The 288,358-nt window shown below is 40.6% G+C and overlaps 3 protein-coding genes, 1 non-coding gene and 1 pseudogene across 14 annotated transcripts in view; 3 read left to right on the plus strand and 2 right to left on the minus strand.

Annotated features, from left to right (window-relative positions):
• Positions 1 to 15,877: 15,877 nt before the first annotated feature.
• Positions 15,878 to 137,009, plus strand: nap1l4b (nucleosome assembly protein 1-like 4b). Of its 6 annotated transcripts, XM_060838801.1 has the most exons (16): positions 16,140 to 16,223; positions 45,092 to 45,125; positions 45,941 to 46,008; positions 54,240 to 54,339; positions 62,168 to 62,309; positions 67,059 to 67,139; positions 67,806 to 67,937; positions 73,147 to 73,218; positions 79,354 to 79,493; positions 85,641 to 85,786; positions 98,886 to 98,911; positions 100,433 to 100,546; positions 113,364 to 113,399; positions 116,552 to 116,611; positions 120,641 to 120,679; positions 136,014 to 137,009. In XM_060838801.1, the coding sequence occupies exons 1-15, from the start codon at positions 16,217 to 16,219 to the stop codon at positions 120,644 to 120,646; spliced, it is 1,164 nt and encodes a 387-aa protein (XP_060694784.1). In that variant the 5' UTR covers positions 16,140 to 16,216; the 3' UTR covers positions 120,647 to 120,679; positions 136,014 to 137,009. The 6 variants fall into 6 exon arrangements, with proteins under 6 accessions (XP_060694782.1, XP_060694780.1, XP_060694784.1 ...); XM_060838799.1 differs by lacking the exons at positions 16,140 to 16,223; positions 120,641 to 120,679 and adding an exon at positions 15,878 to 15,972; XM_060838797.1 differs by lacking the exon at positions 120,641 to 120,679 and having other exon boundaries at positions 16,086 to 16,183.
• LOC132824561 (small nucleolar RNA SNORA54) lies at positions 79,713 to 79,843 on the plus strand. Its single transcript, XR_009645682.1, has one exon. It is a non-coding gene; the product is annotated as a small nucleolar RNA SNORA54 (small nucleolar RNA).
• A 37,335-nt stretch (positions 137,010 to 174,344) lies between the features above and the next one.
• phlda2 (pleckstrin homology-like domain, family A, member 2) lies at positions 174,345 to 176,407 on the plus strand. The gene is made up of 2 exons (XM_060838444.1): positions 174,345 to 174,919; positions 176,115 to 176,407. Exon 1 carries the CDS (start codon positions 174,470 to 174,472, stop codon positions 174,875 to 174,877), a length of 408 nt encoding a protein of 135 aa, XP_060694427.1. The 5' UTR covers positions 174,345 to 174,469; the 3' UTR covers positions 174,878 to 174,919; positions 176,115 to 176,407.
• A 2,542-nt stretch (positions 176,408 to 178,949) lies between these two features.
• Positions 178,950 to 288,358, minus strand: part of slc22a18 (solute carrier family 22 member 18) — a 116,116-nt gene continuing 6,707 nt past the window's right edge. For 2 of the 6 annotated variants that reach the window (XM_060838804.1, XM_060838805.1), the window contains exons 2-11: positions 281,717 to 281,797; positions 265,691 to 265,788; positions 260,733 to 260,878; positions 260,501 to 260,633; positions 231,994 to 232,109; positions 230,137 to 230,247; positions 220,295 to 220,395; positions 189,316 to 189,417; positions 188,080 to 188,200; positions 178,950 to 184,582 (exon numbers count right to left, since the gene is read on the minus strand). In XM_060838804.1, coding sequence (XP_060694787.1) covers positions 184,416 to 184,582; positions 188,080 to 188,200; positions 189,316 to 189,417; positions 220,295 to 220,395; positions 230,137 to 230,247; positions 231,994 to 232,109; positions 260,501 to 260,633; positions 260,733 to 260,878; positions 265,691 to 265,767 — 1,074 coding nt within the window. In that variant the 5' untranslated portion in view covers positions 265,768 to 265,788; positions 281,717 to 281,797 and the 3' untranslated portion in view covers positions 178,950 to 184,415. The remainder of the gene's footprint in view (positions 184,583 to 188,079; positions 188,201 to 189,315; positions 189,418 to 220,294; positions 220,396 to 230,136; positions 230,248 to 231,993; positions 232,110 to 260,500; positions 260,634 to 260,732; positions 260,879 to 265,690; positions 265,789 to 281,716; positions 281,798 to 288,358) is intronic. The other 4 variants (XM_060838802.1, XM_060838807.1, XM_060838806.1 and 1 more) reach the window with 3 other exon arrangements.
• On the minus strand, positions 270,114 to 270,424 carry LOC132824167 (protein transport protein Sec61 subunit beta-like; annotated as a pseudogene).

Consider the following 288,358-nt stretch of genomic DNA (forward strand, 5'->3'; position numbering starts at 1 on the left):
TAGGTGAAAAGGAATTTCTTCTCCCTGAGGCCAATAGACTTTGGAATTCTCGCTTTCAGTACAGTGGAGACTGAGTAATTGAACACATTCAAGGTTGAGTTAGACTTTTGACAAGAGATGTTTTTATAGGTGAAGGCAGATAAAACATCGAACTATACAGCACAGGAACAGGCCGTTAGGCCCATGATGCTGTGCTGAATATGACGCCAAATTAAACATCCCTTCTGCCTGCCCTTGGTCCATAACCCTTCATTCCTTGCATAATCATGTGCTTATCTAAAAAGGTCCTTAAATGCATCTAACCTGCCTCCACCACCACCCTGGCAACATGCTCCATGCTCTCTGTGTAAAAAACTTGCCCCTCGCATTTCCTTTGAATTTTTTCCTTCACCTTAAATGCATACCCCCTACTGTTAGTCCTTTCAACTCTGGGAAAAAGATTCCGACTGTCAACCCAATCTACACATCTCAGTGTTCCAGGTGTGGTCTCACCAGTAGTTTGTACATTTGCAATACGGCTTCCCTATTCTTATTCTGAAACTCACTTGAAATAAGGGCCAATATTTATTAGCCTTCCTGATTATCGTCTGCACCTGTATGAAGATTTGTGTTTCATGCACAAGTATCGCCAAGTCCATTTGTACTGCAGCTTTCTGCCGTTTTCTCCAGAATAAAAGTCTGTTCTTTTGTTCTACTTTTCAAAAAAAAATGTTCTGATTCGGTATGTGGATGTACCGACTAGAGAAGGTGCAAAACTTGACCTACTCTTGGGAAATAAGTCAAGGTAAGTGACTGAGAAGTCAGTGGGGGAGCACTTTGGGGCCAACGACCATAATTCTATTAGTTTTAAAATAGTGATGGAAAAGGATAGACTGGTTGTCTGTTCGCTGAGCTGAGAGTTTGTGTTGCAGACGTTTCATCCCCTGTCTAGGTGACATCCTTAGTGCTTGGGAGCCTCCTATGAAGTGCTTCTGTGTTGTTTCCTCCGGCATTTATAGTGGTTTGCCTCCGCCGCTTCTGGTTGTCAGTTCCAGCTGTCCGCTGCAGTGGCCAGTATATTGGGTCCAGGTCGATGTGTTTGTTGATAGAATCCATGGATGAGTGCCATGCGTCTAGGAATTCCCTGGCTGTTCTCTGTTTGGCTTGTCCTAGAATAGTAGTGTTGTCCCAGTCGAACTCATGTTGCTTGTCATCTGCGTGTGTGGCTACTAAGGACAGCTGGTCGTGTCGTTTCGTGGCTAGTTGGTGTTCATGGATACGGATCGTTAGCTGTCTTCCTGTTTGTCCTATGTAGTGTTTATGTAGTCCTTGCACGGGATTTTGTACACTACGTTGGTTTTGCTTATGCTGGGTATCGTGTCCTTTGTCCTGGTGAGTTGTTGTCTGAGAGTGGCTGTTGATTTATGTGCTGTTATGAGTCCTAGTGGTCGTAGTAGTCTGGCTGTCAGTTTAGAAATGTTCTTGATGTATGGTAACGTGGCTAGTCCTTTGGGTTGTGGCATGTCCTCATTTTGTTGTCTTTCCCTTAGGCATCTGTTGATGAAATTGCGGGGGTATCCATTTTTGGCTAATACATTGTAGAGGTGTTCTTCTTCCTCTTTTTGCAGTTCTGGTGTGCTGCAGTGTGTTGTACTTGGTCTGTGTGTGTGGCTTTCCTGTATACCTTTATGGGGAATTCTCCGTTCGGTGTTCTCTGTACCATCATGTCTAGGAATGATAGGTTCACCATCTTTTGAAACTATAGACATAGTTTTTTCCTTGTCTACGTGTATATTTCTGGCTAAAGAACTACAGCAGAAACTGAAACACCTGATCAGCGGATCCAGACACTCTATACAGTCAACACAGAAATTCTTGGACATCAGAAATATACACATAGACAAGGAAGAAACTATGGTCTCATTCGATGGAACGGCACTGTTCACCTCTATCGACAAAACCAGAGAAACAATAGCCAACCTGCTGGACATACAGAACAGACAACAGGATGGTGAACCGATCAATAAAGACTGCATACTCAAACTACTGGACCTGTGCCTCACAACACACTTCACATTCAACAACCAAATATATGAACAAATCAACGGCACACCCATGGGCTCACCCATCTTTGGACTCATAGCAGAAGTGGTAATGCAAAGATTAGAACAAAGTCTGACCGCAAATTCAACCTAAACTCTAGGTCAGATATGTGGATGACACCTTTGTAATCATTAAAAACACAGAAATAGAGAACACACACAGGATCATCAATGCTACACTCACAGGAATCAGATTCATTAGAGAGGAAGAAAAGGACAACCAACTCCTATTCCTAGACGTGATGGTACAGAGAACATCAAACGGAGAATTCACCACAAAGGTATACAGGAAAGCCATACGCACAGGGTGCGGATGTTCGCATTTAAGGGAATGGCTGGAAAATGGGAAGCCTTCAAAAGTGAGATAACAAGAGTCCAGAGACAACATGTTCCTGTTAAAGTGAAAGGGAAGGCTGATAGGTGTAGGGAATGCTAGGTGGCTAGAGAAATTGAGGTTTTGGTCAAGAAAAAGAAAGCATATGTCAGGTATAGACAGCAGAGATCGATTGAATCCTTAGAAGGGTAGAAAGGCAGTAGGAATATACTTAATGAGAAATCAGAAGAGCAAAAAAGGGATATGAGATAGCTTTGGCAAATAGAGTTAAGAAGAACTCAAGGGATTTTATAAATACATTAAGGACAAAAGGATAATTAGGGAGAGAAGATCAGCAAGGCAGCCTAAGTGTGGAACTGCAGGATTTGGGGAGAAGATGAAAACGAGTATTTTGCATCAATATTTACGATGGAGAATGGCATGGAAGATAAAGAATGTGATGAAATAGATGATGACATCTTGAAAAATGTCCATATTACAGAGGAGAAGGTGGTGGATGTCTTAAATCGCATAAAAGGTTGATAAATCCTTTTAAATGTTGTAATTGTACCAGTCGCCATCACTTCCTGTGGTAGCTCATTCCATCCATGCACCACCCTCTGCGTGAAGAAGTTGCACCTTAGGTCCCTTTTATATCTTTCCCCTCTCACCCTAAACCTATGCCCTCTAGTCCTGGATTCCCCCCAATCCAGAGAAAAGACCTTGTCTATTTATCCTATCCATGCACCTCGTGATTTTATAAACCTCTATAAAGATACCACTCAGCCTCAGATGCTCCAGGGAAAACAGCCCCAGCCTGTTCAGCCTCTCCCTATAGCTCAAATCCACCAACCCTGGCAACATCCTTGTAAATCTTTTCTGAACCCTTTCAAGTTTCACAACATCCAGCCGATAGAAAGGCAACCAGAATTGCATGCAATATTCCAAAAGTGGCCCAACCAATATCCTGTACAGCTGCAACATGACCTCCCAACTCCTATACTCCATGCTCTGACCAATAAAGGAAAGCATACCAAATGCCTTCTTCACTATCCCATCTACCTACGACTCTACTTTCAAGGAATTATGAACGTACACTCCAAGATCTCTTTGTTCAGCAACACTCCCCCGGACCTTACCATTAAGTGTATAAGTCCCGCTAAGATTAGCTTTTCCAAAATGCAACACCTTGCATTTATCGAAATTAAACTCCATCTGCCACTCCTCAGCCCATTGGCCCATCTGATCAAGATCCTGTTGTACACTGAGGTAACATTCTTCGCTTCCTGATGAAGGGCTTATGCCCGAAACGTCGAATTTCCTGTTTCTTGGATGCTGCCTGACCTGCTGCGCTTTAACCAGCAACACATTTTCAGCTAACATTCTTCGCTGCCCACTACACCTCCAACTTTGGTGTCAACTGCAAACTTACTAACCATGCCTCCAATGGTCACATCCAAATCATTTATATAAATGAAGAAAAGTAATGGACCCAGCTTACTAACTATGCCTCCTATGTTTGCATTCAAATCACTTATATAAATGATGAAAGCAGTGGAGCCAGCACTGATTCTTGTGGCACACCACTGGTCACAGGCCTCCAGTCTGAAAAGCAACCTTCCACCACTACCCTCTGTCTTCTACCTTCGAACTCTATGGGAAGTTAGGAACGTGATTGCCGAGCCCCTTGCTGAGATTTTGAGATCATAGATAGTCACAGGTGAGGTATCAAAAGACAGGAGGTTGGCTAACATGGTGCCACTATTTAAGAAAGGTGGTAAGGAAAATCCAGGAAACTATAGACTGGTGAGCCTGACATCGATGGTGGTCAAGTTGTTGGAGGGAATCCTGAGGGATAGGATTTACATTTACATGTCTTTGAAAAAGCAAGTACTGATTAGGGATTGTCAGCATGGCTTTTTGCAGGGAAAATTATGTCTCACAAACTTGATTTGAGTTTTTTGAAGAAGTAACAAAAAGGGCAGAGCAGTGGATGTGATCTATATGGACTTCAGTAAGATGTTCGACAAGGTTCTTCATGGTGGACTGGTTAGCAAGATCAGATCACTTAGAATACAGGGAGAACTAGCCTGACGGATACAGAACTGGCTCAAAGAAGACAGCGGGTGGGGTTGGAGGGTTGCTTTTCAGACTGGAGGCCTGTGACCAGTGGTGTACCACAAGGATCAATGCTGGCTCCACTGCTTTCATCATTTATATAAGTGATTTGAATGCAAACATAGGAGGCATAGTTAGTAAGTTTGGAGATGACACCAAAATTGGAGGTGGAATTGACAGCGAAGAAGGTTACCTCAGAGTACAACAGGATCTTGATCAGATTGCCCAGATGGAGTTTAATTTAAATAAATGTGAGGTGCCCCATTTTGGAAAGGCAAATCAGGGCAGGACTTTTATATTTAATGGTAAGGTCCTGGGAAGTGTTGTTGAACAAAGAGACTTTGGAGCGCAGGTTCATAGTTCCTTGAAAGTTGGGTCACAGATAGAAAGGATAGTGAAGAAGGTGTTTATTTTGCTTTCCTTTATTAGTCAGAGCATTGAGTAGAGGAGTTGGGAGGTCATGTTGTGGCTCTATTGGACATTGTTTAGGCCACTTTTGGAATATTATATGCAATTCTGCTCTCCCTCGTATAGGGAGGATACTGTGAAACCTGAAAGGGTTCAGAAAAGAATTACAAGAATGTTGTTAGGGTTGGAGGATTTCAGCTGTAGGGAGAGGATGAATAAGCTAGGGTTGTTTACCCTGGAGCATTAGAGGCTGAGGTAACAGAGTTTTAAATAATCATGAGGGGCATGAATAAGGAAAGTGGACAAGGTATTTTCCCTGGGTTGGAGGATCCATAACTTTAGGGTGAGAGATGAAAGATTTAAAAGGGACTGAAGGGGCAACTTTTCCATGCAAAGGATGGTGCATGCATGGGATGAGCTGCCATAGGAAGTGGTGGAGGGTGGTACAATTACAACATTTAAAAAGCATCTGGATAGGTATATGAATAGGAATGGTTTAGAGAGATATTGGACAGGTGCTGGCAAATGGGACGAGATTAATTTAGGATTTCTGGCCAGCATGAATGAGTTGGACTGAAGGGTTTGCTTCCATGCTGTGCACCTCTATGATTCTATGAAGAACTTCACATTTTCACACATTTTATTCTATTTGACAACCTTTTGTCCACCTACTTAACATATGTAAATTGTTTGTATCCCTCTCACAACCAGACTTGTATTTCTGTGTTGTCTGCAAATTGGACTACAGTACCTTCGCTTCCTTCCTTCAAGTTATTAATATACATTGTAAACAGATGTAGTCGCAGCACTGATCCTTGTGGATGCCCACTGGTCACAGGTTGCCAACCTGAAAAAGAACCCCTTATCTCACTCACTGTTTTGTGCCCATTAGCAAATTCTCTTTCTGTGCCAATCCATTACCTCCAACACCATGAACTCTTATTATAACCTTTTGTGAGGTATCTTGTTGAAGATTTTTAGGTAGGAAGTCCAAATACAACACATGTACCAATTCTCCTCCGTCCACACTGATTGATACCTCTTCCAAAAATTCAATGAATTAGTTAAACATGATTTCTCTTTCATAAGCCATGCTGGACTTTCATTGATTAGATTTTAATTTTACAAATGTTCTGGTATTACTTGCTTAATAATTGATTGCAGTATTTTTCAACAATACATGTTAGGATAAGATGCTTATAATTACACGTTTTTAGCCTCCCTAAAATAGGGGTGTCCCACTGGCAGTTTTCAAATCACCTAACTGTTACAGCCAAACTGAACAGATTGCTGGTCTTATTGTTACTAGCCTAATTTAATGGTTTTTAAAGTTATGAATTTGAGTTGATAAGACACCTGTATCATCAGTGAACAGAGTACAATTCATGCTGTGCAAGACCCTATCCATGTCCACTGATACAATGTTCACCTCATATAAGACTCAATTCATTTCTACTGATACAACCCGATTAGTTTAACTGTACCAAGGTCATTCAACAGCTGTCTCATAGAAGTCACTGGAATTCATAATGCCTCAATGATTGCATTATAGTACCTTACAACTATTGTTCAACTCTGACATTAAGAAAATTTGTCAGACATTACAACTTGATAAATGCAAATCTCAATCAAATACATAACTCAGTCAAGGTTTCAAGATTAATTGTGCTGATCAATTTTATCTTAAAACAATTATATAAAATAAACTGGCTATTTGGCTAATTTTTAGCATCATAATAATGAGGCTAAATTTTACCATTAATCCACCTACATGTAGGCAAGCAGAAAGTAGAGTTAAGGCCACAATCAGATCAGCCATGATCTTATGGAGCAATGCAGCAGATTCTATGTCCCTGTTCCTGTAACTTACAAGTTCAGCTAATAATACGCGATTCGATAATTGCGGGGATAGATAGCATCCTCTGCAGTCAAAAAGTAGAATCCTGAAAGCTGTTTCCTGCTGATATAAGTGTGATGCATATCTCAAAGCTAGAACACAACTTGGAAAGGAAGATGGTAAATCCAATTGTCATGTTCCAAATTGAAAAACGTGTAATAAACAGGAAATCCTGCTAACAGAGTATCAAAGTTAGATTATAAATTAGAAGAGCAGAAATTGAAGGATTTTGTGATCTGAACTACACAAATTGGCATAGGAGCAGACAGATTAGGAGAAATTACAAGTGGTTAAAGGGTCAGGTATGGGAAAGCAATTTCCTTTTCATGAGATACTCTGGGACAGGAAGGAGCTGTAACAATCACCAAGCTCCAATTAAACAGGAATGGAACTCTTGACCAAGCAGAAAGGTGAAACAGGGGAGGTGACAAAGGCTGCAAGCTACCTGGATGTAGGAAGTATTCTACAAGAAAAATAAGCACTCTACACCTCAATAAAACAGGGGTACAAAGAATAGTGTAACGGAGGGTTTTGGTGGTAGGGCGCTAAATAGAGAGTTGTAGATCAGACAACTTTATGGCCAAATATAAAATGAAAGAGAATCCTATTAAAAATGAGTTGGAATGGTTATATAACAATGTGCACAATGTGTATAAGAAACAGACATTGGAGGTCATCATATTTTGGGACAAACCAGACATCATCAAAGACATGGCGACAAAAAAAAAATAAATACAGCAGGATATAGAGTAAAAGAGAGCAGATGGAATACAGTGCATTTTCTTGCAAGGGATAACATAGTAGACAGGGTAGTTAAGAAGGCATTTAGCTTGACGTTATTGCTTGAACCATTGCATACTTGATTAGATTACTTACAGTGTGGAAACAGGCCCTTTGGCCCAACAAGTCTACACCGACCTTCTGAAGAGCAACCCACCCAGACTCAATCCCCTACATTTACCCCTTCACCTAACACTACGGGAAATTCAGCATGGCCAATTCACCCTAACCTGCACATGTTTGGACTGTGGGAGGAAACCGGAGCATCCAGAGGAAACCCACGCATGGGAGTTGGGACATCAAATTCTACAGTCATTGATGAGGCCACTTTCAGCGTATATAGGAATTCCTGAAGAAGGGCTCATGCCCGAAACATCGATTCTCCTGCTCCTTGGATGCTGCCTGACCTGCTGCGCTTTTCCAGCAACACATTTTCAGCTCTGATCTCCAGCATCTGCAGTCCTCACTTTCTCCCAGATAAGGTAAATAGCAAAGCTTTCTTCCCCAGGGTGTGAGGGTTCATAACCATGGGACACATTTTTAAGGTGAGAAGAGAAAGATTTACAAGGGACCTTATGGTCAAATTTTTCACGCAGAGCGTGGTCATATGTGAAATGAACTGCTAGAGGGTGTGGTAGATGCAGGTAGTTATGACATTAGAAAGATACTTGGGTAGGTACACGAATCGGAAAGGTGTAGAGGGATATGGCCAAACATCAGACCAGTTTCGTTTTGGGAAATTTGCTTCAACTTGTCCATGCTGACCAAAAGGTCTGTCTCCATGCTGTGTGACTCTGAATCTCTAAGAGAGGTGAAGGAAGAAATATGAAGATAATGTAGGGAGTTGGGTAAAAGAAAGAAAAATAATAATCATGCTAGAATTAAAACACACCAATATTGATCAGAAGAGGTAATTAAAGGGTACAAGGGGATGGAGTCCCTAAAGTATATACAGGACGATTTTCTAAAAGAGTATGTGAAAAGCCCCACAGGGGAAGATTTACTAACAAATCCAATAACGGAGAATGAACCACAGGATGTAAGACAAGTAAAAAAAGCTGAGGAACAGTGGATGCTGAAAATCAGAAACAAAAACACAAATTACTGGAAAAACTCAGCAGCCCTTGCAGCAACTATGGAGAGAAAGCTGAGTTAATGTTTAAGGTTTAGTAGTAGAAACTAGGAGGGAAGACAAAAAATTTGGGAAGGCAAAGAGGAATTATGAATTTGAAATTGTGAAGTTAAACAAAATAACAAAATATTTGACAGGTAACAATGTAATAAATAATAATATTAGCATGAGAATAGGACCAATGAGAGATAGACAGGAAATGATCACAGATAATGATAGAAAAATGGTAGAAGCATTAACAATTATTTCAAATAAAGACAAAATGCTGGAAAAAACATAGCAAGTTTGACAGCATCTGTGGAGACAGAAACAAAATTAAACGTTTGAGTCAAAAATAACACAAGGTTATTACTGAAAAGTCAAAAAACAAAACAAGTTAGAGATATGGAGCACAGTTGGAAAAAATCTTAAAACAGCCAGCAAACCAAAGTTTAAATTTATTTCCCAAACTCATTACTTTACAGCAATACAAATCATGAGAAATTAGCCCTGTATATAAAATCTTTAACTTTGACAAAACTGAATCTCCCCAGTTCTTTTTATAGAAACAGACCCTTTGCTCCAATTTGTCCATGCCAACCAGATATCCTAAATTAATCTAGTCCCATTTGCCAGCACTTAGGCCATATCACTCTAAACCCTTCCAGATGCCTACTTTTATTGAAAAGTAGATTTTTAAAAATAATACAACAAATACAAAACAATACAATTCAAAACAGTACAAAGAACAGAAAATGAGTTTTAAAAAACCCAACCCACCCTCGTGTATAAATGTATAAATATATAAAGAAAATATATATTTAAAAAACCCAACTATTTAACTAAATAAATAATAACCAAACTAATAAATAGTAATAATTCAACTCAGCCAAACAAGACTCATACGTTCGCAGTTCCTCCTCCCTGGATATTCAACTCATAAAGCACAATATCCAGGTATTCCAAAAAGGGCTGCCATGTCTTATAAAAATTCTCAGTTTTGTGGTGTACCATACTTGTGAGAAAATCCAAGGGGATATGCTCCATTACAATCTTCCGCCAACCCGACAGGTCGGTGCAGGGGTGGGGGGGGGGGTTTGGATACCCAACCTAGCAAGGTATTCTTTCTTGCATAGAGAGTGAGGATGTTGAAAAGTTTTTTCTTATGCATATCTGTAGGCAATATACTGGACAGGCCAAGAAGAAGAAAAAAATCGAGTCCTTCTCCACCCTTACATTCATTTTGTTTGAAGCCTACCACAGGATCAGAGACAATGGGTAAAAGTACCCATACAACCTTGCACTTGGGACATGTTGAAGACAACCATGGTTTAAATTTTGTTAAATAGCCCAGAGCCAAGTGGACCTTGTGGAGAACCTTCAACTGCAAAGCATGGATCCTATTGCAAACTGATATCTTTCTTGCGTTTTCCCAAATATCTTCCTATGCCTCTGAGGAGACCTCAACATCTAGCTCTCTCTCCCACACCCTGCAGAGTCGATCGAACTCATCTGAGGGGGCACCCCCCCCAACTGATGATATAAAATGCTGACAGAAAGTGTACTCTTCGCACTGAGCACCTTCTTCTCTATGTCAGATTTGCAGGGATCAGTCAAAATTTTAGTCTTTTTTTGAATAAAATCCCTAACTTGAAAAAAACGAAAGATGTCCCTGTTAGATTGATCAGTTAGCACAGAAACACGATCTAAGGACATCATTGTGTCTCCCTCAAATAAATCGCCCACCCCTAGCTGCCCAATGTTTGAATCCTGAATCTATCATCACCGGTTGAAAATTCGGCGTACACAATAGGTGTAAGAGAAGATGTTTTGCCAATATTGCCACCCCTCTGCCAAATTGCCTTCCATGCTTTAACAGTATTGATAACTATTGGGTTATGGCAATATTCCCTAACTGTCCACATTTTGTCCAAAAAGAGCATACTAGTAAGGGGACACCCTGCCTGGGAGGTTTCAATACCTAACCATATTGAAACCATATCCTAATCATTCACGCAGGATAAAAGCGAGCTTAGTTGGTAGCTTTTAATGTCTGGGAGATCCACACCCCCCAATCTGTGAGGCAGTTGCAATTTAGCTAATTTAATGAGGGGCCACTTCATGATGCCAAATAAAAGCTGAACTAGCCACTCAGTTTCCTGAAATGTTTGCTTATTGAAAATTAGGGGGAGCATCTGTATAGGACAAAACAAACAGGGGAGAATATTTATCTTAATAAGTACTATCTGACCCGACCATTAGACCGGAAGTGCCTCCCATCTTTGAAGGTTTTGTTTGATTTGTCAAATAATTGAACAAAATTAGCTTTGAAAGCCTATCCAGAAGTGGAGTAATGAATATGCCCAAATGCACAAAACCCCCTGTGACCACATAAATGGAAATCGATATTCACCCTCAAGACCTAGCTCCTTCGTAAGACCACCCATAAGCATAGCCTCTGATTTTTCAAGATTAATCTTGTACCCCAAAAAGGCGCCAAACACACTGATGCATTGTATCAGGTGAGGCACTGTAACTGCTGAATTTAACAAAGAAAAAGGTATCTTCCGCCCTCAAAAAAAGTATGTTATTTTGACCCCACTTCTGGAGCTGATATATTCGAATGGCCTCCGTCAATGGTTTAATTACCAACATAAAAAGCAGTGGTGAAAGGGGACAGCCCTGCCGGCTGCCCCTAAAAATATTAAAGTTGTTTGCTTGTACCCTGTTGGTGATGACCACCGCGAGAGGGCCAACGTAGAAAACCTTTACCCATCTTATAAAGACTTTGTCCAAACCCATCCACTCCAGAGTATAGAAAAGGTTACGGCAACTCAACTCGGTCAAATACTTTCTGTGCATCTAGAGAAATCACCAATCCTTGTATTGACTGTTGTTGACATGCTTGAATTACATTAAGCAGCCTCCGAACATTATTGGAGGATCTGCAGTACTTTATGAAGCTTGTCTGGTCCTCTTTGACAATAGAAGGTAACACAGTTTCTGGCTGTAACACAAGAGTCTTAGAGAGGATTTTAAAGTCCACATTTAAGAGTGAAATGGGCCTGTACGAAGGACAGTCCTCCAGGACCTTCCCCAATAAGTGAAATATTGGCCTCTCTCAGAGATGGCAGGAGACAATCATGGCTGTATGAGTCATGAAACATGTTAAGCATTGGGCCTGACAAGATGTTTATAAATTCCTTATAGAATTCGCTGGGAAGTCAGTCAGAACCGGGCGCTTTTCCACTCTGAAGTTGCTTCACAGCCTCCTGCAACTCTTGTTCTGATAACGGGGCATTGAGAAAAGACCCTTGTTCGGGGGTCATGCCTGGGAGCTCCAGATCCTTGATAAAGGACTCCATTTGCCCCACTCCTCCTTACAACTCTCAGTTGGTAATAACTTAAGAGTAAAATCTCTGGAATGCCACATTAATCTTTTTGGAGTCATGTGTTAGGTTCCCAGACCCTTCCCTAATTGCCATAATGGCTTGAGGGGCGCTCCTCTTCCTGGCATGATGTGCTAAGTATTTACCTGGCTTGTCACCATGTGCATATAATCTTTGCTTTACAAAAGCCAGCTCCTTCTTTGCTGTCTGCGTGAACACTGATTTCAATGCAGACCACAGCGCCGTAATCCTCTGTAGCTTGACCAACAAGGGCCTGTCAAAGTAGTCTTCTCAGCTGCTTTCAACAGTGCATCAAGGAGACATTGCTACGTACCCTTCTGCCGCTTCCTACTGGCAGAGTAGGAAATAACTAACCCCTCGCTTTGGCAGTTTCCAAAGGATGGATGGGCTACTAACCAAGCCTGAGTTAATGTCTACGAACACCCAAAGTTCCCGAGAGAAGTACTCCACAAACTTATTATCCTTGAGGATAATAGGATCCATTTGCCAGTGCCTCAAACCCACCGTAACCTCCTTAATCTTAACTAACAGATACACTGGAGCGTGATCGGATATGGTGATATTACCAATTGTACAAGATGCCACCAAGTCCAGGGTTGCCATGGTGGGGGGGGGGGGGGGGGGGGGGTCATAAAAAAAATCTATCCTGGTGTGACATCTGTGTGCATTGGAAAATAACGTAAATTCCCTGCCTGTAGGGTGGAGGCACCTCCAGATGTTCACCAACCCTAACTCCACACACAGATCCGCTAATTGTTTAGTTTGTACAGAGGGTTTCGGGGGGCCTTTGGCCAACCTGTCTACTGTGGGATCCATGAGACAGTTAAAATCTCTCCCTATAATGATGTGCCGGGACTCGAGACTGATCAGTTTGGAGAACGCATCTATCAAACATTTGAAGGGATGGGCCAGAGGGCAATAAACATTTAAAACACCATGTTCTTCCTCATTTATCAGGGCTTTGAGAATTACAAACCACCCGTGTGTGTCTTTAACACACTCTAGTAACTTCAATGGGAGATTCCTCCTAACCAATATAGAAACTCCCCTACTTCTGGTATTACAAGAAGAAAAGTAAACCCGATCAAAACCATTCTGCTGTAGTTTCAAATGCTCCCTATCATCTCAATGTGTCTCCTGTAACAAAGCAATATCCATCTTCTCCTTTCTAAGACTCAAAACAACTTTCTTCCTGTTAATTGGTGAGTGATTCTCCTTGATATTCTAGGTACACCATTTAATCAAGTCATTCTGCAGTAACATTTAAATTCCAGAGAGGAGGAACTCGAACCGCAAATCACCGCGTATTAGTGTCACAAGATCCATCAAACATAAAAATTATATAAACTTAAACCACTAATGTTAACAAACTTACAAAGCGATCTAAGATTATATACAACAAAAAACAAAAAGCAAACCAACATATAAAGTGCCAACAGTGCTGAATGGGGGACCCCCTGCCTAAAGTGGGCAACCAACCATCCTAAAACCCAATTTCCCATCCCGCTGCCAGGACTGCAGCCTGGGCATTTAAATACTTGAACCAGGCATAAACTGCCTGTAAGTAGGCATCTAGCCATCCCAACCATTTTCCCTCCTCCTAGCTAGAGCTGCACCACAAACACAAGCAGAAAAGAAAGAAAATACACATGGAATAGCAAGGTGAATAAAGAATTTTTTTAAAATAAAAGGGGTAAATACCCCACCCATCCTTTGGTATAACTTAACTTAGAGATTGAGAGTACACATCTCAGCTGCCGTAAACCAGATTATTCCCAATTTAAAAAATGGAAATGAAAGCCCCAACCAGGCTTCCCCTGTTTTTTTTTAAAAAGAAAAAACAAAGACATATCCAAAAAACACTACTATTTGTAGATACTAAATTGTTCAGATTAGGTTAATTTGCCCACAAAGTCTTTTGCCTTCTCCGACATGTCAAAGAGATGTATGGATCCATCTGAGGTGATTGAGGCACCGCCGGATACCTCAGAGTGCTGGATCCCAAGCTCCCTCAGTCTTCTCTTGACACAGTCAAAGGATTTTCTTTTCTGGATCACTGTCGCTAAGAAGCGCTGGATGAACATGATCTTAGAGCCCTCGTACATTAGGGCAATTGGATCCTTCCCCTGGATTCTGGAAGCATCCACGATTCTCTTTTTATCTCTATAATGATGAAACCACACCAAGAGAGGAAGTGGACATTGACCCAAACCTGACCTCCATGCCGTGACCCAGTGAGCCCTCTCAATCTTCAAGGCTCTCATTCCAGCTTCAACTTAAGGAAGTTCTGCAACCAGTCCTCAATAAATTCCACCGGCCACTCACCTTCCTTACCCTCTGGCAGACCGACGATCTGAATTTTTTTCTCCTGACCCTGTTCTAAAGATCTTCCACTTGGTCATGCAAATTACAGACCTGCATCTCCAGGGCTTGGATCCTTTCCTTGGAGGAACTGATATCAGCTTCCACCTCTGTGAAAGTTCAACCTCATCTGTCCTTTTTTCCAGGTCTCCCAGCTGTTGTTCATGCTTCTGCAGCATGATAAGAGATCGGGGCCAGCTTCTCCTCTATCTGCTTACCCAATATCTTGTCTATTCATCCTATCCATGCCGCTCATGATTTTATAAACCTCTAGAAGGTCAGTCCTCAGCCCCTGATATTCTAGAGAAAACAGCCCAATGTCTTTTCAAACTCTCCCTGTAGCTCAAACCCTCCAACCCTGGCAATATCCTTGTAAATCTTTTCTGAACTCTTTCAAGTTTCACAGCATCCTTTCAATAGGACAGAGACCAGAATTTGTACACAATATTCCAAATGTGGCCAAATCAATGTCCAGTACAGCTGTAACACAACTTCCTAATTCCTGTAATCAATTCTCTGACAAATAAAGGAAAGCATACTAAACATCTTCTTCAACATTCCATCTACTTGAGGCTCCACTGTCAAAGAACTATGAACCGGCACTCCAAGGACTCTTTGTTCAGCAATATTCCCCAGGACTTTATCATTAAGTGCATAAGTATCCCCCACTTTGGCTTTCCAAAATGCAGCACCTCACATTTATCTAAATTAAACTCCAACTGCCATTCCTTGGCCCGTTGGTCCCATTATATTTTGCATGAATACTCACAAATGTTTCCAGTTTTTAATAATTTACAGATTTTTAATTAAACCTGATCTAAAAGTTGTACAAACTACTACTTTTGTACTGAGGTCAAGGGTGCTTTCCCTGAATTGTTCAATGTCCCTGTTCAAGAGAGAAGTGGCTTCTGACCCCTCAGTCAAGTCTTGTTTGAACTGCCCAAAAACTTTCAAACGCTGAACTTCCAAAGCTAAAAATCAATCCTTGATTGTTCTGCACCAAAACCAAATTAAATGATCTTAATGTTTGCCCCACTTTTGGTAAGTCACCACAATAAATACAATCTTCCATCTTCACTCCAGAGGTCCCTTCTCGCAGACATATGGTGGATCAGGACACAATCTTGCAAGGAATGTCTGCCTTATTACGAAAAGTGACAAAGTCTATATGTTAGTGATTCTAAAATATAGACTCTAAATGTTGTAGTGCGGAATTCAGACACCTTTCATTGCAAAACAAAGTAAATGAAAACATTTTTTTATGACGCCTCGTAATCTTGAAGGGAGGTGTGCCTCAGCGACTAATTGTCAAATCCTGGTGTCTCCCGGACAAACCTGCATATTCACAAAATCAAGGAAGCACATGTTTTGCACTTCCATTGCGCCTTTCGTCAGCGTTGGACGTCTCACGCCTTCCCACGGAACCATCAGAACTGGCCGGTTACTGTACTCTGTAGATCATAGCGTCTCTCCGAAAGCTCTATTTTTAGCCGGTAAATTAAAATTCGGTTGCCTTTAAGAGCCCACAACTCCGGCACCCAGCATACGCGCGGTCTCTAATTGGCCAGTTCCGTGCTCTCTGACGTCAGATGGGGTTGCAGCGGCGGGCGACGACCAATGGGAAGTGGCCTCTTTGGCGTTCGCCATTAGCGCGCGGTGGTTACTGTGAGGCGGACGGGCGGGAGCAACGGTTGCGGAGCGCAGGTACCGGTGAGGGAGGGAAGAATCGATGGATAGATGAACGGTTAGAGGCCCAGGCCGCGGGGGACAGGGATTGTCGGGAGAAGGTGAAAGCTTCACGTGTTGCAGGGGCATATAGGGTGGAGGGGCCTCGGAGTTCGGGCCCCCATTGCAGACCAGCTCTAAGCTGCGTGTTGCGCTGAATTTGATGCTTTGTGGTTGAATGTTTACAGTGGCCGCAGTGCGGTGTTTGCTAGACAGGTTTGTTTCAAAGTAACTAACACACTTGTACGGAAGCCCATCTAGATTTCTGTATAAGAGGCTTCAAATGCTCTGAAGCTTTTAGTCCAGTTGAAAAAGAATGCTAGCAGGATCTTACTTTTACCATCTGTTCCACATGCGTAAGGTATCGGCTTTCTTTACATACCCCCCCCTCCCGAAAAAAAATTCTCCGGCATAAAGTCAGCATTACTTATCCAGTCCCTTCAGTTCCTAAGAAGAGTCGCATTTGACTTGAAACGTTAACACTGTTTTTCTGCACACACGCTGTCAAGACCTACTAAGTTTCTCAGTGTTTTAATTTTGAATCTCGAGCATTTATAGTGTTTTGCTTTTAATTATTAACATGGAACTGTTTTGATACCTTCAAGTAATTCACAGTTTGATGATTTGATTGTTTAAACTTCCAAAGCAGTTTTAAAATTTGCGAATTTATGGATCAATTGTGGTCGCCTTTAAGTGTGCATTTGTTAAAGACTGAAACAGAAATAAAAACTGGAAAAGCTCAGCAGGTCTGGCAGCATTTGTGGAGAGAAGTTAGTTAATGTTTTGGATCATAGAATCATAGCTGAGTGACCCTTCCACCTCTTTCTCTTAATGGATGCAGTCAGACCTGCTGACCTTTTCCAGCAGTTTCTACTTTTGTTTCTGACTTACAGCATCTGCAGCTCTTTCAGTTTTTATTAAGAACTAAAGGCTGTTGGTTAGTAGACATGTATGGCCACCATTAGTTTTGAGAAGTATTTATTTTGACTTGTTAAAAATGTCGAAACTATTTTGACACTTGTAATATTCATCTGGAATGCAGGTGGTGTTTGTTTTCCAATGAAAATATGAAGCAATATTTATTTCATTGTCTCTGTGCTCCATATAAATTGTAAAATTAATATGCATTTATTAGTATTTATTGGTATTTGGATTGGTGATTGTACCTTACTGTATTTTTTCCAAATCCACATGATAAATACATGCAAGGTGAACATATTACAAAGCTCTGTTCACTTGAGGGGTATTACATTGTGGAAGTAACAGGGAATTAAAATAAGGCCAAGTTAGCTAAATCAGCTGGAGTAAATGATTCTGCTGTATCATTTGACGCTGAATAGGAAATACTACTTGATCATCTTTCCTCAACTAGTCCTATCAAAACATGAAATTTTCAAAAGCTTAATATGGTGGTGATGGTGTGACATTGCTGTGCATAATTTGGCAGTTGTATTTGCATGTATTATAAACTGCTTTTTGAAAGTAATTGGTTGAAATGCTTAGAGATGTTCTGAGTATAAAAGGTACTGCATAAATGTGAGCAATTGGCCATTGATTTTTTTCTCTAGATATGCCAAAGCATTTCTCAACCAATTAATTAGTTTTCAGTTACGTTCTGCATTTTGATGGCTATGGCTGAAGCCACAGCCAATCTGAGAACAGAGTTCCGAGGACACATGTGAATGAGCAGTTAACGTATATTTTTGTAACCTTTGAGACGGAAGCAAATACAAAACAATAGGAGAACTCTATGACAATTTAGTGCCATGAGTCTTTTAGATATACATAGAGGTGGGTCTTCATATTATTTTAAATCAAAAAAAGCTGCCGTGACAAACTTCTGTCCATCCTTAAGCACTGTGCGAAATGTGTTATACTAGATTTATGTACTTCAAGCTATGACGTTGTCCTGAAACTGCGCCCCATTGACTCAAGAGTGTCTATCTATTTCATAAATCTGAAAAGCATGGGGACAGTGTAGGCCATTTAGTACCTCAATTCTGGATTAATGGTGCTAGAAGAGCACAGCGGTTCAGGCAGCATCCGAGGAGCAATAAAGTCGACGTTTTGGGCAAAGAGGGAGGCCATCTGGTGTGTTCTGTTAGAGACCGCTATTTCCCTTCCCACATGGTTAAAGATGCCCTCCAACTCATCTCGTCCACATCCCGCACCTCTGCCCTCAGACCCCACACCTCCAATCGTAACAAGGACAGAACGCCCCTGGTGCTCACCTTCCAACCTACAAACTTTTGTATAAACCAGATCATCTGCCGACGTTTCCAAAATGACCCGACCACCCCTTTCCACCTTCCACAAAGACCGTTCCCTCCGTGACTACCTGGTCAGGTCCACACCCCCCTACAACCCACTCTCCCATCCTGGCACCTTCCCCTGCCACCGCAGGAATTGTAAAACCTGCGTCCTCGCCTCCATCCAAGGCCCTAAAGAAGCCTTCCACATCCATCAAAGTTTTACCTGCATATCCACCAATAACATTTATTGTATCCGTTGCTCCCGATGCGGTCTCCTCTACATTGGAGAGACTGGATGCCTCCTAGCAGAGCGCTTTAGGGAACATCTCCGAGACATCCACACCAGTCAACCACACCGCCCCGTGGCCCAACATTTCAACTCCCCCTCCCAATCTGTCGAGGACATGGAGGTCCTGGGCCTCCTTCACCGCCGCTCCCTCACCACCAGACGCCTGGAGGAAGAACGCCTCATCTTTCACCTCAGAACACTTCAACCCCAGGGCATCAATGTGGACTTCAACAGTTTCCTCATTTCCTCTTCCCCCACCTCACCCTAGTTCCAAACTTCCAGATCAGCACTGTCCCCATGACTTGTCCTACCTAGCTATCTTCTTTTCCACCTGTCCATTCCACCTCCTCCCTGACCTATTGCCTTTATCCCCTTCCCCACTCACCTATTGTACTCTATGCTACTTTCTCCACACCCCCACCCTCTTCTAGCTTATCTCTCCACCCTTCAGGCTCTCTGCCTTTATTCCTGATGAAGGGCTTTTGCCTGAAACGTCGATTTCACTGCTCCTTGGATGCTGCCTGAACTGCTGTGCTCTTCCAACACCATTAATCCAGAATCTGGTTTCCAGCATCTGCAGTTATTGTTTTTACCTACATTTAGTGCCTCAAGTCTGTTCCACCATCTAATAAGATCAACATTGATCTGACAATCCCTCAAAACCACTTTACTGCCTTTTCCTCATGAAACTTGCTACCTCTACTGATCACGAATTTATCTATCTCCAACTTAAAAACCCACAGCTCTTTCACAAGAAGTTCCAAAGCCACCCAACCTTCATAGAAGAAATTCCTACTCATCTTAATCTTAAATTGAAGCCCCTTTTATTCTGAGGCCATGCCCTCTGGTCTTACACTCTCATGCATGGAAACATGCTCTCGACTGTTAACTTGCCTAATATCTCAAGAATCCTGTATGTGTCAGAGATCGCCTTTCTTTCTTCTCAACTGGGTCCCAACTTATTTAACTTTTGCTTATAAGACAGTCCTTCACATCAGAGGTCATTGTTTGTTAATTTCTGAACATTTGTTTTAGTGTGATTTTATAGTTGATAACTAATTTTTAAAATCTCATTATGCAGTAGAATATTGATAAGTCTACTTCACCTAAAAATACATTTATTTTCTCCCTTCTCAAAATGTTGATCTCCTTTAGACATATAGTCATGTGGGCAATGGTTATCACCCTAGATTTTTCTGGGATAGTTTTGAATCATAAGTCAACCTTATTAAGTTTTGGTAGAAGTTTCAAGAATGATTCATAATCAGTTCATTTTCTTCTGTGTGTGAATTTAACAAGAGCAGTAAGACAGGAAGTTACAAGTGGCAAAGCTGATTCTACACCAGATTTGTTGCTGTTGTCTAATCACATGGTGCTTTTAGGCCTTTGAATGTCCTGTATGAAAATGATCACCTCAAACAGCAAAAACAGTGTACAGTTTATTTACTCCCCAAACAACTTAATATCCTTTTTAACCTACCCTTCACCCCACAGTGTGAAGAACTTTTGTAGGATTTATAATCAGAAACATGCCATTTAACCGAAACCATCCATATTTGTTTATACTCCTTTAATCTTCTTCGTCTTTTCTCATTTAAATCTACTATTTTAGCCATCTATTACCCATAGTCCCTGCATAAATAATCTGTACTATACTTTTCAGTTACTACTTATGATAGAGAGCTCCAAGTTCTTACCACTCTGGATGAAGAAGTTTCTTCTTGTTTTCCTACTGGATTTCTTGGTAACTTTTGTATTGGTAGTTTCTGGTTATGTCCTTCCTCACAAGAGGAAAATTCTCTCTGTACCAATGCTAACAAAACTGTTCATAATTTTCAGATCTTGTCTAGATTATCTGTCATCCACTTTTTGAACAGAGAAGTGACCCAGTCTGTTCATCCTTTCATGTGATGTGTATCTGTGCATTTCTGGCAATATCCTTGAGTCATCTTTGCAATCTCTCATGTATGTTTACATTCAGTTTACAGTGTTATGGTCTGGGTTGAAATTATTAGTACTCTGTTTCTTTCTCCTTCCAGTTGTCCAATAGTTAGAGATTGTTATCCTGGAACTGTCAGTTTAGGAATGTAAGAACATAAATGATTGTAGAGAAATTGGCCACTCAAACCTGTCCATGCTTGAATGGATGATCAGCCTCAACTTCACTTTGCTGCCCATTCCTCCTGTACCTAAATTCACTGAGAGCAAATAAAATAAAGAATCGCAATTGCTGGACCTTTGAAACAAGCAAAGTTTAGAAGGAGAGTCACTGGACTTGAAATGGTAATCCTTTTTCTTCTCCAAGAATGCTGCCAGACCTACTGAGTTCCTCCAGCAAGTTGAGATGGTTTTTATTCCTGAGTTCAAAAAATATTGATTTAAATCTTGACTATACTCCATGATGAAGTATTTGTATCCTTTTGCTCCACAATTCTGAAGATTCCACAGCCTTCTAAGTGACGAAATTTCTCATCATCTGCTCCAATAGGATTCTGGGCAATCCAAGATGGAGGTCGGGAAAAATTTCTGGCTGCTCCTTTTTTTTAGGTATTTTACGTGTTGGAGGTGATTTCCTCAAATTCCACGAGCAGCAATTACTGTTTTATAAGCTATTGCATTGTTTTGGGACTTTTTGCTGGACATCGGAGTGCGCCTGGGAAAATAAACAAACAGCGAAGTTCACAACCTGTTTGGGAGAGGTCACAGCACAGAAACAGATAAGTGGGTATTTTAAGCATAGCCTTACAGTCATTTTGCAGTATTGAGTCGAGTGGGTTCTTCCTTATGTTTTATTGAGATATGTCTCTTGATTAAATTTAAAATACAAGCCAAAAGTATTAATTTAACTGGAAGCTCTTGTCGAATGTGGGAGTTTGGGGGAATTTACAGGTTACTGAAGAATATATCTGCAATAAATGCTGTTGGTTGCGAATCCTATCAGATTGAATGGATTGGTTGGAGACACAGTTAGAGACAATGAGGAATTTACAACAGCAAGGGGATGTGATGGGTGGCAGTTATAGGAAAGGGGAAAAAGTCACAGATACCGTCACACAAATGGGTTAACTCCAGGAAAGATAAGCGAGGTAGGTAGTTAGTGCAGGAGTCGTCTGTGGCTATCCCCATTGCAAGCAAGTATGCTGTTTTGGAAATTGTAGGGGGTGGATGGATTCTCAGGGGAACATAGCAAGAACAGCCAAGTTTCTGGTATTGAGACTGAGCCAGTCTCAATACCGTCGCTCTAATGCGATGAGGAGTACGTCTGATACCAAACGCTTGATTGTATTAAGGGACTCTCTAGTTCAAGGTACAGACAATGTTTCTGTTAGTGAGTTTTGAGAAGATTTGTAGCTCAGTTTCTGTGGCCAGCAGCGAAAAATCAGAATGGTGTGTTGCTTCCCTGGTGCCAGGATCAAGGGTGTCTCAGAAAGGGTGCAGAATGTTTTCAAGGAGGAGAGGGGCCAGCAAGAGATCATTGTACACATTTGAACCAATGACATTGGAAGGGAAAAGGTTGAGACTCGGAAGGGAGATTAGAGAGTTAGGCAGGAATTTAAAAAGGAGGTCCTCGAGAGTAGTAATATCTAGATTACTCCCAATGCTACGAGCCAATGAGGGTAGGAATAGGAGGATAGAGCAGATGGATGCATGGCTGAGGAGCTGGTGTATGGGAGAAGGATTCACATTTTTGGATCATTGGAAGATTTTTTTGGGGGGGGTTGAAGTGACCTGTACAAAAAGGACTGATTGCACCTATATTGTAAGGGGACTAATATATTGGCAGGGAGATTTCCTCGAGCTGCTCAGGAGGATTTAAACTAGTAAGGTGGGGTGGTGGTGGGAGGGGTTAACCCAGGGAGATTGTGAAGAAAGAGATCAATCTGAGACTGGTATGGTTGAGAACAAAGGCGAGTCAAACAGTCAGGCCAGACAAAGACAAAGCAGAGAACAAAGTAGGATTGATAAATTAAATTCAAGAGGCCTAACAGGGAAGGCAGATGAACTCAGGGCATGGTTAGGAACATGGGACTGGGATATCATAGTACTTACAGAAACATGGCTCAGGGATGGGCAGGACTGGCAGCTTAACGTTCCAGAATACAAATGCTACAGGAAGGACAGAAGGGGGGTGGGGCAAGAGTGGAGAGGGGGACAAGAGTGGAGAGGGAGTGGAGTTTTTGATGAGGGATAGCATTACAGCTGTACTGAGAGGATATTCCCAGAAATATATCCAGGGAAGTTATTTGAGGAATAAGAAAGGGATGATCACCATATTGGGATTGTATTATAGACCCCCTAATAGTCAGAGGAAAATTGAGAAACAAATTTGTAAGGAAATCTGTTGTCTGTAAGAATAGTAGGGTGGTTATGGTAGGGGATTTTAACTTTCCAAACATAGACTGGGGCTACCATAGTGCTAAGAGTTTAGATGGAGAGGAATTTAAGTAATTATAAGACAGTTTTCTGATTCAGTATGTGGATGTACCTTCTAGAGAAGGTGCAAAGCTTGATCTACTCTTGGTAAATGAGGTAGAGCAGACGCCTGAGGTGTCTAAGGGAGAGCATTTTGGGGCCAGCGACCATAATTCTATTAGTTTTAAAATAATGATGGAAGAAGGTAGACCAGATCTAAAAGTTGAAGTTCTAAATTGAAGAAAAACCAATTTTGACTGTATTAGGCAAGAACTTTCAAACGCTGATTGGAGGCAGATGTTCGCAGGTAAAGGGACAGCTGGAAAATGGGAAGCCTTCAGAAATGAGATAACGGGAGTGCAGAGAAAGTGTATTCCTGTTAGGTAAAAGGAAATGCTGGTAGGTATGGGGAATGCTGGATGACTAAAGAAATCGAGGGTTTGCTTAAGAAAAAGAAGGAAGCATGTGTCAGGCATCAACAATAGATCGAGTGAATCCTTAGAGTATGCAGGCACTAGGAATATACTTAAGAGAAATCAGGAGGGCACAAAGGGGACATGAAATAGCTTTGGCAAATAGAGTTAACGAGAAGCCAAAGGGTTTTTACAAATACGTTAAGGACAAAAGGGTAGCTCGGGAGAGAATAGGGCACCTCAAAGATCAGCAAGGCGCCCTGTATGTAGAGTCGCAGGAGATGGCAGAGATACTAAACAAGTAATTTGCATCAGTATTTAGTGTGGAAAAGGACATGGGAGATGTAAAATGTACGGAAATAGATGGTGACACCTTGCAAAATGTCCATATTACAGAGGAGGAAGTGCTGGATGTCTTGAAACGCATAAATGTGGATAAATCTCCAGGACCTGATCAGGTGTACCCTCGAGCTCTGTGAGAAGCTAGGGAAGTGATTGGGCCTCTTACAGAGATATTTGTATAATTGACAGACACAGATGAAGTGTTGGAAGAGTGGAGGTTGGTTAATGTGGTGCCGCTGTTTTAAGAAAGATGGTAAGGACAAGCCAAGGAATTAAAGACCAGTGGGCCTGACATTGGTGGTGCGCAAGTTGTTGGAGGGAATCCTGAGGGACGGGATGTACACATATTTGGAAAGGCAAGGACTGATTAGGGATAGTCTACATGGCTTTGTCCACGGGAAATCATGTCTCATAAACTTGGTTGAGAGTTTTTTGAAGAAGTAACAAAGAGGATTGATGAGGGCGGAGCAGTGGACATGATCTGTATGGATGTCAGTAAGGCGTTCGACAAGGTTCACCCATGGGAGACTGGTGAGCAAGGTGAGATCTCATGGAATTCAGGGAGAACTAGCCAGGGAGAACTGGACACAGAACTGGCTCAAAGCAGAAGACAGAAGTTGGTGGTGGAGAAGTTTTTCAGACTGGAGGCCTGTGACCAGTGGAGTGCCTCAAGGATCGGTGCTGTGTCCACTACATTTTTGACATTTATATAAATGATTTGGATGCAAGTAAAAGAGATATAGTTAGTAAGTTTGCAGATGACACCAAAATTGGAGGTATAGTGGACAGTGAAGAAGATTACCTCAGATTATAATGGGATCTTGATCAGATGGGTCAATGGGCTGATGAGTAGCAGACGGAGTTTAATTTAGATAAATGTGAGGTGCTGCATTTTGGGAAAGCAAATCTTTGCATGACTTATACACAATGGTAAGGTTCTAGGGGGTGTTGCTGAACAAAGAGACCTTGCAGTGCGGGTTCATAGCTCCATGAAAGTGGAATCGCAGGTAGATAGGATAGTGAAGAAGGCGTTTAGTATGCTTTCCTCTATTGGTCAGAGTATTGAGTACAGGTGTTGGGAGTACATGTTCCGCGTGTACAGGATATTGGTTACGCCATTGTTGGAATATTCCGGAGGATGTTGTGAAACTGGATGTTGCCAGGATTGGAGGATTTGAGCTGGAGGGGGAGGTTGAATAGGTCGAGGCTGTTTTCACTGGAACGTCGGAGGCTGAGGGGTGACCTTAGACAAGTTTATAAAATTATGACAGGCATGGATAGGATAAAAAGACAAAGTCTTTTCCATGGTGTGTGGGAGTCCAGAACTAGAGGGTATAGGTTTAGGGTGGGAGGGGAAAGATATAAAAGAGACCTAAGGGGCGACTCATGCAGAGGAATGAGCTGCCAGAGGAAGTGGTGGAGGTTAATACAATTGCAACATGTAAAAGGCATCTGGATGGGTATATGAATAGGAAGGGTTTGGAGGAATATGGGTTGGGTGCTAGCAGGTGTGATTAGATTGGGTTGGGATATCTGGTCGGCATGGACAAGTTAGACTGAAGGGTCTGTTTCCATGCTATACATCTCTATGATTCTAAATAACTGTTTTTCTGAGACTGTAGGTTACCCAGCCAGAACCAAAAACAACCCTTTTGCTTTCTGCCAGATAGCAGAATCTTGTCTGTTTCAATAATTCCAAACTCCAGAGAGTATTAACCCAATTTACTCTGCTTCAGGTCTTGGGACAGCCCTCTTACCCAACAAGCTAGTGAACCTTTGCTGTACTGCCTCCAAACGTAGTATATTTGTCCTTGAATATAGAGACCAAAACTTTGTGCAGTATTTCAAGGTATAGTCTCACCAAAGTCCTCTATAATTGTAGCAAGACTTCTGGTCCTTGTATTTTAGTACTTTTGCAATGTTAATCTGTTTTGTTCATTGACCAACTTTTATCCACGTTAATATTACCCCATACCAAGAGCTCTATTCCTGTGTAATAAAAGATAAAGTTGCTATCGCCCTCCCAGACCGTAGGGCTGCTATTCTTATTAGAGACAGATGACTCGTAGTTTAAGTGTCACCAAGACTCGGACAGGGGTAGAGATTGAAAAGGAGAATCCTTCATGGTCAGCTGAGCAGGTGTGAGATGTATTAGTCGCTTGTATGGCAGCTAATTGAACACCTTCTTAAAAAAAAATCTATATGGCTTCCATCCACTGTCTCTCATATATCTACTCTCCTAGTTAAGCAGTTGGGGAAGCATTCCAGTAGACTTATGAAACATTTATTTTCTTTTCATAATGCTGTTGATTTTGCTTAAGCACATTATATTCAAACTACCCTGTTAGTAAATCACCGATATTAGATTATAGCATTTTTTTTTTGACAAGTAGTGTCAGGTTAACTGACCTATTGTTTCCTGTTTTCTCTCCCCTTGTATAGTGGAGTTACATATGTTACTTACCAATCTAGCAGCAGTTGTCAAATTTTAAGAATCTGGAAGTTGAAATCTCGACATGTTACAGTTATTCCACAAATGTTTTAAGAACAGAATTTTAAACTTTTTTTTAAAAAAAATTCTAATCTGGTAGAATAATTAAGTAAAAGTTTTAAATATATATAGATATTTAAGTTTGATATTGATTTTAGGTGTGAAAGTGTACAATTTGCAAACTTTTGTATTCTGTCAGCTATTTGATATGACCGATCCAGAACAGCAAAACTCTTTATGCTAGATGTTGCTCAGGAGACAGCTGCTTTCAAAATACAAGACTGGAATTATAGCTTATCTCGTAGATGCCAAGTAGTTTTTCTTTAATGTCACTGATTGACTGGGAGGAGAAAGTGGCCTGTAAGTGCATCAGTGCTGTGACCAGAACAGAAATGTGCTGTGACTGCAGTATTGTGACTGAATAGTTGTCTGGATGTAACCATTTTAATCAGTTATTCATTCTGTGACCCCTGAGCTAAAAAGTGCCTTTGTTTCCTTATCAGTCCATGGGATGATGATCCTATCTTGCTGAAGCTTAGTTTTTTTTTTGTTCTTAATTCAGAACTTTTTAAATGCCTTTAGGTTTCAGAAGGTTTTTTTATATATTGTAGAGACTTTGTTTTGAAATACCGTTTTTTTTTAAACTGAATTGAATTTTCATTCTGGAGAGTCCTGCATATGGTTAGCTCTGGAGGTTTTTTTCCTTCAGGAATTCATTGAACATAGAACATAAAACATTACAGCGCAGTACAGGCCCTTCGGCCCTCGATATTGCGCTGCCCTGTCATATTAATCTGAAGCCCATCCCACCTACATCATTCCATGTACATCCATATGCCTGTCCAATGACGACTTAAATGCACTTAAACTTGGCAAATCTACTACCGGTGCAGGCAAAGCATTCCATACCCTTACAACTCACTGAGTAAAGAAACTACCTCTGACATCTGTCTTATACTTATCTCCCCTCACTTTAAAGTTTTGTCCCCTCGTGTTTGCCGACCCCATACTTGGAAAAAAGCTCTCCCTGTCCACCCTACCTAACCTTCTGATTATCGTGTATGTCTCTATTAAGTCACCTCTCAACCTTCTTCTCTCTAACGAGAACAGCCCCAAGGCCCTCAGCCTTTCCTCATAAGACATTCCTTCCATACCAGGCAACATCCTAGTAAATCTCCTCTGCACCCTTTTCAAAGCTTCCACATCCTCCTTATCATGCGGTGACCAGAACTGTACACAATACTCCAAATGTGGCCGTATGAGAACTTTGTATAGCTGCAGCATAACCTCCTGGTTCTGGAACTCAATCCCTCTATTAATAAAGGCCAAAACACTATGCCTCCTTAACCCTGTCAATCTGGGTGGCAACTTTCAGGGATCTGTGTCCATGGACACCGAAATCTCTCTGCTCATGTGCACTCCCAAGAATCTTACCACTAGCCCCATACTTTGCATTCCAATTACTCCATCCAAAGTGTATCACCTCACACTTGTCCACATTAAACTCCATTTGCCACCTCTCAGCCCAGCTCTGCATCCTATCAATGTCTCTCTGCAGGGTAAAAACAATGACTGCAGATGCTAAAAACAAGACTCTGGATTAGTGGTGCTAGAAGAGCACAGCAGTTCAGGCAGCATCTGAGGAGTAGTAAAATCGACATTTCAGGCAAAAGCCCTTCATCAGGAATAAAGGGAGAGAGCCTGAAGGGTGGAGAGATAAGCTAGAGGAGGGTGGGGGTGGGGAGAAAGTAGCATAGAGTACAATAGGTGAGTGGGGGAGGGGATGAAGGTGATAGGTCAGGGAGGAGGCTAGAGTGAACAGGTGGAAAAGATAGGCAGGTAGGACAAGTCATGGGGACAGTGCTGAGCTGGAACTTTGGAGCTAGAGTGAGGTGGGGGAAGGGGAAATGAGGAAACTGTGGAAGTCCACATTGATGCCCTGGGGTTGAAGTGTTCCGAGGTGGAAGATGAGGCGTTCTTCCTCCAGGCGTCTGGTGGTGAGGGAGCGGCGGTGAAGGAGGCCCAGGACCTCCATGTTCTCGGCAGAGTGGGAGGGGGAGTTAAAATGTTGGGCTACAGGGCGGTGTGGTTGATTGGTGCAGGTGTCCCGGAGATGTTTCCTAAAGCGTTCTGCTAGGAGGCGTCCAGTCTCTCCAATGTAGAGGAGACCGCATCGGGAGTAACGGATACAATAAATGATATTAGTGGATGTGCAGGTAAAACCTTGATGGATGTGGAAGGCTCCTTTTAGGGCCTTGGATGGAGGTGTGGCTGCAGGTTTTCCAGTTCCTGCGGTAGCAGGGGAAGGTGCCAGGATGGGAGGGTGGGCTGTAGGGGGGGGCGTGGACCTGACCAGGTAGTCACAGAGGGAATGGTCTTTGCGGAAGGGGGAAAGGGGTGGGGAGGGAAATATATCCCTGGTGGTGGGGTCTTTTTGGAGGTGGCGGAAACTTCCAGCTCAGCACTGTCCCCGTGATTTGTCCTACCTGCCTATCTTCTATTCCACCTATCCACTCCACCCTCCTCCCTGACCTATCACCTTCATCCCCTCCCCCACTCACCTATTGTACTCTATGGTACTTTCTCCCCACCCCCACCCTCCTCTAGCTTATCTCTCCAAGCTTCAGGCTCTCTGCCTTTATTCCTGAAGGTTGATTTTACTGCTCCTCGGATGCTGCCTGAACTGCTGTGCTCTTCCAGCACCACTAATCCAGAATATGTCTCTCTGCAACCTACTACATCCTTGGTCACTATCCACAACTCCATCGACATTACTGTCGTCCGCAAAACCCACCCTTCTAAGCCCTCATCCAGGTCATTGAGAAAAATGACGAACAGCAGTGGACCCAACAACGACCCTTGAGGTACGCCACTAGTAACTGGACACCAAGGTGAACATGTTCCATCAGCTACAACTCTGTTTTCTTTCAGCAAGCCAATTACTGATCCAAACTGCTATGTCTCCCACAATCCCATTCCTCTGCATTTTGTATAATAGTCTACTGTGGAAAACCTTCTCGAATGCCTTGCTGAAATCCATATACACCACATCAACCAGTTTACTCTCATCTACCTGTTTGGTCATTTTGTCAAAAAAGTCAGTAAGATTCGTTAGGCACAAGCTACCCTTCACAAAACCATGCTGACTGTTCCTGATCAGATTATTCTTTTCTAGATGGTTATAAATCCTATCATTTATAACCTTTTCCAACACTTTACCAACAACTGAAGTGAGACTCACTGGTCTGTAATTACCTTTTTGAACAAGGGACTGCTATCCTCCAGTCCTCAGGCACCATTCCTGTGGACAATGATGATTGGAAGATCAATGCCAAAGGCTCGGCAATCTCTTCTCTTGCTTCCTAGAGGATCCTAGGATAAATCCCATCTGGCCCAGGGGACTTGTCTATTTTCACACTCTGCAGTATTTCTAATACCTCTTCCTTGTGAACCTCTGTCTCTTCTAGTCTAGATGCAAGTATCTCTGTATCTTCCTTGATAACATTTTCATTTTCTATAGTGAACACTGTCGAAAAATATTTATTTAGTGATTTCCCTTATCTCCTCTGACTCCACACACAGCGTCCACTATTATCCTTGATTGGCCCTAATTTAACTCTCGTCATTCTTTTATTCCTGACATACCTATGGAAAGCCTTAGGGTTAACCCTGATCCTATCCGCCAACAATTTCTCTTGTCTCCTCCTGGCACTTCTGAGCTCTCCTTTTTGGTCTTTCCTGACTTCCTTGTAACCCTCAAGCGCCCTAACTGAGTTTTCCCATTTTGTCCTAACATAAGCCTCCTCCTTCTTCTTGACCAGGGATTCCACTTCCTTAGTAAACCACGGCTCACGCGTTCTATACCTTCCTCCCTGCCTGACAGGTACATACTTATCTAGGGCACACAGGAGCTTTTCCTTGAATAAGCTCCACATTTTTAATGTGCTCATCCTCTGCAGTTTCCTACCCCATTTTACGCTTCCTAAATCTTTCCTAATTGCATCGTAATTTCCCTTCCCCCAGCTGTCACTCTTGCTTGGTGGAGTACACCTATCCCTTTCCATCACTAAAGTAAACCTGACAGAATTGTGATCGCTGTCTCCAAAGTGCTCACCTACTTCCAAATCTAATACCTGGCCAGGCTCATTTACCTAGTACTAAATCTAAAGTGGCTTAGCCCCTTGTAGGCCTGTCTACATACTGTGTCAGGAAGCCCTCCTGCACACACTGGACAAAAACTGACCCATCTATAGTACTCGTACTGTAGTGATCCTAGTCAATATTTGGATTGTTGAAGATCCCCATGACAACTACCCTGCCTCTCTCACTCCTATTGAGAATCATCTTTGCTATCCTTTCCTCCACATCTCTGGGACTATTTGGAGGCCTACAGAAAACTCCCAGCATGGTGACTTCTCCTTTCTTGTTTCTAACCTCAGCCCAAATTACCTCAGTTAACGAGTCCCAAACATCCTTTCTACAGTAATATTGTCCCTGATCAACAATGCCACACCTCCCCCTCTTTTACCATCTTCTCTGTTCTTATTGAAACATCTGAATCTCGGAACCTGCAACAGCCATTCCTGTCCCTGCTCTATCCATGTCTCTGTAATGGCTATAACTTCGAAGTCCCTGGTACCAACCCACGCTGCCAGTTTACCCACGTTATTTCGGATGCTCCTCACGTTGAAGTACACACACTTCAAACCAGGTTCTCACTTGCCAGTGTCAGATACTTGATTTTGGAACTCCCTACACTCATCCTCTTCTGTACATGTTCTACAATTTTGGTTCCCATCCACTTAATAGCTTTAGCAAATTTCCCACCCAGGATATTGGTACCCCTCTGGTTTAGATGAAGACCATCCTGCTTGTAGAGATCCCACCCACCCCAGAAAGAGCTCTAATTATCCAAAAACCGAAACCCCCTCTCCTGCACCATCCCTGTAGCCACGTGTTCAACTCCTTTCTCTCCCTATTCCTCACCTCACTAGCATGTGGCACCGGTAGCAAACCAGAGAAAACAACTCTGTTTATCGTAGCTCTAAACCTCTACCCTAGCTTCCTGAATTTCTGCCTCAAGTCCCATCTCTCTTCTGACCTATGTCGTTGGTGCCAGTGTGGACCACGACTTGGGGCTGCTGTCTCTGCCACCCCCCCCCCCCCCCCCAACCCACCGCCCGAAAGATCCCAAAAACATGATCAGAGACATCACGGACTCTGTCACCCGGGAGGCAACACACCAACCGTGAGTCTCTCTCGACCCCACAGAACCTATCTGACCCCTAACTATTGAGTCCCCAATGACTACTGCTCTGCTCCTCTTCCCCCTTCCCTTCTGAGCAGCAGGTGCCCCACTGCTTTCCCCTGGTAAGGCATCCCCTCCCAACTGTATCCAAAACGGTATACTTATTGTTGAGGGGAATGGCTACAGGGGATCCCTGCACTGCCTGCCAGTTCCCTTTCTGTCCCCTGTCTCCCATCTGTCTTTTTCTTTTATCTGGAGAGTGACTACCTCTCTGTAAGTCCTGTCAATAACCCCCTCTGCATCCCAAATGATCCGAAGTTCATAAAACTCTAGTTCCCTAACATGGTTTCCGAGGAGCTGAAATGGAATCATTTTTATGCAGTTAATCAGCTAAGTGGTTGAAATGAATTTGAATTAAATTTATTGTCAAGTATACCGAGGCACCGTAAAAAGCTTTGTCTTGTGAGCCACACATGCGATCACATAGTCAAGTAGCATTGATAATAAATAATAGGTAAACAGCAGCAAAAACAAAAACACAGGTATAGGCAAATGTTAAGAGTTTGAGAATCCATTCAGTATTCTAACAGTAGGGTTGTTATGAAACTGCCTGGTACATGTGTTCAGGCTTCTGTATCTTCTTCCCGATGGTAGAGGTTGTAGAAAAACGTTGCCAGGGTGGGCTGGATCTTTAAGAATGCCGGCGGCCTTTCTCTGATAGTAGGCCTGGTAGATGGATTCTATAGATGGGAGGTTGGCCTTATGTGACTGGATGGGCCAAGTTCACCACTCTGTAACCATCTCTGATTTTGAATGGTACAGTTGCCATAACAGGGAGTGATACATCCAAGCAGAATGCTCTCGATATTTGCCGTCATGCCAAATTTCCTCAGCTGCCCGAGGCAGTGGAGATGTTATTGGGCCTTTGTAACCAGTGCGTCCACGTGAAGAGTCCAAGAAAGCTTGTTTTGGATGACCACACCCAGGAGCTTGACACTCTCCACTACTTCCACCTCTGTGCTGTTAACGTATAGGGGGGCGCGAGTAACATCCTGCCAATAGTCAATAATGAGTTCTTTGGTTTTGCCGGCATTGACAGCTAGGTTGTTCTCAGTACCCCATTTTTCCAGGTCTTCTACCTCCTGGCTGTAGCCTGTTTCGTCACCATCTGAGATTCGACCGACTATATTGGTGTCATCAGCGAACATGTACATGACATTAGTCTGGTATTTGGTGATAGTCATGGATATACAGTGAGTACAGTAGGGGGCTGAGTATGCACCCCGGTGTTGAGTGTTTGAGGATGAAAATATTGTCCTCAATCTTCACTGTTTAGAAAATATTGTCCTCAATCTTCAGAGTAGTGAGGAGGCTAGAGTTGATTAATGCCATGACCAGCCTTTCAAAGCACTTCATGACCACTGAAGTTAAGGATACTGGGCAGTAGTCATTGAGACATGCTGCATGTGCCTGCTTAGGTACAGGGATGATATTGGCCCTCTTGAAATAGTGGCCTGCTGCAGGGAGAGGTTGAAGATGTCCAAGATGACCTCTGCCAGTTGATCTGCACATGCTCTGAGTGCACAGTCCAGTACTCCGTCTGGTCCCATTGCTTTCCTTGGATTCACATGAAGGAAAACTGATCTGACTTCAGATGCAGTGATTGTTGGGATAGGTTCGTCAGGACTTGTCGGAATACATGTTATCTGTCCACCGAAATTCTGCTCAAAGTGAACATAGAAGGCGTTGAGACCATTTGGGAGGGATATGTCATTGTCTGCTATCTTGCACTGCCTCTCGTTAGAACCTGTGATGTCTTTCAGTCCTTGCCATAGTCACCGGGTGTCTGTCTGGGTCACTGGATTGGATGGGTATTGGTCCTTGTCTGTCTTAATGGCTCTGCGAAGGTCATACGTGGATTCCTTATATTTGAATGGGTCTCCTGATCTGAAGGGCTCATGCCTGGTTTTTAGCAGGTTCTGTATGTCCTGATTTTATGTACATTTTATATATTTGATATATATTCTTAATTTTTTTCATTTTTTTTTCATTTTCTCTAGGTAATGAAAGGTTGTTTATATATAATATGGGATAGCAAAGTGGCTCAGTGTTTAGCATTTTTGCCTCACAACACCAGGGACCTGGGTTTGTTTCTCACCTTGGGCGAATATCTGTGTGGAGTTTGCACATTCTCCCTGTGTGTCTGTGGGTTTTCCTCCCAGGTGCTCCAGTTTCCTCCCATATTTCAAAAGATGTGCAGGTTGGGTGAATTGGTCATGCTAAATTGCCCATAGTATTAGGTGCATTAGTCAGTGTTAAATGTAGGGCAATGAGGCTGGATGGGTTACTCCTTGGAGGGTCGTGGACTTGTTGGCCGAAGAGCCTGTTTTCACGCTGTAGGGAACCTAATCTAATCTGAGTTGTTATTGAAACATACTGTTTTAAGGCTTAATGTTATTAAGCCTATATGCAAGGTACAGAGTGAGATGGCTGGTAGATTTAGGAAAATTATTACCCAGCAGGATCAGTCAGATTTGGTGGTGACTCTGGAAAGGTAAGAAAGCAGTTCAAAAGTCTCTGGTGGCTATTGCTCTGTCAAATAGTTATTCAGTGTTTGGAACTGTTGAAGGTGATAATAGTCTTTCTGACGAAAATGAAGGGCAAGTAACTGGACACATTGAACAAATCTTATGTTCGGCAGCATTTAACAGGATTTAATCGAATTGTTGTTATAGAGGACTCTCCTGTCAGGGACATAGACAGGAGATTGTGTTGGTGTGCGTAAATATAGCTGAAAATGTGTTGCTGGTTAAAGCACAGCAGGTTAGCCAGCATCCAAGGAACAGGAAATTCGACGTTTCGGGCCAGAGCCCTTCATCAGGAACCTTTCCTGTTCCTTGGATGCTGCCTAACCTGCTGTGCTTTAACCAGCAACACATTTTCAGCTGTGATCTCCAGCATCTGCAGACCTCACTTTTTACTGTGCGTAAATATAGGATGGTTTGTTGCTTTCCTGGTGCTAGGATGAAGGACGTCCCCAAACTTTGCAAGTATATTGTTAAAGGTGAGATTGAGAAGCCAGAAATTATTGTACGCATCAGTAGGAATGGCATTTTAGGAAAAAGATTAAAGTAAGACAGATAGACTTTAAGAGGTTAGGTAGAAGATTAAAAAATACAACCTTTTTAAAAGTATAGTTTCTGGTTTACTCCCAAAGCCAAGCTCAAACGAGGGAAAAGAACAAAAGGTTATTGAAGAGAAGTCAATTGCTGAAGAGCCTGGTACTGAAGTTTCGAAAAATGGGAGGCGATCTTATTAAAACCTATGAAATATTTAAATAGATAAACAGGATAGAAGCAGATAAGGTGCTGGTTGGGCTGTCAAGAACCAGGGGACAGAAACTGGGGGAGAAACAAAAGGCAGGTGCCGCTTGGATCCAAAATGAGGCAAATTTCCTTTTAGTTGTGAGTCTTTCAAATTCTCTAAAAATTGGAAACCTATGCATGTTAAGGGTTTGTGGAAGTTTGCACTCTTTTGTGTGAATGTCAGTTGAAGCACCATTAGTTGTAAAATCTAAGTTTTTAGTGTGAAGGTGTAAACTTAAGGCCAGCCAGTTTGGGAACGAAGTGATCTACTCATGTTACCACATTCAAAGGGTGTTTTCCTGTATTCCATTTCTAGTTAATGTTAGCCTCAATAATATTACATTTATGTCAGAGCTTTAGCAAAAGAAACATTTCAAAATTCTTTAGGAAAAGGTTCTTGTTTTCTATTTTCAAAATTTTTGGTTTCCTGTTGGTATGTTCAAATTAAGCATTGTCAATTGCTGCATTTTTTTTTAGATTAGATTAAAATACTTAGTGTGGAAACAGGCCCTTCAGCCCAACAAGTCCACACCGACCCGCCGAAGCGCAACCCACCCATACCCCTACATTTACCCCTTACCTAACACTACAGGCAATTTAGCTTGGCTAATTCACCTGACCCGCACATCTTTGGACTGTGGGAGGAAACCGGAGCACCCGGCGGAAACCCACACAGACACTGGGAGAACGTGCAAACTCCACACAGTCAGTCGGGAATGATGAGACCGAATTTACTGATCTGTTTTCAGTGAGAATACTTTCCCATGTTTTATTAGAATTCCATAATTTGCTTCAAACCAAAAAAATGCTATCATCAAAGAATTGATTACTGGACCCAGCTACAAGGCAATCACAAGAAGAATTGCCATGTCATGTTGATACGAAAAATGTTAAATTGTATGTAGTGGTATGAATGGATTGCAGTGATGGAACCTGAATATTGTTTTATATTGTATCAAAATTCTTAAGTGATAATGGAGCACTGTTTCTACAACGTTCAGTCGTTAAAATTTTGCTTATTTTTGAAATGGTTATGCTTTGTGAAACTTACTTATATGAACCGTCATATGTCTTGGGATTAGTAATGAAATGTGTCCAAGCAAGACATTGATATCACCTATGGCTAATAATTGGTGAATCTAAGTTCACAAACTGAAATTAGTAAAAGAGAGATGTGGACATTTTTCTTTCAATGGTGATTTTTTGTGATGTAGTTTCTGAGGAAATCGTTTTGACCTTTCCCTCCCTTTAGTGCTAGTTTAGTGAGAAACATTATTGACTAACTGATTGCACTTGGTTCTGAGGTCCAGCCGAGTGCTAATTAATAAAGGGCGGAAAAGAACTTTTTTGGCAAGTGTCAAATATCTTTTGAAGGTTGAAGATTTGAAATTACACTAGAGTTAATTGCCCCTCCATGCTGACTAAGTATCCTAAATTGAACTAGTCCTGCTGTTCGTGTTTGGCCTTTTAAAACTTTCTGTATTCATGTACTTGTGCAAATGTCTTTTAATTGCTGCACAATTTTACCCGCCTCCACGATATTTGTCTAAACCTATGGCCTAAGTAGTTTGCATGTATTCTATAGACTGTATTTATATTTATTCTTTTAAAAATTGCTTTTGTCTGACTTTGGAAAATAGGTTAAATAACATTACAATCAATTTGTTCAGAGATGTTATGACACATCTCTTGAGCAGGTGAGACTTGAACCCTGGTAATTTGGTTCAGAGATAGGGACACTACACTGCGTCACAAGATTACTTTGTATCACACTGCTATTTGACCATTTTTCATTCTACTTGTCCTTTGCAGAAATGCAGTTCTGAGGTTATTTATTTCCCTTTCTTCTGTTGTGTTCTGTACATCTAGAAGATTTTTTGCAGTAATTTCACGTCAATAGGTTTGTTTTGCACAACTGTTTCCAGATTGCATTGTTTCCAGTCAAACCTATTTAATTTTGTAGACTGGCACTTTTATTCTTTTGATCAGGTATAACTATTTGACATCTGAAGTAAATAAGTAATTGACAAAGCTGAGAGAGACATTAATGCAAGAAATCAAAAGAAATGAGCATTTGTGGTGCATTAATATGTGCAGTCTGGATGAGAATGAAAGCTTGATTGCAGCTTGGAGTGTGTTTGAACTTGTTCATTATGACATCCCCTTTTGTTTTCTGACAATTGGTTCTGTGCTGCACAAAGTGGCAGAGACTTCTGCGGGCATATACATTCATTTCTCTGAGATTCAAAGGGTTGTATTTTACAAATTTTATTGCATCAATCGGTGAAGGTAGTATATAAAAGTTTTTCAGAATAAGGAATTAAGAAATGCATCCCAAAGATTTTTTTTCAGACATTACCCCATTCCTAATTTTATTTTGAACAAAAAATGGATACAATTGCCATAATTGACAGGAAATAATCCAATGGTATAGCATTTTGCTCATGACACTCGGTGCTGATGTTTATTTAATTGAAAAGTATAATATTGCAAATGCTGGAAAACTGAAATAAAGCAAGTAAAAATATGCAGGCAATTGTTTTGTGCCTCTCTACAAATGCCAATGAGTGCTTCAGGTTAATGATCTTTGCACTTTGACTGCTTTCAAAAACTGTCTTCTCACTGAGACAGTACCATCAATGGCATTGCACAGTCCCAAAAATCATGCAAATAATGACTTCTAAAAATTTGGTGCAGATTTACTTTCTAATTGGAGATATTGGAAATACATCTTTTAAGATAAGAGATGGTAAGTGGGAGAACTCAAAAGAGCGATGTTAATTATTGGCAAATGAAATGAGAGAGAAAATAGGTTAAAAAGAAGTAGTTTCTTAATCTTGTGGTTAAATGTTAAAAGTTAATATCTCAAATATTGAATGACTTAAATAGAGATTGTCAGAATGAAAAGCAAGTCGCATTTGGGGCTTTTCACTTTTTTGCCAAATCTTTTCATAAAAAGTGGTTTACATTTAAAATATAATCATTTGTTCTTTATTTAAAGAACTAGTCATATTTGTTAATGTAAGGCAATTAACATCTCCAATAAGAAACAATCTAATCACTATCCATTGACATTCAATGGGGTTCCCATCACACAATTTCCACTATTGACATCCTTGGGGTTACCATTGGTCCGAAGTTCAACTGGACTTGTCACACAAACAGTGGCTGCAAGAAGCTAAGAATACAATGGCAAATAACTCACCTGACTCGACAAAGCTGTCCACTATCTTCAAGACACAATCAGGAGTGTAATGGAGTACTCCCCACCTACCTAGATGGATGCCGTACCAAAAACAGTCAAGAAGCTTGGTGCCATCCAAGACAAAGCAGCCCATTTGATTGGCACCACATCCACAGACATCCACTCCTTCCACCACTGACGCTTAGTAGCAGCAGTGTGTACTATCAACAAGATGCATTGCAGAAATTCACCAAAGCTGCTTCGACAGCACCTTCCAAACCCACGACCACTTCCATCTCGAAGGACAAGGGCAGCAGATACATGGGAACCTTCAAGTTCCCCTTCAAGTAACTCGCCATCCTGACTTGGAAATATATAACTATTCCTTCACTGTTGCTTGGTCAAAATCCTGGAATTCCCTCCCCAGTGGCATTATAGGTTGATCTAGAGCATGTGGACTGCAGCGGTTCAACAAGGCAGTTCACCACCACCTCAAGGGTAACTAGGGGTAGGCAATAAAATGCTAGTCCAGTAGAGATGCCCACATCCCACAAGTGAATCTTGTTAAAAAGCGTCTATGAAAAGGAAATTAATAAATTGCCAGTGAAACCTACATCCTATGATTGAGCATCCCAGTTTTTTTTTTAAACAAATAAATTTCCCAACTAGTATATGCCAAGGTTCTATTGTTTTGTAGCTTTCAACTTTCATGTGTGACCGAATACACTATCAAATTGCCTGCATTGCCATTACAAAGGACATGTTGGCTAAGTGTAAAAAAAATTAATTTAACTAATTGGGAATAAACTATAAAGGACTTTTGCATAGTACTGAAGATGAGGCAGATGGATTTAATGATGTCATGTACTCTTGCCATCCCTAGAAAACCTTTTATTGCTGTTTAAATGTAAACAATAAACTTGTCCAGTGATTGCCTTTGGTCTTGTGGGATTATAACATTGCAAAAAAAGGAAAAAATAGCAAGAGTAGATGAGTAATAGGTTTGCTGTATTACAAACAGAGGAGGGATAATGGGATGATCCTCTCTTTTTCCCAATTCTAAGCTAACCATAAGCCCTTAGTATCGTAAATGCTGTCATCATCAAATTGCTCGCTCGCATGCTATCAAAAAAACAACTGAAGTCTCTGGATATTGCAAAGCTCTTAACCCTGACAGTACTCTACCTGACAATACTCACACTGAAGAGTTGTGCTTCAGAGCTTGTTGCTCATTAGCCATACTGTTCCAATATCACTCCAAAACTAGCACCTACCTGACAATGTGGAAAATTACCCAGGTATAGTAAAGTTTGTTTTAATTGGCACCTTATGAACCAGTATTCTCGAGAATCCAATAAAAATTAAATACTTCAAATACCAGAAGTCTGTATTATCACGATCTCTGTGATATCCAAGTAATCAGTTGAAGGTGCGAGTGAGAAGACTCCCTGCTAGTAGGTTTTGTTTAAGGCAAAGTTGTTTTATTATTTAAGTGATTTATGCTATAAATAAAGTATAACAATGATGTGTATATCCCCTGCATTACTTTGTGTTTTTACATTGGTGCCAGTTAATAAAAGGTTTACTGTATATATTTTTTATGCACACAATGCCAGGACAAATCCAACCCAGCCAATTGCCGCCCCTTTGGTTTATTTATCAAGCGCCTGCTTAATGATTCTCTGCTTTAGTTTGGTCAGGGCTACTCCGCTCTTAACCAATTACCATCTTGGTCCAAATGTGAACAGAAGAGCTGAACTGAAAATAAAATGAGTGAATACCCTTGACGTAAAGGTGCATTTCATCATGTGAAGTCAAGGATACCTCACAAAACTAGCATCAGTGGAAATCATGGGAAAGACTGGTGGAAGTCATACCTATTACAAAGGAAGATGGGCTGACAAGTGACAAATAACATTCATGCCACACAAATGCAGACAATCACTATCTCCAGCAAGAGAATTTGCCCTTGACAATATCTAAATTTCATAGTACCAATGTCCTGGGGAGCTACCATTGTCTGAACATAACTTGTCCAGCCATATAAATTGCTGTGGCTACAAAAGCAAATCAGAGGCTAGGAATCTTGCAGCAAGTTGCTCACCACCTGACTTCCCAAATTCTGTTCATATAAAAGACACATCAGGAATGTGATGGGAAAGATGTGATTTAAGTTAGAAAAAGCAAATTTGAAAAGGAGAACAAAAAGCAGAGGAAACAGGCAAGTTGGCCTAAGAATATGGATGTATTGGATCAAAGGATCTGTTTCCATGCTGTATGGCCCTATTACTCATCAAGAAAATGTTAAAAGCTATTAAATACATTGTGGCATACTTTTTAAAAAATCACAATCAGTAAGAGTAAATGTGATTTTTTTTTGAGAAATCGTATTTAAAATCATGTTTTTTCAAATTAGCAATGAGCTGAGTGTAAAGGGACATAGGTGCATGTACTGTACTTAGATTTCCAGATGCCATAGGAAGGTCACTGCCAATAATAAAAACTGATGGTGTAGAAATAATGTTGACAAGCTAACAGAGTTGTAGGCAAAAATGAATAATTTTTTGATTAGCAAGATGTGACAAATGGTGTGCCACAGGGATTGATGCAGGGGCCTCAACTGTTTACAATTTATATGAATAATTTGAACAAAGAAATTCCTGTTTTTTCTGATAAAGATAGGAACGTGAGTTGCAAAGCGACCATGAAGGGATATAGGTTAAGTGAGTGAGCAAAGATATGGCAAATGGAATATAGTAGGAAAATGTACCAATGTCCCCTTTTGGTGGGAAGAATAAGAAAATATATTAGTGAGAGATTGCCAAGCTCAGATGTGGAGGATCTGGCTGAATTAGTTTATGAATAGCAAGCAGATAGAGGAAATAATTAGAAAGCCAATAGAATTGTTTATTGGGAGAGGAAGTTAGTGCAATAGAATCATAGAGATGTACAGCATGGAAACAGACCCTTCAGTCCACTTGTCCATGCCGACCTGATATCCCAACCAAATCTAGTACCACCTGCTAGCACCCAGCCCATATCCCTCCAAACCCTTCCTATTCATATACCCATCCAGATGCCTTTTACATTTTGCAATTGTATAGTAGGTGGTTATCTATCAGTTGTATAGGGTTTTGGTCAGAGCATATCAGGAATACTGTAAGCAATGTTCATATTTAAGAAGGTTGCACATTATTAGAAGCAGTTCAGAGGGTTACTTGACTGAGGTTGGTGGATTACCTTGTGTAGTAAGCTTGGCCTGGCTACACATTTCCTCGAGTTTAGAAAAGTAAGGTAATTTGACTAAAACAGGGATTTTAACAGGCTGGATGTAACAAAGATCAAGTAGAATCTAGAACTAGGAGTAACTATTTTCAAATCAAGGAGTTGCCCACTTAAGATGAGATATGGAAGTTGTTTTTTGAGGGCTGAGAGACTTTAAAGCCCTCTATCTCGGGGAGCAGAGGCTCTGAATATTTCTAAGGAAGAGAGATTCTTGATAAGCATGGGGTAATTAGTTATTCATAGGGGAAAATCAGATCAGCCAATTTTATTTTTAATGTTTGTGCAAGGCAGCCCACCCCAGGTCTTAGTTATCAGTTTTTAACTTTTCTCTCACCACAAGAGGGAAATACTCTTTTATTCACTCGATACTGTCCTCTTAAGATCTTGTTTCAGTAATGACTTATTGGAATTTTATTTTAAAAAACCTCTGCACACTACATCTGTTTGTAGTCACCTTCTCTAATGTGTCTTGTGTGAATGAATGAGCTGGTGTTATTGGTATTACTTTTGTGGTTGCAAAATTAATGTTTTTTTTGTCTTTTTACAAGAAAACTAGGTTTTCATTAATTTTTGAGTCACAACAGTTGAAGCATTGCAATGTATCTGTAAAACAACATTTTATTTAACTCCTTTCAAGCAATGCGGGTATCACTGGATGAATCAGCATTTAGATCAGAGAAGGTGCTGTTGAGCTGTCACTTTTAACCTCTGCAGCCCATTTGGTGCAAGAACTGTTAAGAAGGAAGTTCCAGGGTTTGACCAAATGATAGTAAAGGAGTGACAATATGTTTCCAAATCAGCATGGCAGGTGATTTGAAGGGGAACTTTCAGCTGGTGGTGTTCCCATGTATTTTCTGCTCTTGTCTTTTTAAATGCCTCAAGTCCAAGATGGCAGCAGAGTAGGACACTCCAGCCAGAGATCATCCTCTCCACCCGTTCTTGCTCCTTTCTCTCTTTTTTAATCTCTTGATGTTTTTTGTATCATCTTTCCTGGTCTCCGGTAGCTTCCTGGCATGACGTGGTGACCTACTTGCCTGGCATGGCCTCCTGGCGTGTGGTCCTCCTGACCTAGCATGATGTCCTCAGTCTGGTCTGGTGGTCTGATGCTATCGCCCAGCCTCGTAATCCTAAATGTGAAACCCAGCATGGCCTGGGTCCAGGGTCTGGTGCAGACTGGAGCCAGGTGCCAGTGTGGTCTAGATTGGAAGACCCATGGCTCTGAATTTTATTTCTCTATTTTCTAAGATCTTGTAACTAAAGCTGTACTTGGGTACCTTTAGATTGTCATACAGATGTACAGCACAGAAACAGGCCCTTCAGTCCAACCCGTCCATGCCGACCAGATATCCCAACCCAATCTAGTCCTACCTGCCAGCACCTAACCCATATCCCTCCAAACCCTCCCTTCCTATTCATATACCCATCTAGATGCCTTTAAAATATTGTAATCATACTAGTCTCCCCCACTTTCTCTGGCAGCTCATTCCATACACATACCACCCTCTGCATGAAAACGTTGCCCCTTAGGTCCTTTTATATCTTTCCTCTCTCACCCTAAACCTATGCCCTCTAGTTCTGGACTCCCCGACCCCAGGGAAGAAACTTTTTTTATTTATCCATGCCCCTCGCGATTTTATAAACCTCTATAAGGTCACCCCACAGCTTCCGCTCCAGGGGAAACAGTCCCAACCTATTAAACCTCTCCCTATAGCACAAATCATCCAATCCTGGCAACATCCTTGTCTTTTCTGTACCCTTTCAGATTTCACAATATCCTTCTGATCGGAAGGAGACCAGAATTGCACGCAATATTCCAAAAGTGGCCTAACCAACGTCCTGTACAGCTGCAACATGGCATCCCAAGTATGTACTCAGTACTCTGACCAGTGAAGGAAAGCATACTAAATGCTACCTTCATTATCCTATCTACCTGCAACTCTACTTTCAAAGAGCTATGAACCTGCACTCCAAGGTCTTTGTTCAGCAACACTCCTGAGGACCTTACCATTAAGTCTATAGATCCTGCTAAGATTTGCTTTCCCAAAATGCAGCACTTCTCATTTATCTGAATTAAACTCCATCTGCCACTTCTTAGCCTACTGGCCCATCTGATCAAGATCTTGTTGTATTCTGAGGTAACCTTAACCTCCTTCGCTGTCTACTACACCTCCAATTTTGGTGTCATCTGCAAACTTGATAACTATGCCTCCTATGTTCACATCCCAATCATTTGTATAAATGACGAAAAGCAGTGGACCCAGCACCAATCCTTGTGGCACTCCACTGGTCACAGGCCTCCAGTCTGCAAAACAACCCTCCACCACCACTTTTGAGCCAGTTCTGTATCCAAATAGCTAGTTCTCCCTGTATTCCTTGAGATCTAACCTTGTTAACCGGTCTCCCATGGAGAACCTTGTCAAACGCCTTAATGAAGTCCATATAGATCCTGTCCAATGCTCTGCCCTCACCAATCCTCTTTGTTGCTTCTTCAAAAAACTCAGTCAAGTTTGTGAGGTGTGATTTCCCACATACAAAGCCATGTTGACTATTCCTAATCAATCCTTGTCTTTCCAAATACATTGTACCTAACTCAGTGTTGTAAGTGGTGACGTATAAGTGTTTCATTATTTCAAATTCTACTTCTGAAATTCATGGGTTTGGAAAGTGCTTTAAATATGGTCCACAATGTTGTGACTGAGAAATGAGGGTTTATTTGTGGACATGGTGCCTAACAAGCAGCTTGCTTTGTTGTGGATGGTGTCAAGCTACCTGAGTATTGTTGGAGCTGTATTCATCCTGGCAAGTTAAGAGCATTTCATTGCCCTCCTGTCTTGTGCCTTGCAAATGATGGACAGGTTTGGAGTCTGGATGCATTACTTGCTGCAAGATTCCTAACCTTTGTCCTGCCCTCTTTGCCATAGTGTGTATGGCCATAATGTAACCCATGACATTCGTAGTGGGAGACTTAAGTGACTGTCATGCCATTGAACCTCAAAGGATTATCTTGGGCAATGATGATTGCCTGGCACTTGTGTGGTGAAAATTTTATTTACAACTTGTCCAGGCATTGCTGCATTTGGATATAGATGGCTGCAGTATTTGACAAGTTGTAAATAGAGCTGAATATTGTGCAGTCATCAGCAAACTTTCTCATTTTTGATCTTAAGGTAGAGGGAAAGTCATTGATGTAGCAGCTAAAGATGATTTGGGTCTAGGATGCTATCTTGAGGAACTCCTGCAATGGTATCCTGTTTCTGAGATGGTTGCAACCAACTTCCTTTTGTGCCAGATATGACTCCAATTAGTGGAGAGTTTGTCCCCAAATTCCCATTGACTCTGGTTTTGCTAGGACTCCTTGATGCCACAATTGATCAAATGTGATCTTGATGTAAAGATCACTCACACTTCCAGAATTCAGACCAATGTTGCAACAAAGTAAAGACCTGAGAGGAGTGTCAGTAAATAGGTTATTGCTAGCCAGCTGCTTGTTAGCACTGTTGATACTTTCCATCATTATGCATTTACTTAGGTTGTATTCAAATTGAAAATTGTATCTTTAACTATGTAAAAATTGCAATGACTCTCCTTTTCTTTCATTCTCCTAGGTGGTTCAAGGTGCAACATGGCTGATAAAAACAGGTAAGACAAATTGATGTTATTATTTTGGATTCTTGTATTCCGGTAACATGCCATTCAATCTGGGAAAGATAAAATCAACAGCTGTCCGTATTCAGAGATTTTACGTAATTTCAGTTGGATAATTGGATAATCAAATATCGTTTAGATTGTGAAATACAAAAGTTAATTCAGATTAGAGTAATAAAATAATTTTGTAGGATAACCTATTAATTGTATTTTTCCCCCATTTGGAAATTTGTTTTCAATCATGAGAATTTGGCAAGTGTAAATCTAGCACTTAACCCAAGGGACCAGCAAAGGAAAAATTGTAAGACCATTTAATTTATTAGGGAGTTTGTTTCTTGTAGTTAGAAGATCCTGCCTCTTAACCTGCATATCAATATTACATTTTCTGAACAAAATCAAAAGTATTGGATAGATCAGCTGCTGAACCAAGTTTAAGCCCAACCTACCGAATTGGCTGGCCTATCCATAATATGCACTGCAGAAGTTTGTCTTCGCTTGTAATCCTGCTTAAACATACAGGTTTAAACAGAGTATTCAAGAAATCAATTCAGAGAAGGTAGAGTGAGGGAAATATTTTAGTACTGAATTTAAATAGTTTTAAATTTACTAAGTTCTTTGCTCCATACAGGTTTCCAGTACTTAGACCAATTGCCAATTGATTTTTGAAGACCGGTGTAAATATGGTTTTATGTTGAAATGTACTTCATGGACCAGTGTGTGCTTAGTTAAATCCACTTCCTGTTCTGTGATAGCTGTCCTGTGCTAACTGCTGATCCGTAGCTCATATAACATACTGTTTTGCCTTTCAGTAAAGGGGATGATACTTCTGTAGAGCCTTTGGGAACGGATAAACTGCCAACTGAAAGCAAAGGAAAAGGTACATTTCTTGTCAAAGAGTGTATTTAAATGTTATTCGCTGAAATAGTTTAGTAACCTGATTTTTTTGGATGTATTTAAGGATTGTTAAATCAAATTACAAAAATATATTTCATTTCATTAACATGATTCATGTATGTCAGGTTTGTACTATTAATAAGCTCATGTCATGCCTTTAGCTTGGTAGCAGAATGAAACATTATGTTAACTTAAAGTCTGTAGGGTCCCCCCACCATCATTGAATCAAATAAACTAGCCCTTGTCTATAGATAAGCTTTTGGCTTTGAAAAGTAAGTACCTTTTTTATGAATACTAACTGCTTTATTCTAAATTATTTTGTGCATGTTTTATGTTCTTACGTTGCATAAAATGCGCATGCTTTAAGTAAAGAGCAAATGTACTCTTGCCTTTTACAAAAATGCAGTCTTAAATCTTATGTTTCTAACCGTGTTGGTGAGGAAAGTAACTGCATTGATTAAAGTGTCAGCCTCTAATTGCTGCTGTATGATGTGAACCATTTCTGATTTAAGTTATCCATTTACTAACGGTTTGTCTGAAATCTCTCAAAACAATTTGCTACTAGACCATCGGTTATGTTTTCTCTCTGTAATTGCCCGAAAGCAAAACTACATTGATTATTGGATTGATGGTGTCAAACTTAATCACTGGTTACAGAATGAATAAAAGTTTACTAGCATAAATTATCTGTTATGTTTTAATGCAAAATGCTGCTTTCATGAGATTTGTGCAGTTATATCTACTGAATATAACAAATTACACGGTATAGTTCCCAATTTAAAAGCCCTTACCTGTCATAATGGGTTGGGAGTACTGGGATTTCTTCTTAAGAGCTGTGTATATTTCAGGGAGATTTGATGCCTTGAAAGTGTTTAAGGGATTAGACTATATCCATGTGGGATAGCATAATTAAGTTAAATAGGTTAGAAAGAACCCTGAGACATCAGACAATGTTGCATTTGAGTATTGAGCAGATGTGAGTGCATATTTTTCTGTTTGGAGATCTTTAGATCTTTTAGACCAAAATTTTGACTTTTAAATCTATACTCCAATCAACAAGCATTCAGAGCAATGTTGCCTGGGGTCCTGCGTGTGGATGATATCACTGGTAAGAAAAATTGGTGAAGCATTAGGTGCTCTACCTTTTTTCTTTCATGGGAAGCTGGCATTGGTGGCTGGGCCACTATTTATTGCCCATCCTGAGCTGGCTGTGAAAAGGTGTCAGTGAGGTGCTGCTTTTACCCACAATACTGCTGGGGAGAGTCTGAGGATTTTGGACAGTGACACTAAAGAGATGGTGATCTTTCCAAGTCAGGATGAGAAGGCCATAAGAAATAGGATTTGGCTATCTGAATCCTCAAGCCTGCTGTACCATTCAGTAGGATCATGGTTAATCCAAAATTCCTCCCATCCACTTTCCTGTCTTTTTCCTATAACCCTAGATTCTCGTGCTGATCGAGAATTTATTTATCTTCACCTTAAATATACTTGAGGGCTCTGCCACCACAGCTCTCTTTGGCAAGGAGTTGCAATGACACTCACCCCGTGAGAGAAGCAATTCCTACTCCTCTGTATTAAATTAGTGCTTCCTTTATTCTGCGACTTTGTCCTTTTAATCTGAGACTCTCGGGGGGACATCCTCTCCGAATTTAGCCTGTCAAGCTCCTTAAGGATTCCACATGTTTTAATGAGGTCACTTTTCTTTCTTCCAAACTCCGATGAGTCCTGTCCTGTTTAATCTTTGGTCATAAGGCAATCCCTCCATACCAGGGATCATGTTAGTGAATCTTCTGTGAACTACCTCCAATGAAATGATGTCTTATTTAAGAAAAGATGACCAAAGCTGCTCACAGTACTGCAGATGTGATCTCACCAGCATCTTGTACAGTTGCAGTAAGATTTCCCTTCTCTTGTACTCCCCAACTTCCTTGAAATGTGGACCAGCATTTCATTAGTCTTCCTGATTACTTGCTGCATCTGTATGTTAGCTTTGTTTTGTGCCCAAAAACACCCGACCCTTTAGTTCTTCCTTCAAAAATAAGTAATTTAGCATTCTCCCATATTATACTCTATTTCCCAACTTTCTGTGCACTTGCTTAACCTATCAATATCTCTAAACTATTTATATGCCTCTGCTTTCCATCTATGTTTGAGTCTGCAAACTTGGGTAGTGTATATTCACTACTTCTCTGTCTTTACAATGCAATATATATTAAAAAATTGTCTCTGTGGAACCTCACTGATCAGAGGTTGCCAAACTGTAAAAGAAACTCATTCCTCTGGTTGTTTCCTCCCATTAGCTAATTTTCTAACCATGCCAATACACAACTGTCAACACTGTGGTCTCTTATGGCTTAACCTTTTGTGAAACTGTTTCAGATTGTTTACTCCTACCAGTGAATACCTCTGTTTCTCATCCAAGTCCCAAAAATGCGTCAAAGTTCATGTTTTCGCATACGCAATTTTCAAATTGAATGGCTTTAACAACAAGCTCCATCTAAATAGTCTGGAATTTCTGTCCTTTAAACTTTTCCACAAACCTCCATGCTTATGACCAGTGAGGATTGTCTTGGGTATGTTACTGAGAACATTAAAATGTTGCAACGCCAACACCAAGCTTAAAGTGTCCTTCTCAACTGTGGGTTCTTTCTGCTGATGAAAGTTCAGTTTCTTGGGGAATTACCCAATAGGTCTTTGGTTTCTCGTTGTCTTCCTGCAAGAGTACAGCACCAACACCCACATCACTCTTATCAATAGCCATCTTGAATGGCTTTCTTTCGTTAGGTTTGGCTAACACAAGGGCAGTGGTTAACACAGCTTTCAGGCTATCAATTGCCTCTGACAATCCGCTGTTCACTGAAACTTGCCTTTCTTTAATAAATCAGTGAGTGAGCAGCCACACCGCTAAAATTTAGTGTGAATTTCCGATAAAGTCCACTCATCCCAGGAATGGTCGATGGTATGGGAAATTCCCCAATTACCTTTGTTTTTGCATTAAGTGGGCACATGCGTCCATATCCAATAACATGACCCAGGAAGGTGACTTGGGCTTTGGCAAATTCACTTTTAGCCAGGTTTATCATTTAAGCTTGCCTCCAAAAATCTATTGAATGATTCTAATAAATGTTGCAAATATATCTTCCATGTGTGACTTGAAAACCACCAGGCCATGTATATAGACAATACAGTTGGGTCATCAAGAAATGACCTTGTTGGTTAGTCTCTGAATTGTGGCTTGCGCGTTTTCATACCAAATGGCATGCCTGTAAATGGATATACGTGCAAGTGAGGACTCCAGATGCTGGAGATTAGAGTAGAGTGTGGTGCTGGAAAAGCGCAGCAGGTCAGGCAGAATCGAAGGAGCATGAAAATCAATGTTTCTGGCAAAAGCCCTTCATCAGGAATAAGACTGGGAACCTCTGGGTTGGAGAGAGAAATGAGAGAGTTGGGCTGAGAAGGGGAGAGCAGAAGGTAACAGAGTACAATAGGTGGACTGAGGTCAGGGTAAAGGTAATAGGTCAGGGGGAGGTCAAGCAGCATTCGAGGAGCAGGAAAATCAATGTTTCTGGCAAAGCCCTTCAACAGGAATAAGACTGGGAGCCTCTGGGTTGAAGAGATAAATGGGAGGGGTGGGGTGAGAGCACAATAGGTGGTTGGAGGTGGGGGTAAAGGTAATGGGGAGAGGGAGCAGATAGGTGGGAAAGAAGATGGACAGTTTGGACAGGTCATGAGGGCAGTGCTGAGCTAGAAGGTTGGAACTGGGATAAGGTGGGGGGGGGGGGGGGGGGGGCGGAGAGGGGAAATGAGGGAACTGGTGAAGTCCACATTGATGCCATGGGGTTGGAGGGTCTTGAGGCAGAAGATGAGGCATTCTTCCTCCAGGCGTCGGGTGGTAAGGGAGTGGCGATGGAGGAGGCCCAGGGCCTGTATGTCCTCGGCGGAGTGAGAGGGGGAGTTGATGTTCAGCCACAGGGTGGTGGGATTGGTTGGTGCGGGTGTCCCGGAGATGTTCTGCACCGCCCTCATGACATGTCCCATTTGTCCATCTTCTTTCCCACCTATCTGTTCCACCTTCCCCTCCAACTTATTACCTTTACCCCCATCTCCATTCACCTATTGCACTGTCAGCTACCTTACCCTCAGCCCCACCCCTCCTCCCATTTATCCCCCACCGAGACACACCGCCTCATTCTTGATGAAGGGCCTGAAGCGTCGATTTTTCCTGCTCCTCAGATGCTGCCTGACCTCCTGTGCTTTTCCAACATCCCACTTGACTGTTAGTGAATATAGTCCATTTGGCATTACGAAAACCCAAATTGTCTTTGTTCTTTCGGACCAAGGTATCTGCCAGTATCCTCTGAGCAAGTCCAACTTAGAAATATAACTTGCTTTTCGCATCTTTTCAACACATTCTTTGTAACTGCAATGACTTTGCAATAGTCCACACAACTGTTGGGTGCCATCTAGATTTGGCACCATTACCATGGGTGAGCTCCAGTCACTGTAACTTATTGCAATTATGTCGTCTTGGAGCATACGTTCAATCTCCTTTTCAAACCTGTGCCAGCTTTAGAGGGTTAAGCTTATTAGGATGTTGCTTAATCAGAACAACAATTCCTATATCTACATCATGCGTAATAAGGTTAGTACTTCCCAGCTTATTTCCACATATCTCTTCATGTGGTAGCAATAACTCTTTCGGGTCATTTTGTTTTTCCTGTGGAAGGTATCTCAATTTATCCCAATTTTTGACAACTTCTTCATTGTCCTGTTTAATTTGAGGAACGTTCAATTCAGAATTCTCTTGAACTTGGTTCTTCAATCGGTATTGTAACCATGACACAATTTCTTTTTGTTTTCCTTCCCTGTCAAAATCCTTTTGAACATATTCGTATGACACAGAGATTTCTTTCTGTCTGGAGCCTTAGCAAATAGTTCACCTCACTCGACCCTCTTTCAACTTGATTAGGTCCTTTTAAACCTTTCTTTTAAAGGTTCACCTATCACTGGAAGGAGCACTAACCCATTATCCCCGATAGCAAAATCATGAGTTATCGATTTCTTGTCAGTTTCCCATTTCATTATATGCTGTGATACTTTTAAATGCTGTCCAGCCAACTCCCCAGCTCTATTTAGTCACTCCCTAAAATTTGACACATAGTCCAAATATGTGGTCTCTGAATTCTGACTTACCAATTTCTCTTTAATCAATTTTAACGGTCCTCTCACTTCATGCCATAAAACTAATTCAAATGGACTGAATTTGGTTGATTCATTTAGTGCATCTCTGGCAAAAAGTATAAATGGAATTCCATTGTCCAAATCATCTGGATAGTCTGGACTATATGCCCTCAACATGACTTTTAATGTCTGCTATTTTTCTAGTGCTCCCTGCAATTCTGGATGGTATGCAGTAGATTCGAATTGTTTTATTCCTAAGCTGTCCATAACTTAAATAATTTTGATGTAAAGTTTGACCTTTGATCTGATTCTATCATTGTGGGTAGTCCACATCTAGTGAAAAATTTGAGTAACTCCTCTACCGTCCTTTTTAGCTGTGATTTTGCACAATGGAATTGTTTCTGGACATCTAGTGGACATATCCATTACTGTTAACAAATACTGATTTCCACTTTGTTTTACACAATCAATTAAGACTCTTGTAAAAGGTTTCTCAAGTGCAGAATAGGTATTAAGTGTGGGTTTTCTTACTGCCTGTAGTTTTCCAATTACCTGACATATATGACAAGTATGGCAAAATTCAACTATGTCCTTGTGCAGTCCAGGCCAGAAAAATGATTTTGTATTTTATTTAGGGGTAAGAAAAACACAACTAACCTTCTACTGGTAGTTCATGCACTACTCGCAACAGTCTTTTCTATACCCCACTGACGATACGACTTGATGAACTTCTTTCCATTTTTCATCTGCCTGAATATGTGATGGTCTCCATTTCCTCATTAAGACATCATTTTAAAGATAGTAGCAGACCAGGAAACATGTGGATTCGTCTTCCGTGTATGCCTTTGATACAGTGGGTTTAGTTTCTCATCTTCCTGCTATAATTCAGTTAATTTATCAGAACTAAAGATTTCTACTTTGTCATCTGCCTGTTCCTAGTTTGTCTCAACCATTTGATCAAACAGGGTCTCTGCTAATCCCTCTTCAACTTTCTTATCTGTACTCTTTGATCTCTCCTGTTTCAACTGGTGATTTTGTGACCGTGTTACCACACAATAGGGAAAAATCCCAGGATATGCGTTTTTTAATAGTTCATTGGCTTTTCAACCACAGTTAGCACTCCTACCTGTGGACCAACTGTATCATTAGCAAGAACAAATTGTATTCCTGGAGCTGAGAGTTTGTCCAGTAATCCTACTGCGACTTCTCCACTCTGCACTGGATACTCTAACATCTCTACATAATTGAGCACTTCTTGACTCACCATGAATTCCCGTTACTAGCAATTTTTTCTGGCAATAGACCTTCAGAGGTACATATCTCCTCATCTTTCAACAACACAGATTAAAAGGATCCTGTATCTCTTAATATTGTAACCTGTTTACCTGTTGCTCCTGGACAATGCGAGTAAACTTCACCTTTGCAAGGGTATGGTTTAAGATCTGGCACTTCCTCCTTAACCAATCTCTGCCCAAGTTGGACATTCTGATGTAGCTTTCTAGCCTCCACTGCGCTTTCCGTTACAACTCCAGCAAAATTCACTGGCTTATCCTATTATCATACATCTGTCTTCCCAGCACTTTTTCTAACCTATCAACACTGATTTCACATTGCCTACTATATTGCAATGAAAACACTGGAGCTTTTTAACTTCTTTCCGTTCAACTTTTTTTTGTGGTAAGTTATCCTTGTGATCTTCACCCAGATCTACCTTGCCATTAGCAAGTGAGGATATCTCTTTTCCCCAATATTTATTCCTCACTGATTGATGTTGGAAACCAAACTTTGATTTATGGACCAATTCATAATCGTCAACCATTTCAGCTGCTAATCTTGCCTTTTTAACTCTCTGCTCTTTCCTACTAATCGTACTTCAGCCTTCATCTCCATCCTTTTAAGCTGACTTTCCTCTCTGTGCCAATTTTTGAAGTTCAAACTCCCTCTTTCTTCCTTTCCTCTCTCCTCTCTCTTCTCTCATTTTGTTGTTGTTCTGCTAAAAAAATTTGTTCTTTTTTACTTTCCTCTGCTTTTAATCGTAATTGAAACAGTTTCATTTTGTTTGCCCTTTCTTTGTCTTTTGACCTTCTGGGGGGAAAAATAAGCCAAGGACAACCTAACCTTGTTAAAGGAGCAGCATCATCACAACAGCATTTACCGCAAAGTGACTGCTGTTTGGGTGTCTGTACATTACTACTAGTGTCTACTTTCTATTGCTGTTTTAAATCTGTGCCCAAGTGGATTCCAAGCCTCGATCTCCTCTTTCAATTCTTTTCATTCAACTTTTTATTACTATCCCACTACCTTTCCAATCATTCCTCTCTCTCCAAAATGACAAGTATCCCTGAAGTTAGGTTCCCAGTTTTAATCTCCTTGCAACTATGTTTCCATATTGACATTGGAATCATTATTTACACACTACATTGTCAGTTTGTCTTCCTAATTCCATTTGTGCATTAAGCCTTTAGTTTGTTCGATTGTCAAAAATCTATATAGACATATAGTATTTCTTGCCAGTGATCTCTCGAACTCTTTTCCTCTCCTTTTTAGGAGTTGGAGAGATACGCACACACCAGGTTATTTTTCCCTTTCCCAAATTTGACTGTGTTTCTCTTAAATTTTTTTATTTGTCGACAGTTATTGAGTGGGTGAATGGATGTGTTGGACCTCCATGTGACTTGTCGCAAGTTGCAAACAAAAGATGGCACCTGTAGATGAGCTGGATAGTTTCTATAATTTTTCTAAGTACCTTAGATGAGTATTCATGTTAATTGGGCTTGGAATGTATTCATAGGGCTTCAATATTGAACAAAATTTATTAATGGCAAGTTTTTATATTAGATACAGTGCACTAAGAACTAGATAACAGGGTAAGGACAAGATAAGTCATGATGTTTGACTGTGATTTCTGCTGGTCATCTACCCTGTTGCATCAAATAAGGTACTGAAATGGAAGTTCATTATGATTTTGTCATATGTTGAATCTCCTGATTACGCCTTTTTGATCCTGACCCCATGAATTTTCATGTATTATAGCAAAATTGACAGCCCAGGTCATGCAGAATCCACAAGTCTTGGCAGCTTTACAAGAAAGACTTGACAGTGTAACACACACTCCTTCCAGCTACGTTGAAACGTAAGTATATTTGTGTACAATGGTGCAATGTTTAAAAGTTGAAATTGTGTTTTGTAATATTGAGAAATATGTTCTTTGTTTGCAGCCAGTTCAACATTGTGATGTAACTTAGTACTTTGGTTCCTTCCAGATTTTAGTTATGTGCTCATTACTTGTGGGTCTGTTTACATTAGTCTTATTGTGGTATAAAAGGAATTGAGGTTCGCTAATATAAAAAAGACTTACGATCAATGTCACATGACTATTATAATGTTCAGACATCATACTAATTAGTTGTATTTGCATGTTATATAAAATTTAGTATGCAAGCAGCTTAACTTCTCTTTTGTATTTACTAATTTTGTGAGATAAATGTGTTGAAAGCAATGCCATTGCTGCATGCCTATCCTTGATTGTCCTTGAGAAAAATGATGAATTGGCTACTTGAACTGCAGCAGTCCATTTAATGAAGGTACACCCACGCAGGATTTTGCTGCTGTGACAGTCAGTACAGGCTAGAACATGCGGGTAGATGCTGGTTTTCCAAACATCTGCTCTCCTTCTCCCAGGTGGTAGAGGTCATCAGTTTGCATAAAGGGGCCTTGGTGAGTTAATGTCCTGTACATTAGTGTGCATCAGCAGTGGGAGGAGTGAATGATTCAGGTGCTGCACGGGCTGCAAATCAAGAGGCTGTTGAAGTTGCACTTATCCATCAAACAGTCAGTATTCCGTCTCTGACTTGGGCGTTTTAAATGGTGGACAAGTGTTGAAGAGTCAGGAGGCACATAATTTTCCTTAGAATGTTCTGATGTTGTAGCCCAATACAGCTGCTGAATTGTAAACCCTCTGGATATTGGTGGGGAATTCAGTGATGGAAGTGCTACTGACTAAGATGTGATTAGATTCTCTTTTGTTAGGTAACAAGCATCTTCAACACCTTTGTATAGTGCATGTTAACTGCCGGATATCAGCCTCAGCCTGAATGCTGTCTAGGCCTTTCTGCATATTGGCATGGCCTACTTCAGTATTTGAGTAATTGCGGATGGTATGAACCTTTTACGATCATCAACAAACATCAGCACTTTGAACCTTAATATCATTGGTAAAGCAGCTAAAGATTGTTAGGCTTAGGAAACTACCCTGAGGCACCTGAGGAGGGCCCTCTTATGGTGCAGAGGTAGTGTCTATACCCCTGGTCAGAGAGATCCAGGTTCATGTCCCTTCTGCTCCAGAGCTGTGTCATAACATATGAACAAATTGTTTAGAAAAATGGGCTAAATTTAAAAATAAAAAGGTCCTGAGGTACTGTTACGACTCAGGGTAATGCCTCTGTCTGAATTGATTGGCCATCAGCATTCACAACCGTCTTCTTTTGTGCTTGACATGACTTTGACTAGCAGCCTAACCTTATTGCCCTCAATTTTGGCGGGATTCCTTTGTATTGCAATGATTGAAATGTTGCCTTCAGGTCAAGGGCCATCATTCAATTTCTTTCAAGGAATCATAGACATTATTAATCAACTTATTCAGAGATGTTTTTCACACCACTGGAACAAGTGGAACTTCTGGATCAGAGGTAGGGACATCACAGCAGCTGTCCCTTGAGGAATTATGCTTAGGATTATCATTTACCAGTTGTCTGTGGTAATTTTCTCATGTGCAGAAACTGTAATTTTATTGGAGCCAGGGTTTTTATTTGTTTGGCTAGCATTTATTGTCCTCCAAGATAATGACAGCCATGTGACCATTGTTAATTGTTGTAACAAAAACAATTTTTTTGGTTCACTGTCCTTTTGGTGAAGGAAGTCTTCCATCCTTGCCAGATCAGGCCTATATGGAATCCCAGACACACAGCAATGTGATTGAATCTCAACTGCCTGAGTTTATAAAGCAATTACTCAAGATATTCTTGAGCCTGCATTCCACATCTCCTCTCATGCATTTCTTGCATATTTGCCTGCAGTATTTAAAATACACAAGGTGAAATGTACAGTCTTGGGACAAGACACTAGAGTTTAAAAAAGCAGCACGTAATACCACTTAAAGTTAAATAACTTTAGACAAGCACGAAATTGCTTTATCACATTCCTGCTCCTGACGCTCCAGCTTACTATATTTGTTTCCCTAACCCACCCAGTTACCACCTGTCATGTGCCAAACCTCCTGTTGCCTCTCCCTCCTATTTCCTGAAAGACTTGTTCAATACATTTCCATTCTTGAATCTTTTGCTGTGAAAAGAGACATTGCAGACCTGCAACTCAGCTGCTAAGGTAAGTCACCAGCTGGTAGGAGGGGGAATCAGTAATGACTTACTGGAAGATCTAGGGAGCACTGATCAGACCAAACCCAGTTTGGAACATCAAAATTGGTCTGGTGCTAGATTAATACCCTTAACTCTGCCTTAGAGCAGAACAATTGAAAATGGGTCATATTCTAAATAATCTGTAACACTGACCGAAGTTTATTCTCTGGCAATCATTAAATTTCCTTTCTGCTTTCTCCATAATGTTTCACGTTTGAAGTCCAGCAATAAGTTGCCTTCCAATAAAGAATTGAAAATTGCATTTAGCTAGCATCTTTCAGATTGACAGGCCCCCCAGAAGTGCTAAATAATTAACACTGATTTGAAAACACGACTTCTGAAAAAGTAGACTTTATTCAAAAGTTTCGAAATTACGTGAAATATTTTAGTAGACTGGTTAGCAAGATTAGAATCCATTGAATAGAGGGAGGGCTAGCTATTTGCAAACAAATGCCTTCAAGGTAGAGTGGTGAGGGAAGATTGCTTTTCAGACTGGAAGCCTGTGACCAGCAGTATGTCACAAGGATCAGTGCTAGGTTCTCTGTTTTTCGTCATTTTGTATAAATGATTTTGGATGTGAACATGGGAGATGTGGTTAGTAAGTTTGCAGATTGCACCAACATAGATGGTATATCCAACCTATCACTGTCAACCCCCACCTGCATCTACCTATCGCCTTTCCAGCTACCTTCCTCCCCCTCCTATTTTAAGCACGCTCCCTTATCCCGCATTCATGATGAAGAGCTTATGCCCAAAACTTCGATTCTCCTGCTCCTCAGAAGCTGCCTGACCTGCTGTGCTTTTTCAGTGCCGCATTTTTTTCAAATGATCTCCAGCTGATCCTGCAGTCCTCACTTTTTTTCCTAGTGAAGAAGATTATCTCCAGAGTACAAGAGCACCTTGATCAGATGGACCAATGGGCCAAGGAGTGGCAGATGAAGTTTAATTTAGATAAATGTGAGGTGCTGCATTTTCGGAAGGCAAATCAGGGCAGATCTGTGGAGTGTTGCTGAACAAAGAGACCTTAGAGTGCAAGTTCATGGTTCTTTGAAAGTGGAGTTGCAGGTAGATAGGATAGTGAAGAAGGCATTTATTATGCTTATCTTTATTGGTCAGTGCATTGAGTATATGAGTTGAGGTCATGTTGTGGCTGTACAGGACATTGGTTAGGCCACTTTTAGAATACTGTGCTCAGTTCTGGTCTCCCTGCTATTGGAAGGATATTGTGAAACTTGAAAGGGTTCAGAAAAGGGTGGGGAGGAAGATAGTTCAAAACTAGAGGGTGAAGGTTTAAGGTGAGCAGGGAACAATTTAAAATGGATCTAAGGGGCGACATTTTCACACAGGGTGTGTATTGAATGAGCTACCGGAGGAAGTGATGGAGGCTGATACATTGCAACATTTAAAAGGCATCAGGATGGATATATAAAGAAGGGTTTAGAGGGATATGGGCCAAATGCTGGCAAATGGGACTAAATTTATTTAAGGTATCTGGTCAGCATGGGCGAGTTGCTGTATATCTCTAGGACTGTATTTTGATTTGAATTTTGCATTTATTGTAATTCTCAATTTAATTCTCTACACCATGTTCCACTTTGTCACTTAGTAATATTACAATAGTTAATTTTAACACCATATGTTCCTGTATGTTATGCGTACAGCCTAAGAGAAAAGCAATTAAATGAAAATTAGAGTGCAATAGAAATAAATGTTTAATGTGCCATGTTCTACACTGAGTTGCCTCAGTTTAATTTTAATATTCTTGATATTCACAATCTATATTGAATGTTAAGCATAAAGTCAGAGGATTTATAGTTGCCAGCCTTTCTGTGTGCTGCAGCAAAATGCTTCAGCAGCAGCATTTCTGCATTGCGTGTCTGCAATGGCTGCCCCAACAATTAGTCCATCCATGTGACAATCTGCAACACTTGGGACAACTTTTCAGACTGGAAAACGAGCACATTTCAGGTCAGTCCATAAGAGTTTTTGGTGAATTGATCATGCTCCAGCCAGAGTTGATGCTGTCTATGTGGGAGCAGTCCTTGGAGCATCACATCCTATATCAGGTTGTTATATAGGACGTACTTCGACAAAACCTGCTACATCACTCTCCAGACTTTTTTGTGGAATGTACTTTTGCAGAGGAGCTGGACACTGACCACTTCACAGCAGCAGCCACCTAGAGGGTAGTGTGCAGAGAGGCTAAGGCTTTAAGAATGGAATGATGGAAATTATCCATTGTGTAGATAAATATGGAAATGTGACCCCAATGCGGACGCCAAGACATAAAATCAACAAAGAGATGAATGATTGGTTAACCAATTTAGTGATGTTTAGGCTTAAATGTTAGGAAAACTCCTCATTACTTTGTGCTGGTGGCTGCAGAAAGTGAGGGTGCAAAAAAATGATTTATATTGTAAATTGTCTATAAAGGCAGTCACATAATTTGAAACATGAATCTAATGATTGCTCAATATTCAACCAATTCCTGATTGACCCTAGGAATATGACATGTTTCATGTATATTATTTTGTGCTTTTGTGTGACAAAATACAGTGATGGATTTAGTGAAGCTGAAAGATTGTATAAATTCATCCCAAACCCAGAATCAAAGTGCCCCTATTGCAATTCTAGATATTATCTGTTTTAGATGCTTTTTTCATGCTCACTATAAAAGTTCACTCACTACCCATAAGTGTAAATATGATCTTGTGTGCATACTAATCTGGGTTAATGGTTATTAAGTGAACAATGCACACTATTGTTGAAATACACAATATGGGCAATCAGGGTAGGACAAAATAAATGCTGTATTAATACTTTGTCTTGCCTGCAACACTCAATCTCCAGAATGAATGTCGAGTAACATAATAGAAATAATCCTGTTCACCACTGAGTGTTAATGATTTCTGTCATTTAAAACTGACAAACCAAGATTAATATTATTCTGTACTTAATTGTCGTGACAATACGTTTCCGGAAATCACATGTTAAAGCAAAGAACCAAATTTACAGATAAAACTTAAACTAGATGGAATCACTGACTTAGTTTCAAGGCGCATGTTTAGAACTGCAAATGTTGGAGATCTGAAACAAACAGATTGTTGGTAAAATTCAGCAAGTCTGGCAGCATTTATAGAGAGAAAACAGTTAATGTTTCGAATCCTGTGGGTAGTATTATCTCTTGATTTACCCCTAAAGATGTTGCCAAGCCTGCTGAGTTTCTCCAATAATTTTTAGATTTTTAGATGAGACTTACAGTGTGGAGACAGGCCCTTCGGCCCAACAAGTCCACACCGACCTGCCGAAGCGAAACCCACCCATACGCCTACATTTACCCCTTACCTAACACTAGGGACAATTTAGCATGGCCAATTCACCTGACCCGCACATCTTTGGACTGTGGGAGGAAACCCACGCTGACACGGGGAGAACGTGCAAACTCCACACAGTCAGTCGCCTGAGTCGGGAATTGAACCCGGGTCTCTGGCGCTGTGAGGCAGCAGTGCTAACCACTGTGCCACCGTGCCGCCCTATTTATTTTTATTCTGTCTATTATATATTCACATGCTTGTAAACATTTGCATTTATACTGGATGTTTATGGAACATCCTAATGTCTCATTAGTCTTGCTGCATTCAGCCATTTAAATGATTGGGGGGAGAAAAAAATGAAGAAACTAACTCTCCGTCCTCATACCTCTCCCCCTCTCTCCATTTCTTTTGTTCTCTTGCTGACTGTCCTGCTGTTCATTATTACAATCCCCTATTCTGTCACACACTGTTACTCCCCTCACCCACATTCTACCACCCCTTCCTTCCCTCATGTCCTTCCTCCTCTGCCCCGTCCTTTCTCTTTTCCCGCTCATGTCCTTTCCTTTTTCCCATCCACACATTTCCCTCTTTTCTGTAGCTGCAGACCTCCCTACCCTACGTTTCGTCCGCACAGCCCTCCCTCTCCTGCAGACTCTATAATTTCAATACAGTCCTGACTATTTCTCATCCTCCATAAGCTTCAGTTAGACCTACATTACCAAAAATGCCCTTCTACCTGAAAACTTCGTTTCCTTTGGTTTAAGCCTTGCCTCTCTGTTTCTATAAACTTTCTACAGTTATCAGCGCACAATACTTACCTGATTCCACCCTTCCTTACCCACTGAATGCTCCAGTCTAAATTCTCCCCTTTCTCAGAACCCTTCCACCAATTCTTCCTCCCATGAGGACTTATCAATCATGGCAGCCGTATTTTCATGACATACAGGTTTATAGCCTGGAATTTTCTTTTCAATTCCCAGTCTTCTCACCCTTCCTCTCTGAAATCAAACTTGACCATCTGTTCTGACATGATCTTGTGTATCAGTATGCATTTTCGTCCAATTGTAGTTTTTTGAAGAGACTTAGTTAAAGATGTTATGAATTATCTCCTTATTAATAACTTTCCTGATTTCTGTTCCAGTAAGTAGACTTGTACATATCAAGAATAAATGTTAACAGTCATGTATTGAATCTAGCAGACCAGTGTGGTTCAGACCAGCGCCTGGTCCCCATTAGTTATTATAAGCCAAAAGGGGTTGGAAATTCGTTGGGGATATGTGATTTACAGTGAGGGTGCTGCAAATATTTTGATAAGCTCTAGACAAAAGTAATGGGACCAAGCAATGATTCCACAATTTCATTTCTGCTGCCCCCTGCAATGTTAGAAAGAGCATATTTGCTGCAGATTGGATCAAGGTTATCCATGATGTGATCTAGAAAAATGGCCTGACTCTCTCCCGTTGATTAAACTCCTGCAAAGATTGATCCTTTTGGATGAGTTTATAGAAGGCTAAGTATGTCCTTGAAACCATATACCACCATGAATCACCCCCTCTGTGAAAGGGAAAAGCTGTTGTTGAAACCTTATTTACAATTGAGCAATGAAATTTATACAATTGTGTGTTGAATATCCAGTGTTGCACTTTATTTTCATTATGCTGCTGTCCAGCATATGTAGGGTTAATTGTTCATTAAATGTGTTTATGAAGTTTTCTGCTAGGGTTTCCTAACAGATGTTTGAATACAAAATGCAAGTTTTGTGCTGGTGGCACGTGAATTTAGTGAAATTTCCACATTAGTAATCCGGCAAGCTTAAGTGAAATAGGTGGATAGTCCACTTTGAGTTGTGATTAACACTTACTTAGAATAAGGGATTGTGATTGCCGCAAGCGTTCTACTTTTTAAAATCTTGTATTGAGTTAGTTCGAGCTGAGGTGGGGATGTGGAAAATAATTCAGAAACTTTCTATGAAATGTACCATTATTTTTCATTTTTAGCTTGATAATGAGAGCAGTTTGAATTGCAAAACGTAACAATGGTGTAAAGGAACTCAATAACAATGTGGAAGTTGTAATGTCACTATAGTCATGTTTCAGGAAGTAGGTAATTTAGCCTCTTCAGTATTTAAATTGAGGTTGTGGGAGGGTTTGCATTCTCTATTTATTTAAAATACCAAGGACATTGTAAACTACATTTCCTGTTCCAGTTATCTGATATTACCTGTTTTGTGTAGTTTACCTAAAGCTGTAAAGAGAAGAATAAATGCCTTGAAACATCTTCAGGTCAAGTGTGCCCATATAGAAGCCAAATTTTATGAGGAAGTTCATGAGTTGGAGCGGAAATATGCAGCCCTTTACCAGCCGTATTTTGAAAAGGTATGAGTGCTTAAGAGTTGAGCTATTTCTGTATTGCTTGTTAATTCATCCCTTGCCTTTCAACTAATCCTTAACTGTCTTAGACCAACACTCTGGCACTTGGTAAATAAATTAGGACCTGTTTGTAACAATCACTTCAGGAAATGTCACAAGTTTCTGTATTAATTTTCTTCTTGTGGCTATCATATGTTTGTCCTTAATTATCGGGGTAGGTGTTGTAGATATTGTCGTTTAAAAGATACCTTATGAAATTGAGGGTGTTAGTGCTTGATAATGTTGCTTTATATCAAGCGTTAAGATTAAAATAGTTTTAAAAATGTATTGAAAGTAAATTTCTAGCCTGGAACATCTAAGGTATCATTCTGATTTGAGCACAAATATGCACTATTGTTCCCTGGTTGGTTTTGACTGTGCCTTAGATATCTAAGTCAAACTTTTGGCATCCAGTGATTCCTCTTCAGAAGAAGCGTTAACTCTGCTTTCTCTTGACAGGTGCTGCCAGATTTGCTAAGCTTCTTCAGCAATTTATACTTTTGTTTGAGAATTACAGCATCCGCGGTGGTTTTTTTTGCTTTGACTATATACTTTGCTGTCCTTGATGATGACCATTATGTATTCAGCCATCCTTTTCTCGTCCTAACTTCACTGAAGTTGCATTTATAATATTGTGTTAGCATTCTCTGAAGAGCAGAACATTTCTAGCTAATTCCTTTATAAACAGCAAGCCCCAGTGACCAAACGTTCTCTTGCTGACCATCCCACTAACATACTGTCTGGTAGCTAATCCAGCCACAATGAAGTGTACCCTTTATACCAAGGTATGCCCTAGTCTGTCTCTATTTTGTTTTTATTTAAATTTCTTAACTTTATTTACTCCTTTCATCTCTGCTTTAAAATCTCCATTGTTTACCACCTAACGAGCCCCACCATATTTTCTTCATTGTGTGTGCACTCATTGGCTTGACACATTTTGAGATTTTAAACCTCCATTTCAACTCTACTCTCCTCTCCTCAGAACCCACTTCTTTCCTGACCTCCCTGAAATTCTCCCTTTTATGCATGTATTCTTACTAGGAACAGTCACTGTGTGAAAAACGCAGGGGACCATCAGGCATGCCTTAAAATAAGGTGTCAATCTGGTGAAGGTAAACACAGAATTAACTCAAGTAGCCTGCAATCAAAAGAACTCAGCAAATCTGATTTGATCTGACCAAAAGCTCTGGAAACCTGTCATATCTTATGGAAGTTGGTGGACAACTAACCGTTGGAAGAAATTCCACAAATATCCCCATCCTTGAGGGTGGAGCCCCGTATTATGGTGCAAAAGATGAAGCTAACCTATTTAGATTAGATTCCCTACAGTGTGGAAATGGGCCCTTCGGCCCAATGAGTCCACACTGACCCTCCGAAGAGTATCCCACCCAGACCCATTCCCCATATTTACCCTTGACTAATGCACCTAACTATAATGGGCAATTTAGCATGGTCAGTTCACCTAATCTGCACATCTTTGGACTGTGGGAGGAAAGCAGAGCACCTAGAGGAAACTCACAGAGAGACAGGGAGAATGTGCAAACTCCACACAGACAATCACCCAAGGGTGGAATTGAACCTAGGTCCCTGGTGCTGTGAGGCAGCGTGCTAACCACTGAGCCACCATGCCACCTGTATTTGCTACCACCTTGAGGGTATTGTCAAGTCCATCACCCTTTTTTTGCATCCTCCTAAAGTCTGCAGCATTACAGATGCTCAGTTTTCCAAGTTGATGCACTCCCTATACTACCAAGAATTGCTGAAGAGACAGATACTGCAAAATCTTGGACTTTGACAACACTCTTGACAGTATTACTGGAAATGCATGCTTCAGAACTAGCCACACCCTAGCCAGGTTACTTAAGTATAGCTACTTCACTGGCATCCACCTGACGATGTGGATAATTACCTGGTGTGATCTGACCACAAAAACCAGGGCATATCCAACATGGCCGAATACCACCCATCCCTCTACTCTTGGCCATCTAATTGAGAGGCATCGTTTTGCTTTGGTGGTGAATACAATTACGTTTGACTAACCTCTCTACCACTCAATTCCTGGCCTTATTACAACCTTGATTGAAACATGGTTTAAAAAAAGCTAAACTCCAGAAGCGAAGTAAATGGCTGAAGCAACCCAGAAGAATCTGTCTACTAGCTGGGGTCATATAAAGACTGTTGGCTGTGGTTGTTGGAACTGAAAATGTGTTGCTGGTTAAAGCACAGCAGGTCAGGCAGCATCCAAGGAACAAGAAATTCGACGTTTTGGGCCAGAGCCCTTCATCAGGAATCTGTGGTTGTTGGAAGTCGATCATCCGAGACTCTCAACATAATTTGAGTTCCACAAGCTGGTGTCCCAACTGTTTTCAGCTACTTCAAGTGGCTACTTTCTGTCGTCAGGTCAGAAATGAGAAGGTTTGCTGATGATTGTAATCCTTTAAAATGCTGAAGTGTATACATCAGGATCTGGACAACATTTAGGCTTGGGCTGATAAATGGGAAGTAATTGTCAGGCAGCATCCATCTTTGGCAAGTGTGACTGAAACTGCTACCATTATCATCCCGTCTCCTTCTCAACACCCCCGAAAGAAAATTCAATAGTCTCGCTGTTGCTGATTCTTCCACTGTCTGAAGATCTTGGAGGTTACCATTGATCAAAAACTACACTGGGCAACCAGATACATACTGTGATCAGAGCCTGGGAATCATTCCCCAGTGCCTCTTCTTCATAAACAGGGCACAAGTCAAAAGTGTAATATATACTCTCCATTTGCTTGGACCAATGCAACACTTTAGAAGCTTGACACTATCCAGGGCAAAGCAAACTGGTGGTTTTCACCACCACCATCACACGCCGACGCTTTACCTCTCCACCTCAGACACCCTCGCACTTGTGATTTGTTGCATCAACTTGCCAAGGCTCCTTCGGTAACACGTTCCAAATCAACAGTCTTTAGCAGATAGGTTGAGAAGAGCAACTACATGTTTATGCTTCCACCTGCACACTTCTCTCAACCCTGAACCATTCTGACTTTATTTTTATCAGAGTTTCTTTCAACAATGTTGAGTTACACCAGACAGCTCACCACCACCTTCTCAAGAACAATTAAGGATGGGCAATAAATGTCCAGGCAGTGAAGCAAACATGCCCTGAACGAATTAATAGAAGTGTCTGAACTGCGACTTACCAGCACCAGTGCCAAGAGTTATGACTCTTGGGAGAATGCTCTGATGATCAAGCTCCAATGCAGCAGTCACTCCCTAATTTGAATTTTGTTCTTTCTTCTACCCAAAATGTCAGTTGATTCTCTGACTATTTAGAACAAAATCATTCACCAGGCTTTAATGAACTCCATCTGTTTCATTAGCAACAAACTTTTTTGTTCTTAATCAGTGCTTGCCACTTGTTGTAACACCTGAGCTGTGGTGTGGTATTAAAACTATTTTTTTTTAATTCCATACGTACACTCGCAACACAAAAAAGGTTAGTCTCTGAAAAGATTTATTTTTTAAAAAGGCAAATGGAAAGAACAAAGAACTGGAACCAAAAGGATTGAATCTAACAACTTGTCACGTTCACTGGATTCATTATTGGCCAAGTTGAGTTACTGACAGATGTTAATTGACAGTAGATGTTCAGGGAGTTATTCAGTTCATGAAGAAGGTCGAACACTCTGCAGGGAGGCAATGCATCTTGTCAGTGTTGATTAAGATCTGAATAACAATTTAGAAAAATAAATTATAATTTTTGAAAGAAATGTCTTCAGATGTACCAAGTGTTAAAATTTGTTTCTTGACTGTTGAAGCTAGCAAATAGAAGTGAGTATTACCTGCATGGTGGCAGACCTGAGTTGATTGATGCATGTGAGATGTCTAATGCACAATTTATTATTTGCCTAATGGTAGAAAGGCAGAAGTTATTAATGCAGAATTTTGGGGTTGAATCCAAGTTGTAAACAGTGCACACATTTCAGGAGACAAGCTTGTTAGACAGATGTCCCATTCTGTTTTGTGCTCGTAGAGTTGGCATTGGATAATAGAGCCTTGTTAAAGTTGGATGTGAATTTTACTTCCAATGTTTATTCTGTTGCAGTAAAATAGTAAGGAGTCAAATTCATAAGTCCTGAAACTCAGTTTTGACAAAAATGTAAACTATTCCTACTAGCATAATAGGAAATATGTTGGAGGAATATCCATGATAAGTCACAGATGTGGACTGTAAGTCTGGATTAGCCAAACTAGTGCACCATTGTCATATGTCTGGGCAAACCACTTGGTGCAGAGTTGAATCAAGCTGCAATATAAAATCCAGGATAAGCCAGCACTAACTGCGAAATAGTCTTATCCATATCCTGGACATGTAGTCACCAAAAGAAGTTTTTAATGTGGGTGAAACTGAGCTGTTTTACCTTCATACAAGATGAGAGCAAATTGATGTAAAAAAAATCCATATTTTTCTCTCAAGTAATGATTTGCTGTTTTAAATTTCTTTGGCATGGCTCACATTGTGAGCAAACTGGATTACATCTTGAGGCTGTGCTGAACATGAATTTGTGGGCTGACACTGCGGTTCCACTTACTGTGACTTTGCATGCATGTGTAAAATAGACTAAAAAATGTTAGTGTTCCACCTGGTGGTTTAAAACTAAAATATTGTACTTTACATGCTCACAACCATTTTATAATATGTTTGAAGCTTATGGTTTCTTTTTACAGAGACGAGACATAACAACAGGGAATGTAGAACCGACAGATGCAGAATGCGAATGGCATAGTGAGGATGAGGAAGAGTTAGCAGTAAGTCTCACTTTGTGGAAAGATTTTGTATCTATTATTGAACTGGACTCATTGTCATGAGTCTGCCCCACACAAGTGGCATTCCTTCTGATCCTTCTTCCAAAATACAGATACAACACTTGTGATACATAGAAAACATGTAGATATATACCCTGCACCATTGTATTTTAGACCACAATAGAAAATACCCCAACTATACTGGAATCATAATTTCTATTTCTCACAAGTCAATCTATAGCCATCAGTGATCATTGCCTTTTACTATTTATTCAGGCTAAATTGGAGTGCAGTTCAGCATTTTTTTAAGGTATATGCCAGTTGGAACAGATGGTGCTAATTAGTTTCTTTTTTGTTTTTGGATAACATAGCCATAAAGCTGTTTGTACCTGGCTTTACATCCATGTCCCATTGCTGAAAGGTCAATGTCTGAACGTGGCGCACCATCTAGTCCCCAGCAATGACACTGTGAAAAGCCATCTAGGAAGAGTAAATGCTCATCAAATCTTGCCTTAAATGTTGGGAAAACCAATGCATTTTGTAAATACAATTTTATAAATTGGTTAATGCAAGAGTGTGTAGCTCAGTTTATTTTTTTCAGTATGTATAATGAAATGATAGAATAATTCGGTTTTGAAATATGCAAATTAAATATGTTTGAATAATTAGGAAGAAATGAAAAAGAAAGCAGCAATTGAGGAAAAGAAGGAAGAAACTGAGCAAGAGGAGAATCCCAAAGGAATTCCTGATTTCTGGGTCACAATATTCAGAAATGTCGATATGCTGAGTGAGCTTGTGGAGGTGAGCAAAGGACTCCTCGACTGTGCTGAAAAACACTTATATTGTTATATGCAGTGCTGCTCTGTTTCAATTTTTAAAGTTTATACTTTTCAGGCAGCATTAGAATTTGGCTGCAGATTTCATTTTCAACTTTGCCTTTTAATATAATACAGGCAGAGGGATATTTTAAAGTCTCACACATTTTAATGAAACATGAATATATATCAAATGGTTTTCCGACGTTTTGTCCCCTGTCTTCTGTGCTGCTATGAAACGCTGCTGTGTTTGTCTTCTGGAATTTATTTGGTTCCATTCCTGCTGCTCCCGGTTGCCGGTTCCGTATGTTAATTGTAATGGCTGGTATATAGGGTCTAGGTCTGTGTTTGTTGATGGAGTCTGTGGATGCGTGCCATGCTTCTAGAAATTCTCTGGCTTTCCTCATTTAGTTTGTCCTATGATTGTTGTTCCAGTCGAATTTGTGGTCCTTGTCATCTGTCATAGCTACAAGGGGCACCTGGTTGTGGCATTTAGTGGACAGTTGGTGTACATGGATGTAGATTGCGAGTTGTCTGCCTGTTTTGTTCTATATAGTGTTTCATGCAGTCTTTGCATGGAATCTTTTAAATCATGTTAGTCTTGCACATGATGGGTACAGGGTCTTTTGCTCTGGTGAGTTGTTGTCTGAGCATGGCTTATGGTCTGTCAGGAGTCTGAGCAGTCGGGGATGTCTGGCTGTTAGTTCCGAGACATTTTTTATATAAGATAGCATGGCCGGTGTGTTGGGTCGTGGCATCTCCTCATCACGTTGTTTATCTGCTCGGCATCTACGGATGAAATTACAGGGATATCTGTTCTTGGCGAAGACTCTGTAGAGGTGTTCTTCTGTTTGCAAGTCAAGTGCTGCAGCCCTCTTGAACAGTGTCCTAATGCAACTTCTGTTGTGTTTATTTGGGCAGTTGCTGTTCAGAATCTGCTCTGTTTCTGTGGCTTTCTGTATATTCTTGTAGTGCATTCACTGTTCATATTCTTTCCACTATCACATCCAGGAATGGGAGTTGGTTGTTGGTTTCCTCCTCTCTTGTAAATTTGATCACTGTGAGCATAGAGTTGATAATGTGGTGTGTATTCTCTTTTTATTCTCTTAATTACAAAAGTATTGTCCATGTACCTGATCCAGAGGTTGAGTCGGATTTGAGAGGGCTGCTTGTTCCTGTCTTTGCATCACTACTTCTGCTATGAGCCTGGAGAGGGGTGAGCCCATAGGTGTAGAGTTGATCTGTTCATATATCTGACTGTTGAATGTGATCAGGCAGGAAACTAGCAATCTGCATTCATGAGCACCAACTGGCCACCATTTGCTACAACCAGCTGTCCCTAGTAGCCAGGTGCACAGATGACAAGGACCACAAATTTGACTCGGACAACGCAATGATCATAGGACACGCTAAACAGGACAGCCAAGAGAATTTCTAAAAGCATGGCGTACAACTACAGACTCCCATCAACAAACACACAGACCTAGACCCAATATACCAGCCATTACAACGAGTAACCAGAAGCAGCAGGAACGGAACCAAATAAATTCCAGAAGAGACAGTCCAGCAGCACTTCACAAGAGACTCCAAAGCTCCGAAGATGTCAACTAGACAGGGGACGAACAACAGAAAATTGTGCGTAAATGAGGGCAGTGTGGACAGATGATGAGTCTATATATTTTAACTTCCTACGTGTTTCTATTGAACCAGATTTAAGTATTCATATGCTGAGCACTACCAGTAAATAAATTACTGTTAATGGACCTTTTAAGTAAGATAATCTATTGAATCTACACTTGAGTGTCACAGGTGCCAAATTCATTTGTTCGGCATGCTGGAGATGATGTATGTGGAATTCTTTGTTTACAGTTAGAGTAATTCTAATGTGTGTGTCTCATCCCCTGAAACTGTGCAATATATCTGCAGTATTTTCATTGAGTTAATGATATGCAAATTGACCTTATTGTAAGACAATTTATTCTACCAAACATTATCCTTAATCTTCCCTTATGGACTGATCTCAGATTCATATCTTCTACCATTGCAGCAGACCATAAGATAAATAAATTAAACAAATTACAAACTTTTGAATACCGGTAAATGTGGAAATGTTGATTTTTAAACACTTTTTTATTCTTAACTTCATACCCCCTAATCTCTTGTTCAAGTTGCAAACCTATAGCAGTTTTAAAGTTTGGATTTCGATTTGTCATGTGGCCAACTTAAGTAGTTACCATTTTGCCAAGCCAGTGCTCTGATTTGTTATCAACTTAAACATTTGATCAGAGAGTCCATGACATCCGTGCTTTCTGGATTTAAGGGACAATGGTAGAAGTTATATTGTGACATGATAATCTGCCCTTCTGAAGCACAATATTAGGTTAAGCACGATGGTTATGCACATAGCCTTGGATTTTGTTTGCAACACAGAAACAGGCCAGTTGTCTGAAGAGACTCCTGTTAGACGTTACGCTTCACGAATGGAGTTCAAAGAATCTCACCAGCATTTCATAGAGTCATAGAGATATACAGCATGGAAACAGACCCTTCGGTCCAACCTGTCCATGCCGACCAGATATCCCAACCCAATCTAGTCCCACCTGCCAGCACCCGGCCCATATCCATCCAAATACCTCTTAAATGTTGCGATTGGACCAGTCTCCTCCACTTCCTCTGGCAGCTCATTCCATATACATACCACCCTCTGCGTGAAAAAGTTGCCCCTTAGGTCTCTCTCATATCTTTCCTCTCTCATCCTCAACTCATGCCCTCTAGTACTGGACTCCCCCACCCTTGCCTACTTATCCTATCCATGCCCCTCATGACCTTTATAAACCTTTTATAAGGTCACCCCTCAGCCTCCGATGATCCAAGGAAAACACCCCCCCATTCAGCCTCTCCCTTTAGCTCAAATTCTCCAACCCTGGCAACATCCTTGGAAATCTTTTCTGAACTCTTTCAAGTTTCACAACATCTTTCCAATAGGAACGAGACCAGAATTGCACACAATATTCCAACAGTGGTCTAACCAGTGTCCTGTACAGCTGCAACATGACCTCCCTACTCCTGTACTCAATACTCTGACCAATAAAGGAAAGCATACCAAACGCCGCTTTCACTATTCTATCTACCTGCGACTCCACTTTCAAGGAGCTATGACCCGCACTCCAAGGTCTCTTTGTTCAGCATCACTCCCTAGGATCTTACCATTAAGTGTATAAGTCTGCTCAGATTTGCTTTCCCAAAATGCAGCACCTTGCATTTATCGGAATTAAAATCCATCTGCCACTTCTCAGCCCATTGGCCCATCTGGTCCAGATCCTGTTGGAATCTGAAGTAACCCTCTTCGCTGTCCACTACACCTCCAATTTTGGTGTCATCTGCAAACTTACTAACTGTACCTCTTATGCTCGCATCCAAATCATTTATGTAAATTATGAAAAGAAAGGGCCCAGCACTGATTATTGTGGCGCTCCACTGGTCACAGGTCTCCAGTCTGCAAAACAACCCTCTACCACCACCCTCTGCCTTCTACCTGTGAGCCAGTTCTGTATCCAAATTGCTAGTTCTCCCTGTAGTCCATGAGATCTAACCTTGCTAATCAGTCTCCCCTGGGGAACCTTGTCGAATGCCTTACTGAAGTCCATATAGATCACAACTACTGCTCTGCCTTCATTAATCTTCTTTGTTACTACTTCAAAAAACTCCAAGTTTGCAAGACATGATTTCCCACGCACAAAGCCATGTTGACGATCCCTAATCAGTCCTTGCCTTTCCAAATACATGTACATCCTGTCCCTCAGGATTCCCTCCAACAAATTGCCCACCACTGAGGTCAGGCTCACCAGTCTTTAGTTCCCTGGCCTGTCTTTACTGCCCTTCTTAAACAGTGGCACCATGTTTGCCAGCCTCTGGTCTTCCGGCACCCCACCAGTGACTATCGATGATACAAATATCTCACTCAGCAAGAGGCCAGCAATCAGTTCTCTAGTTTTCCACAGAGTTCTCGGGAACACCTGATCAGGTCCTGGGGATTTATCCACCTTTTAACCGTTTCAAGACATCCAGCACTTCCTCCTCTGTAATCTGGACATTTTGCATGATATCTCTATCTTTTCCCTACAGTCTATATCTTCTATATCCTTTTCCACAGTAAGTACTAATGCAAAATATTCCCTTATTATCTTCTTACATTCTTTACTGTTTATCTAGCTGCCCCTTAAGTGCTTTTTTGCTAATCACTTCATCTACTTTGTGGCAGCACGGTACACGTTTTCTCCACGCTCTGGGTAAAGATGTGCTTTTTTTCTCTATTGGATTTATTGGAGATTAATTTACTTTTACAGTCCTTACTTCTAATCTCATTAAGTAGAAACAACATTTTTCTGTCTGTCCTATTGAGCCCTTTCATGATCTTCGATGTTTACCAGTTCACTGCTTAGTTCTCTCTTTCTGGAGGAAAAAGCACTGATCTTTTCCGTATTTTCTGGTGGATTTAACTTCTTTATTCTAGTAATTTGTTTTCCATCTGTTCCAATACCTCTTTCTTTCTTTCCATTCTATCCTTTTAAAAATAAACTATAGTATTTTGTTAGCTATATTTTGATCTTATTAATCTTTGTCTTTACTTTTCAGTACTTTGTATAACCATACACCCAAATGCCTTGTTCTTCACTCCACTTAGTTACCAAGGGCTAGATTTTAACTTAGTCGAAAACTCATTCACTTAGTTAAAATCAAGTATGTAGGTTGCTTATTTTTGTCAAACTGTGCTACCTATCTCATAACTTCATTTAAAGTTTATTTGACAATTATGCACACTCTAAGCAAGCCCTATTAATATATTCCTGCATTTTGATGTGGTCCCTCTCTGGTAACTCAGTTGTCAATTTGGTGCCATTGAAAAATATTGAAAATTGCACCTCTGATTCCTAATTATGAATCATTTATATGCAAACGTGATCCCAGCACTATGAACATCAGTTCCACATTTGCATTATTCTATGAAAGTTTTATAGTTTATTTGTAAGCAAACAAGGTGATGTTGGTCAGATATCAAGGGATTTAGAGACACCATAGCATCAGAAGGAAATATCAAATGAAATATTGATGTGCATTGTAATTTCTGTGCTTCATTAGGTTTCAATGTTTAACTTGCCTGGTTCTAATTACTTCTTAAATTTATTTCTCTACAGGAGCACGATGAGCCTATCTTAAAACACTTGCAGGATGTCAGAGTAAAGTTCTCAGAACCCAATGAGCCTATGGTGAGTATTTGTGTAAATAGTTTGGAAATAGAAAATTAAAGGATTTAGAATCTTGAAGCTAACTTCCAAACGGGGAAAAGTGATGCATCAGAAGTTTGAAGTATGAAAAGGCAGTGCCGATCAACCAGTAGCCGTAGCCAGGGTATGAAGTGCAGGTTAAATTTGCACAGTCAGGGAACCCAGACATTTCCCTGTATGCTGTGGAAATGTTACCTTATACTGCCTGTCCTTTTGGCAGATTCCCTGTTCGGCCTGATTGTCTAGCTTGGCTCCCAGTTGTGGAGGAAGAACTTGGAGAAGACTATGGAAGCCATGACCCAAGTGGGATTGAATCAGCAAGTGAAGCTCATCCCTCACTGTGGTGAAAATCTGTAATTAGTGGGCGCAGGCAGGAGAAGAGTGCTTTGAAGGTGGAATGGTAAAAGCACTTGTGCTTCATCTGACTTATAAGTGGCGCAGAGCAAATGCATTTATTGGATTTCGAACTTCTCTTCGGCTGCAGGCTTTCTGGGAAACCTGGCCAATGCTAAACCTACAAAGCAGATTAAATCAGGACTCCGCCTCATTTTAGTAGTTGTATTGTTCGCCCACACACATGATCAGGCTGGCTGAGCACCCTTGCTGGCCTGTTAAATCCTGAGGTAGTGCTGGGTTTCATATATCAAAAAAAATCTGATCCTCAACCTACCTACCTTTTAGATATTAAGATTCACACTCTCAATTCAGAAAGGCTTGCTGTGATCTCTGGTATGCATCAGTCCGTGACTGTATTAACGTGCATGACTGGAGACCAAGTCTTGCCTTTGCATTAAGGATTGCCTCCATGTTGTGTGGCACTGCCACTGTGCTAAATGGAATAGTTTCAAACAGATCTAGCAACTCAACTGGCATTCAAGAGACCATCAGTAGCAGAATTGCATTCGCCCACAGTTTGCAATCTTAGCCTAGCATATCCATTATTCTACTAACTTGGTCAAAACATGAAGAAGCCTGGTTCAATGAAGATGCAGCGCATTCGCAACTTCTCTAACTGAAGCAGTGTGTATACAAATGCAGCAAGACCTTGGACTGACAATTGACAAGAAACATCTGTGCTCGACAAATGGCAGGTAGTGATGGTCTCTAGTGAGCAAATGTAAGTCTTCCCATGACGTTCAATGGCATTTTGGTTGCTGAGTTTCCACTGTCAAAAAAAACCATTGACTAGTAAATGAATTGGGCCAGCCATAAAGAGGAGGTCAGAGGTTAGGAATTCTGTGTAACTCATCAAGCACAAGTCAAGAATATGACAATACTCCCCGTCTGCCTGGCTGAGTGTATCTACAGCCTCATTGATTGGCACCCCATCTAACACCTTCAATATTCACTTCCTCCAGCACTGACACACAGTGGCAACAATGTGTACCATCTACAAGATGCATGATTACATCTCTCCAATGCATCATACTTGGCACTTTCCAAGCTTGCGATCTTTGCCACCTATAAGGGCAGCAAATACATGGAAGTGCAATGACCTCCGGGTTCCCCTCGAAATCACATATCATCTCGACTTGGAACTATAGTTCTGTTCCTTCACACTTTGTTAGAATTTTGGAACTCCCATCATTAACAGCTCTACTATTGCCGTTCGTGAAGACAGGTCTCCATCACCTTTTCAGGAGCAACTGGTGGTATATGGTAAATGCCAGTCTGGCCAGCAAAGCCCACTTGACTTGAAAGAACAGATGTGCTAAATATATTTGGAAACATATAGTCTTTAGTTAGACGGAGGAAATAGACCCTTTGGTCCAATTTGTCCATGCTGACCAGATATCCTAAATAAATCTAGTCCTATATCCTTTTAAACCCTTGTTATTCACATACCGTCCAGATGCCTTTTAAATGTTGTAATTATACCAGCTTCCACCACTTCGTCTGGCAGCTCATTCCATTTGTGATTGGTAGAGAGTTAATTGTTGTAGTTGGAATTGATGAATGTGGTGGTTTGATATAGTACTTTGAAGTCTGCGAAACCTGAATTGTTGACAGCTGGATTGTTTGTTGTCTGTTTTATATTTCGTTAAATTGGATCCCAACTCTGTTACATAAACTCCATTCGAATGAAAGCCAGTTAGTTATCAGTGTTATCTGATCTTCTATAGAGCTAAAGTTCTGACCTCAAAAAATTTGAAACTGACAACACCAGGGCCATCAATTGGGCTATTAAAAGAGGAACAAACCTGGCCCCCCTCTACTTTCCTTTGTGCACCTTGCTGTTATTTTCCCTCTTTGTTGTTTCCACTTTTGTTCTCCTCGATCCATTCTATTTGCTTTCCCCTTCAGTCCTGATTTCAATCTCCATTTCTTCCATTTTTCATGTTGCTCTCCATTTCTTGTTTATTTTCTAGTCTCAAACTTTCCTGCTCTGTTTTCATGTACACTCCTTTGCTGTTCTCCTCTGTATTTACTTTGTCAGCATATGAAGTCCTTATTTTCCTTCACTTCAGCAAGTATCTGTTCAGGTGTCGCACCATCTGCAACTTACTGTGTACCTTTTATGTTTCGTCTGCTCTTTCACTTGACCTCTCCTTGTTCCCATTTTCGAACAGGCTTGTTCCGGCTCCTTCGTTCCATCAGTCTGTCGTTTCGGCTTTCTGTTCATTTACTTAGTTTCTTTGCCTTGCTCTACACATATCTGCTTCCATTGTCACACCCTGCAGGTCAACTCTTTACTCTCCTTTTTTATTTTTCCTATTCATCTTCGTATTTATTCTCTACAAAATACCAAGGCAAGTATTTTTACATCTGAACTCTGGGTGGTGCTATAGTCCAATTTGCGAAAGATTCAGTCAGTACCTCCTATTAAGTTTTGTTACTTACTGCAAGGAAATAACAAATATGATGCGCTTCTCACCCTCTAGACTTTTTAATTCTTCTCACCAGTCTATGAATTTCATACCAAATTTCCTTTAGATTACTTTTTTTAAGCAGTTACCTTTATTTAATGTATTAATTATGACCTAGGTTTTCAGATTCTAGAATCTCGAGAACAAATCCCAGAGCTGGTGGATGGTACAACTTGGGGGCGGCACGGTGGCACAGTGGTTAGCACTGCTGCCTCACAGCGCTAGAGACCTGGGTTCAATTCCGACCTCGGGTGACTGTCTGTCTGTGTGGAGTATGCACATTGCCCCTGTGTCTGCGTGAGTTTCCTCCGGGTGCTCCGTTTCCTTCCACAATCCGAAGATGTGCAAATTAGGTGAATTGGCCATGCTTAATTGCCCATAGTGCCAGGTGCATTAGCCAGGGGTAAATATAAGGTAGGGGAATGGGTCTGGGTGGGTTAATCTTCATTGCGAGTCATTGTGGACTTGTTGGGCTGAAGGGCCTTTTTCCATACTGTAGGAAATCTAATCTAATCTTGTATTTGCTTTGATATATTGTTTTTGTTACGATTAACCAAAGCAAGTTCTCCTTGGGTATGTGCTGCTGTCTGAAAATGTGTTTCGAGTACACAGTGGATCAATTAGATTTAAGGTCTGTAGTCCTGCCATACCCAAATCAAGAAGGTGAACAATTAAATCAGAAGAGGAGACAAATATTCCCATCCTCAATGGGGAGGCCAACACACAGTACAGGCAACATTAAAACATTTGCACATTTCAGCTAGAAGTGTGGAGTAGGTGTTCCATCTTGGCCTCTTCCTGAAATCCCCAGCAGCATAGGTGCCAGTTTCCAGCCAATTTGATTTACTTACATATTGAAGAGCAGCTGAAAGTACTGTATATTGGAAAGGCCATGGACTCTGGCAAATTCTGGGAAGAGTACCGAAGACTTGTGCTTCAGAATTTTCTGCGCCCAAGAAAAGTGGTTCCAATACAGCTGCAACGCTGGCATCCATACATCAATCTAGAAAATTGCAGGACAATCCAGCCAGCTATTTAGCCAACCCATCTGACTATATTTGATCCTTCGTTAAATGACAAAAAATGTTGATGGTGTTATCAAGGAGCACTTCCTCAGAAATAACCTGCTTACTGGCACTCAGTTTGGGCACCTCCAATCCTGAATAGTTCCTGACATTTTTTATGAAGTTTGTCCAAGCATAGTCAAAAGAGCGGAACACAGGGCTGAGACAAAAGTGACTACCTCTGACATCAAGGCAGCATTTGACAGTGTATGGCATTAAGGAGCCTTGGCAAAACCTGTCAGTCAGAATTGGGGAGCACACTGAAGCAATACCTGGCACTAATGAAGATGCTTGTGGCAGTTGGAGGCCGTCATCTCAGCAGGCATTCTTCAGTGCAGTGACTTAGTCCCAGTTGTCGCCAACTGCTTCATCAGTGACCTTCTTTCTGTCACAGTGTCAGAAGAGAGGATGGTCGTTAATTATTGGTGCCAAGCATTGTGTATTCATAACTCATACTGAAGCAGTCTGTGTCAGTACACAGCGAGGTAGGATGAGATGATCATGCTGAATTTTGCAGTGACATTGCTGCCAACCTGCTGAGTTGGTGTCAACTCTGGGTGAAAATGGTGCCTTTAAGCCCCTTTTGGGGGGATTTGAACTCAATCTGCTGTGCAGTGATAAAAGTAATGCATGTTTTAAAGTGGGGGAGGGAAACAAGTTGCCATTGTTAATGGATTAAAGTTAGGTCTCTTCTGTTTGAGCATTATAAGTTCTGTATCACTACTGTAAAAGGAAAGGATTTCTCCTGGCATTGGTCCATGTATCATTTCTGATTTAACTAAAAGTGAGGGTATTTATTCAGTTAGCTTGCTGCAAACATAGCTTGAAGAGTCTGGCTATGGTATATACTGGCACTGCACATCATACATGGTGTATCTTCTATTTTCACCATGCAGTAAGAAGTCTGCCATTGATGCCATTCTGCACCCACATTGCAAAAGAAGTAGTGTGTCCACAGTTTGTTCCTTTCCCATGTCTTTATGGCCACAGGCAGGCAGGGCCATGCTCTCCAACCACACCTTATGATCATTTCTAATTGATTAGGTGGTGTTTCTGCATTATAAGCTATTTTTCATATCTTCTGATGGTAATGACAATTGATGGTACAGCAGGGGCTAATTTTAACACCAGCCTTGTTTTGAAATCCTTCAGTGACCTTGCTCCTCAATCTCTGAAACCTCCATCAGCTTCACAACCCTCCAGAGTTTGTGTTGACCTAATTCTGACCTTTTGAGCATTTCTGATTTCAATCACCCCACCATTCCTCCCTACACATCTCAACCTCACTTCTGTGTTTTTAACACTACATTTTTGACCAAAGTTTTGGTCATACAGTTTCTGTTCCTCTGAAGTGCCTTATGTTAGACATGCTATATAAATGTGAGCTTTTATGGTGCACCTTCACTAGCACTAACCGCTGTCTCCATTTATAGATGTTTTCAGCAGGGGTCATTGGTGAATAATTTTCCTCCAATGGTGCAGGTGAATTAACTGAATATTGATACAAACATGAATGGTAAAAATAACTTTGGAGTCACGTTTCTCATGATTAGAATACCTTAACATATTTAGTGAATTATTTTGAGACAGTAATGCAAATATACAGTCTTGATCTGTTGGAATATGTGCTGAATGAAAAATAATAAATTCGTAGTTTTAAATTGGGTGCATGGAAAGGGAGAAGTGTACATTTTTGCAGATCATTGAGGTGATGCAATCAAAACTTTCCCAAAAGGCATCACCAAGATCTTGATGTCCCACTGGGGGCAGGTTTGGACCAGTGTCAGCTTGAGGTATCAAGTTAAACTACAGAATAGCAAGTCTGGTGTCACCCCTGCTATCTCATTTATGGGTGTACCTGTACAAATAAATTGACATGGGCAGAAACATTAAACAGAGGAAGTATGAACTATGCAGGATTTGGTTTGAAAATTAGGAAGATATTTCTATACCTGCAATGTTTGTGTTTGATAACGAAGCATCTGTTTCAGTTATAAGCCATTTTAAAAAATTTTATGGGTAACTTATCTTGGTGTATCATCTCACCAATTGACCATCACGTTCTTTTCTTCAGTGTAAAAATAGCCTGTGTATTCAAATTTTGAACCATTGGGAGTAGGCAATGAAATGAATGGTGGAAAATTTACTATTTCTGATTATTCTCATTTTAATGTTTTCTCCAACAGAGTTTTACATTAGAATTTCACTTTGAGCCAAATGATTACTTCTCAAATTCTGTGTTAACTAAAACGTACAAGATGAAATCTGAACCAGATGAGACTGACCCTTTTTCCTTTGAGGGCCCAGAAATTGTTGACTTTGTAGGGTAAGTAAAGGGTCTTTTATACTATTACATGACACTGACTTTTGAAATTGACCAGCAAACTATGGTTTTGAGAAAGTATGCAAGTGGAATTGGAGCAGCTAGATCTGATGTGGAGCCAGCAGTGCTTTCAGGGATGTGCTAAATGACCACTTCCGTCCTGCAATGTGTGTTTGAATAAAGGGCTCCCTTCCAAGTAATGTAAACTGGAATTTCTATCTTTTGCACTGTTCGTAACCTGTTACATGCCTTTTGTCTTGCATCAGGTTCCATTCCAGTGCTACATTAATCCCAGCAATGTTATCAGTTAACTGTTAGTTATACTGTTGATTTCTTCAGAGTTGGGAACATACTTTTTGAAACTCTGTTTTCCATTCCCTCCTTGTCAGGATATTCTTCGCACACAGCAGCCCAGCAGGTTCAAATACTTGCTTTGGTCTAATTTGATCTTTTTTGAAAAAGCAAATGCATTTCAACCAAAACAATTCATTCTTAGAAACGTTGTGACATTAAGAACAAAAACAAAGTTGCTATCTCCGCATCTGTTCAGGAAGGCAAGGTGTAATGCAAAGTCATTTAATTGATCCAGGTTAGTGAGAGTCTGTGACAGTTCATGAAGAACAAAAACTGGGAAACTTCATGTTTTGCACCTTTTGGATAGACACGTGGAAAATAGAAAGAGGTGTAGACCACTCCGCTCTTTGTGGCTGCTCTGCCAATCATCATGATCATGGCTGATCTTTCACTTCAGTACCCTGTTCCTACTTTCTGCCATACCACATTTCTCTTTAGCCCTAAGAAAAATGTCTTGACTTTTCTTGAAAATATTCAGTTTTGGCCTCAACTGCTTTCTGTATTAGAGAATTCCACAGACACATCACTCTAGGCAAAGAGTGAGCACTGCAGATGCTGGAGAATCGAGTGTGTGGGGCTGGAAAAGCACAGCAGGTCAGATAGCATCTGAGGAGCAGGAGAATTGACAAGGGAGTCGCAGAGGGAATGGTCTCTTTGTAGGTGGCTGAAGTGGTGGAGGATGATGTGATGTATGCGGAGATTGGTTGGGTGGAAGGTGAGGACCAGTGGGTTTCTGTGCTTGTTGACAGAAAACGCCACTGGCCCACACCCCACTCCCGGCACCTTTCCCTGCAGAAGTGCAAAACTTACACCCACACCACTCCCCTCAACTACGTCCAAGGTCCCAAAGGATCCTTCCACATCTGACAGAAATTTACCTGTACCCCACCAGTGTCATCAACTGTATCTGTTGCGCTTGATGTGGTCTTGTATATATCGGGGAGACAGGATGCCTACTTGCAGATAGTTTCAGAGAACATCTTTGGGACCCCCCCCACACCAACCAACTCCCCTGTCCCGTGGCAGAACACTTCAATTCCCACTCCGTCAAGGATGTACAGATACTGGGCTGCCTCCATCGCCAAATCCTTACCACCTGATGCCTGGAGGAATAATGCCTCATTCTGCCTTCAGACCCTGCAAACACACAGGATTAATGTGGATTTCACCAGTTTCCTCATTTTCCCCTCCCCCCACATTATCCCAGTCCCAAGCCTCCAATTTGGCACTTCTCTCCTGACCTGTCCCATCATCTTTCCCATGTATCCGCTCCACCGGTCTCTCCAACCTATTATCTTTTCCCTCACCTTCATCTGGCTGTCACTTTCTCAGCTACCTTCCCCACCCCACTCCACTCCCATTTATCTCTCAGCCAGCAAGCCTCATTTCAGATGAAGGGCTTATGGCCAAAACGTCAATTCTCCTACTCCTTGGATGCTGTCTGACCAGCTGTACTTTTCCAGCATCACAATCTCTGGGGTAAAGAAATTCCTCCTTATCTCAGTACTAAATGCCCTGTCATGTCCTGCTAGAAGTTTGAGTTTCTGAGATTTGCCCTCATTCTTCTAAACTCCAGTGAATATGGTCCTAGCTGAAAAAAGAACTGATGTAATGGAGATGGTGGAAATCCAAAGTAAAAACAGATTTATGAAAATTCAACAGACCTGGCAGCAGCTGTGTAGAGAAAGTAGGGTTCATGTTTCAGGTCCAGAAGCCCTCCTTCAGACCTAACTGTAAAAAGGTTGGTATGTATGCTGAAGTTGGAAAAGTGGGAGGAGTAACCAAAAGGTGGAGATAAAACTCAGTTGGACAGACAAAAGAATGGGTAAAGTTCAGTCTGAAAGAATCAGTAGCTGCTAACTAGGATCATCAGTAGCTGACAATGGAATGGTTGTGGCAGTAACCCATATGATGACAGGACCTGGTGTGTAGAGATTGAGATAAAGAACATCAGGGAATGTGCGCAGGCCCTAAAATTATTGAACTTTATGAAAATCAGCATTTCATTTTTCTCTTGGGCTCTGCAACCTTTGGGTCTCTATCAAGTTCAGTAATTTTCTTCAAATCTGTCTTCATTCATCAGTCCTGCCATCCCAGAAATCAGGCACCTTTGTTGCACTAATTCCATAGTCAAAACAACCATCTGTCGATAAGGAGACCAAAACTGCATATGGTGCTCAGGTCTGGTCTCACCATGGCCCCGTGCAATTGCAGCAGGATACCCCTCAAATCCTGTCTCACTCAAGACTAACATACCATTTACCTTCTTCACTGCTTGCGTGCTTACTTAGAGCAACTAGTGCAAGGACACATTGGTCTCTGAGACCTTCCCCTTTTCCCAATATAGCGCTGTTCAGAAAATCTGCCTTCCTGTTTCTGTTACCAAAGTCGGTAACCTTACTTTTACTCACTTATACTCACATTATTATTCTTCATTGACCATGCATTTGCCCACTCTCTCAACTTGACCAAATCTCTCAAACATATCCACATTTCTGTCAACTTGTCTTCCCATCCAGTCTGTCGTCTGCAAATTTGAATGCATTGCGTTTAGTTCCCTCATCTAAACAGTTAATATATATTGTGAATAGCTAGGTCCAAATATTGATCTCTGTGGTACCCCATGAGTCATTGCCTGTCACTAAGAGACCAATTTATTCCTACTGTTTCCTGTCCATCAGTTCTCTATCATGTCAGTGCACTATCCCCAAGCCCATGCTCATTAATTTTCCATGCTAATCTCTTATGTGGACCTTCTGAATGTCCAAGTCACCACATTCACTGGCTCATCTTGTCAATGCTAGTTACATCCTTAAACTTGCGTTAGATTTGCCGGCATAATTTCTCTTTAAGTCCATGCTAACTGATCCTGTCACTGTTTTACAAATGTTCTGCTTTTAATCTTTTTATGTTCTCCAGCATTTTCCCCACAACTGATGACAGGCTAACCCGGTATAAAATTTCCCTGCTTCTTCCTCTACTTTTTTTGATTTTAATTTTGATTTGATTTATTATTGTCATATGTACTTAGATACAGTGAGAAGTATTGTGTGCTCTCCAGGCAAATCATACTTTACATAAGTACATCAGGGTAATAGAACGGAAAGCAGAATCTAGTGTTACAGCTACAGCGAAGATGTAGAGAAAGATCAACTCCAATATGAAGGGTCTGGTAATGGCAAGGAAAAAGCTGTTTTTGAATCAATTGATTCATATTTTCAAAATTTTGTATCTTCCACTTGATAAGAGATGGTGGAAGAGAGTATAACTGGAGTGGGAGGGCTCTTTGATTATGTTGGTTGCTTTTCCAAGGCACCAGGAAATATCAAGAGACAGTGGATGGAAGGCTATTTTGCGTAATGGACTGGACTATGTTCACAACTCCTGTAATTTCTTGCAGTCTTGGGCAGAATAATTGCAGTACCAAGTTGTGATGCATCCAGATAGGATGCTTTCTGTGGTCCATCTATGAAAATTGCTCTGAGTCATTGTGAAAATGCTGGATTTCCTTAGCCTTCTCAGGAGCTAGAGGTGTTTGAGTGCTTTCTTACCATAGCATTGACATGAATGGATCAGAACAGATTGGTTATATTTACTGTAGGAACTTGAAGTCTCAACCATATTTTTTGAATGAGAACATTAGTGGCATGGTTGGTAAGTTTGCGGATGACATCAAAATTGGTGCTATAGTGGACAGTGAAGAAGATTATCTAAGATCACAAAGAGATCTTGATCAGTTGGGTCAATGGACTGAGAAGTGGCCAGATGGAGTTTAATTTGGATAAATGATTGTACAAAGTGTTGGTGAGGCCTCTTCTGAAGTACTGTGCTGTTCTGGTTGTTCTGCTATACAAAGGATATTATTAAATTGGAGCTGGTTCAGAAAAGATTTACCAAGATGATGCAGAACTATAGGATTTGCATTCTAAAAGAAGGCAGGTCTTTTTTTCCCCCCACCAGAGGGTAGGAGATTGAGGGATGACTTTCGAGAGGTTTATAAAATTGCGGAGCGTAGATAATGGATCGTTTCCCTAGATGGTGGAATTCAAACCGACAGGGCTTATTTTTAAGGTGAGAAGTTTTAAAAAGGACATGAGGGGAAACTTATTCCACACAGTGGTTAGTGTTTGTGGAATGAACTGCCAGAAGAAGTGGTGGATGCAGTTACAGTGCAGCATTTTAAAAGACATTTAGATAAGTACATGCATGGAAAGGTTTGTAGGGATAGGGGTCAAATGCAAATAAGTGGGACTAGTTTAGTTTAGGAACATGGTTAGCATGGACTAGTTGGACTGAAGGGCCTGTTTCCATACTGTATGACTCTGACTCTATCTCCACCTGAGCACTATTGGTGCAGAGGCATATCTCCACTTCACTTCCTGAAGACAACCAACTCCTTCATTTTTCTGACGTAGAGGATGAAATTGTCTTTACACCAGGCCACTAAACACTATTTCCTTTATTTGTGATGTTGTTGTTTAAGATCCAACCACTACCGTCAGCAAACTTCAACGTGGAGTTAGAGCATAATTTGGCCGCAGTCATGAATGTATAAAGAATATAGTAAACGGCTGAGTTTGCAGCCTTACAGGGTACCAGTGTTGAGAAGTATTGTGGAGGTGGTGTTGTTGCTTATCCTTACTGGTTGCAGTCTGCTAGTCAGGAAGTTGAGGATCCAATTGCACAGGTGGGAGCAGATCTGAGTTTGGTTACATTGCACGTTTGGTTACATTAGTGACTCTCCAGTCATTGGAACTGTTTCAAAGTGAATATAATTGTGAAAGGTGGCCACCCATGTATCAACTATTTCTTGGGCCACTTCCTTAAGTCCTCTAGATTGTGGATTATGAGGCCCTGGGGATTTATCGGCCTTTAATCCCATCGGTTTCCTCAACACTGATTTCCTTCAGTTCCTCTTTCTCACTCGAATACCTAATCAGCTATTCTATTCACGAACGCATGCAGGAGATCATCTTAAATAGCGGAATTGAAACAAGGCTTCATTTTTAACGGAGGGTCAGCTATATTTTGTTTATAATCTGCTTGACCTCAGAATTATCTATATCTGATATTTAGAACCCAAGACTTTGTAACATTCTAAAATATAAAGATTATACATGTGGAGGCAATATAACCTAATGGATAAGAAGTCTGACTCTCTGTAGATTTTAAGCTTGGCATTCTTAAGGCACAATGGTAACACCTTTACCTCCAGGCAAGAAGGCCTGGGTTCAAATCCCACCTGCTCCAAAGGGGTATCTCACACTTCCGAACAGGATGATCTGACATATCTGCAATTGCTCTTGATTTTTTCATGCACATCATCTCGTGCAGTACAGTGGTAATCATATAGACATAAAGATATTCTGGTTTCCTCCCCCTCAAACAAAAGATTTTGAGTGTGTTTTCACATGTTGCAAGAGGAGTGATGTCTAAATTTAGATTTATGCCTTGTCCTAGTACTGTTCAGATGCTTAATAGCACTATCGTCCAACAGTTTTAACAGCAGAGCAATGCTAGAACCAGCATTTTTTTAAATGTATACTTTAGGAAAACCTAATGCTGCATTGGGCTTTATTAATTCAACAGATTGTATGCTAGCATTTTATGTGGGAAAACAAATTAATTTGGCTTTGGGAAGAGGTAATAATGGAATGTACACGTACAAATATTAATTACCAAAGGAGTTTTCTAATTCAAAACAAAATGCGATAAGTTGAAGTTTAATAAATATTTGTTTTATAGGTAAAAAGTTTTACAGCATCTTAGAACAAGACTAATTATTATCTTTATTAGATGTACTATTGACTGGAAGAAAGGAAAGAATATAACTGTAAAAACTATTAAAAAGAAACAAAAACATAAGGGTCGAGGGACTGTCCGAACCATCACCAAGCAAGTACCAAATGATTCCTTCTTCAACTTCTTTAATCCATTAAAAGGTAAGGAGAGATTTTAAAACATCAAAAAGGTAAATGTCAGTACCAAGATGAAGAAAAATTCTCTATGGATTTGTTTCCTTTTGATGTTAGACAATTCAAATGTAATCTATAAATGTTTTTTTCTCTCTCCAGTGTACACCTCATGCTTGTAGCAAGCTAAGCTTTCTATATGCTTCTCAAAAGAGAAACTTGAATTTCTATTCTTGATCATTTGTAGGTTAGCTTTGTGAAAACGTGAGACTGGATAATATGTAAGATGCACACTATTTTCCTGACACCTCAAAACATTGAAAATTTCTTCACTTTTGGCTCACAGATAAAAATCCATCAGAACTTGTATACTATACATGCAAGAATGGAAGGATTGAGCTGTTAATACAGTATAGCAATTATACTTCCTGTAGATTTGAGTCATTTTCAAAACAGATTTTTCTGTGTTTGAAAGAAAACATTTCGAAATAAATCCTGAAATCCGTTATGGAGAATTAGAAGCCGATGTGTATTAAAGGGTCTGTAAAGTTTGGCATCACCTGCCAGCTTTAAATTCATGAAAAAATCTTTTAAAGCAGCTAAGGTGTCATCTCTTGTGATAGTAGTGTGAATCCTGAATCACTCCTTACCAAGTGTCTGAATTGTTTAAAACTCATTCCAACTTCCCCCAACAGTTCACTCAGGATAGCTAGAACATTTTGTCAAAGCTTTTTGTTTGTACTGACAAGGACAGTTCCCAAGACTATAAATTGAAGGGGAAAATCAACATTTATATTGAGGGGACATCTTTAGTCAGCAAACACACAGTTTAAGGATAAAGCTGCTATAACAGATCTGCTAACTCTTTTGAAATAAACAGCTAAAACTAAATCAGGCAAGGAGGAGTAGACAACTATGTTGGTACATGATGTGGAGGCTAAGGAGAAACAGCATGTCGAGTCGATCACAAAATTTGTCATTGGTAACCATTGAAAGTATAGGCTTGTTGTTCGATACTGAAAGTAAATAATGCAGTAAATGGAGTATTACGTAGAGAGAGTTGGCAGTGACATGTTTAATATGCTTGGCAATGGGAGGCTATAATTAGATGCTAGTTGTAGAGGATAGAAGAATTGGGGATTAGCTTTGAAACATTACATTTGGATAGCGTAGGGCCAGGACTGGATATGAAAGGCAACTTTCAATTATGAAAAATTATGTCATGGCAATTTTAGTGAATGGTTAAATTAGTATATACAGAAGCAAAGTTTAGAGACTACTTATAACGAAAAAAAATCCAGTAACCAGGTGGAATACTGCAAATTAGTGAGGGGAGGATAAGCAGCTGCACTCAATCGGAGATTCCTATCTGAGTCCCTATGTTTTTGATGTCAGAGTGAAAGAGAGAGAGACTTATATCAGGAAAATGGTTGACTGACATGGAAGGCATTGTGGACTAGAGAGGGCTCAGTTACATCTGAGGTAGCTGTTGAGCAGAAACAACTGCAGTTTTGTTTGTGGGTTCCAATCGTTAAATTAGGAGTATGCAAGTGTGACAAAGTTGTTCCTGTAACAGGTTATGCAGTCCTTGGTTTTCTTTCAGAGGTTGTAAATGACATAGACGCAGTCTGGAGGTGAAGGGTTTTAGGGCCAATATGATGCTAGCTAACAGAGACTGCCTTAGGGAGAAGGCTTTCAAGTTTAAAAAAAACACTTGTACACTGAAAGACAAGTGGCCAGTTCTCCCAGCACGGCTTTTTTATTAGCAGAAGTGTGAAAAGAAAGGCTGCCGGATCCAAAGAAACCGATCCAGCTGGTACTCTCTCTCTGACTCCTATCCTGTAAGGATTTGTTTGATTTTTACCTTTTGTGCCCATTGAGTGTTTATGGAGATTGTTGCAAGTATTTAGGAGCAGTATCATTAAGTTGGGATGATCTGTTCAGTTTTCGGGTAGGTTAAGTTATTCAGTCTTCTATTTTCTTTTGTTATGTTTCATTCCATAATCTTGTCAGTAAATTTTGGTTTTGTAAAACTAAGTGGTTTGACCAGCTGATTCTATCCTGAAATATCCACTTTACGCCTGCTTAAAATAACTAGCAAAGTTAGAGTCTAGGCTACCTTCTTGAAATATTTTGAGGGGTCTGGCCTGGTCCATAATGCAAGGGTCTGCAAGAAAGAGCTGGAGAAGTAATGGAGTGCAGCGCAGGGGGGATCAAGATCGGTAGGCTATATGGTTCAGTCTCTGTTTTGGTGAGTGAGCAGAGGTATTGGTAAACTACTTCTACCAAACTCATTAGAAATATTAAAAATTCTAATCTGTGTTGTTCGGAGTATATTAGAAAATTCTAATGCTGTCTGATTTTAATAGCATGTTAGCTAAGTATTTTGTCCTATAATGAAACAAATGGAAGTTTTAACATTTGTTATTTGGGCATCCCTTTGCAAGCTTCTTTGTATTTTTTTTAGAAGGCCAAGGCATTTGATTTATCTTTTTAAACATCAAAACATTTTCATTTTGTCAGTGATTCATTTCCAGTAGTAATGTGCATTCACCATTATGTTCAGTTCAGAGCAGGTTGAGAGGATGCTAACTCTTATAAAGAACTTAGTTATGGTAGTGTTAATGCTATTCCATCTGAGTGCAATGGGTTAGTGAACAAATAATAAGCACACCTCCTGAGCAGGTGAATTTTTGAACAGTGAAAATCGAGATTACTGCCAAGTCAGGCTGCACTGTGATGGGAAAGAACAGTGATAGTCCTTTGGTTAGCTGTACCTCCTTCAGCTTTCAAAGGATATGCACAAGAGTCATCACTTCATAGCAATTTTGTGATTCTACTGCACAAGAGAGCCGGTTGCCTTTTGTGTTTGTGCCAGCTGCCCAAAGGAGTAGTTTAAGTCGCGTTACACTCCAACCTTCCTCCATCCCACACTTTTTACTAGAGTAGGTCATGGGCCTAGGGAAAAGTGAGGACTGCAGATACTGGAGATCAGAACTGAAAATGTGTTGCTGGAAAAGTGCAGCAGGTCAGGCAGCATCCAAAGAGCAGGAGAATCGACGTTTCGGCCTTGAGCCCTTCAGGAATGAGGAAAGTGTGCCAAGCAGGCTAAGATAAAATGTAGGGAGGAGGGACTTGGGGGAGGGGCGTTGGAAATACAATAGGTGAAAGGAGGTTAAGGTGGGGGTGGGGACGGAGAGGTCAGGAAGAAGATTGCATGTTAGGAAGGTGGTGCGGAGTTCGAGGGTTGGGACTGAGACAAGGTGGGAGGAGGGGAAATGAGGAAACTGGAGAAATCTGAGTTCATCCCTTGTGGTTGGAGGGTTCCTAGGCGGAAGATGAGGCGCTCTTCCTCCAGCCGTCGTGTTGCTATGGTCTAGCGATGGGGGAGTCCAAGGACCTGCATGTCCTTGGTGGAGTGGGAGGGGGAGTTGAAGTGTTGAGCCACAGGGTGGTTGGGTTGGTTGGTCTGGGTGTCCCAGAGGTGTTCTCTGAAATGTTCCGCAAGTAGGCGGCCTGTCTCCCCAATATAGAGGAGGCCACATCGGGTGCAGCGGATGCAGTAAATGATGTGTGTGGAGGTGCAGGTGAATTTGTGGCAGATATGGAAGGATCTCTTGGGGCCTTGGAGGGAAGTAAGGGGGAATACATAGCTAGTAACTCACCACCTGACATCTCAAAGCCTGTCCACCATCTACAAGGCACAAATCAGAAGTGTGCCTATGTCCAAGTTTGGCACAACTATCCTTTAGTTTGGGACCACTGTACATTTGGCCTTTATACTAACCTTTTTTGTCTCAAATTCTTTCTTCCATTTGTCTTAGTCTGAACAGCATACGATATGAATTACATATTTGAAGCTGCAGTAAAAGTTGCAGTATGCATAAGGTGACTGAATGCTGCAATAACTTTACAGTGCTGTGTTGAGCAGAACTAGTGAGACCTGTTGGCAAGAAATTCTTTTTTTAATAAAAGAAAAACCTTTTAGTAATTCTGAAAATTGTGTTGCCCCATTTTTGTTATGTTAAAGAATTGTGTATTTTTTTACTTTAATAGTATGGCCACAGAGTTAGATAAACCTTTATTGCCTTTGCCTCAATGACACTATTGATGCAGATCATACTGTGTTGAGGGTTGGATGATTAATACCATTTATTTTAAAGTTTGGATTTAAAGCTGGAGATGTATGCAACAAAACAGAAATTGCTGGAAAAGCTCAGCCGTATGGCAGCATCTGTGGAGAGAAATCAGAGTTAACAATGCACGTCAAGTGACCCTACCTCAGAACTGATGGTAGCTAGGGAAGTGGCAGGCAACTGGAGCCTCAAGGTTTTTGTCGTTGGCAGAACATGGGTGTTCTGCAGTGTGGTCACCCAGTCTACATGTTGTTTTACCCACTGGAGAGGCAACCACGTTGTGAGCAATGAATGCAGCAGGCTAGCTTGAGAGAAGTGCAGGTATAACACTGTTTCACCTGGAAGGTACATTTGAGCCCTTGGATACCGAAGAAAGAGGAGCTAAATAGACACGATGCTGTGAGGCTGTCGGGAAGTATTGGGAGTGAAGGAAGAGTGGACCAGGCTGTCTCGAAGAGAACAGTCCCTGCGGAAAGCTGATAAGGGAGGGATATCTGGAATTCTTTAAATTTTCTTAGATACATGCATGTTGGTATATTTTGGTGAAGGCTTTAAAATTACAAGTTTAATTGTGATGGTCCTTCTGGAACTATGATTTTAAAAACTGTATGTGGCACAACTTAGATGACTCCAGCCCTCTTGGAGTGCTAATGGCTGCTTGTTTATGTTTTAGGGGTTTATGACAAAAACATTTCAACTGTACAAGCATTAATGAAACTGCACCTGGAGTATTGTGTAGAATTTTGGTCACCCTACTTGAGTAGGCATGTACTATATTAGAGGCAGTTCAGAGGAGGTTCACTAAGTTGATTCCAGGGGTGAAGGGCTTATCTTCTAAAGAGCAATTGAGAAGTTTAGATTTATTCTATGTAGAGTTCAGCAGAAAGTGGGGATAAAATGATCCTTCTCATGATGAAAGCTGATGACTAGTGGTGTTCCACAAGGATCAGTGTTGGGACCACAACTTTTCACTTTATACGTTAATGATCTGGATGATGGAACTGAGGACATTTTGGCTAGGTTTGCACATGATACAAAGTAGGTGGCGGGACAAGTAGTATTGAAGAGGTGAGGAGACTAGATGAAGATTTAAACTGGTTAGGAGAGTGGACAAAGAAGTGGCAGATGACATATAATGTGGAAAAGTACGAGGCCATTTGCTTTGATAGGAAGAATAGAGGCATGAACTATTTTCTAAATTGGGAGAAAATTCAGATATCTGAGGTGCAGAGGGACTTGGGAGTCTTAGTCCACGTTTCTCTTCAGTAAACTTGCAGGTTGAGTCAGTAGTTAGGAAGGCAAATACAATGTCATCATTCATCTTGAGAGGACGAGAATATAAAGCAGGGATGTACTTCTGAGGGTTTGCGAGGCTCTGGCCAGCCCACATTTAGACTATTGTGAGCAGTTTTGGGCTCCATACCTCAGGCAATATGTATTGGCCCTGGAGCAGGTCCAGAGGAGGTTCACGAGAATGATCCTAGGTATGAGAAGCTGGACATATTAGGAACATTTGAGGAGTCTAGGACTATAGTCAATTGAGTTTAGAAGGATGAAGAGGGATCTGATTGAAACTTAGAGCATATTGAACAGAGTGGAAAACTGGAAGATATTTCCATTGGCAGGAGCGATGAGGACCCAAAGGCACACATTTAGAGTAAAGGAAAGATATTTTAGAACGGAGATTAGGAGAAACTTCTTTCACCAGGGAGGGGTGAATCTGCAGAATTCATTGCCACACAAGGCTGTGGAGGCCAGGTCATTGAGTTTATTTAAAATAAATGATTTCTTAATTACCATGGGGATCAAGAGTACGGAAGAAAGCAGGAAAATGAGATAGGTTTCTCAATCAGCCATAATTGAATTGTGGAGCAGACTTCATGGGCCAAATGGCCTAATTTCTGCTCCTATGTCTTATGAAATGAGAGAAGATTTAATTTAGGAATATAAGATACAACAGGAGATTGTTAAAAATAGATGTAGAAAAGATATTTCCTCATTTGGGCATTCTAGAACAACAGTCATCGTTGTAGAATGAGGGATAGCAGATTTAAAACTTGAGGAATTGCTTCTCTCAAATGATCGTGAGCTTGTGGAATTCACTATCCCAGAGTACAGTAATGCTGAGATGTTGAGTGAGTTTGAGGAGAGATACAGATTTTTAATTAGTAATGGGTCATAGAGTCATACAGATGTACAGCACGGAAACAGATCCTTCGGTCCAACCCTTCCATACCAACCAGATATCCCAACCCAATCTAGTCCCACCTGCCAGCACCTGGCCCTTATCCCTCCATACCCTTTCAATTCATATACCCATCCAAATGCCTTTTAAATGTTGCAATTGTACCAGCCTCCACCACTTCTTCTGGTAGCTCATTCCATACACATACCACCCTCTGCATATAAAGGTTGCCCCTTAGGTGTCTCTCATATCTTTCCCCTCTCACCCTAAACCTATGCCCTCTAGCTCTGGACTCCCCCACCCCAGGGAAAGGACTTTGTCTATTTACCCTATCCATGCCCTTTATAATTTTGTAAACCTCTGTAAGGTCACTCCTCAGCCTCCAACGGTCCAGGAAAAACAGCCCCAGCCTGTTCAGCCTCTCCCCATAACTCAAATCCTCCAACCCTGGCAACATCCTTGTAAATCTTTTCTGATCCCTTTCAAATTTCACAACATCCTTCCGATAGGGAGGAGACCAGAATTGCATGCAATATTCCAACAGTGGCCTAACCAATGTCCTATACAGCCACAACGTGACTTCCCAACTCCTATACTCAATACTCAGACCAATAAAGGAAAGCATACCAAATGTTGCCTTCACTATCCTATCTACCTGCAACGCCACTTTCAAGGAGCTATGAACCTGCATTTCAAGGTCTCTGTTCAGCAGCACTCCCTAAACCTTACTATTAAGTGTATAAGTCCTGCTAAGATTTGTTTTCCCAAAATGCAGCACCTCGCATTTATCTGAATTAAACCCCATCTGATCAAGGTCCCATTGTATTCTGATGTAACCTTCTTCGCTGTCCACTGCACCTCCGGTTTTGGTGTTATTGGCAAACTTAACTAACTGTACCTCTTATGTTCGCATCCAAATCATTTATATAGACGATGAAAAGTAATGGACCCAGCACCGATCCTTGTGCCACTCCACTGCTCGCAAATCAACCATGACAGTATCCAATGGCAGACCAGGCTCAAGGGGCTGAATTGCCTATTGCTCGTGGTTCTTGTGTTCTTATTAGCTTTAGTAGAGTCCAAGCAGAACAAATGATTTTTTAAAATTTAGTTGAATTAAAATGGCATAGTTATTGTGTTCAATTCAAGCACTAGTCTGGTTAGCATTAGACACAAGTACCTCTTAGCAAGATTGTTCAGAGCTGATAAGGAAATAAATTCGCTCAAAAGTGTAATTTGTGAAATTTCCATGCCAGGAATCTCTGATAAGAACTCTGCAGAATATTAAAAGACTAAGAAACTCTCAGTTGTGAGTATTCCGGGAAAGGGGGATAGGAACTGACCAGCAGTTACGTCAAACCTATAGATTCGAATGTGAAGGAAAATCGCAGTGGATTTTGATTAAGTGTAAAGTGCTGGCATTGGTGAGTTAAAGGGATTTTGTTTTGCTGTATTTGAAATCTTTTGAAAGGTTGATGGCTTTTCTTTTGCATAGTAAACTTCTGTTTTACTGTTAAAAACCAAATCTGCAACCTTGTGTATTTTTGTTTTGGTGAAAGACCAAGTTCAATTAAAGAAATGATCTACCAATTGGAATTTAATTCTGGGACTGGTATCACCTGGGCTCATAACAGTGCTTCTCAGATTTCAGTGAATCATGTTGCTATAATATTAAGCTGAACTCTCAATCAGATCAATCCTAATTCTGATTCCTTAAGACCAGAGACAATGGAGCAGAAGCAGGCTATTCAGTGCATTGAATCTGCTCCCTCATTCATAGATAATCTGATCGTCCTCAACTCTATTTTCTCACCTTTTCCCCATAATGCTTGATTCCCTGACTGATAAAATCTGTCTCAACCTGGAATATACTTAATAACCCAGCCTCGAGTGGTCTCCCATATATGTGCCAACCAGATCTGAGTCGTCTTAGCTTCCAACTTTGTAAGAAATCTGGTATTTATCAGACTAGTGGGAATAATTTAAGCTAGATCATTTTGGACATGAACAAATTGCACAAAATAATTCAAAAATCAATTTTAACTATTAAAAATGTCCCATGTGTTCATGGTTAATACTTCATAGTATTAACAGTCTTGCAAGGGAAGTTAAAATTGAATGATGCATGTTTGTCGTAGAGTAGAATAAAAGAATCTTTGCACCATACTTGTACCTTATTTTATGGTATCTGATTAAAATGAAAATTGGATTTTATTTCCCCTCATTTACAGTAGCTTCTTTGACGTGATTTCCTGCCTTAAAGAATTTACTGAAATTATGCTCCTTCAAAAACCAATATGTGAAATGTCATGTGTAGTACCTTGTCGTAGTTTATGCTATTGATTTTTGTTGGAACCTAAAATGTAAAGTTCCTGGGCATAGGTGCTCTATAATGAGTCATCTGTGAAACCTATACACACCTAATGGCCTATTGTTTCCCACCCAGCAACTCCAGTTTGAGGTGTAGTTGCATATTGCAACTGTTGATAAGTAGGCTTTCACAACTGGAACAGTGTCATAAATAATCATATAGGAATTTTTCTGGAATGAGTAGAGTGATTGTTACACAGTGCCTTCCTGTGGAGAGCAAAATGATGCAATTTAGTATGGTGTGCAGTAACTGACCACATCCAAATTATTTGTTCACCATAGAACAGATCTAAAACATTGATTATATTGGAAGTTTATGGGTGTTGTCTTTACTTTGGCATGTTACTGAAATACTTGCCTTTTTTCAGGAGACTAATTGACAGCACCCATTTTAATTGCATAATTGAATGATTATTGTTAGACTAAAGAATTAAAAGTTGTCAACTGTACAGTCAGGGTGTCGAGATCGTATGCACGACACACAAGTCTTTTTGTGCTAGAGTTCATCACTCACTTATCTTCTGAATCTGAGTTTGTATAAGTTGCCATCGGACAAATGAAAACTACCCATAAGCATAGTAAATCACTAAAAGGCAGAATTCATCTTGTGACCAGTGTGTTCAAATGCTCCCTCTGTCATGAGATATGAAGAGCAATCCGTGCTGAATCACTTACAATACATTGTACGCCACAAATCCTGTGACCTTTGAAATGTTTATGGGCGGCACAGTGGTTAGCACTATTGCCTGACTGCGCCAGAGACCCAAATTCAATTCACGTCTCAGGTGATTGTGTGGAGTTTGCACATTCTCCCCTGTGTCTGTATGGGTTTCCTCCAGGTGCTCTGGTTTCCTCCCGCAGTCCAAAAATGTGCAGGTTAGGTGAATTGGCCCTACTAAATTGCCCGTAGTTAGGTGAAGGGGTGAATGTAGGGGATTGGGTCTGGGTAGGTTGTGCCACGTGGGTCGGTGTGGACTTGTTGGGCCGAAGGGCCTGTTTCCACACTAAGTAATCTAATCTAATTTAAATAGATTGGCATCTTTTAATTCAAAGCTTTGTATTTAAATTGTTTTTAATAATAAATTTGCTGTTTAGTTTCAAGTGTACTGAATTAGCAGTTGTTCACACAAGTTAGCAACCAAATTAAGGTGGCCCATATTTCTCTGAAGCCTCATAACTGGCTAGAGAACTTGAATTTATCAACATAGGCTGGATTTGAACCCAACTATGGAGATAAAAAGGTGATACCTAATGCGCTGCCCCACCTAGGCTTGAATTGGAATTTGCTGTCCATTTATAGAAAACTTTTTAATGTGAGGAGAACTGTTAGAAAATTGTAGGCTAAAGAATGTTCATGAATGAATTGAAATTGATTTTATTTTTTAATTTATGAAATTTAACTGTATTTGAAAATAGCTTTCAAATTTAAATTCTCCTTGCGCCAGCAATGATTTGTTTAAAGCTCTAAATTCAGGGCTTTTTTACCCTGAATAACTTGCAGGTAGACTCTTGAACAGAAGTGAAAAATCGACTTTACCTGGATGCTGTCTGGGCTGAAAGGTTTGCCTTTTCAGAGAAGAAGCAAAAATAAATTTTAAAGACTCTTCAACTACAGTCTAGCCTATCTTTATTTTTTCATTGTTGACTTGTTAGTATATATTCTGGTGTTCAACTTGTTATCTTGGTGTGGTTTATTTTAGAATATATAATGTTACTACTTTGGTGCATTGAAGTGGTGAAACAGATTTTGTTGTAATAAAATATTAACATGTTATGATAATCCGTGAAATCAAAAGGAAGAAAGAGAAAGTTAATGTAATAGCATTCAGTCTTGTGCCTGTTTTTTTTTCCACTTGTTCTACTAGCACAAAGTAAGTTAATCTGTCTTTATTTCCACTTCAGCAACAGAATTTAAACCATGAGCATTTGCTAGAGTTGGAAATATAAATTAAGGCCATTACTGAGAAGCTCATTGACTAGAAATATTGTAGTTATCTATTGTAATACTTATACATGCGATTGTGTGAAGGCCTAGACCCTAAGATGGTGCAGGTTAAAATGAGGCATAAATTACACCATTGATGGTGTGGCCATAGTGTTCATATCTACATATCCTTGGAGGTAGCTGAGCAAGTCGATAAGATGGTTAAGAAGGCACGTGGGAATTGCATTCTATGCTTCAGCTAGTAAAGACAACCATATAAAGCTAGGTAGTCCACACCTGAAGTATATGTGCAGTCCTGGTTGCCGTATTCTAGGAAGGATGTGATTCCATTAAAGAGGGTGCAGATGGATTTACAGGATGCTGTCTGGGCTGGAAGGTCTGAGCTATGAGCAAAGATTGAAGCATAGATAAGGTTGATGGGAAGACATTCTCACTAGTAGAGACATCAAGAAACATCACCTGCGCCTCCACACACACCATTTACTGCATCCGCTGCACCCGATGTGGCCTCCTATACTTTGGGGAGACAGGCTGCCTACTTGCGGAACATTTCAGAGAACACCTCCTGGGACACCCGCATCAACCAACCCAACCGCCCTGTGGCTGAACACTTTAACTTTCCCTCCCACTCTGCCAAGGACATGCAGGTCCTTGGCCACCTCCATCACCAGACCATGGCAACACGACGCCTGGAGGAAGAGCGCTTCATCTTCCGTCTAGGAACCCTCCAACCACAAGGGATGCATGCAGATTTCTCCAGCTTCCTCATTTTCCTCTCCCCCCACCTTATCTCAGTCTCAACCCTCGGACTCAGCACCGCCTTCTTGACCTGCAATCATCTTCCCGACCTCTCCGCCCTCACCCTATCTCCGGCCTATCGCCCTCACCTTAACTTCCTTCCACCTATCGCATTCCCAACGCCCCTCCTCCCTACATTTTATCTTAGCCTGCTTGGCACACCCTCCTCATTCCTGAAGAAGGGCTTATGCCCGAAATGTCGATTCTCCTGCTCCTTGGATGCTGCCGTACCTGCTGCGCTTTTCTAGCAATGCATTTTTTCAGCTACATCAATAAACCAGGCATAGTTTTTAGCTAAGACATAGAAGGCTGATGGAAGAGTTGGAGCAATTTTTTTCTCCCACTGACAATGGTGAAAATCGGGAATTTGCTGCCTGAAAGAATGCTTGTGCTAGAAACACCCATGATGTTTAACCAGTGTTTAGATATTCATTTTACGTTGCCATGGCCTCCAGGGATATGGGCCAAGAGCATAAAATAGGATTAATGTAGTCAGATCTTTGTTGATCTGTGTGGGCGTGATCGGTCGAATGGCCTCCTTCTGTGTTGCAAACATTTCTGAAGGCATTCAGAAGAAGAAATCAGCTTGACTATGGACAATAACAATGTGCTGGGATGCGTTCAGACCAAATGAGTGTATAGCAATGATAATTACCTTTCTTCTGCTTTTTCAAACATAGCTACTACATGAAGCACCGATTTTTAAATACAATTTATGTGTTTAAAGGGAACTAATTGCTTCCTTTCCCAACTGGTTCCCAGTGAATTATGACAAAACATAACTTAGCTCAAAGTCTAATCCTAAAACTCCCTCTTGATTTGAGATTATACGTGAGATTATCCGTTTTGGTTATCTTCCCCACTATACACATTAAATGAACCTTCCTTAATAACTTATCTTGACAGCTATCTCACTGAAATGTTAGCTTTGATAATGAAAGCCCATTCTCTAGAGACAAGAGGAATGAGAAGTGTGAGTGGAATTTGATCAGCCAAGCCTTTTGAATGAAATGATAGAAAGGAATGCAGTTAACCCGTAAAGAGTTTGTGAGAAATGCTTGAGCTGGAATGTATACCTTTTAACATGCTAGTAATTATATCAGTAATAAAGTAATCTGCCAGCAGAAAGCAGCACTGATTCACTACTAAACCTAACTAAATAGAAAGAACGCATTGCTTGCTTTAACGATATAGGTACAAATCAAATTCAAAATCCAGAATGTGTTGAGATATTATCTGATTTGGTTTCCTTATTGCTTCCAATAGAAGTTCTTGATTCAGTTCTTAAAGGTACCATTAAAGGAGCTGTTCATTTAAAAGTTGGTCTTGAACTGAAAATTAGTTGAAATAATTGAAGTTTAAACTATACTTTAATAATTAAACTGTCTGGCCTATTTCAGAGAATCTTAACTAAATTGAATATGAATTTCAAAACACAACACAAAAGTCACATCAGTTTGCATTTCGATTCCACCCATATGATGGTGGTTACAAGGAATAGGATTTAATTCGGTAGTTAATTAATCTTAGTCTTCAGAGAGTGTCCCAATCTTAATGCAGGTTTTATCAATGCAGTATTAACCGCTATCCTTCACTAAAATCCTCAATTTGTGTTGTTTCCCAGCACCGTTGTTCCTTAACCTGAGCGAACTACCATTATTGAAGAACTGACACTCTTCTTTTTTGATCTTTCAGTTTCTGGACATGGTGAGGCAGAAATGGTGAGTACCTCAATCATGCAACTAACGAGAAAGGGTTGGTCCTCAGACTATAGGTGCCCCTAATTTGCGAGTTAAACTTTTAAAGATATTGAATATTGCTGCATTTTCCATTACGTACTTGGTGTCATGCATCTACGCTTTGGCCACTACCTGTATTGTGGAGAGGTATTTGAATGAAATTGATGCAGATGTGATCAGCCTTCATATAAGTGCCTGGCTACTGGTCTCCTTGTTCTTTAGTAGCACTGTTGCAATGTTGAGACTTTAATTTAGGCTCTGAGTATCATTAACAATCCACCCTTAATGACATTATTCCATAGCGGGCGTGACACGTTAAAATTCACATTGTGTTTCACTACTTGAATATTTCTTTGTGGGAAATATAACTTCAGCTCTAGGAATTTCAAATGCATTGTGGACTTTGTTTTTGTATGAATGGGAATGAGTACATCGTTGATAAGATCCTTACTTGATAAAGGTGATCAATTCTTGTACATCTGCCTTTGCTTGTACATTTTGTCTTTGTATCTTTTGGATTAATCCTGTCATAGATCCTACCAGCAAGGCTTTTTAAATCAGTTGATGTTTGAAGTGATTTGGAGCTTGTCTGGTTTCTGTCAAACAAATTTGTGATTAGCACTTATTATATAAGAAACTTTACATTTCCTTTTGTTTCTGCTCACAATTCCACTGAGATAGTGATATAATTATAGCTGTTATTTTTGTGTAATTTTAGTTAATGGGTTGGGATCAATTGAGCACTCACTAAACCTCCAGACTCAACTGCAGTCCCAGTGTCTGGTCCAAATGAAGCCTTGTCAACTTCAAAGTTTATTAGAATTAAAAGTAATTTTATTATTTTATTGAAAGGCAGCTGGAAAATGCAGTCTTGCAGCATGTGAGTATATGAATTGGGTGCAGGAGTAGGCCATTCTTCTTGAGCCCACTCGAGCATTCAATAAAATTGGAAGAGTACAGAAAAGATTCACAAGAATGTTACCAAGACGGAGGGGGGGGGGGTGTTAAGTTATAGGAGCGAAGGATGTTGAGGGGTATAGAGGATTTTAAAATCCTGAAGGGTATGATTCCATTGTTCTCAATTCACACCTCTGCCTTTTTGTAAAACATAATTCAAGGACTCTGGTACTTAAGTGGCCAGTAACCTTATGTCACACGTCGGTCCAAGCCCGAATGGCTTGCTGCATATTGACATAGATTGCTTCAGTTTCTGAGAATACACTGTAGTCTTGCAGTCAGAGATTAGGTGAATATTGCGATTGGCATGCGTGTCTTGATGAGAAATCATTGTATATTTTGCAGTCAGACATTGAAGATCAATTTGTTCAAAAAGAAAACGTTGCAGTACATGTGTGAAAACTTGCCTGGGAGAGTTTTATTTTTATATTGTGAAGTGTTTTTTATATATGAAACATGAATTATTACACATTTGTATTCTACTAGCAATTGTGTACGTTGAACTGATCAGATTGGCTCCAAACTATATTTTATCTTGTTTCCTAGGATGAAGAGTTTAATTTAGCGACAGATTTTGAAATTGGGCACTTTTTCCGTGAACGGATAGTCCCTCGAGCAGTCTTGTATTTCACTGGAGAAGCCATAGACGATGATGAGGATGTGAGTACATTGCTTTTGCTCTGACAACTTACCACCAAGAACTGGTCACAAGTTAGCAATGTGACTCTAGAAAGAATTGAATGTGCTAAGGATTCCATTGAACATGAAACTGTGGCTGAACAGAGAGTCCCTAACTACTTCCTTGAAGCATTCAGTGGTCAAGTCTTGCACACCATGTAAGTGATAAATGCGTGTTGAGTTGAGGATCTCGACATAATTAAATTTTGGTCTGCGCAATCGAAGGCATCAAATAAAATCTCGAGGTTGTGTTCATCATGTTTCAGAGTATTGTAGGCAAATTGTGTGCCAAGTGAGGTAGGCAAGAATACTTAAATTTTGCATTGCAGTAGCCTCAGGCCTTGTTGTTATCTAGAAAGTAAGTTTAAGGTGCGCCACTGTGTAGGCAAAAGGAGGAATTAGAGGGAGGAGAATTAGACTGACCAGAGCGTCTTAGTTGAGGACTTTCAAATTCTGCATGAGGAGTAAAAAGGAATATGGTAAGAGCAGGAGATTAGTATCGTGAGGGTATCATGAGTATTCTGTACAGCCAAGACCACGAGCCTAATGGCTATGTCCTCAATTCAGCACCAAGATTTAGAGCATCTACTGGGGCACTTGAGGTGGGGGCATGCAGTATGAGATCAACCAACTTGGCCCATGTAGGTACCAACGATTGTATAATGGCTTTCAGATCCTGTATTTCATTGAATACCATGTTTTGTAGTATTTAGACTTAATATTTGACAAAAACAGCATTACAGAGAAGCCAAGCTTGAAGATAGATCTGCAGCTTGCCTCCCCCCTCAATCACTGTATTGAATCAAGCTCTTGGATGTGGGCATAAAAGATGGTAACAGTGACAGGTGCACGATCTGGACAAGTGGCAGAAGTGGAGATCAAGAAGGAGACCTGAAATGTGTATTTTTTTAAGCTTTTTAAGATCAGTTAGCTGCCAAAAGGGAAGATCAGTTATGGAAGGAAAGAATCTGAACAGAAAAGTCTTGCAAAGATGCCAACGAAACCAACTCTAAATCTAAATAAAAGCCATTTACAGTCACAAGTAGAGGCAACAAGTTTTTTTTATCTTTAACATTGAGCAGTAAAAGCACACCAGTAGCCAAGGGAATACATCCAGCCTGATCACTCATGGAAAGAGACCACTTAACAGATATCCCCAGTGGTATCAGTTCCTCAAATCAAAAGCAAAAGGAAGTAGTTTTGGATTGAAACTACAAAACTATGCTGGGAAGTAGAATTAGGACTTCTGGCAGTGATGTGGCAGTTTCTAAGTATTTGTTTGACAAGGCAGATTAGGAAAATCTTCAGGAACAGACTGAGGATTAACTGGAAATACTTCTGTAGTACTTAAACTTCAAAGTTGTTACAAGTTTCTGCTGTTTTAAATGTTGTTTCCAACGTAAAGTTTGGTTTTCATTTAGACAATGAAGATATTCTTTTTCCAGATGGCTGAAAGATTTCTAGAAGATCTGAGAGCAAAAGCTTTCAAATTGGCTTCAATCCAGGAGTCTTTTATTGGAATTTGAAATTTCAGTGCTTTAACGTGAAATTAGTTAAATCTTTGTTTTGGTGAGAGGTGAGATTTTATTTCAGCAACTGAAGTTTTATCTATTGTAATTGTTAAAAATTAATATATTTAGATTCCCTACAGTGTGGAAACAGGCCCTTCAAAGAGTAACCCACCCAGCTCCATTTCCCTCTGACTAATGCACCTAACGCAATGGGCAATTTAGCATGGCCAATTCACCTGACCTGCACATCTTTGGACTGTGGGAAGAAACCGGAGCACCTGGAGGAAACCCATGCAGACACTGGGAGAATGTGCAAACTCCATGCAGACAGTCGCCGAAGGCTGGAATCAAACCTAGGTCCCTGGCGCTGTGAGGCTGCAGTGCTAACCACTGAGCCACCTTGCCGCCCTGTAGATATTGTAGATTTTGTTGTAGATTTTTCTTAAAAACCTGATAACATGGTGTTGAATTCACTACAAAATACCTCGGTTGCAGAAAAAAACAAGAGGTGAGTTATGTCTAGCCATCTTTGATAGATTCAAAAAAAATTTGAATCTCGTGGGTTAAAGCTGATTTGAAAGCTTCTGTGTCAGATCTTCTAGAAATCCTTCAGCCGTCTGGAAAAAGAATATCTTTATATGTCCAAATGAAAACCAAACTTTACGTAGAAACAGCATTTAGAACAGCAGGAACTTATAAATACTTTGAAAGTTCAGTACTACAAAAGAAGTATTACCAACAAAAGTTCAACAGTTTTAATCAAATAAGAAGACAACAAAATGTTCCAGTAAAAGGTCATCAGAACCCTATCATTGATCATCCAAATCTATAAAATGACAACTTTGTGGTGGTCATTTAAATCGGCTGTTCTGAGTCGTGAGCATAATCATTGTAGATGTTATTTAGAAGTGTTTATTGGAAAGATGCATCAAGGTCTGTCCCCAGAACAGCTTGGCAATTTGTAGAATAATTCTCTTACTTTGAAATGTTTTTACTGTTCACTTGCCATTGACTATCTCAGCACTTATATTGCATATTCTTATCATTAAATAGTCTCTGCAGATGTCCCTTTCATATTCTTGTTTTTTCCCGCCCATCATCTTGTCACCCTGAGTCTGTTAGTTCATGTTGCAAAGGTTGTTCAGTTTTGCATCTTAGATTCTTGCCTAGGTTTATATTCCATCATGCCTGAAATAATTGCTCTCTTGTTTTAAAGAAAGCACACCTAGCTATATTTGTGCATTCTAATGTGAAAAGTGTGAATTTTAAAAATGAATTCTTATCAGTTGTCTCACTTCAGTCCCTCTTGTTGATCTTGGCTAGAGCGCTCTGAGCTAGGAGGTTACACACTTAGACATTTTCTACCTGAAGGATGTCGAAAGATCATCTGGGCTTTGTGGATGTCACATCCCTAACCTTTAAACTTGAATCTCTTATGCCTCCACTGCAGCTAATCATAGAATAGAGTCTGGGTTTCCTAATGCTGACGGTTAAGTCCCTTTTATGTGCAACAACCCCACTTGTCTATTTTCTTGGCCACAGTGTTGGTCAGCCTCTCAGTCATCCATTCATCCATCCCCCCACTTCCAACCATAGGGTTTGATGAGCAAATATTGAAAGATTATCTGTGAAACTATTATTGATTTCATGTGAAATGATCCATATCTAAAGATGGATTTGTGCATTAAGTTCCATAAATCGTGTCACTAAATGGTGATCTAATATCCTTAGTGCCTTTATTAATGGATTCTGATTCCTCTGTCCAAGTTGTAGCAGTCCAGGAGATTTGCCAATGTTCTTGTGGCATCTCAGCAGATTCTGTGGCAAAGGTGGTATCTCCTGGTCAAACATGATTACGTAGGTCACCTTTATCCCTATTGAGTTTCTGTTAAGTTGCTCAGTTCCTTGTGCCCAATCTGTACCCAGGTTGGATAGCTATGTCTCCAATTTAATCTGACCAAAAGATCCTTGGAAGTTGCACAGTACTTCATAAACATGTTAGCTTAGAGCTTCATTAACGTATTAGTTTATAACTGGTATCAGTTATATCCTTGGTATAGTTGGCCTCAGTCTTAGTTGTATTAAACCTGCAACTTTCCTTTGGGTCATTGTGTACCTTGTCAGTTATCATAATTCTATTATAGCTTTCCAAAACAATCTTTCTTTCTGGGACTACATATATGATATTATGTTATGATATGCAACACAATCATAACCTTAAATCAATGTGATATCTTTAAGTTGATGAACAGTATAGGATTGGGTTTCTGATGGTATTACAGGTATGGTAGCATCAATCTCATGAAGGTCTAGAGAAGGCGGCAGAGCAGTGGAAAACTGCATCAGTCAGTAACCACGTGTTATATTAAAGCATCTTGGAGTAGTACAGCCTAACCTGTTGTTAATATCAATTAAGGGAAAGTGACGACAAGAGATGCTGGAAATCAGAGTTGAAAAGTGTGGTGCTGGAAAAGTACTGCAGGTCTGGCAGCATCAGAGGAGCGGGAGAATCTATGTTCGGTATGAGCCTGAGAATGAAGGGCTTCTGCCCAAAACGTCGATTCTCCTGCTCCTCTGATACTGCCTGACCTGTTGGGATTTCCAGCTCTACACTTTTGCTAATATCCATGCCCCCAATTCTTGACTGAGTTATGCCCAAATCCTGTTTCCCTTATGAGTGGAGGTAAAGTAGTCCATCCCAGTGAAATCTTCACCATTTCTACTTGTATCACTCGAACCTTTAGCTCTTGTCTCTTTTCTCTTCTTTTAGGGTGATTGCATGAACTATCCAGAATGCAGATAGATACTATAACTGATGTACAGAGTGGGCACTTCTCATGCTGTTGTGCTTATCTTGATTGCTACCTGTTGGCTGCTGTTTCCAAATAGTAATTAATAAGTTCATAAAGGGCACGCTCCTATCTGTAAGATTAAGGATGAGAACTTCCTTGGTGGTGACACTGGAGCAATTCAATTTCCCATTCCTCTACTTTCACAAGATCAATACTATTTGTTTTGGGAATCACTTCCAGCAATATGTTTCGTCTCATTCTAGTGGAATATCTTTAACTCCACTTTTCATCTCATAACTTTATAAATCTAATTATTTACTATTTCTATCTATTGACCCTTTAAAATAGTTTACAGTTCATTAGATTATTAATATAACATCTTTAAAATCACAATTAAACATTATTGATTTTGCTTGTCTGCTTCGCAGCACCTTTTTGCTTCTCAAAATTGCCCTAATTTTAAACATTATTGGACTGACAGGTTCTCTGCAGTATCTAATTTAATTTTTCTTCCAAGAAAATGTTTTTTCATATTCACTGAAACCATCAAAACTATGTCTTTATTGTTTTCAGCAAATGTCATTAATGCAAGTAAACTTTACTTATGGATTCCAATTCCTTAAATGTTGGTTCATCTTCAAGCTGCTAGGAATCATCTTTATATCTGCAAGCAAAAGCAGTGAAAGATTCATTCAATCCAGTGGCACAAATTTTGACTTGCTAGCAGGAAGAGTACCTTTTCTTATGCTTTGCCACTTTTGAGGAAGCATTCAATCTACAATTCATGTTCTTGTCATTTCACAATTTTTAAAGAATTCCTGAGGGATAAGTGGTAAGACTCTCTCCAAGGTCCAATGAGCAGTACCATTTTCCCTTTTGAGAGTTGTATTAGGAACAATATCTTCAAATTTTGCAAGTTTTTTTCCCCAAGATCAATCAAAAATCAGGATTAATCATCTTTCCAAATATCTTAAAGTATACAATCAAAACATTAAGAAAAATTATTCTAAGTATATGGGAACTCTGAATCTCGATTTTAATAAAACTTCACATTTATCATAATCCTGAATCGTGATCATAATTCTAACCAGTAACCATATACCAAATTACACTCCTAGAAAAAATCCTCCTTTACTCATTAACGTTCGCATATTACATTACTTTTACATCTTTCTTCAAGCTCTGTGATGTAACAAAGTTAACACCCAAGAGCCTTAATTTGTTTAGCCAAAACATGAAGCCTTTAAACTTCCACATATTTAAACACAATTTCTGCAACAGTAACTTGATTCAATAACATGTTTGCATCAAAAACATTTGTTTAGAAACCCATAACAGTCCCTTAGAACCACAAGGGAGGAAAACAAAATGTGTAAGTTTTCATTGATACGTCAGTTTTGCTTTTGAGTGTCAGATCTTATTGCAACCCCCATGCCAGGGAATGTTCCTAGAAATTCCATTCACTGACACATGCATTTTCTCATGAATTATTCTTGGGTCAATATTACTGCAATTTTGCGCAGAGATTTTTCACACACTAAATATCCGAATGCTTTAAAGAATCTCTACTGGCAGACATACCGAAAACCAGAGCAAAACCATTACAATCTATTTCAATATAACGCGATAGTTCCATTCCCGTGCAATCCCGCATTATAAAAAAAAAACGCAAAATAGCAGCACCATTAAATCAATGGGACTAGAATAGAGTTATAGCCAATGCAGATGACAAAAGTTCGCATTCTATAAATAAAGGTCTAAATTCTACAATCTTGTTATAGCCAATTTGAGTTGAAGAAACCGTGTTGTAGCAGAACTGACTGTATATGCACACAATACAATGTATGTATTTTGCTTTGCAGAGTAGATTACTCTGCTGCTTTGTTTAAAGTTATTCACAGGAAGTAGAAATTATCTCCAGTTCTCTTTTATGCCTCAACTTTAATTGCAGCTTGCTAGGAATGAGTCATAGAGTCCTATGACACCAAGACAATCCCGTTGGATCAACTTGGTCCATGCTGACCAAAATTGTCCATCCACGCTCACCCCATTTCCCTGCACTTAGCCATATCCTTCTAAGCCTTTCTGATTTATCCAAATGCCTTTTAAGTGTTAACATACTCACCTCAGTTACTTCCTCTGGCAGTTCATTCCCTTTGCATACAGCCTTGTGTGTAAAAGAAAAAAGTTGCCCCTCAGGTTCCCTTTTTATTCTTTCTCCTCTAACCTTCAGCTGATGCCCTCTAGTCCTCAATTTCCTAATCCTGGAGAAAAGACTGAGCACATTCACCCTATCCATTACTGTCATGATTTTAGGCACTTGTATAAGATTTCCCCCCCCCAGCCTCCTACACTCTAAAGAAAAAGGTGCTAGATTATCTAACCTCTCCCTGTAACTCAGACCTTTGAGTTCAGGCAGCATCCTTGTAAATTTCTTTTGTGCTCTTTCCAATTTAATAACAGCCTTTCTATGGCAAGATGACTAAAACTGAACACCGTACTCCTGAACTGCAATATGACTTCCCAACTTCTTTACCCAGTGCCTTTACTGATGAAGGCAGTGTGCCAAAAAGCCACCTCCACTGCCCTGTCTACCTGTAACTCCACCTTCAGAGATCTGTGCACCTGAAGTGCAAGGTCACTATGTTCCACTATATCCTTTTAAGGCCCTACCATTCGTCATGAAACTCCTACCTTGATTTGACTTCCCGAAATGAAACACCTCACACTTATCTACATCAACCATCATTTGCCATTTCTCATTCCACTTGCCCAGCTGATCAAGATCTTGTGACAATTGTTCTTTGTGACCAAATACAAACACTGAGAAGCTCACTACCTTATCTCAGCAGTTGCCTGTACCTACTGCTTGTTCAACTTCATTTTAATTCCAGAATTCTCATCTCTTTGTGCTATCTTAAATTCTGATTCCCAGCAAATTTTGTCCCATTTCTCAGCTCAGTGAAGTGAAGAGAAATAGTTAGTTACTTGTTACACTCGAGGCATTCCTCCTTGGAAACTTGAGTAATGATCTCAGTGTTTTCTTCTACTGTGTTCTAAACTATCTACCCTGCAATGGCCAATGCGTTTTTCATATGATTGATCTTTCTCTCGGAAATGGTCTTCGCCATTTAACTTCATGTTTTACCCTTCCAGCTGTAGAAAATTCTGTTTTACCTCATAAGTATGGAAACAGTCTATCTCTTATTTTACCCATCTGATTCTTTTTGTGAACCTGTCCCTCCCATTTTATCCTCCAGTCAATTTTCTTCAGTTTACCTGGAGAACAGTTGAACAGTCTTGTTTACTCACTGACCGAAGAGGCTATTATGATGCCACTCCACCTTCAACTATTGCACCCAAAGATGCTTTCCTTGGTTCACATCTTCTCAGCTGCCCATTTCAAAAGCTGATCATCTTAACTGCTGGGCAGGAAAACGGTCATTGTCCCTTCTTTTGTCAATGTTTGATCTGGTGTCACTAACCAGTGTTATGAAAACCTTCCTTGGTGCCAATTTGTGGTGGATTTAAACAGCTATTTCGAGTTTTGGGTGCAATTATGATATGCACTTCTAAGTAAAGTCTTTTGAGAACACGTCTTGGTAAAAGTCCATTTTAGTATCTCAAGTCAGCCTGACAATTTGATTTTTCATGTATTACTGAATTATTTTTACAGTTTATTTATCATTAACTATCTTAGCATTTACATGTTTTTAAGCAGGGTCTGCCCAAATCCCTTTCTTGTTTTCACTGTGTCCTCTGTAGCCCCTTATCTGAGACATGATTCAAGCTGTGAAAGTTTTCAGTTTCATAACTTGTACTTTTAGTGAGATTTCCACATTAATTGGCAAGATGGGATATGAAACCAACTGTATTGGCTGCATTTTCCTTCGTGTTTAAAGAAGGCACTCATAGCTACATTGTCTGTCTAATCAAAGGTGAAAAGTTTGCAATCAAATATAAATCTTAATCAATTGTCACTTCAACTTTAAATGCTGACCAAAAGTCAGCTAATGTAACACCATTCGCCACATCAGATCTTTCTATCAGAGCAATTCAATTGCTAGATCAGCAAAGTGGAAAATGTAAAGAGTGCAATTCTGAAGATTTTGAACAGCTTCGGCATTGGATGCAAAACAGGTTAGCACAGGTTAGTATGGGGAGAGCACCACGTCATTATGTGGGCAACAGATAGATGAGAAACAAATTACATTTGTCAACGACAAAACAGTTTATGGTCAATGCTTCACTTCAAGAACAAATATGACATGATTAAGCTTCAATAATAGATCCAACTATAGAAACTGAAAATAAAGAGTTCATTTGTGACCGTCTTTAGTTTATTAGTTGTTAATTAACTTGAATCAAAAGAGCGTCTAATTGTTGAAGGGTAATCCAAATAGCATGGATCCAATCAAGAAAATTGTTCAAGAAATATTTTACAGCAAAGTTCCATTTTGTTGCAGAGCGTTGTATGGAATGTTGACTACTTGATGCACAGTAGAACAGTCAGAGGAAGCGAGACCTCTCATTTGAAAAATAAACCGTATTTCATAACATTGTAATATATGTTGAACATTAATGCAAAAGCCCTAAGCATTCTAGTGCAGGAGGATCTTGTCGCAGGTGATGTTCCAAAGCCCCACATCAAAGACAAATTGTTTAGCCTAACACCAATGCTATATTCATTGAAGAAAAAAAATCACTTCTTGAAGATGTGCTGCAGTCTGATGAACATAGCAAACACAAAACCAAATTGTTTCCAAGCCAGCATGTCTGTACATGGTTTGAAACAAATCAACACTGAAATAGAAAACTTTCCTAATAGGAGAAGTTTCTATGAATAATTAGCATCACTTTTCTCTAATTCACCCAATCCAATTGCTAGTGACAGAAGAAACCACCTACGTTGCTCATCAGTTTCAGCACTTCCATCCGTGCAAGACACTTCAGCAATCACCTGTTGTAATGGGTGTCAGGAGAGGAAAAAAGAGGAAGCTGACCAATGTTACCTCTAATGTTTCTACACTTAGTATGTGGGTCAGGAAAGTCTATGACAAAGACAAATGAATTGAAGACTTGGTAAGGAATAGGAGATATGTATGGAAAAAATATGCAATAATTATAATAATCCAGGTGATGCATTTAAAATATTGTATTTCTTATGATGGGGTGGAGAAGGAACGGGGGCAGGTGTTGGTGTATGAGCTTTGGGACCCTGGAGCAATGTTATGATTTCCTAGAGCTGCTCCTCACTGAGCATAAATAGCACAGAGGGCAGAGATAAGAAAGAAGGTAGTGATATCTACAGATACGAAGTTGGAGTAGACCAACTAGCAATTGGTCTAGCATTGGCATTATTGGAATAGTCTTTTAATAAATTAACAGTATGTTTAGAGCCTGATATGTTTCCTAATTCTGTGTATTGTAATATTTGGTCTTAGTGTGTAATAAACGCTGTTATAAGAAGTTAAAGTCTGAAGGCTGTTCTTAACCGTACCTTGTCTTTGACCATTATATCTTGAACCCAAGCTCTTAGATATGGGCATTAAGACTCAATGACATACATGGGACACAGAAAAAAGTTCTGTTTTGACAATTTGACAAATTGAAGACCAATCCCTAGAGGGTTATAACGTCCTGGATTATTACCTGCCTGTTGGCAGAGGGCACAAAGATTAGCAGTGTTAATATGAAGCTCAAACGACATGTGGGGCAAATGGGTTCAAGTTCATGGAGCGCTACCGTCAGTACTGGAGAAAGTGGGGGTTGTACTTTTAAGATGGCCATTACAATGATGCATCGATGTAACCAGGGTTAGGTTCTGAATACTGAGGGGGCTAAATGAAGGGGTTGTACTGTTGTCAAAGATGTCATCAATGCAATAGTTAAAACTTACTTTGATCTAGGAAATTAGGATGTAGAATTAATTTAGGTGGAGATGAGAGATATCATCCTTAAGAGAAAGAAGCCTCTTGTGGACGTGGTCTATAAATCCCTTAACAGGTAGCAACATATAGAATGAAATATGAAAAGAAACTTTGTTTGTAATAAATGGAAAGTAATAATCATGGGTAATTTTTAAACTGCAAGCATCCAACTAAGTATACTAGCCTGGATGAGTTCTTAAAATAATTTTGAGAGCACTTCTTGGAGCAGTGCAGTCTGTATGAGTAAAAAAGATGGAAAACTGGGGGCAAAATTTAAAAGGAACTGCAAAGAAAGTAATCCCTAATTTACAGTTTGAAGGTAATCCCTGGATTGCAAATTGAGTCAATAGCAAATTCATGTGCTCTTTTTTTAAAAGAAGCATTTGCTTACAATGCTCAGATTCACTTGAGTGAAATTAATTTTATTTCTTAGGGTACTGACACCAGTACAGAGGAAGTAGGAGGTGGTCTGATAGGTGTACTTCACCTGAACTACTTTGAGACCAGTATCCTGACAAGTTGAAAAACTAAAGTTGCCGTTTGAGGCTTTAAATGCAATAGTTGAGGTGAGGGATTGCAGAGCGAAAGAGGGTTTAGTGAATGTAAATTTAGAAAATCTAGAGTCTAAGGCAATAGTGCAAGTTTACAAACCTCTGTGACAGGAAATATAGGCCATAAAAATAGATGAGTCCACCAGCAAATAGTCAGGCTTTTTAAAAAAAATGGTGAAAGGGCTCATTATCTGTAGGCATGCAGTAACCATAACAAAATAGCTGAGCCAATTGCATAAATAGAAAAAAAATTGATATGATCATCACAGAAATGTGATTGCAAGGTGACTAAGACGGGGAACTGGATATTTTGGGAAATTTGATATTTCTGAAGATGGGTAGTAAAAAGGAAGTAGAGTCACATTGCTGATGGAGATGGGATGGCACAAAACAACATAGATTTGGAAGAAACCCTCTTTCGCTCTGCAATCCCTCACCTCAACTATTGCATTTAAAGCCTCAAACGGCAACTTTAGTTTTTCAACTTGTCAGGATACTGGTCTCAAAGTAGTTCAGGTGAAGTACACCTATCAGACCACCTCCTACTTCCTCTGTACTGGTGTCAGTACCCTAAGAAATAAAATTAATTTCACTCAAGTGAATCTGAGCATTGTAAGCAAATGCTTCTTTTAAAAAAAGAGCACATGAATTTGCTATTGACTCAATTTGCAATCCAGGGATTACCTTCAAACTGTAAATTAGGGATTACTTTCTTTGCAGTCCTTTTAAATTTTGCCCCCAGTTTTCCATCTTTTTTACTCATACAGACTGCACTGCTCCAAGAAGTGCTCTCAAAATTATTTTAAGAACTCATCCAGGCTAGTATACTTAGTTGGATGCTTGCAGTTTAAAAATTACCCATGATTATTACTTTCCATTTATTACAAACAAAGTTTCTTTTCATATATTTCATTCTATATGTTGCTACCTGTTAAGGGATTTATAGACCACGTCCACAAGAGGCTTCTTTCTCTTAAGGGTAATATCTCTCATCTCCACCTAAATTAATTCTACATCCTAATTTCCTAGATCAAAGTAAGTTTTAACTATTGCATTGATGACATCTTTGACAACAGTACAACCCCTTCATTTAGCCCCCTCAGTATTCAGAACCTAACCCTAGTTACATCGACGCATCATTGTAATGGCCATCTTAAAAGGTCAAGCTGTGGAATTAGGTTGGATGGAACTAATAAACAGCAAATGAAGTAAACCACGAATGACAGTAGTCCACATGTCGCCTAACAAACTACTATTTAGGCTATCACAGCTAGAAATTATAAATCATTGAGGCTTGTGAGAAAGGTATTGCTAATTGCTTTGTTCAGTGACATTTTATGATACTTATTACAGCATAACACAACTTATTTTTCCATTGAAATAGTTTTTTATAGTAACATCTACACAACTTTTGATTTCAAGATGTAAGTATTTTTTTGCAGCAGGAAATACAATGACCTAAAATAATAAAATAAGATCCAAAACAAAAGTTAAGCATAACTCTGCAATGTATTATGTGGAGTCTTATACCTCTGATCCAAATCCTACCCAAACCACTCGTGTACTTTTTGATTATATGAAAGGTATCGAGTATTATTTAAATATTATATTTGCCTGCAGCTATATGTTCCTTTATAAGGAAACATCCCTAAACATGCCATACATCCCTAAACATTGTAATTTGTCTTTCTGACCAAGTAAATTTTTACATTGTACTCCCAACGTGTTGGTTTTGTTTCTCAAATTGTAGTCTCAATTGACAAAGATACTTTATTTATATTTGAATAAGCTTCAAGCTTGAAACAAATTTGGAAATAAAATTGCACAAAAAAAATTATCAAATGGAAAAATTATTTCTGCTGAAATTCCTAATGAAGAACCTTTTCTACAGAGGAAAATGCATGTCCCTTGTGCTTTAATCTCTATTTTGTTGGAAGTTACGTGGTTTGAAAAGTGTTTGCAATATTAGAATTATATTAGGTTCATGAGAAATTTGTAAATCTTTTCTCTTCCAGTATGAGGTGGAGGAAGGTGAAGAAGGTGAAGAGGAGGTAAGAAAGTATACAGTAATAGATTTTATTATTGGCATATTATAGCTGGCACCTACTCTAGGAGTTTCCTTTTCAGAAAAATGTGGGATTATTTATTTTGCCCTCAAAAACGAGCATCTAATGAAATTGTCTGACTTTTTTTTCTTACCAAATATCAGGTTATTAACAAAACAAGATCAGTTTTCAGTCTGATGTGTACCTTTATGATTAATCCTGATCACCTTCCTGAAGAAATAGTATCAGGCCAAAGGGTTAACCATTTCACACAGATGAAAAATTTCTTCATGCAGAATATTGTGAATATTTGAAATTAGCTACCCTGGAGAGTTGTAATTATTTTGGTGATCATACTAAAAACAGGTTTTTGGCTACTAACCGAACCAAGATACATGGGACTAAGGTGGGAAAGTGAAACCGATACCAAAGTTTGTATTAACTGGCAGTGTAGGCTGAAGACTAAATGGCACTTCCTTCTCATACTTATCCTGTTTTTTTAAGAAATGTAGCACTATCCTGGACAGCTTGACTGAATTAGCATCTTTCCTCCAGGCTGTACTCTCTTTTCTTTGATTTGGAGCAAATCGTATTGAGGTAACTGCTCTAGGTAAAGTAACAGCTGGGCATGTGGCTGTGCAGCAGGGAATGGAGCAGTAATGCTAGGTTTGCATATATTCCGGTTGTGCATCTGCATTGTAAGGAATGGAGCAACAAAGCTGAGCATGTGGCTGCACTTGGAAATGCAATGATGTTGCTCGTGTGCAGCTGCATTGTAGGGGCTGGAAGGATAGCACATGTGCTTATGGGAGTGGAAAGTTAGCACAGGCAAAGTCATCATTATTATAACTACCTGAATTTCATTTGTTCAAAGGTGTTGAGTTGGCTTTTCATAAAATAAGAGCACAGAAGTCTACTGAGTTGGTTAATGGTTTAGCCTTACTTTCCTGCTCTTTCTTTCCCTCTAACCTTGCAAATTCTTTTCTTTTGAAATGTGTTCCATGCTGTTGGAAGCTACTGTTGTTGGATATGCTGACTCTATGGTTTTAGCCAGTATGTTTGGTAACAAAATGTTTTAGTCGTGCCAAGTTTTTAATCCTGTAATGACTAATTGGATTCTTTTAGAGCAAATTACAAAGTTCAAAATAAACAGTAGTCTGCTTATCTATTGGGTTGGTGGGAGGGAGGGGAGAGGTGGAATTGGGTTATTTGAAATTTGGTGGAATGGTGGCATAATTGTTTTTGGATAGAGAGGGGGAAGCAAAGTAGCTTTTGGGAAAGCCTGTTGATTGGAGCACTCCACTCAAATAAGCACTCATAGACGCGATGTGTTTTAGGGAAATTCCGTAGTGCAACTCATTCTTATTGAAGAATGATATGCCTTTAAGATTTTTGTTTCCTCTTTGAGATTATTCACTTCATCTAAAAGAGCAAATCCTTTGCTTGATGTGATGGTTTAGATAATTTTAATATCTGTCTTTGATACCATGGTAACTGGTAAAATGATGAAGCTCTTATCACTCATGGGGCGCTTTCTATTACTGAGTTGTAATAGAGAAAAGCAGTTTACTGTGGAAATGAACTTCTTTGTAATCAAATATTTCAATCTATTCCGTTAGTTTTATTCCCCCAGGAGGCAGAAACTTTGTGGATTCCCTGTCTAATTAATTTTATATTTGTTTTCATCGATATTCTCAATTTAGCTGATAATATTGATGAATAGCTGACAGTCGGAATGCTTAAAGTTCAGTTGTAAACTTGTGATGGATTAGTTAGTCACAACAGCAAGTGCATGATAGTTGGTCTTCATTCTTTTGTGTAAGATGGGGGAAATAAGTGATAGTTTCTGTTTCTCATTATGGTTCCTGGATGAATAAATTTGTAATACAAGATTGAGCTCTACTATACTGACCGTCAAATAGACAAAGTGGTGGACAACAAAGGAAAACAGTGTTTTTTAAAAAAAATAGCATGTTGAACAAAGATTTATAAATAAAATAATTCCATGCAGATTTAAATCACCTTTTTTTAAGTGTTTGAATTTCACTGTATTGTAGCACAGTCTTTTGGAGGAAATAGAGAATGAGACAATTTGATCAGGGCATGAAGGTATAATAATTCATTTGTCATTTTGAAGACTCTCTTCACTTATAGATCATTCTTTCATTGCTGCTTTTTTTAAGAAATTCAACTTGAGAAGTGATAATGATGAATTTGTTGGATCATTAGGTTTCTGATCAGTTCACCTGAAAAGCAGTGTAATTGAGAACTGAAATACTGCTAGTGGGAAGGTGTATTTGCAGTGTGATAAGTTTATATATGAGCTATTCTTTTAAGTATAGATGCTAGATTTATATTAGGAAATGTTGACTGGATGTGTATTTAAGTGCAAGTCTGTTAATATGGGTAGTAGATATAGTTTTGTTTTATAAAGCAGTAAAACACCTATTGACTGGTTAGCTTCAATTGAGGGGCATTAATGAAATTTCTAATCTTGCTGTGGACAAAGTGATGATCAGTCCACTGATATGTATAGTCCAAAGGTACGATCTTGGAGGAATTAGAGCCCCATCTCTTCACTCCACACCCATAAATCCTCTTGGTGCCAAAGCACCCTACACTTGAATTTTCCTCATTTTCAGAGCTTTGCGTTAGAGCCGAAATTGAGAGCTACAGAGGAACTTTGCAACAATGCATTGTGCTGCCTTGTCAAATTGGAATGATGTCGGCATTCCTGAATTCTGTTTTCCACAGGCTTTCAGTGTGTCATTTTTGCACTTTTTGCAAAGGAAATTCTTATTTATTGTGTCACATCCATAACTTGAGGAAGGCATGGTATTTGGTGTATGGAAAATCTTGCTGCAAATGATGCATTTTCCTCATGCAATCTGCCGGCAATGCACTAATTTTGAAAAATTTATCTGGTTTGGTAATGTTTTATTGCCGCATTAATAAAATACCCTGTAATTTGGGTGGAATACCCTGAGGTATCTGTTTTTGTTGACCTATATTAGTGTCACAGAGCTGGGAAAAAGTCATCATTTATGGTGGGTTTTAGGTGTTAAGCTGGCAACTTGTTAGGCACTGGTTTGGCCCACTTCAATTTGACTAAGTGGCATCAAATTCCATTTTAATGATGTGAAACTTTCTTTTAACAGGATGATGATGATATTGAGGAGGAGGGGGATGAAGATGATGATGCTGAGATTGATCCTAAAGTGAGTTTCTTTCAGAAAGTTTGAATTTAACTGACAATCAACTTAGTTTTAAACATCAAACATCTGGAAGTGCTGAGAATATGAAGCTCAAACAGAAAATGCTGGAAACACTCAGGAAATCACTTGAAGTGTGCTAAGTTATCTATTGCCTGTTTCTAGCATTTAAATGTTTTGTTTTCTTTTAATCTATTTTTCTCTTTGTTCTGTTCTATATATATCCCAGAATTTCAAACTGCTCTTTAAACTTTTGGTATGTTGGGTATTTAAATTTGTTTCACAAGCAGTTATTGCTTTAAAACAAAATCCAGTCCCAGAGTTAAACATCCTTGCATATTTAGCAGTAGTCTGTCTATCTTCTATTTCTAATTTTGTTTTCTGAGTTACCCCTTAACATTAATACAATTTGCCTCCTTGCTCTCAAGTTGTTGCTTTAGACAGCTGGATCCAATCTGAAGCTTTATCATTTTCATTTCCATCTTTTTCAAACCTTTGTGGCTCCTGTTCACTAGTGAAATTTAATAACTATATTTAAGATTTGGCACGACGACACTGCCGGAAGGAAACTACCTGTCTAGCAACAAACAGGTTTAGTTCATTGTTTCTTTATTTGTTTAGGTGTCACCAGCCTGCATAAAACACAATTGAAACTATCATTTTCTGTGCCAACCCTCCCATCCCCCATGTAACCAATGGATTGTGATCAAAGTCTAACTGTAAAATTACAGCATCGTTGACCTTGTTTCCCAGAGTGCTTTATGCATAACACAGGTCCAAGCCTATTAAGCTAATATTGATCATTACTCCAAGGCATCACTCACTAGCTGGGGCTGAGCAAGTTTTTTTGCATTTTTGTGTGTTCCTTCTTGAAATTTGGGTGAGATGAGAAATGTTAGTCTTATTTGCCGCATCCAAATTGTTTTGATAGCAGTAAGAATCAACTATGGTATTGGGATGGTGATGTGCCAGTGTAGGTAGGATCTATTAGGAATCAGTGGGATTTGTCGACCTTTTAGAGAAAAAACAGTTTTTCAAAGTTAATTTGCAGTAGTATCTCACCAGATTTATTGCATTCAGTTTCACAACTTGCATTGGTGCGATTTCAAGACTTCTAGATTATTGGTCCACTCCCATAATCACTAGATTGCCAAATCTTAATGTAGAAATACTATTTAGTTTATGTATACTGATGTGTGCTGAACTGAGCATTAGCAGGCATGCAAAAATGTATTGCACGTTCATTTTATTTAAAAGCACCATGATTCTTGCATTGTGTTTTAAGGTTTGAAACTGATTTTTCTTCTGGCTAGTCCTTATTTGCTTCTGCGGTGTCCGTACTTGCAAAGCCAAATAAGTAACATTATTTAAGAGATAGACCTTTATCTCTTTGGTGCATAACAGTTTTATGTTTTTTAGATTTGTTGCTCTGTGCTCACTTGACACCTTCATCAACTGCAATGTATTACTTGGGAACAATGGTCTTGAAGAGCTTTATGCTGCAAAGCAAATTTGCATGGAGATAGTTCCCTATCCAACTCTGTTTGCATGTCTACTGTCTAAATGTAGTTAGTCTTTCTCATATTCTTATTAAGATTTGTTTTTGAGTTCTACCTGTTTGATCCTTTCCTTAAAGTTATGGTTTATTGAACAACACACATGGTACTTTCAAAAGTTAACTCTGACTCTTGCATTCAAACATTAACTTTAACATTTGAAATGTTTAATTTTAGATAATTGATTACAAAGTTCTAAGTTCTGTATTTACCTATCCTATTCTATACAGTCAGTCCCCAAAGCCCACATTCTGTCATTTGCTAATCCACATCACTACTGGGATTCTTAAGTTCTATGTAATAAGTATTTTGATCCAGCAGTCTAAAAAAAGTCTTGAGTTCTGTAGTTCTATGTGTCGCTTTCAAATGCTCTCGAAATTTACCAAACTGTTGTAGTTAATTTATGTTAGTACATGCAGGGCATGCTGATTGCAGGAGTAGAAATTGATTATTGCTAGGGCAAGGCTAATGCTGATGTTCAAATGTTCACATGTTTTTCAAATTGACAAATGTGCCTTTTCTTACTGGCTGATGCATACTTCAAAATAGTTTTTGAGCTGTTTCCCATTTTATTGTAGGTGTCTCAACACCCCCGATAAATCAATAAACAAGTGGCATGTGCTGCTATAGGTGTTTTTAGAAGTCATTATTCATAATTCAGTATTGTAATCTGAGAAGTAATTACATTTGTTGTAACTGTGAAAACTTTTAAAATGGTAAACTAGTAGTGAAGGAAAGAAATGCATTTGAAGTTAAAATGTGAAGGTATTGAAATTGAATTTTAAGCTTTATAGGAGTTTAAATAGGGAAGTTAGAATCTAAAGTACCTCATTACGTTCAGATGTCAGCTTTCAGATTTGTTTCAAACTTAACTTATGCAGTTCCAACTAATTGTTTCCTGATTTCACTAACATAATTTACTGTTAGTTTGTCTCATGGTTAATATTCCTTGCTATAGCTGCTAACAGTTTTTCAACATTGTAATTAATGTAACAAAGTGTACTACCGATGAGTTGACGAGGGTAAAAATTCCCTATTACTTGCAGATTCTAATATGTGAAAGTATTAACATTATATTTGTACCATGAGCAATTCATAACTAAATTTAATTGTTTCTGAAACTTTTCAGGATTTTAGCAATTCTGTTGCATTGCTTTATCTTTATTTCAGCACTTCTGCCTTTTATGGTCTTTACATGGGGCTCACTGATTTTCTCGAAAGCAAATTTAAATGGCTGCTTTATAATGTAATTCTATCTAAATATTGCATCACATTTCTGTGGGAGTAGGTTCAATCTATTCTGTTTACTAGTCTTTAAGCTAGCAAGTGCTTTCTTACCTAAGGAATATACAGGACAGGGGTCTGTTTATATTACTTCTCCCCTTTTAGGAGTAGGTAATCTTAGAAGCAGGGAATATCTCAATAATTGGATCCAATCTATAGTAGCTGGATTGTGTTGAAATTTCTCAGTATCTAGTTCACTGTAATTCTGATTTGTAGCTCTGAAAGTTTCTTGTGTACATCATAATAACAAACACTACCAATATCTTTACATATAGCTGTATTTAAACTACATAAAGCAGAGTTTTTAATCAATGAAACCACTGATGTTAATGTGATGTAAATGAATGGCAGTGTCTGTATAGTCTCATAATTGTCACTTCCTAAAATATGCTCTTAAATTGATTGTAGTTGTAGAGCGGATCCTTCATGAAACTCTGCAAGCAGTATTATACAAGAATTTCTTTTTGCTGATGGCATCTGGAGTTAAACAGCTGCCCTTCTCTGAAATACTGTGCTGCTAGCATTCTAGTATAGTTCCTCATTGAGCACATTATTCCAAAAGAAATAGGGCCTGCATGTTGTTTAAAAGTAACAATTTCAATTATCCTTAATTCATATTTGTGTTATTTACTTTGGATAACTCAATTTTTAAACAAAAGTGATTTGCAACATTTTGGGTGCACTGCAGTAGTCGCTGTGTGACTGAAGATGTGAGAGAGCATAATTGCATCTGAAAATATGCAAGTATAGCTCCTAAAAATTATGGTTCTTCAGAAATCATCATGTTTCATTATTTGCTGTTATGCCATTTAGAAGTTCTGTCTTTTTGGTATGTTCCTGGCTAAATAAATTGCAAATATTTTCTTATGGATTTAGGTTAAGGGTATCCCGTAACAATTCTTCAATTAATGTGGGCACATTACAATATTCTGTTATTCATTACAATTCATGTTGTTTATAGGAAAAAATAATTTGCATAGGCAAATGTTGATATCCAACATTGATCAACCGTTGATATCCAATCTGACCAGGCCTTAAATTATATCTGTTGTGGACTTAAATATTTCAGCAGTGCAGAAGGTATTATAGTCAGTTGTTGATAGACTGGATACCATATAGAGTTTGCCTAGCCCTGATTATTTAATTTCAGTGACATTAATATTGCCTATTTTGTTCTGAATTTTCCCCTACTTAGGTATAATTCATATCTCAGTAAAACAAATTACGTTTCTAGGTAAGGGAATTTTCTGCCTTATTTCTATGATCATCCTTTGTTTAACCTTGCTTTTTATCTTTAGTTACAATTGAACTCACTTTTTAGAGCTGAACCAATTTGATTTTCAATTTTATTAATCACTCCATATTTAGTTTAGTCTGATTTAGTTCTCAGTATTGTTCAATTGTAGATTTATATTTAAGTCTATTCATTTCATTTCTGTAAGAATGCTTTGGAAAAGCTTTTATACTGAAAAGGTTTTAAAATCTTAATCCGTAATGTATAGCATTTTCACTATCTAAAACAAATCAATATAATGGAAATTTCAACACTTGACTGATTTAAAGAGTGTGAAAAGCATTCAAACTAACATTAATTTTCGACACGAAAGTAGAATCTTTAAAAAATCAAATTGGTTGAGTGTGTAGGTGAAAACAGTCGCAGGAGATATCTCTTCTCAACTCTTTTTTGGTATTAATCTTTACTAAACATCTTTATCTTATTTTGATGCCATTGGATAGGTTCCAGCATACAACTACCCTGAAAGCTCTACTGGGTGGTTTCTGATGTTGGTGTGCAGGTATTCAGAGCCATAAATAGTGTTGGGGTCAGTAAGCTTTGTTGTATCCTGCACCTTATGCCATTTTTTAAAAGCTCTCACGATTTGAACCAAATTGGCTTGGATGCCGGTGTTCTCTTCAAATTTCAGAAAAATCAGCATACCCATGACACTTGACTCAGGACATGTTCAATATTTTGACCGTTTCTCTTGCATTTATACCCAGGCCATTATCAGACTTGGGAATGATAACTATGTAGATTTATCTTGCCAAAGCTAAATGTGTAGTCACATTACAAGGTTTGCTTCTCCTGAGATGTGCCTGGCACTATCTAGCAAAATTGTTTTATTCCCCCATCATAATCCCCTTGATCTGCTAGCTTTTGATGTCTCGATCTTTGCTTCTCAAATGTCCAGTTTTTTTGGGCTGTTCTGTTTGCCCTTAGTCTATTCACATAGCTCAGGATGAGGTGTACCTATTAACAACAAAACACTCCTATCAATTCTATTACATATGTAAGACTGTTAATTGGAAATTTTTGAATGCTTCCTTCAAGTCATATTCATCATTATAAAGTAATGACTCAATAATTCAAGATGCAGTCAGTAGTAATTACAAGAATTTCCCTGATCTTTAACCTGAGACTTCATTGGGTTCAAAATAGATGCTGAGAAAACCATAGTTATTTGAATGTGTCATTCAGACCTCCCTTTTGACTACCTTGTATTGCTGAGAGGACAGGTTATACTGAGGGATAGTTGGAAAATGAAAAAAAATTGGGGAATGATGCTCATCTGTGGGATAATGGATTCAATTGGCCACCAGTCCCCAGCTACTGACGAGGACAACTTGTATTTTTCTACCCGCATCTGTTGTGTCAGTCATTACTCCCTTTGGTTCTGTTCTGTTTTAAGTGGCTTGCTTGGCTGCTTCTAGGGCATCACGGGTGTCTAGTTAGGTGTAAATTAGCTTGATTAGGAGTGTCATAAGGAACATTGAACCAGTTAGAATTTGCAATGCCCATTAGTTTTTCTGAATATAAATGACCAGTTCTACTAAATTAATTCATGTTCACAATTCGCAATTGTGGAATTTGACATCTGACTTTCAGTTGTAAGGTCAGTACCACTTCAGTACGGTTTATCAGTGTGTAACGGATTAACACTTATTGCAAATGTTCAGAATTATCAGTGTTCAATCAAATTAATTCTGTCAGGTCAATGCCATTTTGGCTGATCCTTTTGCATCCATTTCCATCATATTAAGAATTCTTTGGGATATGGAAGTTGAGGATGATTTATGGCCAGGATGCATATATCAGTTGTATTAAACATTTTATGTTGAATTTACTGAGACTTTTAATGTTTATGGCAAAGATATCAGAAAATCTCCAATCTTTCCGAAATTCAACTAGCCCAAATAGAAGCACTCGAATATCACAGCACTCATTGGCTATCATATTGTGAAGGTTATCCCTCTCCTTGCTTTTGAGTGAATGCTACAAGAGTGAGGTCTTTTTTGCAAAGTTCTAACTTGGGTTAAATTAGATTAGATTACTTACAGTGTGGAAACCAGTCCTTCGGCCCAACAAGTCTACACCAACCCACTGAAGCGCAACCCACCCAGACCCATTCCCTACATTTACCCCTTCACTTAACACTGCGGGCAATTTAGCATGGCCAATTCACCTAACCTGCACATTTTTGGAGTGTGGGAGGAAACCGGAGCACCCAGAGGAAACCCACGCAGACACTGGGAGAATGTGCAAATTCTACACAGACAGTCGCCTGAGGCGGGAATTGAACCCAGGTCTCTGGCGCTGTGAGGCAGCAGTGCTAACCACTGTGCCACCATGCTGCCCCCTAATTGGATTTATGGAATCCAATTAGAGGGTGGCACATCCACATAATTGGATTTATGGAATCCAATACGTAAGTTTTGAACAAGCCTAGATCAAGTATCAGATCATGAGCTGTAAGTTCTACTCCAAAGTAGAAAGCACATCTTGTGGAAGTAGAGTAACGACTTCTTTTATGGAAACTATTCCGGAAGTCATTTCTCCCTTGATCTGATCCTGTCGGTTCTATGAAAAATGCAAATGAATGGCACAAAATTTGCTCTGATCAACATCACTAATTTCTGGTCATGAAAAGAAGCAAATTTATCTGCCCTGACAGTAAGTGTTCATTGTCTGTATCCAGAGCTGCAATATCTTTGGCTAGTAACATGGTTATTGAAACTTGTTGATTTATTGTTTATATCTTCTCTTATTGAAGGGTGACATTTCATTCATATTTGTAACCTTAAACTTTTAAATATGATAGGTTTTTTTTTCTGAATTATACATGACTAGGCTTATTCTCTCAGCCACATGGGTTAATTATGGAAATTTAATTGTATCCAATCCATTTTCTCTGCTCTATGTATTACTGCTTTCATGAACTATAGTGCACATTGAGTGTCTTTTCCTGTTTATCATGTAAAATTGATTGCATTAATTTCTAAATGGGCCCTTTAAAGATTGTTGATCTACATTTCTAAAGCTTTTGACATGCAACTTGTAGCTTATTGGCAGGGAAGTGGCACTCTGATGTTACTTCTACCAATGTCATCTACTGCATCCATTGCACCTGGAGTGATCTCCTCCACATCGGGGAGACAGGACACCTTCTTGGGGATCATTTCAGAGAACATCTCTGGGGCACCTGCACCCACTAACCCCACCACCCCGTGGCTAAACATTTCAACTCACCCTCCCCCCTCCGTCAAAGACATTCAGGTTCTGGGCCACCTCCATCGCCAAACTGTTACCACCTGATGCCTGAAGGAAGAATGCTTCATATTCCGCATTGAGACCCTGCAGCCACAGGGGATAAATGTGGATTTCAATAGCTTCCTCATTCTCTCACGCTTCTCCACCGCCCCCCCCCCCCAAAACCCACATTATCCCATTCCCAAGTCTCCAACTCCACACTGCCCTCTGGACCTGTCCATCACTCCCCCCTCTGACCTATCACATTCTCCCCTAGCTTCATCTAGCTATCGCTTTCACAGCTACCTTCCCTCACCCCCCAACCCCACCCCCTCCCATTTATCACTGGGTCCCGGCCCATAAGCCTCATTCCTGATGAAGGGCTTATGACCAAAATGTTGATTCTTCTCCTCGGATGCTACCTGACCTGCTGTGCTTTCCAGCAACACATACTCGACTAATGTTAGTTTCAGCCAATAATAGGTGAGGTGCAGGATGACTATAGGACTAATCCCATGTCAGTAAACAACTCAAACTCAGGTTGTAAGTTTGTTCACTGAGCTGGAAGGTTTGTTTTCAGACGTTTCATCACTATGCTGGGTAACATCAGTGAGCCTTCGATGAAGTACTGATGTTATGTCCCACTTGCTCTCTGAAGGTGGGTAATATCATTAGGGTTGGTAAATAGGATCCAAATCCATGATTATTGACAGGTTCCAGTTTGAATGCCAGATCTTTAGGAATTCCTGAGTGTCTCTGTTTAGCCTATCTGAGGATGGATGTGTTGTCCCAGTCGAAATGCAGTGTGCTATTGCATCTGTACATAAGGATACCAGTGATAGTGGGTCATGTCTTTTGGTGGTTAGTTTTCTACCTGTCGGTCCAATGTAGTGTTTGTTACAGTCTTTGCATGGTATTTTATAAATTACATTGGTTTTGCTGTTTTTTTTGTGCAAAAGAGGAGAACAACAACAGACTCCCGTTCCTAGATGTCACATTGAAACAAGCAGTTAATGGAGAATTTCAGACCAGCGTCGACAGGAAAGTAACACATACAAACCAGATGCGGGCCAGACCATAGATACAGAAGCAATCATCCCAACACCCACAAACTGAGCTGCATCAAGACATTATTTAAATGGACCACAACACACGAGCACCAGAAGAAATATACCTATACAGCATATTCAATAAGAACGGGTACCCAATAAACATAGTCCACCAATTCCTAAACAACCAAACCCAAACAAGCAGACAGAATGTGCCCAGACACTCTAGCCGCATTACCATACATCAAGGACATCTCTGAAATACCAGATTACTCTGACCCCTTGGCATCATGGTAATCCACAAACCTACCAACACGCTTAAACAGCAGCTGATAAACCTAAAAGATCCTATACAAACAATCAGCAAAACAAATGTCATTTACAAAATACCAAGCAAGGGCTGTTTTTTTTTTTAAAAAAACACCACATTGGACAGACAGGCAGAAAACTAGCCACCAGGATACACAAATACTAATTAGCCACCAAACAACATGACCCATTGTCACTAGAATCCTTATGTACAAATGAAGAAGGAAACCACTTCGACTGGGACAACACACGCATCCTTAGACAGGTTAAACAGAGGGTCTCGCAAATTCCTAGAGGCCTGGCATTCAAACCGGAACTCTGTCAATAAACACATCAATTTGAACCCCATTTACCAATCCCTGAGAAAAATAACCGGAAATATTATCACCTACCTTAAGAGACCTAAGGCACACAAATAGAAAGCGGGACGTATCACCAGCACTTAGTCATAGAGGTGTACAGCATGGAAACAGACCCTTCGGTCCAACCTGTCCATGCCGACCAGATATCCCAACCCAATCTAGTCCCACCTGCCAGCACCCGGCCCTTATCCCTCCAAACCCTTCCTATTCATATACCCATCCAAATGCCTATTAAATGTTGCACTTGTACCAGCCTCCACCACTTCCTCTGGCAGCTCATTGCATAAATGTTCCACCCTCTGCGTGAAAAGGTTGCCCCTTAGGTCTCTTTTATATATTTCCCCTCTCATCCTAAACCAATGCCTTCTAGTTCTGGACTCCGACCCCAGGGAAAAGACTTTGTCTATTTACCCTATCCATGCCCCATATAATTTTGTAAACCTCTATAAGGTCACCCCTCAGCCTCCGATGCTCCAGGGAAAACAGCCTCAGCCTATTCAAACTCTCCCTGTAGCTCAGATCCTCCAACCCTGGCAACATCCTTGGAAATCTTTTCTGAACCCTTTCAAGTTTCACAACATCTCTCCAATAGGAAGGAGACCAGAATTGCACACACTATTCCGACAGTGGCCTAACCAATGGCCTGTACAGCCACAACATGACCTCCCAACTCCTGTACTTAATACTCTGACCAATAAAGGAAAGCATATTAAATGCCACCTTCACTATCCTATCTACCTGACTCCACTTTCAAGGAGCTATGAGCCTGCACTCCAAGGTCTCTTTGTTCAGCAACACTCGCTAGAACCTTACCATGAAGTGTATAAGTCCTGCTAAGATTTGCTTTCCTAAAATGCAGCACCTCTTATTTATTGGAATTAAACTCCATCTGCCACTTCTCAGCCCGTTGGCCCATCTGGTCCAAATCCTGTTGTAATCTGAAGTAACCCTCCTCGCTGTCCACTGTACCTCCAATTTTGGTGTCATCTACAAACTTACTAACTGTACCTCTTATGCTCGCATCCAAATCATTTATGTAAATCACAAAGTAGAGGGCCCAGCACCGATCCTTGTGGCACTCCACTGGTCACAGGCCTCCAGTCTGAAAAAGAACCCTCCATCACCCCCTGTCTTGTACCTTTGAACCAGGTCTGTATCCAAATGGCTAGTTTTCCCTGTATTCCATGAGATCTAATCTTGCTAATCAGTCTCTCATGGGGAACCTTGTCGAACACCTTACTGAAGTCCATATAGATCACATCTGTTGTTCTGCCTCATCAATCTTCTTTGTTTCTTCTTCAAAAAACTCAATCAAGTTCGTGAGACATGATTTCCCGCGCACAAAGCCATGTTGACTATCCCGAATCAGTCCTTGTCTTTCCAAATACCTGTACATCCTGTTCCTCAGGATTCCCTCCAACAACTTGCCCCTCCATCGAGGTCAGGCTCACCGGTGTATCGTTCCCTGGCTTGTCTTTACCGCCCTTCTTAAACAGTGGCACCACGTTTGCCAATCTCCAGTCTTCTGGTACCTCACCTGTGACTATCGATGATACAAATATCTCAGCGAGAGGCCCAGTAATCAGTTCTCTAGCTTCCCACAGAGTTCTCGAGTACACCTAATCCTGGGGATTTATCCATGTTTAACCATTTCAAGACATCCAGCACTTCCTCCTCTGTAATCTGGACATTTTGCAAGACGTCACCATCTATTTCCCTACAGTCTATATCTTCCATACCCTTTTCCATTGTAAATTACTGATACCAAAATATTCATTTAGGTTCTCCCCCATTTTCTGTGGCTCCACGCAAAGGCTGCTTTGCTGATCTTTGTAGGGCCCTATTCTCTCCCAAGTTACCCATTTGTCCTTAATATATTTGTAAAAACCCTTTGAATTCTCCTTAATTCTATTTGCCAAAGCTATCTCATGTCCCCGTTTTGCCCTCCTGATTTCCCCCTTAAGTATACTCCTACTTTCTTTATACTCTTCTCAGGATTCTCTCGATCTATCCTGTCTATAACTGTCATGCTTCTTTCTTTTTCTTAACCAAACCCTCAATTTCTTTAGTCATCCAGCATTCCCTATGCCTACCAGCCTTCTCTTTCACCCTGACAGGAATATACTTTCTCTGGACTCTTATCTCTTTTCTGAAGGCTTCCCATTTTCCAGCCGTACCTTTACCTGCGAACATCTGCCTCCAATCAGCTTTCAAAAGTTCTTGCTTCATACCATCAAAATTGGCCATTCTCCAATTTAGAACTTCAACATTTAGATCTGGTCTATCCTTTTCCATCACTATTTTAAAACGAATAGAATTGTGGTCGCTGGCCCCAAAGTGTTCCCCCACTGACATCTCAGTCACCTGCCCTGCCTTATTTCCCAAGAGTAGGTCAGGTTTTGCACCTTGTCTCGTAGGTACATCCACATACTGAATCAGAAGATTGTCTTGTACACACTTTTTTCCTCTCCATCTAAACCTTAATACTATGGCAGTCCCAGTCGATGTTTGGAAAGTTAAAATCCCCTACCATAACTACCCTATTATTCTTACAGATAGCTGAGATCTCCTTACAAGTCTGTTTCTCAATTTCCCTCTGACTATTGGGGGTCTATAATACAATCCCAATAAGGTGACCATCCCTTTCTTATTTCTCAGTTCCACCCAAATAACTTCTCTGGATGTATTTCCGGGAATATCCTCCCTCGGCACAGCTGTAATGCTATCCCTTATCAAAAATGCCACTCCTCCTCCTCTCTTGCCTCCCTTTCTATCCTTCCTGTAGCATTTGTATCCTGGAACATTAAGCTGACAGTCTTGTCCATCCCTGAGCCATGTTTCCATAATTGTTATGATATCCCAGTCCCATGTTCCAAACCTGAGTTCATCTGCCTTCCCTATTAGGCCCCTTGCATTGAAATAAACGCAGTTTAATTTATTAGAACATAGAACATAGAAGAATACAGCACAGAACAGGCCCTTCGGCCCACGATGTTGTGCCGAACATCTATCCTAGATTAAGCACCCATCCATGTACCTATCCAATTGCCGCTTAAAGGTCGCCAATGATTCTGACTCTACCACTCCCACGGGCAGCGCATTCCATGCCCCCACCTGAGTAAAGAACCCACCCCTGACATCTCCCCTATACCTTCCACCCTTCACCTTAAATTTATGTCCCCTTGTAACACTCTGTTGTACCCGGGGAAAAAGTTTCTGACTGTCTACTCTATCTATTCCTCTGATCATCTTATAAACCTCTATCAAGTCACCCCTCATCCTTCGCCGTTCCAACGAGAAAAGGCCGAGAACTCTCAACCTATCCTCGTACGACCTATTCTCCATTCCAGGCAACATCCTGGTAAATCTTCTCTGCACCCTCTCCAAAGCTTCCACATCTTTCCTAAAGTAAGGCGACCAGAACTGCACACACTACTCCAAATGTGGCCTAACCAAAGTCCTGTACAGCTGCAACATCACTTCACGACTCTTGAATTGAATCCCTCTGCTAACGAATGCTAATACACCATAGGCCTTCTTACAAGCTCTATCCACCTGAGTGGCAACTTTCAAAGATCTATGTACATAGACCCCAAGATCCCTCTGTTCCTCCACCTGACTAAGAACCCTACCGTTAACCCTGTATTCCGCATTCTTATTTGTTCTTCCAAAATGAACAACCTCACACTTGGCAGGGTTGAACTCCATCTGCCACTCCTCAGCCCAGCTCTGCATCATATCTAAGTCCCTTTGCAGCCCACAACAGCCCTCCTCACTGTCCACAACTCCACCAATCTTCGTATCATCTGCAAATTTACTGACCCACCCTTCGACTCCCTCATCCAAGTCATTAGTAAACATTAAAACAGCAGAGGACCCAGAACTGATCCCTGCAGAACTCCACTTGTAACTGGGCTCCAGGCTGAATATTTACCATCTACCACCACTCTCTGACTTCGACCGGTTAGCCAGTTTTCTATCCAATTGGCCAAATTTCCCTCTATCCCATGCCTCCTGAAAGTCCTACCTTGTCCCTGCCTGCCCTGACTGTTTGACTCACTTCTGTTCTCAGCTGTACCCGTCTCAGATTGATGTCTTTCCTCACTATCTCCCACCTTACTAATTTAAATCCTCCCAAGTAGTTCTAGCAAATTTCCCTGCCAGTATATTAGTCCCCTTGCAATTTAGGTGCAATCCGTCCTCCTTGTACAGGTCACTTCTACCCCAAAAGAGATTCCAATGATCCAAAAAATGTGAATCCTTCTCCCATACACCAGCTCCTCAGCTATGCATTCATCTGCTCTATCCTCCTATTCCTACCCTCACTAGCTCGTAGTACTCTGAGTAATCTAGATATTACTACCCTTGAGGACCTCCTTTTTAAATTTCTGCCTGACTCTCTGTAATCTCCCTTCGGAATCTCAACCTTTTCCTATGTCGTTGGTTCCAATGTGGACAATGACCTCCTGCTGGCCCCTCTTCCCCATGAGAACATTCTGCACCCTCTCTGAGACAACCTTGATCCTGGCACCAGGGAAACAACACACCATTCTGCTTTTCTCTGCTGGCCATAGAAACATCTGTCTGTACCTCTGACTATAGAATCCCCTATAGTCTTGGAAGCTGACGTACTCCTTGTTGCATTAGAGCCAGTCTTCGCTGGAGTCTTACTGATGATGATGCCTAATATGGTGACAAAATGACTAAAAACAAACTTTCCAGCTCAGCGAGCAAACTTACAAGCTGAGCTACAAATCTTCTCAAAAATCAAAACCCATACAATTTCTTGGCTTCTCTGAATAATAATTCTCTGATGAGCTATATTAACTAGCCGTCACCAGATCTGGCACCACTTGTTCAAACGTTATCTGACCTTGCTGTCCACTACAGCATAACAGGGCCACCCTGAAGTGGAAAGATTCTCCGTCATCACCGTCCTCTTGAATCCCTTCTATCCCATCCATTCTTACCCCTCAATAACATGTGTAAATAGTTTATATATTTTTTGTCTTTAAGCAGGCTAGTTCTTTCATTTCCCTTGCCCACTTCACAAATACACCTTCCAGATTCCATCTGCTTCAGCCCATTAAATAACATCACCTCAAACCTATATGCTCTCTGAAATGGCCTTGCAAGATACTGAGTTTTATCAAAGATGTTAGGAACTCTGAATGGAAGAACGAAGCTGACAGCTACATGTCATCGACCCAGACACCATAAACAACAATGGAAAACATAGCATAGTTAATTCTGTAAAGTCCTCACCAGCAACTGGGGCCTTATGCCAAAATTAAAAGAGCTGGCCCACAGATTAATCGTGCAACGACCTAACATACTCAGAATCATACCTAGTGGACAATGTCCCAGATGCCATCCTCACCATCCCTGGCATGCCCTGTTGCACTGGCAGGGCAGCACCACCAGAGGTGGTGCAATAGTGGTATGTAGTCAGGAAGGAGTTCCACTGCAAGTCCCGAATATTGATTCGGGAGCCCATGAAGTTTCGTGGCATCAGGTCAGCAGGGAAACCTGGTAATTTGCCTCAACACTCTCCTTTGGGCTACTGTAAAATCTGTAATCCTCCAGCAGGAGGAAGGACCAACGGTGACATGGACAGTGTTTCCTGGATGATGTACCTCCACCCAGAGTGGCTTGGAGACACCACAAAAGTCCTAAAGGGCAGCAGGCAGTGAGGAACCCAACAAGAAGGAAAAAATAGCAGCACCAGGCGTAACTAAAAATGGTGAAGCTAAAGCCCATGACTACTTGCATGTCAAATACTGGAGGCAGCATGTAGTAGACAGTGCTAAGTAATTGCACAACCGATGGATCAGTTCTGCCATATCCAGTCACAAATGGTGGTGAACAACTAATCAGAAATGGGAGCCTAGCATATGGGTGCAAAAGACAAGGCTGAGGCACTTACAGCCAGCCACAAGAGCCAAGTTGATCCTATATCTTGGTCTCCTCCTGAGGTTCTCAGCATCACACATGCTGATGATCAACCAGTTAGATTACTTGATACTGCAATGGCTAGGCCCTAACAGCAGGGTGAAGATAATAGCTAGCAGATTTGTGCTCCAGAGCTAATTGCCCTCAGTTGGCACTTACAGAAGAGTAACTTGCTCACTGACTCTCAGTTTGGGTTCCAAAAAGTTCACTCATGAATGATGTAAGACATCATTACAGCTCTGGTCCAAAAATGGACAAAAGAGATGAACATTAGAGGTGAGAGTGGCAGCCCTTGAGATTAAGGAAACATTTGACTGACCATCAAGGAGCCCTACCAAAACTGGAGTCATTGTGCATCTAGAGAAACTCTCACATTGTGCTCGGCATAATTACAATCAAAGATGGCTGTGGTTGCTGGACATAAATCATCTCAGCCTCAGGGAATCACTGCTGAAGTTCCTCAGGGTGGTGACTTGGGTGCAACAATTTCCAACTCCTTCACACGATCAAGAAATGGGGATGTTCACTAACGATTGCATAATGTTCGGTATTGTTAACAACTACTCTGACTCTGACTCTGAAGCAGTCCGTGTCCATATGTAGCAAGACCTGGACAACATCCACACTTGAGCATACATGCCATTCATGCTAGTCAAGTGTTAACCAGTGAGAGTCTTCAAAAGATCAGTCAAGCCAGCATCCCGTGATAGTCAATTGCACAACCATGACTAAATTCCACACTTTCAACATCTATGGGGTTACTATCAACCAGAAACTGAACCGGACTAGCCATATGAATACTGTGGCTGGAGGAATTAGTTGGGACTACTGCAGAGGGTGACTCCCTTTCTGATTTGCTCATGCATGTCCACCATTTACTTGGCACAACAGGAGAGTGATGAAATAAATGCTGTCCACTTATCTGGATGGGTGGAGCTCTCTAATAATACTTGTTGTTTGATGCCATGCAGTACAAATTAGCCCACTTGATTGGCATTTTATGCATCCTCTTCAACATTTACTCCCTTTATCACTACACAGTGGCAGTCATGTGTACCATCTTCAAGATGCACTGAAGCAACTCACCAAGGTGCTTCAACAGCCCCTTCCAAACCTATAACCTTTACTAATTTAAAGGACAAAGCAACAGATGCATGGGAAGTTTCCCTCCCAAAACATACAACGTCCTGACTTACAACTATATCACAGTCACAGTGTCAAAAATCTGGAATTCCCTTCATTACAGTGCTGTCGGTGTTGCTATATGTCCTGGCACTCCTCCAGTTTGAGAACGCAGCTCAATGCTTCCAAGGCTTTTAGGGATCAGCAATATCCACATTTCCTTGAACAAACCAGAAAAGCAAAAGGCAAATAATCTAACTTTACTTATGGCCCCCATGTTTATTGATAATGTTCTTCTCCTTGGCTCCTGCCTGCTTTATGAGCATGATCGTATTAGAGTCATTGCTTCCTCCAGCATGGAAGCAGCCTCTTCAATCCAACGCATTTATGCTGACCAAGTTTGCTAAACTAAAACCAGTCATATTTGCTTGTTTGGCCCATATCCCTCTAAACCCTTCTTATTCATGTACCTATCAAATATCTTTTAAATGTATCAGCAGCTACCACTTCCTCTGGCAGTTCATTCCTGATATGAACCACCCTCTGTGAAAAAGTTGCCCTCCGGTCCCTTTAAATTGTTCTCTTCTCAGGTTAAAATTATGTCCTCTAGTTTTGAGCTACCTTACTCTAGAGAAAATGCCTTATCATTGCCCCTCATGAACGTATAAACCTCTATAAGGTGTTTTCCCCACCCCCCCCCCCCAAAAAAAACCTCCTATGCTCTAGTGAGAAAGGTCCCAGCTTATCCAGCCTCTCCTAATAAGTCAAAGCCTCCACATCCAGTAACATCCTGGAAAGTCTTTTCTGCGTCATCTCCAATTTAATAATAATACAATTTGAAGTTAAAATCAGATCTGTTATAATCTTATTGAATACTGGAGTGGGCTAAAGGAGATGAATTGCCTATTCCTGTGCCTAATTTAAATATTTTCATACTCCATATGATTTCCTGAATCTGCCTGTCTTCCACAACTTTTTGTGTTCAAATGTCTACCCAGGTATTTTTTATCCCTGGATATCAGATATCACAAATGACATGTCTGGTTGTCGCTATGATCGTTATTTTTCATTCACCCTTTGCATCCTTTATCATGCAAGGTGAAAGCAAGGACTGCAGATGCTGGAGAGTCAGTCGATAAACTGGAAAAAGCACAGCAGGTCAGGCATCATCTGAGGAGCAAAAGAGTCAACATTTGGGGCATGACCCTTCATCACGAAGGCTCATGCTTGAAAGGTCAACTCTCCTGTTCCTCAGACACTGCCTGACCTGCTGTGCTTTTTCCAATGCCACGCCTGATTGACTCATTCTTTATATGCAAACACAGCACGCTTCATTGTCCCTCTTTTCACCTTGAGGGGTTGACTCTTGCTTTATTCCACTCTATTCATCCAGTCATAACTGAAACTCATCAACACTGCTGTCATCCCTTCCCACTCCACATTTTAAAGTTCTCATTGAATCAATCATTAGCCACGTTTTGTCTTCTAAGTGCAACATGGGATCAGCTAAAAATGCAGATTGAAAATGCTCATTTCTACCACTCCGTTATTTCTCTTAAATTGTCCCACAATGGAGTGATTATCTAACATCAGATATTGAATGAGCAGCAATTTGTTTTTCCATTTAATCATTGGGAAGACCCAAACTACTTCTGTTTTTGCTACTGATTCTATTCACATCTCTGGCTGAACGAGGCCATTATTATTCGCCACCCTTAATCCAACTGTAAATTATCACAAGAAAAACTAATACTAAGTCACTAGTATCTAATTCTATGCTTGTCACTGCTGCAGCCTATTTATTATTGTATCCCTTCTGTCATTTCTTTCTCTCTATCAAACCCAGGTACTCCAATATAATTCTGACCAGTCTGTCTTCCATCTGCCATAAATTTAACTCTGATCCAAAACTCAGTTTTCTTATCTTATATCAATCCAACTTGTCTATCACTTCCATTTTTGTTAACTTTTATACCGGTCTCTCAACATCTTAAAACTATAATCCTTAGATCAGTTCCTTCATCACCTAGTCTGTGACATCTTCCCAACTCCAATCCTCCCTGCGACTGAATCTATCTGTCCCTTGGACTTTGCTGTGTTCAGCTACTCCCACTGTCACTGTTAGTGGGTCTTGTCTTCAAGCACTTGGAACTGTAGAATTCCCTAAGGTGTTCTCTGCATTTCAATGCCTTTTTTTTTACTGTAAGATCCATTTTAAAACCTACAACCTTGGTCAACCTTTTTGTTGCACTCCTCCCAAATTTATTTGGCTTGATATCCAGTATCCACCTAGTCTAAGATGACTTTTTAGGGTGTTTTTACTGCAAAGGCACAATGTTAATTAAAATTGTGCATAAAATGCCTTCATTGAAACTTTGCTGTTGCATTTCTACAACACACAACAGTACTGTTGATGGCTGAGATTGGGATTCTTTCCCTTCCTTAGTTTGATACAATTCCTGCATTGTTGGTGATATGAAAGGTTACCAACCTCCGTACAATCCTCAGTAGAAATACATGGGGCTTTTGTTCATGTTCTACCTGCCTCGAGGTATTATGACATTGCCATTAAATTATTTTCACAATTTTGGAAGTGTTCACCAATATTCCTTGCAACCATCACCATAAACTGGGATATTATTCTCTTGGGATGGAGTTCAGAAAAATGTAATAACAATAATCATGTTTGAAGCAAAGAGTTATTGAGCAGCTCTTTGGAGTTCATCGAATTCGAGCATGGGCAAGGGAGTTTTTGAATGAAGAGATAATCTATGAATTAAGTGATATGTCCAATGTTTGAGGGATTCTATCATTCTTGAGAATTGCAAAAACTCTACAGCACACGTCATGTTTTCCTAATGCTAATATTTCTGAAAAGAAGTCAAGTATTTAACTTGAGCATTAATTTCTCCACCAGAAAATGAGATTAGGAGTATTCAATTAATTGGTAAATAAAATTAATCTTAAAGTATAAATTTGGCTTTTTACAACACTGGATTTGGTTTTATAATCCACCCTGATATTAAGAGCTCCATGTATTGAACCTCCTTTCTCTGCTCTCCATTTGACATTCTAACATGCATCACCACTAAAAGCCAAATGGCTAGTTTGTCCTAATGCTTCTAACCTTTTCTGAGTGCTTCCGTTGATGGGATTCTTACTACCCAGACACTGTGGATAAGGTGTGTGCTGGAACTGCAAATAACACCAATACTGATAACTTTTCACATTTTCTGTCTCTTCCAGAAAGAATCCAACCAGCCTGCTGAATGCAAGCAGCAATAGGAGCGTGGTACCAAGAAAACACCACTGCCTAGAGACTGATGCCATGTGATAAAGTGTATCTAAAATACTCTTGTGCAGTTGAGGTGACGCCCTCTCTTTTCCCCCCCACTGCAGCACAATCTTATTAAGCTAAACACTATGTTTTAAATGCATGGATTGCTCTTTAACTTCAAATTTTCTTTTCCTACTTTTGGCTTACTTTTACAGTGGAAAAATTACAAAAACCTCTATTTCAAAAATACAGAAGTGTTTCAGACTGTAAGGTCAAGCAAGCATGCACTCTGCAGCCTAAACACTGGTATTTTGAAATGTAGTGAGTGTTACACGCTTGTCACTTGCAAATAGGGGCAGCATTGCTCAGTGAGTCGGTAGTGATTTTCATGGACTTCTGAGGTGCATCTTTCCTGTGCTGCCCAATATTTGTGAGCAGCCACTTAGTTTATAGTTAAGCATTTCCTTTGCTATTAAGAATTATATTTAAACGCTTTCAGAAGCTTAATTTTTGACCCAATGTGACTGCGCTGTGGTCGTCATTACTATTGATTAAAACAGCAAGGGTTAACAGAAATATATATGTACTGAGAGGCTGCTCTGAAATGTTGCGGCCACAAACTTATTTATTACCATTACACACAACTTACTAACCAGCACGTTGGGGAAAATAAAACGATCACCTGGGCACATTAGCTCCAGTTGCAGCCACTCCGTCTCCAGAAAAGATGCATATTAAGATGCTGTGAGAGTCATTGCCAGTTTCCTGTGGAAGTAAAATCTTTAACACAGATCTATTTTTTTTTATTTTTATTAATTGAGTGTCCAGCACACAGCACTGTGTCCAGGCATAGAGTGCTCCAGCCTTACCTTGTTCTACACAGTTGTAATGTACCTTAATATGCTGTTTTCAATTTGTACAGAATAGTCAGAGTATTCTAATAAAGTTGTGCAACATTAAATATGTGTTTCTGTTTTGAGAAGTAATCTTGTCTGTTGCCATGTTCAATTTGCAACGGTAACTGTTCGGGTTAACATTTGAATTATCTATTTGACTGTTTTTTTTGTGGATTTGACTCAATGTATTTCATTTTTAAAAATGCAACATTTCCCTCAGACATTTAGGGCTTGGTCAGATTGTGAGGGAATCAAAATGAAGTAACCACTTATTTCACCACATTCCCCCAAATCAGTCTAATGACCTTGCCACCAAGTGATTTATTTTCTATTATACTGTTTTATCTCTGAAGCAAAAACATCTTCGGTTTTGTGATATCCTGTGACCACCTGCTAAGCAATGCATGTTCAGGACAGTGTCTTCATGTATTTGTGATAATCAGCAGCATTTGCGTATTAACAGTCTAGCCTCATGCCCAGCATATACCCTATTCCTTGATCCCAATCAAGTCATTCTTTAATCGAACACTCCAGGAATTGTAGGCTGAGTCTGATAAGTCAATTTAACAGGAATAATTGCAGCAGTCTTGTGTTTGCCCATTCCCAGCTCCTGGATACAACCTTTGCTTTCTTCAGCCTGCCTGTTCTGAACTGATGAGTGATTAAGCTAAGCTTTATCTGGTTTCGATCAGTTTTAGATTCTCCAGAGATAAAGTTTTGGTTTCACTTTTCAGTTGAAGTGGGGTGTCCCAAAATCTGGGTCACAAGCCTACAAAGTGGAAACAGGCCATTCAGCCCATCCAGTGCACTTCAACCCTCCAAACAACCAACCATCCCTGTAATCCTGCATTTCTTGTGGCTAATTCATCTAGCCTACACATCCCTGGACATTATAGCCAATCCACCTAACCTGCACATCTTTGGCCTGTCAGAGGAAACCCATGCAGACGTGGAGAATGTTTGTGTGGAATTTGCACAGTTGCCAGAGGGTAGAATCGCACCGGGGTCCCCAGCTCTGAGGTTATGGTGCTAACCTCTGAGCAGCTGCTATGCCTCAGTGATTGCAGCAGTATCCGGTTCCCATGTGCTGATCAATGCCCTAAGTTCATCCACTTTACCAGTCAGGCTTCATGCATTAAAATACAGTTCAAAACAACATGACATCCAGTTAGTTCTCCTGATTTACTCGCTGTACCTTTATACTAACCTTTTGACAGAGGAGTCTCTGCATCTCCATGCTCTGCAAATTCTCATTTTTTAAAAAATTCTTTCTGCCAAATTAAAGACTTCACACTTGCCAGATCCTTGTCCACTCAACCTATATTATCCATTTATAGGTTCCTTATGTCTTCATAACTCACTTTGCTACCAATTCTTTAGTCATCAGCAAATTTAGTTAGCATATCCTTGGTCCCTTCATCCAGATCATTTATTCGAGTTGCAGAGTCGAGGCCCCAACATGTACCCTGTGGTACACCACTTATGGCATCCTGCCAGCCTGGAAAGGCTAGTTATTTCTACTCTCCGCTTCCTGGAAGCGAGCCTACTTTCTATCAGTGCCAATATCTTACATCCAACTTAAGGTATTTATTTCCCCAATAACATTTAAATTGCCATATTATCATTTATCTTCGAGAAATCTAAATGCAGCACATCTCATTTATCCACAGCGCATTAGTTCTTCAAAGAACTCCAATAAATTAGTTAAAGATTATTTCTCTTTGACAAAACCATGTTGACTCTGTCTGATTACCCTGAAATTATGCAGTTGAGCTATTATGACATTTTTAATAGTTTCTAAAATTTTCCCAGTGATATACAAGGACATAAGATATAGGAATAGAATTAGGCCATTCAGCCTATTAGGTCTGCCCCATCATTCAATCATGGCTGATATGTTTCTCAGTGCCATTTTGCCTTCTCCTTGGAACCTTTTGAACCCTTTACAGATCAAGAACCTATCTCTAACTTAAAGACACACAATGATTTGGCTTCCACAGCTTTCTGTGGCAATGATTTCCACAAGTTTGCCACCCTCTGGCTGAAGAAATTCCACCCATCTCTGTTCTAAAGGTCTTTCCTTCAATCTGAGGCCATGCCCTTGGGCTTCTCCTACTTCCACTCTATCCAGGCCTCCCCTTATTATGTAAATTTCAGTGAGATACCTCTCAGACTGTTCATATGACAACCCTTTATTCACGTGATCGTTCTTGTGAATTTAGTTGCTGTCAAAAAATAAATACTTCAATTAAGTGTGAGGTTAGGTTGCTTAGGGGATAGGGTTTCTGGGCATAAGGTAACTGGGTAAGTGTGTGTACAGGTAGATTGTGGTGGGTGGGAAATACTGGGTTTGGCAGGGGGAATGTGAGTCATTGGGAGATGTATATTGAGCAGGAACGTTGCTCGGGTCCACAGTGGTGAAGGGGTCAGATCACCAATTCTGACTACAGAAGGGGCATTGTCAGGATCAGCGATACAGGGATGGGTGCTGGTTTAGAATATTGGTTGTCTTGGGAAGAGGTGTTTATGGAGGTGTGTGATGTGTTGGGAGTGGGGTGGGTCAGTTTAATAGTTACTCAGGAGATAGACTAGATATTTAATAGTCTGACTTCTAAGTAATGATTTACTCCAGCAGAGCCTTCCAATTTTCTGATTTAAGTGCTTGCTTTCAGAGGATTCCAAGTAGGGGGGAATTATCCAAAAGAATCTTCAATTTCCTGACAATTCCTTTGTGTCTGTCACAATGGGGATTCCACAAGATCTACCCATTGGAAAATCTGAACCAGTTGTTCAGACAAAACAGCTATGAGCGTGGCTTGCTTTTGTAACTAACGAAAGTCCTTAGGGAAAAATCCAAGTCCGCTGTTAATAATGCTAGTTGTTGCATAATTGATGAGTTACTCCACCGAATTAAAGCACAGTCACATTTGGTTTTAAATCAATGTAAATTTAAATGTCAAAATGAATACAGGTGTAGTGCAGCTTCACTTTAAAGCAAAGAAGAAATAAATGCTAAAATATAAATTTAGAAAAGTTCAAGTTTGTAGATAGGTCTCGGTTGGTCACTTGACCTGAACGGACCGTAGCAGAGGCTAGATTTACTCTTAAGAATGACTCATACAGGTAGTGACCCTTCAAGGATCTACCGTTCATGAGATTCAAGAACTTAGATGCAAATAATTATTAAATTCTACGTTCCCCAAGCACAGTCATGTATTAATAAACTCCGAATGGTGTTAATGGAATGAAAAAGGTTGACTCAGCTGATAGTTTGGGGTGTGCTAGTTTCCATATTACAGATAGTGATAAGACTGATTGTAGTCATGCTGAGCTGGAAGGAAGAGCATTGGCTCTTAGCTTGAAGTGGTTGCTATCTTGACTCCATTGTACATCAATGAAAGTTATTTATAGACTGACTTGTTTAATTACACAGCAACAGAAACTGTCCAATGAAATCTGATATATAGAAATTATGAATGAGAGTTCCTGCTGCGGCAATGTATTCATGAATATGGAAAAGTTCTGAACGAGCCCACACATTATCTAATGCTGGATGAATGTGCAAATGTTTTGCATAATAATTAACTGCAATGATCCCTTTGTGTTTCTTGAATTTTCTGAAACAAAAATACCAAACAGACTGAAAAGATGTTCTCTGAACGATACTTAAAACTCTTGTTTGCAACTCTATATGCAGTTGATTCAATTTGAAAATTTGTTATACCAGTGGAACTGAGTCATGTTGGAGGAATGCTAGGTACAATCCTAAATTGTACTGTTATTGTATCTCAGTGGGGGCAATTTAGTGATACAATAACTGGCTGAAATCTGCTCTTGATAATTATTAAGTGAACCACATTGGAAAGATTTGACTATGAACAGTGGGCAAGCATAGGCTCTGAAGAATCTACACTTGTACAATGCCCTCAGAAATGGGAAAATTTGATGGGGCAATGAAGGGAGAAAATAAGTTAAAATCATAATATTTCTAATTTAAATTTCAAATCACAGGATCTGGGTGTCACTAACTAAATCAGCATTTACTTCATTGATTGCTCCTGAGGATGTGGTAGTGAGCTACCTAATTGAACTGCTTTGTCCATCTGTACTGTTGTGGAGTGAGTTCCAAGATCTTGACACAGCAATGGTAAAGTAATGATGGTACATAGTCAACATAAAATATGATTTTTGAATGGAGTTTGTAAGTGGTGGTGCTGTGCTGTGTTGCTGCCCTTGTCATTATAGGTGATTGAGGTTATGGATTTGGAAGATGCTGATGAAGGAGGTGGGGTGGATTACTGCTGCATTGTATCTTGTAGATAGTAGACACTGTTGCTGCCTTGGTGTTTAGGGTGGAAGGATTGAATATTGATTGTGGTAGATGCTGTGTCAAACTCACACCAGCCAGCCACTTTGACTTGGATACTGTCGATCTCCTTGGGGTTGTACTCATCCAGGTAAGTGGAAGTATTTTGTCACACTCCTGACTTGTGGCTTGTAGACTGTGGATAGGCTTTGGGGAGACAACTGTTAAATTCCAAGCTGCAGGATTCCTTGTAAACAGAAATATTGGATTTGTAACTCTACTGCTTCGCTCTCCACAGGTGCTGTCTGACCTGCTGAGCATCTCCAGCACTTTGTTTTTATTTCAGGATTCCCAAACACTGATCTGCTGTTGGAGTGTTCAAATGGCTGGCCCAGTTCAGTTTCTGGTCAATGGTAAGTAAACCCGAAGAAGTTGATATTGGTAGACTCTGCAGCAGTAATGCCATTGAGTGTCAAAGGACAATGGTTAGCTTCTGTCCTGTTGGAGATTGCATTGCTTAAACGTGTGTGACATGTATATCACTTGCCACTGATTGCAGGCGTTGCTGTCTAAATCTTGTTGCTTAGAGTCCATGGACGCTTCAGTATCTGAGGAGCAATGGTGCTGTACATTGTGCAATTATCAGCTAGCATCCCCACCAATAATGTCATGATGGAAGATTGGCCATTTGTGGAGTAGCTGAAGTTGGTTCAGCCTAGGACACCCCAAAGTAACTCCTGCAGTGCCATCCCAAAACTGAGATGATTGACCTTCAAAAACTCTAACTTTTGTGTGAGAGATTATCCCAACCAGTGGAGGGCTTCACCTTTGATTCACATTTACACCAGTTTTGTTTGGGGTCTTTAAAGGTAGAGATGAATACTTCAACCTTATCCTTTGCACTAGATTACTGGGCTCCATTTTTGAGGATAGGAATATTTGTGTGTCCACTTGCTATTAGTGATTTACTTGTCCAAAACCATTATATGGACTGGCAGGACTTCAGAGCTTAGATCTGATTTGTTTGTGTGGGATAATTTAGCCCTGGCTATTGCATGCTCTTTCCATGTTTAGGATTGAGATAGTCCTGCGCTGTAACCTCAACATGTTGTCACCTCATTTTCTAAGTATGCCTGGTGCTGCTCTGGCATGCCCTCCTCCATTGCACTAAGGCTAATAAGGTCTTAAGAAGCTGGAGGCAAAGTATGCATTCAGCCTATTGAGAATACTCCACCATTCAGTGAGATCATGACTGATCCTCATCTCCACTTTACCACTTTTTCCCCATAACCATCGATTCCCTTACTAATTAAAAAAATTATTCATCTCTACCTTGAATGTTCTTAATGACCCAGTCTGAACAACTCTAAATTAAAGAATTCAATTGAAGGAAGAAATTCCTTCCCATTTCTGTCTTAAATGAGCAACCCCTTATTCTGAGGTTGTGCCCTCTGGTCTTAGACATTCCCACAAAGGGATATAACCTTCCTGCATCTATCTTGTCAAGCAGTTTAAGAGACTTAGGAACATCAGTATGTACAAATCCAACCTACTCAACCTCCTAAGAAAATTCCTCCATAGCACATTTTCTCTGGACTATCTCCAAGGAGAGAGTATCTTTTGATAAGGATCCAGACAAGAGATTAGTAAGAAAAATTAAAGCTTATGGTATTGGAGATAATGTACTGACATTGATAGAGAACTGGGTGGCAGACAGGAAGCAGGGAGTTGGAATAAATGATTCTTTTTCAGAATGGCAGGCAGTACAAGTGGGGTGCCACATGATTCAGTGCTGGGACCTCAGCTATTCACAATACATATTAACAATTTGGATGAAGAAATTTAATGCAATATCTCCATACTTGCAAATGACACTAAACTGGGTAGCAGTGCATTCTGTGAGGAGAAAGCTAAGAGGCTTGGACAGACAGGCTACAGAGTGGGCAAATGCTTGGTAAATGCAGTATAATGTGGATAAATGTGAGTGTATCCACTTTGGTCACAAAAACAGGAAGGCAGAATATTATCCAAATGGTAGCCATTTAGGAAAAGGAGAGGTGCAACAAGACCTGGGTGTCAAGGTGAACAGTCGCTGAAGCTTGGCATGCAGATGCAGCAGGCAGTGAGGAAAGCTAATGGCATGCTGGCCTTCATAGCGAGAGGACTTGAGTATCAGAGTAGGGATACCATGCTGAAGTTTTATAGGGCCTTGGTGAGGCAACACCTTGAGTTGTGCGTGCAATTTTGGTCTCCTACTGTGAGGAATAACATTCTTGCTATTAAGGGAGTCCAGCAAAGGGTTCACCAGACTGATGCCTGAGATGGCAAGACTAACATATGAGGAAACTCTGGATTGACTGGACTTGTACTTACAGGGATTCAGAAGACTGAATGGGGGATGTAATAGAAACATAAAATCCTGATGAGACTGAACAAGCTAGATATGGGAAGCATGTTCCTGGTGTTAAGAAGTCCAGAAATGGGGTCACATTCTAAGAACAAGAGGTAAGCCATTCAGGACTGAATTGAAGTAGAATGTCTTCACTCAGTTGTGAACCTGTGGAACTCTCTCACATAGGAAGCTGTTGCAGCTAGTTCATTAGATATATTCAAGAGGGAGCTAGATGTGACCCTTGCAGCTAAAGGGATCAATGGATAGAGTAAAAAAACAGGAGTAGGATACAGCGATTGTATGATCAACCTTAATTATATTGAATGGTGGTGCAGGCTCGAAGGGCCTATTCCTGCTTCTATGTTCTATGTTTCCTTAGATGAGGGGACCAAAACTTCTCCATATTCTAGGTGTAGTCTTATTACTGCCTTGTACCGGTTCAGCATGAATTACCAATTTTAATATTAAATTCATGATGAATTAAAGGCCAGCATTCCATTTATCCTTGCCTATTGCCTGCTGTACGTGATGCTAGTTTTTTGTGATTCATGCACAAAGACCCCTAAATCCCCCTCCGCTGCAGCTTTCTGCAATCTTTTTCCATGAAAATAATTAAGTTCCTCCCAGGGCAACTCAGTGGTTAGCACTGCTCCCTCAGAGCACCAGGGTCCCAGGTTCAATTCCAACCTGGGGTGACTGACTGTGTGGAGTTTGCACATTCTTCCCGTTTCCTCTGGGTGCTCCAATTTCCTCCCATAGTCCAAAGATGTGCAGGTTAAGTGAATTGGCCATGCTAAATTGCCCATAGTGTTAGGTGCATTAGTCAGAGGGAAATGGGTCTGGGTGGGTTACTCTTCGGAGGGTCAGTGTGGACTGGTTGGGCCGAAGGGCCTGTTTCCACACTGTAGGGAATCTATTCTTCCTGCTAAATAGCAGAGCCTCACATTTTATTCCATCTGCCAAAGTTTTGTCATCAATCAACCAGTGTATATCCCTCCTTCCCACACATTTCTTGTGTTACCCTCAAGCTTGGTGATGATACGTTCACTTTCCTCATCCAAACCAATATGTTGTCAATAATTGTATCCCCAGCTCGAATTCCTGTGGCACAAGTTGCCATTCTTTATCCCAGCTCTGACTTCTAGTTAATCAATCTATCAATGTTAATGCACAACTTCGTAGCCTTTTATTAAGTAGCATTATGCATGGTACTTTTATTGAACATATGTATTTACAATTTCATTCATGGGATGTGGCCTCATTTACTGCCCATCCCTAATTCCCTTGAGATACTGGTGAAAGAACAGCAATATATACAGGCTGGTGAGTGGCTTGGAGGAGAAGTTGCAGGTGGTGATGCTCCCAGTTATCTGCTGTCCTTGTACTTTTAGGTGGAAGTAGTCGTGGGTTTGGAAGGTACTGTCTCAGGATCTGTGGCAAATTTTTGTAGTGCATCTTATAGACAGTACACACTGCTGCTAAGAGTTGAATATAGAGGGACTGGATGCTTGTGGGTGATGCCAATCTAGTGGGCAGCTTTGTTCAGGATGGTAAGACCTAAAGAAATGGGAACAGGAGCAGGTAGTTTAGCCACTCAAGCCTGCTCTCGCGTTCAATAGGATCATGGTTGATCTGATATTCCTCACATCTACTTTCCTGCCCGATCCCCGTAACTCTCAATTCCCCAACTGATCAATTCTTGATCTATCTCAGCTGTAAATCGACACAAGGACTCTACCCTGCCTCTCTCTCTGACAAGGAGTTCGAAAGAAACACAATCCTGTCGGAAGAAATTCCTCCTCATTTCAGTCATAAATTGGCATCTCATGGTCTGAGACTATGCCCGCTGGTCAGAGACTCTCCCATGAGGGGAAACATACTCGAGCATTTACTCCCTCAAATCTCTTAAGAATCCTATATGTCTTGAGATCACCCCTCACTTTTATAAACTCGTGAGTAGAATCTCACCCTGTTTACCCTTTGCTCACAAGACAATCTCTTCATATCAGAGATCATCCAAGTGAACTGTCCATGAATTGCCGCCAAAACTGTTCAGTGTTCCAGATGTGGTCTCACCAGCACCTTGTATAGTTGCAATAAGACTTCCCTACTCTTGTATTCCAATTTCAGCTCCGATCTCCAGCATCTGCAGTCCTCACTTTCTCCTTGAAATAAGGGCCAACATTCCATTAACCTTCCTCATAGATCTGCTGCAACTGTGTGCTAGCTTTCTGTGTTTTATGCACAAGTACCCCCAAGTCCCTTTGTGTTGCAGCTTTCTGCATTTAAATAATACTGTTCTTCCTTCCAAAATGAAGAACTTCACATTTTTGTATGCTCTACTCCATTTGCCACTATTTTGCCCACTCACTTAATCCCTCTCTCCGTTCATATCCCCCTCACAATCTGCCTTTCCTCATCTCTGCCCAGGCCAATATACTACCTCCAACACTGTGGACTATTATTTTATGATGTAACCTTTTGTAAGGTACCTTGTCAAAGGCCTGGAAGTCTACAACACACCTACTGGTCCCTATCTGTCCATTCTGGTTGGGACTTACTTGAAAACCTCTAATAAATTGGTCAGACATGATTTTCCTTTTGTGAAGTCATGCTGACTGTGCTTGATTAGATTATGATTTTCAAGCTTGGAAACTTTGAACCATGCTGGTGTCAACCCTCTAAAGTGTTGTCGGAGCTGCACTCATCCAGGCAAGTAGGGAATATGCTTTCACACTCCTGACTTGTGCCTTGTTGATAGTGAATAGACTATGGAGAGACAAGAGGTGAACTCTTAGCTGCAGGATTCTGAGCATCTCACTTGGTCTTGTAGCCACTATTTATATGGATACTCCAGTACAATATTTGTTTAATGGTAGACTTTAGGAAGTTGGTAGTGATGCCACTGAATGTAAAGGGATGCTGATTAGATTGTCTCTTATTGGAGGTGGTCATTGCCTGGCATTTCTAAATATATTACATCTCCTGTTTCCCCTTTTATCTATCCTGCCTGTTACCTTCTTAAATAATTCTAATAAATCATGCATGATTTCCCCTTCATGAAGTAGTGTTAACTCTGATTTCCAGTGACTGATGTTGAGTCAACTGGCCTGCAGTCACAGTTTTGCTGTCTCCCTTTTTGTATAAAGGCTTTAAATTTGCATTTTTCCAAACTTCTGGGAATTTTCCAGAATCTAAGGGTTCTTGGAAGAATGCTACCAGTACATCCACTATCTTTGTAATTACTTTCTTTACTATTCCACAGTGCAACTCATCAGGTTCAAGGGTCTTAATGGCCTTTATCCCCATTAGTTTCTCTAGTATTATGATGTGGTGATAGTTATATATTTAATACCCAAATAGTCAAGCGTACACAATCAAAACCACATCCTCTTAACCTGAATTTTCCCTTCAAAGTCGCTGACTAATCTGCGAAACATTTCCAGATTTCTCTTAAAATTTGGGTATTGTCTTGAACTTTTGCTGTTTATGATTATGTACCGACACTGAAACAAAGTACAAATGACAGCAGGAAATTAGAAATTTGCAAACAACACAAGCTTAATGTGCAGCTTAATCATTAGTGTGCTAGTCTTGTTGAGGAAACAGAATGGGAAGTGACAGGGCTATAGCTGGATCAGAACAGGCGCAGACAGATATTCTGTCTGACCACATGCCATTAGCCAGACATCTCTCAACCAGCAGTCAGCCTGTAACGCCTCAGTCAGATTAGCGCTGTCTGTTTGGATCCAAAACAAAATAATCCAACTTCTGGACAAACTAACCCTGCATATGCCCTAATGGCCCACTGCCTGGACCTGTTTATGGCCAGTTTGGGTAGGCCCAGGAGCAGACTCACGAGGAGGTCCTCAGACATACCCCCTCCCCCCCCCCCCCCCCCCCCCCAACCCCTCTACATTGGGTGCTTGAAGATCATGAGCGAGGGACTGAAGTGCAACCAGAAACAGAGACGGTGCTGAAGAAAATCAAAAAGGGAGTGCAAACGCCCACACCCGGTTTATACATGGTCCACGGACTCCACAGTACAAGCAGCTGGGCTGGGAGTCCATGAACCACCACAATCTGCAGTTGCAGGGGACCACTGCGTGCAGCACCCTCTACCCCAGATCCCTGAGGGAAAGGGGGTGGACTCCCACATAGAGAGTCCTCCACTAGGGATCCCCACTGCTCGGTGACCCCTGTTTTTTTCTCCTTAATTAGATTAATTAACACCAGCCATGGTGAAATTTGAACCCCTGTTCCCATAGTGTTAGCCTCCAAATTGCAAGTCCAGTGGTATCACTACTGTGCCCTCATTACCTCCTCATTTCACAGTACATTACCTTAATCTCTTCACTATCTACTTACTCTCAAAAGGTGAATGTCAGGAGTAGGATTTTAGCCTATGCCCCAGGACCAGAAATCTCCATGCTTCACCAAGGGAAGAATGACACCTCTTGATTCTGACACTAACATCACTCAGCCATTCTAGCAAGCTGCCATCATCTTTTCTTCTGACCAGGGATTGAAACCAAGTGCAGCAGTGAAAGCACTAAAATGTAACCATTAAAAGCTTATTGCTGAGCATCAGCATCTGAAAGGCACAAACAACCAGATAAATGTAGCAAACATATCAAGAAAAAAAATGGTGATTGTTTTGCCTACATTACAAGTGGAATTATAAATTTTTCATGTCAGGATTGGGCTTAGACTAAATACACATGTTTAAATAACCTTCTATTCTTTACTCCTATGTTATGATTGTGTTACATTTCAAAGCACTCAATTTGCCATGAAATGGCTTGGGAGGAAATTAGTGTGAAAAGAACAATTTTAATGTAACTTTCCTTTCTTGTCTTCACTGGTTAATTACAACAAAATCTATGCGGGCAAGTGATCAGAGAACTGAAAGTTGATAATGCCTGTGTTATCTTGTTCAGCAAGATGTTTGTTCTGGAGAAGAAATGGGAGAAAATGAGGGGAATTTCCAGATAATAGAAGTTGAGTTCATACACGTTTCTTTCTATATAGAACCGAGAATTGACAAAACAGGTTTTAGAGGTGGCAGGAACATACAAGTCTAGGGAACAATATGTTGCAACAATTCCTTAATGGATTTTATTCACGAAGTTACTTTAATCACTAACTTGCTCAGAGCTAATAAACCAATGACAATTTCAGTCAAAGTTACCACATTCCCCTCCCTATTTTATTGCAACTAGTAATGCTGACAAAGCTCTGATTCATCCCAGCGCAGCCTACACTTCTGGAAAAACTGATAAAATTACACCATGTGAGAACTCAGAAATAGGCTGCATTATCCCATCATTCTCCATGCAAGTTTAGTCCAAATTCAGTTTCATGCCTTATAAATGTATTTTTAAACAACTATCTAGTTCTGTTTCAAAATAATTTATAAATTCTGTTCAACAGCAGTTGTGACCAAAGTTTCTATGCTCTAAATCTGTTCTGCATAGAAAGTAAATTTCTACCTCCCCATGTTCTCCAAATGGTCTGCTATGGTTTAAGTACAACTTGGGTTCAGGTCTGCTGACATGGATAGAACTATGCATTGCTCTATTTAGACGTGGTGGGGGTGGGTACTGCAGATGCTGGAATGTAGAGTCAAGATTAGAGTGGTGCTGGAAAAGCACAGCAGGTCCAGCAGCATCCGAGGAGCAGGAAAATTGACATTTTGGGCAAAGGCCCTTCATCAGGAAGGGCATGACAAGGCATTTAAGTCAAAGTAATCTTTGATCAGGGCAGAACAAAGAGAAGCTTTGAAGAAGTGACATACTATTAATTATGCCGCACCATATTTTTGTGGTCCTTTTGTCCAGTTACACTCTGAAAGCAATCAGCAAATAAAAGTTCCACTTCCATTAATATTAATAGCAATCACAATTACCTTCATTTATGTCAGTTTTCATTTTCATTCTCTTGAGGTTCCAGGAACCTGACAGTTTAGTGATTGTTTGCTCCAAGGCAGAGTTTAACCGACCAGATGCTGAAAAAAATTGCCGCTTTGAATCAAACTGGATATTGAGTGTCTATTTGCAGCACCTGGTATTTTAATTTTAATATCCTCATGCCATACACCGACTGCCCATTCAATTGGACTGTTTACAGAATGTACATTACTCCCTTCACAACATACCTAACTGGCCTAAAAACTGTTTTAATGATTAAGAAAATCAGTCATGAGTAAATTGATTTTCATTTAATACATACTCTTCTAAGAACAAAGCTTAACTTAAAAACCTCATGCTGAATTGTTGGAAGTATTATCTTTCAGACGACTACAGGCTCTGGCTTCATTCCAGATGAACTTTTTGCTATTTTGACGAAGAGCAGGAGAGAGTTCTCCCAGGTGGCCTAAATCTGTGTCTCAACCAACAATTTAGAAAATTGACCATTGCCTCATTTTATTTGTGCACTATTTGACTCCTGTGGTTCAGACATTGCAACATTGACTACACCTCAACGAAAAGTACTGGATTAGCTGTAACACATTTTGGGACATCCAGAGGTTGTGAAAATGCACGTTCTTCCTTTATTACTGTTCACAAATATTTGTGATTTTCAATCTCATTCAAATTCAGCGACTTGAAAACTGGAGGTTTGTGTGCCTCAATGACAAAATTAAAAGCAATAACTTATGTCATTCCTAAATTATTAAGAATTTATGAAGTGACATGAGAAACCTGAATTTGTGGATCACAAAGCAGAAACATCTATGCTTAAAAGAAAAAGTTTGAAGTAGATGTAAGGAATAGGAATTGGAATAAACCATTCAGCCCCTTGAATCTATTTCCCATTCAAGGGCTTTGTCTTCTTTATTTATTCATGTGAATATTACTGGCTCGACTAACATTTATTGTCCATTGGTAACCGCACAGAGGATAGTTCAAAGGCAACCACATTGCTGTGGGTCTGGGATCACATGGAAGTTTGAGTAACAGGTAAGAGTAACAGATTTCCTTCCCCAGTGTACCAGAAGGTACTTAAGACTATCAATAATGGTTACATGATCACCATTAGGTGAGCTTTTTATTAAATGCAAATTTAATATCTGCCATGGATATATCCCATATCCCCAGAACATTAGCCTGGGGTTCTGGATTACTAGTCTAGTAACATTACCACTCCACCATCATGTCTGATCTATATCCTTACTCCAGCCACCTCACTTGACTAAATATTTATTTATAACCCTGGCTACAAAAAAAATCTAGCCATCTCAGATTTTAAAATTTTAATTGGTTTAGCATCCCTTTTTGCAGGATCAAATTCCATATTTCACCCTTTGTGTGAAACTAAATGAAAGTTTATTTGTTGATGCCCTTCCGCTGCACAGTCAGTGAAGCTGTCATCACTTCACTTTAGTTTTGCAGCAAGCATCTGAATCCCCTCTGTTTGCTTTTTAAAACAGCAAAGCTTAGAATAAATAGGCAATATGATCAGGATTGCAGACAATGAGATTCACAGTGTTAGGTAGCCAGTGAATCTCACCATTTAAAGAAAGTCTGGACTATTATGTTTCTCAAGTAAAGCGTAATTTAACACATTAAAATATTTTCTACAATTTTATTCTTAAAAAGAAGCACTTCAATTCCTTTATATAATCAATCTGGGAAGATGGTGGCATAATGGTATTGTCACTCAACTGGTAATCCCAGAGACCCACGTTAATGTTCTGGTGAGGTGGATTTGAATTCCAACAGAGTAGAGCATAACATTAGTAAATTTGGAATTAATTTTAGTCCAGCAATGATCATGAAACCATTGTAATAAAAACACATCTGATTTGCTAAAAATTTTTGGGAAAATCTGCCATCCTCACCTGGTCTGACCTACAAGTGGCTCCACACCCACGGCAGTATCATTGACAATTAAATGCTTTCTGAAATGACCTAGTAAGCTGCAGTTACATCAAATGACTATCTGATAAAAGGAATGAACTTGGACTGGACAATTGGCATCAACCAAGATCCTGGAGAAGTCAATAGCACACACAGCCGTGATAACCCTGCAAAATCCTCCTTATTAACACCTGGAAGCTTGTGCCAAAATTGGATGAGATATTGCACGGACAAGCCATTTCTTCATGATTAGAGTTCATAGAAGTGTACAGATCAGAAAGAGGCCCTTGTGTCCAACATGTCCATGCCGACTAGATATCCGACTCTAACCTAGTCCCATTTGCCAGTACTTGGCCCATATCCCCCTTAAACCTTTTTTATACCCAACCAGATGCTTTTTAAATGTTGTAATTGTATCAGCTCCACCACTTCCTCTGGCAGCCCTTTCCACACACTTACCACCTTCTCTGTGAAAAACTCAGATTCCACTTAGATTCCTTTTAAATTCTTCCCCTCTCCCCCTAAACTTATGCCCTTTAGTTCTGGACATCCTTCCTATAGAAGGAAGATCAGAAATGCACACAATATTCTAAAGTGGCCTACCCAATGTCCTGTACAGCCACAACATGACCTCCCAACTCCAATACCCAATCCTCTGACCAATAAAGGAAAGCATACCAAACACCACCTTTGTTATCCTATCTACCTGTGACTCTACTTTCAAGGAACTATGAACCTGCATTCCAAGGTCTCTTCATTCAGCAACACTCCACAGCACCTTACCATTAAGTCCTGCCCTAATGTGCCTTTTCAAATTGCAGCACCTTGCATTTATCGCAGTCTCAAAATAACACATACACATGCGTGTGTGCAGCCCCCCCCCACACAACTTTTTACTGCAACTTTTTGACAAGTTCCCACTCCACCTTGTACAGGACAATGTTGGAGAGACTATCTGGGGAAGGAGGGTTGAGGTTACACCCTTGTGTACAACTCCAGGGAAAGTGTGGGGAGCGAGAGAGGGAGGGCGGGCAGTCAGTCATTTGGAGACGGTGCCTGGGCTCCCATTGATGTCCAGGACTGCTCTCGGCTGCATTTCAGTAAGCTGAGTTTGTTATTAATCATTGTAATCAATTGAGGCAATCAGTGATGGAAACACATCTTTGATATAATGTTTCTATCAGGACCTTGAGATCATCTTAAGATAATCCAAAATTTGAATAATTGATATTTGGATAATCGAGATTCCTCTGTCTATGTAAATCCTGCCCTTCAGGATTCCCTGCAGCAACTTGCTCACCGGTCTATAAGTCCCTGGCTTTTCCTTACCATTTTTCTTAAATAGTGGCACCATATTAGCCAATCTCCAAACTTCTTGTGACTATTGATGATACAATTATCTCAGCAACGGGCCCAGCAATCCCTACCTTCCAACAGAGTTCAAGGGTACACCTGATCAGGTACTGGGGAATTATCCATCTTTGTGTTTCAAGTCATCCAGCACCAACTTCTCTGAAATATGGACATTTTTCAAGATGTCATCATCTATTTCCCACATTCTATATTTTGCATCTCCTTCTCCACAGTAAACGCTGGTGCCCAATACTCATTTAGTATCCTCCCCACCTCCTGCAGTTCCACACACAGACTACTTTGCTGATCTTTGAGGGGCCCTATTCTCTCCCTAGTTACTCTTTTGCCCTTAATGTAATTATAAAATCCCTTTGAGTTCTCCTTAACCCTATTTTCCAAAGCTATCTCATGTCCCCTTTTTTTTTTGTCCTCTTGATTTCCCCCTTAGGTGTATTCCTATTGCCTTTATAGTCTTAGAATTCACTCGATCTCTGCTGTCTGTAGCTGACATGTACGTACTTCTTTTTCTTGACCAAAACCTCAATTTCTCTCGTCATTCTACACCTACAGCCTTTCCTTTCATCCTAACAGGAACATGCTGTATTTGGATTCTCATTATCTCATATTTGAAGGCTTCCCATTTTCCTGCCATCCCTTTATCTGTGAATATCTGCCCCCGACCAATTTTTGAAAATTCTTGCCTAATACCGTCAAAATTAGCCTTCCTCCAATTTAGAACTTCAACTTTTAGATCTGGTCTATCCCTTTCCATCACTATTTTAAAACTAATTGAATTATGGTCACTGGCCCTAAAGTGCTCCCCCACTGACACCTCAGTCACCTGCCCCCGCCTTATTTCCCAAGAGTAGGTCAAGTTTTCTAGCAGGTAGAACACCTTTTCTAGTAGTTGAATCAGAAAATTTTCTTGTACACACCTGACAAATTCCACTCCACCTAACCTTTAACACTATGGCAGTCCCAGTCAATGTTTGGAAAGTTAAAATCCTCTCCCATAACCACCCTATTATTCTTACAGATACCTGAAATCTCCTTACAAATTTGTTTCTCAATTTCCCACTGACGATTGGGGTGGGGCGGGAGGGGGGGGGGGGGGGAGGGGGGTCGTGGGGATCGAAAGTACAATCCCAATAAGGTGATCATCCCTTTCTCATTTCTCACTTCCACCCAAATAACTTTCCTAGACATATTCCCAGAAATATCCTCCCTAAGTACAGCCATAAAGTTATCCTTTGTCAAAAACAACACTCCCCCTCCTCTCTTGCCTCCCATTGTGTCCTTCCTGTAGCATCTTTATCCTGGAACATTAAGCTGCCAGTCCTGTCCATCCCTGAGCCACATCTCTATAATTGCGATGATATCCCAGTCCCATGTTCTTAACCATGCCCTGTTCATATGCCTTCCCTGTTAGACATCTTGTATTGAAATAAATGCAGTTTAATTTATCAGTCCTACCTCATTCACTGTTTTGTTCCTGCCTGCCCTGATTGTTTGACATGCTTCCCCCCCCCCCCACCCCCCATATTACTAATTTAAATCCTCCCAAGCAGCACGAGCTGCCTGTATATTAGTCCCTTTCCAATTCAGATGCAATCTGTCCTTATACAGGTCTATGTAATGAGGGGTACATCGGGTTCCAAGCGATCAATTGTGATAGAGGACTCTGTAGTCAGTGGCATAGACAGATGTTTCTGCGGCAGGCAGCAACAAATCAGAATGGTGCGTTGCCTCCCTGGGGCCAGGGATTATCAGAGAGGGTGCAGAATGTTCTCAGAGGGGAGAAGGGGAGAGGATTCTGGGTAATCTAAGATGGAGGATGGGAAAAAAATTCTGGCTGTAACAGCTGCTCCTTTTTTGAGGTATTTTAGGTGCCAGAGGTGATTTCCTCGAATTCCAGAAGTAGCAATTACTGTTTCATATGTTGTTGCATTGTTTTAGAACTTTGGGGGAAAAAGTCAAAACAACAGCAGTTTTAAAAGGGAGAAGAACAGACAAAGGTCATTGCAGGAGAGAGAGAACTTGCACAGTTACTGCCTTTGCTGTTTGAATTCATGTATCGCTGAAATAAGAGACCTATGGGGCAACCTTTTCACGCAGAGGATGGTACGTGTATGGAATGAGCTGCCAGAGGATGTGGTGGAGGTTGGTACGATTGCAACATTTAAAAGGCATTTGGATGGGTATATGACCAGGAATGGTTTTAGAGGGATATGGGCCGGTTGCTGGCAGGTGGAATGAGATTGAGTTGGGATATCTGGTCTGCATGGACCGTTTGGACTGGAGGGTCTGTTTCCATGCTGTATATCTCTATGACCAGCAGGAAGTCATTGTACACATTGGAACTAACAACATAGGAAGGGAAAAGGATGAGATTCTGAAGGGAGAAGATAGAAAGTTAGGCAGGAATTTAAAAAGGAGGCCCTTGAGGGTAGTAATTTCTGGATTACTCTCAGTGCTATGAGCCAATGAAGGTAGGAGGATAGAGCAGCTGAATGCATGGCTGAGGAGTTAGTGCAGGGGAGAAAGGTCCACAATTTTTGGATCATTGGAATTTCTTCTGGGGTAGAAGTGACCTGTACAAGGAGGACAGATTGCACCTGAATTGGAAGAGAACTAATATACTGGCAGGAGACTTGTTCGAGCTGCTCGGGAGGATTTAACTAGTAATATGGTGGAGAGTGAGGAAGTGGGGGGGAGAGCCCAGGGAGATAGTGAGGAAAGAGATCAGCCTAAGACAAGTACAGTTGGGGAAAGGAATGAGTCAAACAGTCAGGATAGGCAGGAACAAGGTAGAGAACAAGGTAGGACTGATGAATTAAACTGCATTTACTTCAATGCAAGAGGCCTAACAGGGAAGGCAGGTGAACTCAGGGCATGGTTAGAAACATGGAACTGGGATATCATAACAATTAGAGAAACGTGGCTCAGGGATGGACAGACTGGCAGCTTAATGTTCCAGGATACAAATGCTATGGGAAAGATAGAAATGGGGTGGCAAGAGAGGAGGGGAGTGGAATTTTTGATAAGAAATAGTATTACTGCTGTACTTAGGGAGGATATTCCTGGGAATACATCCAGGGAAATTATTTGGGTGGAACTGGCAAATAAGAAAGGAACGATCACCTTATTGGGATTCTATTATAGACCCTCTAATAGTGAGTGGGAAATTGAGAAACAGATTTGTGAGGACATTTCAGTTAACTGTAAGAATAATGGGGTGGTTATGGTAGAGGATTTTAATTTTCCAAACATAGTGTGAAGGGTTTAGATGAAGAGGAGCTTGTTAAGAGTGGTACAAGAAAATTTTCTGATTCAGTATGTGCACATACCTACAGAAGAAGGTGCAAAACTTGACCTATTCTTGGAAAATAAGGCAGGGCAGGTGACTGAGGTGTCAGTGGGGGAGCACTTTGGGGCCAGTGGCCATAATTCTATTAGTTTTAAAATAGTGATGGAAAAGGATAGATCAGATCTAAAAGTTGAAGTAATAAATTGGAAAAAGGCTAATTTTGACAGTATTAGGCAAGAACTTTCCAAAGTTAGTAGGGAGTGGATGTTCACAGGTAAAGGGACAGCTGAGAAATGGGAAGCCTTCTAAAATGAGATAAGGGTCCAAAGACAGTATATTCTTGTTAGGGTGAAAGGCAAGGCTGGTAATTATAGGGAAAGCTCGGTGACTAAAGAAATTGAGGTTTTGGTTAAGAAAAACAAGGAAGCATATATCAAGTATAGACAGGAGAAGTCAAATGAATCCTTAGAAGTGGAAAATGGCAGTAGGAGTATACTTGAGAGGGAAATCAGGAGGGCAAAAATGGAACATGGGGATAGCTTTGGTAAATAGGGTTAAGGAGAATCCAAAGGGATTTTATAAATACATTAAGGACAAAGGGAAAACATTGAACAGAGAACATTACAGCACAGTACAGGCCCTTCAGCCCTCCATGTTGTGCTGACCTGTGAAATCAATCTGAAGCCCATCTAATCTACAATCTTCCATTCTCATCCATATGCCTATCCAATGATCATTTAAATGCCCTTAAAGTTGGCGAGTCTACTACTGTTGCAGGCAGTGCATTCCATGCCACCACTACTCTCTGAGTAAAGAAACTGCCCCTGACATCTGTCCTGTAACTATCATCCCTCAAAGTAAAGCTATGTGTCATCGTGCTAGCCATCACCATCCAAGGAAAAAAATTCTCACTGTCCACACTATCCAACTCACTAATTAGCTTATATGTCTCAATTAAGTCACCTCTCAACGTTCTTCTCTCTAACAAAATCAGCCTCAAGTCCCTCAGCCTTTCTTCGTAAGACCTTCCCTCCATACCAGCCAACACCCCAGTAAATCTCCTCTCTACCCTTTCCAAAGCATCCACATCCTTCCTATAATGTGGTGACCAGAACTGCACGCAATACTCCAAATGTGGCTGCACCTTGTGCAGCTATAGCATGATTTCATGGTTCCGAAACTCAATCCCTCTACCAATAAAAGTTAACACACTGAATGCCTTCTTAACAAACCTATCAACCTGGGTGGCAACTTTCAAGGATCTACGTATGTGGACACCGAGATCTCTCTTCATCTACACTATCAAGAGCCTTACCATTAGCTCAGTGCTCTTTATTCCTGTTGCTCCTTCCAAAGTGAATCACCTCGCACTTTTCCACATGAAACTCCATTTTCCACCTCTCAGCCCAGCTCTGCATCTTATCTATGTCCCTCTGTAACATCCTTCGTCACTATCCACAACACTACCAACCTTCGTGTCATCCGCAAATTTACTAATCCATCTTTCTACGCCCTCATCCAGGTCATTTATGAAAATGACAAACAACCATGGACCCAAAACCAATCCTTGCAGTACCTCACTAGTAACTAAACTCCAGGGTAAATATTTCCCATCAACCACCACCCTCTGTTTTCTTTCAGCTAGCCAATTTCTGATCCAAACCACTAAATCATCTTCAATTCCATACCTCCATATTTTGTACAATAGCCTACTGTGAGGAACCTTATCAAATGCCTTACTGAAATCCATATACACCACATCAACTCCTTTACCTTTATCCACGTGTATGGTCACCATCTCAAAGAACTCGATGAGGTTTCTGAGGCACGACTTACCCTTCACAAAACTGCATTGACTATCCCTAATCAACTTATTTCTTTCTAGATGATTATATACCTTGTCTCTTATAACCGTTCCCAACACACTGCCCACAACCGAAGTAAGGCTCACTGGTCTATAAATTAATAGGATTGTCTCTACTCCCCATCTTGAACAAGGGAAAAACGTTTGCTATCCTTCAGTCTTCTGGTGCTATTCCTGTAGACAATGATGACATTAAGATCAAAGCCAAAGGCTCAGGATTCTCCTCCCTGGCTTCCCATCGATTCCTTGAATAAATCCCATCTGGCCCAGGGGACTTATCTATTCTTGCACTTTCCAGAATTGCTAATACCTCCTCCTTATGAACCTCAATCCAATCTAGTCTAGTAGCCTGTACCTCTGTATTCTCCATGACCACATTGTCTTTTTCTAGTGTGAATACTGACAAAAAATATTCATTTAGCACTTCCCCTATTTCCTCTGACTCCACACACAACTTTCAACTACAATGCTTGATTGGCCCTAATCTTACTCTAGTTATTCTTTAATTCTTGATATACCTATATCTATAGGGTTTTCCTTTTTGCTGTCCGCCAATGGCTCCTCTTCTAACTAGAGAGAGAATAAGACCCCTCAAAGCTCAACAAGGCAGCCTATGTGTGGAGCTGCTGGAGGTGGTGGAGATACTAAACAAGTATTTTGCATCAGTGTTTACTGTGGAGGAGGACATGGAAGATTTAGAATGTGGGGAAATAGATGATGAAATCCTGGAAAATATCCATATTACAGAGGAGGTGGTGCTGGATGTCTTGAAATGCATAAAAAGTGGATAATTCCCCAGAACCTGATCAAGTGTACCAGAGAGCTCTGTGGGAAGCTAAGGAAATGATTGCTGGACCTCTTGCTGAGATATTTGTGTAATCGATAGTCACAGGTGAGGTGCCAGAAGACTGGATGTTGGCTAACGTGGTGCCACTATTTAAGAAAGTTGTTAAGGAAAAGCCAAGGAATTATAGACCAGTGAGCCTGACGTAGTTGGTGGGCAAGTTGTTGGAGGGAATCCTGAGGATTTACATGTATATGGAAAGGCAAGATCTGATTAGGGATAGTCGACATGGATTTGTACGTGGGAAATCATGTCCCATGAACTTGATTGAGTTCATTGAAGAAGTAACAAAGAGGATTGATGAGGGCAGACTGGTGTTCATAATCTATATGGACGTCAGTAAGGCATTCGATAAGGTTCCCTATGGGAGACTGGTTGGCAATGTGAAAACTCAGCATTTGGATACAGAACTGCCTCAAAGGTAGAAGATGGAGGGTTGCTTTTCAGACTGGTGGCCTGTGACCAGTGATGGGTTCTCTGCTTTTTGTCACTATATGAATGATTTGGATAGGAACATAGGAGGTATAGTTAGTAAGTTTGCAGATGACATCAAAATTGGAGGTGTAGTGGACAGAAAGAAGGTTACCTCAGAGTACAACAGAATCTGGACCAGATGGGACAGTGTGCTGAGGAGAAGCAGATGGAGTTTAATTTAGATAAATGCGAGGTGCTGCATTTTGAGAAAGCAAATCTTAGCAGGACTTATACACTTAAGGGTAAGGTCCTAGGGAGTGTTGCTGAACAAAAAGATCTTGGAGACAGGTTAATAGTTCCTTGAAATTAGAATCACAGGTTGATAGGATAGTGAGGAAGGCATTTGTTATCCTTCCCTTTTTTGGACTGAGTACAGGAGTTGGGAGGTCATGTTGCGGCTGTACAGGACATTGGTTAGACCACTATTGGAATATTACATGCAATTCTGGTCTCCTTCCTATCAGAAAGATGTTGTGAAACTTAAAAGGGTTCAGAAAAGATTTCCAAGGATGTTGCCAGGGTTGGAGGATTTGAGATATAGGGAGTGGTTGAATAGTGTGGGGGGGGGGGGCTTTTTTCCTTGGATCATCGGAGGCTGAGGGGTTACCTTATAAAGGTTTATAAAATCATGAGGGGCATGGATAGGATAAATAGGCAAGGGTGCCGAGTCCAGTACTAGAAGGCATGAGTTAAGGGTGAGAGGGGAAAGATATAAAAATGACCGAAGGGGCAACTTTTTCACACAGATGGTAGTGCATGTCTGGAATAAGCTGCCAGAGGAAGTGATGGAGACTGGTATAATTACAGCATTTAGAAGGCATCTGGATGGGTATAAGAATAGGAAGGGTTGAGCAGGATATGGGCCCAGTGCTGGCAAAGGGGACTAGATTAGGTTGGGATATCTGGTCGACATGGATGAGTTGGACTAAAGGGTTTGTTTCTGTGCTATATATCTCTTTGACTCTATGAACTCCAGATGCTAAATTAAGCAAGATGTTTGCTTTTTTTTATGCCTTATCTTTTCCTTTTATTTGTACTGGCCAATGTATCTGCTTAACTGCTTCCTTTACATTCTTTTAAGGCATATATTCTTTCCACAATTTAGGTTCTAAGCTGCAGTTAGTGGATCAGCTGATACCTCTGAGTCATAAGGTTCAGAGTTCCAATCATACCTCTGAATCTGAATGTCCAATCCAAATATTACAGAGCAATATCCAAGGGCGTGGTGCATTTTTTGGACTTTGAATGAAGCATTAAACCAACATCCTGTTGATTTAAAAGATTCCACAGCGTTATTGGAAGGAGAGCAGTGAACTTTCAGGCAGGGCTGAATATCAAAGCCTTCCCAAAAGCAACAAGAATGGGTTATCCAATCATTTGCTCATTTGTAGTTTTTCTCCTTATTCACTCACTGGGCCAGCATTTCTTACCCATCTCTGTTACTCTTGAGAGGATGGTGGTGAACTGTCTTTTGAACCACTTGGGTGTCCTTCAACACAATGCTGTTAAGCAGGGAATCATGGACAGAATAGTGTTACATTCCCAAGGGAGTGTCTTTGATGGTGGCGTTCCCCTGTATGTACTTGTTGCCCGTATCAGTTTGGAGAGTGGGGGTCATGGGTTTGGCAGGTGTCGTTGGAGGAACCTTGGTGCTATTGGATGTTGACCATAATATTACTTGTGTAATTGTGCAATGGAGGAGGGAGTGGATGTTTGAGGTTATGGTGACAATCAAGCAGGTCACTTTGTCTTAGATGGTGTGAAGTTTCTGGAGTGTTATTGGAGCTTCCCTCATAACACAAGTGGGGAGTATTCCGTCACACCACTGACTTGTGCCTTATGGATGGAAGACAAGCTTTGGAGAGTCGAGGAGTGAATTATTCACTGCAGGGTTCTCACCCTCTGCCCTGCTCCTGTACAAAACTGTAGTTACATGGCGAGTCCAGTTGAGTTTCTGGTCAGTGGTAACCCTCAGGATATTAATAGTGGGGGTTTCAGTGATAGTAACACCATTGAATGCCATGGGAAGGTGGTTAGATTGTCTCTTATTGGTGATGGTCATAGCCTGGCACTCGTGTGGCATGAATGTTACTTGTCACTTGTCAGCCCAATCCTGGATATTATTCAGATCTTGTTGCATTTGAACATGGACTGCTTCAGTATCTGAGGCGTCATGAATGGTGCTGAACATTGCGCAATCACCAGCAAGCATCCTCACTTCTGACCCTATAATGGAGGAAAAATCACTGATGAAGCAGTTGGGCCTAGGACACTATGCTGAGGAACTCCTACAGAGATGTCCTGGAACTGAGATGATTGACCACCAACAAAGACGACTATCTTTCTACGGTATGACTCCAAGCAGCAGAGGGTTTAACCCCGGATATCCATAGACTCTAGTTTTGCTATTTATGGAACCATCTCCTCCAGTGAGTTGTTTAAGCTTCCACCATCATTTATGACTGATGAGGCAGGACAGGAGAGTTTAGATCTGATCTGTTAATTGTGGAATCCTTTGTTTGATCTATCACTTGCTGCCTTTGTTGAACCATTGAACCAAGGTTGGTGCCTTGATTTCATTATAATGGCAGAGTAAAAGACAGTCTGGGTCAGGGGATTACAGTTTGTGTTGGAGTACAATTCTGCTGCAGTTGATGGCCCACAGTGCCTCATGGATGCCCAGTCTTCAGTTGCTAGAATTGTTTGAAAAGAATCCATTTAGCACAGTGATAATACTAATCAACATGCTTAAGGGTATCTTCAGGATGAAGATAGGCCTTTGATTTCACAAGTATTATGCAGGTTCACTCCTACAGATAATGGTATGGACAAATGTATCTGAGCAAATTAATAAGGATGGGGTCAAGTATGTTCTCTCACCACCTGCTGTAGACCCAGTCTAGCAGCTATGTCCCTTAGGAATCAGTCAGCTGAGTCAGTGGTGGTGTTGCCGAGTCATTCTTGGTGACGGACATTGGAGTCCCCCAGCCAGAGTGCACACTGCACCCTTCCATACACAGCTTCATCCAAGTGATGTTCAGCATAGAGGAGTACTGACTCATCAGCTGAGGTAGTGGATACATAGTAATCAGGATGTGGTTTCCTTGCCTATATTTGACCTGATGCCATGAGATTTCATGAGATCCAGAGTCATTAAGGATTTCTTAGGCAACTCCCTTTTAACTGTGGATCACTGTGCTTTAGCTCAGTGAGCGGCATGGTGGCACAGTGGTTAGCACTGCTGCCTCACAGCGCCAGAGACCCGGGTTCAATTCCTGCCTCAGATGACTGACTGTGTGGAGTTTGCACGTTCTCCGGGTGCTCCAGTTTCCTCCCGCAGTCCAAAGATGTGTGGGTCAGGTGAATTGGCCATGCTAAATTGCCCGTAGTGTTAGGTAAGGGGTAAATGTAGGGTATGGGTGGGTTGCGCTTCGGCGGTTCGTTGTGGACTTGTTGGGCCAAAGGGCCTGTTTCCACACTGTAAGTAATCTAATCTTAAAAAGCTCGGTCCCATCAGTGGGACAGGACGTACCCAGATGGTGATGTCATCTGGGACGTTGTCTGTAAAGCCTGACAGATGTTCAAGATGACAGAGGGAGGGCATTTTAGTGATAATGACCACATTATCAGATGTTTTAAGTTTGTTATGGAAAAGGAAGAAAATGGTCTGCATTAAAACAAAGAGAGTTTGGATTTGGGAAAGGGAAGGCAGATTTTCTTAATAAGGCAGGATGTGGCTAAAGTAGACTGGGAACTTGAGAGTAAATCGACAGCAGGACAATAGTGGGGGAAGGAGAGGGTGGATTCCAAAAGGAACTTTGTAGAATACAGGCCCAACATGCTGTCTTTAAGGTGAAATACAGGAGTGATAAGCCCAGAGAACCCTGAATATCCAGGAACATTCAGAACTGGATAAAAAGGATAACAGTCATATTAACAGGTACAAAAGACAGCAAATCAACAGAGGCCCGAGTTGAGTATAGAAAGTGAAGGGGGAACTCAAGAAAGCAATTAGGAGGGCAAAGAAGGCCATGAAACATTGCTGCTCAGTAAGATTATGGAGAATCCCAACATATTCTACAAGTAAATCAAGGAAAAGAGAATAAACAGGGAAGTGCAGGGCCCATTTGGGACCAAGGGAGGAATCTGTGCATGAAGTCAAAGGACATCAGTAGAGTGTTAACTGAGTACTTGATATCTATCTTCACTTGAAAGCAGTAGGTACAGAATTCCGGACAATGGACTGTGAGGTTCTTGACCAGATTGATACAGGGAGTGGGAAGCATTGGATGTTTTGATGGGTTTCAAAGTGGAAAAGTCCCCAGGTCCAGATGAATTGTATCCCAGGCTGCCATGGGAGATGAGGGATGAAATCAGAAGGGGTCTGACCCAAATCTTTCATTCCTCTCTAGCTACAGGGGAGGTGCTAGAGGTCTGGAGGACAGTTAAAATGTTTCCATTCATCAAGATGGGTGGTAGAGATAAATGAGGGAATTATAAATCAGTGAGTCTCATATCAGTCATCGGAAAAATATTGGAAAAAATTCTGAAGGAGACAATTAATTTTCATTTCGAGAGGCAATGTTTGATCATGGACAGTCAGTATGGTTTTGCTGGAGGGTGGTCATGCCTGACAAATTGGGTTGAATTTTTCAAGGAGGTGACCAAGTGTGTACATGAGTCGGGCAGTTGACGTAGGGTCTGTATGGATTTCGGCAAAACCTTTGAAAAAGTCCCATATAGTACACTGATAAAGGTGGTAAAAGCACATGGTAACTTGGAAAGTTTGATTTAAAATTAGCTCAGTGGCAGGAGACAGAGTGTGGTGGTAAAAGGTTGTTGTTTTGATTGTGGGACAGTGTCTAGTGGCATACAACAGGGATCAATACTGAGTCCCTAATTGCTCATGATACACGATATACATGAGAGTGTGGGGGAATAAGTAGTAAGTTTGCAGATAACATGAAGGTTGGCTAGGTGGTTATCAGTGAGGAAGGTGGTCTCGGGTTACACGTAGGTATAAATGGATTGGTCAGATGGGCAGATCAATGACAAATGAAATTTAACTTGATAAGTGAGAGGCTCGGAGGAAGTAACAAAACAATGGATTATTCAATTAATGATAGGACACTAGGAAGCTCAGAGATTAGGACAGATCTTAGGGTGCTTGTTCACAAGTCCCAGAAGGTGGCAGGGCAGATTTAGAGGATAGTTAAGAAGGCATACAGGACACTTGCCTTTCCTCAATCGAGGCATAGATTATAAGGGCAGGAAGGTTATGCTGGAGCTGTATAGGACTTTGGTTAGGCTACAGCTGAGGTACTGAGTGCAGTTCTGATCACCACACCACAGGAAGGATGTGATTACTCAGGAGGGAGTGCAGAGGAGATTCACCAGGATGTTGCTTGGGATGGAGCAGTTTCTCTATGAAGAGAGGTAAGATAAGCTTGGGTTGTTTACTTTGGAGCACAGGGATTGAGGGGCTACCTAAGAGGAGTATAAAGTTGAGGGGCATGAACAGGGTGAATAGAAAGCTACTGCTTTCCTTAGTTTAAAGATCAAGGACGCATAGTTTTAAGGTGAAAGGGAGAATGTTTAGAGGGAATTTGAAGACATTTTCCCTCACCCAGAGTGTGGCAGGGGTCTGGAATCAGAACATAAGATATAGGAGCAGAAATTAGGCCATTCGTCCCATCGAGTGTGTTCCACCATTCAATCATGGCTGATAGGTTTTTCAACCCTATTTTCCTGCTTTCTCCCTGTAACTTTTGATCTCTTTGGCAATCATGAACATATCTGTCTCTGTTTTAATGTTCTGCTTGAGAGGATAGTCAAGGCAGATAACCTCACAACCTTTAAAAACATTCTTGGATGAGCATCTGAAGTGTGAAAACAATAAAGGCTGGAAAGTGGAATAAGTGTAGATTTAGTGTAGCTTTGATAGTACAGATTTGATGGGCTGACCAGCCTCTTTACTGTATGATTCGATGTTTCTATAAGTATGACTGTCAGGCTGCTGCAAGACAAATCCTGACGCTGACAGATGTTAGTAGGGATGACTTTGCAGGATGTTAGGGCTGAGTTTGCTGTTGGTGTTTCCACTGCCTAGGTTAATGCGAAATAGTCTGTTTCATTCCTTTTATTGAGGCTTTTATGTAGCTTTGATACAACCAAGTGACTTGCTAGGCCACGTCAGAAGGCAATTAAGCATCAACGACATTGCTGCGGGTCCTGAGTCACATGTAGGCCAGACCAGGTAAGGACGGCAGATTTCCTTCTCTAAAAGACGTTCTAGAGAGCCTGACTGGAAAAGAATATCATTTATTGGTGAACACTGAAATAGAACCAACACTTGTGACTTTCATAGACCCAGGGATGGGTCAAGTCTGCTTTATAAAATGCTCAGATGATGAGTTCCAAGTGATCTGACCATTGCCTGTTTACTGAGAGAACTCATACTCAGCAAACTCCACGGGGAGGTTAATTAGGGCTGCCCTATGGGCCTTGTGGGCATTATCACAACATTAGACTTTTAACTCGAGTTTTTAAAGTTCAGATCTGACCATCTGTTGTGATAGGATATAAACATGAACAAATAATCCTGGATTTCTGGGTTCCTACTCCAGCAATAACATGACACCATCACCACCTCGGAGTACCTTGTGGGCCTTTGCTGTGTGTATCGAAATTTATATGCCATTTAAATTGTTTTATTTGCTTACAAAAGAAAAGGCTGTAAGGTATTTTGAGATGTGGTGAAGTGGTATATGAAATGCAAGTTTTCTCTTTTTGTTAATTGCTGTCACTTTTTGAATTTTAAATTTCAAACAAATTTTAATACCTTCCTTTTTGGTGTTAGTAATTTCAATGTTGTTCCCAGAGTTCCTTCGTACAGATGTATAAGATAAATAATGAAAGCCCAAACAGTTATTACAGTGAAATATCAATCATTGTCTCATTCTCGCTTGAGCAATTTCCTTTTCTTGATCCTTACAACCACATCCCTCTTCGTCCCACATATAATTATCTTTGTCATGAGTTTCCTGTGTGGTCACTTATCAAATGCTTTTTGTACATCCACTCTAAAGCACACAGAATGAATTTCATTAACACATTATTCCTGTTCGTTCATCAGAAATCATGATCTTCCTTTCTGACCCTCATTTGTTCATGTTTCTCCAAATGGCTAAAAGTTTCATCATCTACAAGTTTACAAACAACTCAAATGAGACTAACCAACTTATATTTTTCTTATTTATTATTTTATCTCTCAGTCATGTAACTTTTTGCCATTTCCAGATTTGGCACAGCATCCCATTTGGAAAATCATAGTCTGAGCCTTTGCCATCTTTTCCTGAGCATCTGTCAGGATCTTCAGGTGCTAGAGTATTGGGCCTGGGTGATTTTCTAATTTAAATAATCACATTAAAACAATATGATTTCCCTACTACAAACTCCAGATTACTGGAACTGCTGGTTGTATGAGCAAGAGAAAGCCATGCAGTCTGTCAAGACTGCTCCATCTGTTAACACAACTGGAATCTAAAAGTCTCTCAACCTGTATTTTAAACATACTTGATGACTGAGCTCCCAGAACCCTTTGTGGGATTCCCAAGATTCCCAATCTTCTGAGCCAAAAAAGGAATTCTCCTCTGTTGGTCTTAAGTGGCTTCTCCCTCATTCTGAAACTGTTCCCTGGTTCTAAACTAGGGAAAGCATCTTACCTTCATCAGCCATGTCTATTCTTCATAAATAGTTTCACATGAGATCACTTCCTATACTTTACTCTGGATAATACAGACCCAGTTTCTCCCCGACAGCAATGAAGGTAAAGGGACCAAAAGTTGTCCAGGTGCAGCTGCTATACAATTAAGTAAGACTTAATTGCTCCTGTCCTCAAATTCTTTTGTGTTTAAAGCTCACACACTGTTAGCCTTCTTAATCAACTGCTGCAACAACATTGTCAGCCTCCAGTGATTTATTAACAAGGATATCCAGATCCTTTGTGCACCTATATTTTCTAACCTCTTACCAAAATACTCTGCATATCTGTTCTTTCTCACATTTTCCCATATTATATTTTATCTGCTATGTTATCAGCCACTTAGTCTCTCCCCAAAACCTCAAAATGTTTTCTATTTTCTTCACAACACACATTCCCCACAAACTTGAAAGTATTACATTTGGTCCCGACATTCATATTGTTGATTCAAATTGTGAACAGCTAGAGCCGAGTATTAATCCTTGTGGGATTCCCCATTACTCTCAACCTGCCAAAGGGATAATAATTCTCCAAATGTTCTTTGGCAACGTTAAGGAATAATTAGCCATTTTATCATTATGTAATACTCGAGCTAAAATAGCCCACTCTCTACTCAGTTCCTTAACGTACTTCTCTGGAAGATCATATTGTCATACAAAGTAATAAAGGATATTCTAATTCTTATACACTCAAGAAAATAATCCTCCAAGGCATTAGTGCTAATTAGCTTTACACAGTCTAAGTAAAGATTGAAGTCAACCATAAGTATTGTATTATCCCCATTCTTCTGATTAATACCATTCCCCACACTACCAACACTGCTGGGGACCTTTAAGCAACTCCCATGAATGTTCGTCTCTGTTTCTTTGACCCACAGACAGATTCTACATTTTGTTCGTTCAATCTGAGATCTTCCCTTACTAATGTACTGACCCTGCTCCTTGTTATCAGTACAAACCACCTTTTTTTTTCTCGGTGTGTGCCCATCACAAATGTCAAGAATCCTTGAATATTCACTTCCTAGTTTTGGCCACTGTGCAGCCATATTTCTGTAATGTTAATTAGATCATATCCATTTACCTCAGTGTCTTCAAGTAATTTGTCTTGTTGTGCGTATTGCGTGCATTCAGGTACATGCCCTTAACTTTGCCTTTTTGTCATTATTTTGCATTCTGTTGATTTGGTGTTCACCTTCATATTGTCTGCCTTCTCGTTTCACTTGCTACTTTTTTTTAACCTCCTGTTACCAGTTTTAGCGCCTTGAAATCTGAGTGCCACTTTAGTGCCACTTCCCTCCCCTAATGCCCCCCCATTCACCCACCCTGCCCCCGCCCCCCCAATCCTGGCTTCCTAGCCCCATGACATGCTCATTTAAACCCTCACCTGACAGCACTAGCAAATCCTCTTGTGCAGATATCAGTCCCAGTCTTGTTAAGATGTAACTCTTCCAGGTTATTAATCACCTGCCTACTCCAGAACCAGCCCTAGTACCTCAGAAATCTGATGCCCTCCCTTCTCTAGCCATCTGTTCAATTGCTCCTCTATTCCTATGCTTACAGGTATGTGGCACTGGGAGTCTGCCATCACTGCTTGCAATTGTACTTTCTAATTTCTTTCCTAAAATCTGGTTTCAGGCGCTCATCCCTTTTGCTCAGTATGTTCTTGATACCAATGTGGATCAAGACCTCCTACTGTTCACCTCCCCAGAATGTTGTGCAGCTACTCTGTGACAACCTGTCTGATCCTCGAACTGTAGAATCCTTATTGCCATTGCACCTCCACTCTTCTCATCCCCTCCTCCTGTGTGGTGCCAGTGACCTGGCTCTGCCTGCACTCCTCTGACAAACTATTGCCCTTTGCCACTGCCCAAAAGCAAGCAAGGAGGACCTGGCATTTCGTGAAGCTTGAAAACTGCATTGGGATCCAATGTTCATCATAGTGAAGCTGCTGCCTGTTTTGAGTGACATTGTGGAAACTCACTCAGTCAAAAAATATGAGAGATCAGATCTAGGTAGGAACAAGTGGGCTTATTAATTTTCTTTGAAAAGTGTTTAAGATTGTGTGTATGTTATTTCAACAGGCTGTGGTTTGCCAGGTGGGTTTCCATCCTGATGTCAGATTCATTTCTGGGTCAGGGACCTGGAAAGGGCCAGGGCAGGGCATTCGGTGCAATCTGCCAGGAGTTAAAAATTAAACTATTGAACTAGGGACTGCTTCCATGCAATGAGATCTGTTTGACACGTTTCAGATATGGCCACCAGTCTCCTCAACAGTGTGAATATTGGGCTTGCAACTGGAGCAGCAGTGGTGCCAAGGAGGTGAAGGGCAGTTGTTTGTGTAGCATGAGGCATCAGTCTCCATTAGATAGCTATATTGACATGCCTTCAGATCGGGGAGAACATCTGAACATTGTGATTTTTAACCTCAAAATTAATGAATGGCCTCAAAAATATTGCATCTCTGACCTCCCATTGTGAAATGGCTGGTGTTACATTGCTGAGCTTCTGACAGAGTGAGTGGCCCTTGTACAGTCACAAATATTTGAATTAATCAATGATTTCAAGAAAAGGGCACAAGACAGGAACACGTCGAATTGGTGCAAGTCCATTGACATTTCCAGAGTTATAGCATCTCAAAGCCATTTCAATGGGGCTGAGAGAATTCAGCCCGTGGTTCCAATTATAGAAGCTGAGCAGGAAGTTGTAGGGTAGCTCTGATCTTTATTGCTCCCCAAGGAAGTGGGGGAGGTGGTGATTGTCTGGTTAAGTCTACAGACATTCAGTCACAGCTTTCATCATGTCTCCCACTCCTTGTGCTATTTCCTGATAACCTCAGAGCCTCCACACACACATTAAACACTCAAGTCGCAATTAAGGAGAACACTCACAGACTGTGTATGTGTCATAATAACCACATCATCCAGATTCGATACTTCACCTGTTGCCCCGGCAACAGTTTGCCTATTTTCTAAACATTGAGGAGATGTTTGAGCATGTCTTGTCCCACCTTCACTTTGGTCTCTTTTCTGAAAGTGCCAACTCCCACTGAGCTATAGATCTATGGGCATCAGTTGTCTCTTTCTCTGAGGGGTCATTCTGCCGGCCTATCTGGACATACAGAAGTAGAAATCATCCAAAAAATACACAGACTCAGATGTAACTACATGTTTACAAACACTGACAATCAGGAAAAGAGCCTCTCGTCAACATACAATTTTGATGCCGATTGTAACATAATTATATTTTGCAATCTCATCCAAAAAATTTCACGTCTTCCAAAAGCAGCAAAGAGAGATTAAAAACCCAGGTCATTTTCGGGAAATTAAATCTGGGAAATTCCTCCCAGACTCGGTTAGGCAATTGAAACCAGCTTTAGATGTTACTGTCATCCTGATAATTCTGTTTAGCACCATCTTTTAGACAGGATGGTCTCTTGAAAGTTAAAATTAATTTTAAATGATTTTAAAGAACAATGACAGTACATACACAAAGACTTTCACATGGACAGATATTTTGTTGTGTGAATGGCATATCCTTATGCACGAGCCACGTGATATACATAGGAGCCAATCATGCCCTCTGGGGTTTTATATATGTTTCAGTTGGATTATAGTTGCCTCATAACATTTAACTTATTACTGTCAATAATTCTGTTATTTAGCTACTCTTTTCAGACTCCTTTATATTTTTCAGTCTGGGGAACATCCCAGACATAAATATAATTACAATATTGCATCCAAGAGTTTCATCCAATGGACCTGAGTATTTTGTTAATACAGACCTACGCAGAATATTCAAAGTTTGTGAGAAGATTTGTAGCTCGGGTGCTCGTTGTTGTGATTTTGTTCACTGAGTTGGGTATTTGTGTTGCAGACGTTTCGTCCCCTGTCTAGGTGACATCCTCAGTGCTTGCGAGCCTCCTGTGAAGCGCTTCTGTGATCTTTCCTCCGGCATTTGTAGTGGTTTGAATCTGTCGCTTCCTTAGTAGCCACACACGCAGATGACAAGCAACATGAGTTCGACTGGGACAATACTACTATTATAGGACAAGCCAAACAGAGAACAGCCAGGGAATTCCTAGAGGCATGGCACTCATCCACAGATTCAATCAATAAGCACATCGACCTGGACCCAATATACCGACCTCTGCAGCGGACAGCTGAAAGTGACAACCGGAAGCGGCAGATTCAAACCACTACAAATGCTGGAGGAAAGATCACAGAAGCGCTTCACGGGAGGCTCCCAAGCATTGAGGATGTCACCTAGACAGGGGCCGAAATGTCTGCAACACAAATTCCCAGCATGGCGAACAGATACACAGAATGTTTTATGAGGGTGAAGACTCAAGATGCAGCTAAGTTAATTGGGGAATTCAGAGGTTATTTTTGATCTCCAGATGTTTTGCAGTACATAAAGGAATATAAAGGACAATGTAATCTATTTAGCTGCACCCAGATATTAATAAAAACATCTACAATATTTCCCAATTTCCACTTAGTGTTTCTAATTTACCTGCCTCCCAGAGCGGCAATCAAATAACCTTTAAGGCACTTTAAACTGTGATTCTTTCCTCTCCTAAGCTCGAGCCTGTTCAGGAGTTTATGGCAGTCTAAAACATTGAGATTCAGTTTATCTGTTCGATTACACTTTGAATACCTGAAAGCGACATCCCATCTTTTTTACCATCTCCTCATAGTTCAGGTGCCTTAAGGTAGGTAACAGTCTGTTTATTTTTCTGTATTGCTTACAATGCCTAAATATTTTTGCAATAGTAGAGCAAGCAGAACAGTGCAAGGACATTGCAGGTGTGGATGCAGTATCAGAATAATTTGCATTACCTGGATTTTATAATTTCTTTCTGTTGTGTACTGAAAACTTTAGTTAGCTTGGAAGTGCACTGTGCTGCTGTGAACTATTTTAGAATTCACCCAGATTATTCACTATTACTATATTTTGTGGCCAAGAGCTACAGCAGTTTATGTTACCTTTGTTCATTTTCTTTCCCAGTTTTATGTGTATTGCTCCATGAGGTATTCTCATTCAGCAATCGAGATCTCTTTCTTTCTCTTTCTCTCTCTCTCTCTCTCTCTCTCCCTCTTTGGTTTATCTCTTTCCCCTTCTCAATTGGATTTGTTTCTGTTTTGTTTTGAATTATAGGGCAACTCCCGTATCCACGGGTTCGGTTACCCCGGTTACTTTTAAATTATTAAGTACGGTTTACATATGTAATAAATTGCCAGAAATAGCACTCAATATATTACAAGTGATACCTTTGTAATTGACGTATATGGTAATAGCAAGTGACTGGCTTTATTTATCAGGTAGACTCAGTTCTCATTGGTATCATGAACTGTGTTAGTGTTGGGGATAATGCACCAATGCATTGAAGTGTGAGAGGTTGGTTTAGCTCAGTTGGCTAGACAGTTGGTTTGCAAAGCAGTATGATGTCAACAGTGTGTTCAATCCTCAAGCTAGCTGAGGTTACCATGAAAATTCTCCTTCAGGTTAAATCATCATAAGTCATCTCTCTCTAATAAGAGAGAGCCCTTTGGTCTGGTAAGTGTTCACTTAAGTGTCAGCCAAAAATAAGCTTATTTAATTCATTAAAAAGAACTTCACTCTCTACATGAATTTTATAAAATAGCTGTAGCGTGAATATGTTTCCTGCATTTAAAATTTAATCTGAAGATTTAATTTAAATATCTAAAGGGTTTTTTTTTTACAGTAATGTGGTTTAGAGACTTTATTCTACTTAATATTAAACATGTCTTGGATTTGTATCTGTATTCTAGTGCAGTGAAACTATATCACAAATGAATGTTAATCATGAGATTTTTCCACCTCAATCTGTAAAAAAAAAAATGTTATGTTCAGTTATATATTTAAATGTGCTGATAAGTATGTCCTGTCCGTTGAGAATTTTCTTCCCATTGTAATGCAGGAAGTATCATTTCCAAACAATTACTTACACTTGATAACCAAGAGTTACCTCAGATATAATCTAGACTTTGAAATTGTACCCTGCATACCAAAGTATGCAGATTACACAATGCTGGGAAGCAGTGTGATTGTGCTGAAAATAGTCATAGATTTCAAATAACAGGCGCTACATCACACTTTCCTGCTTCAAAGTTTAAAGTGGTATATATTTGGCTGGAAGAAAGAGGGCAGGAAATGGGAAACAAAGGATGTTACTCTCATGGGTGCAGCAGCTGGGGGAACTTTTGAATATTTGTACACAAATCACTGAAGATGGCAAGACAAGTTGAGAGAACGGTTAATAAATTACATCAGATCCTGGGTTTTAATAATTGAGGAAATGAGATTAAAATCCTGAAACTCCTTTTCCTGCAGCTCCCTGGGTGTACCTGCACCAGTTGGGGGACTGCATTCAAAAAGGCAGTTTACCACCACTTTCTAAAGGGCAACAAATTCTGGCCTTACCTGGGTCAGCCATGTCCCCTCAAGGGAACTAAAAGCAAGAAAGCTGTGATAAAGCTGGAAAGAAAATATTGATAACTGGAATAGTGTGTCCAATTCTGGGCACCACTTTAGGAAAAATGTGAAGGCTACAGAAGGTGTACAGAAAATAAAAATGATTGTGAGTTAAGGGAGTGTCAAATATATTGGAGATGATATAACTGATGTCTCCAAAGAAGACAGACTTGGAAGGAGATGTGATTCAAAATTTCAAAATCAGAAGAGGTCTGGGTGGAGTTGTCAAAAAGAAAGTACTGTTTCCATCACTGAAAAGATCCTGAGCTAGAGGACAATAATTTAAGGCGATGGTGGCACGTGACATGAGATAAACCTTCACTTCTCAGCAAGGCGTTAGTATTTGGAATGTAATCTAAGTGCGGTGGGCATCATTTCAGTTGTGGCTTGCGAAAGAGAATTAGATGATCACCTGAGCAGGGAAATAAAACAAGTCGATTTAGAACCGCCTCCGTCTGTGCTGTAACCGCGCTGTGATTCATCAAAACCACTTGGGGAGGTGGAAAATCCTCATTCAGTGGAGATTTTCCCAAATAAGGGCAGTGTGGGGCCCCTCCTTTCTTTTGCCCATGTTTGAACAAATTCGATTTGAAAGGCAGACGAAGGAAACGCCTGCTTCACAAAGTCTGTCCTTTTGCAAAGGGCTTTGATGTTGGGAGTGGGGAGGAGAATCTGACCCTCCTCCAAGCCTGGAGTTCATCATCATCGTGCAGTGGGCGAGGCAGGAAATGGGCGGATTGGGGCCGCGACTCTTTATCAGAAAGGAAGGAAGACTCTCAGTCTTCAGTGAGAGTGTAGCCGGCGGAACAGCAGCAGCAGTGAAGGGTTTTGTGTGCGAGCAACCTGAACGCTGCAGAGAGAAACTCTCAGAATGAAGATCACAGACGGGACCCAAGTGATCCAGGAGGGAGTGCTGGAGAAGCGCAGCGACAGCCTGCTGCAGCTCTGGAAGAAGAAATACTGCGTCCTGACCCGGGACAGTGTCGGTCTCTACCCGGATTGCCAGAAGCGTTCCCGGAGGAAGGAGCTGGCCCTCCAGCAGATCCGGACGGTGGACTGCGTGGAGAGGACCGGCAAGTACATCTACTTCACCGTGGTGACAACCGACAACAAGGAGATGGACTTCAGGTGCCTGGGGGAGAGCTGCTGGCACTCGGCTATCACCATGGCTCTCATCGAATTCAAGAACAGGAAAGCCATTCAGAGCTTCAAATCCCGGCAGGAAAGTGAGAGTCCGTCCCCGGACCAACAGGAGAAGGTGTTGGGAAGGTCACCTTAAACCTGCCCTCAGTCTCCAACACCTCTCCCCGTTGCTGCACAGGTCAGGACTTGCACCCTTCCTTCTCCCCTCAAGGAGTTTATATTTTGTGCTCCTCCTGACTCTCCCTGTGACTGGACTCCCCTCCCTCCCCTCTCTCTCTCCCCCCCCACCCTCTCTCTCTCTCTCCCCCCCCCCCCCCTTTCCCCCCCCCTCTCTCTCTCTCTCTCTCAGCTAATTGGGGAAATATCCCACAGTGTTAGTGCAGTCTGACTCGGGTTCCCAGTGGGACTATGGTAAACCCTGTAGTCAGCTGAATTTTCCAAGCGGCGGCTGTTTTTTGCTTTCCTTTTGCACAGCCTGCTCCCCGGTCTTCTGCTTTTTTTTGGTCAAAAAAGTTGTTCATTTCTCAAGGCTCTGGTAAAACTCCGCTCCGCCACGTGGAGCGCTGAATTCCTGGGAGTAACGCAATGGGGTCGGCAGCTCCAACTTTCGGCCTCAGGTTCTGTGGGCGTTTGAGACGTTGGTCCTTCCCAGTGTGGGAATGAGTCATTCATTCCGGGGCTCGGGTCGGTGTTCCCCCAAAACAGGAGCACATCTCCATTCCCCTCTCCCAGGTATCTCCTTTACCTTGGCATCTGATGGCGGCTGGGAGACGCATTTATTGGGAATCTATGCTAATGCTTGTCACCCATTCGGGTTCAAAACTTAACCCGCCTCTTGGCATTCGGCTGTATATCCAGTAGCAGGAAGGTTCCAGGCTCTTGCTATGAATTAGCTGACCTCAAACCAAGTAGTTAACAATGGAAGCTAATTTGCTCAGTGCCTCTAAACCAAAAGATAGACCAGAGTTTCTCTCCTAGTTACTGCCAGTATTGTGTTTGGGCATTGATGAGTTTCAGGGCTTACCTGTGAATTTACCCATTACCAATTTAGTTGCTTTGTGCAGAGTTGGTTACTCAGTGAATCAGTGTCATTAAGGTGGGAGTGGAAAGGAAGAAAATTGAGGCATAAAAGATATCGATGATGATGTGCATTTATATCTTTTTTTTAGAATTTACTGTTAGACTTCTCACAATTTGACTGTTGATCATCTCTGTGCTTTCCTCCAATTGATGTACAGTTGAGAGCTTATTTCAATAGATGTGAAAGCTAACATGCTGGCTTGTTTGGCTAATATTAAATATTTAAAAATAACATGGTTGCAGAATGGTAGAAGATGCTGTGGTCACTGACTGTCATACCATCTTTTTTCCAGACAGCCAAAGTCTCAACTCGAGTTGCGGATGAAGGAATCCTTGAGTGATTGAGAGCGGTTCAAACACTCTTCCATCCTCTGAGCTGCTTCTGCCAAATTGATCTGAGCCGCTGCATTCGGAGCCAGCGGAAAGCCAGGTTCCAAAACCAGGCTGAAAGAAAGCTGTAGGAGGCAGACTAGAAATCTTTTTCTCTATTTATTTGTCTGTTGCAATACCCAAGAACTTTTATCTCTTTGCATCAACGTTTCACATAAATTATTTTGTAATCTAATTGTGCATATTTATTAAAGTTTTTAAAGAAAAACATAAATCTGTCCTTATTCTTTTTCATGATTCAATCATTGCACTTACATAAAGCATGAAAAGCAAATGGTACAGTCTACAGGTGACGCTAAGAGCCACAAAAGTGCTTACCATGGTGTCCTAAGCTACATATAAAGTTTGTCATCGCTGATCTGATTTTTAAAAAAAAGTCAAACGTAGTCCACCAACAAACAATTCTTTCCAATCCTCCAGACCAAAAGTCAAACCAGACAGACGCCAAATACAAAATCTAAGCACAAAAAGCTGGTCTGGTCCTCAAAGACTGAGTCATCAGCAAGTTGAACCGATTCCAGGTTCAATCTATGGACTGGTCACTTCCTTTGGGACGAAGCAAAGCAAGAATAACAACTCTCCTCATTCTCTCCTTGGGGCACTAATTAGAGTCATAGTGATGTACAGCACAGTAACAGACCCTTAAGTCCAATTTGTCCACGCCAACCAGATATCCCAACCTAATCTAGAACCACTTGCCAGCACCCGGCCCATATCCCTCCACACCCTTCCTATTCATATACTCATCCAGATGCCTTTGAAATGTTGCAGTTGTACCAGCCCCCACCATTTCCTCTGGCAGCTCATTCCATACACACACCACTCTCAGTGTGGAAAAAGTTGCCCCTTAGGTCTATTTTATATCTTTCCTCTCTCACCTTAAACCTATGCCCTCTAGTTCTGGACTCGCCCATCCAAGGGAAAAGACTTTATCTATTTGTCCTATCCATGCCCGTCAAGATTTTATAAACCTCTATAAGGTCTCTGACGCTCCAGGGAAAACAGCCCAGCCTATTCAGCCTCTCCCTGTAGCTCAAATTTCCCCAACCCTGGCAACATCCTTGTAAATCTTTTCTGAACCCTTTCAAGTTTCACAACATCCTTCAGAATTCTCACAACTGCCCATCCCCACTTCACAATTATTTAGCCTGAGTTGCGTAAGCATATCTGAAGAATGTCATCCTTGGTGAACATTAAAAGCTGAACCTCTTCATTACCAACCACACCTTTTATAGTTTCCAGCATGGATTGCTTAAGTAGTGATTGTGAATGTGAAATCTACTTAGCCCAGGCGCACAAGTTTTGCTGAACTACAGAAATAACAATACTCTGCCAGGCTGGTGTAATTTTTGGGAGTGATTGATCCTACTGTCTCTGTGCCACCCATTCTAATTGCTCTGCAGTTAGTTTGATTCAGATTTCAAAAGGTGAACACACAAGTACTGACAGGACTGTCAGTTCTTGCTTCACAGAAATCTTTTAAACAAACTGAATAGATGGGTGTGGTGCCATTCCCCAGCAGAATATGACTAATACAATTTGCCTCCACAATTCTAAATTTAAGGAATAGTGGACAGATTTTATTGAGATAATCGTGCTTATCCAAGTTGTGATCCTAGGACCACACACAATCACCAAACATTTAACTAACAAATTTCCTGCTCTGGACAAATGTGGAAACTATAATGAGCAAATTAACAGTTTTTTTGGACTAAGGTTGAGAGATGATACCAAGAGTACTCTCAATCGCACAAGGAGACAGAAAATTCAGTCTGTAAGTAGACTTATTTGGTGCAGACTTTGATATTTCAGTTGTCTTTGCCTTACACAGGGCAACAGTAATATTACAGCCATTCTGCATATTCCTTTGATTTTTGCCCTTCATGCTTGAAGGATGATTTTTTTGGTAATAAAAGAAGTGTTCTGGCATCCACTGTACTCTATGGAAATTGAATCCAAAGGTTTCACTCTCACGAGAGAAGTAATTTCTCATTTCTGTGTTTTAAACCTGTTAACCCTTACCTGAAAATTATGATCTCGTTCCTAGTTTTCTCCATGTGAGGAAACATCCGCTCTTCGCCTACTTTGTAAATCCCCTTTAGCACATTACATACCTCCGTTAGATCTCCTCTCATTCTACAAAGCTCCACAGAATATGACTTTTCATAAGCCAAATCACCCATCTTTGCAATCAATCTAGCAATCCTCCTCTGAACTGTCTCCAATCCACTGTAACTAAATAACTTCTAATGTAAGGGGCACAAAAGTGTACATAACTTTCCAGGTGCAGTCTCATTAATGCCACATGCAGTTGCAGCAGTGCTTTCTGACTTTATACTCCATCCCTTCAGCAAAAAAATACCAAATTCCATTTACCTTTCTTATTGCCTGCTGCACTTGCATGCTTGTTTCCTGTGATTCATGTACAAGGACATCCAGATCCCTTTGTATCGATGCAGACTAAAGCTTCTCTCCTTTTAAATCATGGAGAATAGTTGTCTTTCCATTCTTACCATGAAATGAATAACCCCACACACAACCATATTAAACTCCATCTGCCAAATTTTGGTCCATTCACTGAACCTATTTAAACACTAATGATTAGAATCTAGAGTGTCGGGGTTACAGTAATTTGAGACATTGAGTCTTGCACTGAGACAGTCATACTATATATTTATTTGTCAGAATTTTATTCTTTCCATTTTACAATAGATATAAATACATAATATTAGCCTACATTACAAAAACGATCAAAAGGGAGGTACAAAAAATGAGTAAATCATCAGGAGTAATGAGAAGTTGATCTTATTAATGAGTATAAATTCAAAGGCATGGCTAATTTCCATTGTGCTTCATATAAAATCAATTAGTAATTAATCAGACTATAGACATCTTTTATACAATTGTGTAGAAATTTCAAAGCACCCGAGGTTTACACCTTCAATGTAGTGTGCAATCACATGTAACCATAATTTACATCCTATATAAACTCCACTCTTTGTCAGAGGAAATGTGGGAGACAATGTCACTGAATACACAAATACTTTTGAAATATTGTTCCTTTTAGCCCACTGTATGATTTCCATTATAGAAATTAAAAGAGCCTTCCCAACCATATCTTTCTTATATTGTGCATTCACGTCCTTCTCAAGTGTATCGGGCCTCCCTTCTCCGCACATTCCTTCAAGCAGCCTGCACATTCTTCAAATCATCTATTACCTAAAACATCATTCCACCAACAAATACATTTTCTCTTACCCTTCTATATCTACTTTCTATTCCTTTTATGACATTTTAGAATCATGTAATGTTGCAGTACAGGAGACCATGAGCTACTCAACCCCTGCCACAGCCACATCCCCTCCCTTATCCAATTCCCTTCTCTCATACTGCTCTATAGGAACCAAACACCTCTTCCATATAACAACAATTTGTGTATCTGTCTGGATCTATCACTACCTGGTATGACAACTGTACCATTCAAGATCAGAGAATGGTTACAGAGAATGGTGAACTCGGCCCAGACAATCACAAAGGCCAATTTCCCATCTATAGAATCCATTTACCAGGCTCGCTGTCAAGGAAAGGCTGTCAGCATTCTCAAAGATCCATCCCACCTTGGCAATGATGCTTTACAACCTCTACCATTGAAGAGAAGGTACAGAAGCCTGAACACACGGTTTCAAAACAGTTTCTACCCTATTGTTTATAGAATACTGAATGGACTCACAAACTCTTAACATTTACCTGTACCTATGTTTTTGTTTTTGCTGCTCTTTACCTATTTACTTATCTATGCTACTTAACTCTGCAATCTGCCTGTATTCCTCACAAGACAAAGCTTTTCACTGTGCCTCAGTACATGTGACAATAAATTCAATTCAATTGAATTATTTCATTTAATCTTGGACAGACATTTAAATTGCTAGTTATGGCTCTTCCTGTCAGAAAGTCAGGTTTTGCATCTATATTCTTAGCTTTTAGATCAACGTCTTTGTCCACCACTGGATGAGGGTGAGGTTTATCTTTCACTTGCTCCATGGTAATATTGCATTGGACAAAGAAGTACAACAAAAGGCAACAAATCACAATGACTCTTGTTAGTCCCTCTAACAGTACAGACTATGAACCCTCTGCTTCAACCCTCATAGTGGGTGCTAGAACTTCTCCAACAGTTTTCAGCTCTATTCTGGCTGTCTAAGGGGTCATAACCAAGGCTGACGAGGAGTTCTGAGGCAAGGTCATTCGACTCAAAACATTAATGCTGATTTCTTTCCAAAGACAATACCAGAACCTGATGAGCTTTTCCAGCAATTTCTATTTTTGAAGAGGACAACATTGCTTCCTGAATAACCAACATTTGTTGATCTTTGCATTTCAAAAATGGTTGGTAGAATCAAATGGCAAAATAAAAGCCCCATAACATGCACTTATACTATGAAGAAAATGCACATTAATGGAACCAGTGTGCTTTTTTGTACATGAAGTATGTGCAATTGAGAGGGGAGTGTTCATATGGCCAGATAAGCTATTAATTATGCTTTACCCTGTGAGGAAACCTGCTGCCTGAAAAATGTACAGTGTTCTCTCACTACTGACAGATTTTCATGGGGAAAATGCAGAAGCTTCCCATGACAAACAAGGACTCATGCATTTGCTCTGATGGATGCAAAATTTGCCTCATGACTCCTGCTGTTGCTTGGAATACCAAGAAGATGGATGGTTTTTAGTGGCCACCTTGTCAGTCCAAATCAGTTTTTTTTGTCCTGAATCTGATATGGGAGACAGCATATATTACTTTCTTAGAGATCACAACTTCCAAAATTGATCTGCTCCAACCTAACCGGTTTGGGTATTCATGCAGAGATGGGCATATGGTACATGTGGGAGTTATAAATCCACCTCAGTCCTTAGATTCTCCCTTCCTACCCACTTGACCCAAACCAATAGATATAGGGGCATTCCATATCCAGCTCAGACTGAATTGTTAAACTAGATCTGGCTGGAAGGCTGAAACAGTGAAAGCAAGCAGCAGTTTCATCTGCTGAGACTACATTATACCACATAGAAAACGCACGGTTTAAATAAATTTGGTGCATTTGTGGCAGCACGGTGGCTCAGTGTTTAGTACTGCAGCTTCACAGCGCCAGGGACCCAGGTTCGATTCCAACCTTGGGTCACTGTCTATGTGGAGTTTGCACATTCTCTCGGTGTCTGCGTGGGTTTCCTCCAGGTGCTCCGGTTTCCTCCCACAGTCCAAAGATGTGCAGGCCAGGCGAATTGCCTATGCTAAACTGCCCTTGGTGTTAGGTAGATTAGTTAAAGAGAAGTGGGCCTGGGTGGGTTACTCTTCAGAGGGTCAGTGTGGCCTTGTTCGGCCAAAGGGCCTGTTTTCACACTAGGGAATCTAATCTAAATTGCTATGCATGTCACATCTACTCAGTCTTTGCCCTGAATCAGTCTCTGGCCCACCACATTATAACCTGCATACCTCATGTGATCAAACAGGCCCAATGGAAGCATGTCAAACAGTAGTAACTGAACGTACACAATTATTGCCTGCACTGCAAATACACATCATGTACTCTCTATTTGAAGACTGTTATTATGTCAAAGGAGTACTAAATTATATAAATAAGAGAACAGGTAGCAAATCATTAAGAACAGTTTGTTAAGGGTTTCAGAGCTTTGATGGAGAAGTGGATTTTGAGGTGGTTTTCAAAGATTGAGAGACAGGATGACTCAGAAGGATCTTTCAGGGTTTAACTGCCTTAGCCCAACTCTAAGACTATCACCTGTGACTGGATGTATTCTTGGAGATTTAATCACATAATCTCAAGCCAAAGTCATTCAAAATATCCACCTCATGGTACCTCAGCTTCACTCACCAACTGAAAGGTGAGCAGAATTTTGGATACCTGATTTGATGATTATTGATTAATCAGAAAACCCCATTGATCCATCTCCTATATATTATATAATAAATGAAGTGATAAAATGCAGAAGTCTCCTAGAACTTGATTTTTCCCCAGGATTGTTCCCAGCAGTGTCCTGTGATTAACCCACAATTCCTGGAGACTGTAGGGTAATCCTGAACAGCTGGCAAACCTAAACTGAAGGCTCTGTTTCTGAGTTACTGGAACTTAAGTCTGACCATACCAGGCATAAGTAGTCATTTGGCATTTGTCATTGCAAGAGTCATTACTGGTACTGATAATGTGTACCAGCAGCTGTTAACCAAATAGCAGACTAGATCCAGGACCTTTGACATGTCATGATATAGTTTCTTAGAGCATCAGTCAGTAGTGATGTGGTATTATTATGTCTTACAACTTTAGATTAAAAGCCTGGTCAAACACATACAACAAGTATATTAGATTTGTAATTAAATTGTCAGTTGTTGTGTAGCCTCCTTTCATATTCCATACGAAAAGACAGCCTCAACAAGCACTGTTTATGAGACATGAATTTGATTTTATCTACTCCCATTTTTAATTTTCAATGTAACTTTTAGAAATTGGTCTTGTAATGTAGGTAGTGCTGGTTGTGGCCAGGTATTGGGCACTAAAGTCAGTAGCACTCTAGGTTAAGGTGATCGGTAGTGAACTTATCGTTTTCTTTTATTACAAAAATTTGGCTTTCAGCAATTCTGACAAAGGCTTGAAATGTAAGCATAACCTTTTCCATTTTGCACGGATGCTGTCTTAGTGTTCAGTTTTTCCCATATTTATGTTTTAATTCAACCCGGGTGGTCATTTTTGAATAGGTCCAGCAGAAAAACGTATTGAATTCATGCCCTGGTGAAAACCATTACCTCTGGGTTTCTAGCTCCGTAGCATAACCATAACATCACTGTCCCCATTTGCATTCTAAGACAGAAATGCTGCACAACGCCACTTAAATTATGACTGCCTCTGAATTATCAACATCCATTCCAATTAAAATGATCATGTTGGCAGTATCCTGTTATGTGCTATATTCAGCATTTTCATCAATCCAGATTTTCAGTAACCACCAGCTGTATACTAACATTCTTGCTATCCACAGAAATCTATAATTAGCAAAAACAAACTTTAGGGTTGGGAATTTTTCAAGTCAACAGGTCTCCCACTGCTGAGGCCAAAATTACAGGGTTCTAGAGGGCAGTGGGACCCAGCGTCACATTTTATTGATAGCTCTATCAGACAGTCAGCAGCTCAGTATTGAGCTGAGGAGTGTGCGCTCTGCTGGGGTGACACCTTGAGGAAAGAGGACACAGAAATGATTATACACCCACACAGGTAGGTAAATGGGGTCTGTGGGCCAGTAAGATATGCCTCAGCAAAGTTTTTTGTGGGGTGGGGGCAGTAAGAGTCGGTGGTGCTGATGTTGAGGGGGCATCCAATGCAACCTGGGAGCCCTTCATTGGAAAGGAGGGTCTTAAAAGGAAAGCCCACTGCAAATAGCCCACTGGAGGGCTGCTAGTTTACATGGAGATTTTCCTACACAATGTACAAGGTGACAACAAAGGAGGGAAGACGCTCTTAATTGGCCACTAAAGTGGCTCATTTTGGCTTCAGATGGATGGGGCAATCTAGGACAAATGGTATGATTGCAGGAAGGCCTGCAAAATGACACTGCATGTCATTTTGTTAGCCTTCCTCACTCACAATCTGCAATTTTTCAGAATGATAGGTATATACTATTTAAATAACTTGCTCTGGCATTCAATGAGATTATGGCAAATCTGTAATCTAATTCACTGGCTTTATGTCACATTTCCTCAATAACTTTGGTTAACAACACTCTATCCATCTCAGATTCAAAGTAAAACAAACCTAGCACAAATTTTTATTCGTGGAAAACGTGTGAAAAAGTGTTTCTGAAAATCATTCCTAAAATGATCTGGATATGCCTATCAGATCTAGACTCCCAATCACCAAAATTTGTTTTTTTTTAAATCTACCCATCTGTTCCACTTAATATCATCAAGAGAAAAAGAGGGTTTAATCAAGTTACTGGCTGCACAGTGTTTTAGCTACCACATTGCCAACTCATTGAATACTCATTGTGGTGCAGAACTACTGAATGGCAAAATTATTCACAAATTAGGTTGTTATTGGAAGTCTCTTAATCTAATGAAGGACTTGATCTGAACCTTGACCAATTCTGGAAGTCAATTTAGTCGCTAAACATGTTTCCCAAGTTGATTGTCACTCAGATTTTTAATTCGGACTGCGTATCAAGAGGTAGAAGAAGACAAGCAAATTGACCAGGAACTGCATATATCCGAAAGATGAAAATCCATATAATTCAAATAGGAAGCCTCCAATAGTGGGAGACACTGAGCGGATGAGAGAATGAACACACATATTCAACCCCAGCATCGCACCTAAAGAAAGAATACTCACAATTAAATAATAAATGAGAGAGCAAAACAAGCACAAAGTAACAGGCCTGGTACAAACAGGCCAACTTGTCCCTTCAACATAATAGCCCAACGCCCACCACTTAAATAATTCAAGCTATATCACTCAGCTCAACTACTCCAGCAGCACAATATCCCAACCTGGTATAACTGAGCTCCTTTTTTATTACTCAGGGTCAAGAACGTGCCGGGTATTTGCATTTTGTTTCCACAGAATGGCACCATAGATCCGATGGAGCACAGAGCATTTCTCTAAAGTTCCAAGCAGACCTGGATAGAGGAGGTGGGAAATCATTTGGGAAGAAGCATCAAAATAATAGCTGCACCTAGGTGCATATGGTTTTAAATTTCTTGCTTTTCTACGTACAGGAAAATGCCTCCAGTCACAGCATTGGGTGGACAAAAAAAGTGGTTCTCCAGCAGAAGTAGAAGATAGACAAGATTGCATGAGATAATGCAAAGCACAACCGACAAGAATGGTATGAAGATGATTATGCAGAGTGTTTATGGTAAATCCACTAATGGGGAATCAGAGGAATAAGGACAGAGAGAGCTCGGTGTTGGAGCATTATAGGAGGCATGTGAAGAAGAAAAGAGCATCTTGCTTGCTTTGTAGAGTCTTCTATAACCTCAGGACATCCTAACACATTTTACAGTCAACTGAAACCCTTCTGGAGTACAGTCACCTTTTGGAGATGTCAATAACACAGCATGCAGGAAGGATCCAAAAATAGCAAGGTGATAATGATCATTATTTGCTTTAGTGATGTTGTTTTGGGACAAATACCACAGCCATTGGAGAAAATTCCTCTTTGAAATTTTTTGATCTTTTCTGTGCATCTAAGAGTAAAATTGACTTTGGTTTAACATTTAATTAGAAATAGCACATTACACTCTCAATGCTCCACTGGTATATCAGTCTACAGTTTGGAATGGGTCTTAAACTCAAAAACATCTGATCAAGAGGTGAGATTAAAATTATTAGGATGGACTGGGACAAAGTCTTGAAGAGCGTGAAAAGCTAGCTTGAGAATTTTGTTGGGCATGGAGTATGAATGAAGGGGGTAATACAGAAGTGTGCTTTTGTATAAGTGAGAATACGAATTGTAGTTATGAACTCACTGGAGGCCGAGGCAAGGACAGTAGCTGTGTACAATTTTAGAGAAATTTAAACTGAGATGGTGAAGATATAAAGTGAAAAAGATAGGCAAAAGTGGACATTGGGCCACTGAAAAATGACGCTGGAGAAGTAGCTATGGAGGACAAAGAAATGGTTGAGGAACTGAATAAGCACTTTGCATCAGTCTTCATGGTGGAAGACATGAGTAGCATCCCAAACTTTCAAGACAGTTGGGGGCACAAGTGAGTACGGTGGCCAACACCAATGAGAAGGTATTAGAAAAATTGAAAGATCTGCAAGTAGATAAATCACCTGGACCAGCTGGGCTACACCCCAGAGTTCTGAAGGAGATAGCTGAAGAGATAGCGGAGGCATTAGTAGTGATCTTTCAGGAATCACTGGAGTGAGGGAGGCTCCTACAGGTCTGGAAAATCGCACCTCCTCCCACCCCTGTTTAAGAATGGAGTAAGGAAAAAGACAGAAAATTATAGGCCATTTAGCCTGACCTCAGTCGTTGATAGGATTTCGGAGCCTATTGTGAAGAATGAGATGTCTGAATACTTGCTAAAATAAGGCAAAGGCAGCACAGTTTCATCATGGGGAGGTCATCCCTAACAAATCTGTTAGTATATTTTGAGGAGGTAATGAGCAAGTTAGACCATGGAGAGCCAATGGATGTCATCTATCTGGACTTCCAGAAGGCCTTTGATAAGGTGCAACTCAGCAGACTGCTGAGCCCACGGTATTAGAGCCAAGGTACTAGCATGGATAGAAGCTTGGCTGTCTGACAGAAGGCAGAGAGTGGGGATAAAAGGGTCCTTCTCAAGATGGAAGCTGGTGACTAATGGTGTTCCACAGGGTCAGTGTTGCAACCACAACTTCTCACTTTATACATTAATGATCTGAATAAAGGAACTGAGGGCATTCTGGCTACAGATAATACAAAGATAGATGGAGGGTCAGGTAGCATTGAGGAGATGGGGATGCTGCAGAAAGACTTAGGTAAGTGGACAAAGAAGTGGCAGATGAAATACAATGTGGGAAAGTGTGAGGTCATGCACTTTGTAGAAGAATAGAAGCATGGACTATTTTCTAAATGGGGAGAAAATTCAGAACTTTGATGTGCAAGGGGACTTGGGAGTCCGAGTCCAAGTTTCTCTTAAGGTAAACTTTCAGGTTGAGTCGGTAGTGAGGAAGGCAAATACAAAGTTGTCATTCATCTCGAAGGACTAGAATGTAAAAACAGGGATATAATTCTGAGGCTTTATGGAGCTCTGGCCAGACCACATTTAGAGTACAGTGAGCAAGTTTGGGCCCATACCTCAGGCAAGATGCATTGGCTCTGGAGTGGTTCCAGAGGAGGTTCATGAGAATGACCCCAGGAATGAAAGGCTTAAAATATGAGGAATCTGGGACTATACTCAATGGAGTTTAGAAGGATATTGGGTGGGGTGGGGGGAGAGGGATTTGACTGAAACTTACAGAATACTGAATAACCTGGAAGGAGTGATGTTACCATTGGCAGGAGAGACGAGGACCCGAGGACACAGCCTGAGAGTAAAAGGCAGACCCTTTAGAACAGAGATAAGGAGAAATTTATTTCGCCAGAGAATGGTGAATCTGTGGAATTCATTACTACAGAAGGCTGTGAAGGCCAGGTCACTGAGTATATTTAAAACAGAGACAGATAAGTTTTTGATTTCCAAGGGGATCAAAGGTTATGGGGAGAAAGCGGGAAAATGGGGTTGAAAAACCCATCAGCCATGATTGAATAACAGAGCAGACTCGACGGGCTGAATGACCTAATTTCTGCTCCTATGCCATATGGTCTTATATCAGGTTCCAGCTTCAAGAAAAGAGGCATTGGCAACTTTTCAGTACCTTATCCATGATTAAATATTATGCATGAACTTAGACAGGTAATCTTTGCACCATAGAGTAACATGGGGAGGGAAAATAGAGGAGGAAATCTAATCGATTCTGATCTGGCCTGATTATTCACATGTATACATAACCTAGCAGGATTCAATGGATAATGATAGGAGACAGTATGATAAAAATCACAGAGCCCAGTTGGCCTATTGTGTTTGCACCAGCTCTTTCAAAGAATTATCCAATCAGTCCCACTGACCTTATTGTTCTACAATCTTAATTTATTTCCTCCTTATGAGTATATCTATTAGTCTTTTGAAAGTGGAAGTCCTGAGATTTTTCTCTTTGAACCTGGAACTTTCTGGACTGTATGGCTCAAGAGATCACTATTTCCATAATGAATCATCTGGGAGTGGGAGGGTTTAAAGGGGGCGTTTAATAGAAGCACTGTGTGATATCGTTCACTTACCAGTGTCTGTGGGAGGAACTATTTTGGTTAAGATACTATTTGTGATGAGGTAGAAAGCAGAAATTCCCAGAGACATCGGGATGCAAATGAGGCAGAATTGGAATATGTTTGTCATCAATGCCTGAAGGAAAAACATATGGAAACCATTAATCTTGGACCAAAAGAAGAAATTAAAACCAAATTACAAAGTCATAATGGCATATTCTACGATGTACAAACTGTTGTCATGTGTTTCTCCTCTGATGCTTTTTATTACAGGGCAATATCGCAACTTAAGATCACACAGCAGCATTAGGATTTGGCAGTAAATGCCTTCTTGTCAACAGTGCACACATTCCATGAATGAAAAATAGACCACTTCAGTGAAATACGTCAGAAACTATCTGACAAACTAACTAAGCAACACTGCATGTCTCCAGAATAGAGGGAGAGGAGTTCAGGCAAATATCAGTAAAGAAAATATTCAAAAACTGCTCTAAAGTATTTTTATGGTGATTTGATCTTCCAGGTTTCAGCCTCCTATAACCCTTGCTCTTATGCTTGATAAAGGGCCTCAGGCCCACTAACAAAACATTCAAAGAACTTCAAAAACATCCAACAACACCCTCATTTTTGTTGCTGTCACCCCCTCTTATTGCTTGAGGCAATGAAATCCTATCTACCTGTACCAAGACCTAATGAATTCCCCTCAGTCCGAGAATGCTTTAAGTTCCACAGGAAGAATCTTTGACTCTTATCCTGTGACCTTTATTATGACATCATTTTGAGGATGTGGACTAGCCTCAAGCTATGAGCTGCATCCTGCTATTAAAGTCATATCCACAAGCACAGCTGCCACAGTGAGACTGTCCATGGGGTTACTGCGGTCATGGACAAAAGCTTTTAACATTTCTCTTTGAAATGCCAATTTTCTCCCCTCTTTTTCTCTCCCCTGGAGTCAACCATCTAGGAGTGACCCACAGTTTCCAGGAATTGATGATTAACTTCCAGAATGATACTTTACAAGCAGCAAGGGAGGAAAATCAACAGGACATTATGATTTCCATTTCATTTTTTCCAACAACTTTTATATTCAGAGTGCACACCTTTCTTAATCTTTGTGATTATATATCACCTGGTACATTACTCACTGGTCATAAAAGACACGCGCTTTCATTATTTTCTTGAAATATTTACTTGGACTACAAGGTAATGTGAAGGACACACCCAGAGTAATGTAAAAGATCAAAAACTTACCGTTGCCAAACCCACCAAAGAAATCAGCAGAACAGACCAGAGAAACAGGACTTTCTCTGCAATTCGCTGAGTTAGCCATCCGACCACCAGTCCCTGCATAACCTAGAAAACAGCAAGAAAAATCAGAAATCTACTGACGTCAAATTAATCATAAGAACATGCAACAGACAATGAGAAATCAAATAGGAGACTGCTGGAGTACTGTTCAAAGACCAGACAGTTTGAATTCAGCAAAGAATATAAAAATATGAGCAGCAGTAAACAATTCAGCCCCTCGAGCCTGCTCTGTCATTCAAAATGATCTCAGCCTTAACTCCACTTTCTAGGTCCTTCTCCATAGCCCTTCAACCCATCACAAAGTAAAAATCTATCTCCTCCTTAGATTTACTCAATGTTCCAGCATCCACTGTTCTCTGGGGTAGTGAATCCAAGATTCATGACTCCATGAGAGAAGTAATTCCTCCTCATCTCGGTTTTAAATCTGCTATTTCATCCTAAAACTATGATCTTTTGTTCAAGATTACTCCACAGGGAAAACATTCCACTATATATTTGGGAGGGGGAGGGGAAATTAAGAAAAAAAAATTCCTTAAGTTAAAAAGTCACAACATGTGCCTGTATAACAATTGCTATAATTTGTTTTCTTTTCTTCTAACCATTTGCAGCACCTCTTCCCCTTCCCCTTTCAATGCAACCACAAGGGATGTGATACTTTCCCTTTCAACTCCTTTTGTCGCAATGTGCAATACCCTGAAACCTCCTTCCAGATGAAACAACAATTTACTTGTACATTTTCAACCTAGTCTACATATTCATTGCTCACAATCTGGTCTAGTCTACCCTGGGACACTAAAGCAGACTCAGTGACTGTTGCCTGGAACACCTCTGCTTAGTCTGCAAGCACGATCTATTCTTTCCAGATGCTTGTTGTTTTAAGGTCAAAATCACATAAAACCAGGTTATCTCCAGGCCCTAGCCTACAACTTATCCGCTTCATCCTCGACCACAAAGTCTTCACCTTTGAAAACCAGTTCTTCACCCAGACACATGGAACTGCAATGGGGACCAAATTTGCACCCCAATATATCAACATTTTCATGTACAAGTTTGAACAAGACTTCTTTGCTGCACAGGACCTCCAACCAATTCTGTACACCAGGTTTCTTCCTTTGCACTCATGGCAAAGGATCACTGAAACAGCTACATAGTCATATCAACTCGTTTCATCCCACTCTCAGTCTTACCACGTCCTACTCTTTGGATTCACTATCATTCTTGGACACATGCACTTACATCAAGGTCAGGCACCTCAATACCTCACTCTACCACAAGCCCACAGATAACCTCACAATGCTACATTTCTCCTGCTTCCACCGTAAACATATTAAAACAGCTATCCTCTATGGACATGCCCTATACATACGCAAGATCTGTGGAGACAAGGAGGAATGTGACAGACACCTGAAGGTGTTGAAAGACTCCCTCAAAAGAACAGGGCACAATGCTCATCTCATTGATCACCAGTTCAGACATGCCATAGTGAAAAACCATAATGAACTCTCAAAAGACAGATGTAGGATACGACTGAGAGGGTAACCTTTGTCGACCATTACCTCCTGGGAGTGGAGAAACTATGCCATAACCTGGTATTAACACTCATTCTGGACTAATACTTAATTTCTTTATTACAATCTTATCACTCTTTTTATCTTTGTTCCATGGTATCTTTCGCCGCTACCATATCACAAAGGTTATAAGAGATAGGATTTATAATCATCTAGAAAAGAATAATTTGATCAGGGATAGTCAGCACGGTTTTGTGAAGGGTAGGTCATGCCTCACTAACCTTATTGAGTTCTTTGAGGTGACCAAACAGGTAGATGAGAGTAAACTGGTTGATGTGGTGTATATGGATTTTAGGAAGGCATTCGATAAGGTCCCCCACTGTAGGCTATTGTACAAAATGCGTAAGAATGAAATTGTGGAAGATATAGCAATTTGGATCAGTAATTGACTTGCTGAAAGAAGACAGAGGGTGGTGGTTGATGGGAAGTGCTCATCCTGGAGTCCAGTTACCAGTGGTGTACCACAAGGGTCGGTGTTGGGTCCACTGCTGTTCGTCATTTATATAAACGACCTGGATGAGGGTGTAGAAGGGTGGGTTAGTAAATTTTCAGACGACACTAAGGTTGGTGGAGTTGTGGATATGACGAAGGATGTTGTAGGTTACAGAGAGACATAGATAAGCTGCAGAGCTGGGCCGAGAGGTGGCAAATGGACTTTAATGTAGACAAGTGAGAGATGATTCACTTTGGTCAGAGTAACCGGATAGCAAAGTACTGGGCTAATGGTAAGATTCTTGATAGTGTAGATGAGCAGAGAAATCTCGGTGTCCAGGTACACAGATCCTTGAAAGTTGCCACCCAGGTTGACAGGGTTGTTAAGAAGGCATACAGTGTTTTAGATTTTATTAATAGAGGGATTGAATTCCAGAACCATGAGGTTATTCTACAGCTGTACAAAATTCTAGTGCGGCCGCACTTGGAGTCTTGTATATAGTTCTCGTCACCGCATTATAAGGAGGACGTGGAAGCTTTGGAAAGGGTGCAGAGGAGATTTACTAGGATATTGCCTGTTATGGAGAGAAGATCTTACGAGGAAAGGCTGAGGGACTTGAGGTTGTTTTCATTAGAGAGAAGAAGGTTGAGAGGTGACTTAATAGAGACATATAAGAAAATCAGAGGGTTAGATAGGGTGGACAGGGAGAGCCTTTTTCCAAGTATGGTGACGGCGAGCATGAAGTGGCATAGCTTTAAATTGAGGGGTGATAGATATAGGACAGATGTCAGAGGTAGTTTCTTTACTCAGAGAGTAGTAAGGGTATGGAATGTTTTGCCTGCAATGGTAGTAGATTCACCAACTTTAAGTAATTAAGTCATCATTGGACAAGCATATGGATGTACATGGAATAGTGTGGGTTAGATGGCCTTCAGATTGATATGACAGGTCAGCGCAACATCGAAGGCCGAAGGGCCTGTACTGCACTGTAATGTTCTACCTAGTCCCATTTGTCAGCATTTAACCCATATCCTTCTAAAATCCTTCCTATTCATATATCCACCCAGATAATTTTTAAATGTTATAATTGTATCAGCCTCCACTTCCTCTGGCAGTTCTTTCCATACATGTACGACCCTCTGTGTGAAAAGGTTGCCCCTTAGGTCTCTTTTATATCTTTCCCCTCTCACCCTAAACCTATGTCCTCTAGGTCTGGACTCCCCCACCCCAGGGAAAAGACCTTGTCTATTTATCCAATCCATGTTCTATGTTCTATACCTTCCCTTTTGCACTTCCTTCATCCCCACTTACAATTTTTCAATGAGATACCACATTCCGACTTTCCTTCAGTTCTGAAGAATCATATCAATGCTAACATTAACTCTACTTCTCTTCCACAGTTATTGCCAAATCCCTGTTGAGCATTCCAGCACTTAGCTTTAATTTTATATCATTGGTTTGTAATTGCTTGAACTTAGGATCCTATGGTCTACTTTGCTCAGTGCTACACCAGTTAACATTTCACTCAATTGATTACTGGGGATTTGTGAAAGCTTTAATTTCTGAAACTGAATCAATATGCATAACCCTATTTTATATAATTTGATCATACAACACACGCCTCAAATCATGGGAGAAAGTGAGGACTGCAGACGCTGGAGATCAGAGTCAAAAAGTGTGGTGCTGGTAAAGTACAGCCAGTCAGGCAGCATCCAAGGAGCAGGAGAGTCGATGTTTCGAGCATAAGCTCTTCATCAGGAATGCCTCACAACATGCCAAAGAATACAGATATGACCCTGAACAATAGAATTCTCATGTTAATTTAACGTTGCATATAGGACTGAACACAGAGTCGGCTCTGGAAATGCAGTGAAGAAATGTTTGTGGAGTCAGCAGCATGTCTTGCTTGCAATATATTGGCTGCACTGTTTTAGAATTAGCATTTACCTTCCTCTGCCTTCATCAACAGTGGCAGGCTTTGTTGCTGGGGTTGCCTGCAACTCAGCCATTAACTGGTGATAGTCAGTTCACCTGCTTCAGTCCCAGAGATGTTACTTCCGCTCTCATTCAAACAACTGCATTCTTTTGTTTGGTGTCAGTGAGCTCAGGTTCCAGTTAGGCAAATACTGTAAGGTGTGTGCAATGACCTCCAGTGCCCTTGTGCAGCATGTGAAAACTGTATTACAACCCAACTCTCTCTAGACCAGCATACTGCGTCCTGTGGTTCTAAGAAATACAGGTTGGAAGACAATAGCTTTCAAACCCTTAAACTTTACTTAATTACTGTAAACACTGAAATAAGTGCTGAAGAAACTCAGCAGGTCTGGCAGCAGCATTTGTGGAGAGAGAGAAAAAGAGTCAAAATTTCAAGTCCTGTTTGACTCTTCTTCTGAACAGAAAGATATTGGAAATGGGATGGGCTTTACGCCACAGAGTAAAGGAGGAGAGGACAAGAGAAACAGCTGCTAAAGACAGCCCAGAGCAAAAGACAAAGTGAGTCCTGATGGTAGTTGAGCAGTGATATAGATGGAGAGCAGGTGTTAATGGTAGGTTTAATGACAAAACGCAGCTCAGCTCTATTGAAACCAAACCTTTTGAGAGCAAGATATAGGGCTTGTGGGGGTTGGGGAGGTGGGGGAGTGAAATTAAAATGGAGGACTGAATTTATGGTCTAAAATTGTTGAAAGCAATGTTGAGTCCTAAAGACTTTAAACAGTGTAAATGGAAAAACAAAGGCTGTTTTCCAGCTTATGTTAGGGTCTGCTTGAACACTGCAACAGCCCTAGAACAGTAATGTTAGCATGAGAGCAGGATGGTGTGTTGAAATGGCATGCACCTGGAAGATCAGGGTCATTTAAGTGGACAAAGCAGAGATGTACCACAAAGCATTCACCCAGTCTGCAGTTGGTCTGCCAATACAGAGGAGGCTGCATTGTCGGCTCCAAAAACAATAGACCTGATTGGAAAAAAGAGGGAATAAATCACTGCTTCACCTGAAAGGTATGTTCGGGACGCTGGAGAGAGTGAAGGGAAGGGATAAAGGAGCAAATGTTGACCTTCTAGAATTGTAGGGGTTGTACCATGGGGTAGGGTGGCCATTTTGAAGATGCGCTGAAAGTGGCAGAGGAGTAGACCCAGGTATGGCTGAGGGAAAGATAATGCAGAATACTGACACTGGAGGGCATGGGAAGATGGTATCCTCCTGGTGATGGCAGAAATAGCAGAGAATGATCCTTTAAATGCAGAGACAGATAGGTTGGAAAGTAAGGACAAGGGAAACTATTATTCCTGGGAAAGGAAGGGGTGAGGATAGAAGTGTGCGAAGTGGGTCGGACATAATTGAAGGTCCCATCAACCATTGTACAGCATGGTTTGAGGGGTTTGAAATTCATAATTGAGGATAAAAGAAAAGCATGTCAGCAACATCCCTATAAAAGCACCTCTGGGGGCAGCACAGTGGCAAAGTAGTTAGCACTGCTGCCTCACAGCACCAGGGACCCAGGTTTGATTCCAGTTTTTGATGATTATAGAGTTTTCACAATCACAGTGTCTGCGCTGTTTTCTGCCAAGTGCTGTGGTTTCTTCCCATAGTCCAAAGATGCACAGGTTAGGTGGATTGGCTGTACTACATTGTCCCCTAATGTCCAGGGATATGTATCTAAATGGAATTGCCATGGCAAATACAGGATTTATGGAGCTAGGGTAGGGTGTGGGGGTCTGATGGAATGCTGTTCAGAAGGTTGGCACAGTTACTAGGTTGACTGGCCTTTATCTGCACCTTAGGGATTCTATGATTTTACATGGTGGTATCAGTGCAGCCTATTCAGAAATTGGAAGCAATGTTGATTAATTTTTCCAATTCTGGATAGGCTGTATTAAATTAGGTGATTTCAGGATAGGCAGTGATGCAATCAGCCAAAATATTCCTAGATTAATGGCTGGAAATTAGGAAGCATTCCATTGTACAGCTGTTATCCTCTAAAAACGCATGCAATGTTGATATTGATCAGGCTGAGTTGTAATGATTGTACACCATCATGTATGTTGCTGATAATTCACTATTTTCACTGACATGTTGAAATGGTAATTTTTCCGAGTTATAAGATCATTGTCAGTTCTTACAAAACACTATCCATAATAAGCAGGTGCCTTCAGGAAGTTGAGGGAGAAAAATTAGGATTTTAATGACATTTATATGGTCGCTGGGATAACAGGGGATGCAAATTCTCACAGTCAAATGAACATTAAAACAAAACACTTATGTTGGAAATTGGAAATGTAAAGTTCTGCAACTGCAGCTAATCTGCTCAGAACTATTCTGCTCTCGTTTGTCAATCTGGAATCAGGGCTCATTGTTTCTGAGCAAAAGAGGAAGTAAGTGGTTTGAAAGGACTGCCAATAAAGCCACCTCCCTGCTTATGAATGAAATAAATGGAGCAACCCTGCCAGATAATGATGCAATCGTTCTTCATTCAAATGAAAGGTACACACCTTAAAATATCATAAACTGCCTCTTCTCTCAACAGAATACAACTAATACCATGATGGTGTGACACAGTTTTGCAGGGCTTTTTTTTGAGGGGGGGGGTGTACAACTGGGTCACACTCACAGGGCAAAGCTTTCAATGATTGAAGGAGTCGGGAAGGGATGTGGGCACAATTCAGTAATCAGTTCCTGCAGGAAGTGGATCCCACAATTTCTAGAACACAAAGCAATTCTCCAAGATGGAGGGGTGGCGGCAGGGGTGATGCTGCAAAATTCTCTCGGTTTCAACTATTTACCCATTAACTCCTTGAGGAATTTGTTAACAGGCTGGGGAGGCTGAGAATGCAGTTTCCAAAGCTGAAATCCCTAAACATTTTGGTATGTAGCTCTCAAATTTAAAGCCATCTCGCTCTCTTGCAAGGCAGTAGCAGGCTCATCATGGCTGCCACATGCCTTTGTCATTCAAGCTCCAGAGATATATCTACATAATACATCACAGCACATCATAATCGTAGGTTTAAGGCACTGAATATTGGAACAGGAATTTTCCACTTGTTCCCTACAGCTTGTTTTGCCATTCCATTAGACTTAATTCACTCTGATTAATTCCATAGTCACCGTTGGCTACCTTCCAATCTCAGATTTATAGTTAATAATTGTTCTAGAACAGAGTAAAATTTTGAAAATTTACTCCTACCCTTTACGAAGACGTTTTCTAACTTCACTCCTGAAAAGTTTGGCTTTTTTTTCTTTGAATAATGCATCAAAATAATGCATCAAATAATGCACCACATAAGATCATAAGACATAGGAGTGGAAGTAAGGCCATTCGGCCCATCGAGTCCACTCCGCCATTCAATCATGGCTGACGGGCATTTCAACTCCATTTACCCGCATTCTCCCCGTGGTCCTTAATTCCTCGTGACATCAAGAATCTATCAATCTCTGCCTTGAAGACATTTAGCGTCCCGGCCTCCACTGCACTCTGCGGCAATGAATTCCACAGGCCCACCACTCTCTGCCTGAAGAAATGTCCCTGCATTTCTGTTCTGAATTGACCCCGTCTAATTTTAAAGGCTGTGTCCACGGGTCCTAGTCTCCCCGCCTAACGGAAAATATTTCCTAGCGTCCACCCTTTCCAAGCCATGTATTATCTTGTAAGTTTCTATTAAGTCTCCCCTTAATCTTCTAAACTCCAATGAATACAATCCTAGGATCCTCAGCCGTTCCTCGTATGTTAGACCAACCATTCCAGGGATCATCCGTGTGAATCTCTGCTGGACACCTTCCAGTGCCAGTATGTCCTTCCTGAGGTGTGGGGACCAAAACTGGACATAGTACTCCAAATGGAGCCTAACCAGAGCTTTATAAAGTCTCAGTAGCACAATGGTGCTTTTATATTCCAACCCTCTTGAGATAAGTGACAACATTGCATTCGCTTTCTTAATCACGGACTCAACCTGCATGTTTACCTTTAGAGAATCCTCGACAAGCACTCCCAGATCCCTTTGTACTTTGGCTTTACGAATTTTCTCACCGTTTAGAAAGTAGTCTATGCTTTTATTCTTTTTTCCAAAGTGCAAGACCTCGCATTTGCTCATGTTGAATTCCATCAGCCATTTCCTGGACTACTCTCCCAAACTATCTAGATCCTTTTGCAGCCCCCCCACTTCCTCAGTACTACCTGCCTGTCCACCTAACTTCGCATCATCGGCAAACTTCGCTAGAATGCCCCCAGTCCCTTCATCCAGATCATTAATATATACTGTGAACAGCTGCGGCCCCAACACTGAACCCTGCGGGATACTGCTTGCCATTCCAAAAAAGAACCTTTTATCCCAACTCTCTGCCTTCTGTCAGACAGCCAATCCTCAATCCATCCCAGCAGCTCACCTCGAACGCCATGGGCCCTCACCTTGCTCAGCAGCCTCCCGTGTGGCACCTTATCAAAGGCCTTTTGGAAGTCTAGATAGACCACATTCACTGGGTTTTCCTTAGTCTAACCTACTTGTCACCTCTTCAAAGAATTCCAACAGGTTTGTCAGACATGACCTCCCCTTACTAAATCCATGTTGACTTGTTCTAATCAGACTCTGCTCTTCCAAGAATTTAGAAACTTCATCCTTAATGATGGATTCTAGAATTTTACCAACAACCGAGGTTAGGCTAATTGGCCTATAATTTTCCATCTTTTGTCTTGATCCTTTCTTGAACAAGGGGGTTAAACAGCCATCTTCCAATCATCCGGGACTTTCCCTGACTCCAGTGACTCTTCAAAGATCTCAACCAATGCCTCCGCTATTTCCTCAGCCACTGCTCTCAGAACTCTAGAATGTATCCCATCAGGGCCATGAGATTTATCAATTTTAAGACCTTTTAGCTTTTCTAGCACTTTCTCTTTTGTAATGGCAACCATACTCAACTCAGCCCCCTGACTCCCTTTAATTGTTAAACCACTAACTACGTATCCTTCTAAATCACAATCCATTCTGACTCGGAACTACATTAACGTTTCTTTACTATCATTGGGTTAAAATCTGGATCTTGCTCTCCATCAGCACCGATATGACATGGATTGCATTCGTTTAAGGTGGTGGCTCATCACCACATTCTCAAAGGCTGTTAGGGATGGATTAAATGCTGACCTTATAGTCATACCCCAGTGTAATATGAAACAATAGGTATTTTTAAATTAGAGTAAACAGCAAACTATGATTCAATTACTGTATACTAATTTTTAAAAAAGTTTTCCATCTGTAGTGAAGTGACAGTAAAATAGATCCATTAAAGGTGTGGATCAGTTATCGACAATATAGCACTCCTTCTAGTACAATGAAATATAAATAGGGATTATAAAACCTGGTAATGCAAAAGCCCCAATACCTTAAAGGCAAAGAATAAAACTGGCAAATGAAATGGGAAATTTTTTAAAAGGTTATTTCAGAGATTTTTGTCATACCAAGCATGAGGGGCATGGATTGGATAAATAGACAAGGTCTTTTCCCTGGGGTGGGGGAGTCCAGACCTAGAGAGCATAGGTTTAGGGTCAGAGGGGAAAGATATAAAAGAGACCTAAGGGGCAACCTTTTCACGCAGAGGGTCATACATGGATGGAATGAGCTGCCAGAGGAAGTGGAGGCTGATACAATTATAACATTTAAAAATCATCTGGATGGGTATATGAATAGGAAGGATTTTAGTGGGATATGGGTCAAATGCTGACAAATTGGATTAGGTTTATACTGTATAGGAGATCTGGTTAGCATGGACGAGTTGGACCGAACTGTCTGTTTCTGTGCTGTATATGAAGCTAAGTTTAAGAGAAGCTACAAAAATCAGAAAGGATGGATTCACCCAAAGGCCACTAAAGTTTGTGTGATGACAAATTGCAATCAGTTATTTGCAATAACAGTCAGTTAGTCAAAAGTTTCAATTTTCCAATTGCTTAGGCCATTTCCTAGGTTGAAATTACTGTGGCTTCAATCTCTTCCTGTCATTAAACTGGAACTGAAAGTTGGGAATCTGAAAATTGAAGAATTGGGCTCAAGGGATACTTCTTTTCCTTCACCCTATTCCCAGTAAATCAGTCCTGAAGCAACTTTCTCAACAGCTAAACTGGTTGATTCACTTAGAGGTGACTGATGTGTATTGGATAATGCATTTAGATTTAGGTTTATTGTCATACGTATATAAAAATACAGTGAAATTTTTTTAATACGTTATATGCAAAGTGTCACCAGTCTCCATCACCATCTTGAAACACTGAATTTAATGCACTAGATTTCATCTTCCTCTCTTCTTCTTGCTCCTCCTCACTGCTTGATAACAGTCGGAGTCTCTGAAATGGGCTCCGGGTGGGGTGGGAAAGAGTCGGTAATGCCCTTGGTCTAATTAGTTAGACAAATATCGTTTACTTTCTGATGCCTACAACACTCTTCCAACATCATCTCAAGTTGCTAATTATGACTGAGACCTCCAGACGGAGGGCCAGCCCAGTATGATGTCTTTTCAACGTGCAATATCGGACTCCACACTGCTTTATATGAGTGCGCTGCCAATAGGTAGGTTCTTTTACCTTGAGGCTTTTTTGGAGTTGTACCTTTTCCCACGGTAGCACTTGCAACAATTTGATTGTCACTCAACTTACATTCCACCTGCAGCTTTGCAGGTGCCAACTCATTAACAATTGTGAGAATGCAAGTAACTTGGGTGGAGAGGAAACTCAGGTATTTCAAGTTAAAGATAACATCACATGAATCAGCTAGCTGTGTGAGAGTTACTGTGTTGCATTCAAAAAACTCAAGTGGTATGGATTCCAATCTCTTTGATGTTAAAAAAAATCACCTCATCAGAAGTTCAAATGAACTGATACTCAATAACCAGCACTGTGCAAGATATTGCAAACAGAAAGGAGAAAATGAGGACTGCAGATGCTGGAGATCAGGAGGTGACAGGGTGGTGCTGGAAAAGCACATCAGATCAAGCAGCATCTGAGGAGCAGGAGAATCCACATTTTGAGCATAAGTCCTTCATCAGGAATGAGGCTTGGGGGTGGGTGTGGGTGGGTGGAATGGATAGTTGCTGAGAGATAAATGGGAGGGGGATGGGGTTAGGGGAAAGTAGCTGAGAATGCGATAGGTAGATAAAGGTGGGGGAGAAGGTGATAGGTTAGAGAGGAGGGTGGAGCAGATAGATGGGAAGGATGATGGATAGGTCAAGAGGGCGATGCCGAGTCTGAGGCTTAGAACTGGGATAAGGAGGTGAACGGGAAATGAAGGAACTGGTGAAATCCACATTAATCCAATGTGGTTGCAAGGTCGCAAGGCAGAAGATGAGGCATTCTTTCTCCAAGTGTCAGGTGGTTAAGGTTTGGTAATGGAGGAAGCCCAGGACCTGCATGTCCTTGGTGGAGTGGGAAGGGGTGTTCAAGTGTTCAGCCATGTGACATGGGGTTGGTTGGTGTAGGTGACCCAGAGGTGTTCTCTGAACCAATCTGTTAAATGGCGTCTTGTCTCCCTGATGTAAAGAAGAGCACATTGAGTGCAATTGATGCTGTAGATGACATTTGTGGAAGTGAAGGTAAATTTATGTCGGATGTGGAAGGATCCTTTGGGGCTTTGGACACAGGTGGGGTGGGGGTGGGGGGGGGGGGGGGTGGTTGTGGATGCAGGGTTTGCGCTTCTTGTGGTGGCAAGGATAGGTGCCGTGAGTGGTGTGTGGGCTGATGGAGTGGGCATGGATCTGATACAGGCGTAATGGACGGAATGGTGTCTCCGAACCACAGGCAGGTGTAGGGAGGAATATAGCTGAGAATGCAATAGATGAATGTGGGGAGAAGGCGATAGGTCGGAGATGAAGGTGGAGCAGATAGTTGGGGAGGACAATGGACAGGTCAAGAGGACGGTGCCAACTCGGAGGTTTGGAATTGGAATAAGGTGGGTTGGGGGAAATGAGGAAGTAAGGACGAACGTGGTCTTCAGCAAAGGCCTCACCTTCATCCCACTACGCTCCCTGATTAATGAGCGAGTTCGATGCAATACGACATTGAACATTTCTTCTGCCGCCTCCACCTCTGGGACCATTTTTTCAATCAAGACCCTGTCCACCCACCGAGGACACATCTTCCTCTTCCAACGCAATCTATCTAACTGGACACCCCATGCTGATCTGTTACTCACCTTTGAGCTCTTTATCTGTAACTGCCGCCCTTGACATAGACTACTTCAACCTGTCCACTCCCCTCACCACTCAAACCTCCTGCCCTCGCAATGCGACGCCCTCCACTCCCTCTGCTCCAACCCCAACATCACCATCAAACCAGCAGACATGGGGATTGCTGTGGTAGTTTGGCGCAGCAACCGCTACACTGCTGAAGCCAGGGGCCAACTTGCAGACACCTCCTCCTACTGCCCCTTGACCGTGACATCATCTCCCTGACCATCCACAACCTCATCACCTCTGGAACTCTCCCATCCACAGCCTCCAGCCTCATAATCCAAGAACCCCGCACTGCCTGATTCTACATTCTACTGAAGAAACACAAACATGACTTCCCCGGTCGACCCATTGTCTCCGCCTGCTCCTGTCCCACTGAACTCATCTCTGCATACCTTGACACCATCCTGTTTCCCTTTAGTCCAGGAACACCCTACCTACGTTCAGGACACCACCCAAGCCCTTCACCTCCCAAGACTTTGTTTCCCAGGCCCCCATGCCTTATCTTCTCCATGGACATCCGTCCCTGTACACATCTATCCGCTATGACAAAGGCTTCCAACGCCTTCCTTTCTTCCTCTCATGCCATCCCAACCAGTACCCTTCCAGTGACACCCTCATCCATCTGGCTTAACTAGTCCTTACCTTCAACACCTTCTCCTTCCAATTCTCCCACTTCTTCCAAACCAGAGGGGTAGCCATGGGCACCTGCATTGTTCAGCTACGCCTGCTTTTTTTGTTGGGTATATGGAACAGTTCATCTTCCACAGCTACACCGGGACCATTCCCTACCTTTTCATCTGCTACATCGATAGCTGATCGGTGCTATCTCGTATTCCCACAAGGAGGGTGTACAATTCATCAACTTCATTAACACCTTTCACCCCAACCTCAAATTCACCTGGATCAACCAGACATCTCCCTCCCCTTCCTGGACCTCTTCATCTCCATTCCCATCTCTGGCCACCGACGGACTATTGACATATACTACAAATCCATTGATTCCCACAGCTACCTGGACTCCACCTCCTCCCACCCAGTCTACTGTAAAAATGCCATCCCTTATTTGCAGTTCCTCTGCCTCCACTGCATCTGTTCCCAGGATGACCAATTCCACCATAGAAATTCCCAGATGGCCTCCTTCTTCAAAGACCACAATTTCTCCCCCCATATGATCGATGATGCCCTCCAGCGCATCTCCTCCACTTCCCGCACCTCTGCCCTTGAAACTCACCCCTTTCAACAAAACAAGGACTGAACCCCCCCCCCCAACCCCAGTCCCCACCTTTAACCTCTGGATACATCGCATCATCCTCTGCCACCTACAAACAGACCCCACTACTAGGGATATATTTCCCTCCCCACCCCTAGTGTTTCAGAGAGACCATTCCCTCAGTGGCTCCCTTGTCAGATCCCCACCCCACCCCCTCCACCCCACCAGCCCACACCCTACTCCTGGCATCTTCCCCTGCAAGAAGTGCAAAACCTGCAACTTCACCTCCATCCAAGACCTCAAAGGATCTTTTCACCACTGAAAGAAATTTACCTGCACGTCCACAAATGTCATCTACTGTCATTACATTGGGGAGACAGGACGCCAATGTGCAGATTGTTTCAGAGAACATCTCTGGGACATCTGGACCAACCCAACCGCCCTGTGGCTTTATACTTTAACTCTCCTCCCACTCCACCAAGGACATCAGGTCCTGGGGCCTCCTCCATCACCAAACCCTAACCACCTGACGCCTGAAGAAAGAACGCCTCATCTTCCACCTGGGGACCTGCAACCACACGGGATTAATGTGGATTTCACCAATTTTCTCATTTCCCTTCCCCTCACTTAATCCAGTCCCACCCTCTTGATCTGTTCATCACCACTCCCATCTATCTGCTCCACTCTCCTGTCCTACCTATCACCTTCTCCCACACCTTCATGTACCTATCCCCAACACCACCCCCTCTCATTTATCTCTCAGTCCCCCGGCCCACAAACCTCATTCCTGATGAAGGGCTTATGTCCGAAATGTCGATTCTCCTGCTCCCTCAGATGGTACCACACTCTTGATTGTGAACAGGAAGAATGGTTGCAAAAAGAGCAGTAAGACAATCAACAACTTTCCACGGCTTTATCACCCAAATGAATTATACTGGCTAACTGTCCAGTCTGCACTGAGTTAACTAATCTTAGACAAGTGCCCTTGGATTGGTGCACAAAGAAATTCTGCCAGAGTTCCAATTCTAATCACTGTACAGAAATTCAGTAGAAAAATGTTAATGTAAGGAAACCAGATGAAAACATGTGTCACACACTGACTAATACTTATCTAGGCTTTTAAGAGAAAAATCAGCCACTTTACCAGCAACTAAGCAAATTTTGATCAGTAAGTGTCTTCAGGAGATGAAGAGAGATACCATCAATAATCTGAATTTGCACAAAGCCTAGTTTGTGAGAAATGAACCACGAAGTCTTATAAGATCCAAGAGAGCTGAACAGAGAGATTTTGTTGGAGTTGTCAACTCTGTTTGAAGAGGTAGGTTTCCAAGAGAGTTTTGAAAGTTCAGGAGAAAGTAGCAAGGTGTATGCCTTTAGAAGCAAGAACATAGTGGCTGAGGAACAAAAACAGAAATTGTTGGAAAATCTCAGCAGGTCTAGCAGCACCTGTGGGGAGAAATTGGAGTTAATGAATCGAGTCCACTGACCCTTCTTCAGGCCAGTCACTGAGTACTCTGCCACTGAAAGAAGTGGAATTAGAAAATGAGATAAAGGACTGGAGGAAATAGTAACGGTGGGTGACAGAAAATGCAAGTACACAAATAAAGGGCACCAGCTGTTCACCATTTTAAGGCATCCCGAATTCTCATCCAGTTGATGCCAGCCATAACCTCAGACTCGAATCTTTAAGAGATCAGCAAACATGTAATGACAACCAGAATCTGAAAGTCTGTCTGTGGTATTCACTACTTCTGCTGTACACTTTGTCAATGGGTGGTAGTGAAGTGGGAGATGGCATGGACAGGGTGACACTAGGCACACCGACACACACAAGATGGCCGCTAAGCTGCAAGTTGGCCACTTGACACACAAGATGGCCGCCGGACCACAATATGGAGAGAGACAGCAGAGCAAACACAGATACTGCCTGGGGCCACCAGGATGCCAGCACAATACACTCACAACCTAGTTGACTAGTTTAAGGCAGGTGGGGGAGAGAATACACACGAGTAGCATATACTACCCTCTAAAGTGTCTGGGTCCAGCCAACACCTTTGATAGAAATGCTAACTGTTTGATGTGGACTCAATACAAAGTGCTAATAAACGGAGCTGCAGTAATCGTCCATCTCAAGAAGAGCTATCAGCACCTATTATTGCAGCAATGGACTTCCGCACCGATGTTGAAACTGACAATGCCTGTGCTGAAACTGACAAAGACCACGCTGAAATTAACAAAGGCTATGCTGGAACTGACAATTACTGCATCAAAACGATCAATGATTCTGCAATGTTTACAATAAACAAAATATGTTACAAAGACAATAACCTCATTACTAACCTATTATACTACAAAATGTATAAAAGTATCTTGACATGTGCTCTGGGTTGAGAGAAGAATCGCAGCTGTGGTCAGTGTGTGTCGCAACTGTGCTGTCGGTGCCTTTCTCTCCATGGAGCTCCGGTACTTGCCTGTACAATAAACTCTGGCGTTGAACCCCAACTCTGACTCCAAGGTGGGTGATTTTTCCCACAACCGTTCAAAGGAGTAACATTGACTGCATGGGGATTCCAACTTCCACTTGATTCCATCCATTGAAATACTTACTGGGTGGAGTATGGCTGCTGTCTAAGCATTAATTGAACAGCATGGAACTATAAAAGGGTAGGGAAATTAACTGAACCTCCCTCACTTTCATTACTTTTTAACAGTGTTTGCCAAAGTTGAAAGTATAAGGGCAATGCGTTACAATGGAACTAATTTGGCCCAATTCTTGAGCACTGGGAATAGCGAAGTGTCTAGCATTCACCAGCTACAGAAAGCTGTAAACAGCAAAATCACAGCTGCAAAATAGAATAGAATTCCAACTGGGAACAGTCCAAACTTTCCCCTTAATATGACATCGCCAACATCACTCCCATTTGAAAAACTCATTTAAGAGACACCAGGAGTGGTATGGTAATTGGTGATTAGTTTGCACAGACCATGGGTATGTTGGAAGAATCTTAAACAGTGGGACAAGCATAATTGGCTGTTACAGAAACATTTTTGGTTGCAAGTCAATCAGACGGTGGTCTACATTTAATGTTGTCAAAATCCTGTGCAAAAAGGAGAGTGTATGTCTTTCAGAGCAGACTGGTGAAGTATCTAGACGATAAAGCATTTTGTCAAAACTTTCAAACAAGTAATAAGATGTAGCTTAACTAAAAGTGAGAAGGCTCTCTCCATCAGGTTCTGCACGCGCGCGCGCGCGCACACACACACACACACACACACACACACACACAATCTCTGGCAATACATGCTGCCCTCAAGGTAGGGAAGAATGTACTAAGAGTGAACCTGTCACTGATCTCCTTCTCCTTGTTTGCATTTTCAAACAACATCTAGCAAGCAATGCAATAGTTCTCAGCAACGTTCATTCTGAGTTGGTCTGTAACACAATACTCTGTACTCTACTGTTCCTAGGGAGGCATGCTGAAATAAGTAACAATGTTTTGCTGGAAGGCTGTCAACATGATGAAAATGCTCTTTACTCTGCCTGAAACTTGTAGGTTTTCCATTGCAAGAAGCTGACTATGACCAAGTGGTCTGGACTGGCATATTTCCTGAAGAAGGGCTCATGCCCGAAACGTCGATTCTCCTGCTCCTTGGATGCTGCCTGACCTGCTGCACTTTTCCAGCAACACATTTTCAGCTCTGGACTGGCATGTTCCAAGGTTCATTGGCACAAGCAGAGGAATACATAGAGGTTTGTGGCAACAGCCACAACATAAGGCCTTTCCACCATTGTAAGCATAGGGGCCAGAAATCTTTGTAAAGCCTCTCAAGCTACAAGTGTTCAATGGAAGGTAAATGTATATAATTAGCAATTGGTGATCAAGGCTATACTGGCCATGATCTGAAAGAACAGAACAGAAAGACAGACTGTCACATGTAACGCTATAACATGAACATCACAAACAATGTTAATTTAACACTTTGGATTGTTTTACAACCCAAAATTGGCTTTTCTATATTACAGCTGCATTCCAAAATGGTTTGAATACATATAGATAAAAGAAAAGATACAAATACTAGAAATTTTAACATTGGAAATGCACATCAGGAGATTTGTCAACACAAAAGAAAAAGGACAGGTTCATTTCTTATTGTAGGAGGAAATTACTGCTGATGCTGGAATCTGTACCGAAAAGAACAAATGCTGGAGATCACAGCAAGTCAGACAGCAACCATGGAGAGAGCAAGCTAATATTTCAAGTCTGGATGACTCTTCAGAGCTGATGTGAAGTATGGGTGTGGATTGTGGGAGCGTAGAGTGCTGGGGGAGAAACAATGTTTAAGGACAAAAGAGTAACTGGGGAATGAATAGGGCCCCTCAAAGATCAGCAAGGCAGCCTTTGTGTGGAGCTGCAGGAGATGGGGAGATACTAAATGAGTATTTTGCATCAGTATTGAAAGTGAAAAAGGACATGGAAGACATAGAAGGAAGGGAAATAGATCGTGATATCTTGAAAAATATTACAGAGGAGGAAGTGCTGGATGTCTTGAAATACATAAAAGTGGATAATTCCCCAGTACCTGACCAAGTGTACCCTAGAACTCTGTGGGAAGCTAGGGAAGTGATTGCTGGGCCTCTTATTGAGATATTTGTATCATCGAATGTCACAGGTGAGGTGCTACAGGACTGGAGGTTGGCTAATGTGGTGCCACTGTTTAAGAATGGTGATAAGGACAAGGCAGGGAACTATAGACCAGCAAACCTGATTTCGGTGGTGGGCAAGTTATTGGAGGGAATCCTGAGGGACAGGATGCACATATATTTGGAAAGGCAAGGACTGAGTAGGGATGATCAACATGGCTTTGTGCGAGGGAAATCATGTTCTCACAAACTTGATTGAGTTTTTTAAAGAAGTAACAAAGAGGATTGATGAGAGCAGAATGGTGAACGTGATCTATACTGACTTTAATAAGGCATTCCGACAAGGTTCCCCATGGGACAATGGTTAAGAAGGTTAGATCTCACTGAATACAGGAAGAACTAGCCATTTAGATACAGAACTGGCTCAAAAGATAGAAGACAGATGCTGGTGGTGGAGGGTTGTTTTTCAGTCTAGACTGTGACCAGTGGAATGCCACAAGGATTGGTGCTGGGTCCACTATTTTTCATCATTTATACAAATGATTTGGATGTGAGCATAAGAGGTATAGTTAGTAAGTTTGCAGATGACACCAAAATTGGAGGTGTCTGGACAGCGAAGAAGGTTACCTCAGATTACAACACAAACTTGATCAGATGGGCCAATGGGCTGAGAAGTGGCAGATGGAGTTTAATTCAGATAAATATGAGGTGCTGCACTTTGGGAAAGCAAATCTTAGCTGGACGTATACACTTAATGATATGTGTTGCTTATCATTAAGTGTATACGTCCTGCTAAGATTTGCTTTTCCAAAATGCAGCACCCTATTTATCTGAATTAAACCGAGGGAGTGTTGTTGGTGAACAAAGAGACCTTGTAATGCTGGTTCATAGCTCCTTGAAAGTGGAGTCACAGGTAGATAGGATAGTGAAGGTGTGTTTGTTATGTTTGCTTTTATTGGTCAGAGTATTGAGTACAGGAGTTGGGAGGCCATGTTGTGGCTGTACAGGACATTGGTTAGGCTACTGTTGGAATATTGCATGCAATTTTGGTCTCCTTACTATCAAAAAGATGGTGAAACATGAAAGGATTCAGAAAAGATTTACAAAGAGGTTGCCAGGGTTAAAGGATTTGAGCTACAGGGAAAGGTTGAATAGGCTAGGGCTGTTTTCCCTGGAGCATTGGAGGCTGAGGGGTGACCTTATCGAGGTTTATAAAATCATGGGGGGGCATGGATAGGATAAATAGACAAAAAGTAGTTTCCCTGGGCTGGGGTAGTCCAGAACTAGAGGGCATAGGTGAAGAGTGGGAGGCGAAAGATATAAAAGAGACCTAAGGGTCAACTTTTTCACGCAGAGGGTGGTATGTGTATGGAATGAGCTGCCAGAGGAACTGGTGGAGGCTGGTATAATTGCAACATTTAAAAGGCATCTGGATAGGTAAATGAATAGGAGGGGTTTGGAGGGATATGGGCCAGGTGCTGTTAGGTGGGACTAGAATGGGTTGAGACATCTATTCAGCATGGACGGGTTGGACCTAAGAGTCTGTTTCCGAGCTGTACATCTCTATGACTCTATGACACTATGTTGATGGAGCAGATTAGATGATCGGAAAATGGCAGAACAATGGTGTGTCTAACTGCCAGACTTGAAAGAACAGAAGGTCCCACTGGAGTGGGGGTAGAGGAGAGAGGACATGGTGACAGAGAATGTTACAAGTAAAGCTCAAAGAAAGGGAAGAAATGGGAATTTGGTCACACATGAAGGTGTTGAACTTAATATGAAGTCCAGACAGCAGTAAAGTACCTGGGTCTGAAGAGGAGATGTTGTTCCTCCGGTTTGCACTTTGATTCACTGGAGCACTGCAGCACACCGAGAGCACAAGATTGGAGAAGGGACAGGTGAAATGCTGATTCGCCTGGAAAGACTGTTTAGGCCCTTGGATTGTGGGCAGGGAGAAGGTGAACAGGCAGTTGTTGCACTTTCTGCAGTTACATGAGAAGGTGCCGTGGGAAAGGGAGTGGCATTGGTGGTCGATGAATGGACTAGGATGTCCCAGAGGGAACAATCCCTATGAAATGCAGACGGGGGAGTGAGGGGCAGTGGTGTTTGGTGGTCGCATTCTGCTGGAGTTGCCCGAAATGGCAGACAGTGATCCTTTGAATGTGGAGGCTGGTGGGATGAAAAGTAAGGACAGGGGGACCCGCTCATGCTGTTGAGTGTGATGAAGGGGCAAGAGTGGAAGCATGGGTGACAGATTGGATGTAGGACTCTATCCCATTCTACCAGTTCCTTCATCTACATCACATCTGTTCCAAAGGATGTTCCAAAACAACGCTACTGACATGACTTGCTTCTTTCATAACTGTGGTTCCTGCCCAATGTGGTTACAGGACCCTCAATGGTATCCAATCTATCACTTTAGTCCACTTATCAACTACTATGCAAATTCCTCCTCCCATGGCACCTTTCCATGTAACCACAGAGGGTGCAACAAAAACGTAGCTCACCATCCAAGGGCCTAATCAGCCTTTCCAGGTGAAAGGGCATTTCATAGAATCATAGAGTCACGGAGCTATACAGCATGGAAACAAACCCTTCCATCCAACACGTCCATGCTGACCAGATATCCCAACCCAATCTAGTCTCACCTGCCAACACCTGGCCATATCCCTCCAAATCCCTTTTATTCATATACCCATCCAGATGCCTTTTAAATGTTGCAATTATTCCAGCCTCCACCACTTCCTCTGGAAGCCCATTCAACACACGCACCACCCTCTGCATGAAAAGTTGCTCCTTAGTTCTCTTTTATGTTCTTCCCCTCTCACCCTAAACCTATTCTCTTTAGTTCTGGACTCCCACAGACCTTGTCTATTTATCTTTTCAATGCACCTCATGATTTTGCAAACTTCTGTAAGGTCACTCCTCAGCCTCAGACCTCCAAGGAAAACAGCCCCAGCCTATTTAACCTCTCCCTATAGCTCAAATCCTCCAACCCTGGCAACATCCTTCTAAATCTTTTCTGAACCCTTCCAAGTTTCACAAATTTCTTCCAATAGGAAGGAGACCAGAATTGTATGCAATATTCTAAAAGTGGCCTAACCAATGTCCTGTATAGCCACAGCATGACCTCCCAACTCTTGTACTCAATACTCTGACCAACAAAGGAAAACATACCATATGCCTTCTTCACTATCCTACCTACCTGCGACTCTATTTTCAAGGAGCTATGAACCTGTACTCCAGGATCTCTTTGTTCAGCAACACCTCTTAGGACTTATCATTAAGTGTATAAGTCCTGCTAAGATTTGCTTTCCCAAAATGCTACACCTCACATTTACCTAAATTAAACTCCTCTTCCAATCTAATGTATTGTATTCCTGCACCAAAGTGGCCTACTCAATATTGGAGAAACCAAACGTAGTCTAAGCGAATATTTGGAAGAACACCTCCAGTCTGTACACAGGCATGATCCCTACCTTCCCGTGCTGGTCATTTTAAAACAGCATCCTCCTCGCTTGCTCACTTGTCTGTCCTCGGCACGCTGCAGTGTTTCAGTGAGTCACAGCACAAACTGGAGGAGTAACATCTCATCTTCAGACTAGGCACTTTACAGCCATCTGAACTTAATATCAATATTAATAACACCTTCATATTGTGAACCAACTCCATTTCTTCCCTTTCTTTTAGCTTCTTTTACATTCTATGTCACCACGTCCTCTCTGTCCTCCTCACACCCCAGAGGGACTGTCTGCTCTTCTGGCAGTTAGACATGCCATTGTTCTGCCGTTCTCACATTTCAATCACTTAATTTTAACGATCAGCAACGTTTCTCCCCCAGCACACTAAACTCCTGCCACTCCACAACACTCCCCCATCCAACTACATCATAAATTCTGCCCCTCCACACTTCACTTCAGTTCTGATGAAGAGTCATCTAGACTCAAAACATTAGCTTGCTCTCTTTCCATGGATGCTGTCTGACCCACTGTGATCTCCAGCAGTTGTTGTTTTTAATTTCTTATTGTTCAGAGGCAGTGAAAAGTCAACTACATTGTGGCTCTGGAATCACAAGTGGGCTAAATCACATAAAGAAAACAGATTTCCTTCACCAAAGAATATTTGTGAACTAGTTGGACATTTACAAAAATTGTTAGTGGTTACATGGCCACTATTTAGGCTAGTTTTTAAATTCTGTTTTTTTTTATTGAATTCAAATTTCACCTTTCATCGTGGTGGGATTCAAACCCATGACCCAGAACATTGAGAATTACCACTGTGTCATTGCCTCCTAATGAATAGAAATGCTTCATCAGAACATTTCAAAGAAAATATCTAAATACAAATTGATAGCCAATCCTTCTGATTTCAGGTGCTGATCAACCTGCTGTTTATTTCCAGTATTTTCTCTAGATAAAAAATGAAATATACTGTTTGAGTGTATACTGTTGGACAATGATGCATAGTACTACCTGGACCTACATACAAATGCAACCTCATGAAATCACAGAACTACATAATCAAATCAAATCTTTGTGTCACACAGAAAATATGCAATAACAGAAAGGTCAAACGTTAGTAAAGGATGAGTCACATTTGCATGCAATTTAAGCAATGACAGATATCATTTTATCTGAGAGACAATCAATGGAGAAGAAAAATGTTGCATGGGAATGGAAGTATAGCTGATGAATTTTTCAAATTTTTTTTGTATTTCCCTACAGGCAATAAGACTAACTGAGGCAATATTCCTCCAGCATATCATTCATTCCTCAAGTGAGAGCCTTGACAGCATGTGGTAAAACTCCTATCAACTTTAGGGCTAATACAACTAATTACAATATGTCCTCCTCCAATGTCCTGACAGGTGCGTTTTTAAGTCACAAGTCAGCCACTGAGGGGAGGAACATTGGCTGATGTTTCTCTTTCTCTCTAACCTAAAGCGAGTTGTGACACCCCTACTTTTTCTTGAACAAATCAGTTACCTCAGGGTAGACCAAGATAGAGCATGGACCCTCTGGGCTTTATGAAACATTACAGCATGTAATACTGTCTTTACACACAGAACCAAAGGGAAACACTTGAATCATCCTCTTACAGGAATACTTAAGATATTTCCCCAAAATATTTTGTCATGGATTTCTAAAAAAAAATCAAAAATGGTATACTTTGGTATACAGCAGAGATTTTCCTTAAGACACGCACCACTTTTCATTAGGATGAGGCTCCATCTCCCTGGCTTTATTTAAGATACATACTTACTAAATGCTAAATATTGGCCTATCTTAATTTAATCTATACTTCATCTTCCTACTACACAGTCAGTGTTGCTCAATGAATTATGGCTACAATGCTTTTCAATGAGACCAGTCCTACAGAGTGAGGTGGAGAAATGACCATGCACGATCATACAATCAAGGACATATTGGTAATCAGGTTTTAAATGCAAGTGTGAAAATATCAGTTGGACATAACACAAGTTGGTGGCCAAATAATTTGTAATAACATCCAAAGTAAATCTTCAGCTTCAGGCAAAAAGGAGAGAAGGTAAAAAAAGGCATCCAATAAAGATTTAGCATAAAAGCCCTGGATACATCACTCACTGGTATTTCACTGACACCAATTCACAGGAAACCAGGTTGCTGTTTTTGTGCCCTGCAGTGACTCTTAATATTAGGGTGGAGCACTTAGTAATTTACCTTAAGATGGTCATCAAGAACATCTTAAACCTGGAGCAATTCAAAAATAGTGTAACACGCCTAAATATGACAGCAATAAGCCAGAACAAAGCAGCACACATAAATCCTTAATGCCAATTAATTCCTCATAGGTAGTTACGTGACTGGGTATTAGTTGTCTCCAACAGCACTGATATTTTATGTAAAAAGGAGGTGCGGCCCTGATTCATTGGGAGTATCCATAATCTTGCAAACTGCTCCACTGAAGTGACAGCAAGAAACTTAAGTGCTAGCGTTACATTTTTGACCATAATCACTGGGACATGTTCATTATTTCTCACAGCATCCTGAGGTTTGTCCGATAATGCAGACAACAGAGTGATGATTAGCATTCAGTTGTATTATACAAAAGAATCGCATATTCTGGCTGTGTCAGAGATCACCACTTTGCTCTGATCAATAGAAGTGACAGCCAAATAGCCTCCTCTTGAACTGGTATTCATCACTTTCCAGAAAGCTTTTCCCTTAACTAATCTGGATTTTTAACCACATTATTCATCTGTGCTGGAAGATTACTTATTTTCCAGGAATTGAGTGATTCAAAATATACAAGATTCTACAATTGTGTGGCACATACTGAATTTGCCTGGTAAATCTGGAACTTCTGAGATTTACATATTAATCAATTGAACCTACACCCCCATTCTAAGTGATAAAAGACTTAACAACAATCTAGGTTTATTCAATTCATTGTATCAGTTGTATGTCACTTTGATCTTTTACTATAAATTCTGTGTCCTACGATCCTGTTCCACTAGCTACCTGATGAAGGAGGAATGAGTTTTGAGAAGATTTGTAGCTCAGGTTGAGGTTCTGATTGTAGCTTTGCTCGCTGAGCTGGAAGGTTCGTTTTCAGACGTTTCATCACCATACTAGGTAACATCAGTGAGCCTCCGGATAAAGCACTGGTCATATGGCCCACTTTCTATTTATGTGTTTAGGTTTCCTTGGGTTGGTGATGTCATTTCCTGTTCTTTTTCTCAGGGGGTGGTAAATGGGATCCAAGTCAATGTGTTTGTTGATAGAATTCCAGTTGGAATGCCATGCTTCTAGGAATTCTCGCGTGTGTCTCTGTTTGGCTTGATTTGGGACAGATGTGTTGTCCCAATCGAAGTGGTGTCCTTCCTCCTCTATACGTAAAATACTAGTGAGAGTGGTTCATGTCCTTTTATGGCTAGTTGATGTTCATGTATCCTGGTGGCTAGTTTTCTGCCTGTTTGTCCAATGTAATGTTTGTTACAGTTTTTGCAAGGTATTTTGTAAATGACATTAGTTTTGCTTGTTGTTGGTTACAGGATCTTTCAAGTTCATTAGCTACTATTTTAGTGTGTTGGTGGGTTTGTGGGCTACCATGATGCAATGAGGTCAGAGTAGTCTGGCAGTCATTTCCAAGATGTCTTTGATGTATGGGAGAGTGGCTAGGGTTTCTGGACATGTTTGTTCAAACGGAGACACGTGCAAGAATTCCTAGAAGCATGGCATTCCAACTGGAACTCTAATAACAAACATCACCACACGAAATGACATCACCAAACCAAGGAAACTTACACACACACAGATGGAATGTGGGCCATACCACCAGTGCTTCGTCCAGAGACTCACTGATGATGTTACCTAGTATGGTGACGAAACTTCTGAAAGTGAACCTTCCAGCTCAGCGAGCAAACCTACATCCAGAAGGAGCAGTGCTCCAAAAGCTTGTGATTCCAAATAAAGCTATTTTACTATAACCTGGTGTTGTGTGATTTTTAACAAAGTATGTGATGCCAAAGCAATCAATCCTTTGTAGAATGATAACTATATACTATCCTACCTTCAACCCAACCTAGTTTTCCCAAACTCCTGGTTTGGTGGTGCCAAACAAGACACGTATCACCTCAGGTTGCTGTTACCAGTGCTACCAGATTCCTCAAAGTGTCTGTCAAATACTGCAATTCCATTGAAGTGCTTAAAAAACACTTACAGCATCTTCCTGTTCCATTTTTATCCTTTATAAATATAAAACTAAATATCGTATTCAATTTTTCAATTATGTCCCACATTTTCACTTAACATTTGAAGAGACAGCAGTACTAAGTCTTGCATTTTTACCTACTTCATCATATCACTATCCCTACCATCCTTTTGTTGGATGTACAGGGCAACCCCTGAATCCATGGAATCGTTTTCCATGGTTTTAGTTACCACAGCCCAAACATATTATAGAGAACCTTCCAGAACCAGGGACCGGAGGCTGCCGGGAAGGAACATTTTCTATTTAAATGAATGGGTTCACTTCTAACCACAGTCTCAGCCTTCCGCAGTAGATCTTGGAACATACCCCTGTGGTATGGGGGAGGCGGGGCAAGGGGGAGGGGGGGGGGAACTACTGTACTTAGAAACATGAAGCATGTTGTCAGCCAAACATGAAAACATTAGCTGCAAGGAAGTTTCAACTGACTACAAGGCAGTATGCCTGAAAATCAACATGGGGATCAAAAATACAGAGTCTGCATTGAAGTCTAATGGAAACTGATTCGTCTGCAGTGTTTCAGGCAGGCCAGTGTAAGAGGAGCTTAGGCAATGGAGACCAACAGCAGAGTCTGGAGATAGCAGGAGAGCCAGGAGACAAAAAACATCAACATACAGTACAAGAGTCAGAGGTTGCCACAGACATAGATGTAGGAAGAGTTTAATGTGGAAAATTCATGTATCAGAGCAGCTCATTCCAAAGCACATTACACACTGAGGAGATCACATAAAGTAAAAACAGAAAATGCTGGAGAAACTGTAGCAGGTCTGGCAGCATCTGTGGAAAACGAAAGAGTTAACACTCCTGTAGGGTAAAGCAGCAATTTACTTCAATGCTTAATCCTTTACTTTGGCGAGACAACACACAGACTGGGCGACCACTTTGTGGAACACCCTAACTCTGTTGTAGGAATTACGGTGACCTTTGGGTAGCTTAACATTTCAATTAACAATCTTGGTTTCACAGCAACATTGCGAGCTAGGCCTACTGCAGTGTTCCAGTGAAGCTCAACACAAGCTAAAGGAACAGTACCTCATTCTGAACTAGATAATAAGTTCAACAATCTCAGATTATGATTGCTGCCCTAATTTTCATTACACTCCTCCCCACCACTGTACTTGTTTGTGTTTTGCTGATTTTGGTCTCAGCAGAGCTGAACTACCTTCTCCTATACAAGCTTACTATTCACATCTATTCAAAATCTCTCCCTTAGCATCATTATTGCTCTCCTTTTCTTTCGTTTTAGACATTGTCACTATCTATTCCACTCGTTCCCTTCTTAGGTTGTCAACAGCCATTGGAAAGTTTTTGGACTTAAAATGGTAACAGTGTTTCTCTCTCCACAGGTCCTGCCAGACTGTTGAGTTTCTCTAGCATTTTTTGTTTTTATTTCTGATTTCCAGCATCTGCAATATTTTATTTCTTTTTGAGGGATCAATGATGCGAGTGCCTAAAGAATTAAAGAGAAAGAGGTAACACAGTTCACAACACTGCAGGATGGAGGAGCAATTCCAAAGCCATTTGTTTCCTTCAACTGAAAATCTATTAAGTGGGGAATAATTCGGAGTCAGGATGGCAGTGGAGCAAGGTGGCTGGAAAATAAGAAAGCTAGCTTCATTTTACAGTTGTATAGAGCTCTAGTTTAACCCCATCTAAAGTACCAAGTTTAGTCTAGGCACTATACTGGAGGAATGATCCACTGGTCATGGTACGGATGCTCCACAACTTGACGAAAATGATACCAAGACTAAAAGCATTAGATTACAAGGCCAGTTTGCACAGCTAATAAGAAACAGATTTCACAGCATAGATGATGGACATAATGGAAGTAGTATTATTGGTCATTGGTTCTAATATTTCTTTAATTGGTCAGCAAACATATTTTGTTTGCTAACATTCCTGTGAAGCAAATTGGAATGTTTAACCAACTTAAAAGGTAGCCAACAAATGCAAGTTGCTGGGGTGACTGCTAGTTTTGGGGTGTGGATGCTCCCAAACACTATCACAATTAAATTCCCGAAATTCCTTGGTAGAACTCAAAGATTTTGATCTGTCTTTAGAATGGTGACTTCTCAGGAATGTGTAATTTCTGTGGTATAAGCTATTTACAGTGCCTCAGCTGAAAATAGCCGAGAGTGAAGCTGAAAAAAGGGCGAGAGAAAGAAAAGACTTGCACTTCCGTGGTGCCTTTCACAACAGGGGGTTGTCCCAAAGTGATTTACAGCCTATGAAACACTAATGAAGTGTAGTTACTGTTACTAGATAAAACATGTAGCAGCAAATTTGCACACAGCAAGACACCACATAGGCAGAGATAAAAAAGAAAGAACAAAGAATGAATTCTCTCTTAAAACCACAACCACCTCCACACACACAGCCTAAAATTAAGAATATTGGCACATCAAATTATAAATTACAATTTGTATGAAATAGACATGTCTGCACACACACGTATAAACAAAATCCAAATTACAGTCAACATCAGATATAACACCATAGAATGACACAGTTAAATACATCCTCCCAAAAAAGGAAATTAATACAGGCTCAATTCCACTGTGGGTGGTATCATACAGTAGAATGAACAGTTCACCCAACAATAAACTCTAACATGCTTATTCTGTTACAACACTACCGCTCCAATTCTTTGACCTGAATTCAACCCCATTGATAGAATAAAAGACTCCTTTCTCTCTTTTGGTTAAAAATGTCTGTGAAATGTCCTTGGGCAATCTAACAACCATTCCTAGTGCATGTGGATCAGGGGCATAAAACTAACATAATTTAGTCCTAATGTGCCAGCCTCATTCAATGAGACAAGAATGGTTGTGGTGAGAACTAGAAATGTCAAGGAACATTGTACTGAAACCGTCATTACCCATGATATAAAAGCATTCAAATGCACTCCTGCAGGATGTTCAATAAGAAATTTGATTCACGTTTCTCCAATACATGTTGGGAACAGTTGCAGCAATGCCATTGCTATCTTACTGAGATTGGTTTCAACAAAGATTGAAATTGATCCTGGAACATTTTGGGGCTGCACCCTCACACTAAGCACTTATCAGGAGTCCTGGGCAATCCACAAAGCCACATTTTCTGGGTGCCTTGTGCTGGTACATCCAGCGAGCTGAGATAATCCTTTCCAGTTTGTTTCTATTACTCCTACAGGTCAGGCTCTGCTATCCCTCTTAGGAGAACTGTGGATATCCCTCTAAGTGTTGAAAAGACAAAGACCTACAGATTAAGGTCCCATTCACTCACTTTATAGACATGGGAAGTGTTCAAGGAAATTGATCCAAATGAATTGCTACTTGTGTTCTTCGCAAGTAAAGCAAGAGCATTGTAGAGGAAGACATAATCCTGTGCTCATGCCAACAAATAAAATCTGATAGGTTACCACTGATACTTTAAACATAGAGTCTTAGTAAGATGAAATCTTACACAGCCCATCAATGATCTCTGAACCCTGAGCAGAATGTTTTGTTTACCGTTACTATGTAGAAGTCATGATTTGGAGGTGCTGGAGTTGGAGTGGGGTGTACAAAGTTAACAAACCACACAACACCAGGTTATAGTCCAACAGGTTTATTTGGAAGCACTAGCTGAAGGAATAGTGCTCTGAAAGCTACTGCTTCCAAGTAAACCTGTTGGACTATAACCTGGTATTGTGTGATTTTTAACTATATAAAATTCAGTCGTGACAGAGGTATTTTGATTCCTAAGCTTACGTTCTCTCTTAAGGTAATCTGGTTCCTGTTGACTGATTGTTTGAAACCAGTGGTGTGCCACAAGAATCGGCTTAGGCTCCACTGCTTTTTGTCGTTTATATAAATGATTTGGATGTGAACATAGGAGGTATCATGAGTACGTTTGCAGATGACACCAAAATTGGAGGTATAGTGGACAGTAAAGAAGGTTCCTTCAGAGTACAATGGGATCTTGATCAGATGAGCTGAGGAATGGCAGATGGAGTTTAATTTAAATAAATGCGAGACACTGCACTTTGGAAAGGCAAATCAGGACAGGATTTATACATTTAATGGCTAGGTCCTGAGGAGTGTCATAATTCTTTGAAAGTAGAGTTGCAGGTTGATAGGACAGTGAAGAAGGTGTTTGATATGCTTTCCTTTATTGATCAAAGCATTGTGTATAGGAGTAGGGAAGTCATGTTACAGCTGTACAGAACGTTGGTTAGGTCACCTTTGCAATATTGCATGCAATTCTGTACTTCTTCCTTTCGGTAGGATATTGTGAAACTTGGAAGAGTTCAGAAAAGATTTACTTGAATGTTGCCAGGGTTGGAGGATTTACACTATGGGGAGGAACTGAACAGGCTGGGCTGTTTTCCCTGGAGCATCATAGGCTGAGGGGTGACTGTATAGAAGTTTATAAAATCATTAGGGGCATGAATAGGATAAATAGACAAGGTATTTTCCCTGGGGTGGGGGAGTCCAGAACTAGAGGGCATAGGTTTAGGGTGAGAAGGGAAAGATATAAAAGGGATCTAAGGGGCAACATTTTCACGCAGAGGGTGGTGCATGTTCTGGAATGAGCTGCCAGAAGAAGTGGTGGAGGCTGGTATAATTACAGCATTTAAAAGGCATCTGGATGGGTATATGAATAGGAATGGTTTAGAGGCATATGGGCCAAGTGCTGGCAAATAGACGAGATTAGGTTAGGATATCCGGTCAGCACGGGTGGGTTGGGCTGACGGGTCTGTTTCTGTGTTGTACGACTCTATGTCAATGTTTGCTGTAATCATGAGAACTTCAACTGTTTATTACATAGAATAAATTGTTAAATAAATTTAGATACTATGTAAGTTAATGCACCACTGTGTGGCAATCAGGTTATTGCACTAAGTCAATGAGTGGAATGTTGATACATAAACCTGGATTGGTTATCATTAAAACCTTTCAATGCAAGTTAACCAATAGACATTGCAAATGGAACTCTGAATGGGAACGGCATGTTGCAATCCAATTTTCTTATGTGTATACATGGATGAAAAGGAGTTTATAAGAAGAACATTAATCTGAAAACTTTCAATTAATAATAGTTTCACATTGAATTGTTCAGATACAGCTGGAAAGAATATCAGAATATCCCTTACCATTTGCAATACACCAATGTAAGCCATGAGGTAGCCATTGTGCTCCGCCTGTAATTTGAAATAGTCCATAGCAACAACTGAAAACATACTCTGGAAGACTCCTGCAACAGAATATAAAAACCAATGTAAGGTCTCAATGCCTTTCAAAAGGAAAACAAAAAAGAGACTAAAGTTTTGAGCATGAGTTTTAATATAAAGCTGTTTTCAAAAGGCTTTGGTCTTATGAGACAACTACACAGGAGAAAGTGAGACTGCAGATGCTGGAGATCAGAACTGAAAAATGTGTTGCTGGAAAAGTGCAGCAGGTCAGGCAGTATCCAAGGCGCAGGAGAATCGATGTTTTGGGCATAAGCCCTTCTTCAGGAATGAGGAAGGTGTGCCAAGCAGGCTAAGATAAAAGGTAGGGAGGAGGGACTTGGGGGAAGGGCATTGGGAATGCAATAGGTGGAAGGAGGTTAAGGTGAGGGTTGATAGGCCGGAGAGAGGATGGGGGTGGAGAGGTTGGGAAGAAGATTGCAGGTCAAGAAGGCGGTGCTGAGTCCGAGGGTTGGGATTGAGATAAGGTGGGGGGAGGGGAAATGAGGAAACAGGAGAAATGTGCATTCATCCCTTGTGGTTGGAGGGTTCCTAGCTGGAAGATGAGGTGCTCTTCCTCCAGGCGTGGTGTTGCCATGGTCTGGCGATAGAGGAGGCCAAGGACCTGCATGTCCTTGGCAGATTGGGAGGCTCTACATTGGGGAGACACTTGCGGAACGTTTCAGAGAACACCTCTGGGACATCCACACCAACCAACTCAACCGCCCGGTGGCTGAACACTTTAACTCCCTCTCCCACTCTCCTTTCACAAAGTGCACATATGTTAGGGAAGACAGCAATGGACTCAGCTGCAATGGTCTCCTCAGTGGAAAAGTCTGCCAATACTCAGTGTTTAGACTCCCTCTAGTGAATGGCCATTTGGGGGTTATAAGAGAGAAAGAGATGTGGAAGAGTAAAAGGGGTAGGCAAATCAACATGGGATAGTAGAGTAGATAACTGAAGATTCTACTAATCCTTTGGGATGTAGTAATCAGTAAATATATTGTGCCTATGTCAAGATATTGCAGTGACATAGCTACTCAATCATAATTGGTGCAAACAAACCAAGATCCATGCAAGTGACAAGAATAATTAATTAATTTCAAGGCGGTTATTTCCAGCCATTTTAAAGGGATTATTCTGAAATCAACCAAGCCAATGTGTATGATTGCACTCATATTACAGAGAATTTGTAAAGGACATTTTCTAACCAGACTGAAGACAGAAAAAGAAACTCTAAACTGCTTGACATTTTGTTTCATTTTCTAATAATGTTTTCTGTGCTCTGTTGCTGATTGCTTAGCCATAGGAGTGCTCTAGTTACCTCATGCAAGTGCAATCCTCTCTGTATGAGCATCTATTGTGATCGTTAGAAGTGCTATTGTCCAGCATAGACCTGATCTTGCCTTCACTCATCATTCACCTAAGTCTGGGAATCAAGATAATGATCGGACCTAAGAACTCTGGCTGATTAATTTCTCTTCCCTTTATATTGCCCTTTATTGTCCAAGCTCATCTTGTCAGAGACCTACTTCTTGCTCCATAGATCTTTTCAACGTTCAATTTCCACCCCAAGCTCTAGTGTTAGTTGTTAGTACTAATGCTCCAACTCCCTATGGTACTGTTCCTCCTTCAAATAATCACTATTCCTTTCCAAAAATAATCAACCCATGACCCTGTAAGTATGGAAAGTTAATGGCATATGAATTAATAGGTATTTTGCTTGAGTCTTAATATAGAAGATATAAGTAACAAGGAAGGAGCACTATTAATTAGGAAGTTAGGAAATTACAATCACCAGAGAAGTGATACTGAGTAATTTGTTGAAGATACAGACTGACAAATTCCTTGGTCCAAATGGACTGTATTCTGGGTTCATAAAGGAAGTAGCTAATTAGATAATTGATGCATTGGTTTTAATTAACTAAAATTCCCTTGATACATGGAAGCTTCCATCAAATGGAAAGAGAGTAAATATATCTCCATTATTAAAAAAGGGAGGCATACAGAAATAAAGGAACTGCAGGCCAGTTAGTTTCAATAAGGAAACTGTTAGTAGCCATTATGAAAGAAATTACATAAGGGCACTTAAGAAGTTCAAGATAATCAGACAGAGTCAACATGGTATTGTGAAGGAGAAATCACATTTAATTTCTCTATTAGAATATTGAGAGGAAGTATCGATAAAGGATAACTAATGAATGTATTGTGCTTGGATTTTCAAAGGCATCCAACAGAATGATATATTAAAAATGATTACATAATTATGGGCAGCACAGTGGCTAGTACTGCAGTCTCACAGCGCCAGGGACCCCGTTTCAATTCCCGCCTTGGATGAGTGTGTGTGGAGTTTGCACATTCTCCCTGTGTCTGCGTGGGTTTCCTCCGAGTGCTACTGTTTCCTCCCACAAATCAAAAGATGTGCAGATCAGCTGAATTGGCCAAGTGCACATTGTGTTAGGTGCTTTGGCAGGAGTAAATATAGGGTAAGAGAATGGGTATGGGTGGGTTACTCATCGGAAGGTCGGTGTGGACTAGTTAGGCCAAAGGGCCTGTTTCCATACTGTAGGGAAGCTAACCTAATCTAAAATAAAGCCTCCTGTGTAGGGAGTAGCATATCAGCATGAATAGAAGATTAACAGGAAGTAGAGAGTATGCACAAATAGATCTTTTTCACTTGGCAAGTTGTAACATGTGGAGTGCCACAAGGATCTGTACCAGTCCATCAATTGTTTATAGTTTGTATAAATGACGGAGATAAAAGGATGGAAGGTATGGTTGCCAAATTTGCTGATTTCACAAACATAGATAGATGAGAAAGTAAGTTGTGAAGAGGACATAAAGAGGCTACAAAAATATATAGCTATATTAAGCAATGGTCAAAAATATGGCAAATGGAGCATCATATATGAAATTATAAATTTTGGCAGGAAAAATAAAGAAGCAGCATATTATTTAAGCAAGGATAGATTGCAGAGAGCTGAAATGCAGAGGTTATGGGAATGCTACTGCATCACTCACAAAAGACTCATGCAAGTAGAGGAAGTAATTAGGAAAACTAATAGAGGCTTATAAATTATTGAGAGGGGAATTGAATACAAAAGTGTGGAGGTTATGCTTTGGTTACACAGGAAATTGTTGAGACCACATCTGAAGTATTATGTACAGTATTAGTCACCTTGTTGAAAGAAGAATGTAAACGCATTGAAAACAGTTCATATCAGGTTTACCAACCAATACCTGGGATGGGCAGATTGTCATATCAAGCAAGGCAAGACAGGCTAGGCTTCTGCTGGAATTTAACAAAGTAAGCGGCAACTTGTTTGATCGGTAAACGACGCTGAGGAGTCTTTATAGGGTAGATGTGGAAAAGATATTTCTTCTTATGGACAAATATAGAATAAAGGACTCACTGTCTGAAAGTAAAGTATCACTCATTTAAAACAGAGATGAGGTGAACTTTTTCCTTTGAGGTGATCATGAGTCTTTGGAACTCACTTCTGTGAAAAAAAAAGTGCTGGAAAGGCAGTTTTTGAATATTTTTAAAACAGAAGTAGGTAGATTATTGGTAAGAAAAGGGGCAAGAAGTCAGAGGTAGTTCGTAATCTGGATTTGAAGTTACAATCAGATCATTGTAATCCTATTGAATGGAGAGCAAGTTTGAGTTGCCAAATGGTCTACTCCTGCACCTTGTTTGCATGTTCACCTTTGCAAACAATCATCCCATCTCCAACCTCCCTCAATTTGCTAAAAAATCCATGAATGTGTTGTTTCTAGAATCTTTGTCCACTTTACTTGGGACCACATTTGTTCCAATCAGATTTCCACCTCTGTAAAAGCCTTCCCAAACTCACAAATGGCACCCTGTTTGACTAAAACAAAGGTCGACTAAAACAAAGGTAAACTAATCCTTTATATCCTTCCCAATCTGTCTGCAACATTTATTGCCTGTTGCCTTTGAAAAGGTTGTGGTGAGCTGCCTTCTTGAACTGCTGCAGTCGATGTGCTGCAGGTGGACCTACAAGGCCATTGGAGAGGGAATTCCAAGATTTTGACCTAAGCAACACTGCAGGAACAGCATTATATTGCCAAGACAGGATGGTGAGAGGCTTGGATGAGAATTTATACAGCCTGTCTTATCTATTCAGCTGCAGCCAGTGAACAACCTTTCTTCTCTTACTACTCTTCCACCATTATCCCTGAACTAATATGTAGCAGGTAATAGATTCGCACGGAGAAACTATTGGGTAGATTAGCGGAACAGGTGAATGCCTATAAATGGATCACTTTCTGATGGGCAAGATGTAACTGGAAGAGAGCCATAGGAATCAGTGCTTGGCCTCAATTATTTACAATCTATATCAAAGACTTGGATGAAGTGATCGTATATACTGTTCCTGAGTTTGCTGATGACATGATTATCGATAGGAGAGTAGGTTGTGAAAAGGACATAAGGAGTCCACAAAATATAGGTTAAATGAGTAAGTAATAAAATTGTGGATGAAATTAGATTAGATTAGATTAGACTTACAGTGTGGAAACAGGCCCTTCGGCCCAACAAGTCCACACCGACCCGCCGAAGCGCACCCCACCCATACCCCTACATATTACCCCTTACCTAACACTACGGGCAATTTAGCATGGCCAATTCACCTGACCCGCACATCTTTGGACTGTGGGAGGAAACCGGAGCACCCGGAGGAAACCCACGCAGACACGGGGAGAACGTGCAAACTCCACACAGTCAGTCGCCTGAGTCGAGAATTGAACCCGGGTCTACAGGCGCTGTGAAGCAGCAGTGCTAACCACTCTGCCACCGTGCCGCCCACTAAATATAACATGGAAGTATGTGATCTTGTCTACTTTGGCAGGAAGACCAGGAAAACAATATCTTATTTAAATGGAGAGATTGTAGAATTATACAGGCTGAATATCCAGGTACAGCAAGTGATTAGAAGGCAAATAAAATGTTGAAATATATTACAAGGGGATTGCATAAAAACATAGGGCAGGCTAGTTATACAATGGTCTTAGCTGGACCACATCTGGAGTACTGTCTACAGGTTTGGTCTTCTTACTCATATATTCACAGAATGCTCATTCACCTGATTCCTGGGATGAAGTGTTTATTTGATGCAGAATGGTTGACTTTAGAGCTGTAGAGTCATCCAGTATGGAAATAGACCTAACTAGTCTAACTTGTCTGTGCCCACCAGACATCCCATTAGCCAGCATTTGGCCCATATCCCTTTAAGCCTTCCTATTTATATACCCATCCAGGTGCCCTTTAAATGTTGGCAGCTTGATCCATTCATGCACTATGGAAAAAGTAACCCCAAAAGGTATTTTTAAAAATCCTTCCCCTCTCACCTTAAATCTACGCCTTCTAGTTTCTCCTTGGAAAAACCTCTTGCCTATTCACCCTATCCATACTCATTATGTTGTAATGCTTGATAAGGTCACCCCTCAGGAAAAAAAAAACCCAACCTATTCAGACTCAGCCTCTCCCTATAACTCAAACTTTCCAGTCCCAGCAATATCCTTGTAAATCTTTTCTGCACCTTCTCAAGATTAATGACATCCTTCCCGTAGAAAGGAAACCAGAATTGTACTCAATATTCTAAAAGTGGCTTCATCAATGTCTTGTACAGTGCAATACGTTGTCCCAACTCCAATACTCAATACACTGACCAATAAAGGGCTTGTGAAAAACACCACCATCTTATCTATCTGCAATTCCTCTTTCAAGGAACTATGCATCTGCACCCCTAGGTCTCTTTGTTGACAACGCTCCTCAGGACCCAACCATTAACTGTATAAGTTCTGCCCTGGTTTGCATTACCAAAATGCAACATCTCACACTTATCTAAATTGAACTCCATCTGCAACCCCTTGGTCCATTTGATCAAGGTCCTGAATTTATAGAATCCCTACAGTGTGGAAACAGGCCCCGCAGCCCAACAAGTCCACACCTACCCTCTGGAGAGTATCCCATCCAAATCTGTTCCCTACTCTATTACTCTACATTTACCCGTAACTAACACATCCCCAAACACTATGGACAATTTAGCATGGCCAATTCACCTAATCTGCACATCTTTGGATTGAGAGAGAAAACCGGGAGCACCTGGAGGAAACCCACGCAGACACAGGAAGAATGCGCAAGCTCCACACAGACAGTCACCAGAAACTGGAATCGAACCTAGGTCCCTGGCATTGTGAGGCAGCAGTGCTAACCACTGAGTGACTGTGCTGCCCCTTTTGTACTCTGAGATAGTTGTCACTGTCCAGTACACCACCAATTTTAGTGTTTTCTGTAAATGTACTAACCATACCTCCAAGTAACTTACCTTCTCATATCAAATAATTTACATAAAGTGACAAAAACACAATGGACACAACACTGATCCTATAATCACTGCTGGTCACAGGCCTCCAGTCTGAAAAGCAAACATCTACCACCACTCTGTCTCCTACCTTCAAGCCAATTTTGTATCCAATTGGCTAGCTCCCCCGGATCCCATGTGATCTAACCTTACTAACCGGAATCTTGCGGAATCTTGTTGAATGCTTTGCTGATGTCCATATAGACAGTGTTAACCACTCTGTCTTCATCAATCTTCTTTGTCACCTCTTCAAAAAACTCAATCAAGTTAGTGGAGCACTATTTACGACACACAAAGGCATGTTAAATATCCCTAATCAGTCTTTGCCTTTCCAAATGCATGTAAATCCTTCAGAATTCCCTCCAACAACGTGCCCAGCATTAATGTAAGGCTCACTGGTCTATAGTTCTCTGGAGTTTTCTTACAGTCTTTCTTTAATATTGGTGCAACATTAGCCAGTTCTTCTAGCACCTCATCCGTGGCTGTCAATGATACAAATATCTCTGCTCGGGGCCAGCAAGCTCTTCCCTCGCTTCCCACAAAGTTCTGGGAAATACCTGATCAGGTCCTAGGGATTTATGCATTTAAACACCTCCAATGCTTCCTCTTCCGTGGTATGGACTCTTTTCAAGATATCACTATTTATTTCCCCAAGTTCCCTAGTTTTCATGTACTTCGCCACATTAAATACTGACATGAAATATTAATTTAGTATCTCATCCATCTCCAGTGGTTCCACACATAGATGGCCAGGTTGATCTTTAAGGAGTCCTATTCTCTCTTGTTACTCTGTTGCCTTCCTTGTACTTACAGAATCTCTTTGGATTCTCCTTAATACGATTTGCCCTCCCGAGGTCCCTCTTAAGTACACTCCTCCTGTCCTTATACTTCTAAGGATTCAATCAATCCCAGCTGTTAACACCTGACATATACTTCCTTCTTAATCTTGACTAGAGCCTCAATTTTTCCAGTAATTCAGCATTCCTTATACCTACTACCCTTGCCTTTCACAGTAACGGGAACAGAATGTCTCTGAACTCTCGTTATCTAATTTTTAAAGGCCTCCCACCTCCCAACCATCCTTTTACCTGCAAAGAGTATCCCCCAATCAACATTTGCAAGTTCCTGTCAAACTGGCCTTCCTTCAGTTTAGAACCTTAACTTTTTGATCAGTTCTATCCTTTTCCATAACTCTCTTAAAACTGATCATTGGCCCCAAAGTGCTCCCCCACTGACACCTCAGTCACTTACCCTTGCTCGTCCTCTAGCAGGTACATCTACATATTGAATAAGAATGTTTTCTTGTACACACTTAAATTCCTCTCCACCCAAGCGCTTAATACTATGGCAGGTTCAGTCTGTTTGGAACTTAAAATTCCCTCAATCACAACCTTATTTTTATAGATATCTGATATCTCCTTACATGTTTGCTTCTCAAATTTCCTGCTGACTATTAGGGGGCCAACAAGGCGATCATCTCTTACCTATTTTGCAGTTCCACCCATATAACTTCACTGGACGATCTCCCAGGAGTATCCTCCCTAAGTTCAACTGTAATGTTATCCCTAACCAAAAACACCATTCCCCCTTCTCTCTTCCTTTCACTGCTAACCTTCCTGTAGGATCTATACATTCAGCTGGCAGTCTATATTAGAACTTTATTCCTTGTAGTTTAAAAGTATAAGAGATGACCCTAGTGAAACATATAAGATCATCAGGATGCAACTGGGTGAATGGTGAGAAGATGCTCCCCCTTGGAGACATTAGAACGGTTTAAAATGTTTGTGGTCTTCCACTTAAGATAGAAACTAGGATAACTTTCTTCTCTGAAAGGGTTAAGATCTTTGTAAATTTCTTCCCTAAAGAGTAGTGAAGGCAAATCAATGAATGCTTAAAACTGAGTTAGATAGATTCTTGGTCAACTAGGAAGTCAAAAGCCATACAGGGTAGACACGAAAGAATGGCAAGGCCATACTCAGTTCAGTTACGATCAAAAGGTGGAGTTCCTCATTGGTATGTTCGGATCAATGGTGTCTCCCAAGAATCCGTTGTTGGTCCTGTGCTGTATCTCATTTATGTGGTTTCCATAGCAACATCATCTAGAAAGTATCAGTTTTCATATGTGTGGTAATGCCACATGGTCTTAGCTCACCTTAGCCTTTCACAACACCTCTTCAGCCCCTAAGCTATCATCTTCTGATGAGAAAAATAATTCTTCCAATTAATTGAGAATACAGAAGCCATAATCTTAGGTATGAAAAGTGTGGCAATGAAAAAGCACAGCAGGTTAGCAGCGTTTGAAGAACAGGAGAGTCGATATTTCTTGAAATGTCGATTCTCCTGCTCCTTGGATGTTGCTTGACCTGCTATGCTTTTCCAGCACCACAATTTCGACTCTGACTCTCCAGCATCTGCAGTTTCTCATAATCTTAGGTACATCTCATCAACTCTATTACCCTCTCTGGAAACTGTTGGAAGCTAAGCCAGGCTGCTTTCAATCTCTTAACCCCAAGAATGCTTTCACAGACATATCCTCATTGTCTTTCTGACAATGTTCATCCATTTCTCACAACCTTCCTCTCCCTCCCCCTTGGAGCTCCCTATCACCCGCTCTCCACCCTTCTCACTTCCCACTCTCCCTTCCACTGGCAACTATCCTCTCTGCCACCACTCTTCAGATCCCTCTGCTACGTCGCTGTCAACATCCCTCACCTGAGCCAGCAAGACTTTGGATAAAGGGCAGCAAGTGAGGAGCTGATTGGGAATCAGTGAGGGGGTCAGAAGGAAGCAAAGGAGATGGTGAGTGGGTAGCGGCAAACAGTCTCATGGAGGTATCTAGAACTGGAGAACAGATTTTCAGAATAAGTTATCACCAGTTTTAAATGGAGATGAGAAGGAATCTTTATTCAGAGAAATTATCTTGCCCAGAGAGTAGTGGCGGCTGTTTGATTAAGTATATTCAAAGCTGATATAAAACAGCTTCTTGAACTTTGGGAGAAGTTGAGTGCAGATTGTGGGCTGAAGGATTATGGGGAAGAGGGAGGAAGAGTTGAGACCACAATCAATTCAACCAAGATTTTATAGAGTAGAGGTTCAAGAAGCCTAATGTCTTTCCTCTTTCTTATATTATGCTAGAATAGGAGACTGAACCATTCCTAGATAAGGAAAATAAAATGAAAACTACAAGCAGTAATTATAATTAGCATTTACCAAGCACAATAAATAAAATAAAGGTAACTCAACATTATAATAACTATTATTTGTAGCAAACATGCACAAGGTTCCCAAAATGTCATTATAATGCATGTTAGGAAAGGAGCTGACTTACCTCAGGGCTGTCTGTCACTTTCATATTCAAACAGATACACAAACATGACTTACCCATTGGCAATCCAGTGATGGTTTTAATTGCAAGGACACTTGCAGCTCCTGGAATACTTAATAGTCTTAAGATTTCTTTCACACTGAAGATGCTCTTACTGTGAGCAGTTTCTGTAACAGAAATGTGTATTTCATTCTTCAGTACCGTGCTTGCTCCTTATTCCAGAAACACACACTTTTATTGTGATATTTTTACTGCACACTCTCCTCAAATGAGTTCTCTTGTCTCTCCTGATTTGGAGATGCCAGTGTTGGTCTGGGATGTACAGAGTTAAAAATCACACAACACCAGGTTGTAGTCCAACAGGTTTCTTTGGAAGCACTAGCTTTCAGAACACTGCTCCTTTATCCACCTGAAGGAGCAGCGCTCTGAAAGCTAGTGCTTCCAAATAAACCTGTTTGACTATAACCTGGCGTTGTCTGATTTTAAACTTATCTCTCCTGACTTAGTACAACTCAAGGTTTGTACATGTGATTTTCCATTCAGTGTGGCTTAGATCTGTTGCCCATAACATCTTTGGGGAGCTGCTCATTTTATAAACAACCACTGCTTCAGACACTAAAGTAAGAGATGATTATCTTAGTGTCTCACAAATTATTTTTGTGAGCAAATAAAAAAGCTGCCAAGCTCACTGCTAATTGATTCTGAATAAGGTGCACTTATTTCAGCTAGGAGCTGATTTGAGACTGCCCAAACTCAACTTGAGAACTTAATAGTCTTCACAAAACAGAGAATTACATTCCATAAGACCAGGCTGAGCACAAAGCCACATTTCACAGGTGAAAGAACAATTAGTATTAAACGACATTGCTTTCTATGTTTGCATAAGAAATGTGTTATCAATCTCAATGTTTACCTTATGAAGAAATATAATCAAGCTTTATTTTGCCAGTGGTTCACGATGTAGAGATGCTGACACACTAACACTGAATCATACAAATCAAACACAAAAGCCATCAGCCCCTTGATTGATCTGTCTCTCAAACCCATTGATCTAATGCCTTTGATCCATATTCCTTGGCATCTTTAACTAACAAAAGTCGTTTGACCTCAGTCTTAAAAGTTTCAATTGAACCATCGAAGATATTTAGAAATGGGAGGGTTTCAGATTTATACTATTTGTGAAAATGTCCCAGACTCAATTATAATTCTCTGTCAAAGGAGCTGATAGCAAGTAAGAGATCAGGTGAGGAATTGAACCTAGCCTCAGTACTACGTCACAGAAGAAGGGAGAATTTGTTCAGTCATCACACTCTTGATTGCATCATTCGAGTTCTGCAATGAATAGATGACCATCATTACCATTCGGCAGGGGACGAATGTCCCAGACTGGATTTTAATGGACTTTCATGTGAGACTAAATCAAGAGAAAATGCTCCATTTGACAAATGGATCATTAACTAGGAGGTATAGGTTTAAAATAGCTGGCAAAGGAATTAGAGTGGAAATGAGAAGAAATTATTTCACAGAGGGTTGCTATAATCTAGAATGTACAATATGAAAATGTGGTATAGATCAGAAACTATAGAAACTTTCAAAATACCATCAATGTAAAGACAACTAATTTGAAGGACAATGAGAAAAAATAAGTTTGATCATATATATTAAATAGTTCCTTCCAGCACATGTTGTGCAGTCCTTTAACCTGCAAAAATCTACGAAATATCCATAGGGATCCGATCGCAAAATGTGGAATCACACTTTACCGTAAATCAAAGTCTTCAGGATTGCAAGATTAAGGGAGGAAACAGCAAGAGCTGATAAAGAGGACAGAAATACAAATGTAGAAAGACTTGCACATGGATTTGTTATATATATTTTGACACATAGTGTAATAGACAAAAACTTCAACTGACCTGACTTATTTTCCTTTGTCACGATCACAGGTTTGGTGTTAGCTGGGATGTATTTCATTACTACAATGGTGTTAAGGACACATCCAGCTGCTGCAGTATAGGCTGCGAATGGCTCCCTGAAGAAAATAACACTATATTAGATCAACATGATAAGTTGGCATCATCCATCTATCAATTAATGTATTTACTTTCTTTAACTGGAATTCAGGTTGTGACATCAGATTTAGAGAGTTCAAAAAAGGTTTCTTCTTTGATCATTGTGCACAAAGGAATCTTTGTTTCATCAATTTAAATCGGCATTGCATTAACACAAGTATCAGGTATTTCCACTAATCTGAACAAATTGAACATTTTTATGCATTGTTTCAGAAAGCCTACAACTCATTTCTGTGGAAATGAGAATTTCTGGATCTCAAATACACTATTGTGGTTCGCACTGTATATGGTCTGAACCTAGGTATGTACTTGTACAACATGCTTTTATTCAAATCTTTTATGCAATATTGTCAATCATACATACTATTAGAATTTAATAGAATTAGGTTCATTTGAAAGTCTCTGGTTCAAAAGAACGAATAGAATAATGGCTGGGATTAACTTTAGTCATCAGGTTTTTTTTCCAGGATCTGGTATATAATTAGACAAATTTGTTCCTTCCTTTATTACATTACAATATGTTAATAGCAGAATTTCCAGAATTTCTGCATATGGAAGTGGGTGATAATAGGATGGAGCTCAGATGTGAAACATGACATGGTTTATATAGATCTCTAATACTCAAATTCTCCATTTGTACATGTACAATTAATAAATTAGAAAGGTTGCATATTTATGAAGGGGCTTTAACATAATAAATTATATAAAGAACTTCAAATATGCACTGTTCGTAAAAATTAGGCATATAACCAAATAAGGCAATATTAGGGCAGATAACCAAAAGCTTTCAAAGATACACATTTTAAGCAGCATCTTAAAGGAAATTTAGAAAAGCAAGAGTTTGATTTTGAGGGTGGGAGCTGCTGGAGGGGTCAGGGCAGTGTAATTACACTGATTGGATCCAGACAGATGAAAGTGTGGCCACCAAATAAAACCAGGATCTGTAAGGCTCAAAATTAGATGTGCACATATATCCTGGACCGTTGTAGGACTGGAAGAGACAGCACAGTGGAGAGACTTGGACTCTTGGTTTGAATTCGCACAGATGAAAATTTTAAAACTGAAGTGTTTCTTGATTGTAAGCAAGTACAGGGATGGGAAAGGGATTTGGTGCAAACAGCGATACAGGCAGTAGACATGTGTATTAGCTCAAATTTACAGAGGATTAACTAAGAGGAGAAAATGAGGACTGCAGATTCTGGAGATCAGAGTTGAGAGTGTGGTGCTGGAAAAGCACAGTCGGTCAGGCAGCATCCGTGGAGCAGGAGAGTCGATAGTTTGGGCATAAGGAATGTGGGACAGAAAGGAAAGTCAGTGGAAGGTTGGAGGCCGAGGGAGATTAGAGATCACAGATTTCACACAACAAAAGGCAAACAGAGTAACTAAGATGCTCGTCTCAGTGACGGTCTAGATGCGTGATCAGAAACCTAATGCAGAGTCAAATGCGATATCAAACTTTCGTTTTGTCTCAGACGGTTGGCTAGGGCGTTGGCATCCAAAGAACAAAATTGAAACATTTAATTAGAGAAAATTTCTGTTTGTTACAGCACTGCTTTTTGATAGGTTGCAGTTGATGGTGATGTAGAACTAGTTGTTATCAGTGTAAATATGTCAATTTTCACCGTGCTTTTGGATGATGCTACGAAGAGGCAGCATGGAGATGAGAAATTGGACAGGCAAAGGATAAATATTTGGGGGACACAAGAGGAGCAGGAAGAGAAGCCATTGCATGCTTACTATTAAACATGAGGAAGAGATTTTAAGAGGCAATGCTACAGAATGCAAACACTACTCAAATGAGAATTAAAGTTGAAGCCAATTGTTTTGCACTAACGTTAACTAGGATGCAAGATGGATATAATTTTTTAAAGCATATAAAAGAAGAAGTTTCATTTGCATAATACTTTTCACATTGTTAAGTTTCCCAATATAATCTGAACACAAAAATTTCTTTGTGAAGTTTTGTAGCAAAGTCAGCAACTAATTAGTACATAGAAAGGTCCCATAAATGGCAATGAGATAAGAGAAAGTGCATTTGCTATTCAAACTAGTGACCTCTCCGTTCTGCAACCTACTTTCAACAATGGCATGAAATGACATCGTCATACAACTATCAAAGATTCTGTACTTCAAGGACATTCACCTGCCTAATTCAATTATCTGTTATGAACTCTCTGATGGACAATTTCTTAAACTCAAAGCTCAGCTTGTTTACTTGAGCATCACGCATGACTATCCATTAACATAAAATAACTAGTTTCTGAAATCTGCGGAGTAAGTCAAAATCTGAAATAAACTAAACAAAAATTTTAGCATTCCCACTTCAGGAGTCATTTTTTACACTTTAGACTCATCTCTTCTCCGTCTGCTGTTCAGTGTGTAATATGACGTCCCTGTTTGGGCTTGCTTAATGTACGTACCTGGCTGCCACTGTAATTATGCATCAGGCACATTGCACCCTATTCTCAACCTCTTAGTTTACCCATATCTTCAAATCATTCAGATAGCAAATTAGCAAACAAAGTTTGTGACAAAATAGTGTTGCTAATTCACTGAGTTGGTCTATCTACCAACATAGAACCTCCCTTTGAGATATTTATTTTGGTCAAACCTGTGATATTCGTCTGATTTTTCATGACAAACTAGCTGTCATGAAGTGTGGATTACAGAGACACCAAGAAATAATTATACCTGATTGTCAGGTTTCATTTAGCAAGATTATAGTACAGTACTTCTCAAAGGAATTTGAACTAAGCAGTGAGGATGCATTTAAAATCTTCACACAGGAGACATTCTTGGCAATTATAAATTTGTTTGTAGGCAAAGAAGGTTGAAACATTGGTGAGGATTTTTTACTTACGTGCTAACCATTTTGCAGAAATCCTTGGCTATGTTGCAAGAACACGCTCAGAACAGTTGCAATTAATGACGAAAGCTGAATTTATTTTGTAACAATCAACATTGCTTAGATTATGAAAACTTGATTCATTAATGCTTACTTTATTCGACTCAGTAGCAGAGGCAATTACACATTTTAGGCCACATCACCATAATATATTAAGATTTGAATAGGATTTGAAAAGTACACCACAGTAGTGGATGCAAAATCATTTGAGGTCTTCAAAAGAGAATTGGATTCTAATCTAAATAGAAAAGCAAATGAGGGTTACAAGTGGTTTAGAACCAAGTGAGCTGCTCTTGCAGATAGTCAGCATGGATAATTACCTACAATTATAGGAGAATGTCGTGATGGGTTGGGCCACACATAGGCAAGTAACAGAATATCATTTTTTATTCACTAAAACAACTATTTTGGATGGTCTAACAGATTGAAACATTAAAAGAAAACCCATTTGGAATTGGAATCCCACAACAAAATTAAACAAACATGTGTTGAAAAGTACGGTGCTGGGAAAACACAGCAGATCAGGCAGCATCCAATGAGCAGGAAAGTCAATGTTTCGGACATAAGCCCTTCAACATGATGAAGGGCTTCTGCCTGAAGCACCGACTCTCCTGCTCCCCAGATGCTGCCTGACCTGCTGTGCTTTCCCAGCACCACACTTTTCAACTCCTATCTCCAGCATTTGCCGTCCTCACTTTCTTCTTAGACAAACATAAGGCAAATAGGAATATAAAAACATTAGAATTATGAACAGGAATGGACAATTCGACTCATTGAGCCAGTTCTGCATTTCCATGTGATTATGACTCATCTCATCTTGGTCTCAATCTTCGAGGAGAAAGTGAGGTCTGCAGATGCTAGAGATCCTGAAGAAGGGCTTGTGCCCGAAACATCAAATCTCCTGCTCCTTGGATGCTGCCTGACCTGCTGCGCTTTTCCAGCAATACATTTTCAGCTCATCTTGGTCTCAACCCCACTTTCCTGCCTGCTCTCCATAACCCTTCTACCCATTAATAATTAAAAATATTAGTTAACTTAAGGAGGAGAGAGAGACAATGTTCCAACACCATCTGCACTCTGGGGTAGTGAATTCCTTAGAAACATTTCCCTTTGAGAGGAGTGATTTCTCTTCAGCACTGTTTTAAATTTGCTATCCCTTACCTAAAACTATGACTTGCATGCAGCCAACCATATACCTTGGTCAACTATATCCAAAGTTTGCCACAGAATAAGCAGAACTTCCTCATTTATCCCCAAGGTTGATGTTATTTTTAATTAATCTAGATTTAATATAATTACCTAAAACAATATCACATATCGTCTAACAACCACCCTCTTCATTTTGCATACCCCCTACATCCCCACAACTACTATCTCCAGCAGTGTAGAATCACATGAGAACACACACACAGTTTTATTTGAAAAAAAATGCTCATTTGAGCATGATCCACATTATGATTCCCTTGGAGCTGTAACCAAGTTAAAAAGGAGGTGAATAAGGAAAAATAATTTTATTTTCTGAAGAAATCATTCAGGAAGGAACAGCAAGGACAAATGCATTTTTTAAAAAAAACAGTCAAAACACCACAGAAAGGATAAACAGTCCTGCATGCCAATTTCCTATCACTTAAAAATACTCCTGCTGTTTAGAGGGTAAATGCCAGGAAGTGGTTGAGTGTTGACTACAGCATTCTGGAGCTAATTAAATGCAAACCAAACACAGAGTGTTGGGTGTTCAGGATGTACCACTTCCTCCTTCCCACTCTCTATAAACCTGACAACAATCCAAACTATCACAGTGCAAGCCCAAATATACATACAATGAATTGTGAGCTGTTCAGCAGGCAAAAAAAAACAAGATTGTCTCTTTCATTCCAAACATCTCAATGTTGCCACCACACTTTAAATGTAGCAAATATAAACTGTCTTTCTAAAAGTAACAGTATTGTGAACTTCACTAAAGGAAGAGATTTTGTTAGTCAATCATGCTTGTACTCACTTGTTCCATTCCATGATAATCCACTCGCTTCATATTACACAGAACCACAGCTCCAGGGAAGTTTACAGGATAGAAGACCTTGTCTGTGTCACTGTTTATTAAAGCAATCCAAAACTAATCCCACTTCCTTACTCCTTACCACAGCTCTGTATTTTTCTCCAATTCAAATATTTATCCACTTTTACTTTAAAAGATGGAATGGTCCTTGCCTCAATTACTCCTAGTCAGAGCATTCCAACTTCAACAACTCTCTGCATAAACATTTTTGCCCTTAGTACTATTTCTTTGTAAATTCAGAATTCCCCTTCATTCGCACTCTTTACAGAAAAGTTTTCCCTACTTACCATCATCATTTAAAAGAAACCTCATTAAAAGGTCTTCTTAGCTTTATCCTAGTCCCAGAATTTCATTTCTCTCATACCCATTGTTTCTCATTGTTCTTTCCTTATCTAGCTTTGTCTTCTCTATAGTCTTAAATAACTTTTCTATGGCATCATAAATCGCACATAATGATCTTGTACTCTACATTGCTATTTATACAACCTTAAATGCTTTTTGCTTAATGCCAACTTTCAAGAATTGAAATCTCTGTACCTTGTGTTTTTGTTTCTTTACATACTTTTTGCATCATTTATTGCACCATCTGTTCAGAATACCTTTTCTTGTCTCTCAAAATGAGCATGTTATACCTCTGCATTAAATTTATCTGCCACCTGTCCACTCTGTTTACCACTCACGTCCCCCACAAAAGGCTTCTACAATTGTTTTCCTTGTTAGGAAAACATCACATTTGTGTGAACACTCAGCAAATATAAATGTTATACTCCAAAGGCACACTAATTTGGTCTTAAATCTTTGAAGAGTTTGAGTGCTACAGTCAGCTTTCCTGGATCATGAAGGAAGATGAGACCATCCTGTGAAAATGTAATTGAAAAGCAACAGAGATCTGCAAACCAGAATATCCAATGTTCAATTTAATTTTTTTGGATCCTTTTTAACTTGCCCTGTCTTGGGAGTGGGATATAATCAATTCTATTTTATAATTGGTTTTAGACCGAGGGATATCGCCAGAGGGGAGGATTGGTTTGGGAGCAGGAAAGTGCTGAAGCAATAAATAAAAAAACAGCTACGATTGCTGCTATTGATTTATACCTAATGATCATCTGTATAAGATGGAGGCTGAAGGGAAAGAGGGGGGGAAGGAGGAAGACTACATTAAGTGAGCGTAAGACCACAATATTCTAAAGATCAATACTGATTAGCCAAGCTCACCATGAATATTTGGAGGCAAGGTACTTTCAATCAGCCAAGGCCTCTATAGAATCAATCGCATCCTTTTCAGCTGGTTAATAGCTTGCTCTAAATAACTAATCATCAGTACCACCAACAAAACTGTGACTAATTTGCATCAACTAATGCAAAACCAATCCACAAAGGTGAAGATGTACTAATTCTGATTTAATGCTGATGTCAAATGTAACCATTCATCCTAGCAATTCATCTCAGTTAGACCAGCAATTGCAGTGCTACAATTGGCCTTGGAAATATCAAGCAAGGAAAAGGCATTCAGGCAGGATTCTTGATCCAGTGACTCACTATAAAATGTGGGTGCAGGTGTCAAATGATGACAGGGATCAAGTTTTCTGTTCTATATTCAACAGCTGACTCCACCCTGATAGCAATTACTGGCTGGTTTATATAAACTATGGCCATTTGACTTAGGTATATTAGAGCTCATAGGATCAGCCAAGAGAAAGGAAAGAAAGGGAATTAGCTGTGAAGAACACTCTGCTTTAATTTCCTCATCAGGTGTTGAGTGAACTGGGCTACTCTTAACTCAAAATAAGTATGTCCTTAGTGATTTAGAAATATTTACAGGCTGTGTGGCATTTGCCTGAACTTGCTAAGAGGGCTGTTCAGTGCTAACTGCTCTGTATTTAGCATTCTGCATGTGTGAACAGGAACCAAACAGCAGTATACAGTCTGAAAGAAACCCTTCATCTCACTGAGCTGTGAACTATGATTGACACCAGACAACCTCACCCCCGTGAAAATGCCAGTTGTATACACTTCCTTCATAGATCCTGTGTAATACAATCCCAACTCAAAGGTGGCATGGGGAAATTTTTTTTTAAACATTGCAACTGGTTAGGATCTGGAATGTACTGCCTGTGAATGTGGTAAAGGCAAATCAATCAACTCTTTCAAAAAGGGATTTGGATAAACACCCTGAAGAAATGAATTTCTCAGTACTACAGGGAATAGTGATAAAATAGGACTGCTGAATTGCTCTTGCAGAGAGGTGGGTTGGAATGAGAGGTACAAGATCTCCTCTGAACAATAACCACTGCATGATACAATAACCACACCCCATGTAATAGTGTGTAACATAATGTGAGCGGTCTAAAATCCAGGGCAAGTGCTCCAACAGTTGCCTATTATCCTGGGTCTCCCTTCTCAATGGCATTGTGGATGCACAAAATGTACTGCAGCAATTCAAGAAGGCAACTCAGTATCACCTCCTTGTCAGCAATTTGAATGGACAATTGCTAGACCAGTCAGTGCTGCCCATATCCCATGAGTGAATAAAAATTCAAGACTTACCATTTAGTGTCTTGTGTGCATACAATGCTTATCACCATTACAAATCTACACAACTCACTATACAGTTGGTTATTGTCCTGGATTTATCCGCAAGCATGCGATGACTTGAGCTCACTCTCAGCTCATCAAGAAACAGAACGAATTTTTCAGGTCGATGAGGGTTGACCCTTGCACTCCAGTCATTACCAGAACAGTTAACACTATTTCCCTCCACAAATGCTGCTGACTGGTCAGTGTCTCCAGAAGTTTCTATCTTTATAACTCTGCACTACTCAGTGTATAACTTAGTTACATTGTGAAGTTGCAGTGTGCCTTTAAAGTTTAAATTTTGAATTACTGTTCAAGACAGAATTTCTCAGACAGAACAGAATGATATGACAAGAAACAAGATGACCAAGATAGTATAAACCAGTGATTTTAAGTATCTGTGGAAGGGAGAGCTATAGATTCTTGATCCACAGATGTTACAAATGCAATGGTGTTCCGGTCTGGCATGAGTATTTCAAATTCTTGTTCTTTACATTCCAACCTATAAACATTCAATGCATTTCATATAAATGAGCTGCTTGCTACGTTCATCAAGGCCTGGATCCCCACATCATCTTTGATTTCTCAGTATTACCTGAGGCATGTTCTAATATCAATGGAAATATTTTGACATAATGTCACCATGAAAACATGAACAGGGAGACAGACTAGGGGCACGATGAGACTTATCCAAGTAAAGTTGATGAGTGTTTAAAGACAGCCTTTTAACAACAAATTGCCTATTGCTAAAGAAGGACAGGGAATGACAACCAAATCAAACAGTGATTCTACACTGTGATCACATCTTTCAAAATCTTCCCAATGCTCAGTCTGTCATACTTTCAAATGGAACCAGTATATATTTTGATTTGCAATTTCCTTCCCTCCTGTAGCACTGATTCTTCCCAGAATATTTTTTCATTTACGCAACCACATTCAGTATCTCAAAGTGGCCAACTAGTGATATCTAGCATTCAACACTGGCAATGCCACATGTTAACAGTGATAATGTTTCTTACATTGTACACACACGCATCATTGGATAGTTATCAAAGTCAGAATCATAATCTTTAACTTAGATGCTAAAGCCAACCTTACCATCCCAACCAATATTCCAGTTGAGTTTTCTACCTCTGCATAAAATAGAGATCCAACCAATGTTTAAAGGACCACAACATTTGCTCATTCCGCCAATGGGAGAGCACAGATCTTTTAGATTCAATTTACAATTTGTCATTTCAGTTGTTACTTTTATTTCAATTTAAGCTTTTGCTTAATCCATACAGGCTGAATAGGTTTTAGTGGGCAAAATTGAACTGAGTTATATTTCAGGGATTAAATCACTAAGTTGTTACATTTGAGTAATAATCTTTTAAGAGTAAACATGTGAGTTTAGAATGGGGTGAAAACTTAAGGTCTATGATGTGAACTTTACTGTGCAACACTTTGAATGACTGAATGAGCTTACATGTAGTAAATGTCCTAATCCTTACATTCACACTTAAGCTTTCTGAGCTCAAGGACCAACTAGTGACTGTAGAATTCCTGGAATGGGTAGATTAGATTACTTACAGTGTGGAAACAGGCCCTTCAGCCCAACAAGTCCACACCAACCCGCCGAAGCGCAACCCACCCATACCCCTACATTTACCCCTTACCTAACACTACGGGCAATTTAGAATGGCCAATTCACCTGACCCGCACATCTTTGTGACTGTGGGAGGAAACCGGAGGAAACCCACGCAGACACGGGGAGAAAGTGCAAACTCCACACAGTCTGTCGCCTGAGTCGGGAATTGAACCCGGGTCTCAGGCGCTGTGAGGCAGCAGTGCTAACCACTGTGCCACCTTGCCGCCCATAAGATATGGTTCAAAGTCTACTTTGACAAGATCCTGCCTTATTTTAATAAAATATACCTTCCAAAACACTTTTTTGCCAACTATCTTTCTCCTTTTCCATAACAAAATTAAAATGTATGGTGATATGGGTTCTGTCACGAAAATACTCCTCCAGCATCACCGCAAACACTTCATTCTGGTTTCATTCACCAGAATTAGGTTCAGTCCTTGTAGGACTTCCTACACATTAACATAAAAAGGTCTCCTGAATACATTTTAAGAAATCTGCCTGCCTCTTCTAAAACCATTTTTACAATTAATATTGGAGAAGTTGAAACCCCTGGATATAGTTATCCTATTATAGTTTCATTACATTCCTCAGTGAATTGTCTGTAAACTTGCTCAATTGCCTGCTGACTGCTTGGGGGCCTATAATACACTCCTTACAGTGTGACTTATCCTTTTTATTCCCAAGCTGTACCCACAAAGCCTCATTTGATGAGGTTTTCAAGATATCGTCCATCCTTACTGCAATTCTAATAAATAATGTGGCACTGCCTCATCTTTTACATCCTTCTCCTGTCCTGCCTAAAGATTTGTATACCCTGGAATGTTTAGTTGTGAGTCCTTTCCCTTTCTGAACTACATCTCTGTCATAGCAATGAAAGCACAATTCTACTTGTCAATCAACACCCTTAACTCATCTGTCTTTCCTATAATGAATGTGAAAGTAAAGATAAAGTTGTCATTGTCTTACCAGGCTATGGAGCTGCTCTCTCATTAGAGAGAGACAACTGGTGGTTGTTCAACCTGAGAGTGAGAGTGACAACTTCTCAAGTTGGGTAGAGATTGAGAAAGGGAGTCCATCATGGTATACTCAGTAGGTGTGGGAATTGAACGCTCACTATTGGCATCACTCTGTATTGCAAATCAGTTGTCTAGCCAACTGAGCTAATTAATGCCCCACCTACCTACAATGCCCCGAGTATTAGAGGCCATCCATTTTCACCTTCCTCCCATGAGACCCAACATGTCTGAACTTCCTCTGCTTACATTCCTTTCTAAGGTATGCCATGCCACCACTGAACTAATGCAATGTCTCCTGCCCCTACCAAACTAGCTCAAATTCCTCCCAATAAGCCCTACTGCAACGAGGTTGGTCTCATCTGACTCAGGTACAGACTGGCCCACCTTCCCGAGAAATGGTCCCAGTGATCCAGGAATCTGAACCCTTCCCTCCTGCACCAACTTACACATTCATCAGGGTATTTTCCTATTTTTATACACACTACTACGTAATACCAGAAGCAGTCCAGGGATTACAACCTTTCAGGTCCTGCTTTTTAATCTGCTGTCTAGCTCTCTGAACTCTTAATGCTAGACCTTAACCAGCATTATACCTACATAATTTGAATCAATGTGTGCCACAATCTCTGTCTTGTCACTCTCCAGCTTCAGAATGTCGTGTTTCTTGATGGGAAGAGTTCATCATGTTTAGAATGTCAAGAAATACTAACTCAAAAGAAAAACAAAAATTACTGTGGAAACTCAGCAGGTCTACCAGCACCTGTGAAAGACAGCAGAGCTAACATTTCAAGTCCAAAGGATCACTTGAAAACTTAAATCTGCTTTTTCTGCCCCAATGCTGCCAGACCTGCTGAGATTCTCCAGCAATTTTTGTTTTTGTTTCAGATTCCAGCATGGGCACTTCTTTGTTTTATTACATAAATTTAAAAACATTTTTTTTCAAAAGAAAACAAATGGCTACATATAAAAATGTAAATTACAATTAGAAAACTCTTATCACACAAACAGCAAAACAAAAAGTTTTAACTTGTTTCTCAATATCATCCATTCCTTTATGCACATACTGACATGAACTTTCCACAATTCTGATGGTTTTAACTTTTTCAATTCTGATAACTTGAAGACTTCTGTTGTGGTTCTGTTTGCCGAGCTGGGAGTTTTTGTTGCAAACGTTTCATCCCCTTTCTAGGTGACATCTTCAGTGCTTGGGAGCCTCCTGTGAAGCGCTTCTGTGCTGATTCCTCCGGCATTTATACTGGTTTGAATCTGCCGCTTCCGGTTGTCAGTTGCTGTCTGCTGCAGTGGCCGGTATATAGGGTTTAGGTCGATGTGTCTGTTGATAGAATTTGTGGATGAGTGCCATGCCTCTAGGAATTCCCTGGCTATTCTCTGTTTGGCCTGCCCTATAATAGTGGTGTTGTCCCAATCGAATTCGTGTTGTTTGTCATCTGAGTGTATGGCTACTAGTGATAGCTGGTCGTGTCGTTTCGTGGCTAGTTGGTGTTCATGGATGCGGGTTGTTAGCTGTCTTCCTGTTTGTTCTATGTAGTGTTTTGTGCAGTCCTTGCATGGGATTTTGTACACTACGTTGGTTTTGCTCATGCTGGGAGAAACCAACGTAGTGTACAAAATCCCATGCAAGGACTGCACAAAACACTACATAGAACAAACAGGAAGACAGCTAACAACCCGCATCCATGAACACCAACTAGCCACGAAATGACACGACCAGCTATCCCTAGTAGCCATACACTCAGATGACAAACAACACAAATTCGATTGGGACAACACCACTATTATAGGGCAGGCCAAACAGAGAACAGCCAGGGAATTCCTAGAGGCATGGCACTCATCCACAAATTCTATCAACAGACACATCGACCTAGACCCTATATACCGGCCACTGCAGCAGACAGCAACTGACAACCGGAAGCGGCAGATTCAAACCAGTATAAATGCCGGAGGAATCAGCACAGAAGCGCTTCACAGGAGGCTCCCAAGCACTGAAGATGTCACGTAGAAAGGGGATGAAACGTTTGCAACAAAAACTCCCAGCTCGGCGAACAGAACCACAACAACGAGCACCCGAGCTACAAATCTTCTCACAAACTTTGAACACCTACGGGCGAGAGACGTTGAAGACTTCTATCCAAATTCTCCTGGTTTAGAAGTTTCACAGGATAGAAATGCTTCTGAACTGACTGGTTCCCCTGTTAGAGGAGCTATCTTACATTCGGAAGTGAATTCTGGATTCTTCTGAACTAACCTTGAACTTTATGTTCTGAAGTGAAAACTAAACAAATTATTTTAATGTGTTTACTGTGCCGGTCATAACCTGACAGCATAAATATCCTATGCACTAATACATTCCAGGGTTTCTCCCAGACATTTGGCTGTGGTCATATGTCTTCTTGGGACTGATGCATTCAGGTCACTGCTCCAAATTGATTTTCTGATCTCTTAGAAACAAACTTCAAAGAGCTAACCCACATTCATCTGCCTTTATTTTGAAACAAATCTAAAAGTATAATATATTACATGTCTTTCATCACACTCCTTTCAAATGGCTTCAGAAATTACCAAGTGAACATTCCAAGTACAGTATCCACCACTAACAATGCCCAGACTTACCACTGAGAATTATTGATATTAGGTAACTAGGGCTAAACAGGTGTTATTTCAACATGTATTTACGTAATGCTTTCAATGTAATAAAACATCCCAAGGTGCTGCAGAGAAACATTCTAAATCAAAATGGCACAGATAACTAAAACCTCTAAAAACTTGGGCAACTGGTAGGATTAAGGTTTGCCTTAAAGCATGAATGAAAAGTAGATAAGTGGAGAAGTAAAACAGGAGAATTCTGGTTTAGGGACAAGACAATTGAAAAAATCATAGTTGATGTTGTGTCGCCATAGTCTTACCAGACATTAGGGGTTCTCTCTCATTAGATAGAAGCAACTGGTGCTGATTTAACCTGAGGGTCACCAGACCTCAGGCGAGGGAAGATGTTGAAAAGGAGAGTCCTTCACGGTAACCTCAAACCAGTGACAGGAATTGAACCCATGCTGTTGGCATCACACTGCTCTGTAAACCAACAATCCAGCCAACGGAGCAACAGTGTTTCAATACTGGCACAGTTAAACAATTAGTTTCCTTCTCTTGTGAAGGCTTTGATGGTGAAGATTATTGTTATTTTCTGACGACAGGTACAGTTCTGGTATCTTTTTCAAATGTCTGTTCTGTATATGTAATCCCAGACTGTGGGTTCAGGATTGTTCTGATTTTTTAGATTTTTACAAAGAAATGTTTTCTTTACAAAATTATAAAATTCCAAAAATACATAACAATCTAAAATTATAACAATTACAATGAGCTAATTACTACCTTACTCCACAAAACAAATCAAAACTACACTTACTACAAATCAATAAATAATCAAATAAATTATACCACTCAGTACAACCGCACCAAAGCTCCCAATCTCCAGGAGCATGAGTTATTATACCCGTATTTATTTGGGATTCTTCCTCTCAGGGCACAAGGCTCACCAAACGTCATCATCATGGCTAAACAAATGCCCTAATTAACATGGCAGGCAAATCTGCTTCTAGGTAGTTTAAAATGGGCTGCCATGTCTTTATAGAAAATTTCAGTTTTATGGTGCAGCATGTTTGTTAGGAAATCCAGAGGAATGTGTTCCATAACAAATCTGTACCATCCCAGCATTCCTGGAGAGTTCGCAGACAACCACTCATCAAAAGGTTCTTCCTTGCGCAATAAGTGAGAATATTAAATAGCTTCTTCCCATACACATCTAAGGAAGATAAATGTGGCAGACTCAGGAGGAGAGAGACCGGATCTACCTTGATTTCGGTCCCCAGGACCCTCTCTATAATTCCAGTACTTGCAAAGCTTGTGGCATGACCACAAATAGCGGGTGAGGGTACCTATACCTATTCTGCACGTGCAAGCGCATTCGAGATGCTCCTTTTTTGAATTTCATGAGCTGGTCTGGAGCCAAATAGACCAGCTGCATAGCATGCGCTCTGTTGCAGATTGAGATCTTTCTCATGTTCTCCCAAATGCCCTCCCATGTCTAAGGGAATCTGTACTCCCAACTCTTGCTCCCAGACCTCGCACAGTTGCTCAATATCTTTTGGGACACCACATCCTATTAGGTGGTAAAGAGTACTAATCGAGAAAATGCCTATAGCCTGAAGCACTCTCCTCTCTGTGTCAGAGCTATGTTGATAAAAAGCGTAGTCATTTTTTTCAAGTTCTTAACCTGAAAGTAGCGAAAGAGATCTCTATTGGGCAATCCATACTTGCAACTCATTTGGTCGAAAGACATCATGACCTCCCCATCAAACAGGTCTCCCAGACAGGAGACTCCCTTGGATGTCCATAGTTTAAGTTCAGAGTCCATCAGTCTTGGCCAAACCCTGGCATTACCACTCTCCATGTTTTGACCAGATTAATGATGATTGGATGCCAACAGTGCTCCACGATTGTCCTCATCTTATCCATAAACAACAGATTAATAAGGGGGCACTTTGCCTGGGAGGCCTCAATATCCAACCATATTGACCTCGGGTCCTCACAAACCCAAAAATTCACAAAGTATAAAAGGGAGCTTAGTTGATATCTCTTAATAACTGGAACGTGTACCCCCTCGAACCCCTGACGTAATTGCAATTTAGCAAGCCAATGAGAGGCCACCTGTGATGCCAGATAAAAGAACTGAGCCAGCCATTAGGTCTCTGCAACATTGGCTTGGGCTATATCAGAGGGAGCATTCATATGGGATTTAGCAAACAAGGAAGAAAGTTCATTTTGATAAGGGCTATTTGACCCAACCAAGATATTGGAAGGGCTTCCGATCATTGAAGATCTTGTCTTATCTTGGTCAAGCAAATGAGCAAAATTAGCCTTATATAGCTGGTCAAAAGGTAGAAGTAACAAAAATACCTAGGTAAAGAAAACACCTTGTGGCCACATAAAGGGGAATCGTAATTCACCTTCAATATCAGGTATTCCCTCAAGATCCCCTCTTGGGCATAGCCTCCGACTGCGCAAAATTGACCTTGTATCCCAAAAAAAGAGCCAAATAAATTAATATGTTGTATTAAATGGGGTACAGAAACTGCAGGATTTGATAAGAAGAGGAGAACATCATCTGCGCATAATGTAATCTTATGCACCATTGATCCCACCTCTGGGGCAACTATACTGGGGTCCCTCCGGATAGTGGCTCAATCACCAGTGTAAACAATAGCGGTGAGAGGTGACAACCTCGCCAGGTGCCCCTGTCAACACTAAAATTATTGGATCTTACACCATTGGTGAGAACTGCTGCCTTAGGATCGCTATATAGGTCTTCCACCCATCTAATAAAGACATCACCTAGACCGAATAATTCAAAATTATAAAAGAAGACATGGCCGTTTCAGCCGGTCAAATGTTTTCTGTGTCTAGGGAGATCACCAAGCCCTGAACCGATGACCAAATATGGCCCAAGTGTATCAGCAGCAATCTTCTAATATTATTCGAGGACCTTCGGCCCTTTATAAAACCCATCTGATCCTCCAATACAATACCTTCTCCAGTATCAAAGCAAATGTCTTGGTTAAATTTTAAAGTGAATTTAACAGTGAAATGGGCCTATAGGAGGCACAGTCCTCCAGGGTCTTCCCTTGCTTGAGAATAGGAGAGATACTGGCCTCTCTCAGGGATGGCAGTCCTGACTGTACGAATAATTGTACATGTTCAGCATTGGCCCAGACAATATTTTATAAATTCTTCCTAGAATTCACTCAGGAGACCATCAGGGCTAGGGGCCTTTCCACTTTGGAGTTGTCTCACTGCCTCCTGTATCTCTTGCACTGTCAAGGGAGCATTGAGAAGAAACACCTGTTCCGAAGTCACACCTTGAAAGTTTAAGTTCTTAAAAAAAGGACACCATCTTAACCAGCCTATCCTCACAGCATTCCGACAGATATAGTTCAGAGCAAAATTTCTGAAATGCTGCATTAATCTTTTTGGAGTTACAAGAAAGATCCTCAGTGCCCTCGCTGATTGATGTAATAGATTGGGGGGCACTCTTTTTCCCTGGCCAGATATGCCAGGTATTTACCTGGCCTATTGCCATGCTCAAATAGCCTTTGTTTCACCAAAGAGAGTTCTCTCTTCACCTATCTGAGTGAGCATGGAGTTCAAAGCAGCCCGGGGAGCTGTGATTTGCTGTAATTTAGTTACTGATGGCCTATCAATATATGCTTGTCTCGGCTGGCTTCAATCGAGCCTCAAACAAATGCTGCAGCTCTCCCTTCTGTCATTTCAGACTTGCCAAAATAAGAGATAACTATCCCCCTTGCATAGGCCTTAGCTGTCTCCCAAAGTATAGACGGGTTACTGGTTGTGCCTGAATTGATAGTCAAGAATGCTTTAAACTCATTCTAAAAGTACTCGACAAGCTTACTGTCCTTCAGAATAAAAGGATCTATTCGCCAATACCGTGAGCCTATTTCATTGCCCTTAACCTTCACCTCCAAATATACTGTCACATGATTGAAATGGCTATATTTCCAATTTTACAGGACATTACTGATTCCAAAAAAAGCTGAGAGAGCTAGAAAAGGTAAATCCTTGTATAACGCTTGTGCAGATTAGAGAAAGAAGGTGAGTCCCTACCCGTAGAGTGGAGACACCTCCAAACATCCACCAATCCCAATTCCAAGCATAAGTCAACCAATTATTCAGATTGTAGAAAGATACCTGGGGGACTTGGGCATTCTATCCACTGTGGGATCCATGAGGTGACTAAAATCTCCCCCATGATAATACGTCGTGTTCCAAATCATTCAGGAATTTGAGGGTGTGTGCCGGGGGTAGTAAACATTTAGAATGCCATACTCCTTACCAAGTATTAAAGCTTTAAAGATCACAAACACCCATAATCATCCTTCATTTGATCTAATAATTTAAATGTGAGATTCTTCTGAACGAGTATAGCCATTCCCTTGCTCCTAGTGTTAGAGGACAAAAAGAACACCTGATCGAATCAACCCCTGCTGTAGCTTTAGGTGCTCCTTATCATCAATGTGGGTTTCTTGCAACACAGCAATATCAACCTTTTCTTCCTAAGACTTAAAAGTACTTTTTTTCTCTCTTAAATTGGCAAGTGATTCCCCTTAATATTCCAGGTGCACCATTTAAAAAAACACTTAAGCCATATCCTTTAAAACAGCTCTTGAACCAGAGAGGAAGAACCCTACTCATGACGCACCAAATGCAAATAACTAGAGACTCAGAGGCTAAAAAATACGTACACTAAAACTACAACAACAAAACTTTCAAAAACTACATCCACTATAAACCAATAAACTAAACCAATTACAACATACAATGGGAGACTCTTTCCCCCCACCCCGCCCATAGGGAAGCTTACACTACCCATATATGCTTCCATAGCTCACTCTGGCTGGAATCGCACCCCAAACTCAGGTGAAGGATAAAAGATACACAAATATTATGAACAAAGAAATTAAAGCGGGCATTTCACCCATTCTCCCCATTCGTTGGCCTCAATTATCACTGGGAAAGAATCCAACAACACTTTCTAATACAATTATAAAAAGAGAGAAATAAAATTAAGGGAAACAAAAGAGAAACATGTTCTATTTTACTAAGTATTGGAGTATCAAAATTTGCTCGAGGCTTTGCAAGTAACTGACATTATAACATATTGTTGACCACCCATCACCTGTAAATTGAGAGCCATGGGGATGGTAGTGCAGTGAGCTGCGAGGGCGTGTTACGATTTCCCAAGGCAGTATACTGTACAAAAGCAAAACACAAAGGACCAGAATTAAATGTGTACAGGAATCCCAGGGAGCTACAGGGCTGTAGGAAATTAGAGAGATAGGAAGGAGGGATTTGAAAAGAATAGGAATTTTAAAACCAAGACATTACTTGATTGAGGCACAACATAAGGCAGGGAGCACAGGGAAATGGGTGAACAAGGCTTAGTGCAAGAAAGGATATGACCAGCAAAATTTTGGATGACCTCATGTTTACCAAGGATAAATATGGAAGAACAGCTAGAAGTTGCATTGAAATAGCAGTAAAGCATGATTGAGGGTTTCAGGAAGAAATGACTGTGATGGGGGAAATTGGGTAACATAAGGGAAGGCGTATGTAGAAGAACATAGTGATGGCTTGGATATATGGTCAGTATCTCATCCAGGAGTCAAATATTAGGGTTAGGTTGAGAAAAATCTGATTAAGTTTCAGTCAGTTGCTAGTCAACAGCAGGGTGACACTTCTGTTTATTTATTTTCTGGATGGGGGCATTGTTGGCATTTATTGTCCATACCTAATTGCCCAGAGGGCAGTTAAGAGTCAACTACATTGCTGTGGGTCTGGAGTCACATGTAGGACAGACCAGATAAGGATTTCCTTCCCTAAAGAACCATAAAAGCAACAGCTTAGTGCTACTACTACTGGACTATTATTCCAGGTAATATTCTAGGGACCTAAGTTCAAATCCTGCCATGGCAAATGATAGAATCGGAATTCAATAAAAACCTGGAATTCAAACAATGACCATTAAATCATTGTCAATTTCGAGGAAAAAAAAATCCCACCTGGTTCACTAACGTCTTTCAGGGAAGGAAACTGCTATCCTCACCTAGTCTGGCCTATATGTGACTCCAATTGCCCTGTGGGCAATTAGGGATGGGCAATAAATGCTGGCCTAGCCAGCCATGTCCTCCTCCCATGAATGAAAAAAAATTGTTATAAACAAACAGTCATATTTATTAACAAATTTGTTAACAAATTAGGACCATGTTTTCTGTCAACCTAGATCTGAAAGTCAAGTAAATTGGGGAATCTTTCCTGGTTCTAGGAACAGTGCATTTTGACTTCCAGTGTGCTAGCTCAGTGAGGTGTGACACTGCTCAAGAATCTATATTTCATGTGAAGCATGGCCTGGGGATGTTGGGGTCTCTTCCAAGAAAGTTAATTTGATGCTTTTTTAAAAAAAAAAATTCACACAGCTTTCTCCATGGTCTCTGTCACACTAACTGTGGATAAATAAAAATCATGGAAGTCATCCCCTAGTATTCATAGCTGAATCCAATCTCCTAACAACTATATTGACAGTTTATAAGGAGGTTACTGGGCAGCAATTAGTATTAGGAACTCTCCATTTCACAAACAATTGTGTCAAGTTTGTTGAGGTGACCCAACTGTCATCTATCAGTACAGATCAGACAACCAGGCTAAGACTTATTAAGACTGATGAAGGGCTTATGCCCGAAACGTCGAATTTCCTATTCCTTGGATGCTGCCTAACCTGCTGTGCTTTAACCAGCAACACATTTTCAGCTGTGATCTCCAGCATCTGCAGACCTAATTTTTTACCCTAAGACTTATTAGACCTTATTGCTTATTTCCCCATTGTTTTTAACAATTCTTATTGCAGAAGTGTTCACCTGCTTGTTCACAAGAATTGTTTTACAATGATGTCATAGCTCAACAGAGATATCCTGGAGGACACTTGGCTGGCATTTGATTAAACTGTCTCTGAACGTTTTGTCAACTTATGTATCGGTTAAGGTAAAGCATATCAAAATACTTCAATGATAACCTGCTTAAAACAAACCAGAAGGCCCCAGGTGCAGTTGTCAATCCATGCAGATTCAGCACATGCAGGTAGGAAGAAATAAGTCTGGAAGATGCATGAATGGCTGATGAGTAGGCATAAAATTCAACTTGACTCTGATACTTTCTGCTGTCAAAACTCATCATCTAGACACGCAAATCAATTGAATGAGGAATCAGTGAGCAAATTGTGTGCTTGAGGTTGCCCCAAGGAAAAGTGAATAGCTTCAGAGAAAATTTCCAGTTAGCAGATGGGTGAAAGCTCAGTGTGTCAAGCACTGACTCAGTCAGATTAAGACTATTCATTAATTATAGTCTAAACTCTCAGACAGTTTCTGGTCTGGTACCCACCTCAGAGCCTGCGTGAAGCAGACAGATGTTTATAATGTTATCATTTAAAACAAGCACCAACATCTCCTGTGGGATTTACACTATACAGATGGTTCCTTTAATGGTCATAACTATGACGTAGAGGACAGCACTTTCATATCTGAGTCAAAAGGTTGTGGGTTCAAGTTTCACTCTAGAAACTAGAGTACAAAAGTTAAAACTGATAATCCAGTTTCTCATTGAGTAACTGCTATGAATTAGTCAAGGCGCTCTTTTACAGATTTTAAATTTAAACTCTTCCTGCACTCTGAGGAGAACGTAAGATTTCATGGCACTTTCTCAATATTTATTCCTGAACCAACATTAAAAACAGATTTTCAGTCACTTTGTTATTGTTTCTAGGTCTTGCTCTGGACAAACTGCTTTCTTTGTTTCCTACTACATCTGCACTAAGGTTTCAATCAGCATGCATTGAACAGGAAGGGTGCAATATAAATGCAAGTCTTACTTTGATCATCTCAAACTAAGATATTTGCAGTCTTCTGCTTTACAGAATATAGCATGATACAAGAAAACACCTATAAGAATGAAACCATGATCCACAAATCTTTCTACTCATATAATGTACCACAGATACATTTTAAAGCCTAACTATAGCCAGAATAATGACAGGGAAATCAAACTTAGTCTGTCTTGTCTCTCCCAGAGTACATCAACTCAATACACAAAAAAGCCAATCCAGAGCCCAACCTAACTTCTGAGATCTATTGCCAGCACTTTGTTGCCCCCTTCTGTTACATACGCGGATTGCAAAGAAATGATAGTGGCTACATTGTTGTTTCTCATCATCTTTTTTAAAAGCGTTGACAGGTTCACCATCATCAAATACATGTACAGTACTTAAAGGAAAATCCTTTAAAACACAAATGGTTATCACAGATATCTCTCTATCAGCACAGACAAAAATGCACAAGTAATAGAAAGAAAATGAGGATAACTATCAAGGTAATAAAACAAATGCTGAGAAAACTCAGCAACTTCAGTAGCATTGTGGACAGAAAGAGAGTTAACATTTCAGGTTGATAACCTTTCATCAGAACTGAAGAAAGTCAGAAGCTTTAGGGTTTAAGACAGTGGAAGGGAGAAGGAAGCAGGATGAACAAAGGAAAAGATCTATGATAGATTGAAGGACAGGTGAGTTTAAATAACAAAAAAAAATGATGGAACAAAGAGAGCGATCATAGATATAGAAAAGAAGTTTGAGTCCAAATGAGGCATGAATGGCTGCTCAAAAACCATATGAAAGTAACATGATGGAGGTAAAGAAAGGTGTAAGATACACAGTATTGTGATTTACATTGCTTTGCACTCACACTGCTGATGTTTTGAGGAACTAAACAAAATTTCCCCACACGTCATTGTATCATGACATACAGTACAACTTATTATTTGCAATGTACAGTATATTGCTGACCCCTGTATCAAAGAATCAATACCTTGATACTCAGTGCTGACTGATCAAAGCATGCTGGGTACAAAGTGACAAAAACAGTTAGAAACAAAAACAAAAATTACTGGAAAAACTCAGCACATCTGGCAGCATCTGTGGAGAGAAATCAGAGATAATATTTCCTGTCAAGTGACCCTTCCAATCTGAAACATTAACTTTGATTTCTCTCCACAGATGCTGCCAGACATGCTGAGCTTATTCTAGAAATTTCTGTTTTGTTTCTGATCTACAGCATTTGCAGTATTTTTTAATTTAGTTTTTATTAAAAATATTCAGAACTTTGGTATAACAGGCAAGCTGGAATCAAGGTATTGCGCAGAGCTGAGAGCCGTCAGTTTGGATCAGAACCAATGTATGACAATTAGGCCAGAATTATTAGGGGTAGATTTGCGCCACTGTGCAATCTACTACTATATGGGAGGGCCAGGGTGAAGTATGGCCACAAAAACAGGTTTAAGAAACTTGCAGTAATAATGAGCAGAGGCATTTAGACATGTCTGAAGACTGTGAAAGACTGCTGCTAAATCAGCAACACCGTATTGAAACAATTTCTTCTCTTCTGGAGGTAGGAGACGAGAGAAATCTACCACATTCTTGTGTGGATAATGTTTGTGTGCTTGAATTTGTGACTTTATGACTTGAAGGAGATCAAGGAATGGTACACCCAATTTGGAAAACCAGTCTTAACACCTCACTAACCCATGAGATCCTTGTCACCAGAGACAGTTGCACACGTGGATATTAGGAGGTATGGTACATATATAGGGCATATTTTAGTTGCTGGGTATGAAACACAACATTTCCCTAAGCAACAGCCCCTATCCCTACCTCATTCCATTCTTTCTTATGAAAGAAATTTCCCTGATAAGAGTTGAAACAGTCCCTGTCCCTCTATATTTATATTATTCTTATGGGGAAAAATTCCTCAATACAAGCTACTTCAATATAAATTTCACTTTTCTGATACCTAATCCTGACTTATATCAAGGACCCCCACACAAGTCAAAGCCAACCCTGCAAAATTGAAGTGAAAAATACCCAGTGAACAACGTAAAGACGGAGATTATGGTCTAAAGTTGTTAAACTCAGTGTTGAGTCCGGAGACTGCAGTGTGTGAAGTTAAGCATGCAGTGTTATTTTTTGAGCTTGAAACTGTAACAAGCCATGAATAGAGAGGTTAATATAGTAAAATGGTGAAGGAAATAAAACAGCAAGCAACTGGAAGCTCAGGGTCATGCCTGTAGACTGAACGGAGGGATTCTGTAAAGTGATCACCCAGTCAGTGCACAGCTTCAAAATGTAGAGATCACACTGTAAATAGTAAATACACTAAACCAAATTGAAATAAGTACAAGCAAATCATTGCTGAACATGGAAGTACTGTTTGAGGCCTTGAATTGAGAATGGAGGAGGTGTAAAGACAGGTGCCGCATCTCCTAAATTTGCCTTGAAAAGTGCTGTAACGAAGGGAGAAGATGTTAGGTGTGACTGAGAGAAGAATCTGAGTGGCATGGAGAGAATGTTCTCAACAAAACACTGAAAGGGAATTCAGGGAAAGATGTGTTAATGCTGACATCTTGCTGGAATGGGCAGAAATATGGAAGGATAATTCATAGAGAATTTAGTCTGGTAGGTGAAGGTGAGGTCAAAAGAAACTTAATAGTAGTTCTGGGTGGGTGAGGCAGACATGAGGATAGATGTATATGAGATGGATCAGGCATTTCCATAGAATCCCTACAGTGTGAAGATAGGTTGTCCAAGTCCACACCAACCCTCCAAAAAGCACCTCACCCAGTACCACCCCCATATCTTATCTCTGCAACCCTGTATTTCTCACGGCTAATCCAACTAGTCTGCACATTGCGGAACACTACAGGAAATTTAGCATGGCCAATCCACCTAACCCGCACATCTTTGGACTGTGGGAGGAAACCCAAGCAGACACAGGGGGAATCTGCAAAATCCTCACAGACAGACAGTCACCTGAGGGTGGAATCGAACACAGATCCCTGGCTCTGTGAGGCAGCAGTGCTTAACCACTGAGCCACCATGCTGTCCTGTCAATCACCTTGAGTGGGAATTCTCAGTTGAGGAAAAAGGAAGATGATATTTTTTGGAACTGCTGAGAGGAACGCTTGCATCAACTGACTAGAAACTAAGATGGAGAATCTAGTACAGTGAAATGGACTTCTTACAGAAGCTGGGTATGAAGCAGTGTAGTTGAGACAGCTGTGGGACAGCATAGATCTGTGTTTTGCATTAGCCAACTGCCTATTTTAAAGTGGAGAAAGAAATGTTACAGAAGGGAAGAGAGGAGTCAAAGATGAATCAGGTGAAGGTGAGAGAAATGTGATAACTGGAAACAAAAACCAAATTTTCACTTCATGATGAGGGTGAAGGGTGACACTGATGCAGTCATCAATGTACTGGACAAATAAAAGAATGGGACTGGAGTAATAATCTACCTGTCTCACACAAAGACAGGTGTATCTGGAGTGGAGATGTAAAGGGCTGATTGGGCTTCATGTGAGGAAGAAGCAGAGAGCTTTGAGATTGTCCTGGTGGGGAATGAAGGTAGAAGGATTGGACTTCCATAGTAAAGAGGTGGCAATTAGGGTTAGGAAACTGGAAACTATTGAAATGACATAGGACATCAAAAGAGAGTCAAAAATGTTCATAAGAACCAAAGAGGAGAAAAAAAAATATTTGGAACTGCAATAAAAAGTAGTAAGTTCAGGCAGGCAGGAACAGAGTGAAATGATGATGTAGCCAGGGCAATCCTGTTTATGGATTTTGGAAAGGAGGCAGAAACATGCAGAGAGGGACTGGGAAACTATGAAGTTGTAGGCAGTGAAGGGAAGAACCCCAGAAAATATGAGGTAGTGCAAGGGTTCAATAGTTTGGCTTTATGTTCAGAATGGTGTTGTGGCCTAGACAGAGATATACGTGATATGTTGTGGTTCTGTTCGCCGAGCTGGGAATTTGTGTTGCAGATGTTTTGTCCCCTGTCTAGGTGACATCCTCAGTGCTTGGGAGCCTCCTGTGAAGTGCTTCTGTGAGGTTTCCTCTGGCATTTATAGTGGTTTGTCTCTGCCTCTTCCGGTTGTCAGTTCCAACTGTCCGTTGCAGTGGTCGGTATATTGGGTCCAGGTCGATGTGCATATTGATTGAATCCGTGGATGAGTGTCATGCGTCTAGGAATTCCCTGGCTGTTCTCTGCTTGGCTTGTCCTAGAATAGTAGTGTTGTCCCAGTCAAACTCATGTTGCTTGTCATCTGCGTGTGTGGCTACTAAGGATAGCTGGTCATGTCATTTTGTGGCTAGTTGGTGTTCATGGATGCGGATCGTTATCTGTCTTCCTGCTTGTCCTATGTTTTGTGCAGTCCTTGCATGGGATTTTGTACACTATATTAGTTTTGCTCATGCTAGGTATCTGGTGAGTTGTTGTCTGAGAGTGGCTGTTGGTTTGTGTGCTGTTATGAGTCCTAGTGGTCGCAGTAGTCTGGCTGTCAATTCGGAAATGCTCGTGATGTATGGTAGTGTGGCTAGTCCTTTGGGTTGTGGCATGTCCTCGTTCCGTTGTCTTTCCCTTAGGCATCTGTTGATGAAATTGCGCGGGTCTCCGTTTTGGCGAATACATTGTAGAGGTGTTCTTCTTCCTCTTTTTGCAGTTCTGGTGTACTGCAGTGTGTTTGGCTCTTTTGAACAGCGTCTTGATGCAACTTCTTTTGTGTGTTGGGGTGGTTGCTTTTGTAGTTCAGGACTTGGTCTGTGTGTGTGGCTTTCCTGTATACTTTTGTGGTGAATTCTCCATTCGGTGTTCGCTGTACTATCATGTCTAGGAATGGGAGCTGGTTGTCCTTTTCTTCCGTTCTAGTGAATCAGATTCCTGAGAGTATGGAATGATCCAGTGTGTGTTCTCTATTTCTGTGTTTTTAAATGATTACAAAAGGTGTCATCCACATATCTGACCCAGAGTTTGGGTTGAATTTGCGGTAAGACTGTTTGTTCTAATCTTTGCATTACCACTTCTGCTATGAGTCCAGAGATGGGTGAGCCCATGGGTGTGCTGTTGATTTGTTCATATATTTGGTTGTTGAATGTGAAGTGTGTTGTGAGGCACTGGTCCAGTAGTTTGAGTATGCCGTCTTTGTTGATAGGTTCACCGTCCTGTTGTCTGTTCTATATGTCCAGCAGGTTGGCTATTGTTTCTCTGGCTAGGGTTTTGTCGATAGAGGTGAACAGTGCCGTTACATCGAATGAGACCATCGTTTCTTCCTTGTCTATGTGTATATTTCTGATGATGTCCAAGAATTCCTGTGTTGATTGTATAGAGTCTGGATCCGCTGATCAGGTGTTTCAGTTTCTGCTGTAGCTCTTTAGCCAGTTTGTGTGATGATGTCCCTGGTAGTGATACTATTGGTTTGAGTGGGATGTCTGGTTTGTGCACTCTAAGTAGTCCATAGAATCTGGGGGTGTTGTTGCTTTCAGGTTTCATTCTTTGTAGGTCAAACCTGATTATCTGTCCGTTTTTTTGTAGGTTCGTCAGTGTGTTGTTTATCCTATTGGTGAGCTGTGGGGTGGGGTCAAACTCCCTCTTTTGGTAGGTGTTGGCCACAACACACTGCAGTACACCAGACTGCAAAAAGAGGAAGAACACCTATACAATTTATTCGCCAAAAACGGATACCCGCGCAATTTCATCAAGAGATACCTCAGGGAAAGACAACGGAATGAGGACATGCCGCAACCCAAAGGACTAGCCACACTACCATACATCAAGAGCATTTCCGAACTGACAGCCAGACTACTGCGACCACTAGGACTCATAACAGCACACAAACCAACAGCCACTCTCAGACAACAACTCACCAGAATAAAGGACCTGATACCTAGCATGAGCAAAACTAATGTAGTGTACAAAATCCCATGCAAGGACTGCACAAAACACTACATAGGACAAACAGGAAGACAGCTAACGATCCGTATCCATGAACACCAACTAGCCACAAAACGACACGACCAGCTATCCTTAGTAGCCACACACGCAGATGACAAGCAACATGAGTTCGACTGGGACAACACAACTATTATAGGTCAAGCCAAACAGAGAACAGCCAGGGAATTCCTAGACGCACGGCACTCATCCACTGATTCAAATCAATAAGCACATCGACCTGGACCCAATATACCGACCACTGCAGCGGACAGCTGGAACTGACAACCGGAAGCGGCAAAGACAAACAACTATAAATGTCGGAGGAAACATCACAGAAGCGCTTCACAGGAGGCTCCCAAGCACTGACGACGTCACCTAGACAGGGGACGAAATGTCTGCAACACAAATTCCCAGCTCGGCGAACAGAACCACAACAATGAGCACCCGAGCTACAAATCTTCTCACAAACTTTGAATATACATGATATCACTGAAGTAGGCAAATTATTAAATGGCAATCGAAGTGAATTGTTACACATTTGACAATGGCAGCATTTTTCATCTTAAACTGGATTCAATATCATACACAAACTGTTTTCTCTACTAGATACAGAGCATGCCTTTGTCAGTCTCATACAGTTAGGAGAAGTAGGGGCAGTCAAAGTCATACAAGGAATCCACAATCTACATTTTGAGTGAGAAATTAAATCTAATGTGTTTAGGTCAGTTATGGAGGTTGACTAAGTTAACATTTTAATTTCGCACATCAAACTCTCAAGTCACTTTTGATAGATTATTTTAAAGATCATTGCCAGCTCATTCCAATAAACATATTAAAACATATGGACACTTTAGAAGCTACTGTCAGGTGAACACAAATTAGAATTGCTTTAAGTGCAAAAACCTCTCAGTTGAGTCTAAAGTCTGATCCATTAAGAAATCAATTTAACTTAAAGGAGCTATACATTTGTTAACCTGAGTTCAATTTTATAAACTGAATGCTGGACTTGCAAATGGGTTACACGATGAGAGAAGGCCATGCTTTCCTCCAGCTGAACTTCAACGGAAAGTATCTTTGTGTGAGCACACGGCACAAACTGAATCAATGCAGTTCTGATGAGCAATGTGCCAAGAATTCTTGTTGAGTTTGTCACACAGGTGAGTCACCCTTGCACACTGCTGAAAACTGCAGAAATGGACATCAGGCAGGGTGGTTCTGGACATTATCCTCTTCCTGCTGTCATTTCACTCTGAATAACTTGCTGAATACATCATTTAAGTGCACACACAATTTGGGACTAAGGAATCATAGAAATATACTCTATCAAGAAATCAATGTCTTCAGTAGAGGAAGAAAAAAGATGCTCATATAAAATTGATTTGGAAGAGATTTCACACACAAATAACAAATTAAAATCAATGCTTCAGTAAGTTAGTGCTATACCATTGGATTTTGAAAATAAAGTTATAAATTCCATACATTCCAATGTTTTTCTTTCTCCCCCCCACAATTCTGACTTTCATTAAGGAATGAGCCTGACATCAGCATTTCAGCCAGCTTGAGGAAGATTACAACTGAGCCCAACTGATTTGGTATGTGACTACTGCATACAGAGCTTCTAAGAGTTGAACAAGGACCTGAATGATGAGAGAATTTAGAGAGACTGTTTTGATTGCTGCACCGAGGTCTGTTGCAAATACAGGCACACCCTTTGGTACTTACCCATAATTAGAGACCAGCAAACCACCAGTTGTAGAGCCAATGATCATCCCTATACCATATGAGAGACCAAGTTTCCCCAAGGCACCTGCCCGTTCTGACTCTGAAGACAGATCAGTCACAATCATCTGAGCAGCTGGGAGAGTTTAAAAGGAAATAATGCATTTTAAAATCAGACACAGAAGTAACAAGTCAAAAAAGGAAAGAAGAGAAAAATTACCATTCAGTACTGTACCTTGCATCCCATGCATGAAGACTGTGGGCAGTCTGGAAAGAAAAAGTAGCGGCACACTTGTTGAAAGGCCCATCAGAAGGTAGGCAAACCCTGAGGAGAAGTATGCCAGCGACAGGGCAGCACGTCCCCCAAATAAATCACCAAACCTATCAGCAGAAAAATAAGAATACTCTATCAAAGATTCCTGTAATTAAATTAACAGGCATATAACTACAGTGACAACTGTGGGAACACACAGAACAGATGGAAAAATTTCTAAACATTTATCCACAGGCAGCAGCCAAGGTAGATGAAAGGTAGAAACATTTTAGTGTGACAAAAATGTAGCTTTAATCTGTAACAATTAAGAAAATGTGCACCTTTATGTCAGTTTGCAAAACAGCTACATTGGAAAGTGTCCTCTTACCAAAATTCCATTTGAAGAGCACAGTTTAGCTAAGTTCACAAAGTCACATTTGATAAGTTATTTTAAAGATCATTGCCAGCTCATGCCTATAAACATATCAGAAACAAGTGGACACTTCAGAAGCTAGTGTTCGAGATGGTAAATGTCTTAAATACCATATAATTGAGAAATAAATAAATAAACATTCTTACCATCAAATGGACCTGCTCCAACAAAATATGCACAATTATATTCAGATGTGCTGTCTCATGTCAGTTCCCTGTGTTCCCTTGTCTCTACCAAAAGGGACTGAGGACTTTAACAGCGATCAATCCCTGTGTAACTGCATCAAACTTCAGACAGAGATTACCATCAGGAATTCAGACTAATTTTACTTACAATTTGGAAAGACATGCATATTCCAAACATCACATAGCTGTAGCAGTGCATGTTGTGAACATGCAGAATTCCCATTACAGCTGACTCCAAGGGAACTGCCCAGGAAATTGAAAATTCCAATTGGCAAGTCCTCTTCATCTGGAACCCTCTGAAAAGCTCCCCAAAATCAGAGAATTTGGAGAGCTCTGGCATCTAAGTTTAATAGTGACCTAGGAGAAGTTACAGAATTAAAAATCTGCTCTACCTCCTGGACTGCTGTTGGAGTGAACCACTGACAGTGGTCAGTTCCACCCCCAACCTCAATACCTCTCTAACCCGACAACCCCCAAAACCCCAACCTCCCTCCACCCTGAGCTGACATCTCCAACGGATGAAACTTACCTTGACAGACCCGAAACCACTTCCTCAATTGAACATGCCCACCACACCCTAGACCCAATAACCACCCACCTAACCAACAGCAACGCCAGCCTTAAGTTCCTTCTGCTCCTTGGTGACTCAATACTCTCCCCAACCTCTAACCTAACCCAAGCACCCATGTACTTACCTGGCAGTCACTCATCTCCCTACCTTCTTCATCCACCTGGCACCCCATCCATCTAGCACTATACCTACCTCATTCACGTGACTTGACATCAAGGTACCTTACTTTATTCTACAGACAGAAGGGAAAATGTAATGTTCTGGTCTTAATTTGACTCCAGTTTTAGTTGAGAAGAATATTAACGTATTGCAGCATTTGTTTCCACTGAGCAGCGCTAATCCTCAAATTGGAGCCATCAATGATACCTTTGAAAAGTATAGTATTGCTTGTTCAGTTAAATGAGCGAAGGAGACAGAAATGAATGATGGACATCTTGTCTTACTTGTTTGTCTCAAAACAATGCCTGTTTTCAGCCATCACTGCCACATTCAATTGCTACCTGACTGACTTGACCTATATGATTATTAGGAGAAAGTGAGGACTGCAGATGCTGGAGATCAGAATTGAAAAATGTGGTGCTGGAAAAGCACAACTGGTCAGGCAGCATCTGAGGAGCAGGAGAGTTGATGTTTTGAGTATAAGCTCTTCATCATTCCTGACTCTCCTACTCCTCGGATGCTGCCTGACTGGCGGTGGTTTTCAAGCACAACACTTTTCGACTATATGATTATTACCATAGAGTCAGAGAGATGTACAGCATGGAAACAGACCCTTTGATCCAACTTGTCCATGCCGACCTGATATCCTAATCCAATCTAGTCCCACCTGCCAGCACCCGGCCCATATCCCTCCAAACCCTTCCTATTCATATACCCATCCAGTTGCATTTTAAATGTTGCAATCATACTAGCCTCCACCACTTCCTCTGGCAGCTAATTCACCTTCTGCATGAAAAAGTTGCCCGTTAGGTCTCTTTTGTATCTTTTCCCTCTCACCCTAAACCTATGCCCTCTAGTTCTAAACTCCCCCACCCCAGGGAAAAGACTTTGTCTATTTACCCTATCCATGCCCCTCATGAGTTTATAAACTTCCAGCCTATTCAACCTCTCCCTATATCTCAAATCCTCCAATCCTGGCAACTTCTTGTAAATCTTTTCTGAATCCTTTCAAGTTTCACAACATCTTTCCGATTGGAAAGGGACAGGATTGCACACAATATTCTAACAGTGGCCTAACCAGTGTCCTGTACAGCTGCAACATGACCTCCCAACCCCTGCACCCAATACTCTGACTAAAAAAAGAAAGCATACCGAACGTCTTCTTCACTATCCTATCTACCTGCGACTCCATTTCAAGGAGATACGAACCTGTAAGTACTCCAAGGTGTCTTTGTTCAGCAACACTCCCTAGGACCTTACCATTAATTGTATAAGTCTTACTAAGATTTGCTTTCCCAAAATGCAGTACCTCACATATATCTAAATTAAACTTGTTGAAAGTCTTTAAAAGGAGTTTATATTCTGAAGGATAAGTGTCTTTTCTTTTCAGAAGAAAACTTGTGTGTAATTCTTTATAGTCAAAATTAAAATGACAGCAGTGAATTGGAATTTTATCTTAATGCCTCAAACTGTGAACAATGCAATTTCACTTCTAAATCACAAAAACTTGAACTTTCCTCTTTTTCATGCTGCAATGTTTAGGTGCCAAACCAACAACTTCTGGAACACTCATATGGGACAAAGCATTTACTGCATAAAACAGATGGAAATATTGAAATATTTGACTCATAGATGGCATTACATACTTCATCTGTGTAGCACTGAAGATCTTTACCCACTTTCAGAACTGAGGCTCAATGCTGCCACACACTGGACATAACTCTTCCTAATCATCGCTAACTTTAGTTAAATTACTCAGTCGCACACCTGCTGAAACTGCACTCACCGTCTGCAGCAAAAACCAATTTCTCCTCATAAGACTATCCTACCATCCCAAGTTTCAGCCAAGTGTACCCACACAGCTTTCTCTCTACGGCAAGTATATTTTCTCTTAAGCCAGACAGCCAAACTTTGCACGCAATATTTCAGGTGCGATCTCACAAGGCCCTTATAAAACTTTACTAAAACATTCCCACTTCTGATCTCAAATTTTGTAATAAAGCCAACATACCATTACATTTCTAACATACCATTTGCTTTTCTGAAGATAATTGGGTTGGGTGGGTTGTATGGTGGAATGGAGAAACAATATAAAAGTGGTCAGTAGTAGTGGAGACTCCAGAATCTGTAGATTTTAGAAGTCTACAGGAAGAATGATGGAGATAGGAATATCAAACTTACAAATTCCAGAAACAAGGTGTTGATAAGGAGTGTGAATTATAATGCATTGCAAGAGCTCTCCTTGATATGTACTCACAATTGAAATCTAAGGCAGTCTTGAACTTTACAATGAGCTAGAGCTTGTTGAAATAATAAGTGTTTGGCTTGAATTGGAAAACCAAGCTGCCTGGAGAGAGAGTTTTAGCAATAAGTTGGATCATGGAATCATCAAATTCCATTTGACATCAGAGAAGGTACTGACATGCCAAAAGATGATATTTGAAGATGAGCAATCATGAAACTATTGAAGATAATGATGATGGCTGTTCATTTAAGAGTTTTAAATTATATACAATAAACTGTCATTGAATTTTAAGAAAATAATATTTTTATTGCTTCAGTGACTTTCATGGGCACTGAGCAATTCAGTGATTAGGTTGTGAGAGGAAGGGAGATTCCCTTTGTGGAAGGCAAATATTCTGATCAGAGATTGGAATCTTCAGGAAAATTGGTGATTTCCATTCCTAAAACATTGCAGGAGCACTAAGCAGCATTTCAATAAGCCTTCCCCCATCATCTATTTAGATGTAATGCTGTCAATTAATTCAGCCTTGACAGAACTGTCCACTTTTCATGTACAAATATATATTGGATAGGTTGGAAGAATGAATGGATAAGATGAGGAAGGCAGAGAGAGAACGGAGGACTGTTCAAAATACTATCATAAGATGAGTCATCAACATATAGCATAATGTAAAAGGAAGTTAAATTGCCATAAAAATAATTCTGATGCAAGATTAAAGGCTAGAAATCCATTTGAAATTTCTAAGATGCTGAAAATTTTTGAATATTCAAGGGTGATGACAACCGTTTATAGAATTCAAAAGTATTCAAAAGCAGAGATCCAAACATGAAGGTCATAAGCAAGAATGGAAGAGTTAAACATTGTATTTATGATCATGGATTACGATCATGGATTTTAGCAGAACCTCAAAGATAATAGACAATTTGACAGTTAATGGTAGCTTCAATAAGTTTAGAAGTGCCAAAGCAAAGGCAATAGAACAACACTTGGCAGAATATAAGAAACAGGGTGAATATTAGCTAATTTCCAAGGAACAAAGAAGTAGCCTGAAATTTTGAGAAGCTGAAGTGATATAATAAGTCCAAAAGCAAAATATTTTATGTGCCAACAGAGTTGTATTAATCTTTGAGCTTAGATATGCAATGAGGAGGAGCTCATGAGTTCCAGGATTGAAGCACACAATGTAGTGGAGGTCTATGAGATTCACAGTGTTGAGATGAATTGAACAGTAGTTCTTATAGGATCAGGATTCATTGTACAGAAGAGCTCCGTGTCATAAAAGAAAGTTTGAAAGAAGTTTAATCCTGGGGAATCCGGTCATTCTTTTTCCTGTTCCGAGACATTTACCTGCCAAATAGGGGTCCTCCCAGGAGCTGGATAACAGCAAACGTTGTCTGAAGGTTACCAAACATGATTGCATCCATTCCCAGCCTCTTCGACAAATACTACGGACAAAACATTTGTGTTAGACTCTGGGACAGTATTGTAAAGTGCTCTAAAGTCTAGAACTATAGAATGTAGTTCTGGAAAACACTTCCATCCTCATATTAGTGAAATGGAAGCATCATTTAGGAAACACTGATTCAGGTGTGCTAACGATTATCGAGCGCTGGCCAACCAAAATATTATCAAAGTATCAATGACAAATTAAACATGAACTTACTCTGTAAACTGGCAGGAAAATTAGGCTCAATTCCAAGGAAAATACTAAGCAATTTTGTTATATTGTATAGCAGGGGTCACAGCAACTAGTCAAAAGCAGCAACCGATTCCAATCAAATACAACAGAAAACAAATTGGCTACAAAACTGAAAACAGTGTAGTGGTTAAAGCTTGTTATGAACATTGCTTCCTATCTTGTGTTAATGTCTCACAGGGATTGGAGTGGGTCTGCTGATGTTTACTCTTGTGATTTGGACTTGGAATTAGAAGTACAATATCCAAATTTGCAAATGACACGAAATTCAGGTGTTTGATTAATGCTGAGGGAGACTGTGACAGTTTAAAGATGCCATTAACAAAGCTGAAAAATGGTTGTGTAAATAAAATGCAAATTTCAATACAGACAACTAGAGTGATGTATTTTGTGGGAGTAGAGATTCCATTATACTCATGGAAGACAACGAGTGGAAGAAAGGGCAAAGACCTAAAAAAAAATCAAAGCTACATTGGTTAATAAAGCCATAAAAAGTATAAACAAAGCCATGAGCTTCATTTCTAAAGAAACTAAATTCAAAAGCAGAGACAATTGGTACCAAAAGTGATAAAATGTTGGTGACAACGTGTGTGTACCATTCCAGTTGCCATACAAAGAATGTAGAAGCATTACAAATGCACAAGACTAGTATACAAAATCAACACTAGAAATGAAAGGATGCAATTATGCCAGGAAAGACTGATCAGGCTGGAGCTCATATTTCTAGAAAAAATTCCGAAATGACCTGACAGAGTCATAAAAATATGAACAATTTAAAAAAAAGTTAATGCAGACAAATATTTATCCTTAAGTGGAATTCCAAAACTAAGGGTCAAAAACATGATATATTTGTATATAGAATACTGAATTCAGGAGAAACCTGTTGAGTGTTTCAAATATAGAATTTATGACCAACTAGAATCATTCAGATTAGTTGTATAAGATTAGTTTAAAGGGAATCTAGATGAAAACAATGAGGGAGAAAGGAGTGGAGAATATATTGATAAATTGATCAAAGTAAGATGGGAGCAAACCAATATAGAGCATAAATACAGGCACAGGCCTGTTGGACAGATTGGACTGTTTCTATGTTGTAAAATTCAATGGAATCCTACCCTGCTCTATGTCTCTTCCTCTAGCAGTATGTCATGGAACCAACCAGGGAGTAGGCTGTCTTAGATCTGGTAAAGGATAATGAGGCAGTTTTAACCAATGACCTCAAGTAAAAATCCCCGAGGGCGGAGTGATCAAAACGCAATAGAATCTAACATTTAGTTCAACAGTGAGAAACGTGGTTTGTAAATAATTGCGTTTAATTAATATGAAGGGAATTACAATAAAATCAGGATAGAGTTAGCTAAAGGGAACTGGGCGCTTAGATTAGCAGGAATGACAGTAAGAAAGTAGTGGCAGGCATATAAGGAAGTAATTCATGACTGAAATAACTCAACAGAACTGAAATTGTATCCTTTACAGTCTAGCTGAGGTTTTACATAAACTTAAGGATTGGACACCAGAGCGAATTTTGCTATAGACTGGTTCCACAATCACTGATACAGCTGTGCCGGTATCAACCTCCATTAGAACCAGGTGACAATTCAACTAGATGTTTATTTTGATTGTTATGAAGAAATTGAACTATTCCAAGCCAGATGTATTTGCGTTCCTTCCAGAATGTGCACTCTCCTCAATACCTTATTCAATAAGTGACCTTATTCAATTCAAGCCGAGTGGGATTCTTTGCTGTCTTGAGTCTGCATACTGGCAGCAACTACAATGGCCTGCTAGCTCAGATCTTCAAAGAAAATTTTAACCATTTGTCCGTGGCTTGGCTTGTTTTGGGGTTTTGTTGCGGGCTGACCTAGAGTCCATCTGTTCAGGATATTCCGGATGAGGCTATTCCTGAACACTCAAGTGGTGTTCCACAAGCTCAGTGAGTCTGGTGAGGATGTCCATTTCTGTTGGGATACCCTGTAACTCAGAAGGTCAACTTGCCACATTTTCTAATGACAAAGCCAATTGTAGTGCTTGTTTGAAGTCCAGTTGTCTTCAGATAGTAGGCACTTTCATATGGTTGCATCATTGATCCCACATACCAAACAGTTTCTCAGCATCTCACTTAGATTTAAACCAAAATCATACATCTCTGCCAGTCATCTTAACCTTGTCAAAATACAGATCCTCCTAGTTCTTGAACTAGGTAAAATGGTTAGCTTCTCAGAATTTGAGGAGGGTTGGGGTTTTAATACTCCTTAGCTAAATCTGTCAACTCTTGGAAGTTTTTAGTATCTGGTGCCTCAGATAAAGTTGGGGTCCTAAAGGTTGAAAAAGTTGTGGTTCCACATGCTGTCAAGAGAATTACTCATTTCTTTACGTCGGCCCAAATGTCACTTTCCCAGAAAGAATAACACATTCTTTCCAGATAATGGGCCAGTCTTTGATGGGAGGCTCAAATGAGTCAAGCTTCCTAATAGTAGCATTATGCCAGAAATGCTTATCCCAAATCAAAGATGACTGATGCGAGTGAATGTATACAGAGACATGTTTTTCTTCTTGTTGCTACTGAAATAACTCCATGATGGCCAGATCCCATCACCAAGTCATCTTTTTACTTATGTGTATACTCTATTGTACTGATCCAGCTAACTGCGAACCAGCTCCTAGAGTGAACAGAACTTCTGACATTCCTGTTCTTTTTTTTTTGAGACTCCGATTTATTTTTTTTAAACACCCCACCCACACTATCGCCTAACTGCGGTAATGCTTATTTTTCCCCAGCACCCATGGTGTGTGTGTGTGTATAGGTATGAGACACAGTGAGAGACACAAAGTGCACGAATCTTTATTCAACTTCCACCACCAGGAAGCTAGGAAAACACCCAGGTGGCCAGTGACAAGCAGTGCTCTTCACATCAAAGGGCAATGCTGTGCGATCAAATAGTGAAGGGAAGGGCAGGGACTAAATCAAAATAGAGTTGGAGGGGGAAATAATGTACTCCACTCCCTGCACAACTCCAGGGTGTTAGAGCACGCCGTGTCCGCCTTCTCCAAGGTCACCCAGGCTCCAACGTAACCACGGAAGAGGGGCAGACAGTCAGCCCTAACGATCCCCTCCACGGCCCGCTGCCTGGACCTGTATATGGCCAGTTTGGCCAGGCCCAGCAGAAGACCCACGAGGTCGTCTTCAGACCTGCCCTCCCTCCTCCATACAGGGTGCCCGAAGATCCGGAGCGTGGGACTGAAGTGCAACCAAAAGCAGAGGAGCAAGTTTTTAAGAAAATCAAAAATGGAGTGCAAACACCCACACCTAATATACACGTGGTCCATGGACTCCACAGTGCCACAGAACAAGCAGTAGGGCTGTGAGTCCGTGAACGACCGCAATCTGCGGTTGCAGGGGACTGCTGCGTGCAGCACCCTCCACCCCAGGTCCCCGAAAGGGGGAGGAATATTCCTGTTTTTTTTTAAATTTTATTCAACAAATTACAAAACCGTTTACAAAAAACATTTACAGCTGTACACAAGAGACAGCAATTTTACAAGGGAGAGGAGTAGCAAAGCTAGGCCCCAAACCCTACTGTTCAACCATTTTACAGGGAGATGAGGACAAACCTGAAATCCCACTTTCATGTATGACAAGACAGTGACAACGACATTTGTACATTAGACAGTACTGTTACATACAAGAGTGCAAACAATACAGACCCAGCAAGCCCCCGTCCCTCCCACCTTCTGTCCACGCTAAGGCAGTCCACCCCTACCCACCTTCCGGCTCTCATTCCTCTCAAGCCGCTTACTTGTTAAAAAAAAGAACAGGAATGTAACAATTATTTTTATTGCTGAACATTAATGTGTTTTACAAAATAAAAAGAACTTTCAAATATTTCAGAAATCTAACACATGGACTCTTCGTGAAAACTGGGAAAAAGGAGCGAGCTGTTACATCCTGCTATTGAAAGAATCTTCACATCAATTTTCATCAACGAAAGGCGAGATTTAATGCATCAAAATTCAGTTCCCATAAAAACAAGCATTTGGTCCAGGACAAATGAGTGCGTTATGTTGAAGCTGAAGTCTTGTCTATGAGCGGGTGTACTTGCCCCAGCTGTGCAGCATAAATACTGAAACTATGAACAGTAGGCTCATAACAAGCACTGGTACAGGCCCAACTTTAAGCCCAGGAGAATCCTCTGTGTAGAACCGCCACACACCCCCAGTGCCTGTTGAGGTGGTTCAACCAGCACGGCTCACTGCACTACTGGTAGCTTTTCTCTGCCTCACTGTAGAACCACCACCAGCATTCCGAGGTGTGACAGCTTTGCTGGGTGATCGGCTAGAGGCACCAACATTTGTTGCACTTGCAGCAGGTCCAGACATGTTGTTCTACGACATCGGCCCCTCTGCTTCACTTCACTCCGCTCGAGCCGTCGCCCTCTTACATTCCTGTTCTTATCTGTCAGCCAGGACTCTCTTATTAGACCAACCTAACAGCCCCATTCAGGGAACACCTCATTCCAAGTACTACAATAACTCTAATCAAAAATACATCCCAGGGTGGAGGAAAGAATCTAAAATAAAGGATAGACCAACCACATGCCACTCTATGTCCAGTTCTATTTCACTAATTCTGTCCTCACCTCATTGTAATTTTTTTAATGTAAGTTAAACACAGTGGTACAACAGGGCTATTAGGCCAAGGACTGGCAGATGGAATTCAATTTAGATAAATATGAGGTACTCTACTTTGGAAAGGCACATCAGGGTGGAACTTATACATTTAGTGGTAAGGTCCTAGAGAATGTTGCTGAACAAGGAGACCTTGGAGTGCAGGTTCATAGTTCCTTGAAAGTGGAGTCACAGGTAGATAGGATAGTGAAGAAGGTGATTGGTAGCTTTTATTGGTCAGAGCTTTTATTGGGAGGTTATGTTACAGCTGTGGAGGACATTGGTTCAGCCACTTTTGGAATACTGCATGCAATTCTGGTCTCTCTTATTTAAGAAGGATGTTGTGAAACTTGAAACGGTTCAGAAAAGATTTACAAGGATGTTGTCAGGGTTGGAGGGTTTGAGCTACTGGCAAGAGGCTGAACAGGTTGGTATTATTTCCCCTGGAGCATTGGAGGCTAAGGGGTGACCTGAGAGGGGTTTATGAAATCATGAGGGGCATTGGTAGGATAAATAGACAAGGTCTATACCCTGAGTGAGGAAGTCCAAACTAGAGGGCAGAGTTTGGGGTAAAAGGGGAAGGATTTAAAAGGGACCCAAGGGGCAACTTTTTCATGCACAGGGTGGTGTGTGTATGGAATGAGCTGCCAGAGGAAGTAGTGGAAGCTGGTACAATTACAACATTTAAAAAGGCATCTGGATGAATAGGAAGGATTTAGAGGAATATGGGCCAAATGCTGGCAAATCAGACCAAATTTATTTAGGATATCTGGTTGGCATAGACGAGTTGGACCAAGGGTCTGTTTCAATGCTGTACATCTCTATGACTATGTTTACGATCCAAGGCTAACCAAGAAAATTAAAGGAGAGTATTCAGTTGAAAAGCATAAAATAAAGCAAAAGTCATTGAGAGCCCCAATTTATAACCCAGCAAAGAAGGACTAAAAAGATAAGGACAGAGAATATGAACAACAAGGTCAAACTAATGAGGATTACAAAAACTGAAAAACCGTCAAGAAGAGCTTCTTCAAATATGTAAAAAGGATGGGAGAAGTCAAAGTGAACGTACGCTGCTCAGAAAATTAATATTGGAAGATAGTTATGGGGAACAAGGAAATGACAGAGGAGTTAAACAGATATTTTGCATCAGTCTTTATGTTGGAAGTTGCTTTGAACATCCCATCAATACTAAAGAATTTGGGGGACAAATTAAGTGCTATCACCATCACTAGAGAAGTAATATTAGGTAAACTAATGGAGCTACAGGCAGACAAGTTCCCTGGCCCCGATGGCCTTCATCCTAAAAGGAGGTAACTACAGGAGGTAGTGGATACATTGATTGGAAAAGTGCTAGAGGATTGGAAATTACCAAATGTCATACCCCTAATCAATGAGAGAGGGAGGCAAAAAAAAGTTAATTATAGGCCAACGAGCCTGACATCTATTGTTGGAACTAATTATTAAGGAGTAATAGCAGAATATTTAGAAAATCAAAATCTAATCAAGCAGAGTCAGAATGATTTCATGAAGGCAAAATCATGTTTGACCAATTTACTAGAGTTTTTTGAGGAAGTATCAGACAAAAGATAGAAGAGGGGACCCTGTAGATGTGTTGTATTTAGATTTCCAGAAGGCTTTCAACAAGATGTCTCATGAAATGTTGTGCCATAAAAAAGTCCATGATGTTGGATATACTAGATAGTCATGTCTAAAGAATTGGCTGATAGGTTGGAGACAGACAAGGGGGTAAAGGAGCTTTTCTCAGATTGGAAACCTGTAACCAGTGGGGTTCCAGTGCTGGGACTATGACTGTTTACAACTTATATTAATGATTTGGAGGAAGGAAGTGAATATACTGTAACAAATCTGCAGATGACACAAAATGGAAAGGCAGGTTGACAGCAGAACACAAACATTTGCAGAAAGATAATGATGTGTTAAGTAAGTGGGCATAAAGTTGGAAAATGGAGTATAATATTGGAAATGCAATTTGGAAGGGAGAACAAAAGAAGAGTATTATTTTAAATGAAGAAAAGCTGCAGAAAGCTGCAACACGAAGAGATTTGGAGGTACTGGTGTATGAAACACAGAAAGCTAGCACACAATTGCAGCGGGCAATCAGGGAGGCTAATGGAATCCTGGCCCTTACTTCAAAGGAGTTGGACTATAAGACATCACAACTGTACAACTTGCTGCTGAGACCACATCTGGAATACTGTGAACAGTTTTGTCCCCTTACGAAAAAATATTAGTTTACTGGAGGCACTTTGGAGAAGGTTCATTTGGAGGATCCCTGGTAAGAAGGGATTGTCTTAGGCATGAAGGTTAAACAGGTTATGACTCAGCTCATTATTTCTCATTTTTCTAAATTATAATCTCATTAATAATCCGATATATATCAAGGGGCTTGACAGGGCAAAATGCTGAGAGGATGTTTCCCCCTCATGAGTGAGTCCAAAAGAGGGCATAGCCTCACCACTATGAGGATAAATTTCTTCTTTCAGACGGTTGAAAATCTTTGGCACTCCATGCCACATAGAGCTGGAGGGCAAAGTCCTTGTGACAGGTAGATTCTTGATCAGTAGGGGAATCTAGGGTTACAGGGAAAGGGCAGGAATGTGGATGTCAGGAATGTTAATTCTGCCATGATCCAATTGAATTGTGGAGCAGGCTTGAGAGGCCAAATAACCTTCTGTTCCTCTTTCTTATGATCTTACTGTTGTATCTGATGCTTGACAGCTAAGATTTTCAAACAACCTTGTGTATGAACAGGTTTAATATACTTGATTCTCATCCTATGACAAAGTTGAAGTTATAAATCAAAAGAATTATTTTCCAAAACACGTTGACGCATGTTGTGAAAGGCTTTCATAAGTGTGCGTGATGTGGAGGAGATGGTGTTGCATTGGGGTGGACAAAGTTAAAAATCACAACACCAGGTTATGGTTCAACAGGCCCATTTGGGAGCACTAGCTTTAGGAGCACTGCTCCTCCATCAGGCAGCTCATGGAGAAGGACCAGAAGACAGAATTTATAGCAAAAGATTAGTGTCGTGAAACATTAAATAAACCTAGACTGTTAAGTCTTTCATCTTTTAGAAAGAGTTACAGGTTTTGGTTAATTAATATCCCAGAACTTCTTTTACCTGATGAGGGAGCAGTGCTCCAAAAGCTCATACTTCTAAATAAACCAGTTGGACTATAACCTGGTGTTGTGAGATTTTTAACTTCACAGGCGCGGTGTGTCCTCTTGTACACATTCTAACTAGCTAATCTGCAGATGCAAGGCAATGCTGACTATATTCCACATTGGGGTAATTACTTACAAGCAGAGGAATATTTGTCAATTTTCACTCCATTCAAGCTTGGAGTTAATGAAGCCAACTTCAGCTTTTCAATTCCGATTTGGCTCACATCATCCAACTGAGCAGGCAAGCATACAAATGTTTTAGAAGCTATGGTTCTATATAGCATGACTGTTCCTTTTTCCATTGAGTAGCTCAATGCACTTCTGTGAGGACATGACCATTACTTAACCTTTGGGCCTCCAGAGGCTAAAGTGCCTTACATTCACACTCCTGCTCTCTTATGCCTGTTTTCACACTGCAAGCTGAATCTGAAGTTCATGTCACAGGAGAACCCTCCTTCAGGAAAATTCTTTTGAGGGAGTCACAACATCCTTTGGATTTCTTATAATTGCTGTAAATATTCCCAAAAACGTCATCATATTGGCAGTTTAAAAATCTGATCAAATTATGTCAGTAATTAGATCAGCCTTTTTTGCTGATAATTTCAAAAAAGGTTCAGCAATTCTGTTATTTCGTTTCCTGCTTAGTCATTCCAATGATGACTGATGGCTAAAGTAAATATATTCAACTGATTATAAACTTGAAAATGTTTTGGAACTTCTAAAACAAAGGCATTTCAAGCCAAGCACCTTTAGCTGTCAATTACGCCAATATCTCCAACCAATGGGAAATGCCAAGGAAATTTCTATATTTAACATGTATAAATTTAAAACATTTTTGCACACTGCTTTTGTGAGTGCCTATGTAACTTTTACAACGTCCTCTACCTTTCCAGTTGACTGCTGACACTCGAAAGGATTTGTATTGTACTGTTGGATGTTCTTTGCACTAAATGACAATCAATCGCCTGACACATGACATGCAAATAACTCTTCACTCTAAACACAATACCTTCCCTTCCTCAAAAGCAAGGCATTGGAAAAATAGTCAGTTCACGTGAGATATTTTATTGCCTTTATTTTGAACCAATTACTCTCTAGTTTCTTCCATGATATTTCTGAAACTCGGTGGCTGATAAATTGTTTTTCTTGCAAATTGGCTTAAATCTGCTGGCGAATGTCAGACCTTGTTGTAAAACATCATTGACAAGCAAAATGTAGAGACCGTAATACATTTATCTTGTTCTTTGAAAGCAACTTGAGACTTCATTGACATTTGGTTCAAGATGATACTTCATCTGTTTGTCCTCTGCAATGACATTCACTTGATCTCAATTTTGGCAATTGTATTGAAGAAGTGTGCTCCAAACCTTGCTGCACTCTTGTCAAGCTGTTTTAGAATAGCCACACTGGCATCTACCTGACATTGTGGAAAATTGCTCTGGTGTGACCTGCACATAAAATGCAGGACAAATCCAGCATGACCAATTACCAACACATCAGTCGATTCTTGATCTTCACGGAGGTGGTATAAGGTATTATCAACAGTGGTGTCAAGCAGCACTTGCTAAGTGAGAATTTGTTCACTAACACTCAGTTTTAGTTCTGCAATGGCCACTCAATTCCTGATATTATTATAGTCTTGGCTCAAACTTGAACAAAAAAAAAGCTGGATTCCAAAGGGTCGAGGCGCAAGAATGACTGCCTTAACATCAATGCTGCATTTCACCAAATATGGCATTGAGGATCCCTAGTAAAGCTGGTGTCAATGGAAATCAGAGGAAAAATCTTTGCTGGTTGGAGGCAAACCTGACAGAAAGGAAGATGGCTCTGGATGTTGGAGGTCAGTCAGCTCTGTAGGAGTTCCTCAAGGTAGTAACCTCGGCCCAGCCACCTTCAGCTGTTTAATCAATGATATTCCCGTCATCATAAGGTCAGAGATAGGGATGTTAATTGATGATTGCACACCACCATCTGCAAGTTCTTCTCCAAGCAACTTGCCATCCTGACTTGGAAATATGTCACTGCTCCCTCCATGTTGCTGGACCAAAATTATAGAATTCTCTCCCTAAAAGCATTGTGGGTTTACCTACATCAAATGGATGGTAGAATTTTAAGAAGACAGCTCACCATCCCTTCTCTAGGGCATCTATGGATGGGCAATAAATGAGGCCTGTCAGCAAAGCCCCAAACTCATGATTTTTTTTCAAAGCCACTGGCACATCAGTCTATGCTACTTCTGGAGTTTTTCTTTAATACGGAAACAAATCGAGAATCTAGTGCTACCTCTTTTGTGCCAGGCTCTATTTTGTTTAAAGTTTTAATGAGGATCTGTACCTTGGGCTATGGTTAAAGTTGTTGGTCAGTTTGCAGAGCTGGTTGATTTTTTTTTGGTAAACATTTCATCTCCCTCCTGGGTGACATCTTCAGTGTTGTGTAGCCTCTAGAGGAAGCGTGGTCATTGTGATCTGCCCTGAACTTATACGGTTTCGTCTAATGTGGCAGGTGGTTCTACTTCTGGTTTGTTCTGTACTGGTCTGTAGATGGGGTCTAGGAGAAAGTGAGGACTGCAGATGCTGGAGATCAGAGTCGAGAGCATGGTCCTGGAAAAGCACAGCAGATAAGACAGCATCTGAGGAGTAGGAGAATAGACGTTTCAGGAAGCCTCATTCCTGATGAAGGGCTTATGGCTGAAACATCAATTCTCCTGCTCCTCGGATGCTGCCTGGCCTGCTGTGCATTTCCTGCACCACACACTTGACTGTAAATGGGGTCTATTTCATTGTTTATGGAACAAGTGGATGGATACCAGACCTCCTGGAATTCCTGAGCTTGTCTTTGTTTAGCCTGTCCTAGTATTGTAACGTTGTCCCGATTGAATTAGTGTCCTTCATTGTCAGCGTGTATTGATCCGAGGGAGGACTGGTCGTGTTGTTTTGTTGCAAGCTGATGCTTACGTATTCAGGTGGTGAGTTTCCTGCCTGTTTGTCCTATATAATGTTACTCACAGTTGCTGAACGGTATTTTATATATCACATTCGTCATGCATGTTGTGGGTATGGGGTCTTTTGTCCTGGATAGTAGCTGATGAAGTGTAACTGTGGGTTTGTGTGCCGTCATTATTCTCAGAGGACGTAGAAGTCGTGTTGATAGTTCTGAAATGTTTCTATTGGAGAGTAGGGCAGTCAGTGTGTTGAGGGGCAGTGTTTGTACGTCAGGTATCAGTGGATGAAGTTGATAGGGTACCCATTATTGCCAAAGGCTTTGTATAGGTGATCCTCTTTCTTGCAGGTGCTGGGGTGTTGCAGTGTTATGGCTTGTTTAGACAGGGTCTTGACACAGCTCTGTTTGTGGATATTGAGGTGTTACTGTTGTAACTGAGGATCTGGTCTGTATGTGTAGAGTTTCTGTACATTCTGATAAGGAATTCACCGCTGTTTGTTTGTTCAATCAGTACATTGAGAATGGGAGTTGGTTTTTGGTCTCTTCTCAACATAACACACTGCAACACCCAACAACGCAACAAAGTATTTGCCAATAATAGGTACCCTATCAACTTCATCTGCTGACGCTTGGCTTACAAACAACTCTAAGAAGACACGGTGCCCCTCAACACACTGACCACCCTATCCTATATTAGAAATGTCTCAGAACTAACAACGAATCTTCTACACATTCTGGGAATAATGACAGCACACAAACCCACAGCCATAGTTAACTAGCATTTTATCCCGGACAGAAGACCCAGACCCACAACATGCAGGACGAATATGATACATAAAATACCATGCAGCAACTGCGAAAAACATTACATAGGGCAAACAGGCAGGAAACGTACCACCAGAATCCATAAGCATCAGCTTGTAACAAAATGACACGACCAGTCCTTCCTCAGATCAAAACACACTGACAAAAGGACACTAATTCAACCGGGACAACATTACGATACTGGGACAAGCTAAACAAAGACAACCTCAAGAATTCCGGAAGCCTGGTATTTATCCACTGGTTCCATAAATGAACATGTTGAAATGGACCCCATCTACAGAACAAAACCGGAAGTAGAATAACCTGCCACAACAGACAGCACCGTATAAATTCAAGGCAGATCACAACAACAGCACTTTATCCAGAGGTTACACAGCACTGAAGATGTCACCTAGGAGGGAGACGAAATATTTGCAAAAAAAAAAATCAGAGAACTGACCAACAATTTCTCTTTTGTTTATCATCTCATGCTTGACAACTTCAGATTCTCATCTGCTCCAATAATTTGCCCATCATTGGCCATTCATTCCTCTCAAAGTGGTTATGTTGATAATTTATCTGTTTCTGAACAATGTATCAAGCATTTGAATTTTTATGTGGACAATTAGGTCTTATTTATAAAACTGGTGCACTCCATACTTTCCCTCTCCTATAGAGGAATTTTTGAACTTGTATTTACACAGTATCATTAACATAATGAAACATTCCAAGGCACATCACAGCATTCAAAACAAAATATGCCGCTAATCCACATAAACACCAAAAACTTGATAAAAAAGGTATGGTTGAAGAAGTGTTTTAAAGGAGGACAGCAAGGTTGAAAGATGTTAGAGTTAGATGATAGGTATTAGAAATCCAGAGTTCGATACTTAGGCACTAAAGGCATGACCAGCAGTCCTGCAATGATCCAAACTATTTATTAATTTTCTGATAACAGTGCTCTTGCCCTGTACAATGTTCAAGTTGCTTACTAACTGAGTCAAACTGATAAATCGCTGAGTCAAGCTAGCTCAGCAGCATTTTAATATTCTTCATCGCAGTATGAGGACACCTTGTTTCATAGCCCAAGCATTTAAACATGACGTTGCTTTTCCATGGTTGGTCAAATGCAAGTGCAAGAGACACAATACATGCCCTTTCACCTTGTCCTTTGTGATTATTTGAAGCCCCAAAACAATTTTTCTAGGTGAAACAATTTACACTTTCAACTTAATATAATTTTCCAAGGTAGAGTGTCCCTACCTATGAGCCAGGAGGCCTGGGTTCAAGTCCCACCTGTTCCAGGTGTGTGTAATAACATCTCTGAACAGGTTGATTAGGAAAATAGTATAATTATTCACTGCATAGAAGGCCTAAGCTTCTAGTTGTTTGCTATTTATTCTTCCATCCCACTTTGACATCTGCCAATGGTTTTCTACATCGTTCTCATGAAGGTAATGGCAGACTTGAGGGCCATCACCTCAACTTTCAGTTAGGCACTTTATGGTCTACTCTTATGATGTTCGAGACAATTTAAATTGGATTATAATAATTCCCGCACTAATTTCCCTCAGAGCTGGTGCTAATTGTTCTGTTCTGAACCTTTACAGTTCCATTATAACTATATTTTGTTTCTTTACTTGTCCCATTAACATCTTTTTGCACACCAGATACCCTTTTGTCATTTGTTGTGCCTACCATCTATCCTATCACAGGACTTCACTTCTGTTATTTCTTACCCTCACGCACTTTTTACCCTGGTTCTTCATGTTCTTAAAATTTGATGCATTTTGAACTTATTCTAGTTCTGATTTAAAGTCATCAATCTGAAATATGAACTCCAATTCTCTTTTTACAGATGCTGCCTGATATTGAGTTTTGTCAATATTTTCTGTTTTTACTAAAACAGAACTTTTTCCAAAGGGAAAATGAAAAACAAAAGCAATACTTCTGTATAACTCTAAATATTTGACAGCAGACTCAAAGTGAATTATTTCCTATACTCCACTTTATAGCATTTATTGTTAAGTTTAGTATTAATGAGAAACATGTAAATAATTCAAAGCTTTATTATATCCTTATTGATGAACCTGTTCAACCTGATAACCTGCAGCTGTCTATTAATCAAAAGCTAAAAAAAAAATGAAAAGTTACACAGCTATTAAATGAATTGAACATTTTCAACCATTCATACTTATCCAGCCAATTAATTATAAAGTGGTAATTTAATTCATATGGGAAGTCCCACTCATTTTAAAAAAATACTGCAAATCCTTCTTTCAGACGATCAATGTTTTTGCCTTCAAGTTGAAGTCTAAGAATTCTATCATGAGGCTGTCAAAAATGAGATCCAACAAACATCTGTTGTACACCAAACTTCTAATTATATAACAGGTAATTTTAAAAAAATCTATAATATCAGGAGGAAAAAAATGGAACTTGGTAAAAGGAAATGTATTTTAAATTTTAAATAACATCCCATCATCTCCTTAGGATGTCCCAGAATCCTTTATAACCAAGAAATTACTGTACTTTGAAATGTAGTCACTGTATGTATGAATGCATGGCTACCAAGTTTCATACAGGAAGGTCCCATAAATAGCAAATAAATGAGATAATGAACTGTTTAACTGGTAAATTAAAGGAATATTGGCAGGATCATTCCCAATTTCAATTAAATAATTGTTATGAGGCAGAAACAGACAGCTGAGCCAAATTAGCTCTTCTACTGCTGTATTTGCAACACGCTAAAAGTAAAACCTGCAAAGACTCTGAAAATTGACCTCAAATGTTTCCTAAACAGACCTTTTTGAATAACAAGTCTTCGACTCCGAAAAAAAAATCAATGCTCAACATCAGTATTTCACTTAAACAAAAAAAGCTTAGCAATATATTAAACACTACAATAACTTTAGTAGAGCAAAACTAAACAACAAATTAATGTAATTGGTCTATACTATAAACCCAAAGAACTTTTATTTTCAGTCCCATTTACTCAAAACAAAACACACTTAAGGGATAAATAAAAGAAAATAACCAAACTGGCCAGATTACTTAAGTGGTTTTCATAATACATTGTTCCACAGGCATAAAGGCTGGTTTCGTAGTTGATTTTTTTTCAGCATGCCAATCAAGGTCGCTTTTACTGCTCATGCTGATAAAGCAGTAATATTTATAAACTTAGTTTTCTATTCTAAGCTTCCAAAGGCAGCTCATGGGAGGTTAGGCAGGGAGCATTCAAATCTTGATGTTGTAGCATCCACAGCCAGACTTACTCACAGAAGACACATTTCAAAACACAATTAAAATTCTGACCACTCCCTGCCAGACTGGCCATTTCCGCCATGAGATCCCAGTTACTATTCAAAATTTGTCACCTACTCAAGCAGAAGATCGTTTCCAGACTTGCTGGAACCAATTTGCGGGTTCTAACCTCATTAATAGCCAACTTCTGCTATCTGTAGGGTGTAGGTTTGCTAAGGGACCTGTTTCCATACTGTAGGGATTCTAATCATTCAACCTATCTACACCTGTCTGCAAACTCCTCAGGTTTTCCTTACAACATGCAAAGATAGACAGGAAAGTTTCATTCATGATTTTGCTCCCATCAGCATTGATGTAAACTGTAAAGTGTTGAGGTACCAACACAGATCCCTGTGAGGCTCCACTCATCATATCCTGCCAATCAGAAAAAGACCCAATTCATTCATACAGTTTCCTTCTCACCAATTTTCTATCCATGTCAACCGCTACACCATTAGATTTTACTTTTCACAATAACCTTCAATGTGGCAGTTTATCAAAAGTTTTCTGGAAATTCAGGGTTCTTTTATCCACTTCACGTGGTACTTCAAAGAAGTCCAATATAGGGATTAAACATTTTTCTCTCTCTCTCCCTCCCTTCTTGAGAACAAGATTTTGTTACTCTCCATGCTGATAGGACCTTTCCTGTAAAGTGAATTTTGGAAAATTAACACAAAAACATCCGTGATCTCAAAAGCCCCCTCTTTCAAGACCCTAAGATAAAGTCTATTTAGAAACAGAGACGTGTCAGCCTACAGCCTTATCAGTTTGCTTACCTCATGATAATGATTTCACTGGGTTATTCTCTGCCTTCCACCTTCTGATTTCCAGCTATTACTGAAATTTTTTTGCATCTGCTGTAGAGAAGCCAGAAGGAAATATTTGTTCAGTTCTTCTGTCACTCCCTTATTATTTACTTTTGACTCCCTATTCTCACTCTCTAGAGGCTCAACGTGCATGTAACTTACTCTTTTCCTTTTTAAATACCTGTAGAAAGTTTAGCCATCTGTTTTTATATTTCTAGTTGCTTCATCCCATGCACTTAATTTTTTTCTTCATTAACCAGACTCATTCTCTACATTCTCACCAATCATCTGACCTGCCACACATTGTTGCATAGTTGCATGCCTTTCCCAACCTTGGATGGTGGATTCTCCCTTATAATTTTTTCTTAATAGTAAGAATATACTTATTCTGAATACTCAGAAATATTCCCTTAAATATCTGCCGCTATGTCTCAATTGATCCATTCCCTCGACTAATATGCTAATTCACTTGCACTTCACTAGCCTAGTGGTAGTATCACTGAATTATTAATCCAGAGACCCAGTAATATTCTGGGAACCTGGGTTTGATGGTGGAATTTGAATTCAATAAAAAAAAAATCTGGAATTAAAAGTCTAATGACAATGAATTCTTGGAAAAATCCATCTGGTTCTCTCATGTCCTTTAAGGAAGGAAATTGCCATCCTTACCTGGTCTGGCCTACATGTGACTCCAGACCCACTGCAATGTGGTTGACTTAAATTGTCCTCTGGGATGGGCAATTAATACTGGCCTAGCTAGTGATGCCCTCATACAGTCAATGAATTAAAAAACAGGTGTAGAAAAACCTGTTCCCTGGTTTGCTGTAGAATGAACAGTTCATAGAAATCGTCCTGATACATTATGAATACATTTCCTCAGCCAATCTAATTTGCTCAGTACACATTTTTATTATTACTCTTTCATGGGATGTGGGTGCCACAGGCTGGGCCAGCATTAACTGGCCATCTTTAATTGCCAAGGCTGGCTTGCTAGAGGGATTTCAGAAGACAGTTAAGAGATAGTCACATTGTCATGGATCTGAAGTCACATATAGACCAGACTAGGACAGGGGAAGGACATTAGTTGATCCAGCTGGATTTTTACAACAATAATAATTGCTATGGTCACCATTATTGTGATAAGTTTTTTTTTTGACTAACTGAATTTAAGCTTAATCTCCTGCAATGGTGAAATTTGAACTTGTCTCTCCAGGTCATTAGTTTAGACTTTTAGATTATTAGTTCAGTGACATTACTGTACTAACGCTACATCTGAGATGGGAAACAAAGTAAACCTTTCTTTGTAAAGACAGAGTTTAAGCTTGTTAACAACAAGCCAGGTAGCCAAATGTCAGTTGTGGAAACACTTGCAGACAATAACCTATGAGAAAATTATTTGGAATTTGGAGAAACATGGATTAATAAAGTCAGGACAGACTTGTTAAAATTTCTTCATGTTTTACTAACTCGATCAAGTTCCTTGAGGCAAGATATAAAGCTGATAAGATTAGGATGATTAATATAAATATGACCTTCCAGAAGGCACTTAGTGTACTATTACAACAATGCAGTCACTCACATCATAAAATGGCCAGATGTTGTCCTCTGGAATTGAATTCCTGTGTTTAAAATGTAGTCTGTTCAATCATTAAAGTAGTAACTGAACTTTGATTATGTGCTTTTTAGCTGCCCTTTCATTGCAGTTGTTTGTTTTACAACTGAAGTTTTACAACTCTGAAGGCTGTCAAGTTATTTGCCAAGGAATTTGTAGATGTTATCATATTATGAGAACCATAGTCATCCAACTAGACCTTCTTCCTGCAGACAACTCAGAAAAGGTTTATTACTCTAGTCACATAACCATTCTGCTACCACACTCAGATTTTGTTCAAATGCGTATACTACTTTAAGCCCAGCATAATTACACTCACACGTATCATTTACATTTTCAGCATGTTATTTGTTATGGTTCTGAAAGAGTTAATGTTAAAGATTGAGCCTAATACAATGAGATCAGCAACCTTGCCTAAATAATCAAAGAGTCTAGCTTTTGATCCTGATAATTTAGGGATTACATATCTGATCCTGTTAGTTTTAATGTCTTACCATCTAAGGTCACTTGTACTTCTTCCTATCATGCAATAAGCTGAATCTTAAGACAAATGTCTTTCCTTGTTAAGACTCAGTACAGCATTTGGGTTTTCCTCTACCACTACTAACTGAACAGTCCTTTAGACATGAAAGAGAAAGAAGGATTTCTTTAACCAGACAGTGGGGAAAATTGTTGAAATCACTTCAAAAGAAATTGCTTAAGACAAATACCAGAGATGCATTTCAGAGAAAGAAAGATAAACATTTGAGGGAGCATGGGAAATATGGTTATTGCCCTCCACAAGTGACATTTTAGTTTAATTTAGGTAAGTTTCTATTGCCTTTCTTTTAGTTTCTGTTGACTGGCTGATTTTGTTTTTGTTGCAATGTCCCATAAGGAGTTATCTAACTCATTTAAGTTTTACTTAACAGTAGAAAGGATGGTTGCTGACAGTACTCTACCACAACCACAACCTGCCAACAGTTGGTACTGCAATGTGCAACAGGGTGATCAGCAGTAGGGATCATTGCATAAATAAAAAAAATGGTGAATAAAAAATAATTTGACACAAGAGGAAAAAATTCAGAAATCAGCTTTTCATTTAACACTTTACTGCTTCAGACAGTCAACAGCTGCTAGCCTTGAAACAGAGATGCAGTCTGAAGAACTTGGAAAGAACTGCAGCATAAAAGCATGACTGCAAGCTAAAACCTTCACATCAGATCCGGTAAGAGGCACAGGAAAGACAGTATAGGACAGGAATGGAGCAAAAAGACTAACTGCACTGCAGAGTTAGAGTCGTTGGTCCAATTCAAGGTTTTGCTGTAAAGCAGCCAGTTGGGAATTCCAGGAATGAAAGTAAAGGCCTCTGTATGGAAGGGGGAAAAGTACCTTAAATTGTACAAAAGACTGGGAAGTATAGAAGGTAAAGAGGAGCACTTACTGCTTGCAATAGGTGACAATGCCACAGTGAGCACACTCCATGGGGCACAGCTACAGTAATAAGTCAATGGCCATTAAACAAATTCATACTGAAACTGTATCACTGGGAACATTGTGGAGCAGATCAATAACATCAAAAGGGCAACTGAAAAAAAAGAGTCTGACAGAAGTTAGTAATAATTTTAAGAATAATAGGACTTCAGTTAGCTTAGTTGACTGGATGGTTGGTTTGCAATACAGAGTGATGCCAACAGGATGGGTTCAGTTCATACACTGGCTGAGGTTACCATGAAGGACCTAGCTCCTCAACCTCTCGCTTGCCAGAGGCCTGGTATCCCACAGATTAAACCAGCGTCAGTTATCTCTCTAATGAAAGAGCAGCCTCTGTTCAGGTAGGACTGTTGAGAATTTATCTTCTAAAGATAGATAATTTAAAGCTATTTTGGTATGAAGATCTATTATGACTGCAGCCAAAGAATTTCATTTTGATAAAGAAAGAATGTGTTTTATATTTTAGTTTGTTAGAAGGTGGGAAAATGCTCATTTTGTTTGTGAAGCTAGAAAACTTCAACTGGGCTGCAAAAACCGAAAAATATTCTCTGTTGCTGGTTACCTGTTTTCTATGGGCAAATCAGAATGTGAAAGAGGCCGTGAAACCCTCAAAGTCATATAGGAATACAGTATTGCTACTTAGAATTTAAAAATGAAAAGCAGTGACATAATACAGATTTGTCATAATGTAATACTTAAAGCTTTATTAGAAAAGAATACAGCATTACCTTAAGAGAATTTAAAAGCTCATAAGCAAGGACAAGAATGCAACTTCGCAATAATGGAATTTAAAAGCTTGAGGAAAATTTAATCTAAGAGAGCTAAAAACAGCATTAAGATGATGCAAGGTTCCATGTTAGCAGATCACAAACAGTATTAGATAAAGCAAATTTAAAACAACTTTCCACAAAGTAATGAAAGGTTCAATCACATTTCCTATAGAAACGCTGTTCTGTGTAATGTGCAAATATGTGATTTTACATCCAGACGTGTCACTTTTTGATATAACTGTTCCTGTAATTCAGCATACAGAAAACTCTAATTTCACTGCTGATGGAAGTGTTCAAACAAAAACATGTAAATAGCAATTTAATTGCCAGTCATTTCAAAAAAGCTAATGGAGTAGAACCCAAAGAAGGCTAAAACAGATGGTAAAGGGGAAAACTAGTGAGAAATGTTAAAAAGTAACAATTGCTTCTTTAAATATATAAAAAAGGAGGAGAGAGGTCAAAGTAAACATAGCCCCCCTAGAAAGTGAATCTGGGGAATCACTATGCGAAAGTAAGAAAAATGGCAGAGGAGTTAAACGGGCATTTTGCATCAGTCTTTACCGTGAAAGGCACTTTGAGCATCCTGTTAATACTAAAAAAAACACAGGGGAGCAATCAAGTACCATCACCAACACTGGAGAAATAGTATTAGACAAACTAATGGGACTAAAGGCAGACAAGTCTCCTGGTCCTGATGGCTTCCATCCTAGGATCCTAAAAGAGGTAGCTACAGAGACAGTGAATGCATTGGTTTTAATTCCCCAAAATCCTTGGATTCTGGAAAAGTATCAAATGGTTGAAAAACTGCCAATGTGACACCTTTATTCAAAAATTATAACAGTTCAGGACTACCTGAAAAGCATAAGTGCACAAGGGAAAGTTTAGTGTAAGGCAGGTGTGGGAGTGGGAGTGGGTGTAGGAAAACTAGAGGTGCGTTACCACATCATTTACATCACAATGGTGAACTGTGATTTGAGAAATTGCATAAGGAATAAAAGAAAATATGATATTGATGCTTCAATAACACCATTGGCTAGGGACTCAGTGATGGATGCTTTAATTATCCCTAGTCTCTTCCATGGGGGTCATCACACACACAAATATGTCCATCTCTATTGTTTTTTCTGCCATTGCTGTCTATCAGGGTCATCATTCTCTGCAAGAGCGAAGAAAGTGTTTGGGTAACATGTTTTTCATAGCTGACAATATACAAGAGCAGAGGTTTGGATGCATTGTGATGACAGGAAACATATGAATGCTGACTGTTAGGCATTGTCAATAACTATGTGATTATAGCATTCTGCATTGAGTAGGGAGAGAGTTTACCAGTACTATTAATTGGATATGGCATTTGAAGATGCATTGTTGTTAAAGGTCCAGTTCCAATTGCCTTGAAGGTGTGTCATAGTATTTCTGAACAGTTTGATGAAAATATTTATGCCCCCAATACCTTGGTGTCAAACCCTTGACATTGACTTTCATTACAAAAACAGAAAATACTGAAGAAACTCAGCATTTGTGGAGAGAAAAAAAAAGTTAATGTGACCATCATCACATCTGTTTTCAGTCTCTGTTTGCAGGGTTACCTCAATATCTCACCTAATCGAATTCAAGTACCATATTTGAAAACACAATCTCTCTCTCTCTACTGTTATGCAATTACTAAGCTTTCTTTCTACATCTCAGATTCTTCTCTGCTAATTGAATGGGTTGCCATAGCACCAATTCAAGAAGAGTTGATGGGCTTTATGATACACAGGCTAGCTTTAAAGTGCTGGCCTTGCATGAACTTGGGAATCCTTCTGCGAATGTAACTCCTGAGAAGTATATTTAATGCTAGACTGCACGGTATTGTCATGGAAATGGATTTGTGTCATGGAGAAGCATAAAGGTTGTCTGCTACCTGAATTATTTTCATCAGGTGCGATTTAATACCCATTACCAGGCCTCAATTTCTTTTTAAGCTTATGAACTTTAAAACGAAAAAGGAAGTTTATGATAAGGTTTCTAATTCAACAGAGAACTAACCTGAATATAAAAAGTACAGAGGTAAACTGGAATAAAAAATAAGAAGGGTCAGGAAAGTATGTGATAGATTAGCATGTAACATATACATCAAGTAACATAAGAGCAGTCAGAGAATTTTAGTTATAAACCCAACAATCTTATTGTGGAGACAGTGGCCATGGTAGAGAAACTAAATGGAATACTTAGCACTGGTCATCACAAATAATATTATTGATGTAACAAAAGGTGGAAGTAGTGGAAAAGTAGATAAGAGAGGTACTAAAAGATTGGCATTGCTCAAAAGTAAAAAAATCATCATGGTGGTGAACAACAGAAATAGCTGGGAAACTCAGTAGGTCAGGTAGCATCTATGGAGAAAAAGCACAGTCAACTTTTCAAGTCCAAGTGATCTTCTTTAGAAGAAATTGGTCTGATTAAAGGGTCATTGAAACCTGTGTTCTCCCTGCAGATGCTGACAGATCGGGGTTTCTCCAGTTAGTTTGTTTTTTTGTTTCAGAAAAGTTGCTGGAAAAGCTCAGTAGGTCTGGCAGCATCTGTGAAGAGAATTCAGAGTTGATGTTTCAAGTCTGGTGAGCCCAGAGAGAAAGAAGAACAGTTGGACAGACATTGGAGCGGGTAACGATCTATCTAGGAGGGTGAATAGCTGTTAATGGAGTCGATTGGTGGCTAACAATAGGCAGCGTGTAATGGCACACGCTGTGATAACAAGGCCTGGTGTGAGGGAGTGTG

The sequence above is a fragment of the Hemiscyllium ocellatum genome, chromosome 18 (assembly GCF_020745735.1).
Source record: "Hemiscyllium ocellatum isolate sHemOce1 chromosome 18, sHemOce1.pat.X.cur, whole genome shotgun sequence".
Lineage (NCBI taxonomy): Eukaryota > Metazoa > Chordata > Chondrichthyes > Orectolobiformes > Hemiscylliidae > Hemiscyllium > Hemiscyllium ocellatum.

Coding starts and splice junctions, on each gene's coding strand:
- nap1l4b (XM_060838796.1), top strand. Junction 67,140..67,805: donor AGGATGAGGAAGAGTTAGCA/GTAAGTCTCACT, acceptor TTGAATAATTAG/GAAGAAATGAAAAAGAAAGC. Junction 73,219..79,353: donor CAGAACCCAATGAGCCTATG/GTGAGTATTTGT, acceptor TTTCTCCAACAG/AGTTTTACATTAGAATTTCA.
- phlda2 (XM_060838444.1), top strand. CDS start 174,470: ATGAAGATCACAGACGGGACCCAAGTGATCCAGGAGGGAGTGCTGGAG.